General features: G+C 40.8%; 5 protein-coding genes across 18 annotated transcripts in view; 2 read left to right on the forward strand and 3 right to left on the reverse strand.

Moving 5' to 3' along the window:
• Positions 1 to 438: 438 nt before the first annotated feature.
• peds1a (plasmanylethanolamine desaturase 1a) lies at positions 439 to 37,818 on the reverse strand. Its single transcript, XM_008412535.3, has 6 exons — positions 37,470 to 37,818; positions 20,542 to 20,661; positions 20,367 to 20,458; positions 11,168 to 11,312; positions 5,565 to 5,777; positions 439 to 3,173 (listed from the first exon to the last, which is right to left on the reverse strand). The coding sequence occupies exons 1-6, from the start codon at positions 37,627 to 37,629 to the stop codon at positions 3,052 to 3,054; spliced, it is 852 nt and encodes a 283-aa protein (XP_008410757.1). The 5' UTR covers positions 37,630 to 37,818; the 3' UTR covers positions 439 to 3,051.
• A 4,610-nt stretch (positions 37,819 to 42,428) lies between these two features.
• znf423 (zinc finger protein 423) lies at positions 42,429 to 230,832 on the reverse strand. 7 transcript variants are annotated; one of them, XM_008412528.3, is made up of 22 exons: positions 229,628 to 230,831; positions 201,347 to 201,409; positions 187,190 to 187,378; positions 150,130 to 150,307; positions 148,520 to 148,644; positions 147,110 to 147,191; positions 146,948 to 147,023; positions 146,472 to 146,752; positions 146,108 to 146,385; positions 145,021 to 145,407; positions 144,160 to 144,341; positions 142,590 to 143,129; positions 141,129 to 141,276; positions 138,130 to 138,675; positions 137,342 to 137,526; positions 136,136 to 136,551; positions 135,118 to 135,334; positions 132,787 to 132,871; positions 127,489 to 127,509; positions 60,158 to 60,289; positions 58,192 to 58,307; positions 42,429 to 43,307 (listed from the first exon to the last, which is right to left on the reverse strand). In XM_008412528.3, the coding sequence occupies exons 1-22, from the start codon at positions 229,665 to 229,667 to the stop codon at positions 43,278 to 43,280; spliced, it is 4,317 nt and encodes a 1,438-aa protein (XP_008410750.2). In that variant the 5' UTR covers positions 229,668 to 230,831; the 3' UTR covers positions 42,429 to 43,277. The 7 variants fall into 7 exon arrangements, with proteins under 7 accessions (XP_008410750.2, XP_017160851.2, XP_008410751.2 ...); XM_017305362.2 differs by lacking the exon at positions 201,347 to 201,409 and having other exon boundaries at positions 229,628 to 230,832; XM_008412529.3 differs by lacking the exon at positions 127,489 to 127,509.
• Positions 93,558 to 97,724, forward strand: LOC145552035 (uncharacterized). Its single transcript, XM_081608337.1, has one exon. The coding sequence runs from the start codon at positions 94,288 to 94,290 to the stop codon at positions 96,466 to 96,468; it is 2,181 nt and encodes a 726-aa protein (XP_081464463.1). The 5' UTR covers positions 93,558 to 94,287; the 3' UTR covers positions 96,469 to 97,724.
• Positions 230,833 to 248,428: 17,596 nt separating the features above from the next.
• LOC103466730 (uncharacterized) lies at positions 248,429 to 262,984 on the reverse strand. Of its 2 annotated transcripts, none has more exons than XM_008412527.3 (9): positions 262,779 to 262,984; positions 262,540 to 262,626; positions 258,568 to 258,641; positions 258,290 to 258,428; positions 253,960 to 254,159; positions 250,698 to 250,976; positions 250,446 to 250,613; positions 249,214 to 249,387; positions 248,429 to 249,117 (listed from the first exon to the last, which is right to left on the reverse strand). In XM_008412527.3, the coding sequence occupies exons 1-9, from the start codon at positions 262,838 to 262,840 to the stop codon at positions 249,080 to 249,082; spliced, it is 1,221 nt and encodes a 406-aa protein (XP_008410749.1). In that variant the 5' UTR covers positions 262,841 to 262,984; the 3' UTR covers positions 248,429 to 249,079. The 2 variants fall into 2 exon arrangements, with proteins under 2 accessions (XP_008410749.1, XP_008410748.1); XM_008412526.3 differs by having other exon boundaries at positions 249,214 to 249,456.
• A 2,964-nt stretch (positions 262,985 to 265,948) lies between these two features.
• The window catches only part of cnot1 (CCR4-NOT transcription complex, subunit 1), a 28,556-nt gene continuing 6,146 nt past the window's right edge, over positions 265,949 to 288,358 (forward strand). The window contains exons 1-38 of one of the 7 annotated variants that reach the window (XM_017305285.2): positions 265,949 to 266,104; positions 268,916 to 269,214; positions 270,016 to 270,123; positions 271,527 to 271,625; positions 271,944 to 272,012; positions 272,156 to 272,210; positions 272,352 to 272,555; positions 272,662 to 272,830; positions 273,640 to 273,766; positions 273,959 to 274,069; positions 274,528 to 274,698; positions 274,774 to 274,901; positions 275,760 to 276,000; positions 276,121 to 276,240; positions 276,380 to 276,502; positions 276,612 to 276,763; positions 277,587 to 277,761; positions 277,847 to 278,060; positions 279,034 to 279,171; positions 280,206 to 280,330; positions 280,698 to 280,984; positions 281,064 to 281,142; positions 281,242 to 281,484; positions 281,560 to 281,700; positions 282,427 to 282,606; positions 282,708 to 282,824; positions 282,911 to 283,021; positions 283,257 to 283,334; positions 283,812 to 283,989; positions 284,710 to 284,864; positions 285,003 to 285,299; positions 285,392 to 285,532; positions 286,025 to 286,129; positions 286,536 to 286,655; positions 286,979 to 287,173; positions 287,254 to 287,396; positions 287,881 to 287,989; positions 288,068 to 288,237. In XM_017305285.2, coding sequence (XP_017160774.1) covers positions 269,113 to 269,214; positions 270,016 to 270,123; positions 271,527 to 271,625; positions 271,944 to 272,012; positions 272,156 to 272,210; positions 272,352 to 272,555; positions 272,662 to 272,830; positions 273,640 to 273,766; positions 273,959 to 274,069; positions 274,528 to 274,698; positions 274,774 to 274,901; positions 275,760 to 276,000; positions 276,121 to 276,240; positions 276,380 to 276,502; positions 276,612 to 276,763; positions 277,587 to 277,761; positions 277,847 to 278,060; positions 279,034 to 279,171; positions 280,206 to 280,330; positions 280,698 to 280,984; positions 281,064 to 281,142; positions 281,242 to 281,484; positions 281,560 to 281,700; positions 282,427 to 282,606; positions 282,708 to 282,824; positions 282,911 to 283,021; positions 283,257 to 283,334; positions 283,812 to 283,989; positions 284,710 to 284,864; positions 285,003 to 285,299; positions 285,392 to 285,532; positions 286,025 to 286,129; positions 286,536 to 286,655; positions 286,979 to 287,173; positions 287,254 to 287,396; positions 287,881 to 287,989; positions 288,068 to 288,237 — 5,480 coding nt within the window. In that variant the 5' untranslated portion in view covers positions 265,949 to 266,104; positions 268,916 to 269,112. Of the gene's footprint in view, positions 266,105 to 268,915; positions 269,215 to 270,015; positions 270,124 to 271,526; positions 271,626 to 271,943; positions 272,013 to 272,155; positions 272,211 to 272,351; positions 272,556 to 272,661; positions 272,831 to 273,639; positions 273,767 to 273,958; positions 274,070 to 274,527; positions 274,699 to 274,773; positions 274,902 to 275,759; positions 276,001 to 276,120; positions 276,241 to 276,379; positions 276,503 to 276,611; positions 276,764 to 277,586; positions 277,762 to 277,846; positions 278,061 to 279,033; positions 279,172 to 280,205; positions 280,331 to 280,697; positions 280,985 to 281,063; positions 281,143 to 281,231; positions 281,485 to 281,559; positions 281,701 to 282,426; positions 282,607 to 282,707; positions 282,825 to 282,910; positions 283,022 to 283,256; positions 283,335 to 283,811; positions 283,990 to 284,709; positions 284,865 to 285,002; positions 285,300 to 285,391; positions 285,533 to 286,024; positions 286,130 to 286,535; positions 286,656 to 286,978; positions 287,174 to 287,253; positions 287,397 to 287,880; positions 287,990 to 288,067; positions 288,238 to 288,358 lie in introns of all 7 variants that reach the window. The other 6 variants (XM_081608338.1, XM_008412522.3, XM_081608339.1 and 3 more) reach the window with 6 other exon arrangements.

Below are 288,358 nucleotides of genomic sequence, written 5' to 3' on the forward strand. Positions count from 1 at the left end.
AGATCTGATTCTCAAAGTTTACTAAAAACGTCATAACTTTCATAAATAAACGCATTTAAAAACTAATATTTTATTGTGAAATACTGACAGATTTATTAAACAGCAGACACTAGAGGGCGCTGTTGGTTTAGCTTTGACATTTAACTTCAGCACTTCAGCGTTTGGAACAGCAGAAAAACACATTTAAAAATGAAATGTACTATATAAACAAGCCATTTGCTGCTCCTGTTTAGAAAAAATATCCATATTTTAAGAAAACTGAATCTAAAACAGGAACAAAACAAAAAAAAAATCACAAGACATTGAGGCAGCGGAGGCGACTTCCTGGATTATAAGATTTGATTGTTTAAATATTTAATCATCTGCAGTTCAAAGCTACAGAGAAAATCTTTAGTTTAATAAAAGTTTTTGCAAACAGATCAGAGCATTGAGGCGACATCAGGAGTTACTAAATCTTTATTCAAATCAAACAGCAGATAAAAACATTAAGGCAAACCAGCAGCGAGCTGCGAAATGGAAACAAACAAACAAACAAACAAACAAACAAACAAACAAACAAGGCTCGATCTGTTCATAAAAAAATAGAAAATTATAAAGCCAGAAAAAGACAACAGAACACCGAGAGTCGTTCTGTCGGTGTTCATGCATCATCTGTGAGTGAAGCGTTCAAGACGCCGTTTGAAATGCTGCTGATGTTTCTGCTGATCTGTGATTGGAGCAGCTTTCAGAAATTATAAAGCCAAGAGTGAAGCAGCTCAACTCTGCAGCGGACGGTTACAGAAGCAAAAAACCCAAAGATTTATTTCCCCATTTCTCATCTGATTGAGCGTCAGAGCGGAGCCGGGAATTTCTTCCCCCAGAAAATAGACTTCATGCTCGGGTTCGGTCAGAGGCGGAGTCCCTCTGCTGCCAATAAAGCGATCACTTTAATGGAAACATCTGAAGCAGGATCAAAGATCAACTTTTACAATTTGCTTTCAGTCCCGACGACCTGATAAATCTGTAAACCCAGAAGTCTCAACTGAAACAAACATGATTTTCATTTGGTAAATGGAAGATCTTAAAAGCTTTATTCACATTATTTTCATAATAAACCAACCTGTCCAATTCCACAACATTCTCTAAATGAAGCAACAACAAAAAAAAGCTGGAAATAAAAGCTCCTGATTCATGATCAATAAAATGTTAACACAAATTTTGAAGAGACACTGCAGCTGTCTGGAGTTTTTATTTTGAAAGTCTGAGCTAGAACCCTTTTCCTGCTTTTCCTAAGAACCTCTCAATTCCTGATTTAATCAATTTTAACCAGGAGTCACAATAACACGGTCTATGTGACCAAGCCCGATTGGTTAATACAAAAGAACCGGAGAAAACGCTGAGTCACTGGTTGCTATGGCGATTTCTGCCAGAGAGCAGAGACTGAAAATTTAAAACTCAAACAAATAGATGCTGTGGAAAAACTACAAGTCGTATCAAAAAAATCGCTAAACCAGGAGCTCCAGGACCTTCATGTACATTTTTAAGAGTTTGTAGTTTTATGTAGAAAATACAACAAGTTACAGAGACTGTATGTTCCAGTTTAGAAAGACATAATGGAGGTGAATTAGATTACAGGTGAGTGCTCTCTGCACTCTGAGCTGATCTGACGGAAAACTGTAAGTCCGACAGCAGCGGGAGAAACACAGGGTGAATGGAGACAGAAATACCTACGTTTTGATGTGTCGACTGTATGAGCCGTCGATACATCAGTGAGTGTAAAATTAGACACTTCTGTCCTGTGTCTGGCATCACCACTGGTGTGTCAGCAGTAAAGAGCTCAAAAAATGGGCGGGGCCAAGATATGGAGGCCCAAAAAGGGGGAGGGGCTTCTACTTATTTCATCAAAATCACATTATTTTTAATACAGAACATCCTGTAGTTGTTTTTTTTCCCCTTTTGTTTGGTTTTTTTTTGCAAAACGTAGCCGACGTCATATTAAATAAAACGCTACACGTTTTGATGGATCTACCTAAATGTAGAAACATCTGTAAGCGTATCATTTGTCAATAGATGAAAAGATTGACATTACATTACTGATAAATGAAAATATATTACTCTGTTTGACAAGAGTGCCACCTAGTTAGTTGCGTCTGTCATTACAAGCATCTGCAACAATGGCAACTTGATTTGGTTTAATTTCGTTCTGGAAATTTAGGATTTGGTTGACAATGTGGGTGGGGTTTGTTGGTTTGTTAATAGATTTAAGTGGGGTTGGTTTGGTTGGATGATGTATTTGGGTGGGGTTGATTGATCGATGATTAGGTGAATGGATGAAGTGATGAACCAACACTTAATTTTTACCCATTTTTATGCGAGTTGGATGGATATTTATCGTTGATTACTCCTCTGGATCCCAATGTGGTTTGTTTCTGGCAAAGTATGGATTCATCTAAAATCTTAAAACTTAAAGTCTAAGTCTGATCTAATCTAACAAACATCTGAATTCGAATCATAACATCCAACTGGAGTTATTAGGATTCTAAATCTTTAAAGTTAATATAGATCCCAAAATATTAGATCATAAAATTAGCAGATTTTTACTCCTCTGTGAGAATGTAGCCATTTTTTTAAAACATAATTTCACCTGCTTTGTGGATCCTGACAAAAAAAATCCCCCAATAAACCAAGAAAGAAACATAGAATAAAGACGGTAACCGAATGTTTCCCTTCGCTGTGTGTTGGTGTGAAGAGCTGCGGGTCCCAAACAGCTCAGCGTCTCTTCTGGAGAGCCCAACCTCCAGAAACCCGAACCACCACTAAACAAACACCTCAGGAGTCTAAAGACAAACCGATGGACGCAGAGCATCCAGAAAGCTTTTACACCAACATCAAAGTTCTTCTTTCTCTGAACACATCGTTTGTTCTGAAGCAGAAAAAAAGCGAGAAGTGCAGCGATACCATAAAAAAAAAAAATTTGGCTCTGTTTCTAAACATCTGTCCATCATTTCTACCTCAGCATATTTGCATTTACACGCCGGATTCTCCCGTTACTGGTTTCACTGGGTTTGTCCATCAGTCGGTCTTCTTGGCCCACGCCATGTCGTCGGATCGCGGCCTCTGGCCCGTCAGCTGTTCGATCAGCCACTCCATCCGTCTCCAAAAGCCCAGCTGGTCCAGTGGATAGTTGCACCACCCTGAAGACAGAAGGAGATAGGAAAGATAAAAAAAAGAGGATAATTATTTAAATCATATTTGGTAAAAGAGAAGAATAGCTTTGGCTCTTTTACTGCCATTTTTTCTTCATCATATCTGTAGAGGGAGGACTTAGGACTGCCAACATGGAGGCTGGTTTTCTCCAACACTCCTGCAAACTGCACCTCCCAGAAGGTGAAGGTCATTTTTCATTTAGCGCTTTTGCTAACTGTGCACACTTAGCTCCCCTTAAATAAATGTTTTTTTAGATAAATTCTAAAGCGATAATTTACTTGGCTGTTTGGTAAACTTGCAGTTGAATAAAGCTTGACATCCGTGTCAAAGTTTTCGCTATCGAAAGTTAAGAATTCTTCAAGTAGCTAGCCGTTTGTTTACATGCTCTTATTTTGAAGTGGAGGAAGACAGCAGTTCCATTTCCTGTCCTCACATTTTCCTCTAACTTTATTTCAAACAAGAAACATACAAGAGCAAAATAAAACACTGAAAATAGAGAACAAAATATAATAAATATGCAATATTAAATTAAGGTTCAGGGTTGTAGAGTTTCTTTTGAATTGAAGTTGGTGCTAACGCTAAATACCGGGTTGGCGTAGAGCTTTAGTGTTAGCTGAACTTAGATTTATGATTAGCATTCAGAGTTAGCATAACTTTCAGTTAGCATAACTCTGGACACATAATGATGGCGATGGCAGCAGGAGGCTTCAAGCTGCCATCACCTGAACTTCAAATCATAATGCCTCCATTTTTAAATTTAAAGCCTCCTGTCTGACTCTCATTAGCATGAGCAGAAAGATGGACGGCCATCCCAGGAGACATCCTTAACCTCACGCACGCACACACACAGCTTCTCACTTCCTGTGATGTTTACAGAAGTCCAGCAGCTGAATTTATCTTTCTGAGTTAAGCACATTCATGGATGTGTGGCTGCAGGCCAAAATACATTTACATGTACACATGAATGAATGCATGGCACCCATGTAGCAGCAGCAGCGCAGACGTGAACACCTAGAGTTATTATAGACAGAGTGAGCGTGCATCTGTTGATTAAACAGAAACCCTCCACTGGTTTAAATATGGTAAAGTATCCAGAGGTTTTGTTTTATTTCCTGCATTTTTCCCATGTTTTCCCTTTTTTATCCCTCTAAATCCCTGCTTCCTCCCTGTCGTCCTCCCCTGTCCTCCACCCTCCCCTCCGCTGCCTGTGAAGTCCTATTTGTTAGAACAGACAGCAGGTTAGCATTAAATATACATGGGGATTGTCAGCTGGTGGCGAACACAAAGGCAGCGAGGCGGGCCCCCAGAGGCCCCCGAACCGGGCCCAGGCAGCCAGGCAGCGCGCGCAGGGGACCGCAGGGGACGACTCCGCCGTCCCCGACCGCCACCTCCTTCCTCCACACGCACAGGTTAGGAACCGGAGAGGAGGTCAGAGCGACCAGCGCGCACTAACAGATGCAGATGTACTGGAGCGCTCGCCGTGCCACCCCCGACAGCTCCGGCTCACATCTGGCGTCCGCTGGGGCGCAGGGTGACGCACGAGGCGAGCCGCCCCCCGAGGTTCCCCCCCGCTCTCACCCAGATGCAGGCTGAATACAGAGTGTGGATGTGTGACAGAGGCCTCGGGTCTCCAAAGACCTACACGCACACCAGCACAACATTTGCTTTTAGTTATTTATAAGCCTCCACACACACAGTCGCCATTTTATGTGAATATGCAGGGAAAGTTAAATTATTCTGGAATCACCGCCTTCTGTTATAACCATCCAAAATGGCCGACTTTATGTGTCCTTAATAAGCTTTTAAAGACACGTCTGTGGCCTATACAAAACATGTTCATCACATTTTATTGCATTCTTAGATGATGAGATTTTAGTTTCATCCTTTCACAATGAGCTGTTTTAGGGAGCCATGTGTCTTTAAATCCAAATAATCTGCTGCTGGCCACGCCCCCCAACTCAACGTTTAAACTCACACGTGAAAATGGCCACAAACAGACGCACAATTATACAATCGTACATCTTTGAAAAGCAGAAGTGGAGACACCCGCCTTTTCCAGCAGCCATTGTACAGCACATAAAGCGGTAAAACCAGCTGACCAACCGTGCTGAGTAACTGATCAAAACAATTATTTAATATTTCGAAATGTTTATTTATTCTCCAAACCTGAAAATGACTTTAGTTTCCTACTTTTCAACACTAAAAGTTGTGCAAAAACCCTGATTCCAGAATGTTCTAGAGTCAGAACATGGGATCCAGACTGAGTCATCTGCAGAACCAGGATCCCAGATAAAACAAAATGGCTGAAAACAAAGAGCCAAGGTGTTGCAATGGCCCAGTCAAAGCCCAGACCTCGGCCTGGTTTAGGCGGTGCGTACCTGTGGTGATGCAGTAGTACGTCTCATGCGGTGAAACATGGTGGATCCGGTGGTGTTTCCGCGGCAACACCAGGTGCCAGTCCTGCAGCAGAGTGACCCAGCGCGGGAGGCCAAAGTAGGAGTGGCTCCACTTATGGATCTGATTGGTCAGCGTCACAAAAACCGCCAAGGCGAACACGTAGCAGTCCCAGGGGTAGGACGGCGCCAAGGCCTCTGGAACGAGAAGAATCAGGAGTCAATGACTCGTCAAGACAGAAACACATTGAAACTTTGTGAAGCAAATACTTTAAAAACAGTAAGTTGTTGGAAAAACGAAAGACATTAACCCCAGAAGTTACGTTTTTAGTAACAGTTTTAATGTCTATGATGAGTCAGATCAACCTTTTGTTTCAGTTTTAGAAACTCGGGCAGCATTTATAAACGTTAAAGGGACATTGCACATCTCTGACTCGGGGTTCTTTGGAAAGTTATGAGTAGTTAGAGGGTTAGACTGGACAACAAATCAACAGTATATGTCGTTATAAACACGTGATCCATAGATCAGTAGATAATACGACTAAGGATTTTATAAAATGTCACTGAACTCCAATCGGAACCGCAAAGCATTCTGGGAAATGAAGGCAGAGGTAAGGCGTTAGCCGCTCAACCTCTTATAGCCAGCTAAGCTAGGTTGGTGGACTCAACGAGCTCATTCACTCTTTGGTTACCTAGCAACTCATTCACTCTTTGGTTGCCTAGCAACAACCTGTTAAGAGTAATTTGAGCAACAAGCGGGCTGTGGAGCAGGGCATTCTGGGTAAAACCCCCAGTTACTTTTAATAATTTTGTCTTACAGCAACTGAAAACTTTTTAATACTTAAGGATTTTTATACAGACATGTTGTTGAACATTCAGTTCAGATTAAAACTGATGCGTGTTTTTACCGTTTTGTTGCCTAAAATGCCCCAACAAATGGCATTTTGCCAGTTAACGATTAACTGATCACTAAAACAGCTGACAGTTATTCAGCAATCGATTAATCCACCAGATAAATTACATTTATTTAGCAATCAAACTCCCAGACTGTGGTGAACGAGTAGAGATGCACAGAATGCAAGTTGTTTGAGGTGAAGTGTGAAAGAAATACATTAAATACGATTTAAATTGTTTTATTTAATGAGTTGCTGATGATCCTGAAGATATTCCTGTCCTCTCTAATCTCATCTCTTCTTTGTTTTTGGTTTCCGGTGGAAAGCTACAGGAGGAAAAAGTCAAAAGGAAGACAGTGCATCATTATCGTCCACTTTTAAATGCTTCAGTCCTCCGTATTTCCTCTCCTTTACACACATCCTTCCCATCCTGGGACAGTGTGTGTTTATCCATATTCTGATGCAGGTAAACTGCGGCTCAGCTGAGGGACGGCGAACAGCAGATAAGTGGTTTTCCGACTGTGACAAAGTGGCACCGAAACTGAATTTCACACAGCGAGCGGCGATGCAAAGCTGTGAACCAAAAGTAGGAGTCAGGAAGAAAACACCTCCAAATCCTTCCGAGTGAGAAACTGTTCAAATACGCTTTTATTTTACGGTTTGAGAGACAAAACGGGTTAAAATTAAAAACCTTTAACACTTAATAGATGCCATTATAACTGCAGTTCTCATAAGCTTCATTTACTCCCTGGGTGAAGATGTAGCTCCTTAAAACAATGTACAACCCTTCAAAATAAATGTTTATCTTAAAATAAGAGCTGCGTGTTTCAGGCTACGGTGCGGTAAGAAAACGCTACGGTTGATTCTTGTTAGTCTTTGATTTAAAACAGTATTAATTTGAAAGGAGGAGGAAAAAAAATCAGGCTTTTCTGCTAGAAACAACCAATCAAACCCTGGAGGAGGGTCTTAGCGCTGTCAATCACCCTCAGTGTGGCGCCGCTCACACTCTGCCCGTTGCTCTCAGCTACGCTAGAGCTGGTTCACCACAACACAGCCTGTCATGAACGTTAAGGCTAGTTAGCATAGCCACCGATAACTGCGAATAAACGAATTCCTGTAATGTTAAGTTGTTTTTCTGCCATTAGAAACATTTAGCAGCGAGTACATGAGATTGATTGACAGCACTAAGACCCGCCTCCTGGTTGTTTATGGTTGGTAGCATTAGTAGCTCTCATACTATACTATCAAGATATAGTGAAAGTTTTAACAAAAGTGTAAAAAACATCCATCCATCCATTTTCTTACACCCTTGTCCCTCAGTGGGGTCAGGAGGTGCTGGTGCCTCTCCAGCTAACGTTCCGGGCGAGAGGCGGGGTCACCTGGACAGGTCGCCAGTCTGTCGCAGGGCAACACAGAGACACACAGGACAAACAACCATGCACACACACACACTCACACCTAGGGGCAATTTAGACAGATCAATTAACTTGACAGTCATGTTTTTGGACTGTGGGAGGAAACCGGAGTACCTGGAGAAAACCCACCAGGCACAGGGAGAACATGGAGACTCCATGCAGAAAGACCCCAGGCTGGGAATCGAACCCAGAACCTTCTTGCTGCAAGGAAACAGCTCTACCTACTGCACCACTGTGCAGCCCCCTAAAAAACAATTTATTTTAATAAATAAGAAATTGTTATTTATACCACAGGTTTGAACTAAATCATGTTTCCTATAACCAACTGTTAGACAAATTATTAATCAATTGGTTCTTTTTGTTCCAGAAATACTCAGAGGAAGATACTGACTGCCAGTAATACTCGGCACAACCACCATCTTTCGCTCTTTCTTCTGGCTTGAATGAAACTGAAACAGCAGGCCGGCTGATGAAACTGAGCCCTGGATGATAAAACCAGGAGCTTCTTGTTTTTTTTCTGCAGATTTAATTTTAAAAATGAATCAGAATTTAACCGGCATCTTTGCTCCTGATTTCTGTAACCGTTTGATCCAACAGGCATGAACTCGCCAACCGTCTTCTGCTGAAACGACTTCCATCCGTCCTCCTCTCAACACGTCCCCTCTCCATCTCTGCAGATATAAAAACCACAATCTCTTGACCTCGGTTCAGGAGCGGCCATGACAGCTGGAGACGTCAACTCTCAGAATCGTCCTGCGTCTCTGTCTTTGTGACACGGCAAGGCGTCGGCATGACAGGTTTAGATGTCATCTAGCCGCTGCGTGACCCTCGGACGCCCCCGCCCCGTCTCCGCCCTCCGGCTCCAGCGCTTAGCGGTGACCTCTTCGGGAGCGGACATGACAGGCGGACATGTAGCTGCGTCTGCGTCCCCTTTCGGTGACCCCTGACCCCTGTGGGGGTCGGTGGGGGGGGACGTCCCCTACAGGTGGACTTTAGCTGTCCTCTCATCCTTCATCGTCCTCACGCTCAGCCTTCATGATGAAGAGTGGCCGTTTGTTTTTAGCTCCAGGTCACAAAATCCTGTTTCTCCAGGTTGAAACATATTTTCTGATTTTGATTATTTGGCATAAAATGCAAGAAAATGTAAGTATTTAAAATAATTATTTATTTTAAGTATTTATAGTAATAATTTAGGAAAATAGGAATTATACATAAAGAATAATTACATATTTTGTTTTTTAATATAGTTTAATATTTATACATTACTATTTTGTAGTTTATTAAAAATAATATAAAATTAAAAAAAAATCAAGAAAATTTGAATGAATTATTTTTTGTAAATAATTATAGCAATCATTTAGAAAAAAAAATTAAATTATACATATTTATAGTGGAAATGTGCCGATCAGGTTTTTTTCCTGCCGATACCGATCACATAATTTATATTTTTAAAATCAAACACTACCGGTTACATTATGTGGAAAAAGGAACCATGAATTCACCTTAATTTAGACAAAAACTTGTTTTTTAAATAGCTTTTTCCAAGAAGAAAACTAAACAGAACAGGCATTCTGCAAATTGTACTGCTATCAGTAATACTATCTTTAACAGACTGATAACATATGGAGGCTCTGAAGAGGCTAAATAATGCAAAGAGCCAAAATAAAACTTCTCAACATTGCCAAAAGATTCAAGTATAAAACTTAACATTCAAAGGCAAAAACAGGATCCATTACAATAAACAATCCTGAGTTACTGAATGAAAACTTCCTGTTAGCATGGCGGCTAGCTGATTACTGCTAGTTCTGAGTGGCTGTTTCTGACTGAGTGGAGTAATTATGCAGAGCAGGGAGGATATCGATTATTTTTTCAGAGATTATCTGTCTCATGTTAGGACAGCGAAAGTTTTAATACGTATGTAAAATGTATTTTTTTAGGTCAGATGCTGCGGCTTTAAGCAGAGGTTCGGTGTGAGAGTCACTACCAGGTGGAGCAGAAGCGGCGCTCCGTCTGTGAAATATTACTACCTGTAGTGTAGCAGCGGTTCAACAGCGAGAGCAGAACCAGCGTCTTACATCGCAGCTCGAAGACTTAAATAATTTTGCGGGTTATTTGTTTAGCTTTCTGACCGTCATGCTAATCCGGGTGAGTGTTTGTAGCTGTGCGCTGCTTTACCTGCCATCTGATCCTCTATATGTCATTTTTACTGCAGTGAGCCTCGATGTAGCCAAACTCCGTCAAGTATGGCATTGTTTTTATGTCATATTAGCTTTTTGTGTTGATGCATTTTGACGTGCTTCAATTTTCCGCCGCAACACGCAAACGTCCCCATTCACTCAGTGCGTTATAGATATAGTTCCACATCGCTTAGGATTTGTTGCTGTGCGTTTGTGCAGATTGAAGGAAAAAGGAGACCAGCTGCACAGGCAGGCTGCCAAATGAGAAGCAGGTGATCGGTATCGGCAACAAGAGCCAATGATCGCCAATCACCGATCATACACCTTTTCACGGAAATCGGCCGATTCTGATCGGTGGCCGATCGATCGGCACACCTCTAATATATAGTGTAATAATACTGGTAAACACATTTTTTATTCGTTACATTTTTATAGTTTACTTTAATGTTAACACTAATTTTTGATCAATTATTCAAATATGACATTAAAACATACTGATTACTTACACAACAAATCATGAAACTGAGAGAATGTGAGCAACTTGATGTCGAACGAGGAAATTTATAACTTTCTGCCCATCAATAATCTCACGCATAAGGAAACCGACCCGTAACCATGGAGACCAGACTGGATCAAATTTCAGACGGAGCCTCGGTTCTGGAGCATTTATGAACCGACGGCTGCTGTTGCCGTTTTGCTCAGCCATCGTGATTTCCATCTCAGAAACTCTCTTCCAGATGCTCGCAGCAGCTTAACCCCGCAGCGCCGCGCGTAGCGCCGCCTTTAACCCGGCTAACTGGTGTCACCGCCCCCGTCCTCCTCCCATCAGCGACCTTTGAGCTGCAGTTGAAGTGCAGACATGACAGGTGGAGATGTCACCTCCTCAATAAGCGCTCTGCCTGCTCCTCCCGCTGCTGCTCCTCCTCCAGGCCCTCCCTTCAGGGTCAGAGCACAACGACTGCCGCCGGAGCCACTTCCTGTTTGCCGCTCCGCTCTGACCCTGACAGTCTGGAGAATATCTGACCTTCGGGAGTCCTCAGAGTCACTTCCAAATGCCACGAAGTGCAGCTGGAAGCAGCGGCGGGAACCGAAGCGGTTCGTACCTGGTGTGCATGTGAGGAACCTGTAGGCCATGTGGGCGAGCGGCAGGATGGGGATCATGCAGTTGTCGCCGTTGGTTTCGATGAAGTCGTGCCGAGTGATGGCGGTCGGGTCGATGTGGTGCTCCCGGAACGGCCGGATGAAAGCCTGCAAAGAGAAAACCGTTGTTGTGTTTCTCTTCTGCTTGGACAGCAAATCTGCAGTGACGGTAATAAAATAAATACTTTTTGTTGTAACCGTCACCATGTTTTGACAACTTAAACTCCCTGAACTACTGTTGGTGTCTGAAGAAGTGCAAAAACAACCAATGAGAGTCAGGAGGAGGGGCATAGCGCTGTCAATCACCACATGTATATGTGCTAAAGGTGTGTTTCCTACATAACTGTTGGGTTTACTGTGAATTCAAAATGTTTTCATCTCTTCTGCTAATGTTACTGTTGCAAATTTTGCAAAAAAAATGCTAAAAAGTTGTGTATATTTTTGAGAAGGAAAAAGCTGCTGAAGCTAACAAGTAACCAAAGTTTACAGTCTAAAATGGTTTTACTGTGTTAAGTCTAAAAATGCACATCCCACATTTAATAATAAAAAAAGCCAGAACCCAAACTATTTACACATTTATAATTAGAAAAGAAACATACTTTATGCATAAAAACACCTGTAATTTTCTCATCTTTAGCTTTAGCCATATTTTACAGCCAACATTTTAGTGACAGATTTCTGTTCATCCCGCGTCGGAAAGGTCTGGTTTTATGGACACGAATCAGTGCAAAGTAAATTTGCTGTGAAACAAGCCGCTGTGAGGCAGCTCTCCGTTCTGATTCTGGCCCGTCTGCCTGCTTTGTTTTCCTCCTCAGCTCTCGCCTCTCCAATCAAACTCATCTGGTTCTCCTGCGTGATGATGTCATCACCTGTCCTTCAGCAGCTACATTCAGCACTCAGGCAGGCAGACGATGCCGGGTTTTTGAAAGCCCTTTGGTGCGAGTAGATAAATCACTGAACGGTTTAGCACCACAATACCTTAAAGATCTGTTATTACTGTACCAACCGTCTAGACCCCTCAGATCTTCTGGTTCTGCTCTGCATCCCCAGAACCAGACGAGGAGAAGCAGCATTCAGTTTCTAAGCACCACAGATTTGGAACAAACTTCCAGAAAACTGTAAAACAGCTGAAACACTGAGTGCTTTTAAATCTCAACTTAAAACCCACCTGTTTAGAGTTGCTTATGGCTAAATTAGGGTTAGAGTGCCGGTTTTGATGTCTTCCAGGTTTTTATGTCTTTAATGTTTTTAATTTCTTTTTCTTTCTTTTCGACGTTTTAATGTTTTTTTTGTTTTGTTTTAATCTCTCTTTCTTTCTCATTGCTTATTTCTGTTTTTATTTTAATTATGTGAAGCACTTTGAAATGCCTTGCTGCTGAAATGTGCTATACAAATAAAATTTGATTGATTGATTGATTGATCCAGCGCTACCTCCTCATCTCGACCACGTTTATCGTCTCTCGGTTTTCCCCGCCTTGCCTCGACCACGTCGGATTCTTCTCTGGCTTCTGGACTCGACCTCGTTTCTGCCTAAATATAAAGTTGTATTTATAAGGTAGAGAACTGTTCAGACCTTCGGGGTTAAATATTCATTCGTCTTGATTTGCTCTGTAGTTTAAATCGACTGGATTTGTCTGCCTGATCGTGTCTTCCCGTGCCCGACCTGTTTCTGTGCCCTGACCACCGATACTTACAGAGAAAACATTTGAACATCTTTGCAGACCCCACACATCCTGGACACAAACTGTTAAGACTTTTACAGACGTCTCCGTCTTTTGTGTAGAAGCATATTTGACTTCGCTGTGTAAAGTCGAGCTGTGGAAATTAATCTGATTAAATTACTTTCATGCATTTTGAAGGACTGGATTCATTTGATGAATCATTTGACGTGTTTTGTTTGGGTTGATCAATTAAATATCTCAGCTAACAAACATTCAGCAGGAAGTAAACCCAGCCGACACTGAAAGTCATTTGCAGCTTTTTGGTGTTTTTCTTTTTCTGGATAATAAACAATAAACTGCAAAGCTAAACAATGCAGATTAAACACACGGAGGAATTTCTCACCACACTTAGCAATGCTGAGCATCGAGCTCAACCCCAAAAGCACACATCCAGCATCCTAATAAAGCCCAGAACAGCAGTCAACCTGCTCACACACACACACAAGCTGAAAAACACCAGCTTCAAAACACACACACACAGGCAGGCAGGCGGCTGAAACCCCACCTGCGCTGTGCAGAGGCAGACACCTGTCTGTGAGAGCGCAGGGGTCTCAAATGAAAGGCTGAATCAGAATCTCAGAAGCTTAAAAGCGGACAAAGGGAAACACACCCACGAGCACACGCTGGATAAAGGTAATTTATTTCCCCAGGTGGAAGAAAAGGCGACAGAAGCGAAGGTTTGCATGTGTGTGTGTGTGTGTGTGTAGGCATGGAAGCATCAGCATGAAAACTCATTATCGTCGGGTTTGCTGCTCGAAACAATCACCGCCGCCGATCTGTGCACGTCATCGATGGGCGCCACTGCAAACTCTGAAGCTATCTGTTGATATCTGTGCAATTAGGTCCCCATCTCCGCCGAATCGGCCCTCTCCGCTCCCTCTCCGCTCCCTCCCCGCGGCCCCCAGGCACATGAAAGGCCGGCTAAGCCGCGGAGGTCGTGCCGAGCGGGGCGGCTCCGGCGCTCCCAGTTATAACGGCGGGCCGCCGGTCACTGCGTGTCCTCTAATCCCACACCGTTTAGCGGCCTGCGTGGCACGACGCCCGTTAATCACCGGCTCACATCGCCCATCGCCCCGGCAACCGGCGCCGTCCCACTGCTCCGGCAGACACGCCCCAACACCCCCACTTTTTGTCCTTCTGACATTTATTTCAACAGATTTTTCTCCTCTTTTATTTTTAGGAGAGATTTTTAGTTTAAGGGACCCAAAAAGTGGGTCTGCACTACATGCGACACATATAACTGGGTGCTGTGCTAGAGCGGGCGCCAGAAATAAATAATTTCTAATCGGCATCTAAAATCTGCTTGAGTGGGTGCTTATACGTACTGAGGTGTATTTGGATATATTAAAATTTGTGCAACTTTAAAATAAATGGAAACATCTAGTAAAAAGAAAAACTGCGTCAAAATATGATATTATGTTAAAACATCATCAGAATAAAGAGGAAATTCTGTCTGAGAAGCATAATGAGGAGCTCCACTTTTTGTCCTCCTAAATCTCATTTTATCAGATTTCTTTCTTCCTTTACTTGTATTTTGAGGAGAAATTTCTACTTTGAGGGGTGAAAAAGGTTGGTATGCACTATGTGCAGCACAGAGGCGCTGTGCTAAAGGGGGTGCCAGAATATGGCGAAAAAATAATGTCTGCTAGGCATTTAAAATCTGCTTCTGGTGTTGCAGATATGTACTTTCTGAGGTGTATCTGGATTTATTAAAGCGCCTCCATGTACCAGTAATTTCTATTTGTCCATCCATCCATTTTCTTTGCACCCTTGTCCCTCAGTGGGGTTGGGAGGGTTTCTGGTGCCTCTCCAGCTGACGTTCCGGGCGAGAGGCGGGGTCACCCTGGACAGGTCGCCAGTCTGTCTCAGGGCAACACAGAGACACACAGGACAACCATGCACACACACACACACACACACTCACACCTAGGGGCAATTTGGAGAGGCCAATTAACCTGACAGTCATGTTTTTGGTCTGTGGGAGGAAACCGGAGTACCTGGAGAAAACCCACCATGCACAGGGAGAACATGGAGACTCCATGCAGAAAGACAGGGAATCGAACCCAGAACCTTCTTGCTGCAAGGCAACAGCTCTACCAACTGCACCACTGTGCAATTTCCATTTGTGCAATTTCTTTAAATTTCACATCAGTTCAAAAGCTGGAAAAACAGATCCATAAATATGAACATAAAACATATCACAAATATAATTTCAGTACGTTTTTGTTAGCTTTATAAAATAAACAATTTAGTTTCAGTTACTTCCAGTTTTTCCCATTAATTACCGTTTTTATTTATTTCAGTAAAAGAAAATCTTTTCTCATTTCTTGTTATTTCGTTCTACCAGTTTTTTGTGTCTGTATTCACATTCCTCCTCGCAGAGAGCTGCAGATGTTTGTTAAAGATGTAAAAAAAAAAAAAAAAGGAAGAAAAGCTGCTTTTAAACAACGAGACGCCGAGCAGACTGGGACGGACGATCTTCAAACACATCCTCCTAAACTGGAAGCACATCTGGCAAATTTCAGAGTGAATCGAGCATCATTGGGAACTAATGAGCGTGACTTTGTCCTCAAAGTAGACTCATTAGAGGACTGCGAAATCCTTGTTGAGTCAATTAAAGCTCAACGACATGAAGACTAAAGAAAATACAGCGTGGCCCGAAGCCTCGCGAAGGAATTGTTCTGAGCACTGCAGGGAGGCTGTGCAGCTCGTCTTAAAACGCGGCTGTAACTCCAGTTCTGTGGAGACAAAAGAAAACCCGCTTCATGGGCTGAATTCAAAATAAATCGTTTTATGTTCTGATGATGAATGGGAGAGTTTCCCCTTGTAAGTTTCTTTAAAATCATATCGGATGGTTTTGTTTTCCCCAAACGCTCTTTATTTAATGTGCTCAAGTTTCATTTACCTTCGAACCTCACATGAAAAGTAATTCACAGCCCCACGCCGTGTCGCTTCATTTATGCTTGTTAAATGTTTCAGGTCATCTAAACATATGTTTAAAAGTGAGTTTCCTCTTGTTAAAATATGAATTTACTCTGATTAAATCACCTTTTTTCTTTTCAAATTAAAAATACTCAAATCTGATTTCTGCCAGAAATGTAGATCATTAAATAACTTGAACAAATATATGTATTTAAATTGATTAGTTCATTTCAGATGATAAACAGTGCAGTAAAATGCTGTAGGCTGTTTAGTTTTTCTAAATTTAAATATAATATTGTTACACGGACGTCGCCATGTTGCTTACTTTGCAATGCATCCTGGGTACATTGCATATGCTAGGTGCTACAGTGCTAGCAACGTGCAGCTAAAAGTCATTTTTGCACATTGAGTCACGTTCAGTTGCTTCAATATGAGCCGGACAGAAGAGAAATGATGAAGATGAGGAGGACCAAATGGATGAAGAGGAGAGTCAGAGAAAAGGATGTCTGCTGCTGGAAGATGTTAATCCAGAAAGAAACTGATGCAAAGAGCTCCAGTTTCTGCCAATCACAGCTAGGAGGCGGGTCTTAGCGGTGTCAATCACCCAACATCCTCTCTGCTGTGCTGTTTTGATGTCACTTTAAAATATTTACTTCATAATCTTACAATTGTTTAGATTTCATGTTAGCTCCTGCTAACGGCTTTAGCTCTTGCTAACGGCGGTAGCTCCTGTTAACGGTGGTAGCTCCAGCTAATGGCGGTAGCTCCTGTTAACGGCGGTAGCTGCAGCTAATGGCGGTAGCTCCTGCTAACGGCTTTAGCTCTTGCTAATGGCGGTAGCTCCTGTTAACGGAGGTAGCTACTGCTAATGGCGTTAGCTTTTGCTAATGGCAGTAGCTCCTGCTAATGGCGGTAGCTACCTGCCGTTAGCAGGTAGCTCCTGCTAATGGCACCAAACCTGCGGTGTTTCTGCATTGGAGGTTTGGAGCAGAAACATTAAACCTGCGGACTGAGAGTTCGGACTCGTCGTTCTGGGAGCCACGTACAGATTCAACGGTCTGAAGACAGTTAGCATAAACGCTTCTGCACTCGGTGCGTTTCTCAACCTGAGCAACGTCCTCAGAGATGTCCCAACAATTACGGACAACAAAGGGAGCTGGAGGTGAAGTCAGAACGAGCTCATGTAGACACCAGACGTACACACGGCAGCAAACGGAAACAAACAAAGAATGAAAGTGGCTCCATTAGCCTCGGGTGTTCTGCATCCAGTCAGGCTTTGATATTCAAACTAACGTTATATAGAAGCACAAACCTGCTTTATTCTTCCGCTCAGAGCCACCACTGAGGTAACCGCACACACAAATCAACACACATCAACGCAGCCCGTCTGTTCTCCGCTAACGTCTATTCTTCTTTCCACTAAATGCATTTATTGGGGCTCTCCTACGGCGACGGACACGCCATGTAAATACGCCGCTGTGTCTTCAGCTACAATAAATGCCACATCATACATGGACATCCTCCGCCCACGCTACGCCCTCGGGGAAAAAAAAAACATGGAAATTACACCAGTCAAGCTAAATGTGATGCAGGAGAGAAAAAAGTTTTATTGTAAAGAAAAATGAAACATGGGAACATCGGAAACTTCAGGCTCTGAATTAAACTGAAGGATTTCATGTAAAACTCTAAGATGTAGCTTGTAGACGTCTCCATATTTATTTACTGTTAACGTTTAATTTCTGACTTTCAGGGGAAGAAAGGGAGCCGTCGGCCATGACGGTCAAACTGAAGGAAAGGAGAGAAAACAAGGAGGGAAGGAGAGAAAATAAGGATGGAAAGAAAACGAGGGAAGGAGGGAAAACATGGAGGGAAGGTGAGAAAACAAGGAGGGAAGAAAACAAGGAGGGAAGGAGGGAAAACAAGGAGGGAAGGAGGGAAAATGAGGAAAGAAAACAAGGAGGGAAGAAGACAAGGAGGGAAGGAGGGAAAACAAGGAAGGAAAGTGAAAACAAGGAAGGAAAGAGGGGAAACAAGGAGGGAAGGTGAGAAAATAAGGAGGAAAGAAAACAAGGAGGGAAGGAGGGAAAACATGGAGGGAAGGAGGGAAAATGAGGAAAGAAAACAAGGAGGGAAGAAAACAAGGAGGGAAGGAGGGAAAACAAGGAGGGAAAGAGGGAAAATGAGGAAAGAAAACAAGGAGGGAAGAAAACAAGGAGGGAAGGAGGGAAAACAAGGAGGGAAAGAGGGAAAATGAGGAAAGAAAACAAGGAGGGAAGAAAACAAGGAGGGAAGGAGGGAAAACAAGGAAGGAAAGTGAAAACAAGGAAGGAAAGAGGGGAAACAAGGAGGGAAGGAGGGAAAACAAGGAGGGAAGGAGGGAAAACAAGGAGGGAAGGGAAAAATGGAAGTTGGAGACAAAGGTGCAAAGTAAAGAAAGAAACAAGGGAGATAAAATGAAAGGATGAAAAAGGACAAAAGAAAGAAAAAGAACAAACAAAAGGATGAAAAAAGAAAAGACTGCACGTTAGAAAGGATAAAAGGAAGACAGAAGAAAGAAAATGTAAAAGGACAAAAGAAAGAACGCAAAAGGAGGAATGAATAAAAAAGGAATGAAGAACAAATGAATGAAATAAAAGGTTAAAGGGAGAGCTAAACAAAAGAAATAGAGGACAAAACAAAAATGAAGAAAGAAATAAAGAACAGAAGAAAGAGCAAAAAAGAAAGGAAGAAAGAACAGAAGAGAAAAATTAAGACAAATGAAAGCAAAAAAGAAATGAAAGGACAAAATCAAAAGTAAAGAAAGAATGAAAAAGAAAAAGGGAACAACTAAGGAAGGAATAAATGATGGAGAAAAATAAGGATAAATAAGAAGAAAGAATGAAGGATGGATAAAACAGAAGGAGGTAAAATACGAGGATACAGGAGGAAGGAAGGTAGGACAGAAAAAAAGGAAAGAACGAAGGAGAATAGAAAGGAGAGACAGGAAGGTCAGAAAAGAAGGAACAGTAAGAAAGGAAGGAAAAAAGGAAGGAAGCAAGGAAGGAACCGAGTAAGGGATGAATGATGATCGTCTGAAAACGGAGGATTTGTTTAAAATCTAAAAGCAGAAAAATCTGAAATCCTGCAGACAGACGAGTGACAAACAATAAAATCCTTAATTTTGACCTAAACTCAGAAAATAAATCCTGCTCATCTCCAACATCGAGCTTTCAACACGACGCTTTGCATGTTTCATACATTTTAATCAAATTCTGACTAATATAAACTCATTACTAATCATGCATTGATAATATATGTGAACAACACAAACGGCAGCCGCTCTAATTGGCGCACACAGGCTGTAAAAATGCACATCAGCTTTAACATTTCAACAAATTATTTCACTATGAATAAAACATAAATGCAACACACAAACCGTGAAAATCTGATGGTATTAATCAAAACAAACGACCTGCTTGCTGCACCTGATCACCGATTTTAAGTGGATGAACTTTAATCTAATTGGCTTTGTTGGAAAATGTGTGTTTTAAAGTGCGAAGTAGGTGAAGCCATCTTTAACCAACAGCAGATTATGACGACCAATAAGCAATAAATCAATTAATTAAAATGAGAGCGATAATTTGGACAACAATCGTCTTTGATATTGTTGAGAAGCCGCCATTTTGAAGTGCGATGTAGTTGGTTTACACTTCCTGCCTCTTTTGCCTGTTTTCCCTGTCAGAGCTCAATTATTGTTACTTTTTGAAATGCAATTTTGGCCACAGAGATTTTATAATCCATTTTATGAAGTCTCTGTATTTTAGTAATAATAATAATAATAAAAGATTTTAATAATTTTATTTACTTTAGATATTAAAAAGGTTTTCCGGTGTAAAATATTCTGTAGAAATGAAAGTTTTTTGATGTTTCAGTGGGTAGAATGATAATAAAAATGATAATAATTATTATATTAGTTGAAAATGGTCTCAAAATAACAGTATTTTCATGCATAGCAATGATTTCTGGGACAATTTGTTGTCCAGCAAAATTGAAGGCCTTCGTTTCAGAGTAAAGCAGAAAATTCCCACGTTGAATAAAATAATGTAAACAAAGAATAATAACCGAAACTGAAGAGGTTCAGGCCTGAAGAACTGAAAGCTTAGAGACAAACTTTTACTTTTTTATGGGGAAAAACTACTAAAAACAAAGCAAGTAATCATTTTTCTATCATTTTGTTTAAATTAAAGAGGTGCAAACCTATAAAAATGTAGTTTTCAAGTAAAACAGATCAAGATTTTCAGAGAATCATAAACAAAAATGATTTCTGCAGGAGAAGAATTACAACAATGCTCTAAACACCACCTTTCTCTCTTGATTATTATTTAAAATCATTTATTTTACTTTTCTTAATGGTCAGGAGATCGACCTGCCAGTAATTTACATTTTGGGAAATTAAAACTCAATGTAAAGAAGCTTCTTTACATGGTTTCTGTTTATTAAAGAGAATCAAGTATTTTAAAGTTCAGTTTTTTCTGCTCACCTTCCCGACAACAGGAATATCCACGGATCCCCAGGTGTCGGCTCCCCAATGGACAATCCCCGAGGCAAAATCCGCCGTCACTATTCCCAAAACTGGAGTAGAGGAAAAAGTATGTCATGTAATAAAAAATATGAATAAAAAGGACAAAAAGAAAAGTCTCTGGTTGTTCTCTTACCAATGCCGAGGATGATCTTGTATATGTGAACGGTGGAGAAGTGCAGGAGGAGGAAGAAGAAGTTGATGACGAAGAGGAAGAGGCACAGAATCACACAAACCCACTCCTGAAATCTTTTACCTGCAAAGGAAACGGGAATTTATCTCTCCAAGCACGAGAAAAACAGGTCAGAATGAGGAAAAAAGTAGTGAAAAGGATGAGAAGGCAGAGTTTCTGCAGGTTTCACCAACTCCGATTCATTTAAGACCCACAGTAACGAACAAACATCGTCCAGCCGACTGGCCATAAATGTGAACTTACCCATTAAATTAGAAGCCAAAAAGCTAGCAAGTTGTGTTAGCAGATAGTTAGCGTTCTGCGGCCATCTTGAGTCGCCGAACCCAGAGATTAAATAGACATGTCTAGTCAAAAGTTATTGAATTTAAGACATTTAAGGCCGTACTTTAGATGCACCAATTTAGGACATTTTATGACTATTATGAATAAAATTTAAGATCTATGTCTCCACAGCAATGTACAGATGTTGTCCAGGCAACTGGGGATAAATTTGAACTCACCCATGACGTGACAGATGCTAAAAAGCTACTTAGCTAGCTATGCTAGCAGCTGCTTAGTGGGATCAATGAAGTTGTTTCTTTTTAAGTCACAGAACCCAGTGAAGCTCTCCGAGTGCAACTCCAACTTTTGATTGACAGAAAAGAAAATAACCTGCTTTTTCACATGAACTTAAGACATTTAAAGATTAATTTAGAAACATGAATTTAAGACTTTTAAAGACTTTAAAGATGCAGGGACACCCTGGCTGAACAGGGTGAGGTCCCTGCTCCCATCAGGAGAACAAGCTGCTCCTTGCTGGAGGTTAAAGGATCACTCAGCAGCGATCAGCCCGAGTGTGTGTGTGCGCCGGTGTTAATATGTAATCATTCAGAGGAAGACAAATGTACTCGAGGCAGCGGGGTCACGACCTCTGCGGTACGAAACACTGGCGCTCAGGCCACACAGAGTCCGCTTCAGGTGGGAGGCCGGTCTCTGCGGGAACGATCCGAACTCAGAGGTCAGCATCTCGGGGAGCGGCGGTCGAACTGAAACTAACTCCAAACTCCGGATTCAGCAGGAAAACTGGCGAGCGATGGGAGGGTCAGAGAGAGAACCCTCCTGCTGCACGCCGCAGAACATCAGAGCTGCTGAATTATTGAGATTTCACTCTGCTGCTCGTCTCATTTTCCTGGAAACTTCTGGACTGACTGGACTGAAACTTTACTTTCTCAGTTTCATTGTTTGTGTTGTCGTTTCTGCGTTTCCAGAAGCTGGACATTCAACATTTCACCGACTTACAAGAATAAACCCTCAACAAACAGCAACTACCTTCATTCGCTTTTCTTTGTCTTCAACAATCTAAAGTGTCTGAAACTTTAATGTGTTCAGATCCTAACGTATCTCACAGCATTAGCAGCCTATAAGAAATTCATGACTTTTTTTTCCTAATAAAGCACTCGGGCCTGCAAAGGTTTGTGTCTGCAGACCTGAGCAACTATGAATATGAAGCTGCGACTCAGGAGGTCAGAGGAGGTTTGGAATATGTGATTATGGATATTTTACAACTCATCAAAGTTGACCTTTCACCCGAGACAGACAGACGTGGATGGAAGTTAAGCTCCTCTCAGGTTTAGGTTCGCCTGTTTCAATCTGTCACCAAGTTCGTTTAGTTGTTGCACCTTTTATTTTGTCCTCAGTTTTTCACATTTTCAGCTGAAAGTTGGGAAATGTTTTACATCTGTGAGTCATTTTGGTGAAACTTGCTGCCGCACGGAAACTTCAGACAAAATTTCTTTTAAAACAAATGTTATGTTGCGATCAGGTCTGGGCGAGAAATCAGCTGTATTGATTAATCAAATGTTCCGTTTGTGAAGATTACATTTTTGTGAAATTGTTGTTTTTCTCATTTTTTCCTTGGGTTTGCATAATTCAGAGTAGCGCCAGCCCACCCAGGATCTACAGTCTTTCCAGTTTAGTTCACTTTAATCCAAATCCGTTTGCCCAGAAAGTCCGGTTCATTTGGTGAGGTGTGAATGTGAAACCAAACTCCGATGTGAACCAACAAAGTGAACTCTGGTCCACTGACAAAACTCTGCTTTGGTTTGAATGCATATGAAAGCCAAGCAGACTGGCGACCGCTCCAGAAACAGGAAGTGGACCATTTTGGTTCCAATCGAACCGAGTCCACTGGACTTTTCAGTTCGTATTAAGCTGGACTTTGAATTCACATCGAATCAAAGTCCGATGTGAAAATATTTCACTGAAGAGATTCAGGCCTGAAGAACTAAAACCTTAGAGACAAACTTTTACTTTTTTATGGGAAAAAAACTACTAAAAACAAAACAAGTAATCATTTTTCTATCATTTTGTTTAAATTAAAGAGGTGCAAACCTATAAAAATGTAGTTTTCAAATAAAACAGATCAAGATTTTCAGAGAATCATAAACAAAATGATTTCTGCAGGAGATGAATTACAACAATGCTCTAAACGCCACCTTTCTCTCTTGATTATTATTTAAAATAATTTATTTTACTTTTCTTAATGGTCATGAGATCGACCTGCCAGTAATTTACATTTTGGGAAATGGAGTCAGTAGAGCCAGCAGCTGCATTTCCAAAACTTGGAAAATATTTCCAAGTTTTGGAAAATATTTACTGTAATTTTCAATCTTTATTAAAGAAAAAAAAATGATTATCAGAAATCAGATTTGGTGTGAAAAAAGAAACAGATTTTATTTTTATGCCACATCGCTGAGCCCCAACTGAGACTCTTTAGAGTCTGAATAAACTTCTTGGTGTTGTTCTCCGTTTCAGGTTTATTCATTAAAACAAGGAACTTATTTCACAGCAGTGAACGTTTTATTGTTCAGGTTAACATCCGGGTCAATCATCTCAATGTCCCTTAACGTTCACTACGCAAGTTTCTACTAACGAAGAAAATTAAAATGGAGAAAAACAGCAATACGTTTCTTTAATAATGTTCCATTAGTAGAATATTTTACTTGCAGCAAGAAGGTTCTGGGTTCGATTCCCGGCCCCGGTCTTTCTGCATGGAGTTTGCATGTTCTCCCTGTGCATGGTGGGTTTTCTCCGGGTACTCCAGTTTCCTCCCACAGTCCAAAAACGTGACTGTCAGGTTAACTGGTCTGTCTAAATTGCCCCTAGGTGTGAGTGTGTGTCCTGTGTGTCTCTGTGTTGCCGTGCGACAGACTGGTGACCTGTCCAGGGTGACCCCGCCTCTCGCCCGGTACTCCAGCTAGAGAGGCACCAGCACCTCCTGACCCCACTGAGGGACAAGGGTGTAAAGAAGATGGATGGATGGATAAGAGTTATTCAAATTACTAGAAACTAGTGCTTATTTTAATTGACATTAGAAACTCAATGCAAGCTCTTAAATTTTGCTTAAAAATTACTTGTAAGTTAGTTTTGTGTAATTTAAAGTACACCAAGATATTTGCACTAAAAATAGATAAAAAATATTTGTCTAGCGAGTTAAATGAATCACTAAAATAAAATTATATTTTAAATTATTAACTTACATCTGCAATAATTGTAATAAAAGCAGTAATGAGCTGCAGACATTTTTAATAAATAAAGTTGTAAGTCTCCGGTGCTCCCACTCGGTAAATCTGGGCCACTGTGTGTGTCTGGACTTCAGGAAAACACATGTAGCTTTGTTGTTTTTAGTTTTGTGTGACATCTTTTCCTCCCCAATCCGCCTGAAGGGGTCACTGCAGGAAAATTCACTCCCGCCTCCTCCAAGTATGACTGCCTCTGCGCACAGATCGACCGCCAACACACACACACACACACACACACACACACACACACACACACACACACACACACACACACACACACACACACACACACACACACAGGCGCTCCATCTCTGTCACACACTCACACACCCATGGTGCGGGGCACGGGAGCAGCGGGGCGGCTGTCAGGTGATGTGCGTCAGTCCTTGGATCCTCCGGCTCCCTGGTGAGGAGCAGGAAACTAGGACAGGCCTCCACAGAGCGCACACACTCACGCACAAACACACGCATAAGCCCGCGTCCCTCAGGCCATGGCATTGCTGGATATCACACACAGAGGCGGTGACAGACAAAAAAAAAAAAAAAAAAGCATCTCTATGCGTAAAGGCGCACGGACAAAAAAACAAGCCGTTCGTTCTTTCTTTTGGCACGCCAACACCCAAACACTTAAACATGCTGGCACGAACAACCGGCACCGGAGCAACCCGCTCATTAATATCGCTCTGACAACAACCGGTTCCCTGGCAACCTGTCCGCCATCGCTCACCCAGCAGCAACCCCCGCCTGCGAGCATGCACATGGGTGTGCGCGGGGACTTAACCTGGGCGGAGCCGGGGGAGGCGGACGAGGGGTGCTAATAGGCTGAAATTAATCAACGCCGGCTGATTCTCCGTCAGGGGAACGAGCGGCGGACAGCAGGAAGGAAGGCAACACGTCCTGAATACTAATGACGGAATAAGGAGGGAGAGGATCCCGTCACCGCTCCCTGTGTACTCTGAGTGAAACATGATGGCTTACACAAATATGATGCGGTAAGGTGAGACCATGCGGAATACGACGCGAGTAAAACCGGATGCGAGATTAACCGATTCCCCGGTTGCCTTTCCGTGAACTTTGAAAGTGGCAGCCATCTTGGGAGGAAGTTGCTATGACAACAATAAACACGCTACAAGTTTAGAACTAGCTCGTGCCTCGTTCCCAACTTATAAACAATATACATTACAACTATTACTCTATTACAGTTTTTGAATACTCTACCCACCTCTGTGTAATACTAAGATACATATGAGTGATTTTTACTGTAGTACTTATTGCCGAGCTAGCAAAATTAGCTTAGCTAAGATAGCTTTCATCTTTCACCACACGTACTTACTCTGACTGTCACCAGAACCTTGTTATTCACACGTATAGTCCGTACGTCCTCTACAAGGCTTTTATTCGCCCCACATTTGGTCCGGCCCCCTGAACAATACCAGAGAGCATTCAGATTTTTTTTCATATATTGTGTGTCCTGTGAACTGTGGGTGTTTTGTTTTTCATGGTGCATTGCTGCCATCTGTTGGACTTCAACCACTAGGGAACTAGTATTTAATCAGTACGGTTGTTTGCTAGCGGTAGAGCAGATGTGTTTGTTATGAACGCTGCATTCCAGGTTGAGTTCTTCGAAGCCTATAAGTAGCAGCTTATACTTCAAAACAAGCCGTTATGTTACTTTCCCTCAATGGAATATATACTAGTCAGTCCCAGTGACTTTTTCACTAACGGTTTTTGCCCATGTGCTTTCTAGGTAAAAATCAATCTAGAAATGGCAGCGCAGGTGATAAGCGTGTAACACTTTTTCTGTTACAAACTGACTCCGGCCCCCACCAGAGAAGGGAAAAGTTACGTGGCCCTCACAGGAAGAAGTTTGGGGACCCCTGGTTTAGACGGAGCTCCTCCATGGTGTACGCACTCTTCTACGGAGTTAATTACATCATAGTAGGAGATGGGGGGCAGCTTGTCCACATCCTCTGACACATTTTCCTTCTCTGTCTCATCCCGACAGCAGCGATTTTGTTAATGTATCTTTCTCATTGGTCCACTTTTTGTTGTTGGTCTTGAAACCATGGATCTTCTATGCATTGCGCATGCGCTTGCCTAGCAATATGGTGCGGATCACTTCCGGTTCAGACTTGTGATAAATATGCATTAACCATAGAATTGCACAAATTGGAATTAGCAAAATAAATTTGCTTAATGAAAGCATACCAATTTAAGAAAAAAAAAAACCTTACTTTTTACACCTGGGTGAGGTGGTTTTTCCCTTTATTGAAATAAATGTAAACTGCAATGGAAATACTTTTTTCACATCATGAATGATCAAATGTTGCCACTGGAGCAAACCACAAAGATGACAGGAAGTAGTAGGGGTTGCTGGCGTAACATGTTTTCTAATGACTTATTGTCTGAACAAACTTATTCATGTGTGATTTTAATTGTTTTCTATTTAACGGAAACACCGCAATTGCAAAATTGTGTTTTTCCAACATCAGTGGAACATTAACATGGATTTGGATACTTTTAAGACGCAAATAAATCTGCAGTGAGGCAAAATTTTAACCTGGCGTTGAGATGTAGATGCTAAAAAAAGCACTGAGATGGTTTGAAGTAAAATACTGCAAAATTAAACTAATTTTACAGAAAAATGTCCAAATCTGCACATGAACATGAAGCTAGAACCATAAATAATCAATTTAGATAATTTATCTGCAATGAAAAAAAAATGCTCTGAAGGTTAGTTACACAAAAACTTTTTTTTGTGGTCTGCAGTGTGGTAAACATTTCAAACAGGGATCGATTTGCTTTCATTTGTTTGGTTGTGCAGCAGTTAGAAGGTCAAACACCGCGACCCGAACACTGGGCCCTGAAACTAAAACTAATTAACACCTTTTCAACTTACTGGCTCGGTAATGAGGCCACAACCTATCGAGTAATTTGCTGTTTTGACTGAATCAATCAAATTATTTCCATTGTCAGTAAACCACAGAGACCCAACGACCAGAATGAGCTCAGCCCGGGAAACCAGACATGAACAGGCGTCAATAACTCCAGGATCGATTAGTTCTGTGGAAACTTCACTAATATTTCATTAGAGAACAAACATGACGATATGGAAGAACGTTTAAGAAATCTACCATAGTATGCAAAGTTTCCGACGTCTCACAGTCTCACTCTTCCGCCACCACCTCTCACTCCTCAGACACGTTCTCTCACTCCTCAGTCACGTTCTCTCACTCCTCAGACACGTTCTCTCACTCCTCAGCCACGTTCTCTCACTCCTCAGACACGTTCTCTCACTCCTCCGCCATGTTCTCTCACTCCTCAGACACGTTCTCTCACTCCTTCGCCATGTTCTCTCACTCCTCAGACACATTCTCTCACTCCTTCGCCATGTTCTCTCACTCCTCAGACACGTTCTCTCACTCCTCACGACACATTCTCTCTCTCCTCAAGACACGTTCTCACTCCTCAGACACGTTCTCTCACTCCTCAGCCACGTTCTCTCACTCCTCAGACACGTTCTCTCACTCCTCCGCCACGTTCTCTCACTCCTCAGACACGTTCTCTCACTCCTCCGCCACGTTCTCTCACTCCTCAGACACGTTCTCTCACTCCTCAGACACGTTCTCTCACTCCTCAGACACATTCTCTCACTCCTCCGCCATGTTCTCTCACTCCTCAGACACGTTCTCTCACTCCTCAGACACGTTCTCTCACTCCTCACGACACATTCTCTCTCTCCTCAAGACACGTTCTCACTCCTCAGACACGTTCTCTCACTCCTCAGCCACGTTCTCTCACTCCTCAGACACGTTCTCTCACTCCTCAGCCACGTTCTCTCACTCCTCAGACACGTTCTCTCACTCCTCCGCCACGTTCTCTCACTCCTCAGCCACGTTCTCTCACTCCTCAGACACGTTCTCTCACTCCTCCGCCACGTTCTCTCACTCCTCAGACACGTTCTCTCACTCCTCAGCCACGTTCTCTCACTCCTCAGACACGTTCTCTCACTCCTCAGACACGTTCTCTCACTCCTCAGCCACGTTCTCTCACTCCTCAAGACACGTTCTCTCACTCCTCAAGACACGTTCTCTCACTCCTCAAGACACGTTCTCTCACTCCTCAAGACACGTTCTCTCACTCCTCCGCCACGTTCTCTCACTCCTCAGACACGTTCTCTCACTCCTCAGACACGTTCTCTCACTCCTACACATTGTTCTCTTACTACTCTGCTATCATCTTTCAGTCCACCATGTTCTCTCATTCTTCGCCCGTTCTCTCACTCCAATGCCACGTTCTCTTACTCCTCCGTCATCTTTTTTATTCCACTACGTTCCCTCACTCCTCCATTTCACTCCTCGTCCTTGTTCTCTCGTTCTGAAGGCTAACCCATCAGAACCACGGCGGCGGGCCGTAGTTCTACCACGTTCAGCTCTGCTGCTCTTTGTCATCCATCACTCAGTCTCTCCCCCTCCATCCTCCATGCTGGTGTTCTCTCAGTGGGCCGTCCTCAGATGGGACTTTGGGGGTAGACAGAGGAATGTGGGTGGTGAAAGTGGGTCACATGCTCAGAGAGAGGGAGAATAAAGGAGGAGAGACACTGAGGGAGACCGCCATGGAAACACAGGGGTAAGGATCGGGAAGTGGGGGATGAATTCCCTCGTTCAGGAGGAGTGGATCAGTCGGAGGGCTCTTCGCTTTCATCTGATCTCTGTGGATGGCAGAACATGGGACACACACACACACACACGGAAAACCAACACACAGCGGAGAAGACAAACGACTCACACTGCAGCACAAACACGTCACATCTGTCTCCGCCTGGACAACGTCCTGAAAGACGAACGCAATGCATTTCCCTGCAGATCCAACGTGGAGGATTCAGTAATAACATGGCAACACACTCACACAAAGACAAACAGATGCATGAAACACACACACACACACACACACACACACACACACACACACACACGTTTAACCCACAGGAGCTTCCCAACCAGAAACACACGATGGACATTTCCCATAATGCACGCTGTCCTCTTATCTCCTGCAGCCGTCAGAGATAATCACACACAGAAGTGGTTCAGGTCGCATTCACGAATGCATCAGACTCATCTCATCATGAAAACCAGAATCTACGGCGGCGCATCAGAGAACGTAGATAAACAAATAATAGAGTCAATTTCCAATAAAAAACTTTTTGACTTTTTAAATGCAGGTATTTCAAAGTGTTTTTCTTAGATTTCTCAGATTAATTTCCGAAATTAATCTTAAAATGTCTTAATTTTTTTTGAGAAAATTTCCACTTCTTTTTTTTTCTCAAATTCTTTAGCTCAATCTAAAAATTTCCAAGTATTTTCTGGCAAATGTTTTGATTTTTAAAACTAATGAATTTACAAGCTTTTTTTTTTTCTAATTTTTTAGATTAATCTAAAAATGTCAAAAATTTACTCCTCCCACCAGCAGGTGGCAGCATTTCTGCTGCCTCGACCTAACTTGAGTTATCCTCAGATCAATGAGGTAACAAAAAGTCACATTTAACATCATACATAAGCACAAATATTGTAATATTTCTAGATTAGCACCACAAAATCTGTAATTTTGATAGCAAAAAATATGGAGGGACTGATCGATGTGAAAAGATGTTCAGTATTTAATTTGACCAAAAGCAGACACAGCTACTTAGTTTGTTGAGTTTTATCAATATATCCTGGCACAAGCGGCCCTTTAAAAAGAGTCAAAACGAAAATTAGTTCCACATCCCCGATGCTTATAGCTTTTTCACAGTATTGTAATTTGTTTAGACGTAAAGAAAAGGAAAAAGTCAGAACTTCTCCATCAGAAAGCAGTGACTCCAGCCACCATGACGCCTCAGTGCCAATTAAACTCCAGCATAAAACCTTTCAAAAGGTAGGCAGTCCTCCAGAGACACCCAGGCGCCCGGTACCCTCAGGGAGCCCCCAGAACAGTTTGGTCCAAAAGCGCCAATTGGTGTCAAAGTGCATCCATGGCTCCGGGCCAAACAGAACTGTAAATTTAATGTCCCAGTGGACAGAAATCCTCTGAAAACAGAACCTCATTGAAAAGCAAAATGAGGATTCCCATAAAAACACGAAGGAAGGTCAGGTGATTGGATGGACAGATGGACAGATTCAACTTTTACAAAATGTACAATAAATAAAATCTGGTAAATACTTTACGTGATGCACTGAATAAAAAGACCTAAATATTATTTTTCTCACTGTCTGGAAACGGCAGAAAAACTGTTGAACATCAACTCAAAACCACTCATACTCTTATTTTTTTTTCCCTCGCTCTGTCGGCTACGCTACACATAAGTCCGTTGTCATAGCAACCGACTGACAACAGCTACACTGTTTATTAGTATTCAACACCAAAAGACGTGCAAACATTTCCCACTCAAAAGAGCAGAACATTAAGTCTGTTTCAGTTTTATGCTTTCAAGCTTGATGTTTATTTTGCAATTATTAATAAATGATCGCTACTGCTGCTATTAGCTAAGCTAACACTGCAGTGATAGATTGGCTAATTTACACATCTGCTCTGATTCTGCAGCACATCTACATGTTAAGGTTGTCAAAGTCAAGCTAGCATACCATCTTTTTAATTCAAACTTTTTCCTGACCTGGTTATCGAGTTGACTTAGTGTTGACAATTAGCAAAGCACTGCGTCCCTTTTTCTTTTATACACCAGGCGTACATTTAAGATTTAGTGCGTTATTATTGATAACTTTGCAGCTAAAACCAATGCTTCCCATCATCAGGTGGTTGTTTTTGAATCAGACTCTTGCGCGCCTGACTCTGTAGCACCAATTGACAACAAATGAGGCACTTTACAAAAAAAATTATTTTAACTTTTGGCATCCCAATCCAGCGCTGTAAAATGCCGACATTCCACAGTTTTCCAGAGTTCTGATTCTTTGTAATTCGCAGATCTCAGTGACTCTACACACCTCGAGGTCACATGAACACACACCAACACACACTCAGGTCAAAGAGCCCTGAAGACCCACATGGCGCTCAAAGGCCCGAAACATCAACCCACTCTGACCTCTGACCCTTCTGTGTTCAGGGTGTAAGAGAGGGAGCCTTTCAGGAGGATGAATATCCGGGTGTTGAAGAAACACACGGGTCGGTTTTTAAGGGTTCTGATGTTTAAGTTTGGCGCCGCTGTGATGTAAATAAAGTGGATGAAACCGAGGAGGTTTTTATTGGCACAGTTTAAAGTTTAATGAGAGCAGGAGGACACGTGAGAGCTGAGGTCACTCACACACACAGTTATGTTTCTCCTCCTCTGAAGGGACTTTCCATTGACTTCCATTCATTTCTGTCAAAATTAAAATGGGGCTCGAGGTTTGTAATCTTTCAGATATCGTCTGAACTGAAGTTAGCGCTTTAGCATTATCGTGAAAGGCCAAGTGTTAAGTGCTGTGTGTAAAATGATGGTTCATTAGTGTTTGAGAGGGCAATACTACATCATTATGCCATTATCAACACTTAAAAAGGTCTCAAAACAACAACATTATCGTTTGCCGCAATAATTTATCATCTAGCAAAGTTTGTGGTTTATAAGATCCAACAGTTTGTAATCACATTCATCTCAAACCACAAGAACTGCTTTCAGAAAAAGTGACCGACACACTTATGATCATAAATACAAACATACAAGCTGCTCATAAAACCGAGAACCAAGATGCCTTGTAAATACAGAGGAGGAGGAAGAGGAGGAGGAGGAGGAGGAAGGCACTGGACCGTGACACTTTAGCACATATGGGAGGACAGAGGAGACGAGGGAATGAAGGCAGACTTGGTGGGAGAAATGGAAAAGCAGAGAAACGGCGGCAGAGGGGGAAGCGTCCAGCTGTTTGTCCATCCTTGCCTCGCCGTAATGAGGCCGTGTTTGGCTCTACGGCGCGTCGCCGATGCCTCATCTAACTTCTCCAAACTCTAACAAGCCAAACTGCTATTTAGATTTACCTCCCGCCGGCGCTGAGCCGAGCCCCAAACAAGCGAGCGCGGAACAGCGTGGCGCTCCCTTAAATGGACACTTTGACATTTTGGATTTCGGCTGTTTATTTTGCTTTAAACAGACACTTGTCAGCATGTGGGGGGAACATTTCTGCTTTTAAGTTTCCATAAAATGGCTCCGCTTGCATTGTTAGCGTCGCTGAGCATATCTTCGGCTCGCGGCCCGCTGAGCCCTTCGGCTGAAATGAGGGAGGGGGAGTGAGACTCACCTGATGAAAACAGAGCAGGCGGGAAACCGCAGGGCCATTATTTTAATCACAGGACCAAGACCCGGCCCCTCCAGGACGCTCACGGTTACATTTCACTCTGTGACAGTGAGAATAATGACTACGAATCGCCACCAAACCAACAAACCTGGATTTTTTTTCTCAGAAGAAATAAAAATGTTTTCTTTTCTCACACTGTGTGACATCACCTCCACTAATGGCAGGAAGATAAAACATTTTGAATGCTCTTCTTATGTTCATCTGTCATCTACACCTGATTATCCTTGACACACTCACACCTTACACTGCAAAAACACAAAATACCACCAAGCATTTTTAGTTTCTATGGGCAAATACCTCATTACTAAACTAACTTACTAGTAACTTTTCATCAAGACACAGGCGCTCGTTTTAAGTCAATAATTCCTTAGTGAATGGATTATTTCCTTAAAACAAGCTCTTACATCTCACTTAAATGTTGCTTGAGTTAGTTTTTTCTTATTTGAAGTGTACCACAGAAACTAGACCCAAAATACTTTGTGATATTTTGGAGTTTTTTCAGTGTTTTGGTAGAATCAGACATTTCATTTTCAGAAAATACAAAGAACAGCAGCACAACTGAAAGATCATCAGAAAAACAATCAAAACACTGCAAAAACACAAAAGGTTGCCCAGTATGTCTGGTCTAGATTCTGGTGCAAATATCTTAGTACACTTGAAATGAGACAAAACTAACTTTTCAGCAACATCAAGAAAATAATTTCTTAATATTGATGGAAAAAAATACTGGCTCCACTGGCAGATTATTTCAGTTATTTTCATGGAAAAAATGTTTTCATAAAAGTGAATTCATCTGCCAAAGGAACCAGTATTTTTTCATCAATATTAAGGAATTATTGACTTGAAACAAGCTCAGATTTCTTGCTGTGATGTTACTTGTAAGTTAGCTTTGTCTTATTTCAAGTGTACTAAGATATTTGCACCAGAAACTAGAGTAAAAATACTTGGTAAGGTTTTGTGTTTTTACAGTGCGTATAACATCGAAGCAGCTCTTTGTTGTTACACATCCTGACTTTTGTGATTACTGTAACTCCATAAATGTAACTTAAACCATTTTTCTGATTTCCCGGCCTTCACCCTGACAGTTTAGTGTTTCTCCAGATGTGACAAATTAACTTTTTATGATTTACACGGCGCACTCAGGCAAACAGGAACTCTGTGACCTCTTGTAAACTTTACTGCCAGGTGTGACTGTGCAACAACTTTGACGTTTTAACGGTGCTGCTGTTCCAAAGCAAACACCGGGGGCCGTTTCGGACCAGAACCGCAGCTGATAGACGGGGAATAAAAAAAAGAAAATCACGTTTGATCCTCTTACGCGTCAATCCGGGCTGCAGCCGTCGGGATGAAACGAACACGACCGGGTGTGTTTACTACTGATTTAATCTGCTTATCCTGACGTGATGCTGCACGTTTCTGTGCCAAACGCCTCAGTTTAGCACAAACAGAAACATTCTGGGGTTTTTACTGAAACTGAGACAAAGTTTTAAGATTACACACAACCAGATGGATGATTTTAACAAAAATAACTCTTAGTTGGCCTAACGAGTATAAATAGTCACAGATGTTGCTGCGATAAACGATAATATTATTTACAGACTATTTTGAAGTAATATAATGCTGGTGGTATAATAATAATAATAATGCAAGAACACATTCTGAAAGACCATTAAATGTTCATTAAAACTTTCAAATTGTGCTTCTTTTAATTTAGAATGTGATTAATTCATTAACTGCCAACCTTTTAGAAGAATTTTCTTATTTTTAGAAGAGATTTCACCCATCAGGCTTCTTTGGTTTGAACTGCTGATTTCAGTTTTGACCAGTTCTGACCGAAACCGTCACCGTCCATTTTTAAAACCCGTCTCAAAACTTTTTACCCGACTGAGAGTTTATATTAATCTTTATTGGTATTGATTTTATCTGCTTAACTGCGTCGTTGTGGTTTGTTCCTGAACACGCAGCTGTTACCAGTTCCTCTTAATTATAACCAGCCTTCCTCGTTATCTGCCGTCTAAATGCGTGTCGGTGTAACCTGAGCTCCGCCGGCAGCAGAACGGGCCGACACTTATCCCTCTAATGTAATTGCACTGAGTAATGGTGCCGATCCAATAGCATTAATGGAGAAGGTGACTCGGTTCCTCACAGCTGCTAAAAATAGGACAGCAGAGAAGAAGCCGATGGAGGTTAAACAACGAGTCAGAAGTTTAGTCCTACCCTTCGTCTGATCCGGGTTTTTTTAGAGAAAGTGTCAACAGGTTGGCAGCAGGACTCGACTGGAGGCAATTAAAATGCTCAGTGAAGTGAGACACGGGGCAGATGGTCAGGCACAAACCAGCTTGATGCACAACTGGTAACACAGGTTTCCTCTGATCAAATCTGCGCCGTCCAGAAGTCACAAAACGACTCAATCTGCAGAACATTCTGGGTTTGGCCTCCGAGCCGCAGAGCCGGAGCAGAGGAGTCAGAAATGTAAATATAGTACTCAGCAGATTCATAACCAAAAGAGTGTTTTCTCACCTGGCTGTCCGGTAGATTTGGTTCGATTGAGGACCAAAACATTTGTTACGTTTTCATCTGCGGCGGTTCGCTTTCACACTGCAGTCCAAAACAACCGAAACGCAAAATGTGGAACGATGAACAATTATTTCTGTTTCTCCATCCTGAAGCTGTTCTTCACCCAACTCGATGCAGAGAGATCCAGAGTTTCAGATACTCGACCGGCAACATGGTCAACGACTCCACAACAAAGCAAAAGGAAGAGTTTTTAGGACACAGTTTGTCTCATCTGGGCACCTGTAGCGACACGGTGAAGTAGGAAACTCTGCAGCTGTTACAAAGAGCAACATTACACTGCAAAAACACAAAATATTACCAAGTATTTTCGGTTTAATTTCTAGTGAAAATATCTTATTGCACTTAGAATAAGACAAAACTAACTTACAAGTAACTTTTCAGCAATATATGGGAGCTTGTTTTAAGTCAATTATTCCTTAATTTTGATGAGAAAGTACTAGTTCCTCTATAGCAGATTATTTCTCTCATTGCAATACATTTAGTCTGTTATTAATGAAATAATTCTCAACATTTGTTACATTTTCAGCTGCTGTGGTTCCCTTTCACGCTGCACTGAATCAAACAAACCAAACTAATTAAAAGCCTGTTCCCCTCCTGGCCTGTGGGGGCGCTGCACTTCAGAACCACTGAAGGTAACGGCAAAAAAACCCTCTGAAGACACCGAGCGAAACGTCCTTCTTCACCAAATGTAAACAAAAAGAAAACGGAGTGGCGTCAGATTTTAGCGGTTGCAGTATTTCTCTTTTGTCTTTGGTAAATCCATTTCTCCTGCTAGCGCTAAGCTATCGTGTTTGTTTTGGTTGAATTTACCCAGAATGCCCTGAATTTGAGTTCACTTCCTGCTTTTGGAAAGGCCTGACATTAAGACTGAAGTATTGGCTGAAGATGAACCAGAATCGTTCTCATTTTTAAATATTGTAATTGTTTTAACTCTGTAATTTTAAGTATTTTGATTTATTTACTGTTGATCATAATTTTTAATTTAATATAATGTTAAAGGTTTTTTAAGGGACAAGTGTTGCTAATTAGCTATGGCTGTATACATTGTGATGCAGACAGTATTGTTTTTGTATCTGTCCCTATCAAATAAACAATGATTACCATTACCATTGCTCTGGTTCACTTTGCATTCACATATGTATTCAAACTGCACCAGAGTTCACTTCAACTGAACCGAGACTGAGGTTAGCAGATGGACCAGCGTTTGCTTTTTTCATCCACACCAGAGTTTACACTGCAAAAACAAAATCTTAACAAGTATTTTTGGTTTAGTTTCTAGTATAAATATCTTATTACGCTTTAAATAATATAAAACAAACTAAAAAGTAACTTTTCAACATCTTGTTTTAAGTCAATAATTCCTTACTATTGATGAAAAAGTTCTAGTTCCACTGGCAGATTATTTTACATGTAGCATGATATCTTTCCCATGTTATAATCTGCCAATGGGATTAGCACTTTTTCATCAATATTAAAGAATTATTGACTCAAAACAGATATTATATCTTGCTGAAGTTACTTTTAAGTTAGTTTCATGAATACCTGATATTATGCACTTAAAAAACACAAAATTTTGATTTAAAACAACAAATATATATTACTGTAAAGTTACTTTTGTGTTAGTTTTGTCTTATTTCAAGTGTACCAAGATATTTGCACTAGAAACTGGATCAAAAATACTTGGTAAACTTTTGGTTTTGGTTCATATTTCTTGCTTAAAAGTTAATTGTAAGTTAGTTACGTGTACTAAGATATTTACAAACTACATGGAGATACTCGGTTCGTTTTTGTGTTTTTACAGTGTAGATGGTTGAAACCTGAACCTGGTTCTGGAATAAATAAAGCAGACTAACCGAAAGTTTCTCAGGCGGTTCCTAAATGTCAGCTGTTCTTGAATTTGACCCTGAACTGAGGAGTTTTTCCAGATCCCAGGGCGCGTTGCAGCCTGCAGCCGCCTCTCAAACAGAACCACTTTCCAGAGCCTGCTTTATGCTAAAAGTTAACCCAGTTCTGGTAGGTTCGGCCCGGTGTGGGCAGCTATTTACAGCTTCGTGTTTTCTCCGTGCCACGCTGGGAATGAGCTTTAGATAACAGATGTTTGTGCGTGGAGAGCAGCTGCAGCTTCCAGGAGGCCCTCATGCTGCTCCACGCACAACATCCATCAGAACCACACGAGCTGCGTCACATTAAGTGTCCCGTCATGTCAGAACCGAGCCGGTCTGCAGCCTGCACCAGAACCAGTCCCCATCATCATCAGCAGCAGCATCTCTGTAATCAGCTGCCCGGGTTATCAGCGCTGATACCCGGGTATCTGCGGCCGCTCGGCCTCCGCTGACTGAAAGCCCCAGTCGCTCCGAAACAAAACACATTACCGCGAACAAAACCAGCGGGAAGACAAGCGGCATCACCCGCTTACCTGGGGAGTAGAGCCGCGCCAGCTGCCGGGCCCCGGCGTGCTGCGGCCCCCAGCGAGGCGCCGCGCTGCGGGCAGCCGCCCCATGCTCGTTCCCGTTCGGATCCTCCTCCGCCATGGACCGGTGCCTGATGTCGGTCTCCGAGAGAAGCGACGCCGCCATCGCCGCTGCCCGCTGTCCCTCCTCTGGTTTGGGCTTTCAGCGAGCAGACATGAACCGGGCCAGCTTATCGGCTGCTGGTTCGGTTCCGTGTCCGGGCCTCCGGAGCTGCTTGACGCTGACTTAGCAGGAGGAAGGAGGCAGGAGCAGGTGATGACAACTCGGCAGCAGAACCCGGAAACGCTGCGCTGACACACAGACCCACTTTTAACCAACCACCAACCGAGGCTTTAATGTTTAACTGGAAAACTGAAATACTTTAAAATGCTCCTTCATGTGAAGGAATGAAGCGTTTTCATTTAATTTAACAAAATAACACTTAAACTAGCGGAAAAATGTTATCTTAGGGACCGTCTGCAAATTACCTTTATCGGAAAAAGTGGTAAACTTAGCCAAAAATAACAGCAATCTCAGTTATGGAGATAAAAACCTGAATATTACAGATAGAAAGAAAACTCAGAATTGTGAAATGTTAGAAAAATGTAGGAAAAAAAAGAAAACTTTCTGATTTTGAAAAGTCAAAACTTTGCTAAAAAGACTCAGACATTTTTGGATCAGACTCAGAAATTTTCTAGAAAAAGTCAGCAAATGTCTGAATTTAAAAAAAAAACTAATTGCTACCAGAGATTTATCTCAGATTTATCTCAGAAAAAAACAAGAAGTTTGAAAAGTCTAAAATTTGCAAGAAAAATATTCAGAAATTTTTAGATCCATCCAAGTGGCAAATAAATTACAGAATTTTAAAGCTAGAAAATTTGCTAGAAAAAAAAAATCTTTTTAGATTTATCTCAGAAATTTTTGAGAAAACACTTGAACATTTCTGAGTCTGAAAAGTTTAAAATTCACAAGAAAAATATGCAGAATTTTTTTAGATCAGTCTCAGAAATCTTCTTTAAAAAAGCATAGACAAGTCTGAATTTTAAAATTCAAAAGGAATAACGAGTTTTCATTTGATTAAACAAAACAAAAGTTCAACTAGCTGGAAATTTGGTCTTAGAGAACATTTGAAAATTACTTTTATGTTAGAAAGTGGGAAAGTTAGCTGAAAATAAACATCAATCTCAGTTATGGAAATAAAAACCTGACGATAAGAGCCATTGTAGATAGAAAGAAAATGTGTAATTCTCGACCCAAAATTGTACTAAAACTTTTCTAGAAAAAATTAAGATATTTCTGAGCTTCAAAAAGCTGAAATTTGGAGATTCATCTCAGAAAGAAAATCCAGAAAAAAATAGTTATTTTTATAACAATAATGACATCACATGTAAAAAAATCTTTTGTTTCCGAATATAACCAGATGGTTATTGTTACATTATAATGATGATACTTGACCTAAAACCTCTATTAACTCTAAATGATGACAGATTTGATATTTTCAGTTTGATTTTGTCATCAGAACCATGTTTTTCTGCTGTCTAGACCCAAATAGCTAAATATGTTGAGTCACTGAAAACTAAACAGAACTGAGAAAAACGACTGGAAACAAATTTACGTTTCTCCGTCCAGACATGCTGCGTCGTGGCAAAGTGAGGCGGTGACCTTATGAAAGAAATCTTTGTTGTTTCAGAGGCAGAACCGCCGCAGAGTGGAGGACAAACGCTTTCTGTGTTGGTGTTTCCGAAAGCTCTCGCTCTGGATTCCTCTGGTTTTCTGATTCTTTTCTGTTTTCATTGTCTAAAACGAGCTGCTCAGCAGAAATAAACACCAGAATCTGATTGGTCACAAATTAAACAAACAGCTTAATGCACGCCCACTTAATAAGGAAAGGCAGAGTTTCTTCTGAGTGTCTTTAAGAAATAATTTATTTTGATGCTGCTTGGATCTTCCGATGATCAAGATCAAGGCCGGCCCAAGGCATATACGAGTTAAGCTTCTGATTATGGCCTCCACACCACCAGAGGGCTCCCAAGAGCATCAAGCTAGCATAATTATCTATATAATAACAATGAATAATGCAAAAAAAAAAATGCTGTTACAGTTTGAAAAACAATTTGAATACTGCTTTTATAGTTGATACAGAGGTTAATCTCTTCCTGTTGTCTGCTGCTGCTGTTTTTTGAAATATAAGATATCAAACCTATTAACTTGTTTACTGTAAATTTACTATTAACCAGCAGATGTTAATTTCAAATAATTAAAACAATATGGCACATTTAATACCACTTTGCATCTCAAAATCCACATATTTTTTTTTATTTTGCTGTTCTTGTAATGCCAAAATCAGCAGCTGTAATAACACTGGCATGATGTAAGCTAATAAAAAGTAGCATTAATGACTCAGGCATGTTTCACAGATAGATTAGCTCAGGAATGATGAAGCATCTGGTGTTGAAATGTTGCTATGAGGGGCCCCAAAATGAAAATCTGCTTTGGGCCCCAAGAAGGCTTTGGCCGGCCCTGATCATTAGCGTTCATTAGCTTTGGGAGTTTGGACAAATACCAATTCAGCTCTAAAGTAAAATAATATTTCAATATTTTCAAATAATCTGGACTACATTGAATAAAATCTATTTTAAAACCTAAAGTATTAAAACTGGTCAAACCCAGATTGGATAATTCAGTATTGATTTAGTTTCATTTACACAGTTTGTTACCTTTTAGAGTTTAAAATGCAACATTTAGCAAGTTTTCCTGCCCTTAAAGCAAACAGACACTGAGAAAAATCAAACCTGGACTTAGTTACTATAACGTGACCCGTGTAGTTCCTCAGGGTTTTCCTCTTGGATCCACTTTATTAGTGTTTTATTCATGTCCCTAAAATCATCTTTAAACATTAATAATTTGCTTTTTAACCCAACTGTCAGGTTATTTTGTATAACACTTTTCAACATCTAAACATCAGACAATAACCAGTTATGAAACAACCAGTAAACATTACTCCTGTCAAATCCCATCATCAAATATATTGATCATTAGCTGCATTTCCATTGACCAATTCGACATTTCAAAAATAAATTTACTTAATGGAAACACACCGATTTAGAAAAAAAACTCGTTTTGCAATAATAAGTTTTGGTTCTAGCATGAGGTGTTTTTTTGTTGCCATATCTAAATTGGTTTATTTTGCACAAAAGTCACCTGATCAACAACAGGATGTTACTACTGGTGGAAACTACAAAGACGACGACACAAAGTGGCAGGAAGCAGATGGTGCAGCTGTTTTTATAATGTTCATTATTTCACTGAAATACCACAAGTACACCAGTGGAACCATCTGGTTGTTGATTATGTGACTCGTGTGATGTGAAAAAAATTATTTCCTTCGCAGTTTGCAAAATAAAAACAACAACAAAAAAAAGACTCCACTTGATTTTAGCACCATTTTATTGAAAAACACGTTTTTTTTAAATTGGCGTTTCTCATCTGTCCAAATGACATTTTCCCAGAAGCTTTGTGGTTCATCAATATTCAGCAATTTCCACTTTCGGTTTTTTACGGTTTAATTCCACAGTGTCCGTGGCCGTCTGCCGTGAAGTTCACTTTGGCTCAAACGATGACGGACGGTTCGATCCGACGCCGATGTACCTCAACTTGGAGCCTGGGCTCTTTAGCTACCGTCCATATCATTCTTCTCTTCAACTTCACAATCCTGAACATATTAAACTTCTGAAAAATTTCAGCAACTGCAGCCACAGGAGTATCAAGCTGCTTGGAGTTTTTACCCTGTAACGTGTCTGTAAGTTTTGTTTTAACCTTCCGGGACATTTTCAGTAGCTGCATTTCCATTATGAATGTGCAGCAAAGTTTGTTGATATTCCGCTAATGTCGAAAAAAACACATTTTTGTAATTCCCATTACATAAAAAATGCATTTAAAATCACGCGTGAATAAGTTTGTTCATACTGTAATTCATTGAAAACTTCATCTTCCTCCTGCCACTTCCTGTCTTATTTGTCATTTCTGCCAGTAGTAACATCAGTTGTTGATCACATGACTCATGATGTTTCCATTGCAGCTTTTCCAGATAAACTAATGTCAATACAGCCAAAATAAAAAATCACCTCATCCTCTGCAAAAACATTTTATAGAAATTGGTGAGTTTCTATTAAGTAAAATTATTTTGTAATTTCTGTTTGTGAAATTTTAATCCCAAAGGAAACACATCTAATGTTGTGCCTGGTTTCCATTGACCATGTAATTGCGAAACACTGGAATTACAAAAATAAATTTAAGTAATGAAAACATGCCAATTTTGAAATAAAAGTTTTTCGATGAGGTGATTTTTTTTCAGCTGTATCAAAATTGGCGTTTTTCACAAAACTGCAATGGAAACTTTTAATCACACGAGTCACATAATCAACAACAGGATGTTACTACTGGCAGAGACGACAAATGAGACGACAGGAAGTGGTTGGAGGATGACGACGTGAATGTTTTTATTCACGTGTTATTTTAATTGTTTCTTATTTAATGGAAACACCAAGATTGTTTTTATTCGACAGTGGAATATCGTCAAAGTTTTGCATACATTTATAATGGAAACGCAGTTTCTGACTAATTAACACCCTTTAAAGAGGAAGACACATTTTGATTTAATATTTACCTATGATCTTTACTACATTATTTTTCTCCAGTTCATTTTTTTAAATTAAATGCAAATCAGCAAAATCAAACGCATTGTCTGATTTTTATTGGCTCAATTTCAGTACATTTTTCTTTATTGTTGCTTTTGTCAGTTTCAAGTTATTTCAGTAACTATTTTGGGACTTTTGGTCATTGGGTGTTTGTTAACCTCACTTCAGGTTAATGCTGCAAAAAAAAAGCAGCAATTCCTGTTTAAATAATCTCACACCACACAGGAGTTCTTTATTTCTCTTTTATTTATTTGTTTTCTTGTTTTTTTCTGTACTAGATTATTGCAATCTGGTTAATTCACATTTAAAAACCGGTCTTTACCAGACGCACTGAAATCAATGATAATCATTTGTACAATAACCATAACAGGCTCCATGTCTGGAAATCCCAAATAAAAATAAGAAAAGAGCAGAAAAATGAAAGAAAAGATCTGTATGTTTTTCTGCACTTTATTTTTGTTTTCATGATTTTTTTTGATAGTAATTACAAAAAGGGAGAAAATATATATAACAATCATAAAAAGGAAAGGTTGTTTGTGGGCAGGGTCGGGGATATTACGACTGGCAAACAATCACAACACAGCACGAGTACCTACTAACCGCAACAAATAAAATACTGAAGAAAAGGCAAAAAAAAGGACAAAAAAATAACAAAAACAAAGACGCAACAAAGTGAAGCTTCTCCTACAATCTATGGAAAGTATAACAAAAAAGAAAAACGTGTTTTTTATTCTGTTTGTTGTAAAATAAAATAAAAAGCATGAGTCAGGAGGAGAGGGCTTGGCAGGGACAATAAAAAATACTGCTGCACGTACAATACCTTTGTTCGCCCTTCTCCTCCCGTCATGTCGCTCTTACAGTTTCCCACTTTCCCCCTTTCTCTTTATTTAATAGCATTTCCCATTAATATTCCGTCACCCGCTGCTCCTAATGGCCGCGCCCAGTCGCGCGATCGTTACACTTTTACATGTGAGTAGCAAATGACACTTTGATTGGCTGTGATGTGGAGATGGGGGTCCCCCGCCGGCTGCGGGTCGGGGGCGCGGCTGAGCTGAGGGATCCCGCAGGGCGCCGGTCTCACTGCGCGTGCTGACTCAGTGTGTGGTTCTGCGGGGAAGAGACGGAGAACGGGAGCAAGAGTGAGAACACATGATGGGAGAAATAATGGGCTGCATGAGCGGAGAGCTTTCCACTAAACTACTACCCACACCCCCCAACACACACACACACACACACACACACGCACACACACACACACGCACACACACAGCAGCAGAACAGAAACTCAACCACCTCCCACAGAACCAACAGCAAGGTCTCTTCAGTTCAGTCAATCCGACAAAAGAAGAAAAAGAACCAAAGGAGTCGGCAGAAAAGTTCAGTTTTATGTGTTTCTGCAAACAAACACTACATTTTAATATTTTAGACAGTTTTTAATCAGAATCACCTGGATTTCTGTGAAAAGAATCAAGTTTTTCCAACTTTCGCCAAGCAGCAGCAGCAGAAGCAGGTTACACAACCTTTTTAAGTGGTTTTGACACATTTTTGTTTCCATAATTGCTTCACTTCACTGCCTGCATTTCCACTGACTGTAAAACTGAGCAAATTGGAATTAGGAAAATAAATGGGCTTAATTGAAACACACTTTTTGATCAAAAGGATGAGGCTGTATTCCAGTTAGTTTATTTCACCAAACTAATGGAGAAATTGAAAAAAATTTTTTGGATCATATGATTCACATGATCAACCTGATGTTACTACTGGCAGAGACGCCAAAGAAGACAGGAAGTGGAAGAAAAATGACGATATAGCATGTTTTTAATGACTTACTGTATGAACAAACTTATTCACACATGATTTTAAATGTGACTCTTAATGAATGGAAACACCTCAATTGCAAAATAGTTTTTTTCAGACATTAGCAGAACATCAACAACGTTTTGTTTACATCTGAGGTGGAAACGCAGCTACTGAGCTGTGGAAACATGCGAACACAACACAAGGTCCCAGTGTGGAGTTTTAACAAGAACGTTGGAAAGCAGATCATCATCCTTCCACTACCGTGCTTGACTGCATAAAATCCACCTATGCAGTTTAATCATAGTTAAACTGCATTGGTGAATGTCTAAAACTAAAGCGATCAATTAGATTAATCGTGAAAAATCAATTATTGAAATAATTGCCAACTAATTTAGTGATTGATTAATCGTTAACTGGAGTATGCAGACTCAAAAAAAGGCCATTTACTGAAACAGCAACTAAAGATTATTTTATTAATAGATTATTTTATTAATAGATTATTCTGACGATTAATCAGCTAAAAAAATTTGCCACATTCTGCAGTTTCATTTAACCACTGAAGCCTTTTTATACAATATTACAAATACATTAAACAATACAAACAAAATAATTGAATTTTATTTTTAAATAGGAAAATAAATATTAATTGCAGGTTGAGGAGTTTTGGTTAAAAGAAGGTTTTTAATCTTAAATGCAAAACATTTATGTTTTGCAAAGTTTTGGCTTAATAAATGCTTCTACTCAATTACTGTCCTTTGGCTGAATGGCCTTTTCTCAGTCTGTGTGCTTTAGTTAACGATTAATCGGTTACTAAATTAGTTGATTATTTCAACTGATTAATCACGATTAATCGTTTCAAACCGTAGCTCCTGCAGTGAAACAAATGTTGTTCCTGAAGTCTTCAGGACTTTACAAACCCAAGTTGTGATGCTAAAAGTTTTCTTCTAAGATGCTCTACTCTCTGACGCGGCATGAACTTTAACCTTTAACCTGCTAACATGTATAGCAAGAAGCAGCTAATTTAAAGTGCATTTAGCAGCCCAGTCTGAACCAGCATGGATTTAATCTGTTTTCGTGTTTTGGTTTCCGATGTTTCCGTCAGAACCTCGATGGAATCCCGGCGTGTTTATTCAGATGTGGCAGACCCTCGTGTCTTTCCATTTTGTGATTAATATTTTACAGAAAGCATCTCGGCACCTCTGAGACGCCTTCACTCACATCTCTCCAAAGGCATCAGAGCATCAACACATGATTACAATGAAAAAAAAAAAAAAAAAAAAGGTCCATCTTTTTAAAAAATTAAAATTCAGATCAGCAGCCAGAGCACAAACAGAAACTGATGGAGGGTCTCCAGGTAAAACGCTGCAGAGATTTACGACGAGTTTTATTTTAAATCAACACAGGGTGGAAAAAAATCAGCTAAAAATTATGCTTCCATGAACAGGTTAGGATATTTCTACGGCAGTGGTTCTTAACCTGGGTTCAGTCAAACCCCCGGGGTTTGGTGAGTCGGTCTCAGGGGTTCGGCGGAGCCTCTGCAGGAGGTAAAGACACACTTGTGTAAAGTCGTGATGACGCCCCGCTTTGCCATCACTTGCTGCAGAGGATCACGTTACATTGCTTAACCAATCAGAGGATCACGTTACATTGCTTAACCAATCAGAGGATCACGTTACATTGCTTAACCAATCAGAGGATCACGTTACATTGCTTAACCAATCAGAGGATCACGTTACATTGCTTAACCAATCAGAGGATCACGTTACATTGCTTAACCAATCAGAGGATCACGTTACATTGCTTAACCAATCAGAGCTGCGGAGGAGCCCTGATTGAAGGAGCTCCACTCAGCATGGATTTGAACTTCAGCAAAGCTCACAGTTTTTTTACCAAATTCTGTAGCTTTCAGTGAACTTCTAAATTTGCTTCTTAGTCGCATCTTTTCGGGGTTCCTACTGCCTCTAGTGGCGTGGGGGTGGTAACACAACTAATATAATTACACTACTAAATCAGAATACCGCAAAGTCTTTATTATCAATTATTAATTTTTCATTCTCTTAAGAATGTAGAGCTAATTAAATGATCTTAACACCTAAAGACCTTAAAGTGGTTCCAGTTTCTCTCGATGGCCAACCTGTTGAAACTGGCAAATTTTAAATACCTTGGGTCGTTCCTGGACAGTCGGCTCAACTTTGCTGAAAACACCGACTATATTTTGAAGAACTGTTCTCAGAGACTCTACCTTTTAAGAAGATTTAGTGATCAACTAAACTAGAGTCTAGTTGGGTCACCTCTATGTCTTGAATTTGGAGGAAAAAAATAATATTTTATCTATCGCTACAGAAGGGTTCAGTGAATGCGCATATGAAACTGGTGGGATTGGTACCTCAAAAAAGGTTAAGAACCACTGCTCTACGGTCAACACAAAACATATTAGTGAGATTTTGTAAAAAATAATTCTTAGACAATAACATTTTATCCTGCTCAGTTCTGCCTACTTTGAACTGTTTCAGGGCGTCTTGTCACTTTACATCCAGATAAACCCCTCTGACCACGCCTCCCCCCCGCCCCCAACTCAACGTTTTCACTAGCACAAGAAAATGGCTGAAAACAAATGCGACATTGAAAAGCAGAAGTGGGGCCTCCTACACAATCAAGAACGCAATGAAGCAATTTCTGGAAGGTAAGTCAACAACAAATCACTTGTCTTTTCCACTGTACAAACCAACTGGCGCTCGGCTTGGGTTGCTAGGAGACGAGCGGAACTCCGCTGGGGTTGCTAGGTAACGGGGCAGTGCCCTCTGTGAGTTAATGAAAAGGTTTTTGAAACGGCTCATTTTCAAGACGCCAAAAAACTTGAACTTATTGTAAAAAAAAACAGCTGCGGTGTTTTTTTTTTTTTTTTAGAAGCAGTCGAGACACAAATGGAAGTACAAAAATGTGCAAAATGTGAGTTTTGCATATTAGTTCCCCTTTAAGTGAATAAAACAGTAAAATCTGAAGGTTTTGAAACCAATGTGTCGTGTATTTGCTCTGCATCAGCTTCAGATGGGAACTGAACTCAGGATAATCTGGATTTGGCGGTTCAGAAGTTAGCGATAGCATTACATCTAAAGCAGGAGGACGGGGAGATGGTTGGAGGGATTTCTTTGGGAATGTGTGGAGATATTTCCTCTGCGATTCTCCCCAGATGGCAAAGCTTTCTCCAGACGAAAACACCTTCTGAAAATCTCTCTCTTTCCGTCTGCGTCGCACACAAAGACCAATTCCCACAGAAATCCTCTCTGCTTCCTCACAAACACACACAATTCCCAGCGAGCTCTTCCCCAATCAACGCCGCCCCTCCTCACCACTAAGAGCAGCTTTCTCAGATTAATCGCTGCTTCTCTCCGATCAGGAAGAAAAAAAACAACAGAAGTGGATAGGAGGGAAAACGGGGCGGACGGAGGGATGAGCAGACTGGAGCGGATGGGGCAGGAATGGAACGGATTAAACGTGGTTTGGGCTCGATAAAGACTTATTTGTCTTTCTACGGGCGCTTATCTAGCCGTGCATGTTTGGTTGAGCCCTTTGGTGCGTTTGTGGCGAGGCTTTAGAGGCTGAACTTGTCCATCCAGAGGAAAGTAAAGAGTATTAATGCCCCCCGCCCCGCAGGAGAGCAACATGCAGGCTGTGGCAGAAATACGGCAGCAAATGAGCAGAATCAGCAACGGGCCGGTGAGGAGGAAGTGTCCTCTCCTTGCGGAGGCCTCTGCAGCGAGCGGGGAGATCTCACTGGGGGCCGCTGACCCCATTATGATGGAAAACACTCCTCCTCTTCATCGCTTTCACCCATCCTCTGCCTCAGCTTCATGCAGTTCCTCCGGCAGCCAGAGGAGGTCAGGCTCATTCTGTTTTAAACGAGCCAGGAGAAATTCATCTGCGAGTGAAACCAAGGGAAAAGGTGGAGAGGTTTGGTGGACTGGGAGTAGTCCAGGAGGGAGGAATGACGGTACGCTGGACCAATTACGTCACAGAAACACAATCACAGAATTGGTTTCCGTGGTTCTTAGGGCTCAGTATTGATTAGGCAGAGGAATCGATCAGTGTGAGTCTGTTAGAGTGTGGCATCTCTTCCACACAATGCTCTGCTGGAACATCAATGCAGGCCTCATTTCTTTAAATATTGTAAGAACTGTTGGAGATATTTATTCTAGAGCTGCTCCGGTTGCAGATCACCAATTGACAATGTTTAAAAAACCTGACCTGGCAATTCCATCTTAGGCCAATACCGATTTCTTTTGTCTGAAATGTTGCTCAATATAGAAAGAAAGTTGCTGAGTTGGTAAATATTGTTATCTGCAAACAGACATGACCTGGTGGGCCCAAGTGTTGGACAAACCTCTCACTGGAGGGCAGAAGAGGACAGCAGACCTTTGACCTCTGGGTTGATAAGATCAGTGGAGAAAATTGGCTGTAACTATCGGCCGATCACAACCTCCAAAATTAAGGAAATCGGCACCAACGAATCGGTGCAACCCTAATTTAGTCTTTATTTTTATAAAGACAAAATTTTTTTTTTCAGGTTTTCAATTGGTTTGACACAGAAAATGTAACAAACGTTGCAGTTTTGTTCCCCAATCAAACCGAGTCTGCTGGACCATCAGATGTGAACCGTGAGTGAGACGAGCAGGGAGGTAAAATAAGTGAATCATTTTCTGCTACGTGTCCCACTCTAAAACAAATGAGCATGAATGAAGCACCTGGTTTGTGCTTTGGGTTTTATTTCCCGCTGAAAACCTGCAGGCTGCAGCAGGAAACAGCCGACCCGTTCCAGGCCTGCCATTGTTGTTCCTAAAGTGCTTAGAGAGAGCGAGGCTAAAGCCTGCAGAGCCGTGGGCTCATGGGAAATATGGCCCTGTCGCAGTCCGCCCCCCCCCAAAAACGAAAACATGAACAGATATGTGACCAGATTCACATAAAACAGAACCGGACACAGACACAGCGAATCCCAGGAGGAGCGGCAGAAAGAAGGATGAGAAAAAATCCATTCTGCTCTGTCACCTTTAATGTGCTGCTGTGTGTTTGTGCATGCAGGTATCACACAGGTATCTGTTTGCATGGGGACCGCTGCTGGAATCTGATTTGCTGCTCCGTAATGATGCAACCAGACCTTAAATCAGGTCTGCTCTCAGGTGCCAGGTCTGTTTTAGAAACAGGAAGGGGAAGCGATGCCGTTGGTGTGTCCGTGTGTGGCGGCTCCACCTTTCAGCGGACCGTCTGTCAGCGCAGGAATCTGTGTCAGATACGTGTGTGGGTTTCTTCAACGCCGCACGGAGGATCACCTCAGTCGCTCCTGTGGTTTTCCAAGAGTTTCGCTTTATTTTTAGCTGCAGGTTGAAGCTCTTCCAGCACCACTTTTAAGCGTTTGCAGCCTCGTCTGGAGCCGGCAGATGGGCCGTCTTCGTCCTCTTCCGCCGCTTCCTGGCGCCCCTTCAGCCCCGCCCGCCCAGGACAGGAAGCCGCCTCGGGAGCAGGTCAAAAATAAACCCAGCTCTCGACGGATCCCCGGATCCTCCATCCGTCTCTGTCTGCCTTCGCTTCCGATCAGCTCCTTATCGCCACGCAAACCGCGGATCGACTTACGATTAATTGGCAATTTATGATGGAGTATTAGAGCTACGCTAAGAAAAATATAAACAAAATTACAAGAATAAAGCCATAATATTACGAAAATATATTACAAGTATTCCCAGAATAAAGTTGTATGTGCAAAAAGTAAAAATAATATAAGAATAAAGTCATTATACTGACTATTCTCGTAATTTAATCTATTTACTTACTTAGTGTGACACCAATACATAGTCGTATCAATTAATAGTTTATTATATTAACATTAGTTCCAACTGATCAACTAATAACGTCCGCTTAGATCTTCTCTTAAAGGTGTAGTTTGGCCTCCAGCCAGCTGAGGGCGCCGCTGGTCTTTCTTAAGTGGAGCCAGTTGTAAGAGAAACAAAGATGGCTGTTCATGGAGGATGAAGTCTTTCACAGGTTTTATTCTGTTCATCTTTTCATTTTTAAGTTTAAAAATGTGGAAAAAAAACATCAAAAACTTTGTTCATTCAGTCAGTATTTTACAGAACAGGATTAGAGCCACTGAAATTCTGACTCTAATCTCAGAATTATGACTTTTTCAATATAAAGAGGTGAAAAGTCAGAGATCTGAGAAAAACATCAGAAAAGTTTTAATCATGAGAATTTGGTCAAAATGTTGGAAGTTAAAGTTTCTGAGAAATAAAAGTCAAAACTGAAGTCAGAATTATGAGATTATGAGAAAAACATTTGACCCAAAAAAATCGTTGTATATATATATATATATATATATATATATATATATATATATATATATATATATTTTTTTTTTTTTTAATTCAGCAAGTCATGGAAAGACTGCAGATCCTCTTAATATACAAAAAATTGAAGTTTTTAAGAAAATGGCCAAATATCAATGAGTTGATCACCTTTAGATAAATTCATTAACCGATGGTTTTAATTCCTAACCTCAGTTTTTTCATAAAGTGCATATTTCTGACATTCCCAGCATATGAAATTGGGCAGGCGACGACCCCGTGACCTCTCACACTGCATCCTGTTTGGGCCGCCCCCTCCCTCTCTGCCCCCCTGAGGGACTTCCCTCTCCTGCGGCTCCTGGCCCAACCAGCCGGGCCCGGAACGGTAAACACGACCAAAAATACACTCTCACTCTCAGCGTGACGGAAACGAGCAAACAAAAACATCGCCGGCCAGGCAGACGTCCGCGCTCCGAACCAGGAAGTGACCTCACTTCCAGCAGGAACGCCTGCGCAGAAACAAACCTGAGGGGAAAATATTCCAGGGAACGGCTGAGGAGATGTGGGATAAAAACAATAAAGCATTTTAAAGTTCGGCGTTCCAGAGGTTAGAGACGTGTTCAGGGGGAGCAGCGGAGCGTGCCGGCTTTCCATGTCGCTGTCATAACGGCATAAAACCAATTCCCTGTGAGGCGGACATGTTTATTTATTCTTCACGATCCACAGGAACCTGGCAGAAAGATGTGAACTGAGGCTCAGTGGAGCAGGAGGAAGACGCTTCTGTAGTCCGGAGCTTTGTTTTACACATTTCCTTTAGTTTGACTTCCAGGTAGATGTTCCCTGGAAGAGGCTGGAGCTTCAGGAAAATCCCAAAAAATGTGGAAAAACCAGGACAACCAACTCAGGTTAGAAAGAAAGGATGAGAAAATATGTTTACCAGGCGTCAGTGTTTTTCAAATAACAAACTAACCGTTAGAAGTAACTCGTTTCAACAATACTGAGAATAATAATAAGTAAAAAAGTAAATATTTTTTTAATTACACGATTGGATAAATAAATATTTCTGAAAATAATTTATATAAATTATATCAGTCTAAAATAGCATAAATAAACAGAAATACACAAACAAAATTATAAACAAAAAACTAATTAAATTGATAAAGAAATAAAAATAAATGAAAAATGACATTAAAATTACTAACATACATATATTTAATTTGTAGGCAATAAAGCTGAAATAAAAAATGCTTAATCAAATCTAAATAAGAAAACATTTAAAGAAATTTATTTTTACTTCAATTTTTTAATGTTTAGTTCAAAATAATGAAATAAAGATGACAAAATAAAGAAATATACTTTTAAAAATCTGATTTAAATGTTTCATTCAATCAAATTAGTTTCTAAATGAAATTAGAAACTAATTTCATTTAATATAAAATAACTAAATATCTTCTGTGTTGGGAATTATCTTAACTTTACTCTAAATTAAGTGATTTATTTGCAAACAGAGTCTGGATAGTGTTTCTTCACACACTAATAATCAAACCCAGTTATTGATTCTTTGATTGATTCTTCGTAGTTTAACAACAACGAATGTTTTCAGCAGAATCGCAGCAGAGCGGATCTTTTGTTTGGAACATTTTCTGTTTCTTCTCCCTGACGGAAAACATAAAAAAAAAAAAAAGATCTGGGGATTCAGAGAGGTAAAAATATGTGTGTGTGTGTGTGTGTGTGTGTGTGTGTGTGTGTGTGTGTGTGTGTGTGAGTCCCAGGTCCCTGCTCTAATAACACAGCGTTTCCCAGAGAGCAGTGGGGCAGCTGAGCACGCTCCCCTGGAACGCCGCAGGGATCTACGGATCAAATTCACACACACACAGAGCCGAGGGATGCACGGATCAGAGGGTACACACTGCGACTCCACACACACACACCTAAACCTTATTTCCCAGTTCAGACACACATACACACACACACACATTTCCATAATTCAGTTAGAGGGAGAGGCTCAGAGTCAGACAGAGACGGGATTATTTAAACGAAGCTCGTTTTGTAAAAACATCCGGAAACGAAGCAACCAAGAGCTGCTGGAATGAACATTTTCAGGATTTTCCATGACAGGTTTGATTAATTCAGGAAAACCTGATGTTTGTGACAGAAACTTTAAAACACCAGAGAACAGAAAGAGGAGAGGAGAATCATATTCCTCTTTTTAGCATATAATTAAAATATTAATTTGGCAATGATGGTAGGAGCGACGTCAGAGGTAAAAACAGGACAAATTGCTACATTTCAAAGTACGCAGTTATAGATAAATGAATAAATAAGTAAAGAAGTTTGTCTTCTTCCCACTTCATTTCGAGCTAAATGTGTTACAGTATTATTATATAACACATGACTGATGACTCAGACAGTGTCTGTATGTTTATTTCTGTGTGTATTTCTGTATATACTTACACACTTTTCACCTACTAAAGCGCATAATATGCATTTTTTTCCCTTTATATGGCTTGAAATAAAGCAACAAAGGTAAAAGTATTTCTTTCAGTTCATCAAAAAACAACAGGTGCAGAGACCAGGAGACCAGCTATGGGGGAGAAGCTGCAGTACAGCGCCTCCTGGAGGCTTGGGAAGGAAGTGAAACTGTCAGAGAATGTTAATGGACACATGAATATTGAACATCTTGTCAACACAGAATGTTAGTAACCAGCTGGTACAGACGAACATCTCCTGCTGGAATATTTAGACAAATCCAACCTTTGGTTAAACTGAAAATAAAAACATAAAACTATTTTCTTTCAGCAAAATCTTCCTTAATGGCTTCTGTATCAATTCCTCAAAGCAACCTATAAAGCAAAATTTAAATTTGGATCTCAAATGTTTCTAAAAACATCCGAAGCGCTTATAGAAAACCCAACAAGTTGTTTTTGGACAATAAGATCATATTTTTTGGTGTCTGAAAAATGAGCCACTTCAAAAACCTTCTGAATGTAACCCGTTACCTAGCAACCCCAGCAGAGTTCCGCCCGTCACCCAGCAACCCAAGTGGATCCCCAGCATGTTTGGTCAGCTGGTTTTACTGCTGTACAACGGCTGCTGGAAAAGACAAGCGTTTTGCTGCTGACTTTCCATCCGGAAGCCAATTCCTGTTGGCTGTGCATTAGGCTCCACTTCTGCTTTTCAATGTTGTACGGTTGAATAATTGCACATCTGTTTGCAGATACTTTCAGTTGTGAGTGTAAACATTGAGTTGGGGGGGCGTGGCCAGCAGCAAATTATTTAGGTTTAAAGTTTCAAGAGGCCCTGAAACAGCTTCATCTGAATGTTTCATCTGCGTATTGAATCGATGTATGAATGTGTGAGAGTCACTGGGTGAGTGAGGCTCCAGATTAAGGTGCTTATAGTGGTCTGGAATATATATGAGTGTATATACATACTATAAACTAATTATGTTAAACCAGGAGTAACTATGCTGTTTGCTGTTTGCTCCTGCTGTGAAAACTGTTGTTGGAGTTCTGATATTTGCAGCTGAAATAAACAAAGAGAAGAGAGCAAAACTAAAACTGAGTCGACTGTGAAGCTGGAGAGAGAGAAAGAGAGCGATCCAGGAGGACGTCAGTGATCAGGGCCACAGCATCTCTTATTTACACACACACACACACACACACACACACAGAGCAAAAACATCTCTTATTTACCAGCTTACGTCTGCACTATTTATGGGACGCTGGGGAGAGGCACAGAAGAGAGGAAGAGAGGAGAGGGGCTAAAATATGCATAGGGGCTGGATCTTCTGGGACGGCGGAGGGGAGTCAGACAGGAAGAGGGAGGAAGTGAAAACTGTGGCAGGAGCCGTGATGGAGAGGAGTGTGTGTGTAAGTGGGGCTGAAGGAGCGAAACCAGGAGGGAGGAAGGGATGCGTCCCGCCTGCTGACACCCCCGGGTGGCGCCGCCGCGTTTCTGAGCCGGACATCATACGGCCCAAAAGAGGCCAGAGCCTTTCCTGCCCGCCGCCGCCTTCCATCCATCCATCCCTACCTCATTAAGGCACACACACACAAATTAGCCCATTCCACTCTCTGGCAGATGTGCACACACACGCAGTAACACCCGCGTTAACCTCCACAGCCGAGGTTCTCCATCTCCCCCGGTCGGCCTCTCTGTCTAGCCCACTTAGAGCGCCCTCCCATGGGGCGGTGGAGCGCGGCAGGTCAGGCTCCGGCTGAAGGTTTTCACACACACACACACCGACGCACACACACGTTTGGGCCAAGACTGGAGAGTAACAAGATGGATGCTGGGAAATCGCTGCAGTCAGACTAAAGCGGCTGAAAACGACGCATTAAAAACAACAAAAAAATGTTTTCTGTTGATCTTAACAATGTTCGCTGCCCTCTGTAGACCTGGATGTGAAAATGGCTGCAAATGGATGCACAATTATACATCCGTACATCTTTGAAAAGCAGAAGTGGAGCCTCCTGCACAACCAATAACGATAACAAAAAGGATACCATCTGTAGCTGCAATATGACCTTTAATAACAGTCGACTTCAACACAGATGTCAAACTTTATTCATCTAAAAGTTTACAAAAAAGTCAAATAAATTAGTGTTTTAGAATTTGCCAGGAAAAATAAATTTCAGGGAAGCAAAGTGCGCTAAATTTATTGAATTAGCTAACGCACCTGATAGCGGATTAGCAGAGACAAATGTGAGCCGTCAGGACTTTGTTTTTTGCATTTTTGATCCTTTTTCTGATGATTATTCACTCAATGACACATCGATTACCGTACCTGCAGACAGATACGGACGGCTGAAGGTGAAGTTCAATAAAAATGATACCATCTGAAGCTGGATTAAGACCTTTTCAAACTTTTTCACGCGTTTCTTCCAGTTTAAAGATGATCTTCAGGAAGTTCTGAGGATCTCTCGTCAGTTTAACAAAAATGATTCGTGGTTTTCCTCAGACGGCAGGAGAGAGCCGTGATGGAGGTTATCCGGAGTGTGTGTGTGTGGACATTAACCGACAGGGTCCGGCGGTCGCCCTGCTGCTAAATGGCCTGGCCGGCCATATGCCCAGCACCTCTGGCACTACATCACCTCCGCTTTATGTGCCTGACTGAGTGGCTTTCTCTTCGGGGGGACGGGAGGCCTAGCTGGCCGCCTCAGCACCACATCATCACTACAGCGGTTATACATTATTAGCTTTCAATAATTATTCTCTTTTTTCCCACTTTCTTCACCCAGAATGCTTTGAGAACGTAAACTACAAACAAAATGTGTGCTTTTCAGACTATTCAAAAAATCTGGTATGGGTCGCATAACTGGGAAAAAATGGGATTTGAACCTTTTTGCATGCAGTGTTTTCCCACCTGGTGTTAAATTTAATTACTTCTGATAATCCTGTTGTAGTTTCCCTGATTTGTAATTGTTTGATTTGATTGTACCTTTTTTAAAACATATGAAATTTGAGAAGTTATTTTAACCTTGTTTTTACAGTTTTGTAATTCCCATCGCACAAATGGGAATTACAAAAAATAAATGTGCTTCATGGAAACACTCACATTTTTGTTGAAAAGTTTTGCAGCAGTGTTAAAACAGAAATATTTCACAAAACTGAAGTGGAGACACTTTTTCCCATGGAAGAGGATTAGGGCCATTGAAAAAAAAAAGTTCTGACTTAATCTCAAAATTCTGACTTTAATCTCAAAATTCTGAGAAAAAAAGTCAGAATTCTGAGATTAAAGTCAGAACTGTTTTATTTTTTTTCCCAGTGGCCCCAATCTTCTTCCGTATTTTCCACTTCACACGAGACACGACAACAAATGATCAACTTTTCATTGATCAGTGAATAATGACACTTTTAATGCAAACTTGTGCTAAAAGTTGCACTAACAACTTCGAGTTTTATTACCTGAAGAACATCTACAGGATCAGAGGACTAATTAGAGAAACTCATCCATGCGTTTGTCTTTAGTCGCATTGATTACTGCAATCAATGCAACTGATTGACTAAAAAAAACCCATCAGATCCAGAACGCTGCTGCTGGAGTTCTGACTAAAACCAGGAGGATGGAGCACATCACATCATCCAGAGTCCAACAAACTTTAAAGCACTGCTGGTGGTTTATAAATCACACAACAGCTTAGATGCATTAAAGATCTGCTGTTGTCATGGCAACCTTCCAGAACCTCTCAGGTCTTCTGGTTCTGCTCTGCATCCAGAACCAGAACCAAACACGGAGAAGCAGCATTCAGCTTCTATGCACCACAAATCTGGAACAAGCTACTGTAAAACCGTAAAACAGCCGAAACACTGACCAACATTTTGATATGTAACGCTGGCATTTCACAAAATTTAACGCTTCAGTTGTTGGTTTTTGTGCTTTTATGATGTAAAGCTGTTTGGAAAGCTTCCTTCCTGAAATGAGCTACACAAATAAACTTGACTGTTTTGCTTTTTAGCATCGGACAACCAATGAAAAACAGCCATCTGGTTAATTCTGGCACTTTAGTCCATTTGCATCGTTTTGTCTTCTCTGCGCTGCTGAAGTTTGAAATCTTCTTGACAAGTGCTTGAATCTGATAGTGAGAAAAGTTTACGACGCTGCAGTAAATCTGCAGAATGAAGCGACTCTCTGACCTTCACCTCTCTGGTTCCCGAAGACCAAAGGGTCTGCAGAGGAAGGTTTACATCACCGCCGAGCCGACTGCAGCTGGCCAAGGACCTACTCTAGTGTGACTTATATCCACTTATGAGTCTAAATCATAACGATCCGAAGCCTGCCAGAACCCTAGCAGGACCTCATGAGGAGAGACGGAGAACGGGAAGAAAAGGCGGAGTGATTACAGAGGCGGCCTGGAGTTTGAGCTGGATCGGATTCCTCAGCTGTCCTTGGTCACGCTACCTGTGTTTCCATTATGAATGTGAGCAAATCTTTGTCTAAACTCTGCAAACGTAAAAAACAAAAACAAAGAAGCAATTTGCAGTGTTTCCATCAAATAAAAAATTTTATTAAAATCCCATGTGAATAAGCCTGTTCACGCCAAATGTCATTAAAAAACCTGGCAGCGACGGACGTAGAGACCGACTGTCATTCAGTAAATAACACTTTTAATGCAAAGTTTTAAGGGAACTTTGCACCAAAAGTGTCATTATTTGCCAAAAAATACAAAGTTGACAAGTTAAAGTGCAACTTTGGATTAAAAGTTGCACTAAATAACTTTGCATTAATTACAGAATAATGCAAAGTTTACAATTTCGACGAACCTTTAATGCAACTTTCAGTACAACTGTGATGCTGTGAGCTCTGGGAAAACAAACCATCATCCTCCCAGCACTTCCTGTCGCCGTTTTTCTTTATCGCTTTCACGAACAGCAACATCCGCTTGTTGAGCACATGATGGGAAAAAGTGTTTCCATTGCAGTTTTGTGGAATACATCTGTTTTGACACTGCTGAAAAACTTCTTTTTTTTTAAATAAGAAAATTAGCGTTTCCATAAAGCAAATTTATTTTTCATAATTCCAAGGCAGCAAGTGAAGGGAAACAATTCTGGAGAGAAAAGTGTGTCGAAACCACTCATTTTAAACGTCGCTGGATCAGAACATTTTTATTTGCTCTGCTTGGTCAGCCTTCAAAAAACTATAATTTTGTCGGGGAAATACAAGATATTCAGATTAAATAAACATATAACATTGAAATATTTAGTGTTTGTCTGCAGAAACGCATAAAAACGCACAAAAAAAAAAACCCACCACCACTTTCCATTCTTCCAGTTTACAGAGTTTTATGGAAAAGCAGCTGCAGCCCACAATCCCCTCACCGGCCTGCAGACGGAGGCGGCCAGGTGACAGATCCTACCTGTAGCTCTGTCTGGAAGAAGAACTTCTGCGGACACTGGGAGCAGTCGTAGATCTTGTCCTCCTGACCGTGAACGGCGAAAATGTGCTGCTGCAGCTTGTTGGCCTGTACAAACACTGCAAGGAGGAGAAACAGAGCAAAGCGCTGATGTGGTACGGCAAGCCGTTTTTACAAAAAATCACACTTACATTCCAGGTATCTGTAATTGGTTTATACATATTAATTAATTTGGTTGTTACTAGTTGCATTTTTTTACTGTGCTGTACTTTTTACTTTTATTTGAGCATTTTTACTATGAAATAATCTGCCAGTTTTCACACATTATAAGCAAAATGTCTTGTTCCACTACTATCTTTTAATTAATATTAAGGAATTACTGACTTAAAACAAGATCCTTTAACTTGCTGAAAAATTACTTATAACTTAGTTTTATATGCCAAGATATTTCCACTGGGAACTAGACCAAAAATACTCTAAGATTTTGTGTTTTTGCAATGCTTGAAAGTATGTTATTGAAGATATCTTGAACAGGATGTAAATGTTGGTACCTTAAATATCATTCAGGAAAGTCAAAACTCATTTTTAGATAGTCAGAGGAAACAGATTTTATGTTAAAACGGCTTGCCATAAAGGGGTTAAATATGTGATAGTAAAATTTAAGATATGAATTATGATTAACAGAGAGGGCAACTGATGAGGAAGAAGCATTTTCTCATCTGAATAAAGAGAAAGCAGGAAGAACCACCGTCAGCAGAACGTGAACCAATTAATCATCCGGTTCTTTGGTTTTTGTTTTAATTCCAGCTCCAGTGTTGTTTTATACCATTCCCCCCCCCAATCCCTCTTTTGTTTCAGTAAACTTTTGGTTTTCACTCCGAGACTGCTGAATTATTAAGCCTCCCCACAGGAGCCGAGCCCATTTTACTAATTCATGAGCCACAAAGGAATACAGTTAAAGTTTAAAGTGTTGCTGTGCCTGGGGAGGGGGGCGGGGGGGAGGGCTGCTCGGGTTGAGGGAGGTATGTGGGGGGGCACAACACAAGACAAACTCAACAACCGGGAGGCGGGGGGGGGGGGTTAACGCAGGGAGGAAAAGTGCTGAATGTGAACACCTAATTTGGTCATTTATTTACTCTCTCCTGTGGATTAAAAACATTCTCACATATTACACCCCCCTGCAGTAATAACCCACATTTTACAGCTTTAAGCTCACAGACAAAATAAACTGCGTTGGATTAAGCCAAAAAGTTTCTGAAAATGTCTTTGGACACTTCTAATCAGAGTCAATTTACAACCTTTGACGGGTTTGACCTGATCCGAGTTTAACACACTCACAGAAATTATAACTGTAGGAGGATGGGGGAGGACGGCGCACTAAAATGGCAACTTCATCCAAATGCACTGCAGTTTCAGGTTACAAAATATGAATAACTAAATTATTTATTTACTTGTGATTAGTGTGTTTTAGCTTAGTGTAGCTTAGCTCTATCTTTAGCGCTGCTATGCTAACTCTCTTCAACTTATCAACTTAAAGCCAAAATTATTGAGCTATTCTAGACTACAAATTCCAAATAACTGTTTAATTACCCACTTTAGTCTCATGCATTTAAATGTAAATGTTAATTAACATGTAATGTTTGATTTTTAAACAAACAACAAATAATATTTGTAAAACAACAAAAGTAACATTTCTGTCATCAAATCACATTCAGTGTGAACAAAATGCTAATCTATGTACGATGTGACATGAACAACTGATTGGCAGCTCTGGTGGGCGTGGCCAGGCAGGGTGACCAATCAGATTTATCTCAAAGAGAGCAACCACGTCTACACGCCACACTTTTCAGCTTCTTATATAAAACGGACCTCGGTCAAACAGGGGATGTTTTCCACAGTTACATGAAATATTTCTGATTGTATTGTGTGTTTTGTCCGTCCTTGAACGCGGCGGCGGCGTGCGCCTCACCTGTAAAACAGACGGGACACTTGAAGGTACCGCCCATGCCTTCGAAGCTGTGCTCTATCAGGTGGCACAGCAGCTTGGCAGGTGAGTCGAACATCTGGTTACACAGCTTGCACTCGTGATTGATGCCCTCCTCTGCAAATAGGAGACAGACACGCATGCGTAGGTTAGGATCAGCCGAAACACGGAAACCGGAACATGTGACATCAATTCGGGATATTAACCCGACACTCAGGACAGATGTCTGATGTAGGTAAAAACAGGCGGCAGCAGAGACACAGATGGACACAAAATATGCATCAAAACCAGAAACAAGAATATTATAGCCTAATTATTTTGCTGAAGAACATTTCTATATATTCTCCTTTACATATGAATGTAAATACAAAACAAGAGGTACAAAAGGTTTATATTTACACTGTTTGTATTCAAAAACTAAAAACAAAATCTAACTGTAACTCCACTGTCTAGTGGTTAACTTATGATACAAACTGACTTTTTTTATTTATTTACAGTGTATTTCTAGACATGTTTATGGTTAAGTTTGAATAGTTTTTGTATGCATTTTCTATTAATTTCACAAATCCTCTAAACTAGCCTGAACAGAAGAAGTGCAACTCAACACAGTAACATAAACTAAAGTAAGCTAATATCAAATAAGCTAATTTAGGCTAAGCTAAACTGATTCAAAATAGGGCAAACAAAATAAAAAGTGAAAAAACTAAGATAAGCTAATGTCAGGTAAAGTAGTAAAGCTAAAGTAAATCTGCATATGCTAACTTAAACTAAGCTCAACTTGGCTAAAATAAGGTAAGGTGTACTAAACTAAGCTAAGTAAGCTAAGCTAAGGCAGGCTATATTAAGTTTACAGGGGCTAAATGAAGCCAATAAGCCAATAAGCTAATAGCTTAGCTATAGTCTAAACAAGATAAATCAACAAATATAAACAGATTTAAATGAGCTAAATCTATTCAGCTAATATATCTAACTAAATGGTCTAAAGGTAAGCCAACCAATGTAGAATTAAACTGATTTAATTTTGCTAAATTAAGTCAAGCAGAGTAAAGCAAAGTAAGATACGGAATTCAGTGCCGTCTTACTTAGACTGCAAGGTAAGCTAAGTTAGGCTAGATGTGATAAATTAAGGCACCATATGGTGCGATACAGTAAGGTAAGCTAAGCTAATGCTGTGTAAGAAACAGAAAATGTGTGCCAGGTTTTAGGTTAGATACCATGCAGATTATTTCACTTATAACAAGACTTTTTTGTCATGTTATAAGTGAAACATGCACCATTTCAATCACTATTAAGGCGTTACTGATGTAAAACAGGCTCCTATATCCTGCTGAAAAGTACCTGTAAGCTATATTTTCCTTATTTCAGCTGTACTAAAGTGTAGTAGAGCAAAAATACTTGGTAAGATTTTGTGTTTTTGCATTGAAATATCACATGGCAACCGAAGAAACACCTTAAAAAAACATGAGAATGTATTGATTTCTACATGAGCACAAAAAAAACTCAACAATTAGAAACACTGATTACCGTATTAACACTTTTACATCAAACATTAAGCAAAAGGAGTAAAAATAATCTTTTATATGATGAAGTAATTGACAGCGTGCAGAGCGTATCCACAGTCGTGTTTTTTATTTTTGTGTTTGTGTCTATTTTGAGACGGTGTGAGTGACATCACTGCCCCCACGGTGAAAGGCCAGATGAAGGTGGGCGTCGTAAACACAAACACACACAGGCACCCCTCGGTGATCGAGTCCCCTGCCTGTTGTCCTTATCACCAGCGTACCAAACAGGTCCGATACCCCAGTCGCCCACACACGCAGCACGAGGCAACACACACACACTCACACACACACACACGCTACAGGACCGAACTGCCGGGAGACATCAGATGGTGTCGTCTGCAGGCCAATCTGTGACCCCCATGGAGCGCTGCACACACACACACACACATATATACACACACCCTGTTTTTTTAACACTTATCTCATGTCCTGTAAGTGCTAACACACACACACACTCTGCAAAATCTCGCTGCAGGGGATCGCAGGGTTAATAACGTCTTCAATCATGCATCCATGACACCCATACTGACTAATACACACACGCACACAGAGATTTTTATCTCTTCTTGCCTCAAAGGCCATCACAAGGGTGCCCTAATCCCATCTCAATAGCTGTGTGTGTGTGTGTGTGTGTTGTGGTCCCGATCCCCAAACAAGCCCCGTCTACACACACACACACACACACACACACACACACACACACACACACACACACACACACACACACACACACACACACACACACACAGAAACCTCAAAGGCTGCGAGGTTGTGAGGGGCGCCAGCGTGTCCGAGACACACTGAGACAGATAGAGGTTCATTATCATTTACCAGGAGATTGAAGCAGCAGGAGAGAGAGTCACACGGAGCGACGCATGCAGAGAGAGAGAGAGAGAGAGAGAGAGAGAGAGAGAGAGAGGCAGGAGGAAGGGTGTGCAGCTGCAGCTTTTCAGTTGGTTCCGATTTTATTGTTTGAGAAACAAAAAGTTTAAGTTTGGCTCAGAAAACAGGCACACTGCAAAAAACACAGAATTTCAACAAGCATTTCTGGTCGAGTTTCACTTGAACTGAGACAAAACTAACTTACAAAAAACTTTTCAGCAGGATAAAGGAGTCAAAAATTCATTAATACTGATGAATAATGTCTTGTTATAAGAGATGAGTGATAATCTGACAGCGGTGGAGCTTCATCAGAACTAAATTTATGTGTTTTCCAAACATTTAGTGCAATTTTACAGCACAATCAAGTAACTATGTTAACGTCAGTTGTTATGAAAATGCTACAAATCTCAAATATGACTTTAAAAACATGTGACTTCATAACTTAAGGTCTTGAAATTGGGTCTCTGTCTCTTTAAAAACTCCTGCTGTTTCTGAAGCTCCGCCTCCAGGAAGTCATCACAACATGGCTCCTCCATTAACCCTGAGAAGTAGGTCATACACTGAGCTCAGCAGGTGTTTGCTAATTGCTGCTGGCTAGTCTGAAGGAGTTGAGAGGACAGGAGCTCTGAGCTGGAAGCTGCAGCTCAGAGGAGGAGCTGAGCCTCGAAGGCGGGGCTACGTCCACCCAGGCGTTTTTCACAGCTGAACGGTTGCCATGGAGATTAAAGGATTTTAAAAACATGCATAAAAGAATCAAGGTAACACTCCAGGTCTGTCTTTGATGAGGGAATAACATTATAACACGCCGATTTTGCATAATATTGCCTCTTTGAAGGATTACTGACTTTAAAAAGCTCCTATTTTTTGCTGAAAATTTATTGTAAGTTAGTATATATGAAATAAAACAAATAAAGATATTTGTACTGGAAACTGGACCAAAAATTCTTGGTAGGATTTATTAAGTATTTCTGTTTAGTTTCAAGAGCAAATTTCCTTAGATAAGAAAAATGTTTCATTTCCACCAATCAAATTTTATTTCTATAGCACATTTCAGCAGCAAGGCATTTCAAAGTGCTTTACATAATTAAAATAAAAACAGCATGTGACACTGAATAAGCGGTTAGAAAGACAAAGAGAATTTTTATTAAAGAAAAAGAAAAAAGGTTAAAAAAGATAAACACATTAAAGCCCCTTGTAGGACTTCAGTTAAACGTCTCACACCTCAGAGTTTTAGTTAAAACGCCATTCAACAATGATTCTCACACCTCAGAGTTTTAGTTAAAACCCCATTTAACAAGGATTCTCACACCACAGAGTTTTAGTTAAAACGCCATTTAACAAGGATTCTCACACCTCAGAGTTTTAGTTAAAACACCATTTAACAAGGATTCTCACACCACAGAGTTTTAGTTAAAACACCATTTAACAAGGATTCTCACACCTCAGAGTTTTAGTTAAAACACCATTTTTAACAAGGATTCTCACACCACAGAGTTTTAGTTAAGATGTAATTTAACAAGGATTCTCACACCTCAGAGTTTTAGTTAAGATGTAATTTAACAAGGATTCTCACACCTCAGAGTTTTAGTTAAGATGTAATTTAACAAGGATTCTCACACCTCAGAGTTTTAGTTAAGATGTAATTTAACAAGGATTCTCACACTCCTAGATATTTGATTGATTGATTATATCTTAGTACACTTGAAATCAGACAAAACTAACTTAAAAGTAGCTTTTCATCAAGATGTATGAATTTGTTTTAGGTTCCTTAATACTGATTTTAAAAAAAGCACAGGTTTCATTTGATCAGCCAGAAGAACTAATAATTTTTAATCAATATTAAGCAAATATTGACCTAAAAGAAGATCCTTTTACTGAAAAGTTACTTTTAGAGTTAGTTTTGTATTATTTCAAGTATAGTAAGATATTTGGTAAAAACTAAAAGAAAACTTGGTCATATTTGGAGCTTTTACAGTACAGAAGATGAAGATGAAGAATTGCCTACGCGTCATTGATGTCAGTGTGTGTGTGTGTGTGTGTTTTGGCTACGGCGTTGTGTGTAAGGCATCTTTAAGCCGCGCCCTCGGTGGGGGTAAAGCTGCCTCCCACTCTCCCACGCTGCCAGGATCAGAGGCAGCGGTCAAACATCAGCCACCTTTACACGAACACAACGACCTACTTCTGCGCTCAGTTTTCCTGAGATCTTACACAGAAACATCTGAGCTGCAAGTGTCTAAGCCGGAGTTACAAAAACAATCTGAAACTTTGGAAATAAAAATGTTAAAGAACAAGAGGAGGCCGTTATATTTTACTTAGCAACTGATGCTTTTGTCTTACACGGACTCTCAATGTGCTGAAGACTAATGAGGAAATTATGTGACTGGATTTAATTATTTAAATCTAATTGAATCAATATCTGGTCAGTAATCGTCCATCCTTGCAGGATGGGGTAAATAATGACATTTTTAATGCAAAGTTGTTAAAACATGTATTAAAAACTCCATTAAATCTGTCAAATGTACATTAAAAGTGCCGTTATTTATGACACTTTATGTTTATGATAATGTCATTTCAGTCTTCTAATAAAGTGATACCAAAAATAAATTATTTTCACTAAACTGTACTTTTTAATTTTTCTGAGGTAATTTTATTATGAATTATTAAATGAGTAAAATTTGTTTTTAATATTTTATTGTGCTTTTTGAGTAGCTTAAAGGTTTTTTTTTTAAACCTTTTTAGGACAAAGTTGTTGTAACTATTCAGTTTTGGACCAACAGAAATACAATCCCAGCTCAAGTATGGAAACTGAAACGCCTTGAGGAGACCGTCTTCTCTTTCTGACACAAAGTCAAATAAATTCAGTTTTATACGACTGCTATCTTTTCAGCGGTGCTTCGATTCAGACCCGTGCACAGGAACATGTTTCATTACGACATCAAACCGAAACATAAACTTCAGGAGCTCATTTATGGTCAATCAATTAGTGTGAGAGCAAAAATGGCTGCAAACGGGAAAAAAAAGGGAAAAGAATCCAAACCAGAACGAACGTGAAAACCTCAGAGGGAACAGAGGAGAAAACAGTGAGGTGCAGAGAGATAATTGGGCTGTCCGGAACAAGGGCATGGAGAGAGGCCTCCAACGCCTCTGTGTGTGTGTGTGTGTGTCCCATGAAAGACTTCTCTTTTCTGACAAATACATTGTTTTGATCAGTGTGTGTGTGGGGACGGCTGTCTCTGTGTGCCGTCCCCCCCGTGCAGCCCGGTCCGTGTGCGACCCATAGTGAGATGACAGAGTCGCAGAGCGTCCTGCCGCTACGCTTTGTCTCACAGAGAGCATTTGATCCAGCAGCTCATGAACACACACACACACATCGCTGGGAGACTTTCCCTGGGACGGAGAACATAGGGGAGGACATGGCCAAAGAGGCAGGGTGAAGGTCAGGATTACAGTTCTCCACCAACCAACTCAAATCTAACTTTTTCTGGATTTTCACTCAGGCACTAACCATGACAATAATCCTTTATCGCTTTTATCTACAAACCTCAAGACGCTGGTTTGGTTCAAACCCCTTGAAGCTCCAGTATCCAACTTTCACAAAAATATATTTCCTGACATATTGGTTGAAACTGTCATGACAGATAATCAGTGAGGAAAAAAATCAGCCAACCAGAAACAGCCAATCAGAGGCAGGAGGCGGGTCTTAACGCTGTCCATCACCATCAAAAGTTTCATATGCGCATTCACTGAACCCTTCTGTAGTGATAAATAAAATATGATTTTTTTCCTCCAAATTCAAGAGATACACTAAGATTCATTCAAGATCACTAAGTCTTCTTAAAAGGTAGAGTCTCTGAGAACAGTTCTTCAAAATATAGTCAGTGTTTTCAGCAAAGTTGAGCTGACTGTCCAGGTATTTAAAATTTGTCACAGTTTCAACAGGTTGGCCATCGAGAGAAACTGGAACCACTTTAAGGTCTTTAGGTGTTTAGATCATTTAATTAGCTCTACATTCTTAAGAGAACAAAAAATGTATAATAAATAATAAAGACTTTGCGGTATTCTGATTTAGTAATGTAACTATATTAGTTGTGTTACCACCCCACACCACTAGAGGCAGTACCAACCCCGAAAAGATGCGACTAAGGAGCAGATTTAGAAGTACACAGAAAGCTACAGAATTTGTTAAAAACTGAGATTTGCTGAAGTAAATAAAGACACAAGTTCAAATCCATGCTGAGAGTGGAGCTCCTTCAATCAGGGCTCCTCCGCAGCTCTGATTGGCTAAGCAATGTAACGTGATCCTCTGATTGGCTAAGCAATGTAAGATGATCCTCTGATTGGCTAAGCAATGTAACGTGATCCTCTGATTGGCTAAGCAATGTAACGTGATCCTCTGATTGGCTAAGCGATGTAAGGTGATCCTCTGATTGGCTAAGCAATGTAAGATGATCTTCTGATTGGCTAAGCAATGTAACGTGATCCTCTGATTGGCTAAGCAATGTAACGTGATCCTCTGATTGGCTAAGCAATGTAACGTGATCCTCTGATTGGCTAAGCAATGTAAGGTGATCCTCTGTAGCAAGTGATGGCAAAGCGGGGCGTCATCACGACTTTACACAACTGTGTCTTTACCTCCGTGGCAGACGCTCCGCCGAACCCCTGGGGTTCGATCGAACCAGGTTAAGAACCACTGCATTAGAACATTTAAAGCAGAACATGCATGTTACGGAAGGAAAACGCGGCCGATACTGTAGTCATCCTCACAATTACAAACCCACCACAGTGACATATTTCACACAAACACACGCCGTCGTTGCTCATGCTGTTGCTCGGTCTCATTCCCTCTCATTAACCACCTTTTTCTCTCTGCTAATTGACCAGAGGAGCAGGACCAGGTGGCATCATCCCATTTACGCCGGCCTCATCTCAGACCCCTGCAACACGCAGCTCAGCACAAATGAGCTCCTTGGTTTGTGCTGGCGACGGATCCCTAAGGTGCTTCCCCTCTTAAACACCTCGACATGCATGCAAACACCCACCTTCCCGGCGTCGCTCTAAACGAGCTGCCGGGGTCCCCTGGGCGTCTGCCCTCCATTACTGCCCGTCTCTCCGCCTGTCAGCCCCCTCCGTCCCTAAAATCCATATCAGAGCGTGTCTCTGTTCGCTCCTTTGTGCCGTAAAACAGGCATCTGCACTTCAAGTGAAAATACGAACCCGAGTAACTCAGATTTATTCAACCGTTTTACAAAATTCCTGTTTTATTCTTTTTGAAAATACTCAGCCTGGGTGGGAATGTGTGGTCTTAAAATAGAAAAACACAGACATGAACTGTATCAGCTGAATGTTTGATGTAAAGACGTCAAAATACGTGAATGCTTTTTTATTTGTTAAAGGCGTTTCTTCATCTTTTGGTTTCTTTTCTATTCTACACTGCAAAAACACAAAATCCTACAAAGTATTTTTATTTTAGTCTCTAGTCCAAATATCTTAATACACTTGAAATAAGACAAAACAAACTTAAAAGTAACTTTCAGCATGATATGGGTGCTTGGTTTAAGTCAATAGTTGATGAAAAAGTTCTGGTTCCCCTGACGGATTATTTCACTTTTAGCACAGGAATAACGTCTTGTTATAAGTAAACTAATCTGCCAACGGAACAGCACTTATTTTAATTATTGACTCAAAACAAGCTCCTATATCTTGTTGAAAAATTAGGCTTAAGTTAGTTTTGTCCTATTTCAAGTGTATGAAGATATTTTCACTAAAAAATGGACCAAACAGACTTTGTGTGTTTGCAGTTCAGGTATAAACATCATTATTTTTACAACATTCCAACATGTATAACGAGCTGTGGCTGAAAAAAACCCCTAAAGTTTACATTTAATCTGTTTGACAGGCATTTTGAAAAAGTTCAGTGATTTCTGGAGTCATTTAATGCCGCCCTGGTTCATATATTTCTCATTTTTTCAGTGTTTTTTTTGCGATAACAGAATCAAACAACTACTGTACACAACAACTACTCTAAGATTTCCTAATAAACCTAAGAGAAACCTGGAAATATAGATACTTTTACTTAGATTTGCTGATATTAGCTTAACATTTTAATCAGGTTTTCCCACCACACACGTAATACAACAACAGCCTGAGGGTTTTCTGTGGTTTTAGCTAACCATGTTCATTTTTAATACAGGAGAGATGCTGATGCACACACCTGTGTTTCCCTATACTGCTTAGAATACCTGGAGATGAATCTGGAATAAGATGCTTTCAGCAGGAAATAAAAATATCTTGGAAATATTTTGAGGTATAATAAAGCAAAATAACCACCAGCAGCTTTACCACAGTAAAGCTTCACAGAATAAGATTTATGGACAGAAAGCAACAATAAACTCATCGAAACATAAATTCATGCTATAAATGGTCTTTGCCCTCATTGTGTCCAGTTGAGCGTTGATGTCCAACCTTTCATGTTAGGCACCAAATCTTCACTAAGCTGGAGGAAAGCTGACCTAGCCCCCCTTTTATATTATAGACATCTATTTTATTGACTCTAGTTGACCTTGGTCATGCAGTGAGACAGAAATATAAAGCTGTCTGTCATCAGCATACAGTGAAACCTCGTCTATCTGAAGATGTTTCTGTGGAACCGAATATACCCATGAAAAATCATATTTACTGATATTTTGTTGAGAATATTTAAAATATTCAAAAGAAAATGAAACTTGGGAAGCTGAGATATCAAGGTGCAACTTTTATTGAGTGAAGTTTGCAAGACCAGAGTTTATGAAGACTTTAGCTGTTAGCTTCTGCGCTAGTGATGATTTCCATTGCATATCTTAATCCGCATTAACAATGGAGGGTGATGCTAACTAAAAGCTAGTTGTGCTAACCCTAAATCATTAACCATAAACAATTCTGCTAATGTTAAAGTGCTACACCAACATGGTACTTACAAGCTAATCCCAAAGCACCAACTTCAGTTCAACCTAAAGTATATTTGTCCTTGAAAACCGGAAATCTTTGTGCACCAATTTAATTTTAAAATTATAACTTACATGTTCCACAATGCCCCAAGTTAATTTAATAATGTTTATATCTTGTTATCTACTGTCAATGTTTTATTTTGTTCCTGTGTACTTTCTGTTTGAAATAAAGTTATTGGGAAAAAGAGAATAAGAGGAGAGGAAACGGTTCTGTTACATAAACAGTTTTTATGCTCAAAATAAGAGCATGAATATAAACGTCTAGTTTTAAGAAATCAAAATAACAAAAATTTTAACACAAATGTTGATCAACACAGCAAAAAGTAAATTAACGCTTTATAATTTACCCTGAAAAGTAAACTTATAGGAAGCTAACCAGGCGAAAAGTTTCCAGTTAGCAAAAGCGCTAAATGAAACGTTAGCTCAGCTTTTAGCGGATTAGCAGAGGTGTGCTCACTACTGCACAGTGCATTAAAATAGGCCTTGGAAAGTTTTCTAAGGATTTCCACGTTATTCTCTAGCTATGCGATTGCTACATATAAGTTTTGCAGATCTATATCAGAAGCTCTTTGTTCCACCTGCCTGTAGGGGGCAGCGGCTGCACATGCATGACTCGCAGTGTCGATATAATCACTTTGTATTGCAACAGATTGGCAAAGATGACAAAAAAAAAAACTGTTCGGTGTTGAAACTGTTGATCTGATTTACAGAAGATTTGGAAGCAAAGTTGTTGTTTTAGCAAGGAGAAGAAGAAGAAGAGGAAGAAGAAGAAGAAGAAGAAGAAGCGTCCAAAAGAGGGATGAAGGAAGGAAAGAAGAAGACGGGCAGGACGGCCGTGGAGAGAGCAGCAAGAGGCGCTGTGAGGAAGAAGGAGTGCAGCAAAGAAGAGAGCAGTGGAAGGGAGGAGGAGGAGGAGTGTGCGCCCCTCTGGGGGGGCTTGCTCAAGGTGTGTTACCATAGCAACCAGGGGGCGATTGGAGGGTGTGTGTGTGTATGTGTGTGTGTGTGGTTGTTGGGGGGGGGGGGTTCTGATGCAGGAGGTTGTGAGCTTGACCCATTGGTACTGTGGGGGCTGGAGAATACACTCACTCACTCACACACACAACCTGCTGCAGCGCTGGAGGGGTCCCAGGAGTGCCTCCACCTTTACTCACCCTCACACACACACACACACACAAAGAGGAGAAAGAATGCTGCAGTGCCGAGGTCCCGCGAGTATCCAACACCCACACACACTCTCCCTCCTTTCTCTCATCTCCCCTCTCTATTTCCATCTCTCTCTCTCTCTTTCTCTGCAAGATGATTGTTATTTTCTTTATTTGTTCCCTTCGAAATCCGACCGTCTGGATGTTTAAACTCAGTCAAAACAAAATGGGAGGCAGAGAAATGCTCATTTCATACGGCTTATGATTTAAGATGGGGCAAAGTGCATTTTTTATTAAAAAACGTAAATCAACGGAACAAAAGGAAGATGTTTAAATTTTGTTTTAGTTTACGAAAAACAGTATAAAACCGCAGAATCTAACTTGTGGTGTTCCACCTGGTTGAATACTGGGAACCCATTCGAAAAAAATTTAAATACAAAATTCAGACAGATGCAAATTACTGAACACAGTAAGTCATATGTTGACAAAACTAAAACACAACATTGTTTCAGACATAAAGCTGATATCAAAAGTTAAATAAAAAGAGAAAAATTTTATCATAAACTTGTTTTATATAATAAAGCAGCTAAAACTTCCCTGATTTTCACAATTAACTCAACTGTGAAGGTAAGTTTGGGCTAAAATGCTGCAACTAACTACTTAGGAAATTATTTAAATGAAAATTTTCTGTATGTACAACCGAATATACAAAATTATGTAAAATTACTTTTGGTGTTCCACAGGGTTGAATGTTAAGCCTCGTGTTTTCAGGCATCATTACTATATTTGTATAGAAGATGATTATGTTTAAACTGGTAACTGTATAAAATAGATTTAATATAAGTTATATTTAGTGTTTAAAAGGTTTGTGTGTGACTGTAGATCAACTTTAATGCCACAGCTGCCTTAATGTTTAGAAAAATAACACTTTAAAAGCAGACATGAAATGGTTATTAAAAAGAGGCAGAGAAAGAATTTTTAAGTTTAATGTTGTTATAAAACAACTAAAACTGGAAATTAGTGGAGTTTCAGTCAATGTGGTGCAACGAGGTCAGAGGAACATTTATGATTCATTTATTTACTAATTATTATGTTTTTCGCTGTGATGTGGTGACGTTTTGTGAATTTTTAAATAAATATCCACCTGAAACAGAAACTGAGCGACTTGATTAGTCTGTCAAAGTCATAAATGACGACAATCTTTTGCTTTGTGTCGTCATTTCTGAACGTTTAAATCAACTTAAATACAGAAGAGAAACTCTTCAGTCACACTGATATTTTTTGCTTTTCTGTTATTGAAAATTTCAGACTTTATTTCACAGCTGATGTGGAAATAAATCAACAAAAATTCAGATCAAATTGTTATGATTTTAATAAGGTAAACAACATGTTTACTAGGGCTGTGGTGATACAATAATCTTGCGATACGATACACGATATTCTGCTCACGATACACTTTTGAAAGATTTTAGAGGGACAGAGTGATTTTGGTGACATTTTGTGACTGTTATAGAGTTGGATTGAATCAATTTAACTGAAAACTGACTAAAAGCACCAACTACACAATACCTGGCTCTGGTTGGACACAGACTTAAACTCGACAGCTGGACAAAATGAATCAAAGAAGTGGTGAGAAAACATGTTTCTTTTAATTGAAACAGTACAAACTGTAGCTTACATGCATTTGTAAAGTAAATAATGCCTTTTTAACCTTGACCCTTAACATCTGAAGGAATCACTCTAAGCCTGATGACCTGATCACTCTCCTGGCGAAACAAGCAGTGAGTGAGCAAGGTGACGGTTGGATGTTACGATACTTGCGGATGAATATCAATATTTTTCTAGGAAAGAAAATATCGATATATATCGCAAAATCGATATTACACAGCCCTACTGTTTACAGGCCTAAATAAAAGCGGACCTGAAGCCACATTCCTCCGCTTCACCTAATCACACCCTGTGAAAACTATCCGCACACACACACACACATCGGACGCACATACACACACACACACATCGGACGCACACACACAGCCAGGCAGACATTTTATTGGCAGACAGGATCAGCATATGGCAATGACCAGTTTGTGCACAAATTGAGCATATTTGTGTGGTGCATAGTGCATGTGAGTCTTGGAAGGAGACAGAGTGTGTGATGGGAAAGTGTGTGTGTGTGTGTGTGTGTGTGAGCAGCAGCTTGGATTTTCCCTCTCAGATTACATAACAGTGGGAAGCTGGAGCGCTCGGCCGTGTTGAAGCCAAATAGCTGCTCACAAGCGCGCACGTGCACGTCTGCGCACTCGTTTTACATCATTGTCTCACACTTTCACCGCAGTTTTATTAGATGTTAGCTGCGCTCGTATGTTTCTGAACACAACAGGGCCTCTCGTGAAAAAACAAAAACACCAAAAAGAGTGTGAATGCGTCACATTTTTAGCAAAGAAGTGCAAATAATTAGAACGCGTGAAACATGAAACACTCCTGCAGAAATCTTTTCATTTCAGAAAACTGCAGCAGTCATTCTGTATCAATGATTAGATTAACTAACAGCCACATAACGTTTCCTTTTAGCCTCTAAGAATGTGGAGAATATTTATGTTTAGACTTTTAATTGAAAGTGTGAAACGGGCCTGAGGGGAATAAGATTAATCAGTGTGTGTAAATAAACCATCAACACAAACACAGGCTTACTGCTCCCTGAGATAATGTTTAAAATGGAAGCACCTGTCATCCTGCTGAAACACCTTCAAACATCTGTTCGCCTACAGTTTGGAAAACACAACTAAACCCTCCAGATTCACACCAACAGGGTCTTTCTGTTTTTGAAGCAGAATAAAACGACGATTCGTTTTTACAGTCAGAAATAACCAGAGTGAAGGATGAGGCAGGCGTCTGCACTGCGAAAACAAAGGCCAACGGAGTATTTTCATCTAGATTCTGGTGCAAATGTTTTTGCACACTTAAAATAAGAAATAGTATAAATTTTTCAGCAAGATATAGGAGATTGTTTAAAGTCAATAAATCTTTAAAAATGATGAAGTTCTAGTTCCACTGGCAGATTTTTTTTACTACTTATAACAGGACATTTTTAAGATGTTGCAAGTTGAAATTACTGACTTGTAACTTGTAAGTAACTTGCTGAAAAGTTACTTGTAAGTTAGTTTTTGTTTTATTTCAATAACCTGTTACAATAATACATTTTGCAGGATGATAAATTGTTCCAGATTTTACTGCGATAAACGATAATATTGGTGTTTTGAGACCATTTCAAGTAATATAAAGGCGATGGCATCTCAAAGACCAGTAAACTTTAAATTCTAACGAACATTTTAACACTGGAACTGGAAGACATTTTAAATATCCAAAATAAATGAAACAGAAACAATTAATAAAATTAATTATGAGGTTTCTGTAAACATGATCGTTTACAGAAACTTGAGACCAAAACACGAAACTGAAGACTTTTTTATCATCCAGTTTTTGGTAGAAAGAGAGAAAAGAGAAAAAGAATAAATTATGCAAATGTAAATTAAAGTTTATTTCAATTCATCATGCAATTAATTGATTTAATGCCTATTCCAAAAGGCCAAGCAATAAGATATTTACACCAGAAACTAGACAAAAATGGTTGGCAAGATGTTTTTTGCAGAGGCAAAATAGCGAGTCTCACACACACACACGCACACACACACACACACACACACACACACACACACACGCACACACACACACACACACACACACACGCACACACGTCCAAGATCCCGTCTGTATCCACAGTTAATCACCTCTGTAGTTGTAATCAAAGCTATGATCCGGTTGTCATGGTGACAGACAGAGGGTCATACCCCCCTCGCCCCCCCAGTCCAACCCTAACTGCATTTTCCTTCCTCTGACTGAATTAAATGCTTTTCAGGTACAAGAGCTGGTATTAAAATGATAGGTTAAAAGGTGAAACATCTGAAGGAGGCGTTTATTAGCACAACCTGTTAATTTAAATCAATGATGTCAAACTGAAGTTACTATTTATTTGAGTTTGTTCATCCAGGGAATGTTTTCATCTCAATCAATGTCGGCACAATTAAAGGGATCACTGCAAAAACACAAAATCTTTACCAAGTAATTTTAGTCTAGTTTCTACTGAAAATATCTTTGGACACTTGAAAAAAGATCAAACTGACTTATAAGTAACTTTTCAGCAAGATTTAAGAGCTTGTTTTAAGAAAAATGATTTCTTACGGACGAAAAAGTACTAGTTCCATTGGCAGATTATTTCACTTATAACAAGGCATTTTTCCATGGTATAACTGGAATAATCCGCCAGTGAAACTAGTACTTTTTTTATCAATATGAAGGAAATATTTACCTAAAATAAGCTGCTCTATCCTGCGATGGACTGGCTACGTGTCCAGGTGACCAGCAGCCCTCCTGACGTGGAAAAGAATGGACGGACGCTCCTACATCTGTAAGATTTTATATTTTTGCAGTGATTTGAGTCTAACATAATACGCCCTCCGCCGTGCTTAAAACACCTAATTTTCTACATATTAATCTTTTTGTTCCACAGCTGGAGCTTTTGTTGCTGGAAAAATAAATCTAAGTTTCATTTGAAAAAAGCTTGCAGCTCAAGTAGAGGCCGACATGTTTACGTTTGTGTTGGTAGGACAGAAAACTCCTCTCCATGAAGTACGTCGGAAAATAAATAAATAGTTGGAATGGAGATATCATTTAGAGACTTGGTTAACCCAAGTCAACATGGTTGTAAAAAAATGCAGATACATTTAAGGAGCTTATCTTTATTGACATAAAAAAATATTTCTCCACTAAATAAATAAGAGTGCTTTAATTTAAGCCTTTTTCTAAATTCATTTAAACAGAAACATACATTTAAAGTAGAGTATACAAGTCCCAAAAGTACCGTCCTTCCATTTTAATTCCTGAAGTGGGCAGGATCAGATTATCTTAGTGATTTATTTTTATTTATTAGACATAACTTGAGCGTCAGGGTTGAAATGTAAAGCATAACGAATCATCAGAAATCTGTGGTTTCCCTGATAAACGCAGATAAAGATCAGACTGAAGTCAGATTAAATTATTTACAGAGTTTCTGCAGGTTTCACCAAGTCACACCTAACACTTTCTGAGGCATTTTAAGACAATTATGATTGGATTTTAAGACAAATGTACAAAAAAAAATCACAAATAAATCAATCTGTGTGTGAGGCAATGGTGATAAATTTGTACTTATATGAATGGATGTAAAAAAAAAAAAAAGCTAACTAGCTTCAGTCTTGAAAGCTAGCCAGCTTGCTAGCAAGGGTAACGTTAGCAGCTCGTTACCACAACTGCATTGAGTCACAAAACGCAGTGAACACAGACTTAACAGTAAAATACAGCAAGAAGAAAGAAAACTACACAGAATATATGGCATTAAGTTGTCCTGCCACAACATGTAAGACACATTTAAGGCCAGCTTAGAGTTTTTCAATGAATTTAAGACAATTTACGTCTTTATTTTAGATGCATAAATGTAAGACTTTTTAAGGATGTGCAGACACTCTGATTTAGTTAAATAGGCTGCAACTATTTGTGCTATTTTAAACTGAGCAACCCAAGTTGTCCTTTTCCATCCCATAAATGGGAAATCTAACTTGTAATCAATCTGATTTGCAGCTTTGTTTCATTCTGCAACATAACATCATATTTCTAGCCAGGTTATTTAAATTTTGCACCTGTAGACAAACTTTCTATTCAAAGAAAAGGTTGAAGTTCTTAAAACCAGCAGGTCAGTCAGATGATAAAACAGCAACACCTCTGATAAAACAGCAACGCCTCTGATAAAACAGCAACGCCTCTGATCCTCCACATCTGGACAAACCTGCAGCTCTTCTGTTTGGTCAGAACCCAGAAATCGAGTTTTCACATCTCATCTCCGAGAAAGCTGCAGAAACGCGTTTTTGTTCAATAAAATCCAGCAGAAATGAGAGTATGTGTGTTTACCTACCTCCATCTAATCCTAGCCTGCTGTTTACTGTGTGTGTGTGTGTGTGTGTGTGTGTGTGTGTGTGTGTGTTTCTTTAATCTGTTCTCCCAAGGGGCATCAGGAGGAGCTAGCAGGCTTATCCTCACTGCATCTCTGCATCCAAATACCACTAAAAAGCCAATCTCCATTCCACAACAACAACATTCACACGCACACACAGACACCCCCACACACACACATACACACACACACACACACACACACGAGGCCCAGACGGGCCTGAGAGACTCCCAGCTTAAGCTCCACCCTAAATGCACCTCTTCTGCACACAAATTATATCTAATAAAGCTTTTCAAACTGCTGTCAAAGAGATAATTAAATGCATTTGAGTGCATTTTTTGGAGAGAATAGATATTGTTCTTTTATTCCAACATCAGGTTTTAAACGCTCGTCCTTCTGGGTTTAGGCAACAAGGAGGAGTTGGGGTTAAAAAGGCCCTGATTGATTCAAAATTACCGAAAGGAAAAATCTTTTCCAGTCGGTTAAGGATCTGACAAGAAGAGGGAGAAACAAGGAGGAGGAAAGGAGATGAGCAGAGCCAATAAGAGCTCACAGCAGGACGCTAATAATGCAGCTCCAGCTGTTCCAGTTAACCTGCAAACTGCCCATCTGGACCCAGAGAGATCCATGATGGGAGACCGGCGGGGAGACGGAGACGGGAGAGCACAGAGACAGGACTGGAGGCAGGGCTGCAGCCGACTGAATCAGAGATGAGGAAGAGGATTTTCATCCATGTAAAGATGAGAATCTGTGGGTTTCTAACCAAAACAACCGTCTTCTCCTCCTACAGACTCGTTTTTCACGTCCAATTTTTATTAGTGATTCCCAGCAGGTTGGTGGAAGGGATTAAAAACTTAAAATAACATGCATAACATATAATGACCTGCGATTTATGATTGGGATGCACCCAATCATAAATCGCAGGCAAAGTCAGAAATGAGCGGTTTCCCTAATAAACGCAGATACGCAAATTATCTATTTTTTTGCATATCAATGCAAAAAATTTATATTTGATATCAGTACTGCTGTTATGGCCGATATTATATATATTTTCCAACCGTTTCGGCACCTTTAGGGGAAAACCAACCAGAAACGGATCCCGATGTTGGTGTGGATGCATTGTGCATTCCTAATTTCTGACAGATGTCAAGGTAACAAACTTATTCGCATATGATTATTAATTTAATGGAAGGACGACACTTGCAAAGTTTATCAATCTTTGACAAACGTTTATGCCGATTTGTTTTTTTTTAGAGATTTTATTGGCTCTAGCAGCCTTTATTTGAAAATGGGTAACGAGAGAGGGAGGGTCGGGATTCGAACCTTGTGACGTTGAGGACTAAGGTCTCCCTCCATATGTGGGTTGCGCTTTACCCCTGCACCACCACATCCTCCCTTTGCGACCATTTTGTAACAAAAACGCAGCTGGTTTGTGTTTTTCTACAGCAGATTAAAGCTTTTTGTGGTGTGAATACTTCTGCATGCATCTAGAAATGATCAAAACGAACCAAAAGCAGAGCAGAGAGTCTGGATCCTCCACAACGCTGAGGTGGACATGTGGACACACACAGTCACAAACACACACCCTCAGCCGGAGTGACCTTGGTCCGGTCCGCCTGCCCTCACCCCCCCGCCCCGGCCAGCTCAGCCTCCCGCCGAGTCCCTCTTCCTGTCTCTGCTTTCTGAACCCACACCGGCACAGCGCCACACCGGGCTGTGCCAACCCGAGCCGAGCCGTGGTCATGGTAACGACTCCGCCGAAGATCTGAGATTAAAAAAACACTTTAAAAAAAAAATAAAAATACCTGAAGAGCAAACAGAGGCGGATTTATTTTTATTTTTCATTATTGATTCCAAAATCTGACGGGCCTGAAATACACACGACTGAAACCCCGCTTCCCTACAGCACACCGCCCACACACACGGCGCAGAATAGCATGCTAATGAAGACACTTAATCACTGCGAGGTCATGTGTGGAAGAGCCTGCCAGATACCTGCAGCCGCGGCTGGAGACGTCCCTCACCGCACACCGTGTGCGTGTGTGTGTGTGTCTGTGTGTGTGTGTGTGTGTGTGGGTGGGTGGGGAAGAACTGGAGATGCCTGCTGGATGAACACATGAGGAAATGAGACAGAAAACCTTAAAACAAACAGGAGGAACATCTTGATTTGAGCCGCGGAAACAAAAACGTTCAGCGCGACGCAGCTGATCATTTCCCAAACTCTTGTGTTTCTCACTTTGTGGTTAAATGAACAACCCTCCCGCGGCTCGAGCTCCGCAGGTTCCCCCACTGTTCTGCTGTAATTCATCACACAGAAGCCTTCGAGTGCCGCCGCGCACTCGTGGGTGTGCCCCTAAATTAAGAGCAGCTAATCAAGGTGGCATTGGAGTGAAAAGACGCGTCCAGCTGGGCGGAGCAGGTAATGGCAGAGGCACAATCAGCCGGCGGCGGCCAGCGGCTTCCTTTAAGGAGGAACACGGCAGATTAGGAATCAGACGAGAGGAGTGACCTTGGAAGATTAGGATGCAGGATAATCTGATTATGTGCAATTATACCTGAATTATTTGGTCTCTGAGGGGCGACAGCGTGGATAATTACAGGCATTTTGGTCCAAAACTGAGCAGAACCGACAGCAAAACTGAAGCATTTTGCTGTCGGTTTCATATAAACGTCAGGATTTCACATTCTTCACCCTGAAATGTCCAGAAATTTGGTTTTGTAGTCATTTTCTAGAGGAAAAACATCAACGGATGGATGGTTGGATGAATGAACAAATGGATGAATAAATGGACAGATGGTTGGTTGGATGGGAAAATAGATGGAGGTATGGATAAACAAACGGATGGTTGGAATAATTTTATTACATGAAGCTAAATGTGGAGCTGAAGTGATTTAAATTAAAGCTATAATTTAAACAGAAAACTAGATTTTTATTTTTTAAACCCAAACATTGTAACTGTATAGTCAAAACCCGTTATCCTTATAAAGCTGCATTTTCACCCATAAACACATTAAATAAAATGATCAGACAAAAAACATCAATGCTATTATAACCTCTTTCTATCATGTCTCTTATTACCGGACGTAAAAACCAAATAATGAGGAACATCTATAATCTTTCCTTAAACCAACCGGAGCAAAAAAAAGCTGCAACAACCTGGCAAAACAAAGCCAGTTTCCACTGCGCTGCACCGAAGGATAAAATAATAACTTCTTCTTGGTCTCATAAGACAAGCACACAAACACATTTCTCCCCTCCTGTCAGCCTCAAATACAAACAAATAAATAAATGAACAGTAAGTTATTAATTATTCTGAGGGAGGAATCAAATATAAATGTGTCTGGGGGTTTGTGTGAGAGTGCATGAAGACTTCTAAACAGTTTCCCCAAAGACAGAGAGACAGACAGAGAGGCAGACCACCGGAGAAACCAGCAAACGGGAAAAACTAAACAATGCAACAAAAATAAGTGCTTACACTTAGGAAATGTGTTGGTCACTCACATGAAGAGACAAAACAACAGATTAATCCACTGGACTGATCAGGTTTAAGACACGTTTTCTGTTTTTTTTCCCCCGCTGATGAAGTGAAACCAGCCGCCTCTGATGAGCTGTAAGGCTGGGATGTTTTATCTCAAGAAAACATGATTTAGAAAAGTGGAAATTGTAAATGTTGGCAGTTTTTCCAGTTTTAGTCTCTAGAATTCAAATTCAAAGGTCTTTTTTCATCCAATATGTTGGATTTTTTCTCTTGGATCTCACTGCAGAGTTAAATTTACTCCCATTATGCTGGGATTTGAAAATAAAACCTAGAATTAAAGAATCTCTTTAGAGTCCGTTTTTTCCCGCCTGTTTTAGGAATAAAAAGGTGGGAATCACCATGGCAACTGGTGATTCAGCATTTCTGTGTCCATGCAACTTTTCAGCAAGATGTAAGGGTTAATTTTAAGTAAATGATTCCTTAATAGTGAAACTTGAGTCATTTTTCCATGTTGCCAGTGGAACTGGTACGTCTTCAAATCAATATTAATAAATGATTCACTGAAAACAAGCTCTTGAATCTTGCTGATAAGTTACATGAAAGTTAGTTTTGTCTTATTTCAAGAAACTGCACCAAAATACTTGGTAATATTTCAACTTTTTCTAATTTTTCTTTTCGATTGTTTCCCTTGATAATGTTTTTGAGTATTACTTTTCACATTTATCGTCTATATTTTCTTCTAATATCTAGAAAATGTTCTGCATGTTTTTGAGGAAGTATTCAGTTAAGACAGGATGTTAAAATCAATGTTTTCAGACGTATTTAGTTTTTGTGAGCAGTAAAATCTCAAACACTCTTTTTAATTTGAAGCAATGCTCTGCAGAAACATGTTTTATTTAAGTCAGTGATGGTTTGTGACAGGTAAATTCAGAAAGCGCAGCTCTTCTGTAGCTAATAACTAAAAAATGCAGATTTCTCCATGCATTTGGACTCAACGTTTTGCTGCTCACATCCATCCAAGAGCAAAGAGAAAGAGAAGCAGCAACTTAAGAGCAGAACCACATCCGGGATTCAGTTTAAACCTTCCTCTCTGCCTCATCATCCTCACACACACACAGACGTGTTTATATGGCTCATGTTTAATACGCTGCTGCTCTGTCTCTTTGTCTTTATGTTATGCCATTAATTACATCTGACACTGCCTCGTGTGTGTATGTGTGTGTGTGTCACTGCAATATGTCCCTGCAGGCCTGGAGTAGGAAAAGTGAGGTTCAAAGACCCCCTGCCAGAATGCTAAATCAATATTAATACATGCTCACACACGTGCACGCTCACACACTCGTAACAGAGAGGTGTCAGCGCAGTGGTTAGAGGGGATTGTTTCCTGTCTCTCTGGAGCGCTCCGTCGTTTCCATCATCAAGGCTCGTCTCTCTGCCGCCGCTCCGCTCCTTCCCAGTCATACCTCTGCACACGCAAAGCTTCATGCTGTTGCTGTGCTTTTTTAGGGAAACAAATCTTAATCAACAGATTCTTGTTTTAAAAACGGGACATAACACTCGTTTATGGGACGCTTGATGCGTTTTTACTAGCATTTTTTCTCTAATTTTCTTTGCCTCACTAAACCCCAAATGAAATGATCAATTGTTTAAATTGGGTCGTAAAAGCAAAACCACAAAATCTCACCAAGTAATTTTTGTCTAGTTTCTAGAGCAAATGTCTTGGTCCACTTCAAATAAGATAAAACAAACATGCAAAGTAACTTCATCAAGAAATAAGAGCTTGTTTCAACGATTCCTTATTCTAGACAACAGAACAAGTACGTCTTCATCAATATAAAAGAATTATTGACTTAGTAGAAGACTATTCATTCATCTTGTTGAAAAGTTAAAGTTAGTTTTGTCTTATTTCAAGTGAACTAAGATATTTGCAGTAGAAACAGGACAAAAATACTTGGTAAAATTTTGTATTTTTGCAGCCTTCGTTTATGTTTAGTTCTGCAATATTTGGCCATAAACCGTCTCAGTGCTGCCCTCTTTAGGTTTCAAATTGGTTACAACAGTACAGCTTGGTTAGTGCCACCATCTCACAGCCCAACGTTAAGAATTTTAATTTTAAACTCAGAATTCCGACTCTTTTATCCCCTCAGTGTTTGAACCTGCTGTGGTCGTAGCATGACGCTCAGGAAGAGCGCGGCAAACGTCACGGTCAGACAGCAGGGAAGCTCGTCCCGTCAGGCCATCGGTTTGCGAAACAACAGACACAAAAAAAAGCTCCTAAAAGCGCACGCGGGGTCAGAGTGGCACCCCTGGACTGCGCACAGAGTAAAAGGTCTGTGGGGTGAAAATGATCCCATCTCTTCAGGCTGTGGTAGGGTTAAACCGTTTCTGCACCATCAGGCAGATTTCAGTGTGTATACATCCCAAAAAGTTGTGTGATTATTTTCATATGCTAAGAACATAATGGATATAGATCTAACCAAAGAATGTTTGGTTATTTAAGAGAATTTTGACATGAGTGAAAAAGAATTACAGTTCTTAAAAAACAAATCCAAAATTCAGAGAATCTTTTTACTTGATCTGTGATAATTTGCCTTAATTACCAATAGAAAGTTCCCATTTACATCAAACCCCTGTGCTGGGGGCCACATTTAAACAAGGAAGAAAGTCAGAGGCCAAACAATGTCAGTCCAGTGTCCACAAAAGGGCCCCAGGCCACATGTTGGACACCCCTGGTTCTGCTAGTGGAGTGTCTCTCAATCAGTGATGAAACGTAAAGGAGGGAAGCGACTTCAGAGCGAAGCATAGGCTGTAATTAGGATCGTTGTGTTGAGCTTGGCCAGCATGTTGGTGTCTGTGTGTGTGTGTGTGTGTGTGTGTGCGTGTGTGTGTGTGTGTGTATGGGGGGCGGAGGTGACAACATAACACTCCGCTCTTTTGTTCAGCCAACAATGAATCATTGTTAACAATTATGAGCTGATGCGAATCATGCATGCACACTTGTTCACATTAACTGAAGCATAGCGACACACACACACACACACACACACACACACCCACACACACCCACACGCGCACACACACACACACACACACACACACAAACACGCATGTGAAAATAATTGAGTAATTTGCAGCCACGTCAACAGCTGGAGGTGAAGGCGCGCCTCTCGTCTCTGCCTACGCCGCTTTAATTGGCTCTCCAGCCATCCATGCTCGACCAAACATCGTCTCATGGCTCGTTTCACGAGATGTTCTGTCTGCGCCGCCTCTCTTTGTCCTTTCGTCACTTTTAAACATCAAAATAACATCTGTTGGCCTCTGAACAAACACACCTGACAGACCCAGCTGATGTCTGGACAAACTCCACCTTTACCGACCGTAAACGGTAAAAAAAAAACAAAAAACAAAAGAAGAAGAAGCTACAAGTGAAGTGGCAGAGTGAAGCACATCTGGTTGTGGAGCGCTCTCTCTGCTCCAGATGTGTGTTTTTTAGCGCCGCGGGCTGCGTCACACCTGGACACCGCAGACGCGCACAACAACAACAACAACAAGCGATCCATGTCGCCCCGTAAACATGACAAATCTGGGAGTCAGGCGCTCTGACACGGCTAAATCCTGTCATGTTTGGATCATATTCACAACCAAGCTAGGAGATGATTTCATGTCTAAATATACACCGTTTCGCCCCCCACAACCATCCATTTCCGACCTTTTTTTTTTAACCGTGCAGGCGGGGGGAAGCTCTACCTGCGCGGCCCCAGGAAGCAAAAAGCTGAGGACCCTCCTAATGACTTAATTGAGCTAATTAACAATGATAAGACATCCAATCAGCACGCTGGCTTCCTGAAGGCTCTTGTTAGGAGCTAATTAAAGAACCAATCACAGCAGGGTGAGCGTGTCACACTGTGTCACAGTGAACAAGCTAGAGATGGAAAACAACATTTCTGTGCAACACTTTGCTTGTGATCGTTTAAGAGTGTAGACCTCAGGGGTCCTGTGTGCAACGCTTGTTCAAGTTTTTCAAATTAAAATCACCAGAAATGTTGATGTTCTTTACATGCGTCTACTTTAAATGGGCGGTTTTTGTATTTTCCAGACACAAAGCACCTTTTTATAGCACAATAAAGTAACTACAGCTGTGATTCCCAGAGCGATGCACTGATCCACTTTTTCACGTCCAATGCCAATACCAATATCTGAGGTTTAGTATCGGCCGATACAAATCTGATTCAGATAAACAGCTGAATTTAATTCTTTTTTTAAAAAAACATAAACATACTGAATTACAAATATATTTGATAACTCTGCACTCTCCACTGACCATATAATTGCGCAATTTTGAAACCTCACATTTTTTGATAAAAAGTTTTTGCTCTAGGATGAGTTAGTTTTTCAGCCATACAGAAATTTGTTTATTTCGCAAAAATGCATTGGGGACACTGCATATTAGTCATGGTCAACAACTGGATGTTACTACTGGCGAAAAAGACAAAGAAGACGACAGGAAGTGGTAGGAGAACGATGACTTTCATGACTTATCACGTGAACAAACTTATTCACGTGTGATTTTAACTGAGAATCTTGATTTAAACCAACAATTCTTTAATATTTATGAAAAAGTTCAAGTTCCACTGGCAGATTATTTCAGTTGCAAAAAGACATTTTGCTCATTTTCTTGTAGAACCGTCACGTTTTCATCAACCATTATTAAGAATTATTTCCTCTAGACAAGCTCCTTTATCTAGCTGAAAAGTTACTTATAAGTTAATTTTGTCTTATTTCAAGTGTATCGGTAATAAGATATCTGCACTAGATTGTAGACCAAATTTAGTTGCACACTTACTACTAATCAAAGGAAACTCCAGTATTATTTTTAGATTTGATTTAAAGGAAATCAGTGTTTCGGGTGTTTTGCAGTTTTCTGAAAGTTGGACCGTTTCAGACCGTTTCTCTTCAGTCGGTTAACTATAATCTTGCTCCAAACATTTTTTTTTTCATCCCAGCTCTGTAATAATCCTGACAGAAACTCAGGCTTCATCCTTTCGGTAGCATCCTCTCCTCCCTCTCCTGTCTTCCCGGGGAAGCGTTCATGCAGAGAGGAGTCCTCCCTCCGTTTCTCTCTCAATCTGGGCTCCACGCTGCGCAGGTTTAATTGCAACAGCACCCTCGTGCGCCGGTTGGGCACCGTGGATGTGTGCTTGGAGAAGGAGGAAGAGGGAGTCCTCCTCAGAGTGTTCAAGGATAAGCGGCAGGGTGCCGGGTCGCCTTGCTCTCTCCTTTTCCACCTTGTTTTCCATTTCCTCTCCTCTTCCTCACTTCCACTAAACGAGGGTAGAAAATCTGTCTCTCCTCCAGCTTCTTTGTCTTTCCTGTAGCCTCTCACCTGACTCGCCCCCTCTCCTGGACCTACCTCCCATGATGCCCACGGAGACTTCCTGTCGGAGCGCCGCACTCCTCTCCTTAATCAGCTGTCAGATATCAAACACTCTGCAACCCACCGGGCCCTCCATAAACCAAACATCAGACCGGATCCAGGAAGCAGAGGTGCTCTGGATCACTTGGTCTCAGATCACGATTACGGAGTAAAGGTATGGCGGGGTAACAATTCACGACAAACACATGATCAATGTCAATTGACATGACACTGGCTCCACCTCCATACGGAAGAAGAGCAAACCTCCGACAAACAAACAGTGGAACTCAATGCGCTACCCAGTTTTTGAGTCATTTTTGCCTAATCAGCCAACATTGAGGCAAAGACAACAAGTCCTACATCAGGTCTGTACGGTTATTTGGGAAAACGAGAGAGAAATCAGCGTTAAAGTCCAAAGTCTCATTGGATGTGAGTGTGAACGTTGTGTCAAATGCATTTACACGCACAAAGAGGATGAGTCATGGCTTATATAATACCCACTTGTGAAAATCTGCCTTCAGGAAAAATGCTTAAAAATAAACATTAGCATAAACATTAAATGTAAATACTGCAGTTATCGCAGCACGTGTTTCAAGCTGCCATGGAGCTACCGTTGGAATTTACACATATAAAATCCAGCATAACTACCTTAACTTACGGATCTTTGATTTGATAATCCAAGGTCAATCAGCGTCGTTATGTGATGTTTACCACCAGTTACCTTCAAGGAGATGAACATGTGGTAGTTTGGACATGAGGTCGGCTGCAGGGCTTAATCCATGTCTTGTGTTATTCCAGACTCTGTTTGAGTTTTGGAAATGTAATAAACTATACTCCGCCATCTTAACGCTCTGGATAACGGCTGTTGGGATTTCATATTCCCCGCTGACCATGTCAGACAATGATTTTCTTTCTATTTTTCTCAAAATCTCTCTGACCGCAGCACATTAAGGGTGACGAATCCCATCGCTGGTCGGTGAATAGTTTTACATATTTTGCTCTTTGGGGGGGGGGCATAGCATGGAAAAGTTTGTGAACCCCTGTAATAAGATATGTACACTAAAATGTAGACCAGAAATACATGGTAAGATGTTGGGTTTTTACAGTGCAATCAAAACCTAATAGAATAAAACATTTTCCACAGCCAGGCATAAGGAAAATGATCCAGAATGATGGCTTTAATAAGTTCATACAACCTAAAATATTACCAGTCTCCATCTGAGTCCTGTTGGATGAATTAGAGACGATGTTTGGACGTGAAAACCCGGTCCGTGTGGGTTTCATCTGAGCTCTCAGCAGCTCCTCAGATCATGATGATGGAGAGTTGGTGTGTCTCTCCTAATGACAGCAAAACACTCGCCCACTCTGCTTGTCTGTCAGTGTTGTTTGCGCGCAGTCACGTCAGTGCGCGAGTGATTTATTAATTCATTCATCTCCTAATGTCCTGCAGCTGGGGGAGAAGCAGCCAGAGGAGGCGTAGAGAAGCGTTTGATGGGAGGAGGAAGAGGAGCTGGGAGAGATAATGAGAGCGGGAGAACCGACGGCTACGACAGAGAGACGAACGGGTGGTCCGAAGTGAGGGAAAGATGGAGGAAGCATCGTTTAATCACCTCTGCTTCGGCTGCTGTTTTCCAGGAACACAACACACACTTGTCTTAATGATTAGTCATTAACCAATGAACCCACTGGCAGACAGACAGGCAACAATAAATCTAACAAAGCCTTCATCGATGTCATGCAGGAATAAAAAATTATTTAAGAAAAAAAAAACACCTCCTCTGACCAAACACTGGCTTATAATTTCTGTGATGTTGGACAATAAGCAGCAGGGGAAATCCTCAGCAGGGACAGGAAGATGTGGAACAATTATTTCTGTTTTATCATCCTGAAACTTTTCTTTATCCAACTTTACGCAGAGATCCAGAGTTTCGACCAGCAACATGATCAGCAACTCAACAAAAGAGCAAAAAGCCAAGTTTTTAGGCAGCAGTTTGTCCCATCTGGGCACCTGTAGCAACACAGTAAAGGAGGAAGTGCTTTCAGTTGCTATAAATAGGAACATTACACTGCAAAAACACAAAATCTTAGCTATTTTTGGTTTATTTTCTAAAGCAGATATTTCATTGCACTTGAAATAAGACCAAATTAAATTACAAGTAACATTATAGCCAGAAGTAGGAGCTTGCTTTAAGAAAATAAATATTGATGAAAAAGTACTAGTTCCCCCGGCAGATTATTTAACTTATGATAAGACATTTCCTGTGTTAATAATGAAATGATCTGCCAGTGGAACAGCAACTGAAACATTTATTATATTTCCAGCTGCTGCGGTTCTCTTTCACACTGCACTGTGTCAAACAAACCTGTTCCCCTAATCACCTGTGGGGGCGCTGCTGCACTTAGAGCCACTGAAGGAAACGACACAAAAACCTCAGAAGAAGTCACTGAGTACGACTTCCTTTATTATGAAATGTAAAGAAAGGTGGAGTGGTATCAGACTTTAGTGGTTGTAGAATTTCTCAAGCCGTTTCTGCCCAGACTGCCGCATCTGTTTGGGTTGTATTTACCCAGAATGCCCTGCGCTGTAGTCCACTTCCTAAATGCATTCAAACCACACCAGAGTTAACTTCAACCGAACCGATTCCTAGTTTTGTAGGAGTTTGCTTTGGTCTGCATTAGAGTTTGATTAAAGTGAACTAAACATGGCTGGTGTGAATGCAACCTGAATTAATGAAACTATCCTGTGACTCAAGCCTTCACCTCTGATCAAAGTACCAAAAATATACATTTGAACTTCAAAACAGATGAGAAAGAATCATTTCTTCCATCTGAAACATGAGGGGAAGATTTCCAAGGCCTCGTTTCGGATTCTGAGCTGTTTGTTTTCTGATTCATCGGGAATCTGGCTCCATTGTCCTGTCTGACTACACAGGGTTTCCAGGCCAGCAGAGCAGGGGCCTGGTCCCAGCGGCCCACTCCCACTGAGCTGCAGCGATGCCAACACACACACACACACGTACACGCAAACACATTAGGAGTCTGAGTGAATGCAGAGAAGGAACCAGGGTCTAAAAAACGACGACACATGCAGCTCATAACCAGAACCTGAAAACCCGATCTGGGTCCGCAGCTGTCCCAACATCTGACCGAAACCGACACATGACTGACATCCGTGCAGAAACAACGAGCGATCTGTGGAAGCAGTCAAACAGAGAGAGTCGGAGGGAGGGAGGGAGGCGCTGCTGCAGCAAAGGGGCCCCTGGGGGCCCGTGGTGTGGGCTGGTCCATTCATAACCCGGCAGGGGGTGCATTCCTCCACCCCTGCGCTCTGACACATTAAAAACCAAAACATGTGGGCCAGTACAGCAGGATTACGTCGTCACGTTGTGGCTGTAGGTGGCTTTCTGCAGCTACAGGTGTGTGTGCTGCCAGGTGTGAGCTGGATTATTGCAGAGTGTGTGTGTAGATGTGTGTGTTTCTAGCGGTTAATCCACAGCAGCATGCTAACACAACCAGCTACACACCAGTGGCGGTGTGTGTCGGTGTGCGAAGCCGTGAAACCACACATGGGTAATCCATCCACCACCTCCCAGAGAGCGGGATGCAGCAGTGGAGAAGGTCGGAGAGGCGGATAAACTGAGAGACGAAGGAGGGAGGGAGACATGTTTACTTTAAACCAAACAGTTGAAACCAGTTTCTGTTAATACCTTTAAAGCCCATTAAAAGGAAATATGCATCACTCTTAACTGGCCAACAGCTGTAATTCCAGTCAGACTTCCTCAGTGGAAAATTACAACCTTTCAACGAATCACACCTTCTAATAATGAGGCCATTTTATTACCGCTTCCTGTTTCCATCAGCCTGCTACGGCACTTCTATGGGAATAAAAGGTCTGAAATCCACTTACAGAAGTATTTCCTCTCTGCTCTGCCTCACATCATCAAAGTTTCTTTGGTTAATCGCCCATGAGGCACAACGCCACCCTGGTTTGGCGAGGACAATTTGCTGTTTTCTATGAGTGTTAGACCAGAGCTGGTCTAATTTGGGTTCGTTAAAACCTGCACAAGATGAGACTACTTACAGGAACACATTGTACTAAAGTTTGTTTGCTGTAATTTTTACGGTGGTCAACAAGGGCAAACGTGCAAAAAATGGCAAAACGTGCCACAAACACATGAATGTTGGTAAAACTCAAAGGTAACAATAAACAAATGCACACTACGGTGAACTGCTGCAGAAGATCCTTCCTGTGCAGAAGGAAGGATCTTCCTTCTGCACAGTATCTTTGAAGAAACTTGGATGAGTTTCTTAACAACTCTGAAGAAACTTGGATAATATGAGAACATTTAACTTCTCTTTTGGATTAATAAAGTATATTTGAATTGAATTTAAGCTAACATGCTAACTAGATTTAACAAAGTACTCAGGCACTTGTTAGGAGAGTAAATGAGACTCTGTTCTGTGATCATCTTTACAAATTCAAAAAGAGACAGAGAGTCAACTGTTTACTGGAAGAGACGAGTTCACTAACAGGTTAGCAAAGTTCCAAACCATTGCTAACAGGTTAGCATAGATGCTATGTAGAGGTGTGCCGATCGATCGGCCATCGATCATAATCGGCCGATTTCCGTGAAAAAGTGTATGATCAGTGATCGGCGATCATTGGCTCTTGTTGCCGATCACACAAACCGATCAGCTGCATCTCATTTGGCAGCCTGCCTGTGCAGCTGGTCTCCTCTTTCCTTCACACTGCACAAACGCACAGCAACAAATCCTAAGTGATGTGGAACTATAACGCACTGAGTGAATGGGGACGTTTGCGTGTTGAAGTGGAAAATTGAAGCACGTCAAAAAGCATCAACACAACGAAGCTAATATGACATAAAAACAATGCCATACTTGACGGAGTTTGGCTACATCGAGGCTCACTGCAGTAAAAAAGACATATGGAGGATCAGATAGCAGGTAAAGCAGCGCACAGCTACAAACACTCACCCGGATTAGCATGACGGTCAGAAAGCTAAACAAATAACCCGCAAAATTATTTAAGTCTTCGAGCTGCGATGTAAGACGCTGGTTCTGCTCTCGCTGTTGAACCGCTGCTACGCTACAGGTAGTAATATTTCACAGACGGAGCGCCGCTTCTGCTCCACCTGGTAGTGACTCTCACACCGAACCTCTGCTTAAAGCTGCAGCATCTAACCTAAAAAAATACATTTTACATACATATTAAAACTTTCACTGTCCTAACATGAGACAGATAATCTCTGAAAAAATAATCGATCTCCTCCCTGCTCTGCATAATTACTCCACTCAGTCAGAAACAGCCACTCAGAACTAGCAGTAATCAGCTAGCCGCCATGCTAACAGGAAGTTTTCATTCAGTAACTCAGGATTGTTTATTGTAATGGATCCTGTTTTTGCCTTTGAATGTTAAGTTTTATACTTTAATTTTTTGGGAATGTTGAGAGGTTTTATTTAGGCTCTTTGCATTATTTAGCCTCTTCATAGCCTTCATATGTTATCAGTAGGGCTGTTGTAAACGATTATTTTAGTAATCGAGTAATCTATAGATTTTTCTTACAATTAATCGAGTAATCGGATAAAAACAATTATGAAATAAAATATTGGTAAATCTTCCATAACACTAGTATTACTATCGGATATCAACATCAGTCTATTTTTTCCACATTTGAGCTTCCCTACCAGTTACTTTTTGTAGACCGGGGGAGCAATACGGGATATTTACGGCTCCTCCGTTCAGAAACTCATCTACCAGCCATGTTCCGCCTCCCGTTTGTTCAGACCGGGATGATATAAGTTTATTGTGCGGTTCGTCCGTAAAGCTGCTCTTACCCTGTAAGCATCAACCCTCAGCCGCCCGCCGTGTTCAGTCTCTCCGCTCACCTGTATAAATCCTCCTCAGCTTCTTCCCGCCGTTCAACCAGCAGCTCCGGAGCAGAAAGGCTGCGGAACTCCCGGCATCGCGCCGGTCATTTTAAGGATGTTTATTGGTCACAAAAACGATGAAAACCCGGAATTATCACCAATCAGTAAAATCCCCGCGGGCCGAACTTGAAGATGGGACTTTATGCCGCTAACACGTAGCTTCTGTCAACAACTCAGAGGCGGAAGTCAGAGCTCCGCGCAACGCAAATAATGTTCCGGCTGAAACACAGTGCGCTAAATGGTAAAGCATAAATTAACGAAGCTTCGAGGCAGGTCAATTTTCCTCAAGGAATTTTAATAATCGAGGTACTCGAATCACTCGAGGAATCGTTTCAGCCCTAGTTATCAGTCTGTTAAAGATAGTATTACTGATAGCAGTACAATTTGCACAATGCCTGTTTTGTTTGTTTTCTTGGAAAAAGTTATTAAAAACAAGTTTTTGTCAGAATTAAGGTGAATTCATGGTTCCTTTTTCCACATAATGTGTGGTAGTGTTTATGATAAAAAAAAATAATTATGTGATCGAATCGGTGATCGGCCGTGATCGGCCCTCATGGGTGATCGGAATCGGCAGGAAAAAATCTGATCGGCACATCTCTAATGCCATGATATGATGCCATATCTCCAAGTCATTGCTAAAAACTTAGCATAGCTCCACATCGGTTCTGAAGGGTAAACATAGCTTCAAGTCAGTTCAGACAGGTTAGCGTAGCTTCAAACTGGTTCTTGGAAAAAGAAGCAATTTTTAAATAAAAATTGTTAAAAAATCACCTCAAGAACAACTACTACAAGATTCCCAAAGTTGACGTTTTTCTTCTTCATAATACCTGGGTTTTACTAGTACACTGAGTTTCTGTGTCATTGCTTCAGTGGCAGGGACTGTGGAGGCATGAACGACTATTTTAGGTAACAAAATATGTTTAAATATGAACAATTAAAAGGAATAAAAGCATAAATCTGGACTGGTCTAATAGGTAACAAAGTCTTTAATAAGTGAAAGTGACAAACATGGTGCCAGAATAACATTTAAAGAGACGAACGTTAAGGTTTTTCATGTTTAGCTTCACAGAGTACGAGTTAATCTGCAGGTGATGCAGGATTTTAAGATGATTCAAGTGAAAACAGTGAGAGTCATGTTAGATAAGAACATCTGCTCAGTGCTAGACCTTTAATGTAAATGCAAGAGTAATGAGAAAGAAGAGAGACGTCTGCTGAGAGGGAGAGCGGAGGGAGGGGAGGGGCGGGAGCTTAGAGCCGTAATTTAACAAGAGAATAGATAGAGGAGTGATGGAGGGATGGAGCGAGGATGGAAGGGTGGGAGGACCAGAGGGGAACCTGATGAAGGGACGACATGGGGGGGCTCGAGATCTAAGACGCAGCACTCCTCCCTGCACTCCTAACTAGGAAAAGAGGGATTTGCTCTCCATAGGAGGGATGGAGAGATGGAGGGAGGAGAAATGAGGAGAACAGGAGGACCACTGAGAGGGAGGGAGGACTGGGGATAAAGGCAAAACAGATCAAGACGGAGAAGAAAAAAGAACGGGGATGTATCATAAAAATCATTCCTGCCAAGCTCATCCAGTGACTGACGCTCAGGAGGATGTTTTAATGCAGAGAAACGTCGTTTTCACAAAACACTTTTCAGATAAAACATGCTCAGATCCTCCCAGTGTCGGGTTAGGAAGTCCAAAACCAGAGTTCACTACTGACGTTTTTATTTCTCTTACTAAATTATCAATAAAAAATATAACGGTTGTTAAGTTTTAAACATGCAACATGTAAATGTATGCAGATCTTTGCTGAATAGAACCATGTCAATGACATGGTTCATTGACATGAACCGTGTCAACATATATCATATGTTGATATATGTTGATATATATTGTTGTATATCAACATGTTGATATACAACAACAACAACATGTTGATGTTGTATATCGCCCTCAACAGGTTCAAATTTACAGCTATGAATTCTGGGTAGAGAATAGAAACAACTTAAATTTTGTGTTTACCAACAAAAATACTCTCAAAACATGTTCAATAAAGGTAGATAAAGTACCTTTTAAAAAATTCACAGTATTTCAGGAGGTATTAAACACACTTTTCATTATGTCCACATTTTTCAATTAAAATAGCTTTTTTATTGGTCTGATGTAATATTCTTATTTTAAATGTCATTTTAATCAACTATATAAGTGGAAAATCATCGTAATTAACAGAGAAAAGGCTTTCAAATGTCGACCCCTGTGTAGTAACTTGATTTACTTAGTGATAAAGTTCCTGAAATTAATGGAACATTTCAATAATAATCTAATTTATTGAATAGGTACATTTACATTTTAGCATCCATTAGTTTAATTAACACCACTGGCAGTAGAGAATGTGAAAAGAGGAAACAAATCTGCTATATAAACTGTCTTTAAAATATGAGTCTGAATATAAATGTCGACTTGGCTGTTTTGACGTCCGTCATGGCGGAGTGGGCGGAGTTTAGAAAGTGTGACATCACGTGCAAAGGGTCAGTAGTTTGAATGGCAGAACTGATCTGATCGTTTCCACAGCAACGACCAGAAGCAAGACCTTGCCTCAGAACTACAGTGAGCTCACTGATGAGGTCACAGATAGACATCAAAGGATCAAAGAAGTTCTTAGGCTTTGAATGCTTGTCTCTCAGAACATTCATCAGAATCTAAACAGAAACTCAGCATTTCAGTGTGATTTACATTTACGTTCTACAAAGATGAAAGTTGTCATGGTTGTTCCACTCTGCTTCGGATTAGGATACCTGATAACTAAAGGGATGAAGAAACTTTACAACTATTGCCGCCCTGGAAAAGATTTGGAAACCAAAAGCTCTACGGCTGAGAGGAGAACTGCCAGTCGTCCTGCAGGTCCTGCCACTCGTCCTGCTACTGGTTCTTGTCCTCCCCCTCCTACCAAAGACGTCCGTCCTTCCTCTGCGGCTTCCTCTGAGGTAGTAGCCATTCATCCTGCCACTGCCTTTTGTACTCTCCCTCAGGCCAAAGATGTTCGTCCTTCCTCTGCGGCTCGTCCTACCCCTCTGGCCACCGGCAGTAGTCCTGTCACTCGTCTCGGCACTGCCTCTTGTCCTCCCCCTCCTGCCAAAGATGTCCGTCCTTCCTCTGCGGCTTCCTCTGAGGCAGTGGCTGTTCGTCCTGCCACTGCCTCTTGTCCTCCCCCTCCTGCCAAAGATGTCCGTCCTTCCTCTGTGGCTTCCTCTGAGGCAGTAGCCGTTCGTCCTGCCACTGCCTTTTGTCCTCTCCCTCCTGCCAAAGATGTCCGTTCTTCCTCTGCGGCTCATCCTACCCCTCTGGCCTCTGTCAGTTGTCCTGCCAGTCGTCCTGCAGCTCCTGCCACTAGTCCCGGCACTGCCTCTTGTCCTCCCCCTTCTGCCAAAGATGTCCGTCCTTCCTCTGCGGCTTCCTCTGAGGCAGTGGCTGTTCGTCCTGCCACTGCCTCTTGTCCTCCCCCTCCTGCCAAAGATGTCCATCCTTCCTCTGCGGCTTCCTCTGAGGCAGTAGCCGTTCGTCCTGCCACTGCCTTTTGTCCTCTCCCTCCTGCCAAAGATGTCCGTTCTTCCTCTGCGGCTCATCCTACCCCTCTGGCCTCTGTCAGTTGTCCTGCCAGTCGTCCTGCAGCTCCTGCCACTTGTCCCGGCACTGCCTCTTGTCCTCCCCCTCCTGCCAAAGATGTCCGTCCTTCCTCTGCGGCTTCCTCTGAGGCAGTAGCCGTTCGTCCTGCCACTGCCTTTTGTCCTCTCCCTCCTGCCAAAGATGTCCGTTCTTCCTCTGTGGCTCATCCTACCCCTCTGGCCTCTGTCAGTTGTCCTGCCAGTCGTCCTGCAGCTCCTGCCACTTGTCCCGGCACTGCCTCTTGTCCTAACCCTCCTGCCAAAGATGTCCGTCCTTCCTCTGCGGCTTCCTCTGAGGCAGTGGTCGTTCATCTGGCCACTGCCTCTTGTCCTCCCCCTCCTGCCAAAGATGTTCGTCCTTCCTCTGCAGCTCGTCCTACCCCTCTGGCCACTGCCAGTCGTCCTGCCACTCGTCCTGCAGCTCCTGCCACTCCTCCTGCCACTGCCACTGCCTCTTGTCCTCCCCGTCCTGCCAAAGATGTTCGTCCTTCCTCTGCGGCTCATCCTACCTCTCTGGCCACTGCCAGTCGGACTGCCACTCATCCTGCAGCTCCTGCCACTTGTCCCGGCACTGCCTCTTGTTCTCCCCTTCCTGCCAAAGATGTCCGTCCTTCCTCTGCGGCTTCCTCTGAGGCAGTGGCCGTTCGTCCTGCCACTGCCTCTTGTCCTCCCCCTCCTGCCAAGTGGTTCGTCCTACCTCATATTTCTGCGGCTCGTCCTGCCCCTCTGGCCACTGCCAGTCGTCCTGGCACTGCCACTTGTCCTGCCCCTCCATCCACTTCTCGTCCTACCCCTCTGGCCACTGCCACTCGTCCGGGCACTGCCACTAATCTTGCAACTCCTGCAACTGCTGCAAGTCCTGTCCCTCCAGCCACTGCTGCTCATCCTGCCCCTCCAGCCACTGCTGGTTGTTCTGCCACTGGCACTTTTTCTGCCCCTTCTGCCAATGCCGCTTGTTCTACCCCTCCGGCCACTGCTACTGCCACTCGTCCTGCCACTGTCCCTCGTCCTGTCCCTCCTGGCAAGGCCACTCGATTTGTATTTGTCAGCAAAACATCATGCAACATCTCAACAGACTACCCAGCGTGTTGCTCTGCCTTCCCTGTAAGGCATATGCAGATGGTCCCGGTTGGCCGGAGCACTAGTGGCGAACGAACCACCCTTCGGTTAGGGATGCTGTCAGGCTGAAGGAGTCCTATCAGGCCTTTTTGACCTGTGGGTCTCCAGAAGAAGTTGAGGGGTATCGGCAGGCAAAGTAGCATGTGGCTCAGGTGGTTACTGAGGCAAAAACTCAGGCGTGGGAGGAGTTTGGAGAGGCCGTGGAAAAAGACTTCCATACAGCTTCAAGGTAATTCTGGTCCACCATCCAGTGTTTCACGAGGGGGAAGCAGTACAGCACCAACACTGTTTATAGTGGGGATGACCTCGACTCGACGTTGTAGGCCGGTGGGAAGAATACTTCGAAGACCTCCTCAATCCCACCAACATGCCTTCCACTGAGGAAGCTGAGCCTGGGGACTCTGGGTTGGGTTCTCCGATCTCTGGGGACGAGGTCACTGAGGTGGTTAAAAAGTTCCACGGTGGCAGATGAGATCCGGCCGGATCTCATCTGCCCGGGTTGTGTTGGCTGACGCGAGGCAACACAACCCGGGCAATACCTCTCTGGCCACTGTTTACCTATTGCAGGTTTATAATTTTGTATGAGGCAATATCACATGGACATCGGGGGCAGACTGGGGTGGCCTGTTCAAAAAGGGGGATCGGAGGGTGTGCTTCAATTACAGGGGGGTCACACTCTTGATGGATGGATGGATGGATGTCTACTTAACATCTTTTAATACAAAAACAAGGTGAACCGCTGGTGAACCTCCTCGGTGCCCTGACCCAACTGGCCTTAGCAAGTTTTCTGGGGGAAACCCTGTAATCAGATGTCGCACTTTATTCAATTGAAAGTTTACAAACCAGACAAGTAAAATAGTGCTTTATAATTTATTAGAAAAAATTACTTTAGAGGAAGCTACATGCACTAATCGTTTTCAAAGTTTAATAAATGAAAGTGACAAACATGGTGGCATGTTTAAAACTATTAGTTGCATTATATTCCTGTCTACGTTTTTCTAAGTTGCAAAAGAAAACACTATTCTTTCCTCCTTCAATCCAAAGCAACGTCAGAGGTGACGTTGCTGTGATTCACTTGTCTGGAGTCTGATTTTCAAATATTTTATTGAGGATTTTTGCACATATGTTTTGGCAGTTCTGTGATCATGTCAAAGCAGCAACTTGTTAAGTGTTTTTATTGTCCGTCTGGATGCTGCCCGCTTCCATAGGACAACAGAAAATCGCTCTTATAAATATGTAATGACTAAAATCAAGATACCCTCACTTTGTATCCCTCTGAAAAATGAACCCATTTAAATAAAGAAATTCCTCCATGGGTGATACCACCATAGAGAGCGTTCATTTTATAGAGTTAACGTCGGTTCTGTATGTGATCTCGTATAAAACAGTACCACAACACTTTTGAATTTTAATCATCAGAATACCAGAGCTAAAAGGTTTATGTTAGTTGCTTTTCTCCATCGATACGCGCTTCCCGGCCGCTCCGCTCCGTATGAGGTAAAGAAAAAAAAAGACGATGCGCACCTTGCGGAAAACTCTGAAATAGGAGAAGCATGACATAGAATGGAGCAACAAACTATTAATCTATAAATACAGTGGGGCAAAAAAAGTATTTAGTCAGCCACCAATTGTGCAAGTTCCCCCACTTAAAAAAATGAGAGAGGCCTGTAATTTTCATCATAGATGTACCTCAACTATGAGAGACAAAAGGAGAAAAAAAAAAATCCAGAAAATCACATTTTCTGATTTTTAAAGAATTTATTTGCAAAATATGGTGGAAAATAAGTATTTGGTCAATAACAAAAGTTCATCTCAATACTTTGCTATATACCCTTTGTTGGCAATGACAGAGATCAAACGTTTTCTGTAAGTCTTCACAAGGTTTTCACACACTGTTGGTGGCATTTTGGCCCATTCCTCCATGCAGATCTTCTCTAGAGCTGTGATGTTCTGGGGCTGTCGCTGGACAACACGGACTTTCAACTCCCTCCACAGATTTTCTATGGGGTTGACATCTGGAGACTGGCTAGGCCACTCCAGGACCTTGAAATGCTTCTTACGAAGCCACTCCTTCGTTACCCGGGTGGTGTGTTTGGGATCATCGTCCTGCTGAAAGACCCAGCCACGTTTCACCTTCAATGCCCTTGTTGATGGAAGGAGGTTTTCACTCAAAATGTGACGATACATGGCCCCATTCATTCTTTCCTTTACACGGATCAGTCGTCCTGGTCCCTTTGCAGAAAAACAGCCCTAAAGCATGATGTTTCCACCCCCATGCTTCACAGTAGGCATGGTGTTCTTTGGATGCAACTCAGCATTCATTCTCCTCCAAACACGACGAGTAGAGTTTTGACCAAAAAGTTCTACTTTGGTTTCATCTGACCATATGATATTCTCCCAGTCATCTTCTGGATCATCCAAATGCTCTCTAGCAAACTTCAGACGGGCCTTGACATGTACTGGCTTAAGCAGGGGGGCACGTCTGGCACTGCAGGTTTGAGTCCCTGGCGGCGTAGTGTGTTACTGATGGTAGCCTTTGTTACTTTGGTCCCAGGTCTCTGCAGGTCATTCACTAGGTTCCCCCGTGCGGTTCTGGATTTTTGCTCACCGTTCTTGTGATCATTTTGACCCCACGGGGTGTGATCTTGCGTGGAGCCCCAGATCGAGGGAGATTATCAGTGGTCTTGTATGTGTTCCATTTTCTAATAATTGATCCCACAGTTGATTTCTTTACACCAAGCTGTTTACCTATTGCAGATTCAGTATTCCCAGCTAGGTGCAGGTTTATAATTTTGTTTCGGGTGTCCTTTGACAGCTCTCTAGTTTTGGCCATGGTGGAGTTTAGAGTGTGACTGTTTGAGGTTGTGGACAGGTGTGTTTTATACTGAGTTCAAATAGGTGCCATTAATACAGGTAACAAGTGGAGGACAAAGGAGCCTTTTACAGAAGAAGTTACACGGCTGTGAGAGCCTGAAATCTTGCTTGTTTGTAGCTGACCAAATACTTATTTTCCACAATATATTGCCAATAAATTCTTTAAAAATCAGAAAATGTGATTTTCTGGATTTCTTTTTCTCCCTTTGTCTCATAGTTGAGGTATATATCTATGATGAAAATTACAGGCCTCTCTCATCTTTTTAACTGGGAGAACTTGCACAATTGGTGGCTGACTAAATACTTTTTTGCCCCACTGTAAAATAGACAGGTCTATATAAAGATATAATCCATGTTTCTGTCTCATATTTGTATGGAATAAAAAGGATCTGAAACTTTTGTTTTTCCACTGAAAGCTCTGGTTTGGTTTAATTATGTAAAGCACTTTGAAATGCCTTGCTGCTGAAATGTGCTATACAAATAAAATTTGATTGATTGATTGTTTGCACAATAAATGCCATGTGGGTGAAATTTTATGGATGATACTCTGATGTCCCATTCTCCTGAAGGCAGCACAGAGCTGCACCACCAGAAACTCACAGAAACACTTAAGAGTTATGATTAATGTGTTCTATGTTCTATCAATGTTGCATATCTCAGTCGTTTTGCAAATAGTTCAAAGTTTAAACTGACATGTACATCTTTTATCTGCTATTTTGTGGAATATTTAACAACCCTAAAATGGCACAGAACGAAAATATTTTTTCCACTTTGATTGGCTGCTGTTAGGCCTACCAATTTTAACTTGAATGTTCATTTATAGCATTTTTCTAATAATGCTATAAACCTGGATAATGGATAGGAGGGCGCTGGCACAAAAAAGGTTGAGAAACACTGGTTTAAAAAATTAGCTCCACAATTAGCGGATTGCTGCTTTGTTATGGCCTGATGATTACACCACGACAAAGACAAAACAAAGAATCAAATTGGATTCCCTCTCATGTCATTCAAATCCTCTTTCCTCAGGAAACGTGTAAAATATTTTGTCTGAATCCTCTGGTGTGTCTCTTCATCTCCCCCTTCCCTCTCATACTATTTTGCCATCTTTCCTCCAAAACTCAAAACTCAATTAGTAAATTAGTTCCAGCTCGCTAAGCGATAAACAGCAGCCTGGGAGCCAGTAAACACACATTGCACACTCCATTAGGGCTCCACAAGCACCACATAACCTAAAAAACCCTGGTAGACAGGTACACACCAACACACTCCTCCAGTAATTCACTTATTAACTCACAAAGGACTCAACGCTGCAAACGTAGCTCCATGTAAGAGCTACGCTCGGCCGTTACCCTACTGTCGTCACTATTAAAACAAACGAAGAACACGAGCATCTGAGATCGTCTCGCCTAATTTGCTTTGAGACAAGGAAGGAAAAAAAGAGTAGAGAGTTTAAAAGATAAAACATACAAAAAAAGAAAAAAAAAAACTAAGCATCAAGTGCCTTCAAACCCCCTGCAGAGCGTTGACAAATGCGTGCGTGCAGCTCCAAAGTCGAGCCGAGCTGGTTAAAAGCAAGCTTTCATGGCCTTTAAAAATTAAACCGCACACACTCGAGCTCAGTGGTGTATTTTGACAGTGTGTGATGACCGTGGGTAAAGCACTTAAGCTGCTGTAATTAGCCTGATCGCCGTGGCGGCTGAAGATGGCTTCTTTCATCCCCTCACTTCACAAACTGGCACGACGCACTAAAACACACTCGGGCGAGGAAAAAGTAAACACACAGCACTGATATGTCTGTTACATAGGAGCACAGAGGCGTGGGGGAGGATGAGTTACACACACAAACACCGGGAGAAGCACTGCGCACACACACACACACACACACAGAAAGTGTGTGTGGGGGTTCACAGCAGTGACAAGTGGAGAAAAATAGCTCAATCTTGGAGACGTACCAAAAGTTTGGAAATTCAAGCCCCCTTCTGCTGAGTATTTTAATTCACCTGACTGTCCGTCTCTTTCGGTCCACTTTGGACGTGAAACCAGGAGCTAAAGTGTTTTTAGCCAAAGATTGAATGTCAGTAAGAAATTTAAGCTGCAGGTGGAACTACTTTCTTGCACTTTAAGCTTTTATATGGAGCTAAATTAGGGTCAAAACGTTCATGCAGGAAACGAAGAAATAAAAGTTAAACATGACACATGTTGAACTTTCTTTAAAATAAAGTGAAGTAAGGCGATAGATTTAATGTAGATAAGTTTGATATTTTCAAGTTTTTTGTTGAATTTAGTTTTTTTATGTTTTCCCACCAGGAAAGTCCTATAGTCGGCTTGTTTGGTCGAAACTAAAAGCCATTTTCATTTACTGGTTTGCTTTCACATTGTGCTATTTGAAGGGAGACTGTAATTTCTAAACAAAGCGACAATTATTCCTTCAATTGGCCAGAAATAAAAAGTTTCTGCGTCAGATGAGGTGGTTTTTCGGCTTCATCGAATTTAGTGTGCGTCGTAAAGCTGCGAAGGAAACACATCAGTCACATGATCAACAATCGGATGTTACTACTGGCAAAAAAGACAAAGAAGAAGACAGGAAGTGGTTGGAGGATGATGGCGCAGCTTGTTTTTCAATGAGTTATTATTTACGACAAACTTATTTATGTGCGACTTAAATTGCATTTCTTATTTAATGGAAACACTGTAACTGTGAAATTGTGTTTTTCAAATGAGTAGCGACAAAGTTTTGCGTGTATTTAAAATGTAAATGCTGCTACACAGCTTTATTCTCTAAGCTTTCTGGTTTAAATCAAACAACAACATTTCTGTTTTACATATCTTTATTTTCTCCCAAATAAACATTTTGACCCCAGTTCAGTTCCATATATTTAGTAAAAAAAAACAGAAAATCCCAATGAAGGAACTTTAGTGCAATCAAGTTTATGTTTTGCAAAATTTACATTTAGTCCAATGCAATTAGATTCAGATTCAAATTCAAATGTTTTATGGTTGGATTTTAAGACACGGGTTACTAAGATGTCGGAACTTTTGATGAAAGAGCAGAAATCCAAAGAGGAACTAAAAAAATAGCTTAATGCTTGACAAAAAAAGAAAAAAGACTCATAAAATGAAGGAAAAATGGCCAGAGAGTAAAATCAAAGCGTCAGAGAAAAAGAAAGGCATGCAGTGGAGTCGAGCCAGGGCTGAACAAAGAGCTACAGTAACAGTCTGCTGGACTTACAGCACACACACACTCTCTCAGCTCTGGTTATGAAGTAAGTGTGTGTGCAGGTGTGTGTGTGTGTGAGCCGGCTGCTGTGAGGATCCCCATAGGTGGCCACCCTTTCAGCAGTCCGACTGCCAACTCATAAACCCCCAACATCCAGCTCCTCCTGCAGAGAGGAGGGGGCAGCTCAGAGGAGGAGGAAATAAAAAGGAGGAAAATTAGGGAGGGGTTATTATCATATGTATTCTCAGGAATAGGAGTTACAGTAATACCAATCTAAATGCACCGTGGTTGTGATAAACCAACTGGTTATGTTGGGAAACTCCAAAAACTTTCTGTGCTGCATTTCCGGCAGTTTGTTCCATGAAATAATGCAAATATGTTTAAGCTAATATGTAAATTTTCACTACATAATGCAGCTTCAGTGAAGCAGCTGAAAGTCTAAGTCTGGTTAATTGGAAATACTTTACTGTAGTGTAAATGCTGCTGTGACGTGTCCCTGTGTCACTTTTGTGAATGAGAGACTGATTAATTGTTGTGCTTTCTCCTTGCGGTTGATTGGCTGGAAGGGGTTTAAAAGGAACAAGCCCCTCCCACCAGGCGAGTGAGGGAGTTCAGATGAGTGTCGCGTCACTGAGCATCGTTCCCGCTCCTGTTTTAATAGATGCCATATTTTGTTCTTAATCCACCTGTTTGGTCTGGGAATCGTTGGCTAAGCTGGGTTTTCTGGTTTTTGGTTGTAGGGTAAAATCCTGAGGCAGGGGGAGGAGAGAAGCCTGAATCCGACGGCCAACGGTTTGTGACTTTTCCCATTATTTTTGTTTATTTTGCCACGACTCCCAATACCTGTGTGTCCAGACCTGGGTTTAATAAAACGTCTCCGCTAATCATGTAAATTGGTATGGACTCCTTATGTTGTGTGTCCTGTGTGGTTGCAAACCACCACAAACTTCTCTGTCTAAATCCGCTTATCCCTTGAAAGTATCACAATATAAGCGTTTCATATCAGTCGATACCGATAATTATTGATTAGTTTTTCGTTTTAAATATCTGAAATACTGCGAAGCTAGTTTTTAGCTTGGCAGTATTTAATTTATTTTTCAGCAGTTATGAGGCATAGTGGCGAAACCTTAAAATTCAGGACTGGCAAAAGACCAACAAGGAAGATGTTAGCCAAGCCTGTGAACTTTGACCTTCCTAGACAAACATTACCATTTCTTTGTGTTTTTGTGACTAAGCCTATTAGCAGCCATAGCTGCATCTCCATAGCAACATCTGCCTGTGATATCGGATCAGGGGCATAGTTATTTAAAAACTGCCAGTAGGGTGCACCGGTGAGTAAGTCACGCATTCCCCTTTCACACCTCTACATGCACCTTTTAGGCTGCACAGTGGCGCAGTTGGTAGAGCTGTTGCCTTGCAGCAAGAAGGTTCTGGGTTCGATTCCCGGCCTGGGGTCTTTCTGCATGGAGTTTGCATGTTCTCCCTGTGAGTGCGTGGGTTTTCTCCGGGTACTCCGGTTTCCTCCCACAGTCCAAAAACATGACTGTCAGGTTAATTGGCCTCTCCAAATTGTCCCTAGGTGTGTGTGTGCATGGTTGTGTGTCCTGTGTGTCTCTGTGTTGCCCTGCGACAGACTGGCGACCTGTCCAGGGTGACCCCGCCTCTCGCCCGAAACGTTGGCTGGAGATGGGCACCAGCACCCCTCCCGACCCCACTGAGGGAAAAAGGGTGCAAGAAAATGGATGGATGGATGGACATGCACCTTCTCTCTGCCTTTTAAATTTCCCCACTGGGAAGAATGAAGTGAAATGAGTTGAACCGAGTTTTCACGTCGCCATGGTAACGCGGAACGTCCACCGTGCCAGTTGTTATGGTAATCGTCGTACGGGCCGGCAGTGAAGCCCTTTTGGTATGTGAGGAAGCATTTTATTGTGTATCTGAATGTAGATGGAAGATCGGGGTGTGTGTTTTCCTGTGTGTGTGTGTGTGCAGATGCACGTAGGAGGGTGGTTGGGGGGGGGCACCATGCCCCGAGGCGCTCGCTGCTTAGCGGTGGGCTAACGGGCCGCAGAGCAGCCCTCGTCCTCACCCTGATCGATGCGGTGTGTAACAAACGTATGTAAGTGTGTGTCTCGTTAGCAGGAAGCAACATAGAGTCCAGGGACACACACCCTCCACACACACACACACACTTTATTCCCTGCCCAGGGACACACAGAGGTCCCAGGACCAAACACGCACACACATCGACTCCTCTCTGGTTTTCGGTGTCGCTCTCCGACACACAGCATGCATACACAATGAGTACACACACAGCAGAGCGCTGCAGCAGCACGGCGCATGCAACGCAAACACACCCGGGGAAGACGGCGCCTCCAGGTGTTTCACTGAGGAAGAGATTAAAACGGCCGGAGAAAAAGATTAAAAAGGGTCACATTTTATATTTACACACATTAAGACTACCTGTAACTGTTTACAGAGGTGGGTAGTAACTAGTTACATTTACTCAGTCGCATTAAGTTACTTTTAGGAGTAGTTTTACTACATTGTACTTTTTACTTGAGTAATTTTAGTATGAAGCATCTCTACTCTCACCTGAGTAGATTCTGAATACTTTATCTTCAATGAACGGAGATTAAGCTCGTTTTGATGCAAAATTTACCAAAAACTCACCCAAATCATGCGAGGTGTATTATTTTAGGATTTATATGAATATAAACAATATTTAAGAGTTTTAAAATTATGAGGTTGTAGTCAATTTTTTGATTTTTGGGGGGATTTTCTGTTGCCTAGAACAGAGGTTCCCAAACTTTTCCATGCTATGATCCCTAAAACATCATTAACTGCTGACTGGGAACCTTCTTTGCAAACTACAAAATATATGAAGAATTTTTTTATTCTCTATTCTCGATAATTACTACATTTGTTCAGCATAAATGCTGCCTCACACTTTGATTTTTTGCTGGCCATGCTATGCTAGCTTGAGCAGCAAAGCAGGTCGATAAATTTGACTGGCAGCTGATGAGCATGTCGAATAACATTTTAAGAAATTATTTTAATGGCTTGAAAATACAGATACATAAATTAGATTTTATGATAAAAAATAATTTTCTGATTAAAAAATTTATTAGATTTTCTTTTTTTTTTTTTTCTGAGGTCCCACTAGCACCCCCTGGTGGTGCACCCCCTGGTGGTGCTAGTGCCAGATATTAAAGCTGTTGTATTTATTGTGTATTGCGACACGACTAGCACAAGTAAAATAGTTAATCTTCAGTGCATAAGGCACAAAGACCGCCTCACACCAAGGGGCCCAGGTCCTTATAAATCCAGCCCTGGTGTAGAGTTTACATGTCAGCTGTAAAATGTGGAGTTTTCCCAGCTGTCAGTGAACTCACCAGATGGAGCATCAGACTGGTTGTGGTGGTGTGTGCGTCCGAATAGGAGCTCTGATTTTGAAAAGTGTGAAAGTGGCCTGCCTTTCTGTCAAGGACACCTTTAATTACAACAGCAGGGATCCCACTGTCTGTGTTTTATAGGCAGTTGCTGCTGATTAATAAAATAAAACCGTCAGGATTTTCAAACACAGCCACAAAAAAGGTAAATTATTTCTTTGAGGTGTCTTTTTATCTATTGGTAGATTATTAGAAAGAGTCAAAAGTGTAAAAAATGTTTTAGAAAAACTCATAAAAACAAGTTTCTGTATCGTTTTTAAAGGACTCCAACTATCTGGTCCACAACAAGGTTATCACAAATTAAAATACAAAAATGTCAAACTTGACACCAATACTAAGAAAAATACTCAATACTAGTATCAAGTCGACATGTTTTGTACGGACAGTTATTTGTCAGTAACATCAAAAATCACAATTACAATGTGATAAAATTTTTGTCTCCGTATAATTAGAGCAAAACCAATCAGTAGGGGAGAATTTATTACAGCTGCTTATTTTTAAATTTATACAAATAATTTCAAGAACTGTGGGATAAATAAAGGCTCATGTTAGACCTAAATAAATTGTTTCAAAACAAAGATGTATTTGAATAATTTAAAACATAGTTTTTGCAGTGTAAACAAGGATCTGGTTCATCCAGAGGTATTTAATAAAAGCTCTGTAGAATTTGTTTATTATTTTGTGATTAACTATGGGGGCTGCACAGTGGCGCAGTTGGTAGAGCTGTTGCCTTGCAGCAAGAAGGTTCTGGGTTCAATTCCCGGTCTTTCTGCATGGAGTCTCCATGTTCTCCCTGTGCATGGTGGGTTTCCTCCGGGTACTCCGGCTTCCTCCCACAGTTCAAAAACATGACTGTCAAGTTAATTGATCTGTCTAAATTGCCCCTAGGTGTGAGTGTGTGTGTGCATGGTTGTTTGTCCTGTGTGTCTCTGTGTTGCCCTGCGACAGACTGGCGACCTGTCCAGGTGACCTGTCCAGGGTTTCCCCGCCTCTCACCCAGAACGTTAGCTGGAGAGGCACCAGCAACCCTCCCGACCTCACCAAGGGTGTACAGAAGATGGATGGATGAACTACGGCAGCAGAGCTGCACCGGTTCGTTTTGGAGCTTCATTATTTAAGCCAGTGTTTTTCAACCACTGTTCTGTGGCACACTGGTGTGCCGTGAGTGATCGTCAGGTGTGCCGAGGAAATTATTCAATTTCACCTACGGTACCGTATTTTCCGGACTATAAGCTGCTATTTTTTTCCTAAGCTTTGAACCATGCGGAATGTAACCCGGTGTGGCTTTTCTGTGGATTCTTCTTCAACCACCAGGGGGCTCTCTAGGAGGTAGTGAATCTTTAGAAGTCAAAATTGTAAATCAAAAGAAGAACGTGCTAATTTTCATTTAGAACAACCACATGCTAGCAGCAGTAACGACGAAGAAATGTTTTCAAACTCATATCATGCAGCTTTTAAGTTGAGGGCTGTCGATCTGGCACTACAGGAGGGAAATAGAGCCGCTTAAGCTCGGTGTGAACGAAACCATGGTTCGGCTTTGGAGACGGAGTGCTGCGTCCTTAATATATGCAGCAGATTTATTAGGACACCGCCCTCTGCTGGGTCCTTATGGAAAACCGAGAGCAGCTTCCATCTCCCCTCAACCCCCCCCAAAAAATTAAGGCGCTAGTGTGGTGCGCTCTATAGTCCGAAAAATACGGTAATTGGTTTTAAAAGATTTTTTGAAAATGAATTATCTGCAAATAATGCCATCTTTGAGTGTCTGCTGTAGCAGTGACTAGCGGCGTAATCATGTAATATTCTTACCACTAGATGGCAGTAGGTACACAGCATTTTACATTACAACAAGAGAATTAGTGATGCATGAATGTTACAGGTAGCGGTGAGAGCATCGTGTCTAGCAAGACTGACGACAGTGATGGAAAAGACAGAGAAGCTCAGCAGTAGTTGGGTTGGAAAGAACATGGGTCCATTTCCCACAACATGTCTGTGTGAAGTGAGCTTCTCCAGCCTGGCTACTATAAAAACTAAAACCAGAGAAATAAGACGCTCATCTAATTATTTACAATATGTAATATGGTATGTTTAAAATCTTTAAGAAATGGGCCCAGATTTAAATTTATTCTCCCTGGAAAAGTGACCTACATAAAATGTTGTCCGTGCAACAGGAGGAGGAAAGTTGAGTAGGCCTTCTTTTTCTTTGTAATCTGTAATTAACATCAAACTCAGGTTTATTTTCTTCCTGCAGAGCAGAAATGATGGGACTTCTGGGACCTCACACACACTCAGAAGGAGCATCATTAAAAACAATTTTCACACATTAAATTACAACATTAAGTGGCTAACGGCTACAAGAGCACCAAGCTATTAAACTTTATGATCGCCATTACGGAGGACGATTATAGTTTGAACGCTCAGACAGCAGGAAAGGTACGCAGACGGTAATTTAGACAGATGCACTGAAATGCATCATGTCGTATATTTTCATTCAGCAATATTCACGTCATATTTCTGCGCCTGACACTGATTGCACACTGTTGATGCTAAATGTCACTTCTACGGCTTCATTAGTCCTCCCAGTATGCAACAATGAGAAAACGAGACAATCTGCTAAACACAGAAAATATCCAGACAGGAATAAGAAAGCTGAAGGGAGTCAGAGAAATAATGCAGAAAGGAGGAAACGAATGACAGACGACAGAGACGGAGGAGTAAAAAGCCCGACTCTGTGTGTGTGAATAATTCAGGTCCATGGAGAGGACAGCATGCTGCGGTAATGAGGAGGACACGCATCGATACCAGATATTGCTTGTGGGAAGTTATCGATCCAAAAGCCGTTTCTCCACACTTTAATCAAGGGGACGAGTGGACAGCGAGACGGACAGCGAGACGGACGTCTCATAAAATACAGCCGGACATTAAAAACTGGAGAAGCGTTGCTGACAGAAAGCGGCTCGATTCTGGATGTTTCAGATTTTTCCACCTGTCAACACGGTGGCATCGCTGATTAGAGGGATCTTTCACCTCCCCTCTTTTTCATACCAATCACTTTTTCTAAAAAAATTACAAATGACAGAAAATATTTTTAAAATGTAGCTTTTATTTCAATCATCTCTTCTGCGAAATGTACAATGGAGTATCAAAGCCAAGCTAGGATCATTTTTGTTTAGTCAAATACAATCTCCGTATTTGCAGAATAAAGACACAATTTTAGTAGATAAAAAGTTTGTTTTAATGAAAGAAACTTGTGTTTGTTTCTAAACAGAACAGGAATTAGAGCATTTTTCATCTCAAACCAGACTCAGTTTGGACCGTTTCTCTTCTTACATTGTAGGATACCGCCGCCATATTTGTTTCTGTATCAACTGGCTTCGTTTAAGGATGACCAGTGGCGCCCTCTGCTGGACGGTGGCTGAAATACAACACCAAAAAAGGTCTAAGCAGTCGTCGTGAGTTAATCAACTGGAGCTCATTTTAATCTACTGATCAGAGGTGGACAGAGTAAGAGCAGTGATACTTCAACATAGTAAAAGTAAAAAGTACAACATAGTAAAAATACTCGCATTTTTGTTTTCAGAAAAGTTCCTTGAGTAAATGTAACTAGTTACTACCCAAGTCTGAGTTGTTTGTATCTCTATCTGTGACCTTGAATAAAACAGGAAGTGCCCGAGAGTTAGCCGCTTGTTCTGGTTCGTCCAGCTTGGTTCTGAACGTCAGAACCTCCTGGAAACGCTCACAAAGTCAAAAATAACAAACTGAGCACCACCGCCCCCTTTGAACCATCAGACCTCCCTTCTGTTGCAACATTTCACATCTTTTCATGCACTTCTGGGTACACACACACACACACACACACACAGATTCCCAGCCCCTTTCTTTTGGTGTCACAGTGTCAGATATTCCAGGTTAGGGAGAACACTGGGGAAATTACACTTCTGCCGAGGCCCCGAGTGCTGTGTGTGCAGGAGAAAAAGGGGAAACGTCTCTGGGGTAAACCTGTTACCTCGAGGGGAGGGGGGTTTGACGGACAATGAAGAGGATGAGAGTGTGTTTGGGGCGGGGGGAGGATGATGATGGAGTGCAGGAGAGAAGCTGCGGGGATTAAAGATGAAGAGGACAGAGGAACAGAAGCCAACTCAGCCCGACCGGTCCCTTCGCTTCTCATTATGTGGGAGAGGATTTCCCACCACCGAGCCCAAGACGCATCTCCAATCTTAACCTGCGTCTACTGCGGCGGCGGCGACCAGCCGACCGACCGACCGACGCAGACGGAATAAAATATATCTGTTTGTTTCTGTGCACAACAATCCAGCTGGAGTCTGAGAGCCGTCGCTGAACCTGCTGATCTTTGTTTGGCGATGATATTAACTGCAGATGGATGTTAGCCGCGCAGTTCTTCGATTAACTCAAGAGAAACTGAAACTTGAACAAACAGTCTGATTCCTTCATCTCAACCCCATCTGCAGCTTCGTATTTCTCTTGTTTTTTTTGTCGCAGCAGAAATCCTAAACAAGCTCCTACTTCTATGTTTGGCAACACAGATCCCCTCACAATCGTCTTCTTTCTTCTCTATGTTGCAAATATTTCTGCATAAACTTGATAACCTGAAGGTTTTTTTGGGAAAAGGATGTTTAGCTTCTTACCAAAAACGGAGATTGGCAGAAACTATTGCTGATTCTAGCATAAAACCTTAGTTAATTAGAGCTAAACTAAAAAATACATAATTAGTGGACATAATTAAAGAACATTTGATCAATTTAAAAACAAATTTATTTAACTCTTGATGCCCAAAGTGTACTATTACACAGTTTTTCTTTAAAATATTTCAAATTGTAAGTATTTAGGCAATATTTAAATTATGATTTACATTCTTCTATGTCTGAAATAACAAATCTTTGATATAATGATAATAGCATTAACAATAAGTCATTTTTTCTGTCCTAATAAGTAAATCACCACCTTTTCATACAGTTGAACCTCAGTATTTGACCACTGCCGCCTGCTGTTTTAAGAGTTCAAACCCTAAATTTACAATCTTGTCACAACTCCAGAAGCTAACATCTGCAGTCTTCCTTGAACTGTAATTAAAACTTCACTGTTGTCTTAATTAGACATTTTAAATGAACAATTCTCAAGTTTCACCGAAATGAAAGGACTCAAATGTCAATTCAACGACTTAGCCTGACAACCCAACAGCGATATATATCTTTTTCTTCTGACGGTAAAGCACATAGTTTTAGAAAGTAAAGGGCAACAGTTTACCAAAGCAGGAAAGGCCTGAAGAAATCCTGCAATCAGCAGCTCAATTGTCTCAGTGACACAGGGACGCAGTCAAAGCATGTCGCCGGTCGCTCTTTAGCGCCAATCCATGTGACTGATGCAGGTGCCTTTGTTCCACGTTTCCTGCGGCACTAAAAGCTCGGATTGAAAGTGGAGTGGTGGGAGGCGTTTCCAGAGCCTTTTTTCCACAAAGCTGAATTGCTTTTGGCTCGGCGGTAAGTCTGACACAAAGTGGCACCGGGAATCAGACCTGCGGCCCCACCCGGCGCAGCCGCGGTGGGCCGGCACAAAGCGAACCCACACACCGACACGCCGAATGCCAATCATGCTATAAATACACACAATTACCGCCAATCACAGTCTTTTCCCGTCACACACTCACAAACACACAATTCCGACCTGCGGACACAGCGGCGCTCCGACCTCAGCCTCTCCTTCACCTGAACGCACCTGTAATTATACTTTGACAAGAGACGGACTGGAAACCGCCGCTGCAGCGCAAAGCGGGACTGTTTCTTTTTCTACATGATGGGTCGTGTTTTTTCGGTCAGGTTGATGAGCTGACGCTCTGTTTTAACCTGTAAAGCAGCCCAATATGGCTGCCCTAAACCTAAACCGGCTCCTTCCTCGTGACGCAGCGTCGTTTCCGGTTTACACCACAAACATCCAGTCAGATTGAAACCAGGACTGTTTCTCAGACACAACATTAAACTGATCTGCGTTTCCTGAAGATACATTTTTAGTTTCTTTCCAGTGGACGAGACCATATCTACCTGTACAGGTAATGACTGACGTCTGTCCTGCTCCTTTACCTCATATCCACCTCCGATTATGGAAAAAGTATCTTTATCAACTCATCCTTACATGTTTTATCACGGAAACCCAAAGCAGCATCATCTCCTTGGACAGTGCAGGCCGACAGTCCGGTAGATTCGGTTCCACTGGGGACCAAAATATCAACATTTGTTACTTTTTCAGCTGCTGCGGTTCTCTGTCTCACCCCTCCTCACCTGTGGGGGCGCTGCACCAAGAACACAAAAACCTCAGAAGAAGACACTGAGCTTAACTTCCTTCTTCACAAAATTTTAAAAATGGAGTAGCATTATATTTTAGCGCTTGTAGGGTTTCTCTTTTGTCTTTGGTAAAACACAATGAGCCGTTTCTCCTGCTAGTATTAGACTTTCACGTTTATTTAGTAAGCAAATCATTTCGTTAAAGATTTTAGAGACAGAACGTTTTCCTAAAGAAAGATAATGGCTGGAACTGTAAATAAAGGAGGAATTGACACTAACAGATTATTTTAAAAACTTAAGAGTTTTTTAACATCAACAAGATCATCATCTGCAGAAAAAGAAATTTTCTCATCAAGCTAATTTTGACATCTTGGTCAGAAGGTGACATTTCTGCCTAAGTTAAGATTTCTGAAGGTCTACTCTAGCCAGCAAATTCAATTTCAAAAGTCAGAAATACTTTATTGATCCCAAAAGGGAAATTAGACTCATATCAGTTCAGATTCTTCAAACAGTTATTGTAGACAGTGATGGCTATTGGCAGGAAAGATCTCCTGTATTACTGTGTTACAGTTTTCTGTTAGATTTATTGTTAAAGGTTTGCTTGCCAAAGATAAGACATGCATGTGTGACTGAGGTGCTGAGTTGCTGTTTCACAGCTTTGCTACATGACGGCTTAATTAGACCGGACGCCGGTGTAAATATCTGGCAAGAAAAATGACGTTATATGTAGGACAGACAGAAAAGTTTAAAACACAGTGCAGGGCAGTTGCATCTAGGACACGCCCGGCTCCTCAACTATAAAGAAAAAACATCTGGACGGCATCCAAAGGCGCCACGCATCGGCACACACACACAACACACACGCATAAACACGGTGCACACACTCTAATGAAGCCCCGGTAGTGACGGAGAGCAGCAGGGAGCGGCGCGGATCGCCGAAGACGAGCGCCCGTCAAAGAGCGCGGGAAGCCTTGTGTGCGTGCGTGCAGGCGTGTGCGTCTCCGGCGGGATAATTATGGCGCTCCTCGGCAGCTGAGCGTGCCAGATGTACTGGGAGAAGGAGAAGGAGGCGGTGGGGGCGGAGGAGGACCGGCACAGAGCAGAGAGGGAGCCCAGCACCAGGAGCAATGCAGCGGGGAGCATGCAGATGCATTAGTGGGAATGTTGTATATCTGGATGTGTACATATGGTTGGAAATGAGGGAATGTGTCAGCATGCAGATTTCCAGATGAATGTTTATGTTTGTTGGTACAAATCCTGTGCATGTGTGCATATTTGGCATGAAGGATATTGTTTCCTGCCATCCACCATTAGCAGGTTGGCTCAGACGCAAATGATCCGTCTCCCATCCAGGAGGACGAGGAGGGGCAGCGTTGAAAACAAAATCTGATAAATAAGAAGAGAGGATGAAGCACCTTGCCGTTCTCCTTAAACCATGCAGCAGATTTAATAACATAAAGCTGCAGATCATAAAAACCGCCAGAGAAAAGAGGCGGCACATCCAGGTGACGAGCACCGCAGGTGAGGCGTTTAATGCTGTGTGGGACAATGTGCATCAGTCGCAGACACCCCGCTACTTTTCTCTGCTTTCAGAGCTTTATTATTGCATTATGTACATGCCCTGAATACTGTTATGGTTAAAAAATGTAAAAGACGCCTCAGAGAAGCTGTGAGATCATCTGTAAGAAGATGTAACGCTGGTTCTGATCAGACTATGAATGAGTTCACCATTCAGAAAGAGTAAATCAGACTTTTTATTCAAGCTGCATTATGAATAAAGCTGATGATTTTCTTCTAAAAAAAGAGCCAACAACTTTAAAGTTATACTTACACACAGAATAAATCTAATTTGTACCGACAAACACACTCTAGTCTGATCCTAAATGTAAATAAAGACAAATGGTCATGCTTCTCTGTTGCGATTTTGACGAATATTTTATGGCAACATCTCCTGCGTGAGCTACCATTTTGTAAAATTGGTCCAAATAATCCATCAGATGCAAGAGATGTGGATCAGAAATCAACTGAATGAAAACTAAGAAGCTTTCAGTACAAAGGTGAAAACAAAGTGGCAACTTTTACCTTCAAAGGTGAGGTTGTGGTGACTGGCGTGAGTGACTGAGGTTCATTAGATAAATCCAGTTTAGTCTTATAGTAGCTTAGTCTATAGCAATCCATTGCTTTAGTTTACAAATTCAACTTTTAGCTTAAATTAGCACATATAAATGTGCCATTTCACAACAGAAACTTTTTTATAAAAATAATAAAATCAATAAAAATAATAAAATTAAACAATACAAAAATGTTAATATTGAAAAATTTAAAATTTAATTTTAAATGTTATAAATTAACAAAGACAAAAATTTTTTAATATTTAAAAATATGTACAAATATTGACACATTTTCCTCATTAGAAATGTAAATAAGTTGCATGATGCTATAATTAACATTATAATTGGTGAAAAATGTTATTATCCATACTTTACATTGAACTAATTACAGATTCTAGGACTACCTGAGGATGAGTTAAGGTTGGAAATGTTAATGTGCTCAGGATACTTAGCTTAAAACACGTGAACTAAACAATGAGCTAGTTTTTTCTGAAGGTGATCTCGAATAAAATAACATGGATTTTACTGGAGCTGGGAAGAAAGTTTCTTGGTTTGACTTCTATACGAGACATTTTTCATGTTTCTCCAAACGGAGATTGCACTAAATGTTGTCTGCTGCAGGGAAGATACTGATTGCCCAGAGATACTTGACACAACCTCAGATGAACAAGCACCCGTTTGATACGAGCAGAAAAACTGGATAAAATAACGCAGCATTCCAGATGTAATGTCTTCTGAGGGAATGAATGAATTCCTTTAGATTTGCTTTAGGCTTTGTAAATATTCTAATGCATATAATTGTCATTATTATCTATATTTACATGGTGAACAGCCACAGGCTGCATAAAGCCTGGAGAAACGACTGCGGCTACATGCAGGAGCGTATTTATTCTTTTGAATTGTAATTTCACAACTCAGTCTTCATCTGAATCTGAAAAACACTGAAAAAACCCAAAATCTTAAGTATTTTAATCTAGTTTCTAGTGTAAATATACTAGAATAACTGAAGAAGACAAAACTAACTTAGAAGTTACTTTTAAGCGAGATACAGGAACTTGTTTTAAGTCAATAATTTCTTAAGATCTTAATACACTTAATTCCTTAGTAGTCTGTCCATTTCACTTATAACATTTGATCAAATGTCGTTATAAATAAAATAATCGGCCAGTGGAACAAGTAACTTTTCATCGATTTTAAGGAATTATTGACTCTAGAACAAGCTTCTATATCTTGCTGAAAAGCTACTTGTAAGTCAGTTTTGTCTTATTCCAAGTGTGCTAAGAAATTAGACCAAAATTACTCGGTAAGATTTTGTGTTTTTACAGTGAATGTAATCTTGCTGCACTTAAATGCAATAAAAAAAATTAAAAAAAACTTCAGGAATTTGTTCAAAACTGAAAAAAAAAATAGAAATAATCAGAGTAAATCTATTCACAGTGAAGAATAAGCAAACAGGGTAAAAAACGGGGCAGTGAAGGCGAGGGTCTCTCCTTCGCTTTGTCACCTTGTTCACCCAGAGGGGGTTAGAGCAAAGCACCCTGGGAAATCACAGCTACCAGAACGCATTGATTTATTCAGGATGAGGTGTGTGTGTGTGTGTGTTTGTCAGCAGGCCTTTGTGCTGCAATAAAGAGACATCTGTTTAGAGGCAGAAGATAAAAGCCGCAGTCTGCAGCGTTGTTTTAACATTCCTCTCTTCTTCATGATCGCGCTTTCCTCCTCCTGTTTTCTGTTGTGTAATTAAGATAAAATAAAAACTAAGAATATTGGTTACAATTCAGGCTCCGTCGCAGCAGGACGGAGGGTCCCGCCTCCTGCTGTGACGGAGGCCGTTTTAAATCAACCACCATGAAGCCGGATCCCACCTGGAAACATCAGCAGGACCGCAGCCGGGTTCACGTGATGAATCAGAACTCAGTTTCATGTTTTCACTACAAAGTTCACAGAGGAAATACAGATATGTGGTTTAGATTCGTTCTGAGTCTGTCCTGGAGAGAGCAGGAGATATAAGGGAAGGAAGGAAACAGGGAGAAAGGGAAGGAAAGGCAGGAAAGAAAGGAGGGAGGAGAGGAAGGAAAAGGAAGGAATGAAGGAAGGAAGAAAACGAATTCAAGAAAGGACAAGTGGAAGAGGAACGAAGGAAGGAAAGTGGATGGAAAATAGAAAATAAGGAAGGAAAGGGAGAAGGAAGGAATTAAGGAAAGAAGCGAGGAAGGATGGAAGAGTTGAAGAAAGAAGAGATGAATGGATAGATAGATTTAATTCTAGGCGTTTCCAGACATTTAAATAAACAAACAGCCTCCGAGTCCAGAGTGACGGATCCACTGCTCTGCAGCTCGACTGCTTCGGTCTGACTCAGCGCTCGGCTCGGCGAGTCACTATAAGACCCAAGCAAACTCCGACCGCTGCAGCTTTCAGGAAGCTCATTTATTCTGCAGATATTTCTGAATGAACTCCAACACGCCTCTCTAATTCCTGCCTCACATGGATTTCATCTTCTCTGCTTTGATGGGATTTTTATCCCTTTTTCTTTCACCCTCACACGCACAAACAGCAGGGAGTCTCCTGAAACATGATGTCAGCGAAGCCAGAGGGGGGAAAACATCAGAAACGGAAAACAATCAATGAGACAAAAACTATAAACAGCTCACCAGATGATGGAGAGAAACTTTTTAAGGCTTTAATTCAAAGAAAAAGTCAAAAACACTGGCTACAATTATTTAAAGGTGACCTGTTGTGCTTCCTTGAACAGGTTAGGAAGGCTCTGTGACCTATACAAAACATATTCATTACACTTTCTACAAAAAAATCATTCTTAGATTATGTAATATCAGTCTGTTCAGTTCTGCCAGTTACTCTCCTTTCAGGATGTTTTAGGGCCTCTGTCACTTTAAATCCAAATGAGCTGCTGCTGGCCACGCCCCCAACTCAATGTTTACTCAATGTAAGACATTTTAAATATCCAAAGTAAATAAACAAAACAACAAATAAAATTAATTCTGAAGTTCCTCTAAGAAAAATTGTTGCTAGTTGAGACCAAAGTACCAGAGTGAAGACTTTTGGCGTCTAGTTTTTGGTTGAAAGATAAAAAGAAAAACAACAGAGCCTATTTTAATTCATAATGCGCTTAATTGATTTATTGATTAATTGCTTATTGTGTTAGGCCTATGTCCGCCATCACTAATTACTCTACTAATCAACTTCTGAACCACCACATTGATAAACTAATAAAGTAATAAATAAATAATTCCCACAGCAGCTTCCTCCATGTGTGTGAGCTCCTCTGGTTTCTGTTTTTCAGTCTGGCACCACCTCTCCGTCTCTCTGCTGGTCCAAACAAGGTGACCCTGAATCACCGGATGCGCGGCTGTGCGCGCGCCGCGCGCCGCAGATCCGCTTTGTGTGCGGACGTGCGCGTGTCCGGTCCCAGTAATTAACACCAGCCACTAATGAAGTCCAGCTGCTCTGCGAGAGGACGGAGCGCGAGCCAAAAGCTGCCAGAGATCGCTCTTGTCCTCCCCCGTCTCCCTCCATCCTTCTCTTTATTCGTCTCCATCCATCCATCCGATCACGCCGCGTCGCTCTCTCTTTCCTCATTCTTAACTATTGATCGGCTTTCACCTGCACTCTCCTTCGTCTGCATCTGTTTGTTTGCCTCTCCTGTTGTTTTTCACTCAGTTGGTTTGCAATCACAACAAACTCCTCCAGTTTATTCACTGATTTCAGGATAATTTGACTCTGGTGGATCTAGAGCGACTGTGAAGGTAAACGTTCTCCATCTTTCACCGTCAAGCGATTTGATTCCGATTTTTAGGGTCACAATTTTTAATTCAAAACTAATTATTCTGTTCTGTTTAAATTCTGTGACTGACTGACAAGTAAACCTGTCGCTATAAGCAATTAATCACGTGGTCAATTAAAATGAGATCAGTATTTTCCATTGTGATTATTTATATTTTGAAGGGAAATTTGGTTTCCCTTCAAGAGAGACATCATAACCCATCTTTTTTATTCATGGTTTCGGTTGTGTGGAGTTATTTTGTGGTTATTTAATATATCTTCCAGTTCCAGTGTTGTGTTTGTTTTGAACAGACTTGTTCAGTTGGCAGATTATTTCACTTACAACAAGACAATTTTTCTGTAATATGAGTGAATGAATCTGCCAGTGGAACAAGCACTTTTAAACTAACTTTTTGCAGAATTATTGACATAAAACAAGTTTGTATAACATGCTTAAAAGTTACTTGTTTCATTTTAAGAGTAATTGCACTAGAAACTAGATAAAAAATAATTGCCATGACTTGGTGTTTTTGCAGCGTACTTTTAGATTACTTTTTTTATTGTTTAGCTGCATAGATTATTTTAAATTGACAATTTAAATTAAAAGTCATTTCTCCCCAACAGGAAAACAAACAACAACCAGAGGATCATCATATTTTAAGGATTGGCATTAAAGGATTTGCACCTGCTTGTAGAAACACGTGAAAATCAAACACCTTGTGATCCATTTTCTGTCTAAGGCTGCGTTCACACTGCAGCCTGAAGTGACCCAAATCAGACCTTTTTAAACTTAATGTATGGATATGTTATCATAAATTAGATACATACCTGATATTTTCAAATCTGACCTGAATCTGAACGGCCAGGTCGCATTCATCAGACCTGACCATCACTGATACTCGACAAGCTGTTCTGCGTCCCGAGTCGAACAAGCAGGAAGAAAAACAACAGCTATGGTCGACCATAACAAGGATTAAGTTGTTAATGTGCCGGCTCCGGTTGGACAACTTTAAAATCGTAAGATCCCTGCAAACACAGAGCATTTCTTCTTCTTCTTCTTCTTTTTTATCGTGGTTGGTGAAACACTGAGCACGCTCCCTATGTGTGACATTATTGCGCCCTCTACTGTGCAATAAGTAGAGGGCGTTTGCAGTTCACACTGGAGATCACATACAGGTCGCATATACAGTCCTGCTCACCATTATTGGCACCCCTTCATGATTTGCATAGATGAGTGAATATCTTCAGAAATAAATGGAAATGTTCAAAACTTATATCAGCAGGATCCTTCAATTTGAGGTCCAAAGTAATTTAACAAAGACAATTACCATTTCAACATAAATATTTTAATTCCAAAGGACAAAACAGAAAACCAGCATGTGCACTAATATTGACACCCCTCTTTAATATTTGGTTGCGCAGCTTTTGGCAGCAATGACAGCCAAACGTTTCTTATATTCATCTATAAGCTTCTTGCACTTTTCGGGTGACATTTTCTCCCACGCTTCTTTTGCAATATGCTCAAGCTCTTGTACATTTGCATGGTTCCTTTCTCCAATTGTAGATTTCAGCTCCACCCAAAGATTTTCAATTGGATTGAGATCAGGAGTCATTGCTGGCCATTTTAAAACAGTCCATTTTTTCCCTTTCAACCAGGCCCGTGTGCTTTGGGTCGTTGTCTTGCTGGAGGACCCAGGATCTTCGCCGCAAACCCAGTTTCCTTACACTGGGCAAGACATTTCGCTCTAGAATTGCTTGATAATCTTCTGATTTCATGATGCCTGTGATACGGTCAAGGCCTCCAGTACCAGACCCCACAAAGCAGCCCCACAGCATTATGGATCCTCCACCATGCTTGACTGTTGGTATGGTGTTCTTATCTTTAAAGGCTTCATTGCGCCATCTGTAAACATATTGTTTGTGTGATTTACCGAAAAGCTCCACTTTTGTTTCACCTGTCCATAAAACGTTGTCCCACAAGGATTGAGGTTTGCCCAGGTTCTCTTTTGTGAAGATCAAACGTTCTTTTTTATGTCTTTTCTTCAGCAATAGGGTCGTCCTTGGCCTCCGCCGATAAAGCCCCATTTTGTTTAGTGTGCGGCGTGTGGTACCTGTTGAAACAATCACACCAGACGGCTCCAGGTTGGTCTTTAGGACTTTAGATGTTAGACGTGGTGTTTTTTCCACCATTCGCACCAACCGTCGAAGACTTCTGTCATCAATTTTTCTTTTTCCCCCCACGTCCAGGGAGGTTCTTGACCGTTCCATGCCTGGAAAACTTCTTAATAACATTGTGCACCGTTGGAACAGGGATACCAAGGTCTTTGGAGATGGTTTTATACCCTATGGAGGTCCTGTGCTAGCAAATAATAGCATTTCTGATGTCCTCAAACAGCTCCTTTGTCTTTACCATTGTCACATGTGGAGATGAACTAACAAGTGGCTTTTAAAGCACCAACATGATTATTCATTGGTTAATTCATGTCACGGTGTGGAGGCAGTCCATCACAAGTGATCTTTATGTGTGATTTCAACAGGTGAGCCAAATTGGGTTTTCATATTGATATGCAGCAAAGGGTGCCAATACCACTGGCATGGTAAAAATGATGTTTTTCTTTGTTCTCCTCATAATGTTTATCTTTTTAAATGTTTTTTATCATTTGCTGTTTTGCATCAAGCACAAGCTATTAGCAGTAAAATGTTGTTTCACTTGATGAATTTCCTTCAGTAAATATTCCATTATATGTACTTAAACTTCATGGGTGCCAATAATGGTGAGCAGGACAGTATTTGGACATGTGAACGATTTCACAAAAACAAAGAAATCTGATTTGGGTCACTTCAAGCTGCATTGTGAACGTTGCCTTAGAAAGCGTTTTCTGCTCAAAGTCACAACTTTGTTCTATTGCTGCAGCGGTCTGTAGCGAACCCACACACCGCAGCCACTCGGCACCAGCTGTGACAGATGCGGCTGTCACGGGAGAAAATGAATTCAGAATAGTTAGTGAATTAAGCAGGGAGTTAATTGTTGCTTGGCCCCTGTTTATGAAGCGCAGAAAGGCAAAGCGCCTTGTTTTCCTTCTGACAATTAGCCAGCAGAGATAGAGAGGAACTGTGTGTGTGTGTGTGTGTGTGTGTGTGTGTGTGTGTGTGTGTGTGTGTGTGTGTGTGTGTGTGTCCTGTTCTCTTTAGCAGCTGGTGCAGCCACACCTGGACGAGCTGAAGAGAGTGGGACACAGAGAGAGAGAGAGTGTTTCATATCTGGACTTTCTCTAAACACAAACAGAGCAACAGAGGAAGATTTAAAGAAACTCTTCCTTAAAAACATATATCCTTAAGTTAAGATCGCTGATGCTGCACAACAAACATCCCGAGGAGGAAAAAAAGCACACGCTGATTGTTATTCCGTGTTAGGAATGCTGATCCTGGTTGGGTCTCTCCCAGTCTATTTGTCAGCGTGTCCTATTAGGTTTCCAAACAGCTTGTAATGACTGGTAATAAACTGCAGAAGAAGAGGAAGGTAAATCAAGCGAGAAGACGACAAAATGAGCTCTCCGGGGGACCACCATGCTCCGAGCCTTCAAAACACAAACACACAGACGGGGAAAAAAAAAGAAGAAGCTCCAAACGATTCTGTTCCCGGATTCAAACGCAGCCGATCCTGCCAACAGCGCCAGTTATAGTACAGGTCACAGTCTGACAGATGTACAGGAATTCATTACGGAAATTTGTGTTTGGTTCATCAGATCTTTATTCCAGCAATGCTTCTTGGAGATAAATTTGTTTATTTCCTCTCAAATGACATTTATGAGAAAAATGAGGCTCAATTTGAGCATAAAACACTTATTAAAGCCTCCCTGTCAATGGTAAACAGCTTATTCTGCTACTGCATTGGTTAATCTGGACAAAAAAAAAAAGAAGATATAATTTAACCCTACCGGGACGAAGCCCGCTGTGGAGTGGGCAAGCACGTGACACATTTATAAAGCTTCATAATAACACAGACGGCATACCGAGTGTTCATTTCACCTCTGGTGGACAGTATGGACTTCAAACTTGATAAAAGTGGTGTTTTTATATTGGTTTTGTGGTTATTTACTTGAGAATAAAGCCAGGAATATGATCGATCATTTCCACCTTACTGTGTGGGGGTCTAACTGTACCACATTTCGACACAACCAATGAAAATGTGTTGACGGTCTGTTGCTAGGTAGAACGGAGACACGTGGGGACAAACGAGGGGGGTGGGGGGGGGATTTGGATACGACAAGAGACTAGGGAGAATTGATGCTGTGGATTTGACTAAGAGTGTTTCGATAGGTTTTTTATATAGTAAGTATGTTTTTTAGAGTTTGTGGTGTGTGTAGTGTTAGTAGTAGTTTTGCTAGCGATCGCTGCATGGCTTCGTAGCGAGCGCTGACGCACTGAGAAGAGAAAGACTGCGTGCCGGAATGGCCATTTAGACCTTGGCCTACAAGGGTTAACAGTTTCTTCATTTAACACACAGATGCTGCAGTAGCGTTTGGGAGAATCGTACAGCTAAGCCTGTTGCAATCAGTTAATCAGGCTCCAGTGGCCTTTATTTGATAGTTAATTGACAGGAAAGTGGGCAATGAGAAAAGGGGGAAGACATGCAGCAAAGGTCGCCAAGGCCGGGAATCGAACCTGCAACAGCTGCGTTAAGGACTAAAGCCTCCATATGTGGGTTGTGCTTAACCCCTGCGCCACCACAGCACACCCAATCACATGATAAATTAACACGATTTTGATCATTTACCTTCTAATTATTATTTTTTTAAAGGCAATTTTGCTTACAGAGACTTCATGCTCTATTTTATTTATGGTTTTGATTGTGTGTGGTATTTATTTCTTCTTTATTTATTGTTTTTCATTACAAAATTAACGTTTATTGGTCATTGAGAGGGAACATCGTTGCTACTCCTGTAAAGTAAAAATAACACTGGAAACAGTGTTATTAACAGCCAAAACACTTATATTGTATAAGCCAATTACTGTTAATAATTGCAGGTATATTAGAAGAGTTGGGTAGTAACTATTTACACTTACTCGTGTATAATATATATTTTTGCTATACTGTACTTTTTGCTTTTGCTTCAGTAATTTTATTTTGAAGTATTTCTTCTGTTACTTGAGTAAAATTTCTCGATTTTCTACCCATTGAATGAAAAACAAACATTTTAACCAAAAATTCATCAGACACAGACACACACCTACAGTTTTTGTTTACATTTTTATTCAAAGAAACTGATTTAGCAAATTTTTATTTTGCCTTATTTTGTTATTTTTTGTTACTTACATAAATTATTCATTCTGAAAATACCAAAAAATTCCACTTAACTTTATATTTTGGTCCGTCTGATTATGTAATTCCAAATATTAAATGATTGATAATTTGATCAGTAGACTTTATACTAAATACTTTTACTCTTTCTTGAGTAATTTATTGGACGGCTACTTTTTACTTTTATTTGAGTAAAAATATGTTGAAGTAGTTCCACTCTTAGGTGAGTATAATTTTTGGGTTTTCTACCCATCTCTGTATATTAGACGAATAGTGCAGCCCAGGAATGATGAAGCAAGTGGTGTTGACATGTTGGCATGGGGGCCCTGCATTAAAATCTGCCTACGGCCCCAAAAAGGCTTTGACCGGCCCTGAACTTATGCTTCAACTAACACTTTGTTTTCTTGCCATTGACAGGAATTTAATTATTGTTGATCTATTTCTGTCTTAGTTTTGTGCCGTTTCTTTTTTGTTTTTGTTCTTTTTTGACCAAATTAAATAAACTTTTAAAACAATGTGATGCCAACGATGACATGAATTTGGTTTGTAAGATAATTTCATCTTCTTGTTCGATTTAATTGACTGAAGATCCTTGGTTTGCTTCTCCATCCAGCCCTCCCTGCTCCCCTGTTTTTCTCCGTTCCTCCAGTCCCCTGCCCCTCCATCATCACTCCCTCCTTCCCTCTGGTGTCACAGCTCGCTGGCTCCAGGTGGTGAGGGAGGAAGGGATGCAGGGAAGGATGGATGGAGGGAGGGATGAAGACAGGAGGAGGGGGTGGCCGTCATCTGTTCCCGTGTTCATACCATCAGAGTGCGACCCAACACCCTGCCTCAGTCTGTTTTATTAACATTAATATTAATACTGGCCTCAGTCACATCTTAACCTGCAAAAACACAAGCAAAGCAACAGATTTTCTTACTATTTTATGTACTAACGTCCGTTTAAGGAAGAAGTTATTTAGACCAAAACAATATTTATTTATTTATGTGTTTTCAAACATCCCAGAGTGACCCAATTTGGACTTGTTCTGGTCCTGGTCGCTTGGAGATTGAATGTGTTAAAAACTTCAGACACAACAATGAACTAAAAATTAAAGTGTCAAATGTGATGCGTTTATTTTCTGATGATCGCAGGATTAATTGCTTTCAAAAGAAAAAAAAAAGGTGCTAGTTCCACTTTGGCTTATCAGAATAAACAATAAATCAATTAATTGCATGATAAATTAAAACGAGTCTAGTTGTTTTTCTTGTTTTTTTTCTACCAAAACCAAGAAGACAAAAGTCTTCAGTCTGGACCACTTAATAAATCTGGTCCATTTTTTTGAAGGGCGATTTTGTTTAGAGAGGTTTGAAAATTAATTTTATGTTTAGTTTCTGTTGTTTTGTTAATTTGTTTTGGATATTTAAAATGTCTTCCAGTTCCAGTGTTAAATGTTCATTAGATTTTAAAGTTTGTTGATCGTTGAGAATGTGTTCTTGCATTATAATACCATTTTAAATATGTCACGTGAAAACTGTCTTAAAACAAGAATATCGCTTATTCCATTTTTCATCAATATTAAGAAATTATTTATCAGAAAGAGCTTCTATATGTGCCTGAAAAGTTACTTTTAAGTTAGTTTTGTCTTCTCTCAAGTGTAATAAGATATTTACATTTGAAAATAAACCAAAATATTTGGTAGATTTTTGTGTTTTTGCTTCCAGATCCCGTCCATGTGGAGATGCAACAGCAGCACCAGGGGTTTCCCTTCTGTCAGTGGTCATAATGTTACGCCTGATTGGTGTAAATCTAGGAAACCAGCCGACTCCCCCCACAGACAGGCTGAGTTATGCTGCGTTCGTTTCTGCTGCAGAGTCTGATCTTCCACACCAACAGCAGAGCAGCCACCGTCTTATTAGCTGGAGTGCAGCAGGGCAGAAACGAGAAGCCATGTTTGTAGCTGGTGGCCAACACACACACACACACACACACACACACGCACGCACGCACGCACGCACGCACGCACACACACACACACACACACACACACACACACACACACACACACACACACACACACACACACACACACACACACACATGAGTGGGCCTTAAACCACATTATCCACCTCCACTGACTCTAAAAGCTTCTTATTCGCCTCATTAAGTCTTCAGTGACACAAAGTAAGCAGACCAAAGCCGCATCAACGTACGTACCGATAGGTGTGTGCACTTAGCGGCGCGCGCAGACACACATCGGCTCAGCCACAACCCGCGGGACCGCTGCTTAGACAGCACACCGACATTAGCAGTCGGGCGCATCACAGATTTGACTGGAGGCTAATAGAAAGCAAAAAAATGCAACCTCCAGGTACAAAACAAAAAAGCAGACGGAGATGATTCGATGCCTGATAAAGTCGGACTCCAGGGTCGCAGAGCAGCTGATTCTCAGGAGGCTGTTTGGTGTTTTAGACAGAAATTTGCTCCGTTACTCCAAAAGCGAACGTCAGAAACATACGAGGAATGTGAGTTCCAGTTATTATTGTGCACTGATGTAAATAGGTAAGTAAAGCTCATGCTGAGGACACATCATTAGCCACCACAGTCCATGGGGAGCACTTAGATACAGGTGAGTGGCCACTCGATACCTCCAAGGCAGCTGTGTGCACGTGTGTGTGTGTGTGTGTGTGCGTGTGCGTGTGTGTGTGTGTATGAAGGACAATGGAGCATGCAGCCAGCAGCAGGGATCAGGTAAATGGGGAGGTGAGGGGAGTTAAGTGTGCAGGATGTGTCACATTAAAATCTCTGTCTCTTTAAAACAATTTAAGGATGTTTTCTGCAGGAATCTGCTGACTGCACACCATGCAATCTGGATTTTACGACAATCTGGATTTTATCTGAGTTTCTTATTCTTTTTTTTTAATAGTTTGTGCTCCTCATTCCTTTGCATTTTCTTTCCAAGCAGTGGATCATAACTGAAGTTCTCCAGGATTTCTGAGTTGTTTCTATTAGGGATGCAAGTTATCGATTGATGAGTTGATCTAAAGTTGATTTATCTTATCTATCGATTAGCAATTATTTGATAAGCAGCCATTTTCTGGAAAACCTGAGTTTTGCCATGCAAAAACAAAATTCTCACTAAATAATTTTTGGTATAGTTTCTACTGCAAATATCTTGGTGCATTTAAAATAAGACAAAATGAGATGCAAATAAGTTTTTAGCAAGATATAGGAGCTTGTTTTAGATCAATAGTCCCTTAATATTGATGAAAAAGTTCCATTGGCAGGTTATTTCACTGAGAGGAAGGGAACAATGTCTTGTTAAAAGTGAAATAAGTGGGATTTTTTCATCAATATTAAGGAATTATTTACTTAAAATAAACTCCCACATCTTCCCGTAAAGTTTATTCTAAGTTATTTTTGCTTTATTTCAAGTGTATTAAGATCTTGTTCTAAAAACTAGATCAAAAATACTTGGTGAGATTTTTGCGTTTGCAAGACAAAACTCAAATTTGTGTTTTTGCGGTGAAAAGAGTTGACTGTATTACCCTAACAAAAAGGAATAAAGTGTTCATAATATGTTGGATAAAAATAAAAAAACTTGTGAAACTGAAGAAACTTGTTGAGTGTTTATATTTCTAAAAAAAAAACACACAGTGCATTTTGAATCCCACAGCGGACTCTGTTTGGATCTTTTTTTCTTTCCCACTCTGGTATGGCCCCACCATCTTTGTTTCTGTATCAACTGGCTCTGCTTAGAGATTGCCAGCTGCGCCCCCTTCTGGGTGGAGGCCAAACTACAACATTGAAATAAGATCTAAGCGGATGTTGTTAGTGAATCGATCAAATTCTAATCTGATAAACCATTAAGTGACAGTTAATCATAAGTTAATTCATTGTATGCATCTCTAGTTTCATGGATTTGTCTGCTTGGTAAGAAAATGTAAAGAAATAAATAAAGGGGTGGTAAAATTTTCTGCATTTTCTTTATAGGAGGGTAATGTTCATGGTGATGAGCAGGCAGAGACAGCAGCGCTGCCTCGCTCACAGAGTGAGCTAATAGACAGAAAGCGGACAAACCTTGCTGACAGGTGGGCTCGTCTATGGCCATCCAAGGTGGGGATGGGGGAGAACGGAGGAGAGAATGACCAGGATTAGTAAAATGTGCTGTGAATGAGGCGGGAGGGGAGAGGAGGAAGCAGTGTTACAGACAACGCAGCTCACCAGTCAATCAGGGAAAACATTTTTCATCGTTACGCTGAAGAAAATAAACAAAACAAACACACTGCTGGTCATGTTTTGTTATTCTTTTGTTGGCTTTAGGGTGAAATTTGTGTTTCTCGAGTGTTCAGAGCTACTTTTTTGTATTTATTCATGCAGAAATCAAAGTATTTTTTCAAACAAAAGCAAAACGATCCATGCTTTCTAGTTTTAATTTACTCCTTGTTTATCTGGAACATAAACGAGAGAACAACTGTTAGCCTATTATTAAGTGTTTAAAGCCTGTTAAACAGAAGCTTCCAATCAAATTTACAAAACGTTCTACAAATTCTCCGTAGATGTTAAATAAAGTCAGGCTGTGGGTCTTTGGTTCGGGTTTTGGGTCTGATCAGGTGATTCTGATCTTATGCTAGGTGATTCCTACAACAAAACTAGCTGAAATCCAACATTACCGATTATAAGAAGCAATAAAGGAATAATAAATGTAAAAAATAAAGAAAAAAACGGTTTCATGGATAAAGTCAACGTCTCATTTTGAGCAATGAAACTGTTCTGCTTGTGCTTCTAAATGTGACGTTTCCATGCTGTGAAATCTTAACCGAGGTGATTAGCAAAGCATTAGCGGCCGCATGCAACATTTCAAACCTGCTGCTGACGACTTTATTTAAGGGAAATGCATGTGTTTAGTGCATCACTTCAAACAGCTTCTGTCACAACAAGGCTTTAAAAACCAACAGCCCATTTTCGCTTCCTGACTGTCGTCCAGGAAACAGAAGCAACGCACATTCGGTGATCCGTCTCACCGCCTCACACCGTCACACAGGGAGGGAACTACTTCATGATGTGCAGCTGCACAGCAGAAAACAATAAAGGCTGCCAGAAATCACGGCGACACAGTCCGGAGAGACGCAGGAACAAATATACATGTTCATACGGTGACAGGGAGAGGTGAGAGGAGAGAGGAGAACGAAACAAATCAGCGCGCTGTGTCGCTACCCCAAAAGAAAATCTATCAAATTTAGGAGAGCAGATGATGAAACTGTTACAGCTGCTGCTCTGGAAAATTAGCTGATCTGTTTCAGCAGCTGCAATATGCAAAAGAATATAAAAAAAAACTGCATGTCTCGTTCATTTTCACTGACTACGTCCATCAATGTCTGCAGAGCATCTTCGTCTCCTCCTCCTCCTCCTCCTCCTCTCAGCCAGTAAAGTCCAGGAACCGCTCGGTCGTCCAGAACCCAAACAAACCCAACCGTTCATGATTTATAATTACTAGTGCTGCAGCTATAACTGCACTGAAAAATACAAAATTTAAAAGTATTTCTGGTCTGGTTTCTACTGAAAATCTCTCGGTACTGAAGACAAAACTAACTTTTCATGAAGAAATGGGAGCTTATTTTAAGTCAATAATTCCTTAATATTGATGAAAAAGTTTTATTATAGGACAAATAATTTTCCAGTGGAACAAGACAGCTATTCCCAAATACAAGTTATAATAATATGGGTAGATTATTACTGGTAGATTATTTCCTATATTTCTTTTTCATCAATATTAAGGAATTGTTGACTCAAAACAGGCTTTTATTTATGGTTGAAAAGTAACAATAAGTTAGTTTTGTTTTAATTCAAGTGAACTAAGATATTAGAAACTAGATAAAAATACTTGGCAAGATTTTGTTTTTGCAGTGTAAACATGCTCTACTGTTTATTGTAGCCATAAATACAGAGAAATGCCTCGTTGTTTGTTTGCTAATGATAATTAAGTGGATGTTTGCTGAAAACAAGAAGTAGTATATTCCACAGATTTCTAAAAATGCAATTGAAACCTGATCAAGCTGCAGGTAAAAATTACTTTCTAGATCCAAGAAGTCCAGAGTGAACAAGTGTCGAAACACAGGAAGAAGCAAAGTGTCTCAGAAAAGAACAAAAAAAATTAATTGAAACTTTTATAATAAAAACTTGGTTCAGAAACAGATTTTTTTTTGCTCATTTTGGTGCTTTCAACCTTCCTGCCTCCTTCCCCTCCTGTGGCTGAGCGGCTCTTCTCTCCTGGTCTCGGAGCAAAAGCCTCATGGTGCTTTAATTAACATCGGAGCCGGAGGTAAGGAGAACACACACGGGGCGTGACGGTCCAATCAGGGGGAATCTGAACTGGGAACCAGCAGCAATTTAAGGACCTCACTTTGAAGATGAAGTGAGATCAGTGTGTGGGCCCTTGATCATCAGAATAGTTCAGAATAAATATAACACTGAGCAAAAGTTTTAAACCACCTTTCGCTTCTTTCTGCTTCATTCAGAAAACCCGGAGAACAAAAGATCGGGAAAAGTTTACAGGAAAACCGTTCGGATCAGATGGAAAAAAAGAAAAACTGAGAGACGATTAAAGACTTTTACACAGAAGCACAAGGTATTATATCAGAGTTATCAGAAAATTATAGATAAAAGTTATTATTTAAGATATTGATTTTAGCCTAATAATTTTTCTATTTCATTTTTTCAGTAGGATGATGATGAGAAAAGTAGAATAATACATTATTTACATTTGTCAAATCAAAGTTCAAATACGTCTATTTCATTAAAAAAATATGCATTGGAGAATTAAAATATAATCTTTTATTATTCAAGTTGATTGGATATTATTGAGACAGATTTTTGGGATGCAGTTACTTTTCAGGTTCACTTACAAAATGGACTTTTTGCATCTAAAAAAACATCTTTATTATTTTTTTGTTTTTCAGTGAGATGCTGACGAGTAAAATGGAGGAGAATAAATCTAGAAATAAATTAGTTGGTCAAAAAAGTGAATAAGGGAATAAAAATAAGTTCTGATATTCATCCTTTATGATTTGTGTCACTTAGTTGTGATGTTGTAACTAAAAAACCATGAGGAGGGAGATGTAAGGCTGGAACAGGGGAGGCGTTAACCAAATATGTTCCACCTTTGACCATTTTCTTAAAATAGTGACATAAAAGTCTGAGGGCCAGCCGACATTTTGACAGATTGTAATTCACACACCTGACTGGACTCCATGCTTCTTGCTACGTGGGAGCTAACAGCACGTTGAACCGTGATGGAGGCTTTGGAGCAGCTAAACCGCTGCTGCAGGATTGAACAGAAAACTTGCAGAAGAAGAAACTCATCTTTCAGAGAGTCTTACCGACTCCTGATCACTTCAGTTGGACAAATGTTCCCCGATTTCAAAACTTTGGCTGAGTGATGCAGATTCTCTGTTCAGATTGTTGTAAATTAATTAAACCGAATGAAAATTAAATACTGCTGAATATGTTATTATTTCAAAAATCAATACATAAAAAGAGATTATGACAATGATTTCCTGACAGAAATTTCTCACTGAGCGAGAAAAAAGTGAGGCGAATCGGTAAAGTAGAATAATGAGCAGAACTGGACCAGATCAGAAACATTCCCACCATGAAGTTGTTGCATCTTCTGCACCATTATACCAGCATACAAACATAAAAACACACACAGCATTCATGCCAAGCTGGTGAACCAATTAACTTTTTACTGCATAAAAATAATATGTCTGAAAGAAAAGTACCAAAATTGCATTGTTTGCATCAAGAGCTGAATATTTAGACCTATATAAACAGTCTGTAGCTTTGCTCTGAATTATCCTCCTGGAATCCCAAACTAAAAGACATCCCAGCTATCTGGAGATGATCTGAAGCTTACTAGATGTTTTCTGGCATTTCCACATCATAACTTACTTTTTTAACCTTTTGACCCTTAGTTAGGGAGCTTTTTTAATGAAGCTGCAGATTAATTTATAATATCAACTAAAAGTTCCTTGCAGCCGAGAGAAGAAAAGGACTTGATAATTAACGTCTTCCTGTTTCAGGTTTAATAATTCTCTTCATTAGCATTTCCAGGTCAAACACAGTTTTCCTCCTCACCCAGGAAGTAGCAGGAAAGCACCTGAAACAGAACTTCGCTCAGCTGATCGCAGTTTCAGGAATTAGGAAGCATCTCAGCAAAGTAACGCTACAAAAAGACTGACGAGCATTTACAGTAACAGAGGTTCTGTTTATATATATACATATAAAATCTATCCATCCATCCATGATAACAGGGTCGTGTATAGTTGTTGTTACATCCCGAAATGACGATATTTTGACAATAATAAGTCACACGTTAGAAAAGCTTTCAACCAAAAATGGTTCCTAACACTACATGTTATTATTATTATTGTTAAAAACAAATATGGCAGCAGCAGATCTTCCTCTGTATTTCGTCCTCAGAACCAACTAACGTCAACTTTTACTGAGTTTCAGTTTCCGTCTTTTTCTGTAATTCGAATAAACTCCAAAAAGAACTGGTTCACCAACAGCTTTTTACTATTCATAGCAATACTGCAGCAATTATGGGAGACCTGATAATACCTAAAATCCCATCTGGTGTGTGTGAGTGTGTGTGCGTGTGTGTTGGCTAGATGAAGTAAGAGGTTCTGCAGCTGCATCAGAGCCGACTTGGAAAACTCAGACACACACACTCGCAGCCCCTCGGAGTGCATCAGCGCCTCTACCTGTCAGGTGTGTGTGCATGCGTTTGTGTGTGTGTGTGCGTGTGCGTGTGTGTGTGGCGAGCAGAGCATTTTTTCCTCCAGAACAACTCGAGGGTCCACCTCGTTAATCTCCATGACGACAGGGATGCTAAGGCAGCAAATTAGTGGTGAGCAGAGAAAAAAATAATAAGAGTCCCGCAGGAGGTTTCTAAAAGAACATCCAAGCCACAAGGAAGGTTTTAGTTTAACTTGTGCTGCTCGGCAACAATGAGAGCAAAACTTTAGAGCCTTTTCCCACAATTAATCAAGTCTCTGAAAGTCTGTGCACGTATATCGCTTAATGCAAAAGCAACCTAGGCAACAAATAAACACAACAACCGAGGAACCAATCAGCTCTTATTAGCATCTGACGTGAAAACATCAACAATTTCAACCTCTCAGAAGGTAGAAGATGAACAGCAGCTCCATCGCACAACCAACAAATGACAAATGGCCAGTTTGTGTGTTCTGAACATGTATGAGTGTGTTGCATGTGCTTTCAGGGGAAAATATTCGCATCGGAGCGCCACAGAACCAACACGGAGATGACGCAACGCCAGAACACATATGTTAAAAAGAAAGCAGTTTTACTCACCGATCATGTGATTGGCCACGTGAATCTGGATCTCTCTTTCCGTCTCAAACGTCATTTGGCATTTAATACACTGGTAGGTCTTTTTCTAGAACAGAAAACACAAAAGACACCAATCAAAACGAGTCACATTTCTGCAACAAGGTGGTTCAAAGTGCCTTCAGTTTCACAATTATGAAACAAGCGATAAACATGACATTCTGTCAAATGTTGTCATTAAAATCTTCAAGCAAAAATGCATCAAATATGGTGATCAATGTTCCAATTAGGCAACTGTAACCAGGCGGGTTTTGGTCTTGATTTAAAGGAAGACGGTGTTTCGGCTGGTTTACAGTTTTCTGGTAGTTTGTTCCAGATTTCAGGTGTAAATCTGGAACAAAGATTTGTCCAAACATTTGCGTGTCTGGTTTTTGGGCTCCGATGAGGTGGTTTTTCAAACACTTTTTGCTCATCATAAGTCATGTGATCAACAACCAGATGTTACTGCTGGCGGAAAAGACGAAGAAAATATCACAGGAAGTGGTAGGAGGATTATGACTCATCGTGTGAACCAACATATTCACGTGTGGTTTTTTATTGCATTTCTTATTTAATGGAAAAACCACAACTGCAAAATTCTTAGCAGAATATTGCTAAATTTTTGCACACATGTATAATGGAAATGCAGCTAATCCAACTAAACATAAACACATGGATGACTTAGTTTCTCTAGATCTTGCTGTGACATTAGTCCTTTAATCCTGGAAATGTTCTTCAGATGACAGAAGGCCGACTTTGCAGCTGTCTTTATGTGACTCTGAATGTTCAGGTCAGAGTTCATCACTACACCCAGATTCCAGCCTGATCTCTAGTTTCTAACTGTGATGACTGAAGCTGAAAACAAAACATAGCAGCTTATCAAGATCATAATAAAGAAAGGTAATAACTCTGCATTTTGCCCCAGTTTTGGTTCAAATCAATCAATAAAATTTTATTTGTATAGCACATTTCAGCAGCAAGGCATTTCAAAGTGCTTTACATAATTAAAATAAAAACAGCATGTGACATTAAATAAACAGTAAGAAAGAGAAAAAAAACAAAGATAAAAACATTAAAAGAAATTAAAAACATTAAAGACATCAAAACCCACAGTCTAACCCTAATTTAGCCATAAGCAACTCTAAACAGGTGGGTTTTAATTTGAGATTTAAAGGCACCCAGTGTTTCAGCTGTTTTACAGTTTTCTGGAAGTTTGTTCCAAATCTGTGGTGCGTAGAAGCTGAATGCTGCTTCTCCTCGTTTGGTTCTGGTTCTGGGGATGCAGAGCAGAACCAGAACCAGAATTGCAATTTTTGGTTGTAATTTTTTTAATAAAAGTTTTGGGAGGAAAAACAATGTTTCAGATGCACAACAGCTGCAAAAACAGCGAGAAATTAATAATAATAATGTAATGAAAACATTTAGGAAAGATGTCTGAACAAAAGAGGGAACGAAAGATGCAGAAAATCCAGGATGAGTCACAGAAATGAGAGCTGAGCAGCAGCAGCTCTGCTTATCCATTCACTGCGCACAGCGATCACTCATGCACAAACACATACAAAATACACAAAGGCCCCACTTCCACTTTCCCTCTGCTGCTTCACTCTGCTACAGTCACTACACACACACACAAACACACACGGAGAGAGAAAAATCCTACTTTGTCTGCTTTGTGCTGTTAGACTAAGCAGAAACAAAGGTGTAGGTAAGACAGGGAGTCCCTGGGAACCGACACACACACACACACACCTTCACACACACTCACTCAGAAACACAACGGCAGGTCCCGGGGAGCCTGACTGTCAATATCAAGTAGAGTGAACAGCTCCCACAATGCAGCAGCACAGCCCAGCCGCAGGAGCCGCTGAGGCCCGGCTGACACACACAACGCCGTGCGCGCACGCACATCCGCCGCGGGAACACGCAGCAACGCCCGACACAAACACAAACTGTCTGCCGCTCTCCCAGAAACGTCTCCATCTGCTGACTCCTGCTCAGGTATCAGACACTGCACGGGAGGGATTCTGCTGAGAGGTTACCGGCAACAAACATCTTACCAGCAGAGGATGACTCGTACGCTGCAGAAGAGGATGAGGATCAAAGGAGGGAAAAAAGAAGATTTTTGACTTTTTTCTCCGAATTCTGACTTTAATCTCTGTTATTAATATTTTTCTCAGAAATTTGACCCTTTTTTTCCAGAATTCTGAGTGCAAGCTCAGAATTATGATTTTTTTTCTATCATCTTTACCTTAATCTCAGAATTATGAGAAGAAAAACCAGAATTTTAACTGTGATACTCCACAGTTTCCGTCTCACCTTGGGTGCAGGCGAAGCCTCGGCCTTCTTTCCCGCTGCGCTGGTTTCGGGGCTGACCTCAGGGTGATCCGTCTGGACGTGACTCTCCAGATCCTCGACGCTTTCAAACTTCACGCCACACTCCGGACACCTCAGCCCGGTCAGGGCCTTGTCTGCTGGAGTGTCCCCCGGCGTCACCGCTCCTCCGCTCTGGCTGGGACTCTGGCCGTTCGTCCCCCTAAGTGGATTAAACATCATATTATAACAAGAAAAATGGCTGCACTTAGCAAAACAGACGTAAGAATGCTGATCTGATGAAAGAATGCACCAGATATATGGTGACATGTCTGCACTCAGGAAGTGTTTGAAAGAAAACCGTAAAACCTACTTTAATGATGCATATATTTTCTCAAACCAGATACTCATGCCTACGTTTTGATGCATAATTATTTCTCTAGAGTGAAATGTGTATGAACAGCAGCATTTTGTTTGTGAAAAATCAGTAAAATGTCAGTGACTAGAGGGCGCTCTGTCAGGTGAAGAATTCCCTCATTACACTGTAAAACTGAAAACCGCCCAAAATCTGGTAAAACTTAAATAGCGATTTTAGAAAAACCGTAGGAGTTATCAAAAAGCCGAATCATTTCAAGATAGATTAACGTCTTGTGACTTGCTTAAAACTTGAATGGAGTTTCTAGGTTGAAGTAGGCAGGAGTAGTAGCTTGTGAAACGGCACAAAGTTTTTGCTAAATTTTGTGAAATTCCAAAGAACTTCAGTGCATTTCAATTGAGCCAAAATTTGCATGAAAGTTGAAATATTACAAAATGTATAAAAGTTGAAATTACAAAAAGATTCTCCAGAAAAAGCTGAACGTTTCGACATATAAATAGTTGAAATCAGTTGAAGTATGAAGAACTGATTTCAGAAAAACATACAGAAGATGGAATAACAATCAAGAGAAATAAAATCTTAAGAAGTGAGAATGCTTGAATTCTCACTTGATTTACAGTTAAACTGGGTTGTGATCTCCCTTCCCACCTGCTCATGCAGCTGGCACACAGGCCGTAAGGCAGCCCGTTGACGTCCAGCTTCACCAGATCCCCTTTATTCTTGAATTCCTTCAAGCAGAAGGCGCATTTGTAGAGCTTGTGCGGCTGCAGCTGCCCGTTGGGGGACGAGGAGGCCGAGCCGTTGCCTGCGCCCGCTGCGCCGTTGCCGCCTCCGGCTCCCCCCAGCGCCGAGCCGGAGGAGAGCTTCTGCATGTGGAAGGTGCCGTGGATCTTCAGCTCCAGCGTTGACGTGACGGTCTGCATGCAGACGACGCAGCGGAAGCCGGTGAGCGAGTTGCGAAGGTCGGGGTGCATCTGGCAGTGCTCTATGAACTCCTCCTCGCTCTGCAGGGGCATCTTGCAGATCCGACAGGTTCCTGTGTCCAGGCTTTTACTGTGGGTCACCTGGAGGAAGAGTGACCCACAGCATGCAGATAGAAGGTCAGAAAACAGAAACTATTATTAGATTGGAGAAATCCAGGGCCGAAAGCTCAGTTCTCTTTCACACAAACCCAACTAATTATAAACATGTTCCCATCCTTGCCTGTGGGGGCGCTGCACCAAGCAGGAAACAACAGAAACCTCTGAAGAAGACACTGAGAGCAACATAAATGACTCAGATTTTAGTGGCTGTAGGATTTCTCGCTTGTCATTTCTTCCGTTATCGTTGGACTCGTGTGTTTGTTTTGGTTGGACGGTACAGGGCTGGTGGGAACGCAGCCTAAAACATGTGGACAATCAGACACGTCATACATCCATCCATTCATTTTCTTTCACCCTTGTCCCTCAGTGGGGTCAGGAGGGTTGCTGGTGCCTCTCCAGCTAACATTTCAGGCGAGAGGCGGGGTCACCCTGGACAGGTCGCCAGTCTGTCGCAGGGCAACACAGAGACACACAGGATAACCATGCACAAACACACTCACACCTAGGGGCAATTTGGAGAGGCCAATTAACCTAACAGTCATGTTTTTGAACTGTGGGAGGAAACCGGAGTACCCGGAGAAAACCCACGCATGCAATCAGACACTTCATCCAGTCTGAAATGTCATTAATAACATTTATCCATCTCAAAAATTCACCCACTAAATAAAACCTTTAAAAAGTTATTGTGAGGAAAATAAACAGCATTCTTCAATAAGGACACAAACATTTACTGGACTAAAACACAGACCCGGAGCTGCGGATCAGTTTGTACCTTGTGTTCAGTGAGAGTCAGCAGAGACGGGAAGCGCTCCCCACATATGGGACACATGTAGTGTTTGGCGGGGCCGCGGTGCGTCTGAGCGTGCTCGCGCAGCCCGCTCTCAGAGAAGAACGTCCTGGAGCACACGTTGCACTTGTGGTTCCCTTTGATGAAATCTGCCTTCTTCTTCCTGGAACCTGGAAAACAGAAAGAAACAAAAAATAAATAAATAAATAAATAAAAATCTGATCCTGTACAAACATATATCTCACTAGACACAAGATCATTATCAATAGACAATACATGAGGGAGAATAAGCAAAAATTTCACTGAAGGTTGGCAGAATCAACTAACTCGCACTCTCCTTGGTTACCTAGCAACTCACTCCTTTCTTGGTTGCCTAGCAACAACGTGTGGAGTAACTGGCGCAGCAGCAGTTTAAAATTCTGTCATGAAAATAAAAGAAAACAACGGCGCAGTGTGAAAACGTTGGGTAATAAAGGAAAGGCTTCGTCACCAACTGATGTTTAAAACAAAAAAATGAACCAGTAATTATCAATATGGACTCATATGAAATGAATCAAGAATATTTCTTCTGCAAATGTCTTAATACACTGGAAAGCTAACTTACATTTCTCATCTAATGAATCACTGACTTCAATCAAGCTCCTGTATCTTGTTGAAAAGTCACTTTTAAGTTCTATTTTAAGAATACTGAGGCTTTCGCTACAATCTAAGCCAAAATGACTTTGTAGCATTTTGCATTTCGTCCAGCCCTCCCACCTGGACGGCAGCTTTACCTGCGTCGTCTTCTCCCGGCCGGATGTTGTGGTCCCGCAGCCGGTGGTTCTGCAGCAGCGACTCCATGGTGTACGCCGCGCCGCAGATGTCGCAGGCGTACATGGGCTCAGAGTTGTCCAGCTCCTCCTCGCCGCCGCTCGCCTCATGACTGTTGGCCGTGTCGCCTGCCGCCGACGACCCCCCACCCCCAACAACGGCGCCCTTCAGCAGGATGCTCTGCAGGTCGGCCTGTTCGACGGCCGCCACCGTTGCTCTCTCTGCTGCCGCCGCGCCGCCGCCGCTTCCTGCTCCTCCCCGCTTGGAGGTCTGAGCCAGGCCGTTGGGCGTCCCGTTCTGACTCCCGCTGCTGCCGGTGCCACCGCCGTTGCTGCCGTCGAAGATACAGTGCTTCTCCCGCAGGTGTCTCTCAAGCAGCGAGATGGCGTGGAAAGCTTTGCCGCAGAAGCGACAGGTGAACTTCTTGCTGTGGGTGGTGATGTGACACTGGAGCTCCACTTCTGTTCCGAACGTTTCCCCACAGAAGATGCACTTCCGAGGCTTCAGCCCTGCAGGAAGAAACACCTCGTTAACGTCAAAACTGTGATTACTGTGCGCCGTTATGTCTCCTCTCAGCCCACGAATAGGAAAGATTTCAGAATCCAGAATGCTTTAAAGGTGACCTGTTACGCTTCCTTGAACAGGTTAGGACAGGTTTATGGTCTACACAAAACATGTTCATTATGATTTTTGTACAAAATTATTCGTAGATAATGAGATTTTATTCTTTTTTCTGCATATTCTGAGCTGTTTTAGGGCATCTGTTACTTTAAATCCAAATAAGCTGCTGCTGGTTATGCCGCCAAACTCAATGTTTACATTCACATGGGAAAATGGCTGCAGACAGATGTGCAATTATTAGAGATGTGCCGATCAGGATTTTTCCTGCCGATTCCGATCACCCAGGAGGGCCGATCACCGATACCGATCACCGATACGGATCATATAATTATTATTTTTTTTATCATAATCACTACCGGTTACATTATGTGGAAAAAGGAACCATAAATTCACCTTAATTTAGACAAAAACTTGTTTTTAATAACTTTTTCCAAGAAGAAAACTAAACAGAACAGGCATTGTGCAAATTGTACTGCTATCAGTAATACTATCTTTAACAGACTGATAACATATGAAGGTTCTGAAGACGCTAAATAATGCAAAGAGCCAAAATAAAACCTCAACATTGCCAAAAAAATTCAAGTATAAAACTTAGCATTCAAAGGCAAAAACAGGATCCATTACAATAAACAATCCTGAGTTACTGAATGAAAACTTCCTGTTAGCATGGTGGCTAGCTGATTACTGCTAGTTCTGATTGGCTGTTTCTGACTGAGTGGAGTAATTATGCAGAACAGAGAGGAGATCAATAATTTTTTTAGAGATTATGTGTCTTATGTTAGGACAGCGAAAGTTTTAATACGTATGTAAAATGTATTTTTTTAGGTTAGATGCTGCGGCTTTAAGCAGATGTTCGGTGTGAGAGTCACTACCAGGTGGAGCAGAAGCGGCGCTCCGTCTGTGAAATATTACTACCTGTAGCGCGTAGCAGCGGTTCAACAGCGAGAGCAGAACCAGCGTCTTACATCGCAGCTCGAAGACTTAAATAATTTTGCGGGTTATTTGTTTAGCTTTCTGACCGTCATGCTAATCCGGGTGAGTGTTTGTAGCTGCGCGCTGCTTTACCTGCTATCTGATCGTCTTTTTTACTGCAGTGAGCCTCGATGTAGCCAAACTCCTCAAGTATGGCATTGTTTTTATGCCGTATTAGCTTCTTGTGTTGATGCATTTTGACCTGATTCAATTTTCTGCCGCAACACGCAAACGTCCCCATTCACTCAGTGCGTTATAGTTATAGTTCCACATCGCTTAGGATTTGTTGCTGCGCGTTTGTGCAGTGTGAAGGAAAGAGAAGACCAGCTGCACAGGCAGGCTGCGAAATGAGAAGCAGGTGATTGGTTTGTGTGATCGGCAACAAGAGCCAATGATCGGCGATCACCGATCATACACTTTTTCACAGAAATCGGCTGATTCTGATCGGTGGCCGATCAATCGCCACACCTCTAGCAATTATACAACCGTACATCTTTGAAATGCAGAAGTGGAGCCTCCAGCACAACCAACAAGAATGCATGAAGTGGTTTCTGGATGATAAGTCAGCAACAAAACACGTCTTTTCCAGCAGCCATTGTACATCGGTAAAACCAGTGGACCAAGCATGCTGGAGCTCCAGTCGGGTTGCTAGGTAACGTGCGGAACTCTGCTGGGGTTGCTAGGTAACGTGCGGAACTCTGCTGGGGTTGCTAGGTAACGGCCCAGTGCCTGTCAAATGTGACTTGATAATATGAAGGTTTTTGAAACTCATCATTTTCCAGACACCAAAAAAACATTAACTTATTCCCCAAAAATGGGTTTTTTAAATACTTGGCTGTTTTTAGAAGCAGTTGAGACTCAAATTCATGCAAAATGTGAATTTTACAAAATAGATCCACTTTAGCACATTAATATCTAAAATGTTTAACTCTGACTGCTAATGACATTTTAAGCTCATTCTCATCAATATTAAGGGTTATTGCCTTAAACTCCTATATTGTGCCAAAAAGTTACTTGTAAGTCAGTTTTGTCTTATTTCAGGTGTAATAAGATATTTTCACTAGAAGCTAGAAGAAAAACACGTGTTTGTGGAGCTGGAAGGTTGAGTAGTAAGGCTGCAAATACAACAGCCACGGTCTTTAAATAAATCTAACCGCCTCACACTGCCCTCTACTTCACACCTACTCGCCATTTCGGCTCCTTTAGCGGATAAAGGTAGTAACTTTAACCTCTCCTGATGCATCAGATGGTAGAAATCCCAGTTTTTGTCTTCTTAAAGGGTTGAATATGAAAATATGGCCAAAGATACTAAAATAAGTGTGAGAGTCAAAGCGAAACAGAGAAAACGTGTGGAGAGGTATGAGTGTACCTGCGAGTCCTCCAGGGAGGCCTGACCTTTGACCCAGGTGGTTATGTTTGACATGGAGCTGAAGGTCTGCCTCCTTCCTGAAGTCCCAGGCACAGGCTGTGCAGCGAAACAGCTTCTTCTCGTTGCTGTGTTTCACAGCCAAATGCACCTGGAAGACGGGAGAACATAAATCCATGGGTTTTTATTCTACATTTCCACACTTTTCCTTAATCTATTTTCCACCTTTTCATCAGATTTTGAAACATAAATACAAACGTTGTGCAGCAGATTTACAGAGGAAAGGTTTTTATTGCTGGACACTTAAGAAATCCAGGATGAAACTGAGATTAAATGCTTCACTGGACTTTTCAAGACCGTTTTCCTCGACATGCAACGGTTTAGTTTATTGGTTTATTTAAAATAGCGACAATGTGCAAAAAACACTAATAAAAGATGCTTTGTCTCAGATTTAGATTAGCTGGTTTCCATCTTTAATCCCTGACCAGGTGAGTGAATAAAACATTATCATGAGACATGCAATGAAAGTCCCCATAAACCCAAGATACAACCAATGTACAAATTCATAAAATTACAACAATATCAATAGTACAGACTCTAGTAAAACTCTCGAGTTGGCAGCAGTGTAACATTGATGGATGCAAGCTGCCGTTAAAAACTAAAGAAGAAAACAACAACCTTTTTCATGTGTGATTTTAATTACATTTCTTTTTTAATAGAAATACAACAATGTTTTTTTTAATCTACATCTTTTAGGGCTTGGTTATAGAAAGACTTTAGATCAGTGGTTCTTAACCTTTTTTGAGGTACCGAACCCCCCAGTTTCATATGCGCATTCACCAAACCCTTCTTATTCCTCCTCCTCCACTCCACTCCACTCACCCCCCCCCGACACACAACATACTTTGTGGTATTCTGATTTAGTAATGTAATTATATAAGCTGTGTTACTACCCCCACGCCACTAGTGGCAGTATCAACCCCGAAAAAAGGCGACTAAGGAGCAGATTTAGACTATTGAATTTGGTAAAAAGAGTGGAGCTCCTTCAATCAGGGCTCCTCCGCAGCTCTGATTGGCTCAGCAATGTAACCTGATCCTCTGATTGGCTAAGCAATGTAACGTGATCCTCTGATTGGCTCAGCAATGTAACGTGATCCTCTGATTGGCTAAGCAATGTAACGTGATCCTCTGATTGGCTCAGCAATGTAACGTGATCCTCTGATTGGCTCAGCAATGTAACGTGATCCTCTGCATTAAGTGATGGCAAAGCGGGGCGTCATCACGACTTTACACAAGTGTGTCTTTACCTCCGCGGCAGAGGCTCCGCCGAACCCCTGAGACCGACTCATCAAACCCCTGGGGTTTGACCGAACCCAGGTTAAGAACCACTGCGTTAGAGGTTTTATTGTCGTCTCATTAGCGTGAGTCCAGCTGCCATGTTGTGCAGGGCAGTGTGTGGTTTACCTGTATGGAGACCTTGGAGTCGAAGACTTCCTGGCAGAGGGTGCAGTGGTACAGGACGAAGGTGTGCATGTCCAGCAGGTGTTTCTGCAGGTCGTCCACGGACGAGAATTGCTTGTCACAGCTTTCACACACGTACTGCGTTGACGTGGTGGTGTAATGCACCGTGAGGTGCTGCAGCAACGCGTCCTGCGTCTCAAAGTCTTCTTTGTTGCACTGCGGGCAGGACTGGCGCCTCAGCAGCATCTCCAGGTGAGATTTCAGATGCACCTGGAAACCCTCAAAACTAGAAAATCGGAGGTCGCACTGGTTGCAGGGATAATCGCCGTTGCTTCCCAGGGACGGGGTGGAGTCACCGCCCAGGCGGTGGCGTTTGGGAGAGGAGATCTCCACGTCGGAGGAGGCTGGGCTGAGGTCAGCCACCTTCGCCTGCCGTTTGTTGTTAGCCAGCGGGATGTTCTTGTGGTTCTCCTTGATGTGCTTGGTGAGCTTGAGGAGTGAGCCGAAGATGGGAGAATTGGTGCAGTAAGGGCAGGAATAGACCTGGACATGGAAAATACATTTTCATAAAAATCAGCATTCACTGTTAGTCCCCAACGGTGAACGCTGCGTCCCTGTGGAGGGAGAGAGGAAATGGAGAAAGATATGCAGAGCAGGAGGAAGATAAACAAGCACATTCCTTAAATCACAATTAGATTTGACGGCTTGTTTTTAGAGCTGTGAAGAAATCTAGAGTCATTTCTAAACTCCTTTCCCTTCCAAAGCGTCAGTAATCTTTAAAGTGGTTTCGACCTTTAAGTTCAGGCTTTTGTGTTATTTAAGCCACTTGACTCGGAACTATGAATCATTCTCGGTTCTGAACTGAAGGAAGCACAATTTGTTCACATTTCTTTAATTAAACCTATGAACAAAATAACACACTGTGATCGACAGAAAAAAGTTATTTAGAAATAATCTTCTACGTCTAAAACTAAACACACAAATTAACTAATCCACTATTTCAACTAAATTCTTAAAAATGTGCTTATAACAGATAAAATAGCAACTAAAGATCTCAGTTAGCAACAAATGCTAATGATAGCACACCTACGTTGTAAAAACACAAAATCTTACGTATTTTTGGTCATTATAAGACAAAACTAACTTACAAGCTGCTTGTCAGCAAGATGTAGGAGCTTGTTTTAAGTAAATAATTCCTTAAAATTAAGAAAAAATAAAAAATTACTAGTTAAACTGACTTATAATTATTTCACTTATAGTAAGACTTTTTGATCTATGCTAGCTAGAGTTAGATAAAATAAGCTAACATAAGGTTAGCTTACTTTAGTAAACCTCATGTTAGCTAATGTGAGGCTAGCTTACTCATGTTAACATAAATAGGCTAACTTAAGTTAGCTTAAGTTAACTCATGAGTAAGCTAACTGAGCAATAAGCTTTAGCTGAGCTCCAATCAAACATTTACTACAACAGATAAACTCAAATTTGGCATTTCAGTTGCAAAAACAAAACAAAACAAAAAAAGACCCCTAGAATTAAAGTGGTGTCAGATTTTTTTATTTATTTAGATTCTCACCTCCATGAAGGACTGAGACGCAGCCTGGAGGACAGGGGACTCCAGTTTGGCCACGGCTCCTCCAGACGCCGTCCCGCCTCCTGTGGCCGAGGTGCAGTGCGTCTGCTGGATGTGCTCCGTCAGCGAGGACTCCGTCAGGAACCCCATGGAGCACTGGTTGCAGAAGAAGGCGTGGTTCCCCTCTGGAGGAGCGACAGAAATCAGTTTTTATCATTCAATACTTTAACTATCAGCAAAAAAATACTGTGGAGATTATCTTCCATTCCCATTTTACAAATTACAAATATTGATCCTATTTTATAGGATTATACAAATGATTTGTATAATTATAAACATTAGATGTGTAATGCAGGACATATAAACCATTAGGGGGGGTTATTATTAATTTTTTTTTCTTATAAATATAATAAAAAACATAAAAATATTTTATTTTATTTTCATTTTAACTAACTTTTTATGTTTTTATTATTTTACTTATTTTTTTCCTAGCTTTGTCACCTTCCTACTCTTTCCGAATTGGATATATACATTTTGCTATTTTATGTTTGTTTATTTATTATCATGATTTTCTTCACTTTATTTTTGTCTGACATTTTATTTGTTTGAAATAAATATTTTATTTCATTTTTCTTCTTATAAATACAATGAAAAGCTTATAAAAATGTTTAATTTGCCAAAGTCACTCTTTTTAAAAAATTGTAATTAGCTTTTATCACATTTAATTTTTATATTTTATTCCATTTATGACTTATTTTAAGTGGCAGCTATAAATAAACGTCATAATATTTGGGTTAGGCTGATGGTCTCAGTAATACTGACAGATGTTTTAGACCGAGGCCGTTAGCTTCAGAGTGAGCAGACCTAGCGTGGTGGATCCTGCCATGATCCCCCCAGGCAGGCAGTGGGACACTCGGATGTGCTCCTGCAGGGAGTTGATGTCTCCGAACATGTCCGGACAATAGTTGCAGTGAAACGCCGTGACGTTTGTGAACTGGAGCAGAGGGAAAGCCGCCGCTGCCGCCGCCGAGCCGATGCTCCCGCCGCTAGCGCGGTGGGCCTTTCGCACGTGCTCGTTGAGGTTGTAGAGCGTGGGCAGGGTTTCCAGGCAGAGCTGGCAGGTGTGGCTCTGCTGCGGCTTGTCTGCATGGATGGTCTTCAGGTGGATCTCCAGCACGGCCAGGCTGTGGAAGTCCCTCTTTGAGCAGTACGGGCACGAATACGTCACCTTAGCCCAACTCCCTCCTGAGCCTGCAGAAACAAGAGCTGGACATTAACACTGTCGATCACTGGCAGGAAAACGTTTCTCTGCAATAATTTACTTTTAAATTGGGGGTTTTTTGCAGGTATGCATAAGCAGTCAGTATCTTCTCTGCACTTTAAACAGTTTTAATTGCTAAAACAATCAATCAAGTTTATTTGTACAGCAAATTTCAGTTCAAAGTGCTTTACATCATAAAAACACAAAAGAATCAATGATCGAAACGTCACATTTTTCCAAGTGTCGTCATTACAGATCAAAATGTTGATTAATGTTTTATTGATTATGTTTCAAAAACTTTAAACAGGTGGGTTTGTTGTTTAGATCTATAGGATCTCAGTGTTTCAGCCGTTTTGCAGTTTTCTGGAAGTTTGTTCCAGATTTGTGGTTCATAGAAGCTGAAAGCTGCTTCTTCATGTTTGGTTCTGGTTCTGGAGATGCAGAGCTGAACCAGAACCAGAAGACCTCAGAGATCTGGAAGGTAACAACAGCAGATCTTTAATATTTTTAAGCCGTTCAGTGATTTATAAACTAACATCAGTATTTTAAAGTCTATTCCCTCAGTGGAAGGGTGATGAGCTCCATCCTCCTGGTTTTAGTCAGAATGCCAGCAGCAGCGCTCTGGATCAGATCCAGGTGGAGGGTTGATTTTTACAGGCAGACCTGTGAGGGTGCTGATGGTACCAGTACCTTGATGGGCCAGACTAATCGCTCCGTCCTCCCCGGAGTCTCCGCCTCTCCTGCGGCCTCGTTCGCTGCTCTGGCTGCGCTTCAGGGTGGAGTCAGGGGTGGAGCCTCTCTCCAAGCTGGCGCTGGAGTCCGGCGTGGCCGAACTCATGGAGGCCACGCTTCCGAGCGGCGGATCGGGACTGGCGGCGCTGTGGTTGGACGAGTCGGGCTGGCGGTGGCTGTCCAGGTGGCAGTAGACGTCCTCCACGGACGGGAACTGCTCCGAGCAGACCGGACATCTGGGAGGGGAAGGAGAACCACAGTGAGGTCCAGCTGCAGCGATTCTCCAATCAGGGGCGTTCAGAACGCGGAACGCCGCCGTTACTTGTGCTTCCGGTTGGCGTGCTGCGTTTCGATATGCGTGAGCAGCGACGCCTCGTCCAGGAAGATCTCCGGACAGTGGATGCACTGCAGGTCGGCCCGGTCGGACAGCTGCGGGTGTCGGGTCAGGACGTGCTTCTCCAGCTCGTCCGTCTGGCTGAACGTCTCCTCGCAGTAATCGCACATGTACAGGTCCTGGTCCAGGTCCAAGTCTCCGCCCGTCCCCTTCTTCCCGCCGTCCTTCTCGCTCCGCAGCGCCAGGTGCTCTCTGTTCTTACGGTGAGCCTGCAAGGTCCGAACGTTTTAACGCCCTCATCTGTTCGCTTTGGAGGAAAACTAGAGATGCACCGACCCAATATTGATATCTGTATCGGTTCCGATATTGTTGTTTTTCGAAACGGTATCGGCCAATATTAAACCTCAAATATCGGTATCGGTGGATCGGTGCATCCCAAGAGAAAATGATAACAAGCCGTTTACCTGCATGTGGCTCTGCAGTGATGAGGTGGAAGAGAAGCCACGTTTGCACACTGAGCATTTAAATGGTTTGCTGGAGCTGCAGAGGAAAAATCAATAAGCCACAAATCAGACTGAAGAAACAGAAATACACTTTTTTTTTTTAGAGGTTTTCAATGCTACTACCTGTGTGTTTTAAGATGGATCTTCAGGTGATCGGAGCGAGAAAACGCAGCTTCACATTCCTGGCAGCTATACTTCTTATCACCTGCAGGCGATAAAACTGAAGATAAGATTCCTGATGGAACATGTGTGTTTATGTTTGATAAAACAAAAAAGAAAGTTTAAGAGGAGGTTTTTAATTCTGAAGGTTACTGCAAGGCTGCTTAAGCAAAATGCATAAAATCTAGGACTAGAATTATAAAGGTTCGCATGAGCTTATTTTTTACATTTCTGGATGCTGCACAGCCATTATTTGTAGCATTTCAATAACCAATACATCAATACAATCCTTAAATCCAGGTCTTTCACAATTTATCTGTTATTAATCCATAACAACTAAATAAAATGCTAAAAAACGGCAAAGAAAAATCCCAAAAACGTAATTCGGTTCACAATTTCTTTCCAATATATTGCAAATATAAGAATTTCTTAATCTTATTTACCAAACTTGTCAATACAAAAAGCTGCAGAGAGGCCTTCTGAACCATAGAACTTGTATTTTGATTTTTTGCAGAAGTTAGTTTTTCACATACCGCCAAGTTTATAACATCTATCCACAGCCAGAATAGAAATGTGCGTGTCATATAGACTTTGTATATTGTGGCGGACATTTTACGACAATGTATGCGATTTGTGTCCTGTTTGTACCGTTACTGTTTCTCAATAAAGATCTATATAAAAATAAATTTAAAAAAACCGTGTACAGCACACATGGCTTCGTTTTGTACACCACTTCCTCATAGGTGGTGCAGGTACGCTGTATACTTGGCACAGCATTTTGTACCCGAAAATAAAGTCCGACGGGAAATGAAATCCCGTGAAAATATCTCACGATATCTTATGCTGTCGACGTGAGGACGGGAGATCCAAACCAGGAAGTGATTGCGCAGATCTAAAAACCATATAGATGGATATAGCGAATGGATATGCCTCGTGTGTCTGGTTCCTCCGTTTACTATAAATCTGTGAAGTCGTAATGCGGCCATGTAGCGCTTCTGGGACATGTGGAATGTCGGAAAAGTAAGTAAAATTCTTACGGTTTCATATGCAAAAAAAAAAATTGCTCTACCTTATGTGGTTCGAATTCTACCGGCATTTGAAAAATATTTACATGCAACTCAGATCGCCGGCGATCCGGCCGTCCGCAATCTGTTCAATAATCCGGAGCTCATTCAGGCTCAGTAATTTCTCTAAAGAAAGATTTCAGTTCTGGGAAAGTAACAAAAAAGAAGCATGTAGAATTGAGGTTTAATAAATCTATTCCCAGTAACTCCAATATTTGATTGGATCTTTTCCATATTTGAGCCTCTCAGTCCGACTCTTCAGCCAATGAGAGAAGAAGGAGCAATGAGCTGCAGAGACGTTTGAACGAACCTGTGTGGAGCTTCACATGGCGGTCTCTGCTCCTCTTGTGTTTAAACAGGCGGCTGCAGAACGTGCACTTGAAAGGCAGCTTGTCGCTGTGGATCTGCTCGTGTCGCTTCAGGTAGCTCAGGCGGCTGAAAGCGGACAGAACCAGGCGTTATTTCAGCTCCTAGCCAACAGAAACCTAAACACTGGGACTAAATGTTTCTACTTAATTTGGAAAACCAGTAAAGCCTTTCAGTAGATTTCTATAAATCAATCTTTCCAGTTTTTTGCGATTCCTTTATCGCAAAAATTCACCAAAAATCAGCAGATCTAAAGCATAATTTTGAGTTTATTGCGATTATGTGATGCTGCCTCCCACCTACAGGTGGCAGTGTTACTTCTACTAACACTGCTGCCTCAGCCTAACTTGATGTCAAGTTTTTATTCAAAATCGATTTGGTGAATAACAAAAGTAAAGCTATTTAAGTTCTTTAAGCTCAAATCTGGTTTTGTTTTTTTTTTGAAGGGATATAAAGAGGAAAATTGCTCGCAAATATTTCTAATAGCTACCTTCCACCTGAGCCGTGGATCTCTGCAGCTCCTCCAGAGTTCCCATGAGTCTCTTGGCTGATTCATTTAAACGTTTAAAGCTTGGAAAATTGTTTCATGACTCAAATCTGATGTCAACTTCACAAACATTCACAGAGCAGCTGTTTACAGAAGAGGATTAGAGACACTGAAAAAAATTCTTGATAAATCTCAGAATTGTCACTTTAACCTCAGATTTATATTTTTTCATCAGAATTCCAGAATTGGTTTCAGAATTCTCAGACTGAAGTCAGAATTCTGAGAATGAAATCTGAATTTGCTCTGTGTTCTAAGATCAAAGTAAAAATTCTGATCGTTTCTCAAAATTCTGACTTAAATCTGAAATCAAAAGTGAGAATTCTGAGGAAAAAGTCTGAGATTAAGTTTAGAATTCTTTTTTTTTGATCAGACTACTGAGATTAAAGTAATTTTTTTTTTAAATTCTTACTTTAATCTCCAAAAATCCAGAATTTTTGCTTTTGATTTCAAAAGATTAGAGTCTGAATTCGTTTTTTTTTTTCAGTGTCCCTGATCCTCTTCCACAGCTGTACATTTATTTACACTAGATTTCCTTTAGGGGTAACCAAGTAAGCAGGGCTGCAAGCAAATTCACACCTAGTCCATCTGTATGTCTTTCAAGCAGATAAATTGAAAACATATAATTATTATGAGTTTATCTGTCAGCTTAAATCCCAGTAAAATCCATTAAATGCCATTAAAAGTGCGAGAAGTTGAAGGGGTTTAGCTGCTTCTGCGCGGCGGAACAAGGGCGTGAATGTTGAAGAATGACAGAAGGAGGTGAGCTCGGCAGAACGATTAATACGGGGAATAATAATGATGATGACTCTGGAGTGTGTGTAAGACAGCTGTTCTTAAAATGGCTCTTGACTGAGTCTCCGGAGACGCTGGTGAGAAATGTATTCACCTCATTCCCTTTACTGTTGCCTTAGCGTTCCACTTTATTATGGAAATAGCAGCGAGGCGGCTGCAGCTTATTTATGAGCACCCAGATATTCATGAGCGGGATCCAGATGTGGAGGAGATACCTGAAGGATTTGTCACAGAACTGGCAGGGGTAGGGCAGGCCGGCGCCGCCCTCCTCCTCGCCGCCGGTGGCCATGCCCAGGTCGCAGCAGCCGTCGGGCATCTGGGAGGGCGACGCCACGTCCTTGCTGGAGGGCGAGGAGGGCACCCAGGACAGGCCGGCGGGGTCATCGTCGCCATCTAGAGGAAAGGAAGCAGGGGAGGCGTATTTTAACTCACAGCTGCAGGATGGTGGAAAAAAAAAAGAGGAAAAGTGAGGGTAAAGCAGGGCGAAGGGGGATGATTAAGGAGAAGTCTTATGTTTCTTGGATGGCAAAAGGGAGAAGCCTGTGGGAGTTCATAGGAGGATATAATCAAAAAATAAACACATTTATCCTAGTCACACACAAACATTCATACATAAATATACATAAAAAAAATTAGGATGGCAGAGATAGAGAGAGGAAGAGAAAGAGAGGGAGAGAGATGCGCTCCTGCAGTGGCAACATCTAAATAGAAAGCTCCAAGAACTATGTATCCCCACCGGAGCCCGGAAATAAGGACAGAGTGTATTTTCTCTCCCTTCATCCTCCCTCTGCAGCCATCCCTCGCTCCATCCCTCCCCTCCGTCCCCGAGGACCGCAGATCCGCCTCATCATATTTTCATTAGGGCCTTGGCAGATTGAAACGTCAGAAAAACGATTAGGAGATGAGGAGAACAGAGCGGAAAGATGGCGATACTCGCTCCCTTTATCTGTCAGACATACCAGATTATGCACTGCTCTTTTTTTCCTCTCTTCCTCTCTTTTTCTCTCTCTCCCCCCCCTCCGGCCTAGTCGTGCACGGAGGCGACAGAAAGGCCACAGCTCCTTTAATAGACACTTCAGAATGGATTGGATGCAACAAAAGAGCGGGCTGAATTATGCTTGATATTGTTCTGCTGCTCTTTGTGCGCCCCGCAGCAGCGCGGCGAAGATATTTAACGTTCGCCTGGAAAACGTAAAGGAGGAGCAGCGTCTGCGTTATCCGAGAGTCGCATCAGTGAAGCCAGAAAACAAATAAAAACAGAGAGAATCGCTGGAGTGGCAGGACAGCGGAAGGAGGAAATGTCAGATTAGACAGGAGAGAAGCAGAGGACACTGCAAAAACACAAAATCTAACCAAGAAATGTTGTCTAAATTCTACTGCTAATATTTTATTACACAAGAATATAAATACTTAGAAGTCACTTTTCAGCAAGATAAATGAGCTTTTAGGTCAATAATCCTAGAATATTGATAAAAAAATTACTTGTTATAAGTGAAATAATCTGCAAAAAGACATTTTGCCATATTACATATTATAATATTGGCATATTATAACTAATACTTTTTATCTCGACTCCTACATCTTTCAGAAAAGTTGCTTTGTGTTAACTTTTATGTTAAGTGTACTAAATACTGAAGCACTGCAAAAACACAAAATCTTGCCATGTATTTTTATTTAGTTTCTAGAGCAAATATCTTATTACACTTAAAATAAGAAAAAATAACTAATAAGTAACTTTTCAGCAAGATACATGATTTTAAGAAAATAGTTCCTTAATATAACAACTCATTGTCCAGACACCAAAAAACATTAACTTATTGCCAAACAATTGTTGGGTAGTTGAGACAAAATGGAAGCATAAAAACATGCAAAATATGAATAGATCCCCTTTAATTAAACAGAAATCTAGCAAAACATTATAACCACCTGCCTGCTCCAGTGCTGGTTGTCTTTTTGATGCCAAAACAGCAAAGTTAGGGACGGGTGTAGAAACTGGCACCAAGATGGAAGCAGCAGTTTCTTTCTGTCCTGGAAGGTGAACAGTGATGCTATCGCTAATTTCTTAAAAAAATAAAATAAAATAAATCATCTTTGAGGCAAAGAGAGACCACCTGTGTAACAGCTGCTGATTGGCCCAAACTGGGTCAACAAGATAAATACAAACTACAGCAGAAAACCTACAACAAAATGGCTGTGGAAAAAGAAAATCCAGGTGAGGCAATGGCCTAGTCAAATCCAGAGCTTAACCTCACCTTCAGAGAGAAATCTGATGCAATAGTGAACTGCAAAAACAAAATCTTTCCAAGTATCTTTGGTCTGGTTTCCAGTGCAAATATATTAGTGCACTTGAAATAAGACAAAACTAACTCACAAGCAAATTCTCAGCAAAATATAAATAAAACTATATTTTCACTGTAAAACTGGATCAAAAATACCTGGTAAGATTTTATGTTTTTGCAGTGTACATGTGAAATAATCTGCAAGTGGAACAAGACATTTTTCCAGCTTGTAACTTAAAGTAAAACAAGACATTTTTTCCATTATAGAACTTTAAAAAAAAATCTTTATTAAGGAATTATTGACCGAAAAAAAGCTCCTATATCTTGCTGAAAAGTTACTTGTCAGTTAAAACTTGAAATAAGATTAAACTTAAGATATTTGCACCAGAAACTAGAGCAAAAATACTTGGTGAGATTTGGTGTTTTTGCAGTGAAGCGATAAATTTGAACAGCTGCAACAAAGTGAAACCCATAAATGAAGCATCTGCACAGAGAAAACGCGGCGCAACAGTAAAAATTATCTATAAAAGGCCGATCCAGACACCCCCTGCTGGCTGCATGACAAGGTGGAAGTGTTTAAACTCCAACTGACTCAAACAGAAGGAATAATATCAGAAATTCCTAAAGACGGGACACAAGAAGACAGAAATCTGGATCGTTACGGGAAGCTCAAGGTTCTCCGAGGTGGGAAAATGGGGTGAAGAGGCAGCAGAGTCGGCCTGCAGAGATTTGGGGGAGAGCGGGTTGGTGGGTTGGAGGGGAGGGAGATTAGCGTCATTAAAGAGGCCTAATCCTCTGACTAGCGTGGCTGGCGCTAAAATGGAGGATCACACGGCTTTTTAACGGCGCCTTTGTCGGTCGGCCGCGAGGGGACCTGGCAAGACAAGGCCGGACGGCAAACTGGGAGACACTGGAGGGCCGGGAGGAGGCGGGAGCGGGGAAAAGCTCAATGAAAAGTTAAATTAGAGAAGGGTCCTCCAGGAGGAGCGCTGATGGATGGGTTAGCAGGAGAAAGTGTTGGGAAAATGAAGTTCTGTCCCCCCTCCTCCTCCTGTTTCTGTTCTTCTGAAAACCCAACTGCTCCGTTCCCGCTTCATCTTCCTCCCTCCCTCTGTCATCTTTCATGTTGCTACTCATTACAGCGTCCACGTCTCGCCCTCCGTATCGCCACGTCTCCGGCAGTTTCTGGCCTTCACCCCCGTCGTCTCGGCCTGGATGGGACCGAGGGAGGGGGGCAGGAAAGAGGAGAAGAGGGAAAGAGGGGGAGACGCTCCAGATGGACGGACTCTGAACTCGGAAAAAAGAGGGAAAGATGAGGGGGGAATGAAAGCGGGGAGAAGAAGAGAGAGCCAGGGGTCGGGGATAAAAAAGAACGGACCGCCTGCGTCTACCTGAAACAACACACACACACACACACACACACACACACTGAGTGAGTCTCTAATAGGCCAGACAGCGAGGCAACACGTGGAGGAAACCGCCTCACACACGCTGATCAGTCGCTCTTTTAGCTCCACCTGCCATAACGTCAAAACCCGACACACATTTTGTCGTGTTAAACTCAGAACCTGCAGCGACTTTTACCAGGATTTTATCACCAACAGCAAAACAAAGCAGTGCATCTTTGGAAAACAGAAGAAATACTGAGGTTTAGTCCGGTTCGTTTGGGGAAGTGTGAATGCTAATCGGATTCTGCTGTGAATCCATATGTGAACACCAATCAGAGTGGAGACCGTTCCTAAAGTAGGAAGTGGACTACAGCGCAGGGCATTCTGGGTAAATAGAACCAAAACCAAAACTAGCGGGAGAAATGACTTGTTGTTTTCTACCAAAGACGGAAGAGAAATCCTGCAACCCCTCAAATCTGATGCCATTTTTGTTTAAGGAAACCTATCAGAGGTTTTCATGTCATTTCCTTCAGTGGTTCTTGGTGCAGCGCCCCCACAGGCGAGGAGGGGAACAGCTTTTTCTCAATACGTTTTATCTCAATTAGATGCATTTGCCACAGTGCAATGGGAAAGAGAACCACAGCAGCTGAAAATGTAACAAATGTTGAAATTTTGGTCCCAAATTAAACAAGACTTGAAAACATTGAATCACACCCTACTGGACTCTGGTTACTAATTTAATATAACGCTAAAAGTAATGATACAGGTGCATGGATGCATCATCTTCTTCCCCCTTTCCAATGATCCACTACCTAAAACCCAACAAAAATACTCTCTGGTTTTTTTCGCTGCAATGTGACAAAATGTGGAAATATTCCAGGTATTTGAATACATTTTCCAGGCAAGGCAGAAGCTTCAAAAACAGACATTCTCAGGATTGCATCTCCTCTCTGAGTTTGCCTGAGTGCCGGTCTGAAGCTGAACATCAGGATAGCGTTGTCTGCAAAGCGCCTGGAATGGAAACACCGTCTATCTATGTCATGTTTCCTCTCTGTTGCTTTGATGTTTGAATCAAAGGAGCTCAGCTGGTTGCAGCAAAAAGGTTTTCCCGTCCCAGAGCTGCTGCTACAAGAGTTAAAACTGCCGACAACCTGCAGCTATGTGCTGCAACATCTCAATTAACAACCTAAACGAAGAGCGCTGCAAACGTGCGATGAACCGCTACGAAGGTTAAGCTGAAATTTTAGGTTAAAGCTAACCCTGTGCCGTTTTAAAGGCGTCATGTCTGATCTTATTTTAATCCTCCTCCTCCGCGCCTGATCCATTCAACTCTCCGTCCCACCTTTCTGCTTGGCCCTCGGCCCAGACGGGCACCTTTCCCTGAAAGACCCCTGCTGACCTTCCATCCCTCCGTTCACCAGAGCCTCATCCCTCCTTCCCGCTGCTCCCCAGGCTCCCTCCGATGGCCCCAGGCTGCCCCAGGCGTGCACACATGCAGCCCCAGACTCGCCACAGGGGGCAGAAAAACAACTTCCACCCTTGGCTTCATTCTGGCTTTCACTGTTTTGCACAGACTTGCACATGCAAACACGTAAAAGGGGGCAACTTAATGTTCTATACCGAATAAATAGGGATAAAGTATCCATATAGTGCCTCCTTCTGTCGAGCTTCATGCTGAAAAGCCTCCTTAATATATCGCGAAATTACAGCTCTTTAAATTTAAAGAGCTGCTACTAGAAATCTTTATTTCTAAGAGAGTGTTTGAAGGCTCTTATTTCCGTTTGATGCAAAATAACAAAGGAGATGTAACCAAAGTCATCTCCCACCAGTGACAATAAATGACAGGAATAATGAGCCACCCATCGGCTCTCGTTGCACCGAAACACTCCGAGGTTTTTTCCAAATTCTGCACACAGAGAACTGACAAGAAAACAGAAGAATGATCCCTACCTGGCCGCCTGATTACCATGAGTTCACATGGCAACCAGAAAGCTAAGAGCAGCTTATTGGTTGCCATGCATAATGAAACCGGCGCAGTAGGTCGGCTTCTTTGACAAGTCGTATTGTTTGGCTGAAACTACCTGTTGTGTCGTCTCTCTGCTGCTGCAGAGGGATGCGAATTCATTCTGCTGCAGAGTCCATATGAAGAACAACGTATGGAATCAGATTCATCTAACATCACAGGGCTGACTGGTTCCTAGCGGAGCGCTTCACTCTCAGGATGCCGGTTTGCTGCTGGTTTCCAAAAGTAGATCCTTTTCAGGCAGTGAGGAAGAAACCCTGTCTAATTTTAAGACTACACTATAAAAACACAAAATGTTCCCAAGTTTTCTAGTAAAAATCTCGTAGAAACCAAACTAACTTTCAAGTAGCTGTTCAGCAAGATTTAGTGGCTTGCTTTAAGTCAATACCTACTTAATATTGATCAAAATGAAAAAACTACTAGTTTCTCTGGCAGATTATTTGGCTAATAAGACATTTTTCCAAGTTTTAAGGTTCCATATTTTCTGCACTATAAGGCACCTAAAAACCTTCAATTTCCTCAAAAGCCGACAGTGCGCCTTATAACCCGGTGCTCCTTATATATGGACCAATATGGAGCCACAACAGGTCTAGCAGCTACGTTAAGCAGCCGCCGACTTCATTTTCCCCGTAGAAGAAGAAGCGCACGGTGCATGCTGGGATAGCTGTCAGAACGCTGGTTTGTTAATAAAGTTTGACTGACCTATCTACCTACCGTCCGTCTAGAATCAGGTCGTCTGCAGGTCATTTAGCACCACGTTCTCCACAAACATGTTGTGTGTGAACGGAGAAGGGTGACCATCGTCCGGCCACGCCCCGGCCCAGAAGGCTCACCCGCCGACCCGAGTCGGACTGTTTTGTTGACATTCTTTATGTCAACAAAGTGGCTTTAGATATTCATCCGGGTGCTTCGACTAGGGTTACCAAGGGACCAGCCCTTATTTATTTAAAGGGGGGAAGAGAGACAGTCTGCAGCGGCAGCGTGTCGGTTGGTCTGTGTTACCCAGAAAGCAGTTGGGCACAATATCACAACACCAACACCGTGAATGAAACAATGACTGGGGCAGAATACTATATAAGGTACTCGGGGACGACTTCTTTATTATTACACATCCACATTTGTAGAGTACGGAACAAATCGCGTCCCGTATCGGTTCAATACGGGACGCGCTACCGTAACTGTAGCGTCTATTCTATGCGCCTTATATATGAAAAAAGTTTTAAAATAGGCCATTCATTGACGGTGCGCCTTATAGTGCAGAAAATACGGTAAATAATCTGCTAGTTGAACGTTTTTTTTTCATCAATATTAAGGAATTAATTACTTAAAACAAGCTCTTATAACTTGCTGAAAAGTTACCTTTACGTTAGTTTTTCTTATTTCAATTGTTCTAAGTCATTATACTAGAAAACCAGACAATCAAGACTCAGTAAGATTTTGTGATTTTGCAGTGCAGGCTTAAACTTTCCTTTTTGATAAAGTATATAGTTAAGATTAGCTTAGTTTGTCCTGAGAAACTGCAGTTATGAAAACTTTAAACGACTCTGAATAACAAATTGAGCACAATGTTTGATAACTAGGATCAACTGGAATGTAAATGAACTGAACTGAATTATTTTTATAAAGAGCATTGAATTGGCTCTATAAAAGTAAATGGAGTTGAACTCCAGTGAAAGGCTTCGGATGCACGCGACATGCATTCACAGTGAGGTTTTGCACGGGGTGAAACGGTTCACAAACACGACTCTGGAGGACTCCAGAATCCTCCGCTGCAGCTCAGACGGGAGGCAGTCCGTCGGGACAAGTGCAGGAAAAATAAATAAGTGAGAGATCAGCGATGCGGCAGGCTGGCCGGGGCCCGGCCCTCGAGGAGGCGAACACATGCATTGGTACACTCTGTGCAGACTGCAGGGACCCTCACCTCCTGCCCTGGGAATGGGTCCGGCTGCTTTTGGGCGCCAACTGCACCATATGGCCGGAGTGGGTTTGTGTGTGCGTGCAAAATTTGTTGGAGGGCAGAAGGTTAGGGGCAGGGGGCTAAGGATGGGGGTGGGCAGACAGATGACAGGTTTGTCCTGACATATCAAAATTAAACAAAAAAAAAACAAAAGTTTTAACAAGGAAGAGAAAATGAGAAGCTGCAACATCGGATTTAAAACCTGCAACGATTGGAAAACGACAAGTGCAAATATCCGAGTAACTTTTCAGCAGAAGTGTTTCATATTGATGAAAAAGTTCTGGTTCCGTTGGCAGATTATTTTACTTGTTACAAGACATTTTTCCTGCTTTACAAGTGAAATAATCTGCCAGTGGAAATTTTACTTTTTCATCAATATTAGGGATTATTGACATAAACGGGAACGTCAAACTCATTTTGGTTTCGGGCCAAATCAAGATCATGAAGCCTCTTAAAGGGCCGGTTGTGCCAGAATGTATTGATAAAATCTGTTCACAAAACTGTTGCAATATCAATGAATCCTTAAATTTAAATAATTTTATTGAACATCTTTTCAGTCCCTCCAGAATTTTGTTTTTTTTTTAGTGATCTTTAGCAATAAAAATCCAAGTCTTTGTGGGATTAATTTGGAAATATATGCAATATTTGCGCTTATTTATGATAATTCTCAAGAAACTGGAGGGACTGATTGATATAATTTGGCAGTAAACAGATACAAACCGCATTAAATTTATTGATAACATGATATTTAAGCACATTTAGTGTTTGGTCTAGAATCTGGAGGGCCACATAAAAAGCTATGGCGGGCCAGATTTGGCCCACGGGCCTCGAGTTTGATACATGTGACGTAAAAGAAGTGTGCACATCTTGCTGAAAAGCTTCGAGAGGATTAGTTTTGACTGCTTTCAAACATACAAAGATATTTGCACTAGAAACTACACCAAAAACACTTTGCAGTGCAAAATCACCAGGATGACACTAAAAATGTTCTACTTCAACTTGCAGATTATCTAAAACATTTTCCACATGAGTGAAATATTCTGCCAGTGGAATTATTTTTAATGAATAAACCTAATCAGGTGTGATTTTAAGTGCATGTCTTATTTAATTGTGGGGTTTTTTTTGGCACTAGCAGAATATCAAAAACATTTTCAGGACATTTGTAATGGAAACTGACCGTCTTCTTGAGGATTTTTCCATCTTTCTCCTGTGATTTCTAAACGGAGCTTCGTTTTTTATTCATTTCCAATCTCATCTGCACCAATTTCAACAGCAAATAAACTAAAGAAAACAAAATTCAGACACACAAACCCAACGAAGCCCAGAGTATTTCCACCTCTGCATGTAAATTACTCACTAAAATAAAAAGCTGGCCTCCGTTTCCCCTCATCAAGTTTTCAACAGACTCTTCATCTCTGTAAATCCACCAAACATGTGGCGCTGCAGCTAAACCTACAAAGGTTGCTGGTTCAATTCCCAATGTGGAAACTTATTCCCACCTATCCCTCTCTCTGCCTCTGTCCGTCTTTGTTTCTGCTGTTTGTTCGCTGAGAAACGAGAACCAGCTGTCAGGCAAGAGTGTTAAATAAACAACAACATCATGCCAACACACACACACACACACACACACACACACACACACACACACACACACACACACACACACACACACACACAGCATCCATCCCATTGTGTGCACGCCGCCGGCTACATCATCTATTTATAAGAATGAGGTTTGCTGGACGAGCAGACCGCTCACTAACCCAGAAACACGTTCACCCGAGTCTCACACACGCAGTGCTCATCCAGCGGACACACACACACACACACAGACACACACACACACACACGTTTGAGGCGTTTTCCAGCTATTAAAGCTCCCGCTTCTCTGCGACAGCACTCACAGTTAGCGTTACCCGGCGCTGGTTAGCTTCTTAGCGTTATTTGTGAAGGTTCAGATTGTTTTAAAACACACTTTCTCTGTGAGAAATGGCTTTGATTTATGAATGAAACGGCATTAACACACACGTCTTCACTTATAAATAAGTGAAGCAGCTGCAGCTTGTTGTTCAGAGGAGAGACGCACCATCATCGGCAGGTAAACTTTTTTTCTTTACAGCTTTTAAGTCGAGCTGCAAAACCGGCAGAGTCTGTGTTTGTTTCAGCGGGTCGACTGCATCCGGGAGGGACTCAGAGTAGAGCCGCTGCTCCTCCACGTAGAGAGGAGCCAGTTGAGGCTCGGGCATCTGGTCAGGATGCCTCCTGGACGCCTCCCTGGTGAGGTGTTCCGGGCACGTCCCACCGGGAGGAGGCCTCGGGGAAGACCCAGGACACGTTGGAGGGATTACGTCTCTCGGCTGGCCTGGGAACGCCTTGGGATTCCCCCGGAGGAGCTGGAAGAAGTGGCTGGGGAGAGGGAAGTCTGGGCCTCCCTTCTGAAGCTGCTGCCCCCGTGACCCGACCCCGGATAAGAGGAAGAAAATGGATGGATGGATGGATGGACTGCACACGGCGCAAAAACACTAAACCTTGTAAAGTAGATTTAAAATGAGGCTGAATTTAAAAGCAAATGGTTCTACCAGTTATGGAACAAAAGTTTGATTCCTTTCCTGATTACAAATAGGTTCAGGATAAAAAGACATGGATGCAAACTGCAAACTACAGAGCGATTCAAGACAGAATTACTTTAAATTTTCCATTAAAAGAAGCATTTTTCTAATCACTAGGAGTCGATTGCTGCCATCCGATCAAAACATCCAGAATCTTTCATCCCACTTCAAAACATTTCTGCTCAAAACGCTGCAAAAACCTTAACAACTAATTTTGATCCAGCTTTTAGGGAAAAATATGCTAGTAGACTTTAAATGAGACAAAAACTAAATCATTCCTTAATATTGATGAAAAAGTTATAGATAAATTGTCCCTGAAGTTATAAACGATAAACGATAATATTTTTGATTTGAGGCCATTTTCAAGTAATAATGGTTAAAGTTTATTCATGTCAAAGACGAATAAACTTTAAATTCTACTCAACATTTAACACTGGAACTGGAAGACATTTTAAATATTCAAAGTGAACAAAAATAAATAAATAAAACAATGAATAAAATGAATTACTGTCCTTCAACAAAGCTGAGACCAAAGCAGAAGACTGAAGACTTTTATCATCCAGTTTTTTATAGAAAGAGAGAAAAGAGAAAAACAATAAATCATACAAATGGAAATTATTTCGTTTCTTTGAATTTATCATGCAGTAACTTGATTTGCTGCTCATTGCGACAGATCTATTCCTAAGTTAGTTTTGTCGTATTTTAAGATTTTTGTACAAGAAACTCAACCAAAAATACTTTTGTGTTTTTCCAGTGCAGCAGCAAGAGCTGGATCTGAGCGGAGATCAGCAGAGAAAACGAGAGGGGGAAAGAGACAAGCGGGGCAATGAGGCTGCTGAAGTCCCGGGGGAGACCAGCAGAGGGGGGTCTGGGGCCCAAGGGAGGCCCAAGAGCAAGCTGTGAGAGGCGGGTACCTCCAGCACAACGTTCCCCCCCTCCTCCCTCCCTTCTGGAGGACGGGATCCTGGACAGCCCCCTCACTCACAGCTCCTAAACCCCCCGATGAGAGGAGAACATGCACACACACATGGAAGAGACGTCCCCTGGGGGCGGTACGGAGCGGTGCAGAACACCTGGACCTGCCATTACTGACACACTCAGGGATTAGAGGCACAGACGGCGGGAGGCATGGAGAGGGAGAACGCACACTGGGATGCACGCAGCATCCAGAAAGTAATCTGCATAAACACTCACAGGCACGAAATAATGACAACTACAGCAAAAATGAGCAGGCAGAACCAGGGAGGTTCCTCTGGAGAGCACAAACCGGGCTGCACCGTGTGGGTCAGGAAGATTTTTCAGATCAGGAGCCATTAAAAAGCTCAGCCAAGGTTAAAAACACTTGGATTTCCACACAATAACTGGCGATTTTAATAGAGAAAATATGTCTTAATATACATTAATATGCACAATCATCTTACAACTACACTGCAAAAACACAAAACATAACCAAGAGCTTTAGGTCTCATTTCTAAAGCAAATATCTTGAATTAAGACCAAACTAACTTAAAGTAACTTTCTTAGCAAGATGTAGGATCTTGATTTAGGTTATTCCTTAATATTTATTAAAAACTTATAGCTCAATTGGCAAATTAATTCACTCAGAAGATGGAAAAATGTCTTGTTATAAGTGAAATAATCTGGCAGTGGAATAATATCAGATTATTACCATCTATAGCTCAGGTTTAAGCATTGACAAAGACATCAGATTCAACTGCAGTAGATTAGAAAAGTTTTATAAATATAAAAAAGGTGCAAAAAACCCATAGGAATTTATTCTTGTGAATTTTATAGCTATTTATATGAAACTAAGTTAAAATAGACTAATCTTTGATAAGCTAATATTTGCTAAATTAAGCTAATTTCATGCAAACATTTAGCTAAGCTAAATTGAGCTAAGTAGATGCTAAGCTACAGTAAGTCAACATAAACAAAGCTAACTTAAAGCAACATAAGCTAGCATACATCAGTGCCTTGTTTATGTAGGATAAGCTAATGTCAGTCATTAAACTACTGGTTGTATCTGCTACAACCAGAGATGTGAACATAATTGAGGGTTTGAATGCAGATCTTCCCAAAACTAAAACAAATTAAGTTAAATTTTTAGCTACATTTAAAATGTATTTAACCCCGAGGCTACCCTACGCTAAGCTAAATCAAGCTAAGACAAAACAAGCTAAGCTAAACTAGCTGTTTTAAAGCATAACGACATTTCACTCGTTTTCTGTTTCAAGGTCAATTCTTGCTGTAATACACAAAAAAACATGAATAATAATTTGGATTCAATAAAAACCTGTAAATGCAGGAATCCACCGTCTGTTAGTTTAACTTAAAGCTCTGAAACGTGCATTAAACATCATCACTCCAATGTTTGATCCCTGATTACAGTTATCTGCGTGCATCCAGTCTGCAGGAGTTTCTCATTATTACATGTAAATAAATGTAGAATAGAGAATAACTGTCAGCGGAAACTGGATGTTTGCTTAAGCGCCATTTGCTTTGTGAATCAGATGGAGAAGATAGTGAGAAAACGTGCAAAAGCTGAACTAAACCAGCTTCATTTTAGAGTGTTACAGATGCATCTTCACTGCTTTAAAGGTTTTAAAATCTGTGATGAAAAGAGCTGCAACTTAATACCATCAACTATCACTATGTGCCATTTCTTACTTTTTAAGATGCAAACAGTGCAAAATAAAGTTGAATCTGGTTGCATTTCTTGGTATAATGTATGAATATTAAATGCAGCTTATTTTTGTAGTATATATTTTTAATAAAAAATTTTTTTTTCTTTTAATATTTTATATATATTTTTTTAATCCACAAAATTTTGTTTTTATGATATGTTTATAAATCACCATTTTATTTTTATATATATTTATATTCTTTATTTAATTTTTATATTTTTATTAATTTTATTACATCACTTTCTTTTTTAATTATTTTTATTTTTTTACCCCAAGATTTATTTCTAACGGTATAGATTTTTATAAAAAATTTTTTGATTGATTATTTATATTTTTAATGTTTTTTTGTAGGCAAAATCTCATTTTTTAATGATTTATGTTGTATTACTTAAATATCCCTTCATCTCCCTGCTAGTAATAAACAAAAATCCAGCAAAATGTTATGTTTTCATTTAGTGCAACAACATTACAAACATTTCACTGCATGTTGCAATGTTTTCAGCATTAATTCCAGTGTCAGGCTAAGTCAAGAGGGGAATATTCCTAAGTGTTGGGATCAATACGTTGCAGGAGAAGCAGGGGTTTCGAGGCAAACCGGCCAGAAAAGAGGCTCATGTGAATTAAAGACCCCACAGCGTCTGCAACAAAAAGGAGTGCTCAAACACACTGGGAGGGGTGCAAAGAAAGAAACAAAGGTGGATTTAGTTGGAGGAAAAAATCTGTGTGTGACCAGAAGCAAGATCAAAGGGGGAGAGGTCGACGGGACGGAGCGAGAGTAAGACCAGGGGGTCCCGTAATTACAACATGCAACCTTTGAGCTGCGATTCTGTGTGCGCGCAGGTATAGGGCAGGCATGTGGTTGGGGAACAAAGCAGGGTTTTTAGGCTAAAACGCTACGCAGACAAAGACACACACCTTCCTCTTCACTGCAACTTTTACACAAGAACAAGAAATGAAGCCACAAATGAACAGGAACATGAACAGAATGCAGGAAACACCTGAGGACTGGTAGCTCAGACTAAAATCTTACCAAAATATAAACTCTTTCAGAGTTTATATTTTGTCAGGGTAGTGTTTTTTTAGACAGAGAAACTGTGAATGGAAATAACTGATTTCTACTCAATGGTCACAATGTTTGCACAATAATATGCAGACTGACTGAAATGCCTTGGCAGAGGAACATCAACATGTAGCAGGAAAGGCAGGAATAGAGAAGATCACAGCTTCTCCATGCAAATGGAGAGGCTTCAAATCCTTTTTTCCTTTTAAGCAGCCAAATCTTATTTTATATTTTGACCTCTGAATCATTCAGGTACAAAAAGGTTCCTTAGCTCCAGGGATGAACCACTGCTGTGTCGACGCATTTATAATTTAGCAAAGAACTGAGCATAGGTTGGATTTTTAAGCTCTTTGTTGCCAGCAGTCTGCCAAAAAGCCTGTTTTTGTTTTGTTTGTTTTTTTTTAGCTGAAAGGAAAACATGAAAAATCTGAAATATAATACAGTCTAAATAGGATTTTAGCTGCAACAAGGACAGTTACTAACTGAAAACTTGGCATACAAAATCATGCAACTCCTTTTTTATTTTAAAACAGACAGAAATACTGTAACAAAATCAGTTTTAGTGTTGGACCAAGTGCACATTTTTTTACCCAGAAACAGCAAGAATTGACCTTGAAACATAAAAAGAGTGAAATGTCGTTACGCTTTAAAACAGCTAGTTTAGCTTGATTTAGCTTAGCGTAGCGTAGCCTCGGGGTTAAATACATTTTAAATGTAGCTAAAAATGTAACTTAATTTGTTTTAGTTTTGGGAAGATCTGCATTCAAACCCTCAATTATGTTCACATCTCTGATTGTAGCAGATACAACCAGTAGTTTAATGACTGACATTAGCTTATCCTACATAAACAAGGCACTGATGTATGCTAGCTAATGTTGCTTTAAGTTAGCTTTGTTTATGTTGACTTATTGTAGCTTAGCATCTAATTAGCTCAACATAGCTTAGCTAAATGTTTGCCTACATTGTCTTGCTTGAAATTAGCTTAATTTAGCAAATATTATCTTATCAAAGATTAGTCTATTTTAACTTAGTTTCATATAAAGAGTTATAAAATTCACCAGAATGAATTCCTATGGGTTTTTTGCACCTTTTTTATATTTATAAAACTTTTCTACACTCAAAAGTTCATATTAAATCCACATTAAAGCTGCAGAAGGTAACTTTTTATTGTTTTGTGTGTTTTTTTTACATTTGTTGAAACTATCACTATGATCTGACAGAATAATACGAAAGATAATCTGAAAACTAAAATCAATCCCTAATCTACTGCAGTTGAATCTGATGTCTTTGTCAATGCTAAAACCTGAGCTATAGATGGTAATAATCTGATATTATTCCAAATATACTTGTCTTGTATGTCAATAGGTGCTGTAATCTGTCTAAATGAGGTTTGCACACAAAGTCTCTCAGATCCAGTTTTAGGTTTTCTATGAAGTTCCTTTTATCCCATTTTTGAAAAGATTTTTTATATTTGGACAACCTGTTTAATTTTTGAAAACCCAGAACAACATGCAGTCATTCAAGTTCACAGACAGAATTGATAGAAGATTTAAAAAAAGGGAGAAGAGCCATTTAAGAAAAATAAAGAGCTTTGAGAACTATTGATCAAGACCAACAAAGATCTGCCTCAATAGAACGAAAACCCAACTGTTCATACGACGAAGGTTTAAAAGTTTTCTTAAAACCTGATGCCATAACTTGAAAATGCTTCATATAACTGCAGGCTAATGAACATGTAACTATGGCGGCGTTGCTTTTAGCCGCGTCTGTTTAAGTGGCTGATTTTGTTTTAAAGCTTTTTTATTCTTTTCTCCAGCATCATTCATGCAAACACCTGCACTGCTGCTGATGCTCCACCTGCAGGAGATTTGTCTCCCTGAGCCGATTCCTCCTCCGTCTCTCCCATCTCCTCTACCCGCCCCACCCGCGCCGCTGTTCCTCCCCCGCCTCCCCCCCTCTGCGGAGGAACAAGCTAAAAGCACAAGCATGCCCCAAAATTAATTTAAACGGAGGAATTAAATTAAAAGCGAAGCCTCGGGAGTTTTATTATGTACTAATGTTTGAACTGCTAACTTGGATTGTATTACTAAAATATGAATAATTAAGGAGTGGTGGGGGCTGATGTTACATCAGGAAAGATGAGTGGAAACGTATCAGGCTGCAGGAAGGGATTTAATGGGAAATGGTTTCACTTCAGCTGCATCGGATGGCTGTTTGTCATGCAAATTCCTGCAACCTGACGTTCCTGAACAAAAACTGCTTCATTACAGTTTTAATTAAAAAAAAAAGAACAAAGTAAAACATTTTAGAGCATATTAGGAAGTGGCTGCAGCTCCAAACAACCGTCTGACCATAAACACTGAAATCTGTCCAAAAATAATTTCCACAAAGCAAAACCTGAAGGATTTCAAGAGATCTACAAGGAAAACTTAGAAAAACTGCAACTGAGGTTGATTTAAGTGGAAAAGTTTAGGTTTAAAAGAATTAAATGGATTAACTATGATTTTATGTGCAGTCTGGTGCACAAGTTTGAATTTATTACACATTTTTTTCTCAATTCTAACAAGTTCATTATTCACCCTGTAGCGTTACATTCAGTTTAACCCAAAACTATTCACACATCTGATGGATTTAGGTTTAAATTAATGTTTTAACTTGAATTTGAAGCCAGATTAGAGTTTCAGTAAGTGGCTCAGCGTAACGTGAATCTGACAGAGAAACTGAAGGGTTATGGCAGCAGACCTCTGAAACTTCAAATACTTGGTGCTGATCACCAAAGACAATATGTGGGAATAACAGAGGGAAAATGCACAGATGTGATCAGTAATTAGAAGACAGATTGGAAAGCCGAGATGCCAATAAGGACTTTTAAACTGAGGAACAACATGGGATTAAAGAATCTGGCACACAGCTTTTATGAAAATGAATACTCCCTCCATGTTGTTGTAAAATCTTTTCATGTAGGACAGATATGGAAAAATTTGGGCAAATAACTAAATAGAAAGCTTGATAGGGTCTCAGTGAAAGCTGAGTCTGTTAGCATAGCCACTGATGTCAGGGTGATTGACAGCGCTAAGACCCGCCTCCTGGCTCTGATTGGTTGTTTTTGGTGCATTTCTTCAGACTGTAATAGCAGTTCAGGGAAAGGCAGAGGAGATAAACCTTTTCACAGATTATCTGTCTCATATTATAAAAATATTTAAAAAACATATTTTATAAAAGTTGCATACTGCAGCTTTAACCAGTATAAAAAAACATGCAAGAAAAAAATTGGATTTCAGGAAAGAAGTAAATCAGAATCAAGATTTGCGGTGTGATGAAGACCAGGTGGAGATCTTCATCATCGTGCCCATCCGTCCAGACGATTTGGGCTCTCGGTTACTGAGAACCAATTGCTTCCTGGAGGCGTGGAGTTTTTAATTTTTACCAAATCGCTAACATTTATTTGTGAAATGCAACGTTATGAAGCTTACCGGAAATTACCTGCGATGTAAACGACCAGAGAAAAGTGCAGATCTGAATGAGGCGGCTGTTGATGTTAACTAAATATTTGGAAGAGAAGAAAACACAGATTGAACGGCTTCGTTCGCTTCCTGCACTAAAAACTACAGGCAGGAAATTAATGTCATTGTTCACAACTTCTGTTCACTGATTGGTCGGTCAAAATGGACCAGAGGGAATCCAAGTGAAAGGGAGAAAGCCCAGAATGTGAAGTGAGATTTTATTTGAGTGGAACGGTGGATCAATTAATTACATGATAAATGAGTTTTTCTCTTTTTCTGCTAAGATGGGAGATAAAAGTCTTCAGTCTGGCGCTTTGGACTCGACTCATTCTTCATTTTGTTTGTTGTTTTGTTTAATTATTTTGGATAAAAGCTGCTAAAACCAACATGAATAGTAATTTATTGGATATCCTTACTGCTGTTCTTCTGTTGCTTTGTCTGCTTTTGTTTTAAATTTACTTTATTTGTATATAACTTTGTTTATTCTTTTATGACTATGCTAAATACTACGACTGCTATTTAATGTTAATGTTCATTAGAATTTAAAGTTATTTTTCTCTGACAATCTGTTCTTGCATTATCACATGAAAACGGTCATAACGTCTGGGACACTTTATGGTTCCGACCAGAACTGAACGGCGTTCCTGTCCTGATCCCCGTCTCGCTTCACGTCTGAGGCGTTCATGTTGCACTGCAGAATTATCACTCCTCTTCTTCCTCATCCTCTTCTTCTTCTTGTGTCTCTGATGCGATTCCCCCCCGTTATCAGGCGGCGAGCAGTCAGCCCTCCCGGATCCCCTCTGCAGCTGTCACTGTCACCCCCCACCACCTCACAAACTATTCTCCGAGGACACACACACACACACACACACACACACACCAAACACCCACATGCACTGCAAACACGGCCGACTGCAAATCTCTGAACACAAAACTGCGCTCTTCTTGACTTCACAAACGTTGTTTTATCTGCTGGTTCGCAGGCCGTGCTGCTTGGCAGCCTGCAGGAGGAGGGGAACCCAAATACCCCCACAAACGCCACCACAGAACCAAACTGTCCCACCGACACTCAGATTCACCTGAGCGAACAAAGCGGCTCTCATTAGCATGAGGAAAATAAACGCAACGTGAGAGAAAAACGGGAAAAGCGATTAAATAAAGTGATTTTGGAAGATAAGCTGATGGAAGGCTGAAAAGCCCTCCGCCTCTTTTCTCCTTCCCCATTTCTTCTGTGCTGTTGTTTGTCTTATGTTGTTTATCCGTCTCGCTGCTCTCCCCAGCAAGCTCTGCTCCTGACTTATTCACAAGTATGTTTTCTATCATATCTGGAAAAGAAAAATAAAAAAAAGAGGAGCAGATCGGTTAATATTTTAAGACATCCCACTTGCAGGGGTGAGGCCGAGAGAGAGAGAGAGAGAGAGACACAAAGACGGAGGGGAGAGTCGGAGACGGGGAGGAAAAGAGGGACCACAGAGGAGGAATTCTCTTGTTCCTTAACCCCAATACTTGGATTCTTGCTGGGAGCAGAAAAATGCATGAACACAAAAACACACAGCCAGAAAACACAATGAAAAGGAGGCTGCTTGGAAAATGTTGATTTAAAAAAACAGCAGAATAAATACTGAGAAGTTTAGAAATCTGCAGGTGGAGGGACTTAAAGCTGTGACAGGAACTCAGAAATTCACTGCAGCTTTTAAAAAGAAAAGGATTCAATCAGGGATCTGAAGCTCCAGTCCTCTGGTCCCACTGACCTGCAGCTTTTAGACACATCAAGGCTCCAAAACACCTGAATTAAACCAAAAATTAATGCTGAACTTGATGGTGCAGAAAGGATTCAGGTTTGTTGGAGCCAAACCTTTTGGCTGCTTCCAACAAATATGACTAAACAACAGGAAGGTTTTTGACACGACTCATTTTTCTAAGTGCTTTTAGACCCAAATAGAAAAATGTTCAAAATGTGAATTTTGCATAATTGGTCCCATTTAGGCCATATTTTCTTGCCAACACCAGTTTGGAGAGTTGAGATGAAAGCCGTCTTACCGGCGCTCATGTTCTGAATCTTTCTGAATCTTGAAGGTGGTTTTGCACCAGAAGAAGAAAATGTATTTTCAGGATCCTCATTGTTGTGTAGTTTGTCTTGTTCTACTAATCACTTCTTTTGAGGTGACAATTCAATCTCTGCAGGATTTGACCCAAAACGTTTTTACTGATGCAGAAATTATCTTTAAATAAATTCAGCTACAGCCAAGAACCAACTTAGAAACAGAACAGAAATATCCTGTATTTTTTCCTCAGTGGTGAAATTCGGAAAATTCAAAGCAAAAAAAAAAAATGGTTTTGCTTAAAGATGTTTCTGTAAAATTCAAACTACATAAGCTAGACAGAAAAACATGGAGCAACAGAGTTAGAAATCTGATTTCCACGTACCATAAACTCAGTTGGGTTACTTTTGAATGACCTTGGTGAAAAAAATAAATTAAAAAAAAGACAAATCGGTTTTGGAAATCCTCCATCACAAAGTAAAAAAAAAGTTAAGGGAACTGAAATCGACTTGATGCAATCAGCCGGGTTTCATTTTTAATCAATTTGAACTATAAACTGAAACCAACTACCTTTTTCTGCTCAATAGGATCAATTTGAACAGAGTGATTGGATTGAAATTACTTTCTTTTTACTACATTTGTTGCTTCTGAGGGCTGCACAGTGGTGCAGTTGGTAGAGCTGTTGCCTTGCAGCAAGAAGGTTCTGGATTCGATTCCCGGTCTTTCTGCATGGAGTTTGCATGTTCTCCCTGTGCATGGTGGGTTTTCTCCAGGTACTCCGGTTTCCTCCCACAGTCCAAAAACATGACTGTTAGGTTAATTGGCCTCTCCAAATTGTCCCCAGGTGTGAGTGTGTGTGTGCATGGTTGTGTGTCCTGTGTGTCTCTGTGTTGCCCTGAGACAGACTGGCGACCTGTCCAGGGTGACCCCGCCTCTCGCCCGGAACGTTAGCTGGAGAGGCAGCAGCAACCCTCCTGACCCCACTGAGGGACAAGGGTGTAAGAAAATGGATGGATGGATGGATGTTGCTTCTGAAATATGAGCCATGCGGAGCCACCGGGTGTTTAAAGATGTGCAGGACCAGATCTAAGCCAGAGGAGGCAGCATTTAGTTTCTATGCTGCTCAGAGCTGAACAAACTCCCTGAAAACCTGAGATGTGCAGAAACTGATGGCTCCTTAAATCAGAACAGAAAACTAAAGTTTTCATCTGCTTTTAACCAAACAACCCGACTAATAAGCTGAAAGGTTTACACCGTTATTATCTGTATATTAAAATGTTTTTGAAGTTTCCATATCTCAGAATGTTTCAGATCATTTTTATAGATACAGACATTCCCTCTAAAGTTCATGATTATCTCTGAACTTGTAGGGAAACACTGATCCATTTTCTGATCTAGAGTATGAAACATTTCATTCATGAAAATACTTGTTCTTTTTAACAGATATGTTCTTCTTGAACTTCAGATTCCAGCTCAGGACAATGTTTCTCAGCAACCTCCAGCGTTTATAAGCCACACATGCATCTGAAATATGGATGCCCTCATCATCATGAAAAAAAGAAGAAAAAAAATGCATGCATGTGCACACATAATGACGGACACAAAGGCCCTCCCCTGTGACTTCACAGAGTGAAGTGAATTCCAATCAGGCAGTAAGCAGGACAGCTATTTCCAGGGACAAAGGACAGGGGGAGACATGAGGAGGAGTGGAAGGAGAGATGGAGAGGGGGGCTTGGAAACAAAGGGCTCTGGTAGCACCCAGGGGAGAAGGCCCGGAGCAGCTGACGTCAGTTTGGGGGTGAGTGTGTGTGTGTGTGTGTGTGTGTGTGTGTGTGTGTGTGTGTGTGTGTGTGTGTGTGTGTGTGTGTGTGTGTGTGTGTGTGTGTGTGTGCGTGTGTGCGTGCGTGCCGTGTGTGTGTCCTGGCAGAGTTTTGGCCCTCGTGGTTCCCCAGGGATCTGTTCAGGAGAGGAGAGAACGGAGCGAAACGTCGGCGCAGACAGTAAAAAACAAAAAAACAGCCGTTCGCCAAATCAGATTCAGATTTAAGCATCAAAATTTCACCTGCAGTGGAGATGAAAGTTCCCATCCATGTTCTCCTGCCCCTCCCCCACCTACTTCTGCTTTTCTCTGACATTTGGCCGGACAAAGGAGAGACACACCTGAGCACTGGGTTAAAACTATTATAGGTCCTCTCCCTGCGGTACGCTGCCCTTTGCCATGGCTGCCACTCCGATGCGTGAGCGCGCATGCGAGTGTGCACGTGCACCTGGATGCACCTTTGTGTCGGACATAAAGCACGCCGCATCCTTGACAGCAAAACATCCCGCAGTTTGGGTAAACGGAAGAAGTACAGAAGGCAGAAGTTTGTTCACAATAAAACTACAAAAATTGTTCAGCAAATGATTTTGTTTGTAATTAAAAAAAATTTTCAAGAAAGAGAAGTAAAGTTTTCTGCTGCTACCTAGAATGGAAGCGTAAATATGCAGCAATTAGCATATTAATAGCTGATTTTTCTCCTTTAGTCCAAGACAGTGGTTCTTAACCTGGGTTCGATCGAACCCCAGAGGTTTGGTGAGTCGGTCTCAGGGGTTCGGCGGAGCCTCTGCCGCGGAGGTAAAGACACACTTGCGTAAAGTCGTGATGACGCCCCGCTTTGCCATCACTTGCTGCAGAGGATCACGTTACATTGCTTAGCCAATCAGAGGATCACGTTACATTGCTTAGCCAATCAGAGGATCACGTTACATTGCTTAGCCAATCAGAGGATCACGTTACATTGCTTAGCCAATCAGAGGATCACGTTACATTGCTTAACCAATCATAAGAAGGGTTCAGTGAGTGCGCATATGAAACTGGGGGGTTCGGTACCTCAAAAAAGGTTAAGAACCACTGATCTAAGACAAATGAGCACAAAAAAACAAATCAGAGAAACAGACTTTCTTCTCTCCATTCTGGGTGATTTCAAACTGTTCCCAGGTCAGAACAGAAAAACAGAAACGTCCTTTATTCTCCTTCAGCGGAGAAATTCAGGTGTAACAGCAGCAGAGTGACAGGTAATGAAAGAATGTAGATTTTAAAATAACTAAAACTATGAGATTATCTCACTTTCTACTACAAATGTTCATCAATATTAAGGAATTATTGACTTGAAACTGAAAAGTTACTTTCCATTTAGTTTCGTCTTATTTCAAGTTTCAATACTTTCACTAGAAAGTAAATCAGAAATACGTGGTAAGACTTTCTGTTTTTGCAGTGTTCTGCTGGCAGGTCCAACTAAAAGTAAACCCAGAGCTGGTCTGTGTCTCAGCAGGAGCTGTAATGTTTTATTAGGGGGAAATAAATCTGTAGTTTAAATCTATCACCTCAGGAAACAACCTCCAAAAAGCAGAAGAAGTGGATGGAAAATAAAGATTGCACACTCAGATTAATGTTTATGGACCTAAACATGAAAAAATGACAGATCCCCCGTCGTCTATTTACTTATTTCTCCCAGTTCTTGAAATCCAGAGCACAGAAACTTCAATGTCTCAACAGAATCTGCTCAGAAATGTCTCATTACTTTAAATAATTTCTCACTAAAACAGAAAAAAACACACATCGGTTTTGCTGCACAGTCCTAACCTGCAACCTGCATCTACACTGAAAAAACGCAAAATCGTAACACGTATTTTTGCTCAGCTTCTTGTGTAAATATCTTAATACACTTGAAACAATACAAACCAGCTTAGGAGCAAGTTCTCAGCAGGATTTATGAGTCAATAAAAATACTAATTACACTGGCAGATTTCTTCACTAATATGAAAAACATCAAATCTGCCAGTGAAACTGGAAATATTTTATCTGTACTCAAAAAATTATTGACCTAAAACAAGTTGAAAAGTTACTTCTAAGTTAGTTTCATTTCAGGAGTACAAAGATATTTGCTTTAGAAACTGGACCGAAAATACTGGAAAGATGTTTGTGTTTCTGCAGTGAGAAGATTAGATTCAAAAATATGATTAAAATTATTTCCCTAAAACTAATCAATGCGATTATTCTTTAATTTAAACCAGAAGAAGTAAAGAACAAAACATCTTGCATATCAAATCCAAAGCATCAAACAGGGTGTGTGTGTGTGTGAGAGAGAGAGAGAGAGAGAGAGAGAGAGAGAGAGAGAGAAAGAAAGTGGAAAAACAGAGGAGGGGGGAGGTAGAGAAGGGTTGGTTTGGGGCCAGCTACCACAGGGTGCGTGTGTGTGTGTGTGTGTGTGTGTGTGTGTGTGTGTGTGTGTGTGTGTGTGTGTGTGTGTGTGTGTGTGTGTGTGTGTGTGTGTGTGTGTGTGTGTGCGCGACTTCGGAGGGCACAGTGGGGAGTTTGGAGGGGGCATGGAGGAAGGGATCAGAGCTTTGGGGCCAGCTCCACAGGGAGCAGGGATGATGGGGAGAGAATGGAGGGAGGCAGTGGGGGAAGGGTGGAAGAGGGTGAGAGGAAGGGATGTGGTCAGTTTGGAGTTTGAGAACTCAGCGGGGGGGCGGGACGAAGACACTGGGGGCTCTGAGAACGAGGGCCGAGAGGAGAGAGGTGTGCAAAAACGGAGGGAGGGTTGAGGGATGAGGGATGAGTTCCAGTCGGGAAGGTAGGAACGAGATGAAGAAGACGGAGGAAGAGGAGGAAAAAAAACGAGACGTCCCAGATGGCAGCAGGAGGGTTGTTGGCAGGGGTGCAGGAATCCAAGGCAATGGCCTGTTCCTCATTATCCAAACACCCCCCACATGTACACACATATGAAGGGGGCCCCACACGGCCCCATGACGGCTCTATCCTGACCCGCCGACTCTCTGAAAACACTGAAAACACGCAGAAGAGCTCGGATCCACCAGGACGCCTCGCTACGTAGGAAACCCCTGAGCCTGTGCCGGGTCTTAGAGTCTGCAGGAGAGCAACGAATATACACTTCTATCCATATGCTGCGTTCAAGGAACCTGGGATTTATGGAGGAAGAATCTGCTAAAGCGGAAGTTGGCTTTTGTTTGAGACAATGCAGCAAAATATGTAAAGAAGAATTGGCTTTTAGGGTGCATTCACACCAGATCGGTTTAATCTGATTTAATTAAACTCCAATCCAGTTGACTAGAAAGTCCGGTTTGGTTTGGGAGGTGTGAACGTTTAAAACTCTGATGCGGACCAAAAAAAAACTAACTCTGGTCCGCCTACAATAAACCTCGGTCTCAGCTCAAGTGAACTCTTGTGCGGTTTCAGAGCCCACTCCAAAGCAGGAAGTGGACTACAGCGCAGGGCATTCTGGGTAAATACGATCAAAACAAACGTGCTAGCCCAGCGCTAGCAGGAGAAATGGCTTGAGATCTCTTACCAAAAACAAAACAGAAATCCTACAACCACTAAACTCTGACACTACTCCATTTTTGTTCACATTTGGTGAAGTAGGAAGTTGCATTCAGTGTTTTCTTCTGAAGTTTTTGAGTCATTTCCTTCAGTGGTTCTTGCTGTAGCGCCCCCACAGGCGAGGAGGGGAATAGATTTTCAAAGACTTTGGTTTGTTTGACAACTGAAAACGTAACAAATATTGCAATTTTGATCCCCAATCAAACCGAGTCTATTATTATCTTCAATAATTTTTACATTCCTTTATAATGTTTGCTGCCTCCTACTTTCTGATTTCAGTCGTCCATGAGTTATTAGGGGGTTTAGAAGGTTGTTGTCCAGAGCAGCGCAGCTGGGTGGTTCCTTCGGTTTTTTTAATCTCATAAACTTTTCTATTTCTCGCTAACTTAAAAAGCAAAATATTGTGCACAAAATTTGGCAGCCAATCAGAAAAATGAGCATAGCAAATAGCATATCAGTATGTTATTTTAGCATCTTTTATCATAATGATTTAAAATATGATTAACACACGTAACTAAAATGTTATATTTAAAAAAGTTTTTTTTTTTTATTTGCATTTTTTTATTCGCTCCAGCTTTGAGGCTACCACTTAGTAAAGTGTTTTTCTTCCACATCAGTTCTGAGAGCCGAACTAATCAGACGTTTGTTTCCATGTTTATGTCTTAAAGCGTCGCTGCTGACCTTCGGCCGCGTTGGGTTCAAGAGGAGCTAAATAAATTCTCAGCTTGCTTCACATCAGGAAGAGGTCGCTCCAGCGCTGAAATCCTGCTGCATGCAGTAACAGGCTTTTGTCAACAGGTGGCGATGTCACAGAAGCTGATTTTTTAAACTGTTGCTCCAAAATAAAATTAAAAGAACCAACTTCTTATCAGAAACTTTTTTGAAGACTCTCTGTAATTTGTTTTCCTCAGGCTGATGAAGTAGAGATGCTTATTGTTTATTTTATTTTTAACCATTTATAAAGGGGTTTAAATATCTATATTTTTTTTATAGCTTTGAATGGATTTAAAAAAAAATATTTTAAATATTTTTATATTTGATCCTTTTTCATTTGTTTACATTTTTCCAATTAAATTTTTTTCTCTATAAATCTATTTTTCAAGCAGATTTCAGTTTTGTTTGCAGGTGTTTCCGACGTGTGTGGACACAAATGTTCCGACATTCTGAAAACTTTATTTTTAACATGTTAAAGATTTAATTTTAGTCTATCATTTGTTTCCATTTATACATTTTTATTTATTTAAAGCAACTTAAAACAGGCTTACAGATGTTCATTTTGCTATAAAATTGCACTTTTTTTAAAATCTTCAATGTTGACATCATCTCACTTTTATTAATTTGAAGAAAACCGAGAAACACTGATGGTCTGTGGACTTAAAGGTGTTTAAACTAAGCAACAAGTCGCAATAAAAATCCAGGTTTAAAGCAACAAGCATAAGATCCTCCTGGTTGTTGAATAAAAACTGCAAAAAAATAATAATCCCAGTTTATTTATTCAGTAAAATGTAAATGTAGATCTCTATAACTTGCTGTGTAAATATTGGATCAATATGCGTAAACGCAGTGAGAGAAAGCCTTCGGCTGATCGAATTCTAATGAACCGCACACACTGCACTGGACGATGGATTTAAACTTCACTCACAAATATTTACTCGCTGCCAGATCTACTCTCAGTCACACAAGGACACAGAGGATGAAGGAAACTGCATTTTTAATCGAGTGTTTCTTTTCCTCGGAGCAAAGTAGGGATGAATACAAGAGGGTTGGCCGGTGCCAACACACTCACACTCACTTCCCTGTGTCCTTTGGCAAATTCTTCTTTTTCACTCTTGCATTAAGTAAGTAGAAAAGGGAAGAGAGTCAAAGTAGGAGGGGAAGGAGGAAGAAGAGGAGGGAGGAAGGGGAGAAAGAGAGAAAACGTCCCTGCAGAGCCTTTCTGCCTTCCTGGAGCGAGCGCGGGACCCTGCAGCGCCGCCTGTGTAATTTCCAGTGGCAGTGAATACAGGTATTAATAAAAGCCCCATGGGTAGGAGCACACAATATAACCCTACATTTTCAGGCATTATGAAAGGACGCCCCCAGGGGTCCTTGGTCTCAAATTTCTGAGATGCAGGCATGGTTTAAAAAAAAAAAAACAGAGAGAGAGGGAGAGAGAGAGGGAGAGAGGGCCTCGGGGGAGAACCCCGCAATAGAAATCTGCTGAATTCAAAGCATTTCCAGAGTCCTGGTGGGAGCCATTACTCCCACCGGAGGGGGAAACTTTTTTTCCTTCCCACCTCTCCTTCTTCTTCTCCTTCCCTTTTTTTTTTTTTTACCAAACATGTGTTGCTGACATGTTGACAGATTGCTCAGTGAGGTGTTTAGGTGCATGCACAAGGCACGTCTGCTGAGACACCGACTCCCCTCCCTTCCTCCGTTCGTTTTCTCGCCGGTTCCCAAGTTCCATCCATCCCTCCCTCCGACTGCAAACCTCTCAGCGCGCCCAAAACTGCTCCCATCCATATTTCATAAAGGAGAAAGTAGGCTGAAAAAGAGAGAGACAGAGAGAGGATGGGAAGAGTTTAGAGGAGGGGGTGGTGGGGAGAGGAAAGGGAAGATAAAGAGAGACAAAGCGGGATCAAGGGAGGGGAACAGGAGGAGGAGAGGACAGATAAAGAGAAATAGAGCGATGTAGAGACTGGGAGAACTCTGCGGTGAAAAATGAACCCCGTGATGAAAAATGACTTCTCCGTAGCACCGCCACCCCCAAACCCCCTCCTCCTCCTCCTCCTCTTCTTCTTCTCCTCTGGTGCTTCTCCGGCTTTCTCCCTGGAAAACCTGAGCGGCAGCCAGCTGTGTCCGTGTGTGTGTGTCCGTGTGTGTGTGTGTGCTGCGCACTTGTGTGTTTGCCAGGAGCTCAGCGAAGGAATCTGCGGGACCCGAGTGAAGAAGCCCCCCCATCCCTCCACCTTCTTCAAATCAAACAAATATGGTGTCAATCAGTTGTGCAGCAAAAATTTTCGTTTGTGCCGCTCTAATTTTTAAGATTTAAAAAAAAAGGTTCTGCACGCCAGAGATCAAACTGCTCTCCCCACGCCCATTAACAAAATCAAACATAATTGACATAAAGTAATTTGTTGTCCGTTTGTGCAGCAAAAGATTTAATTTGTGCTGCTAGCATTTGAAAGATATTGATAAAAGTTTCCAGAGGTCATCAAAGGTCAACCGCCCGCCCCCATCTTATTTACAAAAATCAAACAAAATATAGTTTCCAGCACAAATTGTGCTTCGTTTGTGGAGCAAATTCTTTCATTTGTGCCGCTATAATTTAAGATTTTGAACGATCCACCAGAGATCCACCCGTCATTCCCCTGAACATAAATAAAATCAAACAAAACTGATACATTTTGTGCAGCAAAAATTTTTAAATTGTGTTGCTAACATTTGAAAGATATTGAGAAAATGTCCAGAGGTCATCAAAGGTCAACCAGAGTCAGTTGATGCCACCAACCTTACTTGGCAAGCGGCAGAGGTTGAGTGGCTAAAGCCTAAATCCCCCAGAATGCTTTGTTTGATTTTGTTAATGTGGGACCTTTGATGATTTCTCAAAACATTTATCAATATCTTTCAAATGCTAGCGGCACAAACAAAATTTGTTGCTGCACAAATCAGCACAAATGCAGCACAATGGATTGACACCATATATTGTTTGATTTTGTAAATGTGGTAGGGAAGGCCAGTTGACCTCTGATGACCTTTTATCAGCAGCACAAATCAAACTTTTAGCTGCACAAAGCAGCACAAAGTATGAATTTTTAGAAATGTTTGATTTTGTTAATGTGGGTTTGGGGGTTGAACTCTGGAAACCATTTTTCTTAAATTCGTGCTGCACGAATGTAGGACAGTTGACACCATATTTCATTTGACTTTGTAAATACATGGGCAGTGCTGGCTGACCTCAGATGATCTGGAAACATTGATTAGTATCTTTAAGATGCTATCGGCACAAACTAAACGTTTTGCAGCACAAATGTTTGACGCCACTGAAACAACGGTTAGAGATGGAGATCAGAGTCATTCTGGTTCGGATTACATCCGTCCTTCCGCTCTAGAAAATGATCTGTGGTTCTAATCAGAGTCTCGGCCTCGCAGGACTCGGCTGCTTTCCTGACGACAGACACAGCAAGGTATGTGTGTGTGTGTGTGTGTGTGTGTGTGTCTGCAGGTTGCAACAGACGGGGAGAGCTCTGCAGGGGGGAGGACATCCCAAAGGAGGGAGAACCACCTAAAGGCCCCTCTCTCCTCCTCCTGCTCTCCTTCCTTTGTCTCCTGATCCACCGGTGAGGGAGGAAAAGTGCAACTCGGAGCAGAAGGAGTGTGTTCGGTATTCCTGTGTCCCCTTCCCAGCAGCTAGCTGGGTTAATGACGAGCTATTTGTCACTGACAGCGATGCTTTCTGCCCACCACCTTGACGGACAGCTCCCTCGTTTACTTATGCTGCGTTCCAGTTACCTGGGAAGTGGGAACTCTGAGCTGGGTGCGATGGCTACTTAAAGCTGCGGTAAGTAACAATTATAAATGTTTGTTTACATGTTACAGCTGTCACTACGTCCTGGCAGCGTAGGATGAGACATAGAGTCTGTGAAAAGATCAAACTCATCCAATCCCAATCAAAAACAGCCAATCACAGCCAGGGGGAGGGTCTTGGTGCTGCCAATCAACCTCGTGTAAGTACTAATGGCAGAGAAACAACTTTCTGTCCCAAATAAACGGTTTATAGGCCGTCATCAGTGGCTTTGCTAGCAAGCATTCATGACTGGATCAACTGTCAGGGAGATGTTGCAGCGTAGCAGAGAGCATGCAGGAAGGTGTGAGCGCATGTACATGAGCTTGATTGACAATGATAGACCCTCCTCTGATTGGTTGTTTCTGACCTAGCAGTGTATTTCTGTAGTAAAGTGACAGTTTTAACAAATACATAAACATATCTTTTAATAAAAATTACATACAGTAGCTTTAAGAAGTTAAAACTCTAAAATGGTGACACCTATAAACATTGTTAGCAGGACCTATTACAAACATTTTCTTTACTTTCCAAAAACAACCAGATTCGGTTTGTTCATTTTGGAGTTGCAGATGCTACATGAAACGTTGATTTAAATCTTACAAAATAAATACGTGTCCATAACAACTTACTACAGTTGATGCGAGGAGCGGCCATATTGCCAGTGTTACAACCTTTAACTGGAGGAAATCCGACTATGGAGGATGTTCCAGTTGATTTTTCTGAGTGGAAGTTGAGATTTCCCAGTTCAGCCTTGAACGCAGCATAAAACACAAACTCGACCATACACACCGCTTGCAGTATCGCTTACAAGCAACATTTTACATTCCATAGACAAACGTTGAATCCGTTCAGCTTGGAGTTGCAGGTGCTACATGACACATTGATTTAAGACGCACGTCTCTTACAAGATGAACATCACAGATTACTACTGCTGACGAAAGAGGCGGCCATATTGAAACCCAAAGTCGACCTTAGGAGTCGTAATTGGGGGTAGTCCGAGCTGCTCTCGGTTTCCCAGTGGAAACTCCGACTTCAGAGGGCGTTCCAGTTGATTTTTTCTGACTGGAAAGTCGGAATCCCCCATTTCTGAGAGCAACTGGAACGCAGCATTACTCACCTGCTCATCTTTAACAACCTTCTCGCACTTCTTCTTCTTCTTCTGTGGAGGGCTTATCGGCAAAACGGCCAAACACAAAGCTCTTAAATCGGTTTCAATCTCCAAACACTTCACATTGACCCAACCTTGGAGCGTTCCGGCAGTTCGGGGAAGCGTTTCGGCGTTCCCTGATGGGATACGTGTGTGTTTTCATGTGTGCTCGGCCAGAGAATGTTCTCCATTTGATCTGCAGGAGGTTTTTCTCCGCTCCTCCTCTCCTCGGGGAGCCTTTGCTCCACATTCTGACTCCTACTGAGACCCATCAACACTCCCTCGACTCACGCTCTCGGCCTGCCTCTCTCACATATCCAGGGCTCACACACACACGCACGCACACACACACACACACCCCACCAGGACTAAAAGGGGGCAGACACGCAACACAAATTACGGTCTAACCAGAACTGAGAGCTGGAGCGAGCAGACGTCATGTGACGAAATCTGAAACATTTCTAGTGGAAGCAACTGGAGATCCACACAGTTTGATTCAACCATCAACACTTGGGGGTGATTTTCTTTTGTTTGTTTGTTTATAAGCAACGTGGCAAAGCACCCAGGGTGCAATCTTTTTAGGGGGCTGCAACATTTAATCTCTGATAAAAGCTGCTGACAAACTTTCTAAGTTTCTTCACAGTGAAATAATTTCAGGGAGGTGAATGATCTGATCAGGACGCCACCTTTTGGTTTTATGGGTGAATTCCACTGAAACGAGACGCTGAAGGGACGATGCATCGCTTTTGACCCGGGAACTCCCTGGGTCACCTGGGAATGACATGGAGAGTCGCAAGGAGGATGAAGGTTTAGTTTCTCTCCTGGACTCGTTTTCTCAATGAACCACAAAAACAAAAAAATCCTACCAAGTATTTTTGATCAAGTTTCTCGTGCAAATATATTACTACACTTGAAATAAGACAAAACAAACTTTTAGCAAGATATACAAGCTTGTTTTAGGTCAATAATTCCTCAATGTTTATTAAAAAGTTCTAGTTCCTTTGGCCAATTATTTACTTATAACATGGGGAAAATGTTATAAGTGAAATCACCTACCAGCGTAAATATCATTTTTTAATCAGTATTAATGAACTATTGATCTAAAACAAGGATATCTTGTTACTTGTAAGTTAGTTTTGTGTTATTTTAACTGTAATAAGATATTTGCACAAGAAACTAGACCAAAAATACTTGGTTTGATTTTGTGTTTTTGCCGTGCAGAGGATGATGGACGGATGAATGCTGAGGATTTCATTCCAAAACTCTTACACTGAAGCGTCCAGAATGATTATTTAGTCGCCTTTTTAAACATGCAGATTTTTAGATCGAATTCAAAGTTTTAACAGGTTTTCAAAAACTTAATTGAAATCACAATCATAGGACCTCTGAGGCCTGCAGTTACTGTTATGTGTTTGGTACCAACTGTACGGTGAGGATATCCAACATACAAGATTGTTTCAGGTCTGATTAAAACAGTACGACAGTTGTTTATGTCTAATTAGATCTAACCGAATGTAATGAACAGCAACACAGGGAGCGAATGCGGGGTCACACACAACCTGAATAACTGATCCATAATTCAACCCCAGCCGTCGCACGGCGGCTTAAAGCTGCAGCGCTGCAGAATAACAACAACGCTGCAGAGACAGAAACACGTAATCCTTATATCCCTCACACACACACACGCACGCACGCACACACACACACACACACACACACACACACACACACACACGGCCAGCTGAGCTATCACACTCGTGCACATTAAGGCAGCGCTCCATTAAGCAGACGCGCGGTGTCTGTGGGTATGTGCGTGTTTGAGAGCTCGCACTCGTCATTGATCTGCAGCCGCCGCTTGTGTGTCTGCGTGTGTTTGTCCAATTTCCACTCAAATTAATGGAGCCTCTTTACAGGCCTTCTGCTGGAGTGGGTTCTGAATTACTTGGTGCTTCACTCCCGCACCTGGGACCCATTCAGTGTTGCAGCATGCAGCGGCTAGCTGCTAACCTGGGACTCATTTTACTACCACAGTGTAGTTAGCATAACAGATACCAGCTGAACGCCGCTGCTAACGAACAGCGCTCTCGAAACACCACCTGGGACTCACATTAGTTCATGTTTCAACTAAAATTTGATAAAAAACTGAGAACAGCTAATTAAAAATGCAAAGATTTGTTCAGCCTTTGCATAAAAATATGTCTTTTATTCTCGTTTTCCATTTAAAGCACAACAAAACAATGGAGTAGCGAAAATGTGGTGATTCCTGTCAATTAGGCATCGTCTTAATTCAAGACTCAAGACACAAATGCAAGTCCATCCATCCATTTTCTTACACCCTTGTCCCCAACGGGGTCAGGAGGGTTGCTGGTGCCTCTCCAGCTAACGTTCCAGGCGAGAAGCGGGGTCACCCTGGACAGGTCACCAGTCTGTCGCAGGGCAACACAGAGACACACAGGACAAACAACCATGCACACACACACTCACACTCACACCTAGGGGCAATTTGGAGAGGCCAATTAACCTGACAGTCATGTTTTTGGACTGTGGGAGGAAACCGGAGTACCAGGAGAAAACCCACCATGCACAGGGAGAACATGGAGACTCCATGCAGAAAGACCGGGGCCGGGAAATGCAAGTTTCAAGCAATATCAGGAAATGTCATAATCATTAAGTCGTTTAAAGTTCCTTTTCTGAACCTTCAAATTCACAAATATGACCAGAAGTTTAAAGAGTGTCAGGAAAACCGTAACAATCAGGAAGCATCACGGATCAAACGTCAGTGTTATCACCACAGATGTTCTGTTTCATTACTTTTCAATGTGAAGAACGCCTTTAATGAAAGAAAAAAATGAAATTAAAAGTCTGTTTCAGTTTCTAGGATAAATAAAGCTGTGAAGAGCAGGTGACTGACTCCCAGTTAGTACCGCAGAGTTTAGGAGTAAAACTTTGAGGCTAAAGAAAAGCTCTGAAGATAAAACATCTGCTCAAGGAATACAGAAAACTGTCTTCTTCAAAGCTTTGCTCTGAGCTGAAACCCTGCAAGATACCCAACCTTGGTTATTAAAAAAAAAGCAAAGGATGTAATAATATGAATTATCTTCCTTAAAGTCAATTCTTAACCAGTTAAACAAACACTAGGTACTTCTGGCCTAAAACTTGCAATGAAATGAACTACTAAGCACTGCTTTCACATCTTTATAAAATAGTTTTCAGTGCTGGGAACCTCTGACTAAAAGGTTAGCTGCACCAACCCTAAAGCAGTAATAAAACATTAGCTACACTAAGACTTCAGTGCTACACTCACATGGTATTTAGCAGAAGATAATGCTAACGTGCCAGATTCAGCCATGTTGATACCCAACAAGTGTCAGTCGCCCTCAGCAGGATCAAATGTGTCATTAAACACTCACCTGCACCTGTTTCTGCTTCAGGAAGTGATTCTGCAGAGCAAACTTTTCACTCATGGTTTCATAGTTGTGGAGTTTTGATAACTCTGTCGCTGATTTTTCCTCATTCACCAGATTAGAGCTTCGGTCAGAAAGCAAAAAGACCTTTGCTCAATTTTAAACAACTAAAATCTGACTTCACTCCAGAATTAAGTTGATTTCAGGGTTTTATTTAAACGTTTACATGTCATTTCCTGTAGTGGTTCTTGGTGCAGCGCCCCCCACAGGTGAGGAGGAAACCAGGTTTTTAAAAGGGTTTGGATTGTTTGACACAGTTTAGTGTTAAAGAGAACTGCAGCAGCTGAAAATGAAACAAATGTTGCAATTTTAAAAACCAGGTTTTTAAAAGGGTTTGGATTGTTTGACACAGTTTAGTGTTAAAGAGAACTGCAGCAGCTGAAAATGAAACAAATGTTGCAATTTTGGTCCCCAGTCAAACCGAGTCTACTGGACTATCGGGTGTAAAAACACCATTAAAGCTGCAGTATATAAAAAACATTTTTTAAATTTTTGTAGAAACTGTCACTATGTTGTGACAGTTTGAGACAGACAATGTGTGACAATACAAATCGAGCTCCTTCTCCCAGTGCTGACCAGAATCAACCAGAGTAAGTTGTTTCTCTGCCATTAGCACATTTAGCAGCATATAGACGACATTGATTGACAGCGCTAAGACCCTCCTTTTGGCTCTGACTGGTTGTTTTTTTTATCTTCAGAAGGCAATAGTAGCACCTCGAGATCGATTGCATCCGTATCATAAACTGTCACAACATGGAGACGTTTCTAACAAATATGTAAACAATTTGTTGTACTTTAAAAAAGCTAACTAACATGGTAGTGATCAATTTTCCTCAGAGATGGCCCCATCCATCAACATGGCTGATGTGTGAGTGTTTCTGTTCAGGGACAAACATCAAACTGCAGAGATCACAAACACATCAACTCTCTCTCTCTGGCGTGTGTTTATCCCCGGCAGACTGCGAGTTTCCCGTCATTTTCCGAGCATTTCTGAGCATCTTTGCCCCATGGCCCCGACTCCCAGGAGCCTCCAGAGACTTAAAGAGGATTCTTCATTGTGTCCAATCTCATTTAGCCCCCAGAACCGGGTCGTCCCGCCACAAGCACCAGCAGCAGCAGCAGCAGCAGTTCACATGTTAAAGACCAAGCGGCACAAATATGAAAACAAGTACACAAAAAGCCTGCATCCAAGTGCGGCAGATCCTGCAGAGCCATGGGATTACGCTGCAATCTCAGCCGCTCCTTCTCCAGGGAAAAACATGGTTTATCATTTCATTTCTTCTCCGCTCCCTCCCTCCCTCGGTTTTCCCGCTCAGCAACATGTAGCCCTCCACAGACTCCTGTGCTGAAATCACAGGCCACATCCTGCGCTCTGACAGCAGCCCAGTGTGATGCTCTCTGAGTGGGAGTCTGAGTGCGACACGGCGGAGACGACCGGAGCTGCGTGTTTACGCACAGGCCGGGAGCAAACATACGGAAGATCACAGAAACAGGAACAGCAGCACGGCTTATAGAAAATCAAACCACCTGGTTAATGACAGATTATGGAGATTGCTGCATGTGGGTGTTGATCGGTACAGACCGGTGCAAACTGCAGCTGGATCTGGGAAGATTTAAGCTTCAACACCAGAGAATTAGCCTCATATAACCTGTTGAATTAATCTAAAACAGCTGGTTTAACAGGAAAAGTTTGTCCTCCTGCTTCCGTCTCTGTTTAGATATAAGAATATTTTAACAACATGTTGGTATTTTTGGCATTTTTCTCTCCTTCGGTTTATTATTCAATGCCTAATTATAGCAGTTAGCCAGTCTTATGTGTATATTTGTATTTTAATAGGTGTTTGCATATATCAGATGTTATATCTTGCATTTTCTTTCCTCTGTTCAGGGTCTGCTGATGGAAAACTGTATTTTGAAAGCTGCTGGTGCATCAGGAGCAACGCTGGGTTTCTGCAGGTTTCACCAACTCAGATTTAAGACTTTTTAAGATCCAGAGGTGGAAATGAAATTCAGATTTAAAAAAATTAAAAAAAAAATCAAAAATGAATTATAATAACAGTTTCTAACATTTTACATGGTTGAGTTTTAAAAAATATGATACTGCAAGGAAGGAAAGGAGGAAAGACATGAGGGAGGAAGGAAAGGAAAGAAGGATGGGAGGGAGGAAGGAAATGACAACAGGTAAGAAAAATCAAGAAAGGAAGGAAGGGCAGGAGGGAGGAAGAAAGGGAAGGAAGAAAAGGAGGAATAAATGAAAAAGAAAATGAAGGAAAAGAGGAATGAACCAAGTATGGAAGGACCGAAGAAAGACACAAGGAAGTAACAAAAGAAGGAAAAAGGAAGGAAATGAAGAATGACAAAAAAATGACACAAGGAAGGAAAGAAAGGATATAAGGAAGGAAAGAAAAGTCAAAGGAAAGGGAGAAAGGAAAAGATTGAAGAAAGAAGAAGATAAAATAAAGAAAACTTCAAACAAGAATGGAATGAAAGAGAAAACGGAAGGAAGGAAGGAAGGAAGGAAGGAAGGAAGGAAGGAAGGAAGGAAGGAAGGAAGGAAGGAAGGAAGGAAGGAAGGAAGGAAGGAAGGAAGGAAGGAAGGAAGGAAGGAAGGAAGGAAGGAAGGAAGGAAGGAAACTGGAAAGGAAAAGAACAGTAGTGAACTAGGACACATAAATGGAAGGAAAGAAGGAACAATGCAAGGAAGGAAAGGAAGGATAAAACTTTTAGACGACAGGAACAAGAACCAAAGTCTGGAAATGAATTTTAAATTTTTCTGGAAAACGTTAAAATCGGACCTCTGCTGTCAGATGAGACTGAACCTGATTAAAAGTTACATCATCTGTAAGTTTAAACTGCACACCTCCTCACACACACACACACACACACACACACCGAGGCAGGCGGAGTGTGTGTGGGCTCGCGACTGGAGCGTTCGGATTAATCTGGGGGAACCAGCCGGGCCTGTCGCGTTCCTTTCAGCCGCTCCATTAATTACAGCGGTACCAACAGCAGCCTTTGTGCCGGTCCCAGCGGAGCGTGTGGATATTACTGATTATAGCCAACGGTATGCAGAAAGGAAACTCCAACACCGAGCCACCCGAGTGTTTGAAGAACCTGCAGCCTGTTTAATCGCAGCGTCACACTGGGAGCGCTGCGCTAAAACCAGAACCGGAACCGGGCGCTGTCTCACCGGCGGGGCAGTGGTTGGTTCTGTGTTCGCTGAGCTCGGCCAGGCAGTCGAAGTCCTGCTGACAGTTATCGCAGGTGAAGATGGACTCGTCGTCCAGGTCGTCGTCGTCGCGCTCCTCCTGCTCGCCGTCCTCGGCCACGCCCCCCTGGCCGTCCTTAAGCCCCGCCTCTCTGCTGGGCGCCGGAACGTCTGAGGATAAACGAGGAAAGGGTTTTTAATCAGAGCGTATGAAATAATTACTAAAATATGATGGATCACTGGGGCTAAGGACTTCATTTTTCCAAAATGACGGGAATAAAGTGATACTAATACGAGAAAGCCTTATTGTATGTCTTAACATCACAAGAATAAAGTCAAACTAATATGACAATAAAGTCAATATTTTGAAAATAAAGTTTTATTACTATGAGAGTAAAGTCAAAATCATGTTAAAATAAAGTCGTAGTAATATTAGAATAGTCAATATTTTGAGAATTCATAATATTAGGAAAATAAATTTGAAATAAATCTAAGAATAAAGCTGAAATAATGAAAATTTAGTCAATATTTTGACAATAAAGCCAAAATAATGTTAATAAAGTTGCAATAGGATTTTTTTTATATCTCCTTAGTAAGGCTCTAATACCAAACAGACGCATGTTTTATTTTTGCTGATTTTGTTTCTTCCACCTGAACAAACTGGATGTTTCTGAGTGTTTAACCAGAGCAGAGAGAAGATCAACCCGGTCCAGATCAGTCTGACAGGGTGTGTGTGTGTGTGTGTGTGTGTGTGTGTGTGTGTGTGTGTGTGTGTGTGTGCGTGTGTGTGTGTGTGTGTGTGTGTGTGTGTGTGTGTGCGCTCTGGTAGCAGTCAGAGTGTGAGAGGACACCAGCGGAGGGCTGCGACGGCCCAATCCTCACCGCTCCATTGTGTCTCCATTTTCACACCTTATTATCACATTATAAATGCTGAGGATCCAACAGGACTGACACTGAAGACTCTGAGGTCTAGAGAGGAAAAGAGGAGAGGAGAGAGAGAGGGGAGAGAGGAGAGAGAGAGAAAGGAGAGTGAAGAGAGAGAGAGGAGAGATAGAGGAGAGGAGAGAGAGAGAAAGGAGAGTAAAGAGAGGAGAGAGAGAGAGAGAGAAAGGAGAGTGAAGAGAGGAGAGAGAGAGAGAGGAGAGATAGAGGAGAGGAGAGATAGAGAGAGAGAGAAAGGAGAGTAAAGAGAGGAGAGAGAGAGGAGAGTAGAGAGGAGAGAAAGGAGAGTAGAGAGGAGAGAGAGAGGAGAGATAGAGAGAGGAGAGATAGAGAGAGAGAGAAAGGAGAGTAAAGAGAGGAGAGGAGAGGAGAGGAGAGGAGAGGAGAGGAGAGGAGAGGAGAGGAGAGGAGAGGAGAGGAGAGGAGAGGAGAGGAGAGGAGAGGAGAGGAGAGGAGAGGAGAGGAGAGGAGAGGAGAGATCAGAAACTCTTAATAAAGTCTGATTGTTGAGAGTAAAAACCAGTTTTTATAAAACACGGTGAAACATTTAACTGTCTGAGCAAAACCAGCAGACAGACCAGTAAACATGCTGGTTTAAATGGGTCACACTGGAACCTGAGAGCAACAATGAGATCATAAACGGGTTAGGAGAAACTTTAGAGAACATTTAACTTTTAGGGCATTTGTTCTGGAAAACACTGAGAAACATAAACAAGTACTTTACAACACATTGATTTTATTGTCACTGATCTAATCGATCAACTTTCCATGAAGTTTCCACACCAGACAGTCGGGTTCACTCAGTCTGAAGGGGGAACAAAGCTGCAGCATTTGGAACATTTTCCGCTGCTGCGGTTCTTCTCATCGAGTCAAACGATCCAAACTAATCATAAACCTGTTCCCCTCCTCGCCTGTGGGGGGCAATGCACCAAGAAAATTGAAGAAAACCTCTAAAAAAAAGAAATGAGTGCAACTTTTAAACAAAAATGGAGCAGCATCACATTTTATCTTTTGTTTTCTGCAACTCGTTTCTACAGCTATCGCTAGATTAGCACGTCTGTTTTGGTTTCATTTACCCAGAATGCCCTGCTCTGTAGTCCACTTCCTGCTTGGTGTTCACAATCAAACCAGACCAGAGATCACTTCATCCAAACCGAGGTTTGTAGCTGGACCACAGTTTGCATTTTAGTACAAATCAGTTTTGCGCATTCACACCAGAGTCCGATTAAAGCAGACAGAATATGGCTGCTGTGAACTAAATATCCTCCTTCAACCAAGACGCCACGTGGTTCTGGTTCAGTCACAACAAAAAGAGACGGGACCAAAATTATTATTTTTAATCTTTCAAAACATAAATAACCCAACTCCATCCCACTGCTTTCCATATTCATGAAGCATTTTGAAAAAAGCCTTGCTTTAAAGAGAGAAATAGGGACAGAACCGGGTTCCGCTCCTTGATTTATTATGGGTAGAGGTACGCTGGGATGGAGGGATTGTGGGAGGTGGGGAACGAGGGACTGGGGCGATCAGCGGTGCTGCAGGAGAGAGAGAGAGGACAGTGATGGAGGGAAGGATGGAGGGATGGGAGGGTGCTGGCCATCTGTCCAGTGGTGGGAGAGCCGTCTGGCCGGGGAGAAGCCCCTCGTGCACGTGAGCGTGCACGTGCTCACAAACACGTCTCGCTAAAAATGAAACGCAATCATCAGTGTTTCTGCTGTGATTTCTTCATTTAGCTGCCAAAACATAAAAACGTTTGATTAAAAAAAAATAATTTCCTTCTACATTTTAGCTGGGAATCATTACATGGAAACAATCAGAGCGTGCACACGCTACGTGCACACGCTACGTGCACGCCCTCCCTGGGGCGCCCTGATGCCAGAGGTGAGGGCAGCGCCAGCGCCAGCGCATGCCAACACAACCTGCTGTCATAGCAACAGAGGAAAGAGACAGATGAAACCTCTCCATCTTGCTCTCCGGCGTAACCGCCTCTCCTTTCTTCATCTCATCCCTTCATTTGGACTCGGGAACGCCGATGAACCAGAGCTGGGCGTGCGAACGGACGGCGCACGCAGCTGGGAGCGTTTCCCTCCGTCGGTTTGCCGCCCACCCACCTCACTCCGCTCAGGGACGGGATAATTACGGCTCCTCTTACGGATCTCCCAGGGAAGCCGATTCCGGAGGCTTCATAGGAATGCTGACCCCCACGCGGCTCCGGGAAGACGCTGTGATCGGGTTCTGGTCCCGGTTAGCCTACAGAGGCGGTGAGAGTTTGTCGCTTTCTGTGCCGTTGATGGAGCGGTGTCAGCATAAAAGCTGAGCCAAGCTAAGGCTACGTTCACACAGGAGGTCTTAGTTAGGGATGAATGCACCGATCCACTTTTATCACTTCTGATACCGATATCTGAGGTTTGGCATCGGCTGGTACCGATCCGATCGCGCACAGAAAAACAGCCGAACTGACTTATTAACAGACATGAATGTACTGAATTACAAACTGATTCGATAACTCTGCACCAGTGCAGCAGAGTTAAATACACCATTAGCTTCACAAGCTTCGTCAAACATAAATATTTTCTATCCACATGCGATTTTAATTGCGTTTGTTACTTATTGGAAACATCACAATTGCTAAATTCTTAGAAAATCGACAAAGTTTTGCGCACATTTGTAAAGGAAACTCTGCTAATGTCCCATTTTAGGAAAACCAAATTAGAAAACACAATTAGGAAGTTTTACTTGAGCTCATTTCGGTGTAAATTTTCACATTCCAGAATGAACTTTTCATCTTTCTCTCTCATTTTGAACAAAAGTCTCCACACCTCCCTTCATCTCCAGCGCGACGCTCCCAGCCCATTTCCAGCAGAAAGCAGCAGCAGGCCTATACTTAATGAAGGCAGACATTACTCCCATCGGGGCCGAGGGAGCAGAGCAGTCTGCCTGTTTGGCTGCTGATTGAATGCTATGACATTGGTCCCCAGCAAATATCTCTTGCATTCATGTTGGTGAGACGTGCAGCTGCAGCCGCTTGCAGACACACTTACGCTCCTGAAACCATTATCTCAGAGTCACAGACTGTTCCTGCACCAGGCATTACTGCACGCGCTCAGTCAGACGCACAGAAAATGGGCTAAATACCTGATTCCAACCTCACAAACAGACACCCAGTTGGTTCTTATGTCATATTAGGAGGAATGAAAAAATATCAGAAAATAGGAGGAATCCTGTTTTCTCCACATTTTCTCATTTTAAACCAAACACTAGCTGCATTTCCATCACACGTGCATGAAAAGCTCTTTAAGGATACTTAGAAAAGCGTCTTTACTTAAAAGTTAAGATACTTATCCATCAAGTTACTTAACTTAAGTAACTTTACTCAACTTGAAATATTTTCCTTTAGGATAAATGAAGCATTTTTGAATTTAATTGAACTGAATTGATGTTTAGCTAAAATAAACAGTTTTGACACAAACAGAGCTTGAGGTGAAAAACAGAAAAAGAAATCTGAATGTTCATATTAAACCAGACATTTGAGTAACAATTTTGACATTTTCAAGTAATGTTTGTGCAAAAGGGTAAGTAGGAAGATACTGACAGTTCATAACTACCCGGCACATCCCAGTTGAAAAACAACTGGCCCTTAAATAGCAGGCCTGACTGTGTGACATAATGTATGAGGCGGTGAGTCTCTAGAGTAAAGATAATAAGCATTATTCTTCTGTCTCCACCAGTCTCTGTAACCCGAGGACAAGGAAATGTTTGTTGACAGATGAAAATATAAATATATAACAGGAATAATGAGGTCATTCTGCATATCTGCAGAACAAGATGCATGCAGGTGCTGCTTAAGAATGTGTGTGTGCGTGTGTGTGTGTTTATATGCAGCGTATTGGTGCATATAAGTGTGTTCATGCTCACCCTGGGTAATTAGATAAAGAGGAGTGAATTAGCAGAGTCCACCGTGCAGAAATGATGTTACACAGCCGAACCACGCCTAGCTGGGACCCACTAATCACCGCTCGTTAGGCTCACATGTGGAGGCTAGTGTGTTTTCAGAGCATCGCTGTGTTTATTAGATTGCGTGTGTGTTTTCTCTCATTAAACACATTCAAAATAAGTTCAGAGAAGTAATTAGTCAGCTTAGTGATAATAAAGCTCTAACCTTCACAGATTATATGGAGACGGAGAACTTGCTCCATGTCAGCTCACATAGCTGGACTATACAGGTTGTTTTCACACCTGATTGTCCGGTAGAATCTGTTCGATTTGGGACCAAAACGGCAACATTTGTTATATTTTTAGCTGCTTTGATTCACTTCCACACTGTGTCAAATGAACTAAATTCCCCTCCTCACCTGTGGGGGCGCTGCACCAAGAACCACTGAAAGAAACAACACAAAAACTTCTGAAGAAGACACTTAGCAGCAAAAATGGAGTGGCGTCAGATTCTAGTGGTTGAAGGATTTCTCTTTTGTCTTTAGCGAAAGAGTACAAGTCATTTCTCCTGCTAGCGCTCGACTCGCACGTTTGTATTTACCCAGAATGCCCAGCTCTGTAGTCCACTTCCTCCTTTTAGAGCGCTCTCCAGTCCGCTCGCCTCCACATATGCATTGAAGCCACATCAGAGTTCACTTCATGGTAAAATAACAATAATAATTTACATTCACATCGGATCGGACCTTCCAGGCAAACAAACTAAAGTTGGATTAAAGCGAACTAAACATGGCTGGTGTGAATGCAGCCTTAAAGCAAACTGGAGGATCTGAGTTCAAACACTCCCAGCTTAGTTAGTTACCCTCAAACCGGACTCTGGCTTCATTTCTCTGCTGTGAGCAGTTGCCAGGTTAAGCTAGTTAATGCACAAAGTAAAACAGGAAAAAAATCAAACGCACACAGTCAGCGACCACCAAACACGCCCATCCATCCTGTGGGAAGAAACCTCGGTAAGTAATGAACTCGGGGAGACGCTCCTGAACCGCCCCGGGGTGATAGAAGTGCAGAGGAGGCGAGCGGCAGAGCTGGAGGGGGAGTTAAAGGGGAATAAAACATGCTGTAATCCTGCAAAAGGTTCCCGTGTTTGATTTGGCAAACAGGAGCAGGTACTGCGGCCTGTCTGGGACACATTCTGCAGCTCTGCCGGCCAAGCATGAATAAAACACGCACGTCTCAGTCCACATGCTAAAGGAGGAATCAAAGCGGCTGAAAAGGTGTGTGTCGAGCTTCCAGGAGGATGTTTAGAAACCCAACAGTTTCAGCACAAGGCCTTCATTCTGCTGTGCAGCAGAGCGGGTTTCAGAGGAGCGGAGCTGAGTAATAGAAACCCGCACCGCTCTGACCTGGCCGCCGGGTTCACATCAGTCCTGCGCCGCATTATTTATTCATACACACTGCTTACTGTAATCAGAGCATCTGTGATATCGGCTGGGCTTCAAAACACAACCAATGCTTTAAATAAGCAACATCTGGCAGATTATTTTATTAAGTAAATGCTCAAAAAGCACATATTTTACCAGACATAAACCAGGCCGTCAGGGAGGGGACTCTAGTTTCATCAGTGACTAAAGAAAGACATTTTCAGCTGAATCCAGATGTTTGAATCACAGAAAACCTTTTCTAATTACTTAGTTTTCTTTCTTAATGCTAGAATAATTAGATACCTGAACTCCTCTGCGTCAGGCAGGGGTTGACCCCTGACCTCCACTGCAAAAGCAAATCTTACCAAGTATTTCTGGTCAAGTTTCCAATGCAAATTTCTAAAGAAATCTCAGGACTTTTTGTGCCACTGACTCAAAAAATGTACATTTTTGATTCCACAACTGTTGCACTTTTATTACCTGGTGTTAAAATCACTTCAAACAGTGATATTATTTTCTTTTAGGTAAAATTATCATGAACTGTAAATCTTAATTTCTGTTTATGGGATGAAGGAAGAAATCCAAACAAAATAAATAAAAATCAATCAGAACCAATAAACAAAAAAAGAGAAACTGTGGTGGACGGCGCTAACTGAAACGTAAGTTAGGCTAACCCGAACATTAGCTTTGCTAACGCTAAAGCTTCTTTAGCATTTAGCAAAAGCTAATGCTAAAGCACTAACTTTGACTAAAACTAAACCCCTGAGCGCATATTTAATGTTGACTTTACATGTTTCGTAACGCTCTTATTTATGTGTTTATTTCTTGTTCTCTACTGTCTTTTATTTTGTTACTATAAGTTTCTTGTTTAAAATACAGTTATTGGGGAAAAACAGAGAATGTGAGGAGAGGAAACAGAATAAATAATCTTTACCCCCTTCAAAATAAGAGAGCAAACATCAACGTTTAACTACTTTAATAGTTCTGAACAATCGATAACCAAATGTCAACTTTTATTCAACTGAAAGTTTACAAAACAAAAAACAAGTAAATTAGCAATTTAGAATTTGTCAGAAATAATTTTTTGGAGGGAAGCTTTTTTGCAAACATGTTCTCAATGTTTGCAAAAAAATGCATTTAAAAATGTTCTTTGCTTTTAGCGAATGAGGGAAAGAGTGCCCACCACTGGAAGTTGTTTATAATATTTCTATTTCAATCTCTAATCATTGTAAAAATCAGTTTAAAAACGTAAAACTGTAGGTTACAATCTGCTGAACAATTAGGTGTTCTGTGTTTCTTCTGCTTTTATTTTTCTTATTTCTTCTCTTTTTTGTTTGTCGCTCATGTATAAGCAACAGAGGGTTCTAAAATATTCTGAAAATATTTTTTTGTACAAATTTTAAATTATAATTTTTTGAATTATTGAATAAAAATAACTCTAATTTACTTCTTCTACATTTTCTCTGCAAGATTAAGCTACCAAAATAAAAAGCTGAACTTGCTTTACGGGGAAATATTTGAAAAATATTTTGTTTTTAGAATTTAATTTCCTTTTTTACAAAGACAATGTAAAGGCTGGTGCTGCCTGTGACAGATATATCTGGTTAAAACATCAGAAATACTGTCCACTGTGCACATCTCAAACTTCTGTTCCTGCCACTGTAACTTGATTTTCTCACAAAAAGACTCAACGAGGTGCTGTGAAGGTGAAAGGAAAGACGAATGGGTTTGGTTCTGGGTGCAGAAACGAACGCGTCGGCGTGGCTGAACAGGTGCAGCTGGACGCAACAACAACACGGCTGCTCCGCGTGTCCCAGGAGCCCAACAACCCCTGCGGTACCGTCTGCCTCCTCTGAGTCACTGCTCAGGTGTGTGTGTGTGTGTGTGTGTGTGTGTGTGTGTGTGTGTGTGTGTGTGTGTGTGTGTGCGTGTGCGCGTGTGTGTGTGTGTGTGTGAGAAGAAGCTGGTTTCTGCATAAGGAGGTTCCTGCAGCCTGTATGTGTCTGTTTCCACAATGCAAGGCCTCCAATCCACATGGGACAAGATCTGCAGAGACCACACTGGGATGCATGCATGTAGCTGAGCACACACACACACACACACACACACACACACACACACACACACACACACACACACACACACACACACACACACTCCTCTGGGACGGGATGTGCTCAGGGAGGTTAGCACCCAACACCCATGTCTGGAAACAGGATGATGAAAGAGCCATTAACGTCATGGAAGGAAGTGACAGAGACACACAAACACACAGGCTGAACAATAAATTCACATAAAAACACACTAAGATAACGCAGACCTGAAGCAGCAACGCCAGCCACAAACAGATCAGCACAAACACGACACAAATATGCTGACAGCTGGGCAATTTTCCTATTTATGATTCGCATAAACTCACAAAAAAAACAAAAAAAACAAGAATCTGCTTAAATGGTGCAAAACAGAGACAGAAGAAAACGCAGAAGCAGCGACACAAGCAGACAATAGGAGCTCAGTCACACACACACAGAGAGAGAGAGAGACACAGGAACTGTTTTCCTGTGGCAGCCTTAGGGAAATTAAAACTACATTACGGAGCTCCAGAGGGGAGCAGTGAGACAGCGACGGAGGAAGAGGGCGATGGGGAGAGGAAGCAGGAGAACGGAGGAGAGGAAAGAGTCCGCTTTCTTCTTTTTTTTAGCTCCGGCCATAACGAGACGCTCGCTGATAAGAGGAGATCTGACCTGCAAACCCTGTTTTCTCACTGATAAATCGATGCATCCATCATTTCCAGTGCCGTTCTTACTCTGTGCAGGGTGACGGGACAGGAGGCAGAACAACCTGGACACCTGTCCAGGTGATTGTGATCATGATTGAGGACAACCGGTCGAGTCTCTGTGTAGCGTAGGAAGGAGAAGTCCTGGAGAAAATGTTTATCTACAAATGAGACAAAGACTGAACAGTTTGACCTCAGTGACTCTCAAACCTAAAAAAAACCAAAACACTGAATTACCTGTCAGGCATGGTGGTGGCAGTATGATACTGCGGAGCAGATCCCCTTTCCATTGTAACAAAATTCTTCAACTTCTCCTCAAATCATTTTATAGCTCAATCAAGTAACTATGTTAAGCTCAGTTGCTATAAAAATGCTGTATATGAAAATTATTTTAAGTCATACTTTATATCTTATAATTTATTCAATTTCTCCAGATTATTTTTTCCTCGGAAAGAAAAAAAAACAGGCAATCTGGAAAGATAAACCACTTTGCCTGGTTTGTCTGAGCAAACCATCCAAATTTAACAACACAAAACTGAGGAGGAAATTTGGTCTCTGTCTCTTTAAAAACTCCTGCTCCTTCTGAAACTCCGCCTTCAGGAAGTCATCACAACATGGCTCCTTTATTAACCCTTTAACAACATTTTTACCAGTGTTGCTCTGAGAAGTGGCTCCCACAACCAGCTCAGCAGATACTCAGTTCCACCAGGCGATTGCTAATTGCTGCTGGCTAGTCTGAAGGAGCTGATTTGGAAACGGCAGTTTTGAGGAGGAGTTACATACTTGAAGGCGGAGCCAAGTCCACCCAGGCATTTTGAACAGCTGAATGGTTGCCACGGAGATGGAAGGATTTCTCAAACACGCATGAAAGTATCAGAATGAAGCTGCATCTCTGCTAACGGCATCTTCCTTACAAATGAGGCACAGATTTACCACCAGAAAGCAACGGAGAAATAATCACTCAGAGAGAGAAACTTCTATCCAGAGCTGTAAATATGTCTCCTAGTGTTCAAAATAATCGATGGAGTGTTGGATTACTAGCCAAGCGGAGAGCTGCAGCTCTAAAATTGACACAGATCCGTCATGTGATAGTTGCTTCTCGGTGCTCCACTCGAGTGTGTGACACCACACGGCGAATAACAATAATCCGGTTGGTCTCGGCTTCTCGCTTTCAGCCTGGGGACTTGACAAACCTTTTCCACGATGACTCACCGGCTGTTTAAGTGTCAGCGTGAACACACGGAACGGATAGCGGACTGTAGCCTGAGCGAAATGCAGAAAGAAGAAAGAGGCCGTCTCGTCTGCGTTTTCAAAGCAGAAGAGGATCAAACAAGAAAGGAAGAGGTTTTCTGTTCGATGGTGGGGCAACTTTAGCTTCGGCGAACTTATCTTAAAGTGGTTGTATGTAATTTTTTGTAGGAAATATGTGTTTTTACACATTTGTCACCATGTTCTGACAGTAGAAAATCTGTAAAAGGATACATCTTTTCCCTGTGCTGCTGTTGCCGTTTGAGGAAATGAACCACTCCTGACTAAAAACAACCAATCAGAGCCAGGAGGCGGGTCTTAGAGCTGTCAATCAACATCGTGAACGAGCTCCTGTAATGCTACACTGCAAAATCTTACCAAGTATTTTTGTCTAGTGCAAATATCTTAATGCACTTTAAATAAGACAAAACTGACTTACAAGTAACTTTTCAGCAAGATTCATGAGCTTGTTTTAAGTAAATTTGTGAAAGAAGTATTTATTTCATTAGCAGATTAATTAATAAGACAGTGTTGCCTTGCTATAAGTGAAATAATCTGACAAAGGAACAAGTACTTATTCATCGAAATTAAGGAATTATTTTCTAAAAAAGCTCCTATATTTTGCTGAAAAGTTACTTTTAAGTTAGTTTTGTGTTATTTAAAGTGCATTAAGATATTTGCACTAGACAAAAATACTCAGTAAGATTTTGTGTTTTTACAGTGTAGCATTACAGAAACACCGTTTATGCATCGATGGCTATGCTAACTAGCCGTAGCATTCACAACAGGTTATGCTAGCTGTAGCATAGCAGGGAGCAGGAGAGGGAGCTCTAAGACCCGCCTCTTCGCTCTGATTGGTTGTTTCTAATTAGCACTGGGAGAAGCTTGATTTTTTTCACAGATTATCCGACTCATGAAAAAGTTACAGTTTCAACAAATACAAAAAAATATTTTTTATAAAAGTTACATACTGCAGCTTTAAGGGAAAGAGAGGAGGAGGAAGAGGGAGGATGAGTTCTGTTTCTCTCCTGTGGGTCTTTCCAAACTTAACACACATTTTCCAGAGAAAGAACGACGGAAAGGGTGAGAGAGAGAGAGAGAGAGAGAGAGAGAGAGAGAGAGAGAGAGAGAGAGAGAGAGAGAAAGAAAGAAAGAAAGAAAGAAAGAAAGAAAGAAAGAAAGAAAGAAAGAAAGAAAGAAAGAAAGAAAGAAAGAAAGAAAGAAAGAAAGAAAGAAAGAAAGAGTGACGGATGAGTAAAAGTTTCAGAATCTTGTCGCTCTCACTGCATCCCTGAGAGCGAAGGAGTCGTCACGTTGAATATAGGGAATAAGACGTAATTCACACTCCCAACTTCTTCTTCTGCACACACAGTTAATGAGCAAACGACAGAAAAGTAAGAAGTTAGAGCTGTGGAAGACAAAGAGATGAAGAGAGACAGAGAGACCAATGAAGAGAGAGAGAGGAGCCAGAATGGGAGAAATTTGCAGAGAAACGGTAAAAATGTGATGCAGAAAGCTGCTGGGATCAGATACAGGCGGTAAAACTGAAAGTGTGGCTGAGTAAGGGAATATGGGACAGAATGTTTTCATTGGAGGAACACTCTGATAGGTGTGTGTGTGTGTGTGTGTGTGTGTGTGTGTGTGTGTGTGTGTGTGTGTGTGTGTGTGTGTGTGTGTGTGTGTGTGTGTGTGTGTGTGTGTGTGTGTCATGGGACTACAGCTTCCTGCAGGAACTGACACACACAGCATTTCCAGTGAACCACTCAGGACCAAAGTCAGCACCCTGCTGAAAACACACACACACACGCACACCCACCTATACTCTCACACACACTCACACACACACACACTGCTGCAGACTTCAGGCTGCACGGCGGCCCCTGGAGGAGCGTTAGCGCAGGTATGGAGGGTTTGGCACGTCACACACACCCCAGGAGTGATTCCTCTCCTTCCCTTTCATCCCCCGTAGAGCCGAACGAGAGACAGGGCCAGGAGAGGCTGAGAGGGAGCTAACTGGATATTTACCACATTCAGCAGTATCTCGTTTCCCTGCAGGGATCCAGTCAGAGGAAGTGCTTCGCCGCTCCCTGATAGGTTGAAAACCAGAGCAGGGAAAACTCACTAGAGCAGAAAAACACCTAACTGTTCTTTTTCTGCCAAGAAATGGGAAAAAGTGTGTTGGTACTTGCTAAAACAACTCGCGACAAAAGGCGAGGATGAAGCTGGCTAACATTCAAGGTGTCCATGACAACAGGCCGGGAGCGTGCTCCGCTGTCTGTTACCACCTACAGGACAGACGTGGACATTAACGTCCGCCTGGTAACGCTGCAGGATTCAACTCCTCTGAAGAAAGGGAGACACCTGGAACAACACAGCTGCATACCCAACTATTCGCAAGTAAGAGTAGCACTACTTCAACAGATTTTTACTCAAGTAAAAGTAAAAATAAGCCATCCAAGAAATTACTCAAGCAACAGTGAAAAAATATTTGGTAAAAAAAGCTTCCATTCTTTACTTCCATTTGGGTTTCTATGGCTTTTAAAAACAGGACACCCTGGCATTTTTTGGCTGAAAATATTGTTTTTGGTTTTTGTTGGTGTCTGGAAAATGAGCCATTTCAAAAACCTCCAGAATGTAACATCACAAATCAGCATTCACGGTCCGTTACCTAGCAACCCAAGCAGAACCCAGTCGGTTACCTAGCAACCTAAGCATAGCGGCACCGCATTCAGTCAGCTGGTGTTACCACTGTATGCGTTGTACAATGGCTGCTGGAAAAGTCAAGTGTTCTGTTTTTTGTTGACCTGCAATCCAGAAACCACTTGCTGCATCTTTTTTGGTTGTTGTACAGGAGGCTCCACTAATGCTATTCAAAGACTTATGGTTGTATAATTGTGCATCTGTTTGCAATCAGTGTGAGCGTAAACGTTGAGTTATGGGTCCGGGCCAGCAGCGGCTCATTTGCATTTAAAGTGACAAGACACCCGGAAGCATTTTATTCTGAAAGGAGCTCAAAATACACAGAACTAAGCTGCATATTTTTTTATCATTAACTAAGAAAAAATTTGTGGAAAAAATGCAAACATGTTTTGTATCGCCCTGTTCAATTTTGGTGTTTTAATTAAAGACCAAACTGAAAATGATTCATATAAATAACAAAATCAGGCAAAATGATTTTTTTCAAACCAATTTCTGTCAATATAAAACTTATGATAAACGTATTAATAAAAACAGCAGGTGTGTGTCTGTTTGGTTGAAACAAGTTTCTTTTTCAGTCAGTGAAAGTCAAATAAGAGTAGAAACACTTCATCATAAAGTCACTCAGGTAAAAATTACTGATTAAATTTAAGCAACTATTTCTTCTTCTGTGATTTTGTGGAAGATATGACTTAATCATTTGTTACTGCACATGCTTATAAGCAGATGTGAGGAAAAATTCAGATGTTTTGATTTTTTTTCCTTTGTAATAAAAAAGGCTAATGTAAGTTTCCACTTGGCGGCAGAAGCAAGAAGGAAGCGACAGACAAACTTGGAGAAGATCTTACTGAGGAACAAGTAAAAAAGAAGAAAAGCTCATCATCTCTCAAACTTCTTCCCCAGATATCAGACAACAGAGAGAAAATCTCTCGCTCCTCCCTCCATCTCTTCATAAATCCCCTCGTTTCTCCTCTACATCCGTCTCCTTCATCTAACACTTTTTTAAAAATCCCTTCATCCTTCATGTTTGTTCACAAATCTTTCCCAGCAGGAGTTTATCTCCTGGTGTGGATCAGAAAGAGTCTCTGGAAGTTTATTAAAACGCTTCAGGTCATAAAAACTGACCTGTCTGGACGGCGGATTCATCCCACGTCCCTCCTCCTTCCGACGGTTCTCCTTCTTCCACCGCTGAGGGGGAAACAGCAGAGACACAAAGAAGATGGAAACTTTATGACTTGCATACAACAACTTGCATTTTCAAAGATAATAGCCAACATGAAGGATATGAATTTTATTTAACAGGACAGCTCAGCAGAAACATGAAACACTGCATGTGGTCAGTGTTTTTATTGATCTGTTTGATTCATAGTTTTAAACTGTATGGAGTTTTATTTTTGGAGAACTTTCAGCTGTTTACTTCCTGGTTGCACCTTGAAAAGAGGACGACTTCCTTAAAGCTCCAAAGCGAAATGATCTTTACAGTGTTACTGTAAACTACATTTGCTTGCACTAAACTGTGCAGCATGAGTAAAGTGACCCATTGGTCCCCACGTAGCAACAGACATAAAAACATTCTTCATGTCTAACGTTCTTCCGGCAGGTACAGTTATTCCTCAAAATGGGAAAGATGCCACCTTCAGAGACAGAAACTAATGTTCACACAGCATGTTTGGATGCTCAATTCTGATTTTTTATTTTGCCTGGTTGTTAAAGAAAACAGCAATAAGATTTTTGTGTGAACGGTTTACGACCCGCATGGCTGAGGAAGAAATCTGATGCCACACAGCAGTGCTCTGTCTGTCTCCATGTTTGTTGGTAACCAGAGTGGCGGGATTGTGTCGTGATGCACTTCAGTGAAAAAGACTTCTTCATAATTTCATAATTATAATTTTCAGCCATTGTTTAAGTTTAGATTTACCGTCTGGCTTCTTCTGGCGCAGAATTACGACGCATCTCTTACATCAATGACATAAAAACCAGATAAAATCCGACACTCCAGACTGCAGACGCTTTGAAGACAATCGGATACATGCCTGTTTGTTTTCAACGGGCATGAAAACAAACGGGCCCAATTAGAGACACAAATACGTTTTTTTTGAGGGGGTGAAAAGATCGGAAATGGCTCGCGTTTGAGGGAAAAAGGCGGATTTGCCTGCTGTGTGAACGCAGCCAATGATGGGGCTCTGGTGAACCATCAGAGGAAGCTTCAAGATTTTCTCATGTTTAAAATATTCAGAAAATAAATTGATGACAAACTAAAAACAAAACACAACAAATATAGAAAATATAATCTGGATACAGGAGTTTAACGAGCCAGCTGACAACTCTGATATCCCGGGATGTCTGAGACACGTTCACACGCTGAGCCGATCACAACAGGAATGTGATACCAACTTCCTGGGTACGACGGGAAGAAGGGAAGCACAGCTGGCACACAAACAGGAAACGGCCGGAGTCAGCACACAATGGGATTTCCTCTCCCCCCCTTCCCCAGCACGCAGCGTCGCACCTCTCCCCGCTTACGCACGGCCGCTTCTGATCTCTGATCCCGCTCTGCTCCCGCTCCCACCGCTGACCTCCGCCCTCCCTCCGCTCCCAGAACAGCAACACCTCCCTCCACGTCCGCAACAACTCCCCCCGGACCGCCGCCGTCCTCGCATCAGACCTGAGCCAAGAACTCGGATCAAAACAAGAAGTTATAAATCAGCCGATTGCTGCTTCGTAAAGATAAACTCTGCAGCAGGAGCTGAACTCCACTTCTGTAAGGAGAAACATCTGATTAGCTCAGTAAGCTTTTAAACTAGTGCCTGTAATTTTCTGGACAGTCCTGGATGAGTTGCAGGTTTTTACGGAGAGCGATGCTTTCTGGCTGCATGCTGTGTGGAGTAACGATGCTCTGACCGGCTGCTGCTGTCAGCTGTGTGTGAAGGAAGGGAATCCCCCTAAAGTACAGATCAAGACTTTTTCTGATGCTGATTTCTGGATTTCTGTAGAGTCTGATTTTCTTTCCAATGATTCTACAGTGATCCAAGTTTATCCATCAAACCATCTGTGCCTTTCCTCTGTCTTTTTTAACTAAAGTGCATTTGGCTCCATCCAGACCAAATTATTTTCAGCTCTGATGTAGTTAATGAACAAAAACAAAATCAGATTTTTGGTGATTCGACAGGAAAGGTCCGAGTCCGGATTTTTGCTCTCCTATATTTAAATTTGCTGAATTTAAATATTCAGCGATGCCAAAATGTTCTGATCCAAATCGTTTTGTTTTTGAACAAAATCAAAACAAAATCAGTCTGCAGAGTTACTAAATCTGTATTGAACAACCAGCATTTTTACTGCAGCGACTCGTTACCTGTTAGGTAGCAGGTAGCATTTCTATTGCAGCTAAAGCTGCTCTTACTGTAATACTTTGAGATTGTGCTAAATGTTTGCACAAAACAAAACAATTTATATTTGCATTTCCTCTTTTTCAACACTAAGAAAAGAAGAAATGAATGCTGTGACCTGACCCACTAATTAATCTGGCAAAATCTAAAATCTAAAATTTGCTGATTTGCATGAAGGTTTGTATTTACATATAGTCTGTGACAATACTATGACGGCGTGTCAGGGCCAGTGTAGATAGCAAAAAAAAGGAATCAATTTCTGCCAAAAGAACTATGAAATTTCTAAATTAATCTCAGAAATTTTCTAGAGCAAAAACTTCTGAGTTTGAAAAGAAAAAACTCACATTTCCAGAAGTTGAAAGTTTTTGACTTTTAAATTCAGAGATTTTTTTCTAGAAAATTTCTGAGATTAATCTCAAATTTTCTGAGTTTGTAACTTGAAAATGTTCACCTTTTGAGGGTTAGAAATTTCTCTTTTTTCTAGAAAATTTCTGAAAAAAGTCAAAATGAAACTTTTCCTCTGGCTCAACGCTTAAATTTCCAAAGTAAAATCAGCCAAACATTCATTTAAAAGAAATCAAAATCAGGTTCTGCACAAATCCTGGATCGGATTGCTGTCTGCCTGACCTGGGCTGATTACAAAACCTAAAGGTCAAAGAAAAGCTGCAAATCTCAGACTGAAGCATCTATAACAAAAAGATTTAGGATTTTTCTTAAATAAAATGCTACAATTGGAAGAGTAACTTTGGATCCAATAAAAGCCCGTTTTTCCTGATGAGGCTGTAGGGAATAACATGTGTTTCATTAGCCTAGCACACACACACACACACACACACAAGACAGAAACACACACACAGCTTTATTTAGACTCTGTGTCTTCCTTGGAGACTCGCACATCGTGAACCGTTAGAGTTTGTGCAGCACATGCGCAACTATGTGCAGGGAGGGAAAATGAGGGAGCAGAAATCTGCATCTGATTATTAACATCTGAGAGGAAGAATGAGTGGGAGAGGTAAAAAAAAAAAAAGAGTCCAATTAATATCTTTACACTAACAAGAAGAAATCCTTCCTTTGGAAATTTAAAACTGGCACAAGAAAACAATTAACAGCCCAACAACACCAGTAACTCTGATTTTTACACCAAAAGCAACACATTTATACTCCACTCCTTTCATTTCCTCCTGAACACCTGCAGAAACGGGTCAATTAATAGATTTCCGTTTTTAGTTGCACGTAGGAGTGGTGTCCAGTGAGTCTTCACACATTAAATCAAGAAATCTCTGGACTTTTTGGCACAGCAGGACGAGGATTTTCTGCAGATAAAATGCCGTCATTGCATGAAAGAAGACACTGATTCACACAGACGACAGAACATGAAGAAAGTTTCATTAAATCTGTATGGAAAATGTTGAAAAAGGCTCCCGGCTTGATGTGGATACCGTTACAGATGCTTCCTAACTAGTTATGAAAACTACTCTCCATCTTGGATGTTTTATCTTTTTATTGTTTTTGTAACTCAAGCACTATCAACAACATCTGGGTTTTTATTTTCACAAATAAACAATATTTAATGTCAAAGTGAGTCAAGGTATCTGAATCTTTTCCACACCGCAGAAAAAGATTTTTAGCTTCTAATGATGAAAATAAGATCAAGTTTTGTTGTTTAAGTGCAAATAAATTACTTCCTCTTTCAGAGCTCAGATCAAACATTGATATATTAACACTTATTGAAAAAGAACTGAATATTATTTCACACTTTATACAAAAGTAATGACAACTAAATAAGAATACTTAAAATAAAACAAGTAGCATAAATATTCACCTTGCTAAAGTTCAGGTTGATCAGCTCTTTTTAAGTCCTCCCACAAATTCTCTATCAGGTTGACATCTGGGTTTTGACTAGGACACTACAGAACAACAACCTTCTTGTCTTCCTTGTAGTTTCACCTGGAGGTGGTTCAATTTAAAATCTTCTTTTGCTGCTAAAATAAGTGAATGGGTGAATAAGACTGTCATAACACTGTCATAAACATGTGATGAACATGAATAAACCTTCATGAATATTTATGACTGTTGTCATGAAGCGTCATTCGGTAAATTATGACACTTTTAATACAAAGTTGACATTATTCAAAATGTCTTTATGAAAACTTGACATTAACCAAGAAATCGTTACTGTTTAAACTTTACTTTTAATAACATAAAGTTACCTAATTTTTAAAGTGCAATCAGTAATACTTTTATAACAAATTTATATCAGTAATGATTTATTGGTTAATGTCAAGTTGTCAAAGACATTTTGAATAATGTCAACTTTGTATTAAAAGTGTCATAATTTACCGAATGACGCTTCATGACAACAGTCATAAATATTCATGAAGACTTATTCATGTTTATGACATGTATTATTCACCCCCTTCAAATAAAGTGTCACCCAATTTAAAAATAAACTAGTTTCTATGTTTGAACGATAAACATTTATTGTTTAAACTTGAATCGACTCCCTGCAGAAAGTTACTCCTTCCAAAAAAAGGTGGCTGCCATGACAGGTTTTTCCTCTGCCTACATCCCCCAGAATGCCGTGCGGTTCTGAATCAGAGCTCAGTGAAAACATATTGATCATGCACCAATATGTACTGCTATTGATTTATTGTCCAACTCCAGTAGAAATTAGCTGAATATTCATTTATTTTTCAATAAATGTTTAAATATTTAACTGATCGATTGCTTCTGTATTTATTCAGATAGTTATCAAATAATTTGTTATTGGTACTTTAAAATAATGCAACAATTTAAATAACATGCCTGAAAAGGTAGAAGCAAAAATGCTTATTTATTCCTATGCTACACATCAAATTAAACTAAAATTCCCCTTCATAAACTATTAATATATATATATAAATATGAAACAAATCATTCTTATATATAAAATCATTAAACAGAAATGTGAAGTTATTTGTTCTTGTAGCCATCAGACATTTTCTCTATCATTTTTTGAAAACTCATGATGAACTGCACTAAGTCCATGTTTGTATTATTCCACATTTTTATTCAAACTACAGCAAAATACCTGATTTTTATCTATTAAACTGATTGATTGTAAATTCACAAATAATCTCTGGATTCAAAACTTAATTTTGCTCCAAACATTATTTTATAATGAACCAAGTCAATAAACTGGATTTGTATGCTCATAGTTCATATATTGATGTCTGGTCTCGTTATTTTTCTCCCGTAAGGTGACCTGGGTTTTTAGTGCCTGCTTCTTCTTGAGAACCGAGTAATCAGATGCAAAAACATGCATCACACAAGCAGAGGAACCTCTGCATTACAGCAGCTACAGCACCAGACAACAGCCACTCCTGTCTCTGTTGTAATGAGATGCTACGCTTCATTAAGCACACAATTATACCAGGTTGTCCACAGCGACAAAACACACATTTACATGCAAATCGAACCTGAGATGCAAATGAGAATTTACCAAAATGAGGGTCTGTCGGTCAACAGCAGACAGGAGCCTGCAGTGAAACCGGAGCAGAGATATTAGAGGCACTAATGTCTCTGCAAGATCTACAGAAACTCATCAATGCCTTTATCTTTAGCCGCATCGATTACTGCAGCAGCATCTTCATAAAAAAAAATCAATCCTCCAGCTGCAGCTGATCCAGAGCGCTGCTGCTGGAGTTCTGACTAAAACCTGGAAGATGGAGAACATCACCCTGTTCTTCAGTCCTTCCACTGAGAGAACAGAGTTTAAAACTCTGTTAGTTTATAAATGGTTTAACATAATGATGAATTAAAGATCTGCTCCTGTCGTATCAACCTTTCAGAACCTCTCAGGTCTTCTGGTTCTGCTCTGGATACAGAACCATAACATGGAGAAGCAGCTTTCAGCATCTATGCAGCACAAATCTGGAACAAACTTCCAGAAAACTCCAAAACTGTCACTGAGTTCTTTAAAACCTGACTAAAAACCCAGCCGCTTAGTGTTACTTTTGACCCATAGTAAGTGAAGCACAGACCAACATTTTGATATGAAATGACAGCACATGGAAAACTGTGATGTTTCAATTGTTGATTTTTTGTGTTTTTATGATGTGATGTAAAGCACTGGTTGCAACGCTAAAATACTAATAAACTTGGACTGATTGATTGATTGATTGATTGATTGATTGATTGATTGATTGATTGATTGATTGATTGATTGATTGATTGATTGATTGATTGATTAGCAAAACACCAGAACAAGAGGATTTGAAACCCAACACAAATATGGATTCCTGGTGCTGTTTTTATGAATGTTTCCATCTTCTGAGCTGCAGGAGGAGATGAGAGATGAGAGTAAAATTGAGCTTTCCAGCAACAAACACTCCAGATGTGAAACCAAGTTCCGCGTACAGTGGAGGATCCAGGATGCTGTGGGCCTTGTTCTCTTTATAAGTTGGGCTCTGTGATGCAGAATAGTGACGTTTGTCGAGTATCAGTGGCATTAAGGTCGGATACAAATTCAGGTTGCATTAAAAAGATCAGATACGGGTGGCATTAAGACAAAAAGATGGGGTTTGGGTCACTTCAGTGTGAACGCAGCCTAAATCTGGTCGATTCTGTTTCTTTTCAGCCATTAATGGTTCAACAGACACAAAATTCACCTTTTCAAATACAATCTCAGTCCTCAGAACAAAATGCTAGAGAAAACCAGTGAAGCTGAGGAAAAAAAACCATCAGAGGAAGCCCAGAAAACTGGACGATCTAGAGCAGGGGTTCCTGGAACGGCTGAATTTCCTCATCAGCATCCAGTCACTGAGCTCTGCAGAGGCCTGCCAACGAACCTTTCACTAGATTCAGGCCAGGCTTCACTCTGCTTTTAGACAAACTGGAGTTGTAATAAATTCTGGTTCATGAAGGTTGGGGGTTTTTTCACGCTCTATATTTTCCCCGTTCATCACAGACGATCAGACGATGAAGCACTGCTACAGCATGGCTCTGCATCATCATCACCAGGTTCTCATGTACAAATATTTACACAGTTGTTGTTGTCATTAATTATCTGCTCACGCTCCTGCAAAGCAAAGCAGCCCAGCCTTCCCTGTCGCTCCCATTTTCCTCCTGTGTTTTTAACCCATTTCCAGTGTTTACTCCGACACGCGCCTCATTTCTGGTTTTCCTTTCATCGTCTCTTAAAGCTACAGTATGTAACTTTTGCAGAAATATGTTTTTCCACATTGTGACATTTCGGTATGAGGCAGATAAAAATCAAGCTCTTCCACCTCCTCCCTGAGCTACTATAGCAGTCGGCAAAAACGCGCCGCTCCCGGTCAAAAACAACCAATCGGAGCCGTCAATCATGCTTGTGTATGCTGCTGAATGTGCGAATCATAGACAAACCATTTCTCTACCGTCCTATGCTAACTAGCCTTAGCATCCGTTGCAGGCTAAGTTACAGTGACCCAGCTGAAGGGTAGCACAGAGCATGAGAGTGATTGACAACGCTAAGACCCTCCTTCTGGCTCTGATTGGTTGTTTTTGACCGGGAGCGGTGCATTTTCTTATGTTACACTGTCATGACAATGATCATTTTAACAAATATGTGTTTCTTTGTGAAAGTTACACTCTGCAGCTTCAACCTCAGCGATTCACTGATTTATGTTTATTTCCAGCAAATTTTGCTGGATGATAAATTATCCCAGAATTTATTATGACAAATTATGATATTATTGTTTTGAGACCATTTTCCAGTAATATAATGGCAATGGCAAAATAATACAAGAGGACATTCACAAAGATCAATAATCTTTCAAATCTGATGAATATTTAACATTGGAACTTTTATCCAAAATAAATAAACAAAACAACAGAATTAACAAATAAAATTAATTCTGTCCTTCAGAATAAAGCGCTAGTTGAGACCAGAGGACCAAACTGAAGATCCAGTTTTTGGTAGAAAGAGAGAAAAAAGAAAAGCAATAAATCACACTAATGGAATTTATTGAGCTCTTTTTACCTGATCACGTCATAAATTAATGTATTGATTATTGCGACAGGTCTACTTATCACACATTAGCTCGCTATAATCTTTGTTTTACCTCTAACTATGCAGCGAAAGCGAAGCAGAGTGAAGGAAATCCTTTGTCTTTTCTCCGTCTAAACAGCCTGCACCCACAGTATCAGGGCCATATATTCCCAAAGCAGCCCGCGGTTCCGGTTATTCCCACATCCATTTGACGAACGGGTCAGCGCGGCCAATCTTCCGCCGGCCAGGCAGCCCAAGGAGGCGGGACTTTGGGCCAGGGTAGCCAATGACAGGCGGGCTCTCCTCCCAGAGGGCCGCGCTGATTGACAACCGGTGTTGGACGGGAGTCAAGAGGCTAATTGTCATCTGACACTCTCTCCCTCTTTATCTGTCTGTCTCCCCCATCTCTGTTTCTGCTCCCTGTGTCCCCTCCACAACCCGTTTCCTCCCCCATATCCTCCACCCAGACCAGCGCTCCCTCCTGGATCCAGAAGGACTCTCTCATTGGCTGGCCCTCACATCCCTCCGGAGCGACTTTGTGACGCTACTGGCCTGGAGCTGATGCCAATCTCCATCCCCAGCCAGCCCTCAGGGACCACCAGCACCCCCCGCCCCCTCCCCATCTCCATCTCCATCCCAACATCACAAACTTCAATGGCCTGTGTCAGACACACACACACGCAAACAGATCAACTCAGGGGACGGGGACAGAAGCTGATTAACCAAATACTTTTATCAGCAGTGAAACTGCTCTCTCTGCCTGCCTGCACTCTGCACAAAACAGCCTTAAAACACAAAAACACATCCCCAACACTGTGTCACGGGCCAGAAACACCAGGCCACTCAGAGATTTGGGACTGGGCGAGTGTTCGTCCATGTCTGCTTTTGTCTGTGACATTGTGAGCGCGTTGGGGGACAGAGTTAGCAGCGGGCTTGGATGGATGGCAGAGAGGAAGACAAACAAGCACAGAAAGCCTGGCGGACAAGCTCCGTCGCCCTCGCTATCTTTTCCCTTTCCGCTGCCTCTCTTATCGCGACTCTCTTCCCTTTTCCTCTGATTTGACCCAAAATGTTTGCGCTATCTGATTCTGTCTCCAGCTGCGACGGCAAAGTTGGTTTGGTTGTCACCTTCAGTCTGCCAGAGAGGCTTGGTTGTACAACTTACAGTTTTCTTCTGGTTTTGTTTTTCTGTCACATTTAAATCCTTTTCATAGTCCATCAAATTTTAATCAAATAAAGCAACCAAAGGAAGCACTATTTGTAAAACAGGGTTTTTACTTATTAATGCTGACCTGTTATGCCTCTTTGAACATGGCCTATACAAAACATCGCCATTACATTTTTTACATTTTTTTGCACATTCTTAGATAATTAGATTTTATTCTGGTCAGTTCTGTCTTAGAGCCTCTTGTCACTTTAAATCCAAATAAGCTGCTGCCAGCAACCCTCAACTCAGCGTTTGCAATCGCATGTGAAAATGGCTGCAAACAGATGCACAATTACACAACCATACACCTTTGAAAAGTAGAAGTGGAGCCTCCTGCACAACCAACAAGAATGCAGCAAGTGGTTTCTGTATGGTAAGCCAACAGCAAAACACTTGTCTTTTCCAGCAGCCATTGTAAAAAAAAAATCCATTATACAACAAAAGAATGTAAAAAAATATATATGCAAATGTAGGTCCATCTAAGTAAAACAACTAAGTGTGATTTAAAAGCTAAATCCTGCCAGATCTGAGTAACCAAGAAATTACCTAAGCAGAACCTGTCTGACAACATGAAGTAGGTTAATAGGTTTATAAAGTAATTAATCAATTTAGCTACAAACAGGATAATAAGCAAACAACATAATATCCAACATAATAGTTGGCTAACACATTTGTTAGCTAAAACGTTATATAGCCAAGAAGTTATTAGCTGCTAGGCTAGTTTTTAGCCAGTGTTGCCCAATATTTTGTTCAGGAAGGGCAAAATTGTTAAGTTAAAAAAAAAAACTTGAGGGGAACAGATAATGTTTTTTTTTTCCTGCTTAAAACTGAAAATCCAACATTCTAGAAATGGGATCAGTAAATTGTAAGCCTGGAAAATAAAAAGGGTTTTGCATTTTTGAGTCAATAAGAAAAAGACATCCATCCATCTATCCATCCATTTTCTTCACACCCTTGTCCCTCAGTGGGGTCGGGAGGGTTGCTGGTGCCTCTCCAGCTGACGTTCCAGGCGAGAGGCGGGGTCACCCTGGACAGGTCGCCAGTCTGTCGCAGGGCAACACAGAGACACACAGGACACACAACCATGCACACACACACACTCACATAGGGGCAATTTGGAGAGGCCAGTTAATCTGACAGTCATGTTTTTGGACTGTGGGAGGAAACCGGAGTACCCGGAGAAAACCCACCATGCACAGGGAGAACATGCAAACGCCATGCAGAAAGACCGGGCCAGGAATCGAACCCAGAACCTTCTTGATGCAAGGCAACAGCTCTACCAACTGCACCACTGTGCAGCCCCTATGCAAAAGACACATAATGCTAATTCTGTAGTCAATCCATTTTCTTTTTCTTGGTCTGCTAAAACAAAACAAAAACGTTTATTCTAAGGAACAAGATGAGGATTTGAGTCAATTCATCTTTTAAAAACATCTCTGCATTTAGTTGAGTTTAATTAATAAGGAAGTGTATAAAAGGTCTGGATGTTAATAGCAGTTGCTGAATGCTTGTGGTCCTGTGTACTTTTACAACTGTTTTATATTGAACAGACACATTTAGAACCATCTATAAACTTAACAAGATGCGTTTTACAACTGCAAAGTTAATAAATTCGACTATTTAATCAAAAGCAGCTACGTTGAATAACTTTTGTTTGCGTCTGGGATTCTGTGGCTGTATCTTAAATTGGAATAAATCTTTAACTGCTGTTACATTTTATTATCGACAGGAATAAAATTCACATTAATTTAGAGTTTAAATTGGCCAGATATAAAGACAAGAAGGTGCAGAGAAGAAAGTTAGGAGGTCAGTGGTCATAAATTGTGTTGAACTGAAAGACATTAAAACCTAGAAAGAGGCTTTTATTTTGCTGAAGGGTTGGCTTCTTTTAGCTCCATCTGTTGTCTGAACCGAACAAAAGAAATAGTGAGTATTTACAAAGCTTTATAAATGCAGAAAGCGCTCCAACACAGAACAAATCTATGGAGTACAGCACTCATTTCTCTCTCTCTCTCTCACACACACGCTTACAATCAGATGAGCACAGAGTTGATGTTCAGGGCCAAACAACACAGCTTGAGTTTAAAGAGCCTCTCTGATCTGACATTTGTTTTTCTGTCTGTCAGAGAGCGAGAGAGAGAGAAAGAGAGAGAGAGTGGCAGGAAGAGAAATCGATCACAGGAGAAACAGGTAGGGGAGGGGCAAAGAAATGAGGCGGAGGACTAAACTTAGAACAAGAAGGTTAAAAACGACAGAGGAGTTGGAAAAAATGAAAGTGAAAGAGGAAGAGGAGGGAAGAGCGACGCAGATGCGTAGTGGTCTGGTATACAACCAAAAGAGTTCACTCAGCAACAAATCCAGGGTTTTAACTAGAGCTGCAACTTTTTACTGATTCATTATTCCATCAATTATTCTAATGATTAACCGGATAAAAATTCTGGATATTTTTCATTTAACCACTTAAGCCTTTTAATACAATATTAGAAATACATTAAACGGTGCAAAAAAATAAACAATAGATCCATTTTTTACATTTTTTAAATAATCATTTTATCTCCTAAAATGAAAAAAACTGCATTCCTTTCGTGAATTTGAACCGGATGAAGCTAAAACCACAACTTAAGGAGTTTATTGTTTTTCTTTTGTGTCTAAAATGTAAAGTGTATTTTTTGTATAGTTTTGTCTTAATTTCTGCTCTAATCATGATTTTCTTTCACCAAATTACATTTTTGAGTGGAGTTAACAATTAGTCGATTGCTAAATTAGTTGACAATTATTTAAATAATTGATTCATCACAATAAATCGTTTCTGAACTAATTAAAACATGAACAATGTGGTTTTTAATGGGTTTAAAAGGATTAAAGTGTAAAAAAAACACAAAACACAGAAACGTCTGCTAAAAACGCATTAAAAACGTTCTATAAAATATATAAATATTATATTAACAGTGTTGTTGTTTTCTTAAATAGTCTATTTCAACATTTCATGATATTGAAATCGATTTTAAACAAGGAATAGATATTAATCTCATATGTGTTACATTGTTTTAACATACATTTAAGAAAATAAATCATTCAGAGCCGTTATTGTACTGAAAATTTGTTTTTGCTGCTTTTTGAAAAAGCCTTCATGAGATAAAACAACATTTGAAGTCTTTTTATTTTCAGTTCTTCCTCTATTGTCTTTGTATTGATCCATGTGTTTGAAATAAATGCGAAGAAGGTGAAGAAGAGCACACATGTGAGACAGGAGGAGAGGTGAAGCAGGGCACAGAAAGAAAAGGAGAGGAGGAAAGCATTCCTCTGGAGCACCTCCACTCTGGGGAAGCCTCCAGAAATAACTGAACTAGAAGACACCCCCACCTCCCAGTAAACACCGCCTGCATCCACCAGTACAGACTGGGCCCAGAGCTCGCCGTCAGAACACCTCAGCCGCAGCTGATCGCGCACACATATGCAGAACATGAACAACGAGGGCAGCGAGGGTTGGAGGGGAACATAATTGCTTTCTCTTGTAGCGCAGGCTCAGGAGTGCTTTTTGACTGAAGACACCAATTTCACGCTAAGGCATTATTTAGCTTGATACAAACTTGATTAGGCTTTAAGGGCGGTGAGACAGAGAGAGAGAAAGGGACCGTCGGAGAGGAAAAAAGGGAAATAAACAGCTTTGTGTCGCTGGCGGACAGATTAACTCGCTCGTCATGCTCCTTCTGGGAGAAACGAGGAAAATATACACACAGCACAGCGAGTGTGCGCTCGGAGCGCGCCTCGTTGTTTGCTTTCTTATTCTCCACCAGTCTTATAATCAAATATGCTGCCATACTTTCTATTTTTAAATCGTTTTTTTTAAAGAAACACTCAAACTGTTTCAGCTTGTTTGTGAGCTTCCTCTTAGGAAAACAATATCTTATCAATATTCTGTCATAAAATGCAGATGAACCTTGAAATCCTTCAGTGGAGACTGGTTGTTGCTCAGTCACAGATAATGAAGGAGAAAGAGACTAAAAGCCTTTTCACACTGCTTATAATTTTTTAATCCTTCCCTGCAGGCATTGGAGCACGAGCACCAACCAAGTTTAGTTAATCTCGCTTGTTCTCCATGCTGATGTCTACAATTAAAGAACAGAGAGATTATGCATGTATTTAGCAGGAGCTGTGCCTCCATTAGAAGTAAAGTTTGGCAATTTGTCATTTCAAAAATAAATTTGCTTAATGGAAACGAGTCAATTTTGAAATATTCTTGTTTTCATTAGAAGTTTTGCCACTAGGATGAGGTGGTTTATCAAAATTCATTTGTTTCGCAAAACTACGATGGAAACATTTCCACACGTCACATGATCAACAACCGGATGTTACTACTGGTGGAAAAGACGAAGAAGTCGACAGGAAGTGGTAGGAGGACGACAGCGTAGCGTGATTTTTACTGACTTATGTCGTGAACAAACTTATTCACGTGTGATTTCTTGTTAAATGTAGAAACTGCAATTGTGAAATTGTGCTTCTTTTTTTTTTTTACTTTAGCAGAACATGGACAATTTTTTGCACACTTTTGTAATGGAAACAGCTGCTGTTATCCTCCAAACATCATGTCTCAAATAATCAAAATACATGGAGGGGATACAGCAAATAACAAATGTGTTTTATGATGAGCAGAAACCAAAAAGTCAGTTTTCAAATCATGGTTTCATTCATTAAAGGTAAAAACCCAATTCGACCTGATCATGTGTGAAACAGTAATTTATCTTCAACATAATAACTGGTTGAACCACAGTAGAGCCAACAGCTGCCATCAAACAATAAAACAAGTATGCTTCACACTTCTTGCATCAGCTAGCTGTGCTACAATGCTGAAGCTATGTTCAAAATAAACAGGAATTACATTACTTTGTAGCAGCGAAACAACTTTTACCATAACTTTTGAGAAGAAACACATTCTTTTCTTTAGTTTTTTAAAGTTTAGCTGGGTTGTTTCTGAGTTTCCACCGGGGTACAAAATCCTCTTTTCACCCCATTTTCCACTCTGATGCCTTCGAGTTCAGCAGACAGAACAAGTTTGGTTTAGAACCTGCTTAATGTCCAGATACATTAAAACCCCACCACTCAGTCTGTTGTTCTTCTCTGCACTCTCCTCTTTTCATTTTGTCTCAGATGGTGTGAACTTTTCATGAGAGCAGAGAACACACTCCCTCCGCTGACATAAACCAAGTCTAGGTTTTCTGAAGATAACAATTCATCTTCCAACCGGAGCAAATCTTCACTGTAGGTCTGCAGCAACGATGATTTTTATTTGAACCCAGATGTTGGATGTTTCTTAACTTCTAAATCCAACATGGCTGCTGTATTTATAAAAGGCAGCTCCAGTTACAGACTTATTGTTCTTTACTTCTGTGGATAAAACTGTAAGTTTCGAAGGCTAATTTATTTTTAGTGCTAGAAAGAAGAAAAGCCAATTGTTAATGGTTAACCTGGAAATCCTGAGACGATGTTATCCTGAAAACCTGAAAACTTTTAGTGACGTCAGTCCCAGATGTGAGTTGTGAGTATTTTCAACATTTTTACCCATGAACTACAGCAAATTTAACTGTTTTCCAAGTGAAACAAAGGCTATGTTTACACAGTGGGCAAATGTAAGCTGTATGCGACAATTTCAATATTTTCACCCAAGAAATTCAATTTGTGCCACTTCCATATGCGATACTAAATATATATCCAGCAGTTTTCAAAACGTCTGCGATCAGAACAATCATGTCGTGTTTTGTCCAACTGCTGGTTTATTGTACAATAATGTAAAAGATATGCATCTGAATTCTAAACCCGAAGAAGCCAAACGCGATAAATTTGGACCGAGAAAACGGCTGAAGCAGCAGATTCTTAGCTAAAGGCCCTGAACAGATTCTCTGTGTTAGTAATTTCTCCCAAACCTGTGATGAATCTCATCCGAGTCGAGTTTGGTTCATGCTTCAGTAAGATAATCGTCTCTTTTTCCTCTTAATCTTCCCACTGTTTTCTTCAGTGATGCTAATCATTTGTCAGCATAAACAATCAAAACCTGATGCTCAATCATTCAAAATCAAACTGTCTCAACTCAAACTCAAAAGGTCATTTGACGTCTTCGCATTTCTTCATGCAGATTTAAGCTCATTTATTAATAAGCTGTTGGTTGCTGTAGCTCAGGCTGGTAACAAAACTTTCCATAAATTAAAAAAAGGCAAACGATGACCCACATTTTTACAGAATTTCTACCTCTAATTTATTTCCCAAAGCAAACTGCTCTGGTTTTATCATCAACTCCTAATCAAATCAGAAATTATCTTCTGTAAATTCATTCGGTTTTAATATGCATGTTAAAAAATTACTTTAAAAACAAGTTAGGAAAAATATCTTTAACAGTTTTTCCAACAAATACAAATTCAGCAGTAAATGAGTAACTTTCCAAAAAGGTTTGCATCAGGAGCAACTAAGTTACTTTAATGTGAAGATGTAATTAAGCATCTATTTCTAACTAATCCAGATTTTGTTTTTCAGTATTCTTCCACAATTTTGTTCATGTCTCCTTATGTCTAGAAACTGTTTAAGTAGTTAAAAGGTTAAATTGGATGCATGAAGAACAAGAGACTCCGTAAGAACGTGAAGGAACTCTCAATATGTTCCTTAGATTTTCATGCATGAGCCAATGTTTCTACATTTCTTTCAGACTGAAGCGAAGGAGGAATTTAGAAAATAGAAAACTTAATTTACAGACACACGTCAGGTCTTATTTTTCACCGAAACAGTTTCTGCAACATCTTTTTCAGCCAGGAGCCTCTCTGCCTCTCGCTGTTTTACTCTTTCTTTTCTCCTGCTGCAGCTCGCTCTATTGTAGGCCTCCCAGCTGGACGCCGTTGCCTTTTGACTGGGAGGTGAATGGAAAGGAGTTAGAAAAACCAACTGAAGACTCCAGCGCTGAAAGGAAACATCGGTGGGTCTATAGCGGGGCGCGCTCTACAAAGAGCTGGGAGAGCGCTCGATAAAAAGCAGGAACACAACAGAAGCAGCTTGTTCTGCAGAAGACTCCCCGCTCCGAGGACAATGAACATTAGTCTGGGTCCCAGCCCGGGTTCTGGGCGTTTTGGGGGGCTGTGTGGATGCTTCAAAATGTATATGTATGAACTAATGCTGAAGTGGCAAAACTGGAAACAAAAATGTAAGATGCTGGAATCTCTTTGAGTTGTGAGCTTAAAAGCTGGTGGCAAATGTTAAAGTCATCTCAGCCTGAACTGTCCCAGAGTTTTGACATTCAGTCGTTACTCTGGCTGTAGATGATTACAGGTTTAGGCTAGGAACTATTTATTTGTAGTAATTTCTTGACTAAACCAGCATTTTTTCTTACTAACATTGCAAGAAACTTGAGGTGCTTTCCTCGTATTTCTCGTCTTTGGTAAAAAATCTTAGCGCTTGCAGGATTTCTCTTTTGTCTTTGATAAAAGACCACAAGTCATTTCTCCTGCTAGAGTGAGACTCATGCATTTGTTTTGGTTGTATTTACCCAGAATGCCCTGTGTTGAAGTCCACTTCCTGCTTTTGGAGTGGTCTCTCCATTCCCATTCACATATGCATTCAAACCACCCCAGAGTTCACTTCAACCGAACTGAGACAAAGGTTTGTAGCCAGACCAGAGTTCAATGCATTTGTCCGGATCAGAGTTTTATGTATTCACATTTCCCCAAACAAACCCGATTAGATTAAAGTGGACTAAACATGGCCGGTGTGAATGCACCCGAAGAAACACAAATTCCCTTTTCCCAAAAGTCCTCCTTTCATCAACATCAGTGTGTGGCGCAGAGAGAGGAAGGGGAGTGCAGTAAATTCATTATGCATCAGCCAGGTGTGCAAAGGGGAACAGCTAATTGCCCCTTCACTAATGTTTAATGTACAGAATATGTTGAGGTGGGAGAGAAGAGGAAGACTTCAAGAATTAAGAAGTGTTAGAAAAATGGTGCAAATCTGTCCAAAATCCCAAAAATTCAAAGACAGCTGCAGATATTTACAAAATCGCCGCTCTAAACGTGAAGAATTTACATCTTGGAGGCTAAAATAAAATAAAAAATTGCCTTTATGCGCCACACTAACATCTTACTCACTCAAAGACACCGTTTCTGTTGGTTTCAGCGTGTGTTTGTTTCCGGGGCGTTGGGGACAGGGATGGTGTTCAGGTTCAGTGAGTTTGCAGCTGATAGACAGGACTAGCTAAGCTGCTACCGCGGCATTGGCCTGGTCTGCTGGTCACACGCAGCCGCCCAACCGCACCAGGTCAGCGGCTGATAAGGAGACGCACTGGCATGATGCACACCTCACCGAGGAGCAAACCAGATCAAGCTGCTACGACCTTTTCTCATCCAATATTTCAAACATCTGGCTTGCGTCACACCTTGAATCTAATTATTTTGGTAGAAATATGAAACAACTTCATAATTTATTTGAAAATTGTCATCTACAGCAACCAGGAGCAATCATCACCAAAGTCTGACAGCTGCAGACATTAGAGGTCTGCACTAGCGTCAGCTTGAAACTGATGCTAACATTTCCAGTTGTGCACACAGAGAAAAGTCAGATTCCCTCTGGAGAAACTTTTATCATCAGATGAAAATATGTTAGAAGGATTCTCTGTAAGTCGTTTAAATGTAAAAACACCTAAACAACTGTTGAGCACGGTGGAGGCAGCATCATGCTGTGGAGTAGAGGTAAATGGCACTGAGTTAATGGGAATAATGAAGGAGCAGAACTAACTGGAAATGACAGACAGATGATTTTAACCTGAACAGTTTGGTTTTTTAACATGACGATGGTCTAAAGCACGTTTCAGAACGGCTAAAACAGGCTAGCATTAAGCTCCCAGAATGGCCTAACTAAAACCCTAACAGGGCTGTATTACAAATGTCCCAGTCACATAGTGACATTTTACAGCACTATCAAGTACCTTCAGTTGTAAAAAAAAAAAAAAAAAAAAAGAAAATGCTGTACACATAAAATATGCCACAAATTGGGCCTCTGTCTCTTTAAAAACTCCTGCTCTTTCTGAAGCTCCGCCTCCAGGAAGTCATCACAACATGGCTCCTCTATTAACCCTTTAACGACATTTTAACCAGCGTTTCACTGAGATGTGGCTCCCATAATGAGCTCAGCAGGTGTTTGCTAATTGCTGCTGGCTAGTCTGAAGGAGCCGATTGATAAAAGCCATGGAGAATGGCTGCTCTGTGAGGCGGGAGCTTAGGAACTGCAGCTCTGAGGAGGAGCTGTGTCCCTGAGGGCGGAGCTTGGTCCACCCAGGCGTTTGCTCAAGTTGCCATGGAGATTAAATGATTTCTCAAACATACAAGAGAGAATCAAAGCAACACTCCTGGTTTGTTTTAGATAAAGGATCATTAAATCATGAGGTAAAGCCCAAAAAAGTACATTTTACATAATACCTCATGTCCTCAGTCATGCTTTAAACGAACTGCACCAATTCTGCAAAGAACAGTAATCAGATACCCAGAAAAGTTTGTGGTACAGGTACAACTCGCTGGAGGAAATTAAGCTAAGTATTAATGGGATGCATATCAGCCAATATTTCCATCCATCCATCCATTTTCTTTCACCCTTGTCCCTCAGTGGGGTCGGGAGGGTTGCTGGTGCCTATCTCCAGCTAATGTTCCGGGCGAGAGGCGGGATCACCCTGGACAGGTCGCCAGTCTGTCGCAGGGCAACACAGAGACACACAGGACACACAACCATGCACACACACACTCACACCTAGGGGCAATTTGGAGAGGCCAATTAACCTGACAGTCATGTTTTTGGACTGTGGGAGGAAACCGGAGTACCCGGAGAAAACCCACGCATGCACAGGGAGAACATGCAAACTCCATGCAGAAAGACCGGGGCCGGGAATCGAACCCAGAACCTTCATGCTGCAAGGCAACAGCTCTACCAACTGCGCCACTGTGCAGCCAGCCAACATTTCTACCCTGAAAAAGAACAATTAAAATCAAACATAATGAATAATTTCTGCCTGGAAGCGAAATCTGATATCTGTTTAAATCTCACTAGTCTTTGCTTTAAAAGGGATTATTATAAAGATGTTGTTTAGACTAGTTTCTACTCCTGATTAATACCCGAAATCCTTTCTGGATCAGCTAAAATAAATTTAAGAGTGACTACTTTCAATATTCACACATTCACTTTGTTTTCTTCCCAGAGTGAAAGCAGGCCTAATCTACTTAGGTATGTGTTACTCTCTAAGCTTTCCATTGTGGAGTAATTTGGTTCTAATTGAGCGCAGATCCACATGAGTCCATTACATTCAATTCATGGTGCCGCTGGGCTCCACCAATCACCAATTACATTAGCTTGTTTTGTCCCGTTTATCAAAGAAAAATAGCAAAAACTCAAATCCACCCCCTGCTGAGGAGTCAATGGAATTTCTAACAAAGCTTTCAGAGAGCCATTTAATGGTTCAGCAAGCCTTAATGCAAAGCAACGACAGGCTTTTTATACAGGAGCGACACGTGCAGCCGCCGCAAACCCGCTCTAAAGCAGCGCTAACGCTAAACGGGATGTTTTAAAAAAAAGGACGCACAAGGCAAAACGCAGCCCTTGCAGTGCTGTTAAAACTAAGATGTACCTGCGAAACACTGCAGCCTTCATGTAATCAAAACCACATGTTGGAGGTTAGAGTTTTATAAGAGCGGGTCGCCTGTGAAAGAGTCCGCGCTCTGCCAAAGGGTGACATTAAAGACCCGCTGATGGCAAAGCCAGATGGAGGGAGGAAGACAGACAGACAGCAGATCTGTGCTGAACACGCCATCTTTGTGTGACATAATCCTCAGCCTTTACAGTAAAACACAAGAACCGTGAAACGTCTTTCCAAATTAAACCGACTCTCAGTGCTGGTTGTTAAAATGCTATTTCTGAACTGGCTTCCAACTGAATGTCATTTCCAAATAATTTAATTTCGACATCACGTGTTGGTGCTAACTGACAACAACACCAGGAAAAGAATAATTACCATCTCAGGATGGGTTTATGCAGTAGAGCATAAGGTCTTCCACTTTTTTCTGGAAACTCTGGCTGCTTTTCCACTTGTTTCAGTCCATTATCCAAGTCATTAAATCTGACCTACAAGTCACTCAAGACTCAACCGAAACGGAGGGGCTGTAGGGCTGGGGGGCTAACGTTTTTACATTTTTTAAAAGTTTTAAGTGTTTTATGTGTGGGAGACAGAGATGACAATTTCCCTGAGGGTTGATGGAGTTTCCTTTCTTTCCATTCATCCGTCATTGAAAAACAATCCTAAACTAAAAGATGCACAAACACAAAAACAAGAAAGTAAGAAAAGGAGAAACTTTAAACTGTTGGACAGACAGAAAATAGGATTTTAACACCAGCAAAGACGAGTTGGCTGAAAACTGGATATATAGTAGATGGTCAACCAAATTTTTACTTGATAAATTAACAACCATTAATTTCAGTTGAGTCAAAGTTGAGCTTAACATTCCACGTCTTGATTTAGTGTCAACCTTAACTTAGCATTGCTTAGCTATATTTAGCTTAGCCAACCTTAACTTAGCATTGCTTAGCTATATTTAGCTTAGCCAACCTTAACTTAGCATTGCTTAGCTATATTTAGCTTAGCCAACCTTAACTTAGCATTCTATTGCTTGGATAATGAACTAATGAATCTCTTAGGCTCTGAGTTAGGTTTTTTCTTTTATTTTGTCCAAATTCCTAAAAGACCAAAAACAAATCCAGGATGGTAAAACAGCACTCTGTATTTTTCTTTAAATAAAGAAACAATAAACTCTGCGATCGCCTCTGACGTAGACAGATTACGTGACTTTTTTCCTAAGAATGTTGTGTAAGTTTCTCGGCTTCCTTAAAGCTCACAGATTCTCTTCATCTTATTCACTTCAGGGCCGATTAAAACAAACTGGCTTTCACATCATCGCTGCAGAGCAGCTGCAGGCTGACCGTTAATGTGAGCTGCATCTGTCAGAGTCTTTAACAGAGAACGTATCTCTGCACGTCGATGGAAAAATGGCCGATCTATTGCTCTGATTGTGAAGAAAGAGCTGGAGAGTGAAAAGTTCAGACTCTGTGGAAACCTGTGATGCATTTGGAAAACAAAAACATGCATGTATGTTCATACTGTAAAGACCTGACCCAAGTTTATTACAGTTACAACTAACAAAATAAAAACTGAAATTGAAAAAACATCGGTATTTAATGACGACTAGAACTGTATTGCGTGTTAAACTAAAACATATTTAAATTATACATATAATATCTTTTGTTGTTGTGTTTATGAACCTATTTATTCATCTTTTTCCCCACACAAGTTGTTTACATAAGTTATCTGCACTCCATACTCCTCTGGATTAGCAAAACGGCGATGATAAAACAGTATCTTCTGTTCAACATCCATTATCTAATCAATACTTTGACCTTTTTGAGTTCTGCGCATAAGGATTAACCAAAATGTAAAAAATTTAAAAACTACTACTGTAACTAAGCTGAAACTGAACAATATTTAACTAATAAAAAGTAGTAAATACACTAAAAGTTAATTAAAACTAACTGAATTAGACAAACAAAAATAATGAAATAAAACCCAAACCCTGACTTGAGCCAGTATTGATCTGTAAATGTTTACATTTAGACTTTTTCTGTCCAAAACTTCACTAATATAATTAATTCTGTTAAAATACAAAGCAAACAAAGTGAAAGAAAGGATCCCGATGACGTAACTGAGAATCTGTGTTTACACGAATCCGTAAAACCCTGATCCTGTTTGCATGTAAGCACGGAGCAGGAAGAGCGGAGAGCAGGAGAAGAAGGAAGGAGGAGACGGAGTGATGTCATTATCCCAGATCCCTCCAGCAGCAAATCCAACTGCCACGGAAATCATTTGGCTCCAAACAAACAGTGCAAAGAACAGCTAAAAAGTGAGCGCCCCGCTCCGGTCTTCCCACTCTCCTCCATCTCCCTGTCACATGCGCTCAGCTCCCGTTTAATGTCCTGCAAATGAAGCGGATTTATTAATGTGTAATTAAGTAATAATCATCACTACATAATGCATGAGAGACTCCAGGGGCTGAGGGCTGAGAGGGAGAGAGAGAGAGAGATAGCAGACGCAGAATGAGATTTCTGCCTTCCTCGCTTCACTAAAGACACACATTAAAAACGGATTAATCCACTGAAATAATATTTAGATAAGAGGGAAGCGGAGCTTGCTTTCATTTCTTCCTCAGGCTCATCCCTGCTTTCTTTTTAACCCAGGAGCTCCATCATCGCACCATTAGTCCATGTTCAATTAACAGACAGCAATTAGTCAGGTCCCGTCCCTGCTAACAGGGTCTAATCGCTGCAGAGGCTCGACCGTTCCACCAAATCCGTCAGACGAACCTGAGGGCCGCTGCTCATCAGGACGATTCCAAACATCTCACCGCATTTCTTCACGCTAAAATTCTGTGAAAAAGTCCAACAGCCATGTGGGAAGAGGATGGACTGATGAAACAAAAAAAGCCCAATACAATACCAGTAAATATGCCTCATTATTTCCATTTCTCTGAGGACCCATTTCCAGCAAGCACATAAACCACATCTATCCTTACTAAACAAGACTCTTTTTTATTATTATTTCATTTACGGTTTCTACAGACTGAGTGAAAGTCCTGACTTTCTGATAACTTGACCAAGGTCTTGTTCTCTCAGGCTTCCAAGGAAAATGTCAGCTGATAAATACAGGAAAGCTTTACCACTCTAACCCTGCTGTGGATTCCTCAGAGCAGCTGCTTATCACTTCATTCAAATAATAATAACGTCCAGAGAAAACCGAACAGAGATATTAAAATATGCATTAAAGTGCTCATGCACATTATTTTTATCTTTTCAAAATGTAAGGAAATTTTCTGTGAAGATGTGTTTTAAAGGAATGTTGCTTTACTAAAATATAACACTTATCAAATAAAACTTTGTCTACATTTTTTTTGCTGACAGGGAAAAGAATGTAAGCAATAAGTTGCAGAAAAGAGCAAAGACGCGTGAAACTGAGAAACAAAAATAATGTAACTTCATAGTTTCAGAGATAAACAGAGTAACGCCTTCAGTTTTGACCAGATCCAACACTTCAACCTCTTCTTTACAGAAAATGAACCAACTGTAGCTTTCTACCTAGATCAGTGTTTTTCAGCCTTTTTTGAGCAAAGGTACATTGTTTTAATTGAATAAATCACGAGGCACTCCACCAACCAAAAATGTAAACAAAGATACTCTGTAGCCGCCTATATTACAAATATAGTCATTCTTATCAAAGTGTCTTGAATAGGAATCAAATAAACACAAACATTTATTTTTATCATATTTTACATTTCTTATTTCAAATTGCACTTAACATGTCCACTTCAAAAATACGCCTGAACAGAGCCACAACGCTGTCGTAATGTAGTAACATTCATGCATCACTAATTCTCTTGTTTTAATGTGAAATGCTCTGCACCTACCGCCATCTAGTGGTAATAAAATTACACGATTACGCCGCTAGTCACTACTACAGCAAAGACACTCAAAGATGGCATTGTTTGCAGATAATTAATTCGTTTTCAAAAAATCTTTTAAGACCAATTACCGTATTTTCCGGACTATGAGCTCACCACACTATAAACCGCACCTTCAAATTTTTTTGAAGAGTAGCAGCTTATATAGTCCGGAAAATACGGTAGGTGAAATAGGATCATTTCCATGGCACACCTGACGATCACTCACGGTACACTAGTGTGCCGCGGCACAGTGGATGAAAAACACTGACCTAGAAATACAGATAAGATACAAATCATAATGTAACATGGTGATCAAAGAGTGAGGAACTAATTTGTCTTAAGGTCCTGATGGAAAAGAATACAGTATTCCAAAGTTCAGCCTGCACAACGTTAAATCACAATAATCAGGGCAATATCTACATTTACAATCCTAAAGGTTCACTTTGATACAAAATGAATCAGATTATTAACATCTGCATGACCGTATTATATTAGACGAGTTGCATGGACCTTTACTGTCCTTCGTTGCACCAAACAGCCTTTTCAGGATCCAACACCAGTTTGTCATCAGATCAAAATGTTCAAGGTTCCTTGATGAGGTGGTCGGTTTAAGATTATCTTCATTTATTCTTCAAACTTTAACCCATATTTTATTTAGTTTATTTTAATCCTGATTAAAATAAACAAATTGGGTCACAGTGCATACTGCTGGTTGATGCATTTTACGACTCAAAATGGAGGAAGTTACAAGATTTTATGCATTTAATGAGCAGAGAAGAAAGCTCACTTTTTAAAAAAATTTATTGATATATTTCAAGTTTTGTAATATATTGACTAAAAGACATTGATTAGGATTAGAAATGCGCTGATCAGCCTTTTTTTTTGGCCAATAACGAGCTCCGATTTGAGCCCCGATCAGCCGATCCTGATTTTGACCAATTACGATACAATCTGAAATAACGAGCTTCAAGTTTATGACAGAGGTGTTCGTTTGTAATTAAAGAATAAAGATTTTTCAATAACTTTTATGAATCAAAACATGTTGCAAACACTTTGAAGATTTTTTTATCAAACTCTGAAGTGCAACAAAGTACCTGCTGTCAGCTGACAATCAGAAACAGAGCTGCGTTTAATGAATAGGGGGGAAATAAAGGTTTTAGTATTTAATCTAACAATGAAGAGAAGAATTGGTCGATTCCAGTCTCTGAGAATTTACTTTTATATTTCATGTCAAAATGAAAAAAGGGAAAGAGTGACAAGTGTAAAGTTCAACAATTATAAACGTTTGTATTATCACGCTGCTGTTGATTCATTACTTGCAAGATATTTATATCGTAAAATGTTGCATTTAATGCACAAACATCCCAAGACAAGTTATATTATTTGATATAATATAGAGAAGCACTTTGCAAAGAGGAGTTGGGATGAATCTCATTAAAGCCTATGCAGACAGCTTTTCTTTGCAGCTTTAATGACGGATGACAGAAACCTGACAATATTTCTGCTATCCAACCTCAGACTGCTGAGTGAACGATCCGTTTCTGATCGGGTCGCTGTGATCCGGTCCGGACCTGCAGCAGCAGAGACGGCCGAGTTGGGATTCTGCTGCTGATGCTAAGCCGGTCAGAGTCAGGTGAGCAGGTGAAAGACAGAAGAACATGAAAACACAGATAATCCCTCGGTGATGCCCACCTCACCTGCTGCACCCCTCCTACCTTTTACCCCTCACCCCCTCCCTGCTTTCCTCCTCCATCTCTCTCCCCCTCACCCCCAACGCCCCAACGCCAGGTCGTGCCAAGCTGTCAGAGGGGCAAGGTGCGGACGGGAGATAGCAAACACACACAGGAGTACACATAACACATGGTGCTTAAAGGCAAGACAACAAGGGCTGTATTTGCAGAAAACACACAGATAGAGAGAGAAACAAACATAGAGAGAGGGAGAGAGAGAGGGAGAGAGAGAGAGTGTGTGTGTGGTGGTCGTCTGCATCGGCTTTGCCTCGCTTCGCTCCGCTCGGCTGCTTCACTGAAGCTAAGCTCCGGTTATCCAGGCTGCTGAGACCTGCCGGCCTCAACGACGAGATCCCACTTCCAAAAACATGAGTGCAAACAACACACACACACGCACACGCACACGCACACACACACACACACACACACACACAGATCCACTATTTCGGATGGGACGCAACAACCATCTTCATCCCATCTCTCACATTCTGATCAGAGAAAAACAGGATTGTAGATTCTCATGTTCTCCAGATCTAAACGTGACATTATTTATTGTAATTTTGAGTAATTCTGTTATTTTACAGTAATGATTTTTGTTTAATCTTTATTGGAGACTCTTCAGCCCAGCTGTACATAAAGTTTCAATAAATCCACCCTGATTTCCTTACTTTTGAGAGATCTGTGATCGGCTGATACATTTGAAGCCGATCTTATCCACCTCACCAAAGAGGCATTTGACTGACTGACCTGCACCAGGTCACGTCTGCATGTTTGCAGTTAACATTAACCACCCCTTTGCCCACTCGACAGCGCTCTTTCTCTATTTAGCGACATTTCAGACCAAAACAAATAAATATCTGCATCGACCAAAATCGGAATCAGCAAGTCAGGCTTTTTAAAAAGTGCAATCAGTGCACACATAGTTAAAATACAGAAGCACCAGCTGCGTTTCCACTACAAAATGAGCTGATATTCTGCTAATGCAGAAAACACAATTTTGTAATTGTGTTGTTTCCATTAACTAAGAAATGCAATTAAAATCACACGTGAATAAGTTTGTTCATGCGATAAGTCATTAAAAAACGTGACACGCCATCATCCTCCCACCACTTCCTGTCGTCTTCTTTGCCATTTTCGTCACTATTAGCATCCCTTTGATTTTGTGACTCATGTGATGCAAAAAAATAGGTGTTTCCATTGCAGCTTTGCCAAATAAACTAATTTTGATACATCAGTACAAAAGCTTTTTATCAAAAAACTTGAGTTTTTTTTTAACTTAAGCAAATTTATTTTTGTAATTCCAGTTTGTGCAACTATGTAGTGATGGAGACGCAGCTACTGTTGAAGGACGTGGACGATGTGATACATTTCTAAACCAGAAACAGATCCATGCTGCAGGAATCAACTCAAAATGAACCAGAGTTTGCCCAGGATTCCTGAGGCGGCTGTGGAAAGCGAGAGCTGTCACTGCCGATCACATCTTCCTCCCTACGACAGCTAAAAAGCAACAGTTTTAAACCGTTTTCCTGCACACGCAACCCGCAGTAGAAAGACATAAAAACCACAAACCCATCCCCGAGGGAGCGCATTAACACGTTCTGTCAGAGATTCCTGCACAGCACATGCAGCCTCCCCTCTAAAGTGGACTGAATGAAAGGCATCCCGCCTGAAAGCAAAAGCTAAAAACCTCCAAACATCCCCCAAAAATATCCAACAATCCTGATTTATAATTAATACCAGGAAGGCTTCACGGACACAGGAGGAAAAAAGCAAAGGAAAAGCGTGGATGGCTTTAGGAAATAGAGGAAAAGGGGGGAGGAGGGGCTGGTGACCACATGGTCGGACAGTCCCGCTGCCCATCTGGGTCCCATAAAGGAAACGGGGAGGCCAAGGACACCACATGCCCCCCCTCCACCCCGCCCCTGCGTGATGCCCACTCAGCCATGCACTGCAATGAACGCCACTTAATGACGATGGCGGAAAAACTCACGCCTCGTTTAGCAGCAAATAAAACTTATTTTTCAAACAGAAACAATCAATTTTATGGATGTTTAGATAATAAATATGCGGGGAAATAACCGTTATTAGACTTAAATAATACGGAAACCTTCAAACCGCTACAATTATGCGGTTTTCCACATTCTAATAGCCTCTTTAGTACATTTTTAAGAGTAAATTAAAAATAGGGATTTCTCCACTAATTGGAGATAATTCAGTGAACCACAACAAGTTGGTGTAAAAATAATAAAACAGCCCACGCTGTCAGAACAATGATCCACCCGTGTCAGCTAATTAAAAAACAGTTTCCACTCAGTCAGGTATACGCGGACAGGACTTGCTTGTTTTTTTATTTTCCACAGTCTGACTCAGTAAACTTCAGGCTTTAAGCCAAGCAGCTGTAGAGCTTCACACAGCCTGCTTACAACCCTTTGGGGGAAAATCAACTTAAATTAAATTAAGAGTCAACGCTGCAGCGGCACAAACTCCGGTTCCGCTCCCAAACCAGCACTTTTCTTACCTTTAACAGAGCGCGGCTTGGCCTGTTTCCGTCTGGACATCTCCGCTTTGCGCTCTGAAACCTGGATTTTCTCTAACTGCTCTCGTTCCGCTCCTGGTTTCAGCTTCCCATGCAGGCGGCGGAGCAGCCGGGCTGTCCTTTCCTCTTCCTCCCTCTTCTTCTTCTCCTCCTTCTTCTTCTTCTTCTTCTTCTTCACCTCCACCACCTCTTCGCTGCTTCTTCGCCTGTTGCAATGCGGCAGCTTCGGTCACTGCCGTCAGTCCGGCCACAACGCACCGGGAACGGGAGACAGTCAGCTGCCGCTGCTGCTGCGTTTTGTGGGAGAAGCGGACACAACTTCCTCGCTCGCCGCGACTCCGACAACCTTGATTTTGTTTCTTCTCTTCTCTCTGCCGCGCCGCCGCCGCCGCACGCGTTCCGCTTTCTCCGACCTCTTCCAGCGCTCGCGGACGGACCTGTGCGCGAGCTGCCACCCACGCGCGCGTCCCCCCCCCCTAAAAAAAAAGAAAAAAAAAAAAAAAAACACCAACCAACACCTGGACAGGACCTCCACGCGCTGAGATAGAGAGAAGTGACAGCCAGCACCTCGTACGGATTGTTGTTTTTGTTTTTTCGGGTATTTTTTTTTTTTTCAAATATTTTCTATCGATTGAAGCGCGCCTTCTTCCTCCTCTCCTCTTCCTCTCAGCTTCTTTAGTTTAGTGTCACTGTTTCAGGCTGTTCTGGTTCTCTTGCCCCCACCCCTCCAGGAGCCGAACCGGGCAGAACCGTCCGTTATTTCTACTCTAGGTGTTGTGGATCTGGTGGCATGGACAGTGCGCTCCTTCCCCCCTGCCTCTCCACCCCGAGGGGAAAGCTGCTTTTACAAGCCGTTCTGTTTGTTAATATTTCCTAATAAACGGCAGGCTGATGTTTGGAGCGGTCTAACCCTGCGCTAGCCTCTGTCTCCCTGCTTTTTCTTTGTCCTGACTCTGGCTACCAGCCTCCCTCCTCCTCCTCTGCCTGCCTCTGCTGGCGGGGCTGCGGCGCAGACACACATAATAAAGCCAAGGCAGGCAGTGCTTGGCTGGAAATGTAGCCGCGTCCCAGCAGGGGGATGTGAGAGAAGGGTCCCGGCGGGGGAGCGCTCTGATCCCGCAGGGAGCAGCTCGGCACAGCCCGGGTTGGCTGAGGCAGAGAGGCAGGAGAGAGAGAGAGGGAGAGAGCGAGAGAGGCAAGATGGGCAGAGGGAGGGAGAGAGGGGAGGCAGGGGAGGAGAGTTATGCAACAGCGGCGAGCTGTGGCCAAATGGCGCAACTGCAACCTGGAATTGGACTCAGAGCAGATGTGTCAAACTCATTTTTATTTTTGGCCAGAGTTGGGTCGTAACTAGTTAAATTTAATTTGCATAAACTAGAAATTTCTGAGCTCCAGAAGTTGAAAATATGGGAGAAAATGATTGTCAGAAATTTTCTGCAAAAAAAGGGGAAATTTCTGGAGTTAGCAATTCTTGACTTTCTGAGCTTTTAATTTTATCAATATTAAAGCTTCAGACTTTTTTCTTACACAAATTTGACTTTTGAAATTCAGAAATTTCCAGGCTATTTTCAAGCAAATTTCTGCGGTAAAAAAAAAAATTATTCTTGTAAATGTTTGACTTCTGGAGCTGAGAAAATTCCTTTTTAAATTTCTGAAATTAATCTAAAAATGTCTGTATTTGTCAGATAACAGAATTAGACTGAATACATCTGTCCTTATGGATTGGGCACATTGGATGGACAGACCAGAGGATGGATGCATGAGGTTTAAAACTTACTGGCAGTAACATGTGTTTTCCAGGTACATAGTTACTTGATTGCACTATAAAATGGCGTTATGTTATCTTCAGTGGTTATGAAAAGCTATAGAGATCCAACATACCTTAAAATAACTTTACTTCGTAATTTAACATCTTGAAATTGGGACTCTGTCTCTTTAAGAACCGCTGTCAGGAAGTCATCACACCATTGCTCCTCTATTTACCATTTAACATTTTTACCAGCGTCTAACTGACAAGTAGCTCCTACATTGAGTTTAGCAGGTGCTCGGTTCCACCAGGTGTTTGCTAATTGCTGCAGGCTAGTCTGAAGGAGCAGAGATGGAAACTGCAACTCCAAGCAGGAGCTGCACCTTGAAGGTGGATAGGTCCAACCAGGCGTTTTGCAGCTGAATGGTTGCCATGGAGACTAAAGGATTGCTCAAACATGCATGAAAGAATCAAGACAACATTCCAAGTATGTTTTTGATGAGATAACATTAAAACATGATGTAAAACTCAAAAATAAAAGTTGCTTTCACATCCGTTTAACCTTCATGCTCTGTTGTTTCTCTGTACCACACTGACCTGCAGTCTGGCAGTGAGCGCAGACAAGCATGGCCCTTTGTGTAAAGGGGACGTTACTCCTCGGTTTAAAATCTGGTGACATTTTCCTTAAAATGCGCCTCTCTGCGTCCTCCGCTGGCCTTTAGGAGGGCTGCGCCCCTTCGGAGAGCTGCTTTCATGGCGCACAGAAAGCATCTGACTCACTGTACACACATAATTCAATTAGCCACACATGTGTGTGCATTTATGTCTACATGGTTGTGTGTGTCTGCGTCTCCTTTGAAGCTCCTTTATTCCCAGTAAAGCAAAGAAGGGGACACGTCTGTGGACAATATAAAGCAAACAAAGAGGGAGAAATGAAAATCACTGGGTGCTTTGTTCTCGTCTCTCTGCTCCAACCGAGCGCTCTCTGACCGCAGCTGAGCTTTTCCATGTTCCCTGACTTTCCCTCTCGCGTCTCTCGCTCTGGTTGTCATGGATAGCCCAGCAACGTGGAGCTCCCAGTGCTGACCAGCGGGGCCGCAGATTGAGCCTCCCTGCCCCCCTACCACACCCTGTCCGCCCCGCGGAGAGGCAGAGAAGCCTTTAAGATCGGCCCCCTGCTGGGGCTGCTGGAGGCGGGAGGAGGAGGACGGACTTCTTTTCTCTCTCCATCACCTCAATTGTCTCACCCGCAAACCTTCAGCCTTCCCTCCAAAATGAAATGAGCAAGAGGTGAGTAAAGCAACCTAAAAATGTACCCAACTAAAGCTGCGTTTACACTGCAGCCTGAAGTGACCCAAAACCCGATATGCGACCCGAATCTGATCTTTTCATGACGATGAACAACACAGATCGCATTTTTTTCAAATGTCCGCTCTACTTGGACATGTGTTCATAAATCCAATACAATCCGATCTTTTCAAATATGACCTGTTTCTTAACGTTCAGGTCGCATTAATCCGACCTGAACGTCACTGATAGTCGCCCACAAACATCACAATGTTTTTGATTGTTGATTCAATGTTGCATGACTGTGTTTTTGTGTTTAATGATGAAAAGCACTTTGAAATGCCTCGCTGCTGAAATGTGCTATACAAATAAAATCTGATTGATTGATTGATTGATCCCTGGTCTGCGCCCTGCCTACCAACATGGCGGTTCAGTGGCCCGGATCACTTCCGGTTTAGATTTGTGGGAATTCAATTCAATTCAATTCAAAGTAACTATATTAAAATTAAATGTTGTTGTAACTCATATAAACTCAAAACATTCATACAGTTATTGTGGATGGGGATGGCTGTTTGCAGGACAGATGTTTTGCAGCAGTCTGTATTACAGTGAGTTTGAAGAAGCCTCTGACTGAAGACAATCTGTTTTCCTGCGTATTGAGTCAAAATTGTCATTTAATATTTAGAAATCCCATCATCAAATGGACCAAAATGTAAAGTTATGTGGAAATTTTGGTAGTTTAAAGACCAAAATGAAAATAATTCATATAAATATCATTCAAATTACAGAGCCCGCCTGGTGCCACAGGGGGAAGAAACTGACTTTTTATGAATATGCTGGGCTTATTTATTTTTTCTCCCACCAGACAGGCTCCATAAAAAAATAACAAAATCAGGGAAAATAAACATTTTTCCAATTTTTTTTTTTTTTTAAATATAAAACTCATGAAACTACAACTGTGCAGGTTGACTTAGTCTGGTGATTTTTTTTATTAAAACAATCTTGTTCTTCATTTGGTGAAGTTACTCACAGTGAGTCAAATATCCAGAAATGTTACTTAAGTATCCATCCATTTCCTTACACCCTTGTCCCTCAGTGGGGTCGGGAGGGTTGCTGGTTCCTCTCCAGCCAACGTTCCGGGCGAGAGGCGGGGTCACCCTGGACAGGTCGCCAGTCTGTCGCAGGGCAACACAGAGACACACAACCCAGAGACACGCAACCATGTACACACACACTCACACCTAGGGACAATTTGGAGAGGCCAATTAACCTGACAGTCATGTTTTTGGACTGTGGGAGGAAACCGGAGTACCTGGAGAAAACCCACCATGCACAGGGAGAACATGGAGACTCCATGCAGAAAGACCGGGGCCGGGAATCGAACCCAGAACCTTCTTGCTGCAAGGCAACAACTCTACCAACTGCACCACTGTGCAGTTTTTGCAGCCCGCTACTTAAGTATCAATACTTCATAATTAAATTACTCGAGTAAAAGTAGAAAGTACATTCTCAAAATGTTACTCAAATAAACTGTAACTGAGTAAATGTAACTAGTTACTACGCAACTCTGGCCATGCAGGACACCCATGTGTGCATGTCTTTGTGTACGTGCATGCATGTGTGTGTGTGGTGTGTGGTGTGTGTGTGTGAGGCTCCCCCTGTATGCTGCCAGTGGCATGGAGGGCCAAAAGCCCCCTCTCAGCGGTCGGTCCACCCTCCACCTCCGGCGCCCCTCCCCGTTTGTGCCTGTAAATACAAAGAGCGGGGGAAAAAAGCCCACATTACAAGCTCCTTAAGGGTCAAGGACAGGCCCCACTCTGAATGGCTTCTAAGGGCCTTATTGTTGAATCACATAGCCAGCGATTACACCCTCTGTCATCTCCACAAGGATTTGGCTTTTTAATGCACACAACAAGAGAACATCAAGCAGCAGCTTCTGAATAAGTCCGCCAACAGACATGCAGCGGGAATTGATACAGACAGGACATCAATGGAATAAACCAGCAGCAGATGTAGCTTTATGGCTCCAAAATGGGGATTTGGCTCAAAGATTTCATACCTTAACAGCAGCGAGACGGAAAACAAGGAGCCGGAGGTGATTCCATGAAGATCTCACTGATCTTACACCTTCACATTAAATAAAACCTGCTGCTGGCTGGACACTGGGTTATTCAGTGAGCTGCGCTTACATTAAACTTTAAACATGCATAAGATATTACATGAGGGCAACATTTACATGAATGTTTTTTAGAATTTCATTAGTTTTCTGAATAGCTATGCATAAGAAGCACATTCTGCCACATCTTCAGAAACGCATCCAGGAAGATAATGATTTTCTCTTCTTGATTTTTATTGTGTTCAGCTTCTCTGACAGTTAAACAAAAATGTGCCATTAGACTAATTTATTAAGACAAATTTTTAGGATGACTGAGTTACGCAACTCTTAGACATTACGAATCGTTTTAAAACTTAAAATAAACCACATGTTACTATGGGAACGAACAGTTCATCAACTCTGCCCCACGCTGAAATCTGATTGGCTGATTGACCCAGAAGGTAAACATTTATGTTTTCAGCAAACATTTTGTTCTACAGACTCAAATTCTCCTTTAATCCATGTTTGGATGGATGGATGGATGGATGGATGGATGGATGGATGGATGGATGGATGGATGGATGGATGGATGGATGGATGGATGGATGGATGGATGGATGGATGGATGGATGGATGGATGGATGGATGGATGGATGGATGAGTCATTGCTGATCTCTTCCCATCTTGGCGTCGTGTTTTCGCTCCTCTCTGCTCCTGAGCTGCAAACTGCCTGAACTCCTGGTTAGTTAGTGAACCTCTGGCATAAGCAGGAGAGGTGCACTTACTTTCTCAGATGCAGATTTTACCAACTAGAACAGAATCTGTTGTGTTTTTAGACGTAGATTTTCATGTTTTCACTTTTTTATGTCCTTTCAAAAGAAAGAAAAGAAGCTAATTTTATGTTTTTGTTTTTTTTGACAATAATTCAAAAATAAAAATACAAAGTACAACTTAATTAATAAATAATGTCAGGACTGATTTGAAATGAAATTGAGGGGAAACTTAATAAACAGTCAGCCTTCAGAAAATGGGAATTTTTTTTTTAAATATCATCCTTCCATCCAGACTGAGGATTTCCGCAGCTCACGTGGCGTCAGCTGGACGACGACAGAATGCGAGGTGAGAGCATCTGCAACAGGAATAAGACTGAGAGGCAGTGAGAGTGGAGTCAGGGTCAGAGAGCACTGCGAGCTGTTTCCACATCAGTCTGCTCTCTGTCTCCCAGCTATCAAAGCCTGGAGTTCCTGAGGTGAAGAGGCACAGAAAGTCTATTCTCCACTGCTGAACAAAGTGCTGCTGAACATGGCTCCTCTGCATTGTGCTGCTTCCCCACCTGCCACCTGCGAACACAGTTCATGTTATATTTATGTAGCCTAAAGCACACTCTCTCTCCCCGCCTGCCTTAATCCCTCTGCTGCCTCTCGTGTCTCTCTGCCTGTCCTCAAATCTCATTCTTTTACACTTTGTATCGCCTTCTTTTATTTGAAACAAGTTCATGTGTGACCGACTAAAATGCTAACGCGAAGCTGCATCGTTTATCTGCTGTTAACAGAAAGAAGATCGTTTTTCTGCAGATGCACTGCAGTCGCCTGCATTATTCCTAACTAGTTTGAATTTCAATTTAATGCATGCTCTGGTGTAGATGCTGCATGCATGCATGAATGAATAAAAAAAACTAAACAATCTGATTATGTGTGCTCACTGCTGCTTGTGTGTTTGCCTCAGTGTAAGCTGCGTTTGTCAACTGATCCAAAGGTGAAAAAGTGGGAGAGAGTTTAGCCCGCAGCCATATACCAATAAATATTCAGCGTGGAGACAGAGAAAAAAGATCAACATCATTTTAATGTTTGCTTTGAGGCTTTGCTCATTTCCAGCCTGACTCGCTTGCCAAGGATTTTGCAGAGGAAATAATGTGTGTTTGTGAGTAATGTGCAGAATGAATGCAGGAGAAGTTCTTGCTGTTGAGTTTGGAGTAATTTTAATCATCTTATTAGAAGATAAGGCGTCTCCATCCAGGTTCAAGGTCGTCCAAGCTTTTAAAGTTATATTATAAAGTAGCTTAGCAATAATTTTAAATTTTGAGTTTCTTTCAGAATGAGCTGCTTTAGGGCTCTGTCTCTTTTATGCAAATCTGCTGCTGGACACGCCCCCAAATCAAAGTTTAATCTCTAAAATAGCGGCAAACAAATGTGCAACTATACAACCATATATCTTGAAAAGCAGAGGTGGAGCCTCCTGCACAACCAACAAAAAAGCAGCAAGTAGTTTCAGGATGGTAAGTCAAGGACAACAAAACACTTATCTTTTCCAGCAGCCATTGTACAATACATACAGTGGTCAAACCAGCTAACCTGCTCCGTTCGGGTTGCTAGTTGATTGTGACTTCACAACTGGGAGGTTTTTGAAAAGTTGTTTTCCAAAAACAAAAAAATCAATAACTTTTTCCCAGAAAACTCACTTGGAGTGTTGAGAGACCCAAAATGGAAGAACAAAAACATGCAAAAAGTGAATTTTGCACAATAGTTCCCCTTTAATGTCAAAATGAAATATGAGTTATTTGTCTTTGTGGCAATTTTTAATGATGGCAAATATAATAGGAAAGGTAAAATATGAATTCCTGGAGAGTGAAAACATCATTTTGACCACCATGAGGCAGCCTTGCTCAGCCTGAGTTGGTCATAGCGCCACACACCTTTGTTCAGTTTAACTGAAGGCTGTTATTACTGCTCTCTTTGTAAATTTCTTGGCTCCGCTGCAGGAAAGAACATTTTCTTTGTGTTAGTTTTGAACAGGAAAGTGGGAAATTGTGTGTCCAAAAGCCATGTGCACACACACACACACACACACACACACACACACACACAATGACACGTTTGTATTCCTGGGTGTGTGCCCCGTCTCTCAGGGTCGTGTGTGTCTGAGCCATGAGACGTTGTTAAAAAGAAACTGTGGCAATGTGACAGCCCTACAACGAAAACCAAATCCACTTTCCTTCGCTCCCTTTTCTTTCTTCGTTCTCTCGGTTCTCATTGAGCGCTTAGCGCCGAACAATGCCGCACTTCCCCCGACACTGTCCCTCTGCAGGGAGCCCACCCCCTTTATCCTAATTTTTCTCCACCTAAAGCAGAAAAGAACCCCGTTAAAGAGCGTCATTATTGCCAGGCCATTTTTTTTTTTTTTGTTTTCACACTCTCCGAAGAAAGAGGAAGTGTTATCTGTGGCGGACAAACTTAACCCAATTAAGATCTGGAGGGGCGCAGGGGCTTGGCTTGGGACACGACGGAGGCCGGTGAGCTTGCCAACCAGGCACCGGGCCAACCAGTCAGCCAGTAAACCGAGTAGGCAGGCAAGAAGCCAGCCGCCCACTCAGACAGCCAGTCAAACAGTCAACCAGCCGGGAAACAGACCAGCAGTCTGTTCAGTACCTACCAGGCCGTTAGAGCCTCCATGAGAGCCAGTCATTACCAAACATCCTGCTGCATGAGCAGCAGGCTGCGGGTTTCCAGGCTTTTTCTTTCTTCTGCATCTCTGCTGTAACAAGGTGAATGTGTTTCTATAAGACCTTATTCTTACCTGCATCGTCTTCCACCATAAAACAGCTTTTCTTAAACAGAGAGCAATGTTTTATTCTTGTAAATGTGTTTATTTGCTTTACATATTTACTAAAACTGACACCATGTCGTGACAGTGTTGCACATTAGGGCCGTTGTAGAGAGAAAAAAATAAACTAATCAGGAGTATATTTCCACTGAAAACTCATAAATCTTCAGATTAATCTAAGAGTTTTTCTAGAATTTTTCCAGACTGTCAAAAGCACATAATGTGCAAAAAATATATAAAATAATGAATCTAAGGAATTTTCTTGAAAAAAATTTGTAATTCACGAATTTCAAAAGTCAATCATTTGCTAGAATTTTTTGGGAAATTTTAAGTTTAATCTCAGCAAAACGTTGGTAATTTCTGAGTTTCATCCATCCATGGAAAAATGTCAACTTTTGAAACTTAGAATATTTCCAAGTTTTTTTCTAGAATTTTTCTGAGGCTAATCTGAAAAATTTAGTTGTTTTTTTTAAATGTCTGAGTTTATCCTAAAAGTTTTTAGATTTTCTATCAAATTTTTGGGTTTTTCAAAGTTTTCTTTTCCAGATTTTCCTTTTTATTTGGCTAAAATCTGCTCCTTTTTGACCCCAATACGATGTCAAAGTATGGCATGAGACAGATAATCTATGAAGAGATTGAGCTAATCCAACTCCTCTCAATCAGATTCGGGAGGTTGGTCTTAGCGCTGTCAATCAATATGCACTTTGAGCACATGCTGCTCAGTGTGCTAATGGCAGAGAAACAGCTTCCAGGAAAACCATTTATCCGGCGTCATCAGTAGCCAAGCTAACTAGCCTTAGCATTCATGGCAGAATATGTTGTGGTGAACTAGCTGGTACATAAGGATGATTGGCAGCCCTAAGACCCCGCTCCTGTCTGTGATTGGTTGTTTCTGTTTTTATTCAGATGACAGCAGATTTTTTTCACAGATTATTGTTTTATATCATACTGTCACAACATAATGATAATTTTAATAAATATATTTAAAAAATATAATTTTAATGAAAGTTACATACAGCAGCTTTAGACAAACAAACAAAAAAGCAATAAACACTCAGATTTGGATGTAATTTTTTTTCTACATGCAGCCTAGGTGTATAAATGATTCAGTTTGCAAACCGTCAGGATGAGGCGGGTCTCACGGAGTCACCTTGAAGGTTTGCATTGTGCCCAGTATCCCGGGTTTAATGTTCGCCCCATGGTGCAGGATGTGCTGGTCCCCTGGGTGTTTCCACAATGGGCCACCAGGAGTCTCTGCTAAGCCAAAAATAATTCATACTCCTTGCAGATTTAGGCTTAAAGTAATATTAAAGATTTGAGTTTGCCCAGTAAACGTCACGACTTCAGTTTGATAGAGAAACAGTTGAGGTGCTAAAGATTAGGGTGATGGTCATCCAACGTCACGGACCTGGACTTCATCATGAGAGTTAAATTGTCAAGGAGAGTTTTAAGATCCTTAAAGATTTTCTCAGGTTATAAATCATTTTTGACATCAAATTTGACATTGTTTTATCTTTTTTAAAAACACTTATCTTATTTCCAATCAGAAATTAATTTCAGGTTTGAATGAAAATAGTTTTAAATCTAAACCCATCCAGGGTGAACATAATGTTGAGTCTAAGTGACGACATTAACTGGAAACTGTTGATCAACCTGTGTTGCCACCTTTTAGCCTTTGATTGGCCTACGGGTCAGTCTCTGGTTTGGTTAAGAAATACAAACTGGTGTCAAAATGGGACCAGTTCTCTTTTTAAAATCTGAAGTGGTTTATATGTGAAACTCAATCTAAAATGTTTCTTCCTGCTGTTCTTATCTCAGGAAGCCGCTGTCTCAAACAAATCTGGTTTGTTAATGTTTTTTCTGAACAGTTTTTATAATTCAAACCGACATGCAAACCACCACACAATATTTTTCCATGGAAAGGGGCCAAACAGTTTGCCAGCTGGGATCTGATAAGATTTAGGGGACAAGATGAGACTGAGAACAAAATAATGTGATTTTTGTCATGCAACTGCGACATCCATCCATTTTCTTTACACCCTTGTCCCTCAGTGGGGTTGGGAGGGTTGCTGGTTCCTCTCCAGCTAGCGTACCGGGTGAGAGGCGGGGTCACCCTGGACAGGTCGCCAGTCTGTCGCAGGGCAACACAGAGACACACAACCATGCACTCACACCTAGGGGCAATTTGGAGAGGCCAATTAACCTGACAGTCATGTTTTTGGACTGTGGGAGGAAACCGGAGTACCTGGAGAAAACCCACCATGCACAGGGAGAACATGCAAACTCCATGCAGAAAGACCGGGGCCGGGAATTGAACCCAGAACCTTCTTGCTGCAAGGCAACAGCTCTACCAACTGCACCACTGTGCAGCCACAACTGTGACATTTAGAACTAATTTTGGCATTTTGACTCAACCTTGCAGAGCCCTTAGCTAGCTGCTGGAAGTTAGCGGTACAGTGAAACTAAAGCAGCAGCCAAGAAAGTGTGTATTTTCCAGAAGATCTCAGTATCTCAGTATCTGAATGTGAGTGTTGGAGAACATAAACCAAAACAAACTGTCCAGTTAAAACTAAATTTAATCCTTTGGTTTACGTACAAGCTAGCATTAGCGGAGCATTTTGGACAGTAAAACTGTCTTGCTGCCAAGACAGAGCCAGTTTTCTGGTGTTAGAGTCAGCAGATAATGACTGTTGACACCAACAGTTCATGTCCAGATTTAAAACTCAAAAACTATTCCTTCAAACGATGACACAAGTCTTCCAGTTTGGCTCTGCAGGATGATTTGTGACACCATGTGATCTGCAAAACACATGACAAAGATCTGCAAAAATCTCTCTCTGTGAATACAACAAACACATTCAGTGAAATGCATTGCGGTGGTGTCATTTCTCAAGCAGAGCCTTTTGCAATTAGCTAAACAACAAAAGACCTCTTGTCATATGCAAATCCGGACTGAGACTGAGACATCATCGCCCCATACATGAGAGCATCCACCCCTCACACCGAAGCAGGCACAGCAGCATGTTCGAAAATCATCAAACCTTCCTCCCTCGGTGCCACACCTCACACTGGCACACACACAGAAACGCTCACCCCACGATCTGCGCGCAAGTGCCAGATACACACTCCCACAGCCAAACATGTTGATAATTAGAGTCTTGTTATTGGAAGGTGTTATCACAACAATTAACACCCTAATGTGTGCATGAACGCATGAGTGTGTGTGGAAGCGCTGTGGTGATGCTGGGTGGCAAGGACGTGTGTGTGTGTGTGTGTGTGTGTGTGTGTGTGTGTGTGTGTGTGTGTGTGTGTGTGTGTGTGTGTGTGTGTGTGTGTGTGTGTGTGTGTGTGGGTGTGCGTGTGTGTGTGTGTGCATTCCATTAATTCTGCCACTGAAGCTCGACGCACTCCTTCACAAAACACACACAGCAAGAGTTCGATGTAACAATAAAACAGTTTCCTATTCCGTGAAGTTCCTGTGAATTCTGACACAAAGGCAGCAGGAATAGGTGGAGTGATAGATTCTGATTGATATCCAGTGGGGAGCAGAGAAAGGAGGAGGAGGAGGAAGAGAGGAGGAGGAGGAGGAGAGGGGGAAGTGAAAGGTGCATGGAGGGAGAATGAGAGGAAGGGGGAAAACTGAAGCTGTACAGAACAGAAAATGGATTTCTCAAACTATCGTTTTAATGACAGAAACTTGTGATTATGTTTGTGAAAAAGGAGGAATAAAAACTAAATTCAAAAGGTGGAGATGTGGAAAATGTGCAGGAAGAAGTGGGAAAGCACGAGGAGCAAAGCTGACTGATGGAAGAGCTGATGAACAAAACCTGTTTATCTGAGCTATTCTGGAGCCAAACACTGAGATGGGAACGCTGCAGAATATAGACCATATACTTTCCTGTAACTTTCAGGGAACATACTGGGTACTTTGAAGAATGAGGCTGTGTTCTGTGACTTATAAGTGATTTATATTGAGGAACTATTCTAGAACTTGACCAATAAAATGAGGAAAAAAACAGCCTGATAATTTTTCTATACAAACTGGAAGTTAAGAGAATTTGAGGGTAAAGACTGTAAAGTTATTGAAAGCAGCACCGGGTTAGTAACTTCTAAGTTCTGGGAAAGTGTTGATGAGTAAAAACAAAATCTTTTAATTTATGAAAACTAACTTCTACGTTCTGGGAAAGCAACCTGCTCCAAAATGCTTCTAGTAAATTCAAACAAACCTCAAAGTTCTGGAATGGTAATCTCTAAGTTTTAGGAAAGAAATCATCAAGTTCAAGCAAACTGACCTCAGGATTCTGACAAAGTAACTTGTAAGTCTTAAAAAGTAACTACCAAGTTCTGAGAAAGTAACGTCTACGGTTTAGAAAAGTAACGTCCACGGTCTGGTAAAGTACCCTCCATGTTGTGGGAAACTAACTTCTGAGTTTTAGCAAAGTATCTTATAAGTTCTGGTAAAATATCCTACAATTTCTAGGAAAGTGAGTTAGCAAACTAATCAAGATTAAGCAAACTGACCTCTAGGTTCTGGGAAAGTAACTTCTAAGTTTTAGGAAAGTAACTTATAAGTTAAAGTATCTTGTAATTTCTAGGAAGGTGACTTATATATCCAGTCTAATTTAATCTAATTGCATACTATAAGATTTAATTTGTCTGGTAATGTTTTACCTGATAACATTTTATGACGTGAACTTCTCTGAATTTCTTTAAGCCATAGAACAAAATTCATGCTTTTCATGAAAAGTCTGACAACTCAACTCAGCATTTTCACTCCAAGGTCAAGTTTGTTCCCAGAACTCTTCCCTTTGCCTCCCAAACCATTTGTGGTCTTCCTGGGCAAGATTTCAAGGCGCAGTCATGGGGAGAAGGTTGTCTGCTTTGGGAATGTCGGAGTCTGTTTGCTTTTTGCAGATGTTGTGGTTCTGCTGCCGCTTTCAAGCCGCAACTTTAGCAAGAGTTGGACTGTTACACAGCTGAGCATGAAGTGGTGAGCATGAAAGTTCACCTCTCTAAATCTGAGATCATGGCTTTCCTCTGGGAAAAGGCGGAGTGCTTCGTGAAGGCTGAGAATGAATCTCTGAGTATTGTCCCTAAATGATGGCAGCAAAGAGCATAAAATGCAAAGATGACTGGATTTGTCTGGAGCCCTGCAGTGACAGATCTGGTATTTTGAGGTGAAGAAGGAGCCGAACTAAAAGGTGGATTTTCTGGTCCAGCTAATATCCAGCTCTGACCTTTGACAGACAGAATGAGATCCTGGTACAAGAAGTTGCCTCTTCTGCAGAAAGACTAAACTCTGGGAGTATTTGGTGCCACTGTAGAGAAGGAACCCCATAGAAACGACAGACGGGACACAACCGTTGAGGTTTAATCTCTTCTTCTTTTGTCCTTGCCCGTTTTCTGGTTGATACTTTGAGGAAAACTCACTAGCTAGTGTTGCAAAGACTTTAAAAAAAGAAAGAAAGGTTTAGATGGAATCATCAGGGTTGTTTTGATTTTTGGGGTTTTTCTGGGTTTGTATTTTTGACCTTCTTTGTTTTCCATTTCCTTTGTTTTCTGTCTTACCTTAGGTCAGTGTATTCTACATTGTTGAGATATTTGTTGACGTTAGAAGGCCCTCAATTAAGGAAAGAGTGGAATTTAGTCAAGTTATTTGCGTTTAGGGACATTTTTATAACATTTTATTTGGAATATATAATCAAAAGGTAACTTCAGATTATTTTAAATGTTAGTTTCAAAACATCCCAAGCTGGACGAGCTCTGGGAGAAATTCTTAATATTTAGTGAAGTACATCTTGTACAAGATTACAATTTATTTCATTTAAAATACTACATAAAGTTCACCACTCAAAGTCCCAACTGTGTGAAATTTACCCACAAGTGTTGGATCAGTGTGAGAGATGTAGCCACTTCATGAAACCTAAACCACAAGATTTTGTAGATTTTTAAATATTCAGTTTTTCTTTAATTGCCAGATTGACATAAAACCCTTTCTTAACAATTTTTGGTTTTCCAGTTCGTGTACTAACATTAGCACAGTGTATAAGGTACAACGTGTGTCCCTTCTAATCAGGCACACACATTTTACGCCTTTGGAAATTCTCTGAGAAATCTTCAACTTCTTCTGGTTTCAAGATGTTTTGTCATTTCTAAAGCTAGAGAATGAAGATCTGATAACTGTGCATCAGGACCAGGCAGAAGAGGAGCACATTTCAGACAAAAACTGAAATTTTAAAGTACAAAAAAAGGGACATTTCAGAAAAAGTTGGAAAATTTGCTAGAAAAAAAAAGTGAAGTTTTGAGAATAATCTCACAATCACAAAAAAAAAGTAATATTAAGTTTTTGTGATAAAAAGAAACAGAACTTTGAGTGTCAGAAGGCGAAAACTGTCGACATTTCAAACTCATAAAATTTCCAAAAGCTGAAACTTTTGACTTATAAAACTGGTTTTTCATTAAATTTTTCTAGCAAATTTTCAACTTTTCAAACTGAAATTTGTTTTTGTAGAAAATGTCTGAAATTAATCTCAGAATAGTTGAGTTTTCTGACTTCAAAGTTTCTGAGAGTTTGAGCAGAAATTGACTCCTTTTCTCCATTTTCCATGGCCATAATACCCCTTTTCAGAAAACTGGAGATAATTTGGAAAACCTGATCAGGTTTGGAGCTTTTTAATATGTGGATGTTCATGTGTTTGTTGTTTTAGCCATTGTAAATTCTGCTGAAGAACATGATAAAGTATGAGCCAATATGTACTCAAAGAAGAAAAAGGAGAAATAGAGAAGAAAATTGGATTACAGTGAATTGTAATCAATATTGCATGTTTCCTTTTTCTGTAAATAAATACATTTCACAAGAAAAAAAAATTAATGATACAAAACCATGATTAGGAACCTGCAGAAGTATCAGATAGAAGTGAGACCCAGAGTGAAATGTTGAAATTTTGAGTTTAAGACACCGGAACAGCAGCATTATCCCGTTTCCAGACACGTGTCCAATCAGAGTGTGTGTGTGTGTGTAGTGTGTGTGAAGGCTGGAGTAATGAGGTGGAGACGGTTGTCCATTACTTCCTGAGATGATGGGCTCCTCACAGCAGCGCTCCCACAGCTGGAGAAGACGAGGAGGAGAACATTCACGTCGTGTATGTTTGTGTCGGAGCATCTTTAACTCCCACTTCATCCGCTACGATGACAGTAATAACAATAATGATCTTACTTATGGTACACGTTTAAAAGAAGGAGATGGATTTTTTTTTCCTCTCTCTTATGGAAAACAATTGGAGGTTTATGGGAAAAAGAAACTTAACTGTTGAGAAATGTTAGAGGAAAGATTCATTTGTTTAATGCTCAACACAGATTTGATAAAATGTGGTAAATCAAATTTAACAAGATCTTTATGTTCTTCCATATTCAGATTCAACACAGATAATTAACTATTACAACTTAGCTCACGCTCAGTCAGACTGGATGGAGAGTTTTCTCACAGATTCTCAGCTAGATTTAGTTCTGGACTTTAACTAGGCCACCAACACATGAACCTGCATTCAAGTAAGCCATCCATTGTAGTTTGTACAAGCATTTTCCTGCAACAGCTGCTGTGGTGCATTATTTCATGGTCCAACGCTTTAAGGAGAGCGTTTCAATCTTATTGGTTGAACCCAAACGTCTGACATTGTGTCACATTAAAGCAATGACAAACATGATGACTGTGGTTTTTATGGTTCTAAATGGTCTCAAACCGAAATGAAATTGTTTTTTGGTTTGTCTTGAGTCATAGCTGCAAATTCATACAGTGAAACATACTATACAAAGAAATGTGACCAACATGACTACATATTCATGACGTGAAGAACTATGAAACAAGACCTGATCAACTTTGACATGTGAGAAAAAGAAGGCTGCACAGTGGTGCAGTAGGTAGAGCTGTTGCCTTGCAGCAAGAAGGTTCTGGGTTCGATTCCCGGCCCCGGTCTTTCTGCATGGAGTTTGCATGTTCTCCCTGTGCATGGTGGGTTTTCTCCAGGTACTCCGGTTTCCTCCCACAGTCCAAAAACATGACTGTCAGGTTAATTGGCCTCTCCAAATTGCCCCTAGGTGTGAGTGTGTGTGTGTGCATGGTTGTTTGTCCTGTATGTCTCTGTTGCCCTGCGACAGACTGGCGACCTGTCCAGGGTGACCCCGCCTCTCGCCCAGAACGTTAGCTGGAGAGGCACCAGCACCCCCTGACCCCAGAGGGACAAGGGTGTAAGAAAATGGATGGATAGAAAAAAAGGAACATTTCTGCATTTACATCTGGAACAAAAATATTTAGTTCCAATCATTTTTTTTTACATTGTTCTAACACATTTTCAATTTTTATGACTTTATATTTTCAAATATTTCATGTGAATCATGTTTTTGCACTATTAAACATCCCAAGTCCACATGTAGATGTGTTTTTTTTCTTGTGACTCACATTCAATTTGTGTACCATATTTAATGTTTTTTCTTTAATAATCTCTAAATAAAACTCGTCTTATGATTTATGTGCTTCTCATTACGTGTCCTCTGCTCACTGAGGTTGTCGAAGAAACGTTTCTATGCATTTTAAAACCCTCCAAATATTTCCTAAACATGACTAATAGCTTAAATATTTATTAGTTAAATAGTTTGACTACAGTAGACGGTAAAAGACTCATGAAGTTCAGCTTTCACGGCGGTGGGGGTAAAAAAGCTGGACTGTGTCGCCCTCTAGAGTTTAAAACGTGTAAAGACAAGATGTACAGGATTTGGCAGGTAGGGAAACTTTTCAGGTACGAAAAAGTTTTAATATTACAACCGAGCGACCAACAGAACAAGACGGATAAATAGAAAACTAAAAGTACTAGTTCCATTGACTGATTATTTCATTTAAAACATGAGAAAATGTCAAGTGAAATCTACCAGCACAACTAGCACCTTATATTAATTATTGACTTAAAACAAGATTCCATATCTTGTTGAAAAGTTACTTGCAAGTTAGTTTTCTTATAGTGTACTAGGATATTTACACAATAAACAAAATTACTGAGTAAGATGCAGTTTTTGGCGCATAAAGCTAAAAAGCAGTAAACTGATCACCAGGAAGGCCAGCTCTGATTGGATGCTCCCTACATTCAGTTCAGGTGGTGGGAGACAGAACAACTCTGGTTAAAACCTCATAATCTCCTACTTCTTGCATGAAGCCGTTGCTGAATTGGAGAGCTCCCTCAGTGACAAATTGCTGCATCCTAGATGCACAAAAGAGCGTCAACGCAGATCCTTCCCCTCAGCAGCTGTTACTTTATGAGCTTCTCTTCTCTCAAACGGTTTCTATACCCCACATGCACTTTCACTTCCTGGTCTGAATGGAACATGCATTCCATTCAGACGGACAGTCTTTGAATCTGAATAATAGTTCTCGTAATTACATTTTCTAAATTCTCTTCCTACATACATTTGGCTAAACTGTAAGTTCTTTGTTAGTATTTTTACCTTTACCTAAATATGCATATTTCAATTTCCTTGTTACTTTGCTGCTGATGCACCTGAATGTTCCCACAGACACTAAAGGACGTTTCTGTCTTATTCTCACAGATACAGATACACAGTGACGTTAATTCAAACATGCCCCTTTCAATTAGGGATATAATTACACAGAACCAACACCGACAAAGAGGAACAATTTGGGTTTTCCAGACATAATCCTAAACTCGTAAATTTAATTTTATGCATAAAGCAGAAAAACTGAATTTTGTTTCCATCTCGTGGAAATGATTTTAGCCCATTAAAGGCTAAAATGACTAAACAAATAAAAGGATTTTATTCATTCATGAGTTTCTGCTGGAACATCTCTTACCTTTCAGTGAAAGAATAAAATGAACGAAGTTTAATAGCTGAAAAACTGCCTGTTATATAAATATGATTTTTGATGTTTCAACTAAAGATAAAAAAAGTTCTCACTAAATACTGAAGCATTTCAAAGGTTTTCCAAATGTTTGATCCTTCAAACCACAAACCTCAACACAGCTGCAATGAAAGAAAACCAGACTCAATATTTACATCTAAAAGAAAAAAATGACAAGATTTAATTAGTATCAGAAATACGGAACAAACAGGCCTTTCAGAAAGAAATACGCTCAACACTTATACTTAATGTCTGCAGTTTGGTGCGTTCGAGTCCATGGGATCTAAAGTCTCTGTCCACAATGCAGTAAGAAAAGGATGAACATTTACATATTTAACTGAATTTTATAAACAAAAATATGCAGCATATCAAAAATTAAATCCTACACAATAAATCATGAAAAACTTTTTTTTTTTTTTTTTTTCGCTGAATAATGTTTAAACTTTTGTACTTTGTCACAAAGAGCAACGTTGCTCTTTGTGTTGCTGCTGATGTTACCGCCACAAAGAAAAAGTTACATTTGCTCCTTAAATATGAAACTTCATCAGAAAAAGAAATGGCAGAAAATTGGAAATAAAGCTGGACTATTTGCAGCAAGAGCAAGTTTTAACTTCTTGCTGCAAGTCAGAGGTTAAAAGCCGGAAACAATAAAAAGAAAACCGCATCAAAACATGAAAATATGCATCACTTAAATTTACTGTTATTATTTTAATAAGAAACACAAACAGGGGATTCCTCTGGAAACTTCCTGCTCTGAAGTCATCTGAAATACTAAAACGCTTTGTGTTGCAGCGTCGGCCTTCAGTGTCTCGGTCCACCCAGTCGCAGATGGGGACCAACTGTAAAAACGTAAAAATAATTGTTTACTCAGAAATCATCGTAAAACTAATCCTGCAATTAGTTTGTCTAAAAAGATCTCAAATGAAGAGATTTACCTGGTGTTGACAGAAGAGGAGGACGAGAACCCTTCAAGGATGGAGGAGCCGCCCTGGGCCTGGACCGGAGGCCCGGGTAGAGCGGAGGAGCGTGGTGGAGCAGCGGCCCTCGGGACAAACCAGGAGCTCCGTATGGATCCAGAGAGGACGGGGGAACCCGGGAACCCAGGGGTCCTAAAGACATCCCAGGAGGAGTCCGATGCAAAGACAGGAGCGGAGGAGGTTTGGTTTTGGGGAAAGAGCCTGAGAAGGAAATTATTTCAGGACACAAAGATGAAAAATGCCAGTGTGTCTCCAAAGCACCGCTGCAGTGTTGGTAACTAGGCATGGGCTGGTATGATACTACCAATTATGATTACAGTGTTATTTCACGTTTCTTTAGCATGCTTTGATGCGAATGCTAACTAAATGTTAGCTGAATTGTGAGCTGATCTTCAGCCTTTCACATGACCTGTTGCTGCCAGAGCCACTGCTGTTCTAAAAAACATTTAGGATAGATGTGAATTTAACTGGAGTTTCAAATCTCCACAATCTCTACAGTCAGCCAACTTTAATTCTCTGGAAACTGCTTTTAGACCACAGGTGATGTGGAAATGTCATTCCCCTCTAGCAAACGCATTCATACTTAATTTTCAGCATATAACACAATTAAGCTCTACTGAAAGTTTGCATCTAATTGCTTCAATCATGTTATTGTTTAGATCCAGAAATCTTGCGCATGCACACAACACAGGAGGGCAAAAAAACCTAAAAGACCTTTTCTACTTGCCATCTGCAGCTGAGCTGCTGCGTTAGAACAATCCAATTAACAAAATTAAACCTGGAGGTGTAGATATTCAGTTCAGTGCTCTACAGCAAAGGGAAAAATAATGCAGAAAAAAACTCTTTTTTTTTCCCCCTCACTATGTCGGCTATTGAAATTTAATAGCAAAACAGTGAGTCCGTTTTGCTTTCATATATTACGTGTACATTTAAAACTTACGTCGACAACCTGACAACTAAAACCAATGGTGGTCATCGTTTTTTGCCCTCCAGTGGGGAGCTGGGAGGGCGAGATCTTGCATGTGTGATGTCATGCTTCAACGTTTCTACACCACAGGAACAGAACAGAATATTTTTATGGTTTTGAAACTAACCTTTTCATACCACAGTATACTTTGAAACCAGCCCATGCCCATTGGTAACTGCTTGTAGATTCACTAAAATAGGATGTAGCTGCTTGCAGTCCTGACCTGGTGTCGGCAGCAGACCTACAGATACAGGTGGAGAGTGGTCCCCAAGAGATCCTACTGAGGCAGACTGAGGCGATGGGCCGGGAGGAGTAGGAAGCAGAGGAGGGGGTTTCCCCAATCCTGGGGGTATCATGTTCCCTTTATCATCCTCATCACCTAAGGCCAGAGCTAAAAAAGAAAAAAACCCGTAAACTGCAGCCATTTGTTCAGACTGCATGAGCCCCAATCAGTCGCCAGTGCAAATAGTCTCACCTTGCAAATGGTCCTGTCGAGAAGCGACGTACTCAGAGATGGATTCCAGCTCCTCCAAATACAGATGCACCCCGTCGGCTAGCAGCGAGAGGAGATGTCGGATTTCGGAGGGAACCGTGTGCCGTGCAATTTTTTCTCGATCCAGAAAGTCGTCCAGCAGCTGCGATGCCTGCGCTGCGATGTCTGCAGGATCCCTTGGCGAACTCTCCTTGAGGAGTCCGCGACTGTACTCGGCTTGGACAAAGTCCAGAGCCTGGTCTTTAGGCATGTTACGGTGGACTGGGAGGAAAACGGGAGCGTTAAAACCGAGCTGGAAGAAGATTCAACTTAGAGTGAAGAAAAGGTTTTTCATTGTTCTTCTCCATCATAATCAGATGGATTTTATTTTTTATTGTTTATTCAGCAAATTTTGCGTTTAAAACATTGAGGCTTAAGGAGGTAATGGGTAGCAGTGTGGAGCTTATGCAATCGCAATAACATTTCCTTACAAATTTATTTCTGTTGAAGTTTTGCTTTGTTCATGATCCAGAACTTTTCAACTGTGCATTTAACAGTTTAGTCTTATGCTGTAAAGGGCAAATGACTCATTTATTCACTCAATTTTGGTGAATTAGCTGGACTGTCTACTCATCAAAAATCACCTGAAATGTTGTGCATTGTGCATTTGTATTGGCTTATGTGGCTGTTGATTATTTAACCAGTGAAATTTGAAGACAAAAGTCTCTTTTTTTTTTTAAGAGTAAGGACTTAAATGATTGGGACACATGCTGAACAATAAAAGGCATCTTTTGTGTAAATGACAAAACTTGTTTATTCTTTTTGTTTTTCATCTTTTTTGTATAATAATGTTTTCTTTGGATTAAATTATCGATTTCCCCTAAATGGTTGTAAGGAAAATTCATGTGTGGGTTAAGCAGCAGCATGTGTTGCACCCATGTAAAACTTGGAAATTCAGATTTAATTCAATACCGCTTCATTTATTGCAAAAGAAAATTAAATGTAGCTCTAACCGTTACTGTGTGACAGCTAACAAATGTGTTTTCCTTACAATTATGGCAGCACTTGAAATATATTTCCTAGATTTATAGCCATTTTTTTAATTACAAAAGGGAAAAAAACAAAAATCCTTACTTTGTGGCAAGTTTAGGTTGAATTCATTTGGCTTCTCATCTTACCTAAAATGTTATTTTATGACAGTTTTCTATTTGTATGCAGATTTGTGGTGCATGAAGCACGTAAATGAAAGTCAGGTTTAGATTTTGTGAAAACTAGATGAAAATAAGGAGTTTCCCCTTCAACTTGAGTTGTGTTGCAGTTAATTGGGTCATTTGTTCTGTTGGTTAAACCAAACTTTTTCTGACAGGCGCTTTCAACAAAATCTATAAAATATACCGTAAATGTTTGTCATAAAATATCAGGTAATTTCTCTGATTTCGCTCTCTGATCTTTAGATCTTTCCTTAGAGTTTCAACTGGATAAAAGTCAGGAGATGGACTTGGTCATTCTCGTTCGTTCTTTTTCAGAAACCAATAAAAAATGTTTATTGCTGTGTGTTTGGCCCCTTCGTCTTGCTTGGAAATTCATTTTCAGGCTCTTACCAAGAGTTTCTTAATGCATTTCTCTCCGTTTCTTCAGGAATATGAAGTGTGCCAGAATGTTTTTGGGAGGTGTGATGTGTCGTCATGTTTATAATGACTTCTAGTGAGTTCAGTTTTGGTCTAATCTCAGACCATACTCTACGAGTATTTCACTAACTTTTCCAAATCTTCTGCTGTGAATTTTAAACAAGCTTTATTTTCATGAGTGGAGTCTTGCGCAGTGAGTGAGCACATAGATTGTTGCGTTGGCGTGAATTGCACGTTGTTGGCAACAAGTAATGTGATAAATTTCATCACTTTATTACTTCCCAGACATTCTTTCCTTCAAGTGTTTGAAACTGATTTTCCTGTAAGAACCACATGGGTAATGACACAAAGTTGATTACTTTGGTTATTACTGTCATTTGATGTAAATTTTAATGTGAATATAAATATTCCAAATAGTTAGATGTGCATATTTTATAACTGACCAAGTATTGCATCTGAGCTGGTCTTTGTGATTGTGGGAATGCAAATTTTGATCCTACCATTAGATATAGTGCATTGTGAGGATGGAAACGTAGGTTGATTTCCAAGAAGATTGTCATCACAATAAGCACAAGTTGAAATTCAAACTACTTTTTAAAAAATTATTTAAAAATGATTGTGCCCTAGTGAGAATCGATGATGCATCTCCGTTTTATGAAATGCAAATAATGCGATCTCGATTTCACAAAGCACAGGTGGTGATTGATTTACAAAATGCTTCTCAACTGGATGGACTATAGCAGGGGTGTCCAAAGTCGGTCCTCGATTGCCGGCATCCTGCATGTTTTAGTTCTCTCTCTGGTTTTACACACCTGCATCAAATGATGGCTCATTAGAAGGCCTAGGCAGAACATTGACTTGATGAGAAGGTTGCTACAGCCTTCTCATCAAGGGTTCGGCATCCTGCCGGCCCTCGAGGACCGACTTTGGACACCCCTGGACTATAGTATATATTTTTGCTATGGAAAGTTGTCCCAACTGGTCTGTCATTGTCATTTACTTATTGTCGCAACTGACTACTTAATTAGGCCATCTCACCCTTCACAAGTCAACCACTAATGTCGGCCAAGGCAATGTTTAAAATCCCAACTACAGTTTTTACTAAAGTGAAACTGACAGTCAGAGTCAGCAGTGCTGCCTGGTGACCTCAGCTCTGCTCCGATTACTTCCAATCTGGCCACCTGAGTCTTTCCACACGTCAAAATGAAACAGGACAATTGCACAAAAGGCCAGGGTTATAATTAGCCGATAATTCCTCTCAAAACGTGACGGTTTTAACCAAGTCAACTAATGTCAGCTTAAGCCAAAAAGAACAAACGACCCATCTTTATAATCATGATACAAGTTTAGTTTTTTCTAAGCTTCAGAGTTTGCATTTGGTGTTTTGTTACGGTGTTTATTTCAGAGGCTATTTTCTTAAAAGTTTAGTGCTCATGGTGTGTATTTGCTTCAACAGAACTCAATTTTAGTACCCGTTTAAAAGATAAGACGAATAGGAAAACTTTATGTAACTTATGTCAATGTGTTAAGAGCAAAATGCATTTTTTTGTTTAAGTGGACAGAGTTTTAAAGAACTGAGGGTTGGAACGTACATGTTCTGGGGAGGGCTTGAAGGATTACGAGGGGTACGGACTTACTTTTGAGGGACTCTGAGAATATGATAACAGTGCAGGAGGACAGAGCTACGTTTTTCTGCTCCACCAGTATACATAACGGGGAGCCGTCTGCTCGGACGTCCTGCAGGGCCCGGGTCAGGCCCGATTCCACTTGAAGGTACAGCATTTCCACTGACAGGCCACGCTCCTGCAAGCACTGGCTTAGCGATTTGGGGTAATCCCTTTGAGAGGAAGAGAAACACTTTGTTAACTAGACTTTTCTGGGTTGACTTAACTAGATGGCAAATAAAATAACTCTATCTTCACCTCAGAAATGGTTATTTCTTCAGTTAAAATATATATTTTTAGAAACAAAACTTATTTCTCGAGTTTCAGTTGATAATGTCTTTTTCAGATATGAAATGTGCAAGAACTCTTTTTAAAGTTCATCTGTAGATTGGTGTGATAATGGAAACGAACGTAATCTACTGGCCACTTTATTAGGAACTTCTTCAGTTTCATAACTTACCACAAACACTGAATTAGCTAAATTATCAGCCAACTTATTTGCACTTTCAGCAGAAAGTCTGAATGTTATATGCAAGAACTCCATGCATCTAGAAATATTGAAGGCAACTTGCTTGATAACTTTAAATATGAACCAATTTCACAGTGTGACTACTTTCAGATAACAGGAAACTGAAGCTTCAGTACAATAAAATTGAACAACAGATTGGATGAATGTCACCTTTTCCAACAAGTCTTGATTTATTGGAGAAGGTCTAAACATGAAAATATGGATTGTCCTGGCTTGTTTTGGTCTAGACTACGGACAACCGTATTGGATATTTTATTGGGTTCAATCTGGATCGCTTGGTACCAACTGAGCATCATTTAAAATGTGAAGCTTCTCTGAATAATATCGTTGGTCCTGTCCACCACTTTATGACTACTGTCCATCGATCCTCTGATGATTACGTCCATCAGTCACCTGATGGAAACTGAGCAGAACATCTTTGGATTGTGGCGAAACTCAAAACTCTCATGAAGTGTAAACAAGATAACTGCAGAAAATTAATGATGCCATCATCTCAAAAAGAACAAAATATCTAAAGAATATCAAAAGCTTATTGAATCTTTAACAGAATTAGAAGAATTCTGAAGGCAGACCAACACTAGAAAGGTGCAATAAAGTGACCAGTGATTTAACCTGAAGACAGTCCTGTTTTTAACCCTTTTCCTCATGTATATATCAAAAAGCAAGACATCTAAGGTGTCTTTTGTATCTTCTGACCTACAGCCATTGTTCTGATAGAGTATCTGGCTGAAAACTCCATTCAGCCAATGTGTTGTTGCATCTGGTCTAGACACACCGGCTCTGTGGAAATCAAATTATCTGAACCAAATCATGTCCGAGTTGGACTCTTACTGGTTTGGGTTTGACTTTTTCAGTGAGTGTATTTTAAGCAAACAAGAAGCCTTATCGGCCAACTTATTTGCACTTTCAGCAGAAAGTGTGAATGTTGTATGCAAAATAAAAGCTGAAAGGTAAACATTAAATATTCCCCCTCTTCCATAGAAATGTTTCAAGTGTAAAAACAGCCGTTTTGATGTTTCTCCCGTCAGATGGACAAAAATGTCTGAATGTAAAGATTTAGGCTGCCTATTGCATTTGTTGTGGTGTGTAATTGACTATTTGTCTTCACATAAGCTTACGTTTAAATCAATTTTCCAACCTGGCAAAGAAAAGTTTGTTTTTATGGTGTAGTGACACGCAACCCATTTTTAAACTGTCCCTGTTTTCATCATGAAGGAAAACTTACCTGTCCGACAACAGCAGCCAACAAAGAGGATTAACTTTTAATGTGAAATGTTTGGTGATCATTCTGGGTGGATTTATATGTGTGTGTGTTTGTGTGTATGACTGAATAAAAGGAAAAACAAATCAGTTTATCTAAAAAAAAAAAAGTTTACGTTAGTGAGAATACATGCTGGAACTGTACTAAAACGAGTACCAATCATTTTCATACAGTCATGGCCAAAAGTTTTGAGAATGACACAAATATTATATTTTCACATGATCTGCTGTCCTCTGGTTTTCATGTGTGTATGTCAGATGTTTTCATCACATACAGAAATACAATTGCAATCATATTATGAGTAACAAAAGCTTTTATTGACAGAATGAGTTAATGCAACAAGTCAATATTTGCAGTGTTGACTCCTCTTCTTCAGGATCTCTGCGATTCTCCCTGGCATGCTCTCCATCAACTTCTGGACCAAATCCTGACTGATAGCCGTCCATTCTTCACAATCAATGCTTGCATTTTGTCAGAATTCCTAGGTTTTTGTTTGTCCACCCGTGCCTTGATGATTGATCACAAGTTTTCAATGGGATTAAGATCTGGGGAGTTTCCAGGCCATGGACCCAAAATCTCTGTTTTGTTCCCTGAGTCAGTTAGTTATCACCTTTGCTTTATGGCAAGGTGCTGCATCATGCTGGAAAAGGCTTTGTTCATCACCAAACTGCTCTTGGACGGTTGGGAGAAGTTGCTCTCGGAGGACATTCTGGTACCAGTCTTTATTCATGGCTGTGTTTTTAGGCCAGACTGTGACAGAGCCGACTCCCTTGGCTGAGAAGCAACGCCACACATGAATGGTTTCAGGATGCTTTACAGTTGGCATGAGACAAGACTGGTGGTAGCGCTCACCTCGTCTTCTCCCAACAAGCTGTTTTCCAGATGTCCCAAACAATCAGAAAGGGGATTCATCAGAGAAAATGATTTTACCCCAGTCCTCAGCAGTCCACTCCCTGTACCTTTTGCAGAATATCAGTCTGTCCCTGATGTTTTTCCTGGAGAGAAGTGGCTTCTTTGCTGCCCTCCTTGAGACCAGACCTTGCTAAAAGAATCTCCGCCTCACCAGATGCACTCACACCTGCCTACTGCCATTCCTGAGCAAGCTCTGCACTGCTGGTAGCCCGATCCCACAGCTGAAACACTTTTAAGAGACGGTCCTGGCGCTTGCTGGTATTTCTTGGGCGCCCTGGAGCCTTTTTGGCAACAATGGAACCTCTCTCCTTGAAGTTCTTGATGCCATAGATTGTTGACTGAGGTGCAATCTTTCTAGCTGCTCTTCCCTGATAGGCCATTTTTGTGCAGTGCAATGATGACTGCACATGTTTCTTTAGAGATAACCATGGTTCACAGAAGAGAAACAATGATGCCAAGCACCAGCCTCTTTTTAAAGTGTCCAGTGGTGTCATTCTTACTTAATCCTGACAGATTGACCTCCAGCCCTGTCCTCATCAACACCCACACCTGTGTTAATGGAGCAATCACTGAAACGATGTTAGCTGGTCCTTTTAAAGCTGCAATGAAGTTGAAATGTGTTTTGGGGGATAAAGTTCATTTTCTAGGCAAATATTGAGTTTGCAATTAATTGCTGTTAAGCTGATCACTCTTTATAACATTCTGGAGAATATGCAAATTGACATTATAAAAACTGAAGCAGTAGACTTTGTAAAAATTAACATTTGAATCATTGTCAAAACTTTTGGCCATGACTGTAGTGAACCATCAAGATATTACAGCAACATGTGTGTTAACATATCTGGCATCGATGTAGAAGACTGCATATTGTTTTATGTTCCAAAATCAGTGGTAATTGTTATTAGTCTGAAAAAACTGTAGTTTTTCATCTGAGGATGCCTAAAAGATGTAATAGTTTGTGTTTTTAATATGAACATCTGCTGCTCCACGTTGTGTTGAAAGAAAAAAAAAACCTTCATGTTTGGCTTCAGTCTGAAAGAAGTGGAGTCAGAAAGTGTAACTAGATGCAACATGTAGCTCAAATGTTTCAAATCCGGGCCTTTGTGTGTTTTATGTTCTTGAATGATTTGTGCCAAGTTTCCTTACCTGTTGCATCATCTATATTTTTCTTTTTCATTTGAAAATGGTGTAATTTAATGCAAAAATGTGTGATTATATGGGTTCACTTCAAACCAAGCTGCCATCACATTGGCTTCAAGTATCTATTATAAGGTTAGTCTTATTTACTGGAGCAGTCAAGAACTAGCACAGATGCATTAGATATTTGCTGAATAATGACACAAATAGTGAAATTATTCACCATTATACCCAATAGGGTATAGATGCTCTATTGGTAGCGGTTTAAAAAGAAACATAAGAAATTCAAATAAATTCTCAGCCAACAGCAGATCTGGAAAAGTGTTTCAATTAGTCAGAACACATCCTGAAACTGCAATAAAACGATAAATTTCCATTAGTGGATGCTAAATATCCTAAGCAGAACATCCAAATCTAAACTCGGCTGAACTCTTCAGTTGAACAACTGCTAGAGGAAAACTCACAGGAACTTGTTGGTGACTGACAGGACCACGCAGTCGGCTGGCTTTCTCTCCTCCTGGACCTGCTTGTAGAACTTCTGGTACAGAGCTTTACGTCTGTCCGCCGGAGTGACGACCTCGGTTTTGACTGGCGGGTTCAAGACTTCAAGAAATTTGGGAAGGGGTAGCGGGATAGGTGGAGGAGAGTGCACATTCAGATGATGGGAGTAATTTAAGTGACCTGGGGTAGTAATTTTATATTAAAAACAAAAGATTCTGCATGATGAAAATGAAAATCTCACCACTTGGCTGAGGTTTGTATGCCTCAAACTTGACACTAGTGGAGTAACCTTGAAGCTGTTCCAGTTCTTCATAACTAGAAATGGAGCAAAACAAGCTTCAATGTGCAGAATTTCATTTAGTTTTTCTGGGTGGTTATATTATACAGATTTCTGTGCACTGAAAACATAAAGCCCTGTTTAAAAACTGGAGAGGTAGGTACAGTAACGCAAGCAAAGGTAGCAGGAATTTTCACATCGTTTCCTCTTATGTATATGCAAAGTATCTTCTAAATGTTTGCACAGTTGACCTCCTGAAATGTGTACATTTGTTAAAGCTGACCTATAAAACAGAAAAACCCCAACAGGTGGCGACACAACTGATGCAGTAAAAACCACAACAGCCAACAGTGGAGTACAGTATTCAGAGTGACAGCAATCAGATAAGACTTATCCACTTCCTTCTATCTTAGAGTAACTCGTAAACATAAACACACTACGCACAACAGTAGAAACTGAAAACTTGACACCAAATAAAAACAAAAGTGTAATATTTTTAGGAACTAATTTGTGAGAAAAACAGAACCAGATCTGACCTTAAAAAATAAGAAAAAAAAAAGACAATTTAAACAGCCCAACACTGAAAATCCTGCTGAAAAACAAAATTCAGACAGACAGAAGCTGAACTGTAGCTTTTACACATGTGGTAGTTGTCATGTTCTTGTTGCATTGGTCCAACTTGCAATTTGAAGTTTGTAGCAATCATTCCTCACCACCCTATTGGTATCTGATAAATGTGCTGAAAGTGATGCACCAATTCCACATTTAATACTTTATGCTGTTGCTCTGTTTGCATAATGTAGATGCAATACTATACTGTAACAACAATCTTCTGTCTAGATGTGTGTCACTGTGGATATCCATAGATATCCGCAATACATGTGAAAAATTTCTGATAAGAATTTTGATTCATGACAATAAATTACTAGAAAATTTCTTAAGAAATGTAAAAAAAAATGTGTGCGATTCAGAGAACAAATCAGAGTTTCTAATGCAGAGTTGGATCCAGATGGCCTTGGTTTCAGTGTCAAATCCTAAAAAATAAATATGTTGATCTACAGAACCTCTGATTCAGTTCTCCGAACCACAAAGTGAGGAAGGAACCTCTTAAATCTCTGCAGTGCCAAGTGGAGAACATTATTACATCTGTGTTTATAATACCTGCCATAACTGCTCCAAGCTGCAGATCTATTTGTCTGTTAAATGTGATTCACAGTTGAATCATTAGTTTCTCCAAATCAGAATTTTTTTGTTCCTTAAAGTTTTAAAACCAATAATTCAACTTAAGTTTTGATTCATAAACTGATGTAAAATTCAGGCCTTTTGATCAAAGCCATGATGTGAAAGATTTCCAACCTAAAGATGAGGTTCTGTTTTTGTCCAGCAGATGGCATCATAAGAGGAAGTCTCAGAAAAAACTGCAGAAACACACAATGTGAATCTAAACAGGCTGCAATGCACCTGATGAGATGAGAATCTGGATAATGGAGACTTTCCAGAAATGAATGAAAAAGCTTCCCCGTTTCCTTCTGAAGACAAACTAAGTTCATATTTTTCTTCTACATAACACTGTACGGAGCCCTCCAGGGGACATGGGGAATTGTTTTTCTTTTGCGTTGCCTCGCAATAATCTGCTGATCAGTTCATGCGGCATAATTGAATACTGTAAGCCTTTCTTACAGTGGCTGCCGTACTTTCTGCTTTAATACAAGGTTATGTAAGGTTTTTCCATGGACTATTTATGAGTTATCACGGGGTAATAAGTCATCTGATTGTGTCTCTGTTGTGTTCGTGTATGAATGGTTAAAAAGGCTGCTTTCAGTGCCGTTCCATCTTAGCCTTAACAGACAGAAACATGCAGTAAATAAATCGATTTTCAGTTTTCTGCACCAAAGAGTTAATAATAATAAATGTGTTTTCACTGAGGCTCTATAAGAGCCATATGAATTAAATAAGTAATTATTGATTATTGAAAGCAGCAGCTTTGACACCTGGATGGTGGTTATGTTGATGTGGGCGGGACGTCATCAAGTATGAATGGGAAGGTTACTGGCTGCTGGCTCTGTGTGCATGAGGAAGCGGGTGAGCGGGGTGGTCAGTCCTCGCAAAGTTTGCAGCATGATAATCAAAATTAAATAAATCAATAATTGTGACAGAAGAGGAGGTTTGGAGTTGATTGATACACGGACAGATGAGATTCCCCGAGTTAACCCAGTGCGGCCCTCTACGTTTTATAATAATAAAACGTGTTTATTATTATCAACGCTTTCGCGCAAAAAACTGATTGAAAATAAATTTATTTACTGCAGGTTTATGTCCGTTAAGGCTAAGATGGAACAGCACTGAAAGCAGCTCTTTAAACCATTCAGACGAACACAACAGAGACACAATCAGATGACTTATTACCTCGTGATAATAACTCAATAGTCCATGGAAAAACCTTATGAGCTTGTATTAAAGCAGAAAGTACGGCGGCCACCGAAAGAAAGGCTTACAGTATTCAATATGCCGCATGAACTGATCAGCAGATTATTACGAGGGAACACAAAAGAAAAAAAATTGCCCATGTCCCCTGGAGGGGTCCGTACAGACTGACACTGGTGAGTGCAGCGGAAAACTGATCTACTGTGTTTCTACTGTCAACATCGGCAGCAAACAGGAAGATTGAAACTTTTCTTCTGGACTCAGATCATCTGAAGAGATGGGTGAAATCTTTAGGACCATTTAAAAACTTTGAATTATTTTAACTTATCCAATCTGTTCCGAGTCCAGACAGGTCTTCTAGCAGAAACCTGTGGTGCGAGAAGAGATGAATCCCTGAACTGTTTAATAATCAATATTTCAATTCAATTTAGTTTATTTCTATAGCGCGAACTCAACAAATTTTTTGTTGAGGAACTTTTATAGAAAGAAAATGGATCCAGCGTTAATATTTTGATTCTAACGGAATTATTAAAATGTTTACTTTTTGATTCCAGTTCAACTGGAATCCCAACGAAAAAGAATAAGTGGTTTCATTTTAATAAAAGAGTTTTAAAATCAACTTAGTGCAATATTTGCAACAAAAATATTCCATGCAAACAAAGTGGACAACAAACCGTTACCTTAACATCACAGTATTCATGATGTTGAATTAAAACAACAACCTAAGTCGTTCACCGTTTATGATTTTATTCTTTCTGCTGATAACCAGGACACAGCTTTTACAAGTTTTCTTTTTTGCTGGATGGATTTTCTGCACCAGGTTAGCCCATCGGTGTGAGCTCAATAACTGTATTAAGTACCAGCAGCATCAAATACTGCTGTGTAAATCAGAGTATGTCTTTTTGACTGACAGGATTTAAAAAAAGAATCCTGTCATAATCCATTTTAAAATGACAATTATAACCTACATTATGACATCAAACATCAAGCAGATGACTATATGTAACATTTTCTCTTAAGTTAAGGTTTTATACTAGAGAATGCCTTCTTTAAAATATCAGATTTATTATCATTTACAGACTCTAAAATATATACCTATAACATAGTATTAATAGTTCCATACAATTCTTATGGCATTTTGCTTATTAAATAAGTCAAAAAAAGTTGTAAAATATTACAAAACTGGTAACAGAGTTTCACAGCCGCTGTTGTAGTTTGTTAATTAAACAGTTGGATATATTAAAAAAAGACTCAATTTATGTTTCACAAACAAGCTCCAGGTGGAACTCTTTTACTTTTCAAATACATATTTATTCAACTAAGTAAAAGAATAAGTACACTGAAATAATAAGAGGGGGGTCAATTTATAATAACACTATAAAGTACAAATTCAACCCTGCACTCACAGAGAAAACAAATGGTCTAAAAAGTATAGTTTCCAGTAAAAGCTGCACCCTACCGCCTCTCTCATGTGTTTAAGCCGTTGTGTTAGCTGCCGTTAGCCGCGTTTACCTGTCCAGAGCATCCTTTAGCTCCTCGGTTCTTTCTTCTCTACTCGGGTACGGAGCCGCTCTCCGGAACAGCCGCAGCTGCTGAGCACTGCAACACAACAAGAACCCTTTTAACGTCGACATCCATGGCAACTTGAACATATAAGTTCGCACCCGCTGCGGAAACAAGCACTTGTAATTGGGCAAAGTTGTTGTTCGAGGCTTCCGTGCAGGCTAGCTGCTAACGCTAAAGAAGCTAACCTTCCGTTTGGACTGCCGGACGGTCTCCGCACACCTGCGGCTGGTTTCGCCCAATTCGACATTTTACTAAAACTGAAACTGCAACTCGACTAAAAACGACACATTTGATCTGACGAATCAGATAAAAATGCCCCTCACGACGTCCCTCACGGCTGTGTATAGCGTGAACACTCCAGTGGAAATGAGGTTTTAAAAAGGGGAGGAGCGCCGCGCTGATGAGCCCATTTTAGGCAACTACCGCCACCTAGAGGTTTGTACTGTACTTACAAGTCATAGTCTTAATTTGAGTCTTAAAAACCAGAATTTGCTCATAACTTTATATTTCATAATGTTTTATATTAAATCAGATATCATGATTAGGTACTCATTATTTGAGTCCCCTTTTTTAACAAATACTTGTTTTACTCTTATTTGAGTCATTTTCTACCCACTCCTTTGTAAGAGTAGCATTACTTCAATATATTTTTATTCAAGTGAAAGATAGCCATCTGAAAAATTACTCAAGTAACAATGAAGAAGTATTAGGTAAAAGGCTGCACTGAGAACCTACTGTCTAATTTTAATACATATCTGAAAAGAATGTAGTCATTCAGACAAATACAATATGTGCAAGTTCTAATAAAAAGTTAATAAAAATAAATCACCTCAATACAAAATAAATTCAGACAGAAGAGACACTCATTCCCAAATCTACTTTTTCCATAACATTTAACTTTTTGAAGTAAGTAATGTTTAGTGGCAGAGCAAAATACTTCCAGAGATAATGTCTGTGACTTACTGTATATTCACTTGACCTCCAAATGGCACGACAGGCTCAGAAGATCTAAAATAACACTAGATCAATGAAGCCTGTTTACAAACCAGACATCCCACCAGACTACTGTACAGTGAAAGTAAAAATTAAGTTGCAGTAAAACTACTTCTTGAAGTACATTGACTTGAGAAAGTAAATGGTAAAAGTTACTTCTCACTCATGGAAAAGCTAAAGTACTTTTTGACACATAATCATAAAAACGCTTAAGCTTTGTGTATGATTCAATTTAGCTGCTCATTATTTTAATTTTTATTAGTTCACATAAGGTTACATTTTAGTGAACAAAGAAACGCAATACTTTTCTGTCATTGGAAAAAATTGTAAACAGGTAATAAGAAAAGACAAAATTTACGCTTTACACTAAATAATAATGATGAGTCTGATGAAAACATGTACAAGATATACACAATGACATGATAAACATTGTGAAAATATAATTATAAAAAATATTAAGATAAAGCTCAATATTTGCATAGGTATACCTGCAACATGTTAAAGTAACATGTTCTCTACAGCTTGCATAAAAATAACTATAAGAGGACAAAATATAAAAAATACTAAACTGATATATCTTTGTTGCAAGTATGTACACCCTTTAACCAGTAATTTATTAAAGCACACTTGGATTCAGTTTCAGCATTAAGTCTTTTTTGTTAGAAATCTGTCACCATCCTAAATCTTGACAATATTTGTCAAAAGTTTCAAAAGTTCTCCGAGTTTCTCAGATGTCTTTAGAATCAGCTACAGATTTTTTTATCAGATTTATCTTGGCTATTAAAATTTTATTAATGTCACAAAGTCATTATTTTGTTGATGTGGATGTAAGTTTAGACTCACTGTGATTTTGAAACACAAAACCTGTCTTCAGCTTCATCTTTCTATCAGACACTGATTGGCATTAAGAGCTGTTCATAATTTTTATCAACACGTTGCTAAAAAAAAGAAAGTCCAGTTTGACATGAAGAAGAGTAACCTCAGAGCATGATGCTGTCTGCAGTGATGCAAATACGGCTAAAAAACTGCAAACCCTTGAAAGTAGTTGATCTCCACAAGGCTGGCTTAACCATTTGGCAATAATATATATATTTTTTTTATAGACTCAAACATTTAGGAGTGACAAACAAGTGAAGACTGCAAAAATCTATATGGGGAAAAATCCTTTTTCATGGCGTCATGTATTGGAACGACCAGGTGATTGACTGAGAACAGTTGCATTTACCTCGTCTGTTCAGGTAACACTTTAGTGCCCATGAGGGGAGAACTACCAGGCCAAGCCAGTTTAACCTTTCATTCACTTTTGTGGCTCTGTCTGGTTTAGTTGGCTTCAACTGTGTTCATTTCAACCCCCATGTCCCTCTAAACTTTTTACAAACTGCACCTGAATGGCAAGACGATCAATGTCTCTGAAAAGTTGTGTGAAGGCTTTCAATTCACTTTCCTCATGGCGGATGTTCAATGCTCTGTCTGCTTACAGCCTCACAATTCACAGTTAGTTCAGATAGGGCTTACACTGAGCCTGGTTCTGGTTTTGTGGCATCTTTCTTTTTATTAAAACTGAGTTATTCCTTCTCCATAGTTGTCTCAAGTTTGTTCGGAATGAGTCACCCAAGTTATAATGTTAATCTGCTGGTTTCCTAATTGGCTATTTTTTGTATTTGTAAGCCAGAATCGTCTTTTTTGGAATTAGACTTTGGTTCCAAGCACTCACATGATTGAGTACTCAAGTCAAGTCAAATTTATTTGTATAGCACATTTCAGCAAGTGCTTTACACCATAAAAATATTATATAGTAATCAAGTATGAAACAAGCAATAAACATTACATTTTGTCAAATGCCATCCTCAAAATTATCAAGTAAATATACATCAAATACACCAATTGATGTTCATATTATTATTGATCAAAGGCAGCTGTAAACAGGTGGGGATTTAACCTTAATTCAAAGGAACTCAGTGTTTCAGCAGCCTTGCAGTTTTATGGAACTTTGATACAATGACAACAGTATTTTGGTGCCAAACCACACAATCACTTATAAACTAACAAAAGTAGTTTAAAGTTTATTCTCTCAACATTTTGGTAGACATGTCAAGACGCTCCTGCAGAAATCAATTCGATTAAATATAAACGAATGGAAGAGTTTTTCAAAATATTGTTTGGACATAGAACTTTAATTGTGGATATGTTTTTCAGGTGATAAAAGGCCAACTTTGTAACTGTCTTTATGTGTTTTGACCTACGAAAAACTGTTTAGAATAAAAAAAATAATAACGCTAAATACCCTAGTTTTCTTCGGTTGTGTTAAATACTTATATTATTTGTTTCAGGTGTCTGTCCACAGCGGGTAACTCGTGCACGTCTCCGCCTGGTAGCGGGAGCGCGCCGAGCGGTGACAGACGCCATTTTATTTTGAAAATCAAACTAAACTGGAGGCGCTGCAACCCTTCCATTTCATCAAGTTTGTTGTGGGGAAACTAGAAGGAATGACGATCTGAATTACTTTACTGGAAGCACGGTGAGACTGAGAATGTATTTAGCAAATAACAATCCACAGGATTACATTCAAAGAAAAAACAGAGATTTAAGTAGGGGGGGATGTCCGTTTTACACCAACATGAGGGAGGGGGAGTCTAATTCCTGAAAACAGCTGTCATTTTCTTTAGGTAAAAAGTAGCTTACTCTTCAGTTAGAAGAGTTTCTCGTTGACGGAAATATGATAGCCACTTTGTGTTTTGTTGGTGGTATCCGAAAGCCACCGGTACGTTTGGCTGAATGAAGGTTTACAGACTGGTTTAAGAAATCAACGTTTGTAGCTACGTTAGCATATTCAGAGATTAGTTGGAGCCGAGGAAGGCAAGCTAATGAGGCTAATGCTACCGTTGGCAAACTATATCTCGTAAAACTAATGTCCAATATTCAAACTAAACATTAAATGTGACTTTGGAAATCCTTACAACTCATAATGTAGCTGATTGATTTAAAACCATTAAAATGGAAATATTTTTTTCCGTTCACATTTATATGAAACATGCTCGTGCTGCTAACGTTAGCTTCTCGCAAATGCTAAATTGGTGATTTTTAGCTTAGGAAAAATTGGAAACACATTTCATTTGCTCATTCCTAAGTTGAAACGTAAACATAAAACATATTTTTACCAGGTCATGGATTAATGGACAGGGAGTTATGTTTTATTGGCTTTAAATCTATCAAATATGGGAGCTAGGTTCTTAACGGTGTTTACCAGCGTCATGGTGGTGTTAGCCGAACTACACACCTAGGTTTCCTCAGTAGTTGCTGAATGTGGTCGCTGAAGAGTAAAAGGTTTTCCAAAATTAGTGAAATGATTTTATATTAATAACATTGGTGGACGTTTCGGGGCTGCTTTGAACGCTCTGCTTTATTAATTTCATTTTTGTTAGCTTCTTAGATTTGCTAACTTTCATTAGCAAGTTCTTTGTCCGGAGAGCGACTTCTGTTATTTTTGTATCTGCTCGCTTGAATGCGTGGAAAGGGCGACACTAAGGTGGCATTAGTTGTTTTTTTTATCTTAGTTTTTTTTGTAAATTATTATTATTTTGTTTTAGCGGATGTGTGCTACCTTTGGATCAGTCAGCTGTCAAATGGAAACTTTAGACTGGTTCAATTTGAACTTTAAGTGAGTGATCAGTGAAGTTATTCTGTCTGTGGAAAAAACTGAGTGAATTCAATCTATTTTTATGGCACTTGGACTACCTTTAATATGGCCCCCTTGGCCAATTCCACGTTTAAAAATACAATTTGTGACCAGGGAAACATTTATTCGTATGGCCCGTTAACGATCCAGTATAGATTTTATTTGTTTGAAGATATAGAATAGTGCCAAAAACACAGAAACACTGCTTCTGTGTTTCTATAAACAAATTAAAGTTATGTGTACAGCTGGTGTCTTAAGTTTTTATTTTTATTCAGTGTAGAATAATATATATTTTATGTTGCTGGTCATTTCTGCACTTTGATGTGTATTTATTCACTTGTACTATCTTTTTCTCTCTTTTTTGGAAAAAGAGGAGCCCGTCAACTTCTTTTCGATCATGCTTAAATTCATCCACGTGTAAACTAATAGTTTCATATATTTTTCAGCAATATATTCTCTTGTATTCATTATGGAAATATAGTAATGTGATTTGCTCATAGTTATTTTGGTTTGATCAGGAACCATTGTATTTCATGACAGTCACTGGCCCAAACAAAGATTAGAACCACAAGCCATGGATTTATGGCGTATTATAAAATTATGGAGTTTGAACTCAATTAAACTAGAGGGATATTATTTTTTTAAAACTTGAATACAGTTAATATTTTTTGAGTCATTTTCATTTTTTTGCAAGCAAAATAGTAAATCTAACTTATGTAGAGTAGCATATTTACATTAATTTGGTCACTTCTGAGAAAATACAAAACTAAGCACAGAATTTCACTTTTAGCTCTCTATTTAAACCTGTAAGTTTATAATGCATTTACATTATATGTGTTACAGTTAAACTTTAGAAACTTGTGTCAGTTGCTGATTTTAAATTTGAAAGAAGCAGACATGTTACACATACTGTTTTTATGTCAGTGCCACTGTGGGGTAGATTATATGGGTGTTTGATTTAAAAATCTCAACTATTACAGTATTAATCTGAGAATTTTGATTTAATCTAACTGGTAGCTATTGTGAAATAATCACATTTCTTCTTGACCGTTGCTCTTGTTCAAAAAGAGGAGTCAACATGCCAGTCTGAATCGGCTAAATAAGTTTAACTTTTATTCAAAGTTACATCCGTCCATAAAGTGTGAAATAACCCTAAATAAGTTATTAGGTGTTATCACTATAATATAATTATTTGTTATAGTCTTATTGCAGAAAACTGCAGATTTTATTTGTGTGACTGAAACTCTTTTCTTTCCTCCTCACACACTTGGGAGTTGGGATTGGTGCAGTTAACTTAAAATCTATCGTAGTTACTCTTATTCACATAATTTGGAGTAACATTACATTTCTTTTAAACCATAACTGCAATCTAAGAGTGATACTATCTGGGTTTCCCTGTTTCAGCAGACATAATTTATGTAAATATCTTTTTTTGTTGGACAGCACATTGTAAATACACATAACTGACCACCACTGTAAATAGAAAATGACTTAACATGAACAAAACATAATTGAATGTAATCCCAGAACATTTATTGTACTTCTTGAATAATCTTTTCTTGTCTTTAAAATTATTTGCTCACATAAAAATATTAATACAAAAACAAAAAGTCTGTTTCCTAATGATTTATAAAAACTGTTCTTCCGTTACAGATGCTGTCCATGGTTTTAAACTGAAGGATTCTACCTGCTAGCACTGGGAGCCACCGATCGGAGCACACATTTGGAAGACAACATTTGTCGCACCTTTTGGGGGGGGGGAGCAGAAGTAACCTATCACTGAAGTGACTAAAGGGGAATAATGGTGATTTTGCGCCGTGCTCGGCTGCCTGCTTCCGCCCCAACCAGCAATGAATCTTGACTCGCTCTCGCTGGCTTTGTCTCAAATCAGCTATCTGGTGGACAATTTAACGAAGAAAAACTACCGAGCCAGCCAGCAAGAAATACAGCATGTAAGTAGGAGCAACATCCACTGCATTTAGTCTGTATTAGTTTCCCGGATCTGCTTGTGAGTTGGCGTAAACTGTCAAAATATACAGAAAATCTGACATTTAATTGAAGTGTTCATAGTTGTGTTCAGTCACTGACGTGAATAATTCTCCTTATAAACACCAGGTGTGCCTCTTGTTTGTTTCATCCTCATTGAGATTTGAGTAAACACCATCAGTTATGCGTTTGACTTAACCAACTTGTTGACATCAGTTTTATAATGTTTGGCTGTCATTCAAACTCCAGTTATGTTAATAGCCACTTGCAGAGTTTTGTTTTGAGTTCAGTGTGCAGTGATGAGTCTGATTAGCCCAACTAGATTGTGCCAAAAAAAAAAAGTGAATAATTTTTGGATCCTCCAAAATGTGTATTCATTTAAAATGTATTAGTTTTATCTACATCATCCACCCTCTTTGTTTAGATTCTTGGGAGTGACCAATCATTGTTTGCTTCATGCAGTCCCTCTTACAGCTTAAATGCTGCTTTTGATGTTTTCCTATCAAGAAATAATGATTTAGTCTGCCAAAAACTTTGCCCCATCAGAAGTTGGCTATTCGTTTTTCAAGAACAATTCCTCATTTTTATGTCTTTCTAATATTAATGCGTGTAAGGTACATGATACAAATAATCTTTAGGCTTGCATGTAACGACTGTTTTGAGAAGAAAACAGTCTTTGTAATATGGATTGCTTATTGTAGAGCTTGTAAAAGCTTTGTCCGCATGGATTGTGTAAAAGAAGTTGTCTCCACTGTGTGTGATTCCAGATTGTAAATCGTCACGGTCCTGAGGCAGACAGGCATTTACTACGCTGTCTCTTCTCCCATGTGGATTTCAGTGGCGATGGTAAAAGCAGTGGCAAGGACTTTCACCAGGTAATCTTTGAACAATCACATTTATCTCCAGCTTGTGTTATTGTGGGGCAACTTTTTATGGCATTTTGAAATATTTGAAAGCTTCCAACTTTAACTAACCTAGACTAACTTGTTACACTGGTGTGTCTAATTGCTTTTCTTATGAGCACCCAAATGTTTCACTGCGTCATATTTAAAATCACAGTTTTACAAGTTTTTTTTTACTTTAAATCACTGTCCATTAACACAATTTTGACTTGGAAATGATTAACAATCTAGCTAACAAAGTAATTTTATTGACGCTTATTTGCACAAGAGAGGAAACTTTCTGAAAAGTGTTTAAAGGGCCCCACTGAGCTGAAATTTAAAACTTAAAACATAATTTTTTTAAAGGTTTTATTGGCTCTAGTGGCCTTCATTTGATAGTGAATTGACAGGAAAGTGGGTAATGAGAGAGGGGGAAGACATGCCCCAAAGGTCTCCAGACCGGGAATCGAACCTGCGACGGCCGCATCGAGGTCTAAGGCCCCCTTATGTAGGCTCTGTGCCACCAGAGCATTAAAAACATAATTTCTGAAAAATAAACATGGAATAAAATTAAATATGCAAAAAAAAAATTTAAAGGCTGAATATCTGATAAATGTGTTAAACTGAACGTTTTACGTTGTTCAAACTATTTTTCTAATGAAAAATTATTTTGGACTCGAACTCGGTGAAGAGAAATTCTTCCTTTGCAATATAGTGTGCAACACTGAACTAATAATCTGATGGCATGTGATATTTTTATGGATGCGTTAAGATTTTTCAGTGTTTCAGTTTGAAATGTATCAGAACCGCAGCGATGTTCACATACACTTTGCTAATTTGCGAATGTGGAGAGTTGGAGTGTGAGATTTAAACACGCACTACGAATTCTTTGTTTGCTTAGATATGTATGCTCACATCAGTCTCACTGTGCGCACAAATATGCCATAATTATCAGCAGTGGAATACAAAGAGATCAGTTGCCTTTTAACCTAAAAGCTCCTGTGAGGTTGATGGTTCCAGGTCCCGCCCATCTCTATTCCTGATTGGTTTAAAGGCCTAATATGTGTGTGGTGTTGAATCACAAGGAGGCTTTCAGTGTCTGAGACTTTTTCCTCGACTGAGTGCTTACACCGGCCGCAGCCTCAGATATGTTTTAGGTGCCCTGTTGAGAAATGAGGTCACATTTGTGACCTAATTGGTTGCACACTAGAGCCCTGTCTGTTTAAGTGAAGTCGTACCAAACAGAAATGGAAATTGACCCGTGAAGTTGGGGGCAGTTTCTTTCTTTTCATGTCCAGTTGCCACAGCAAGTTTTTTTTCTTTTGTTTAAAATTTTGAAGTCTTGGTTTGTTTCTGCTGCTGATGCATCTCTACTCTTTGTCTTTCCTCACTACCAGACACAGTTTCTGATTCAGGAGTGTGTGTCGCTGATATCAAAGCCAAACTTTATCTCTACTCTCTGCTACGCCATCGACAATCCCCTGCACTACCAGAAGGTAAGCAGTGTTATAAAATGCTAATGGTTCAGTTAACGCCCAGTGCTTCCACTGTACTTTTGGTTCTGGATTGGCAGCCAGTGGTCTTGTCATTGGTTTAGTTTTAGAGCTCAACTGTAATCTTCTGTTCATGCTTCGAAGAAATGCTCAGACTTTTACTGAGATTTTAAATTATTCTAACTTGAAGTGAAATTCAGGTCTATTTAACTGGTGCGCAACAGAACTGGGTTGTTGTACGTTAATTATTGTACGTTTAATGTGTGCAGCAATCAAAAATGTAAGTTTGATCAAAGATGTTCTCCTTAATTTATCTTTCAGAGTTTGAAGCCATCCGCCCACCTGTTTACTCAGCTGAGTAAAGTACTTAAACTCAGCAAGGTTCAAGAGGTGAGGAGGATCTTCACTGGACTTTGTTTAGAGATATGTGTGCTAACGTATCTCTGTTTGATTTTAACTGAAAACCTTTGTGTTCTGTTTATCTAAAAGGTGATAAAACATGTCTTTATGTGACTTATTTTTCTACTTTCCAGGTAATTTTTGGCCTTGCTCTGCTTAACTCCAGCAACACAGATCTTCGGGGATTTGGTAAGTGTTGTAGCAGAGTCTTGCATGTTTCAACATAAAATATTTTCAGTTTTTTTTAATTAATTTTTTTATTGATTTCTCATGTTTCTCCACCAAATATTAAATTTAACCCTGATTTTTTTTTATTTATTGTCGTTTCAGCTGCACAGTTCATCAAGCAGAAACTTCCTGACCTTCTGCGGTCATACGTTGACGCAGATCTCGGAGGAAACCAGGAAGGTGGCTTCCAAGACATTCCCATAGAGGTGTTGCACCTGCTGCTCTCCCATCTACTGTTTGGACAGAAGGGAGCCAGTGGGGTAGGGCAGGAGCAGATTGACGCCTTCCTTAAGACACTTTGCCGAGGTATTAAAAGGAAAAAAATAAATAAATAAAAATACGGCATCCGTCTGCCTGATGATGAATAGTCAATGTTTCAGATTGAACTTATGCACATATTTCTGTGTGTCAGATTTCCCCCAAGAGCGCTGTCCTGTGGTGCTCGCACCACTGCTGTACCCTGAAAAACGGGACATTCCCATGGACAGGATCTTACCAGACTCCGGGGAGTTAGCTAAGACCATCATGGAGAGTTCTCTCGCAGACTTCATTCAGGAAGTTGGTTACGGCTTTTGTGCCAGGTGAGTTCAGTAAGCTAATTAATTACTGAACTCACCAAGTAAGTTTTTGTTCTTCACCACAAAGACACAACATTTTACAAAGTATTTTTGGTCCAGTTTTTAGTGCAAATATGTTAGTTTTGTCTTATTTCAAAAGCACAAACTTTAAGGTGACTTTTCAGCAAGATATAGAAGTTTGTTTTAAGTAAGGAATTGCTTAATATTGATGAAAAATTATTAGTTCCATTGGCAGATTGTTTCACATATAACAAGACATTTCTCCCATAAGTGAAATAATCTGCCAATGGAATTAGTAATTTTTTATCAATATTAAGGAACTGTTGACTTTAAACAAGTTCCTATTTCTTGCTAAAAAGTTGCATTTAAGTTATTTTGGTATCATTTTAAGTGTACTGAGAAATTTACACTAGAAATTGCATAAAAATACTTGGTCAGATTTTGTATTTTTAGTGAGTCTAATCTTGTAATTTAAAATGAATGCAATTAAAGAAAAACTGGGACTTTGTTTGAAACTGAAAAGTCCAAAATTTTAAAAACAAATAATCTCAACAGCCAATACAGAAGGCAGAGTAACTATTCACAAAGTTACAAAAAAACAAACAAAAAAAAACAATTTCTGATTATAGAAAAATGCACTGCTGCAAAAATTAGTTGCAAAATGCAATGTGATGGTTGCAGTTTGAACCCTCCGATCTTTATTTCTGAGTTCTGTTCTCTTTGTTCAGTATGAAATGGGCTGTTGGGAATTATTAGTGCCAGAGTTTTCTGAACATTCACCCCTGACATGGTTCTTGTCCTTCTGTCTCCAGTCTTGATGAATGCAGAAACATAATCCTCCAGTATGGGGTGAGAGAGGTGACAGCCAGCCAGGTAGCCCGGGTTCTGGGAATGATGGCCCGGACGCACTCCGGCCTGTCTGACGGCATCCCACTTCAGGTAAGGCGCCTGTTTCTCGCCTAAAATGAATTTCACAACATAGGTTTGATGCTACATGCTTTACATACACTGGAAGTTTTAAATGCATTTTTTTTTATTTAAATGCAGCTCCAGCTCAAATTTTTTTTATTAACTTTACACATTATTACTTTATTGTTCTGTGTGTTTTTGATTTAAATTTTTTCCCCACAGTCCATTTCTGCTCCAGGAAGTGGAATTTGGAGTGATGGTAAGGACAAGAACGACGGCTCACAGGCCCATACGTGGAATGTTGAGGTTCTCATTGACATCGTCAAAGAAGTGGTAAGGAAAGCTTTTGATCGTGAAAATAAACCTTCTAGTTCTTTTATGTTTGATTGGTTGTCAGAATTATCCAGATTTTTTTTGTTTTCTTATAGCAAGTGACAGAATTTGGAAATAATGATGGAATTACTCTGAATAAACATTCTATTAAAGAAAGTCACTTGATGCTATTTCCAGGAGTTCTGCAGCTGTGATGCTATCAGCACAGTTGGGCATTTTTATAGTTATTGAACCTAAAGCGCAGAGAGTGGAGTGGAGGCTTGGTAAAATTGAAAAAGTCCTAGAACGTTTTTACTGAACCTTAATTTATATTTTCATTGCAATTTCCAACAACTCTACCAAGAGGCTTTCCAGATATTGTTCAGTTGCGGTTCTGTTTCCGAGCAGAATCTTGTTCTGTGCTCAGAAAAGTAAATGTGTTAAACGTCTCTTGTTTTTGTGTTTCATGACTGTCTTAGAATCCCAACCTGAACTTCAAAGAGGTGACGTACGAACTGGACCACCCCGGATTTCTGATCCGGGACAGCAAGGGCCTGCAGATCGTGGTGTATGGGATCCAGCGGGGCCTGGGGATGGAGGTCTTCCCTGTCGATCTTATTTACCGCTCGTGGAAACACGCAGAGGGACAGGTAACTGCTGTTGGACAAACATGGGATCTAGATTTGACATAGTATTTTGTCTAAGTGTGAGTTTTTGTTTTCCAGCTGTCGTTTATTCAGTACTCTCTGATGAACCCAGAAGTGTTCTGCTTTGCTGACTACCCGTGTCACACTGTGGTCATTGACCTCCTAAAAGCCCCACCTGAGGACGACAACAGGGAGATTGCTACATGGTAGGAAAGCTGGAGTCTTAACTGCTGCATCCAATAGATATAATATGACTGTGTTACATGCATAAGGTGTTACTTTGAGTAACTCTCTTTAAAGCAGGGGTGTCCAAAGTGTGACCCTTAAAATGTTTTTGTTCAGCCTCTGACCACAAGTCGATAATGGTAAAATTTGGCCAACAAAATAGAAAACTTGTCACCCAAAAAAATCTGTAAAATGTAGGATTTTCTTTTTGTGAAGCAACATTTCGAAGGTCTTTTTATGTTTTGGATCTTTAATGATGCACTGCAAAAGCACAAAATCTTAACAAGTACTTTTGTCTTTGTACACTTTAAATAAGGCAAAACTAAATCGCAAGTAACTTTTTGGCACAATAGGAGCTTGTATTAAGTCAATAAATCCTTAATGTTGATGAAAAAGTACAAGTTCTATTGGTGGATTACTTAAGACATTTTTTCCATGTTTTAAGTGAAATAATCTACCAGTGAAAGTAGAACTTTTTCATCAATGTTAAGGATTTATTGACTTAAAACAACCTCCTATATTTTGCTGGAAAGTTACTTATAAATTAGTTTTCTTACTTCAAGAATACTAAGGTATTTACACAAAAACTGGTCAGATATACTTGGTGAGATATTGTGTTTTTGCAGTGTATACAGATTTCATTTTTAAAAACATAATGAGCAGATTAAACAAAAAAAAAAAAAAAACCACAAACTAATTTCTAATTTAATGAATTTTAGTTTAAATTGGCCAGTTTTGGCAAAAAGTTTGGTCACCACTGCTTTAGATGTTTATCTCTTTCAAAATATCAAACAGTTTTCTGTTGATTTCTTTCACAAAGTTTCTGTAACGTCCTGCAGGAAAAGTCTGGACTTGGTGGAGAGTCTCCTCAGACTCTCTGAGCTTGGGCAATACGAACAGGTGAAGCAGCTCTTCAGCTTCCCCATCAAGCACTGCCCGGACATGTTGGTGTTGGCTCTACTGCAGATCTCCACCTCCTGGCACACGTTGCGCCATGAGCTCATTTCCACCCTCATGCCCATCTTTCTTGGCAACCATCCCAACTCTGCCATTATCCTGCACTACGCCTGGCATGGACAGGTTGGACCTTTTCTAATTTTAGCTGAATAAACCAGTATTTGCCTTTTATTAGTTGACATGTTTTTTTTTATTTTTATTGCGACTCAAAGCAACCTGTTATTTTGGCGTTCTCATCCACAGGGTCAGTCTCCTTCCATTCGTCAGCTGATTATGCATTCGATGGCTGAGTGGTACATGAGAGGGGAGCAGTATGACCAGGCCAAGTTGTCTCGCATCCTGGATGTGGCCCAGGACTTGAAGGTTTGTTTATACTGTTTAATCTTTTACTTATTTTCCAAAAAATGGATTCATCTTCATGGTAAAAACGTATTTTCTGCCATTCCTGAGTAAAGTTTTAACTTTTGTAGTTCCAAATGACTAACTCCTTTTCTTCTTTCAGTCTCTATCGATGCTGCTGAATGCTACTCCGTTTGCCTTTGTCATTGACCTCGCTGCACTCGCCTCTCGCCGTGAATACCTCAAACTTGATAAATGGCTGACTGACAAAATCCGGGAGCATGGAGTAAGTCTGAAAAATATATGCAAATACTTTTAACAGAGCTTTTGCTAAATATTAAGTCATTTAATCCAAAATTTATTTATTTATTTTTTTTGTTTCTGCCCCATCATAGGAACCGTTCATCCAGGCATGCGTTACGTTTCTGAAGAGACGCTGCCCATCCATCATGGGAGGTCTGGCTCCGGACAAGGACCAGCCCAAAAGTGCCCAGCTGCCCCCAGAGACTTTAGCCACCATGCTTGCCTGTTTGCAGTCATGTGCAGGGTGAGAAGCAGCATTGTTTGTTGTTAAAACTGTTGGTGTTTGGGATGAAATCGGCGCCGTCAGAAACTAAAACATCTGAACTCTTTCCGATCATTGAATGCACCATACTCCACTGGGGGTATGATGCAACAACAGCGTGGGAGCTTTTACCGCAGGATTTAGTCATTTTCATCATCTGTGATTGAGTAAAATCAGGGGAAGCAAAACAATGTAAGAGGCTGTTAAAAAGGAAATGGCATTTCTTTTACAACATGTCTGCAGGGATCTGAATATTGTAATCTAATAATTTTGTTGGGCCCCACAGTTCAAGAATGATACAAATTTGCTGTCCAGTAAAGGTGGACGATGCAGATGGACACGGTTCATTTCTAATTAAGGCAAAAATAAAATCTTGTCACAATTGAAAATGTTTTCACACTTTCTGTGTTCTCCTTAGTTTCCTTGTGAATAGGACCACATCTATCCAGTGACTTTTACATGATGGCAGATGTTGGTGCATGCAGATCTGATTTTCATTAGTTTATTAAACATGGGTAAACTCAGCAATATTTTCAAATGTTTTCTGTTCATATTGCTGAAAAAAGTCAATTTTGAAAACCTTTTTTAAATCTTTTCCTGCAGAAAAACTTAAACATCACAATATAGTCTGGGATTTTAGATTTTGAATTAAAGTTGTATTATTTGCAGGTTAATTTTGATTGTAAATTAACTTCTGTCGCATTTTCATTAATGTTTTAAACCGTTTTATCTTTATTTTTCTGCTGTTCTTACTTTACCAGTGACGTGTCTATGGGTATATTTAATTTTCCGTTTCCGCCCTCAGGAGCGTGTCCCAGGAATTGTCGGAGACGATTCTCACCATGGTCGCCAACCGTAGCAATGTAATGAATAAAGCTCGGCAGCCTCCACCAGGAGTGATGCCGAAGGGGCGCGCCCCAAGCACCAGCAGCCTGGATGCCATCTCACCTGTACAGGTATCGGCATGTGACAAACAAACGGTACTTTGACAGAAAACATTTTTCCATTGTTGTAGATCTGCTGCGTTTAGCTCTGGTTCAGTCTTTTCCTCCTTCTGTTCTCCAGATGGACACTCTGACTGGCATAAGCGCCTTGAGTCTGGGCAGCACCGCCACCTCCCACACTCAGAGCATGCAGTGCTTTGCCACTTCTCTGACCTCGGCTCTCAGTAACCCTCTGTCCCCCTCAAAGGCCTTCCCTCCTCTTCCAAACCCAAACCCCACCACACCTTTTGGGGTTCATAGCAGTATCAGTTCCCAGCTTCCTAGTATGGACTCTGGTACTTATCCCTTTTGGTTTTCCTTCACACACCAAAACATTCATATTTCTGATCAGACAGTCTAACACAATACTGTCACTGTAAGTTTAACAAATTAGATTAAAGCTGCAGTATGTGACTTTTATAAAAAAGGATTTTTAGATATTTGTTCTAACTAGGCCTGTTGCAATAAGCAATGAATCAATCACACGATAAAGTTAAAATGAGATCAATGATTTCCATTTCAATGACTTATTGTTTTTCCTTTATTCTCTCTTTATGACAAAAGCGATCAGTCTGATGTTTTGGTCTCAACTAGCCATTTTTTTTAATCATTATGTTTACAGAGACATTTTATTTATTGTTTGTTTTATTTTGAATATTTAATATCTTCCAGTTCCAGTGTTAAATGTTCGTTATAATTTAAAGTTTTATTCATCTTTGAGAATGTGTTCTTGTATTATTATGCCATTATCACTATATCACTTGAAAATAGTCTCAAATCATTATTATTATCACACTAACTTCTGGGACAATTTATCGACCAGCCAAATTTGTTACGACAGGCCAAGTTAAAACTACCACGTTGTTGTGACAGTATATTTATTACATGATAATCTGTTTAAAGAATTTAGCTGCTCTGCATTCTCCCAGTTCTAACTGCAGAAATACACAGCTTGGTCAGAAACAACCAATCAGAGCCAGGGGGAGGGTCTTAACACTGTCAATCAAGCCCGTGTACAGCAGAGCCTGTAATGAATGCTCAGACTAGTTAGCATGGCCACCAATGATAGAGTTTTCCTGTTTATACATAGTGACAAATATGCTTAAAAACCCCCCAAAACAATATATTTTTATAAAAGTTATATGCTGCATCTTTAATGAGTAATTACAGTTACATAAAACAAACATGAATCCAAGGTGCTACAGTAAAGCCACGGTTAGGCTGAAGTTCTGTTGGTTAATCTTTGTGTGAAGTTTCTGCTTTGTTCAGCCATCAGCTCCAGCATCGGCTCCAGCATCGGCTCCAGTCTGGGAATGCCGTCAGTCAGCACGGATCCCTTCGGCACCAGGAAGATGAGCACACCTGTCCTGAACCCTCCTACCTTTCAGCAGAGTAAGATGAAGGCCTGTAAGTGGCGATGGTAGTGGTGTGACTGAGAGCCCCGCCCTGCGTTGCTCTGCGCTGTATTTCCTCTTCAAGTAACGACTGCTTTGGTTTGTAAATTTGATCTTGAACTGCTTGATTTGGAGCCTTGAGTTAATTATCATGAACTCTCCCACTGAATTTGCTTTAAATCTGTGAAAAATTGTGGCAATTTTTGAAGAGGAAATACAGATCAGTCTTCCATTCCTTGTCTGCTTACGCTGATTGCCCCATTTTATTGTGTTTTAGAAGATATGCATGTATCAGACATTGGAATGGGACAATTTTTCTCTAAGTTGGAACATTTATTCATGCGAAGAACTACTGTTGTTTTGGGTGTTAATGGATAAACCAGCTGCATTTGATTCTGTTTTGGGATTATTAAATTATTACTTCCATTAATGGACTGTAGCATCATTTCTTTTGTGTTATTGGCCTAAAATGGAAGAAAAACCCAAACAATTGGCAGGTCAGACCTAGAAGAAAATCTAATTGGCCATGCAGAACCTGATCGATGCATCTCAAGTGATATTTTTTGGTGCTGAAACCCATCTATAATTTGCTTTTTGTGTTTTGATCTTAAATCCCAATAATGTTGTTGAATTAGGGAAACATCTGCTCCCAAGTTCTGATCCCAGGCTTCCCACACAGACTTGGACGCTCTGGAGTCTGCGATGACATCACAGTCACTTCCATTTTCACTAACAAAGCAAAGCTCCCAGTTACTGTTGGGGAAATATGTGCAGATTTGTTGACGTGAAGCTTTAGAAGTTGAGGTGACCTATGTTGGTTCCATAAAAAAAAATTAAACCAAAGGGTTAAAAAAATAAGATGGAAATCAGGAAATGTTGACTGACATGTCAACATTTTAATAAAAATGTTTCTGGCCTTGTTTATATTTTTACATTATTGTATTGGGCTTATTTTCATCATTCAGTCAGTGCTGATGCTCATAAGACTTTAAATTTGTGCTACAGTGCGATCTAAAGGTAATATTTCTGCTCTTTCTTTTTTTCTAGCTGATCTTTCTCAGGTGTGGCCAGAGGCTAACCAGCACTTTAGTAAGGAGATCGACGACGAAGCAAACAGTTACTTCCAGCGTATCTACAACCACCCACCTCACCCGACCATGTCTGTGGACGAAGTAAGCTCCACTTTGAATGATTCTGTCGTCAGGTTTTTACTTCCTGTCACTGAATACACTAAATAAACTCATTAAGTTGTAAATGACCTTTGATTTAAAGCCTTTGGTGTAAATTTGAAAAACTTTCTATTTCCTCTTATTGTCTAAATGTTGCCACTCTGTTCATCCTTTTTGTCTAAAGATTTAAGACAAATCTTTAGACATGACTGATAAAATCAGTCATTTTATCAAATGGAGAAAACATTGGAATCGAATCCCTAGACACTGAAAGATTCACATCTCTAGGAACTAGTCAAGAAATGCTTGGTAAGATTTTCTGTTTTGTGTGAACTCTGGTGTTTTATCTCTAAATATTGTTTCTCTCCAGGTTCTGGAGATGCTTCAGAGATTTAAGGACTCGACCATCAAGCGAGAACGAGAGGTGTTCAACTGCATGCTTCGAAACTTATTTGAGGAATACCGATTCTTCCCTCAGTACCCGGACAAAGAACTGCACATCACTGCCTGCCTCTTTGGTGGCATCATTGAGAAGGGTCTGGTCACCTACATGGCGCTGGGTCTGGCTCTACGATACGTTCTCGAAGCCTTACGAAAACCGTTTGGATCCAAAATGTATTACTTTGGAATTGCTGCACTGGATAGATTCAAAAACAGGTCTTTAAACGGGTTTTTCATCGTCATTCATGTGAAATGTAATGTGTTTAAGGCTAATAGATATAATTTCTATTTCTAGACTTAAAGACTACCCTCAGTACTGTCAACACTTGGCGTCAATTGCTCACTTCTTGCAGTTTCCGCACCATTTACAAGAGGTAATGACGCTCTCTGAGTGTTTGCAGGGCTACGCCGCGTCTCGCCTTCATATAGATTAACTCTCCCGCTCTGCTTCTTTAAACATCCTGTGTGTGCAGTATATCGAGTATGGCCAACAGTCACGTGACCCTCCGGTGAAGATGCAGGGATCCATCACTACACCTGGAAGCGTCGCCCTGGCCCACGCTCAGGCTCAGTCCCAGCAGCCGCCCAGCCTCAAAGCCCCCCAGCCTGGCCAGCCCAGCACACTGGCCACCACCACCACCACCACAACGACCACTGCAGCCAAAACGGGCACCATCTCAAGGCCCACGCAGAGCACCTTCAAGAAGGATATGCCTGTAGGTTTGATGCTATAACTCTCATTATTGTTAATCTGCAACAACGCGCTCACAAACGTTGGTTTCTCCCGCCAGCCTTCCATAAACACTACCAACATCGACACGCTTCTGGTGGCGACGGATCAAACCGAACGGATTGTAGAACCTCCAGAGAATGTCCAAGAGAAGATTGCTTTCATCTTCAACAACCTTTCTCAGTCCAACATGACACAGAAGGTAAAGAAAAATTCAGATTATCTTTATTTTTTAATTTCAGGGATGTCAACATTGCCACTTGCAATTAACCTGAACATTTTTACGCGTTAAAATTACATAACGCAGATTAAACCTAAAATGCTTGGACAGTTTGAGACAAAAGATTTTTTTAAACTGTGGACACGGTGGCGGTTTTTGAAATGTGGGCAGTTAACCAGGGCGGCATCAGAAAGGGGTGTGGAACCCAAGAACTAGAAAATAAAATGTCTCATCTGTTGACTGGTCCTTGAACAAGTTTGGTACAACTTTTATGAATTCTGTCCCTTTAACTTTACATTTTAAAGCTCACCAAGAAAGAAAATGGTTTGAGATCATTAAACTCATTCTAGTTTCACACTTTACTTTTCTCTTTAGCATCTTCAAATATTAGCAAATGTTGTTATTCAATTAGTTTCTGAATTCTAGAAGGAAGAGTTTGTTTCAATTCTTTACTCATTATTTCCAATATTTTGCATGTACAAAGTCTTTGAATTTTAAAGCATTACTTATTAAAAAGTTTATTAGTTGGAATCCTACTTTTATTAAGAATACTAATTTTTTTGTAACTTAATCAATATGTCTCTTTCTATCTGTATATTTTCTGAGCAACATGACAAAGAGGACATAACCAGAAATACTAGAACTTTACTCCCTGGTGTTTCTTTCACTTCTTTAAGCAGCATCGGTTTTCTTTTTTCAAAAAAACAGGTAGAGGAGTTGAAGGAAACGGTGAAGGAAGAGTTTATGCCGTGGGTGTCTCAGTACCTAGTGATGAAGCGCGTTAGCATTGAGCCAAACTTTCACAGTCTCTATTCCAACTTTTTGGACACACTGAAGAACCCGGAGTTTGTCAAGATGGTTCTCAATGAAACTTACAGGAATATCAAGGTACACCTTCACTTCAAAACAATGTTATTTAGTCCCTTTAAGGGGTTCAATCTTATTTTGCAGGCATAACCATAATGACCATGCTCATCTGTTTGTGACAGGTGCTTCTAACCTCCGACAAGGCAGCTGCTAACTTCTCCGATCGCTCCCTGCTGAAGAACCTTGGCCACTGGTTGGGCATGATCACACTGGCCAAAAACAAGCCAATCCTCTACACAGTAAGAGCTGGAGTCACGCTGTAAATACTAGCACAGTTTCTGTCCTCCTACAGCAGCGTAAAGCACATTCTCCTTGTTGTTTTCAGGACCTGGAGCTCAAATCTCTCTTGCTAGAAGCCTATGTGAAAGGCCAGCAGGAGCTCCTCTATGTGGTTCCCTTTGTGGCCAAAGTCTTGGAGTCTAGCCTACGGAGCATGGTGAGCAGATGGATGAATGTGTTCTGGTTAATGTGTCGGTTCAAGTTGATTTTTACACGCAAATCGGGGACAAAAAGACCCAAAAGAACATAAAATCTTAACTTTGAAGTGTTATTTTTGTGCTCAAGCTTTTCCTTTTTGGCATTTTATGTGCAAAACTTGTGCTGTGGTTTTATAAATGTATAATATAAATAAAATTAGATTTAATTGCTAAATCTATATCGTCATGCTGCAGGTCTTCAGGCCTCAGAACCCTTGGACTATGGCCATCATGAATGTTCTCGCTGAGCTCCATCAGGAACATGACCTCAAGGTAAATCACTTCCTCCACCCCAGAGGTGGAGCAGCTCTGGTTTTCTTACAGGTTTCACTCGTCTTGTGCCATAATTTACATCCTCGCTATATGAAAAATGGCAATCAGACTAGATTAGATTAATTATTTGAATATTTGAATAATCAGCAACTGGGATTTTGGTGTATGACACATTTAATGTATTTCAACAAGGGGCCTAGTGGCAACTGGTGCACCTAGTAAACAGAAACGGAGTATAGATGGAAAATATGTGGGTTGTTTGTGTTAAAAAATTATAATAAAAATAAGCTTAATAAAAAAAAAACACTTGCACGCAGTTGTTAAAGTACAGGAAGTAAGGGAGGGAATTGACCTGGAGTTGGTAGTTCACTGTTGACGGCATCATAAAGTGGCTGTAATTTGTTCAGTTGTTTTCTATCCAGTGCAAATCCAAAATGGAGTCATTTTTTCCTCATTTTTTGTTCTTTTCTTCTTTAGTTGAATTTGAAGTTTGAGATTGAAGTTCTGTGTAAGAACTTGTCTCTGGACATCAACGAGCTGAAGCCGGGGAACCTGCTGAAGGACAAAGAGAAGCTGAAGAACCTGGAGGAGCAGCTGTCTGCACCAAAGAAAGAAGCGAAGCCACCAGACGAAATCCTGCCTCCTCCTACCACAGGTTGTCACCTCATGCCAAGTTTCTGTTTTCACATTCTTCAGAAACATACTGAAGAAATGGCCAGAAATATGAACCTTTTGTAGCGTTAAAGTAAAATGTGCATTAAAGCTGCAGTACTTTTGGAAAAAAAAAAAAGTTTCAAACATGTTTGTTAAAATGTCGTCATGTCGCGGCTGTATAATAAGACACAGATAAAATGTGAAAAGATCAATCTTCTACCTCAGCTACTGTTGCTGTGTGAATGAGTTCACCGCTTTCGGTAATAAACAACCAATCAGGGCTGGGAGGCGGGTTTTAATGCTGTCAATCAATCTCTTGAACACGCTGCTAAATGTGCAAAAAGCAGAGGAACAACTCACCGTCACAGAAAAACTATTTATCCTCTGTCATCGGTGGCCATGCTACTAGCTTTAGCATTCACGACAGACTGCTGACAGGAATAAGCTGCATGGTAGCAGAGGGCAAATGGGAGGGAGCTGCGCGTACACAGTCATGATTGACAGTGCTAAGACAAGTCCTCCTGGCTCTGATTGGTTGTTTCTGGTTAGCACTGGGAGAAGGCAGAGCAGGTTTTTCTTATGCCTTCCTCTGCGACAACATGGTGACAGTTTCAACAAATATGTAGAAAATATTTTTTTATAAAAGTTGTATACTGCATCTTTAAAATAACTTGCTGAAGTACTTATTGTTGTTTTCTGATCTGCTTTTTGTGGCCAACAGGTGACTTTGTTCCTTTTCCAGCTCCTTCCACAACCCCAGCTGCCACCACCACCACCTGCACCACCACCGGGCCGCCCACGCCTCAGTTCAGTTACCATGACATCAATGTCTACGCCCTGGCAGGCCTGGCTCCACATATCAACATTAATGTCAACGTAAGTCAATCAAATATTAATGATCCCGGGAAATATTTGGCTGAAAATTAGACAGATGCTGTATAAATATGATCCACTGGTCCAGCGGACACCTCTCAGTTGATCTGACAGGGATCCTGTTCTCCTTCCTGCCTGCAGATCGCTCTGCTACAGGCTCATCCTCAGCTCAAACAGTGCGTGCGGCAGTCAGTGGAGCGAGCGGTCCAGGAGCTGGTGCACCCTGTGGTGGACCGCTCCATCAAAATTGCCATGACAACATGTGAGCAGATCATCAGGAAGGACTTTGCCCTGGATTCGGAGGAGTCTCGCATGCGCGTAGCCGCCCACCACATGATGAGAAACCTGACTGCTGGCATGGCCATGATCACCTGCCGCGAGCCGCTGCTGATGAGCATCGCCACCAATCTGAAGAACAGCTTCGCTGCGGCGCTCAGGGTGAGCCGAGCGCCACTGGCAGCTCACGCACCTCAGTTTATTCTTTCCATGTCGGAGTCCTTAATGGCTTCTGTGTTCGTCATTATCACCAGGCGCCGACGCCACAGCAGAGAGAAATGATGGAGGAGGCTGCAGCAAGGATTGCTCAGGATAACTGTGAACTGGCCTGTTGCTTCATCCAGAAAACTGCAGTGGAGAAAGCTGGACCTGAAATGGACAAGAGGCTGGCCACAGTGAGTCGATAACTCTGACTCTTCTCCATCATGGCACCTGTTGGTAGATAGAGGTGCAGAAAACCAATTTAAATTCCAAGTCATGGGAATTATGAATCTATTCAAGACTCAAAAAAAGATTATAAAATGTGTTTTATGTGTTTCACTCCTATTTGTGAATATAATGCATATTTTTATTATACTTTATTATACTATTATACTAATTTAAATTACAGAAATTTATTCATCAGCCTATTTTTAAGTATAAACTGGTGAAATTTGATACAACATGGAACCGTATAGAATTGTTTTAAATGTTCTAGTTTATTGTCTCTTCCTCTAGTCAATCGCATAATTTTAACAGGTTCCTTAGATTGATGATTGAATTTTGTTGGAAAAAATAAAACGAAATTTGAAGTATAACAAAACAACCTCAGGTAATTCAGTAATTCTTAATATTACTGATCCAAACGCTTTTTACTCATCAGTGTTTTAATCTGCTCTCTGCTGAAGGAGTTTGAGCTGAGGAAGCACGCGCGGCAGGAAGGCCGTCGCTACTGCGACCCCGTCGTCCTGACCTACCAGGCTGAGCGCATGCCGGAACAGATCAGACTCAAGGTAACGCCGCCCCCCTGCCCGGTCATGAAGCTATCAGCTAGCACTCACCCAGCCTCTCTCACTGCCCGGTCATGAAGCTATCAGCTAGCACTCGCCCAGCCTCACACTGCCCGGTCATGAAGCTATCAGCTAGCACTCGCCCAGCCTCACACTGCCCGGTCATGAAGCTATCAGCTAGCACTCGCCCAGCCTCACACTGCCCGGTCATGAAGCTATCAGCTAGCACTCGCCCAGCCTCGCTCACTGCTGCCCGGTCATGAAGCTATCAGCTAGCACTCACCCAGCCTCTCTCACTGCCCGGTCATGAAGCTATCAGCTAGCACTCACCCAGCCTCTCTCACTGCCCGGTCATGAAGCTATCAGCTAGCACTCGCCCAGCCTCGCTCACTGCTGCTCTCTGTCTCAGGTGGGAGGAGTGGACCCTAAACAGCTGGCTGTTTATGAGGAGTTTGCGAGGAACATTCCCGGTTTTTTACCGAGCAACGATCTCTCCCAACCCACTGGCTTCCTGGCTCAACCCATGAAGGTAAATCTTTAGTAAAAACTGTTTTAACAAAAGGGAAAGTTTGGGTTATACTTGGAAAACCTCAACAGGATCTTAGGATGTCATGACATTAATAAAATTACATTTTAGGTTTCAAATGATCTACATTTTCTATAAAGAGTTTGTAATTACATTGAGTTATTTAATTTTGTGTTTTTTTTTGTGATCGTTTCTTCCACAGGAGTTTTGAAAATAAGTTGCTTTACTTTATTAACCACTTCCCATAATTCAGAGCCTTCTGACAACCCCATAAAATGTAGTTAAATTAGAAATGATTTTAACTTTATTTCCTTTTCTTTGCTTAGCAACAAGCCTGGGCCACTGACGACGTGGCTCAGATCTACGATAAATGCATCACAGACTTGGAGCAGCACCTTCATGCCATTCCTCCAGCGCTCGCCATGAACCCGCTGACCCAAGGTCTGCGGAACCTGCTGGAAGCCGTGGCTTTGGCGCGAAACTCCAGGGACGGCATTGCTGCCCTGGGCCTCCTGCAGAAGGTAGGCAAACGCCCGGCGCGGTTGTTATGGAAACGTATGAGGCTCCTGATGTGTAACGGAGCTGCTTTCTGTCTCGTAAGGCCGTTGAAGGTCTCCTGGACGCCACCAGTGGTGCTGATGCCGACCTGCTGCTTCGCTACAGAGAGTGCCACCTGCTGGTGCTGAAAGCTCTGCAGGATGGACGGGCCTACGGACCGCAGTGGTGCAATAAGCAGATTACCAGGTAAATTCACTCCTCGCTATTTTAGGACAGTTTAATACTAACAACTGTATATATTATGGACTCTTTCATGGTTTGTATGCAATCTATGAAAATGCTGGAATTTCATTTAAGTATTTTCAAGGTTTTAAAAGTTCCTGATTTCTGTACAATTAATATAAATGTTGTTTGGCTTGTTTTATTTACATTGATCAACGTTGTTACTCTGTTACTGTTTTGTTCCCTGACCAGTCAGGTGTGAGCGAGACACATTCCAAAACATAAACTTTTGTTATATTTTAGGTTTTTTCTCCCTGCTGTGGAATATAAAATATTATCACAAGATATTAATATCGGTAATAAATTATATAATCTATCAGTGAATTGAAACTTTTTGTGGAAACTTGCCTCAATCTTTGAAAAGTGCCTGAATTTAACTTTGTGAAAACTGTACTCTTGTGCTCTGTTAATGAAAACCTGACGTGAAATCTGCTCTGTGTGTTTATAGGTGTCTGATTGAATGTCGGGATGAATACAAGTATAACGTGGAAGCAGTGGAGCTTCTGATCAGGAACCATCTGGTGAACATGCAGCAGTACGATGTGCACCTGGCGCAGGTAGAAACACTGACTTTACTTCCTGGTTTTCTCCCTTTAGTCTGAGGCGTTACTGAACTGATTTATGTCGTCTTTCAGTCGATGGAAAATGGACTCCACTACATGGCGGTGGCATTCGCCATGCAGCTGGTGAAGCTGCTGCTGGTGGACGAGCGCAGCGTGAGCCACGTCACGGAGGCCGACCTCTTCCAGACCATCGAGATTCTGATGAGAACCTGCGCACACTCCAGAGCCAACGCACCCGAGGGGTAATGACCTCATTCACAAAATAAAACTAAAACAAGAAGTGCTGTCCACAAAAGCCCAGATTTACTTTAGTATTTACTTTAGGGCTGTTGTAAACGATTATTTTAGTAATCAAGTAATCTA

The sequence above is a fragment of the Poecilia reticulata genome, chromosome 6 (assembly GCF_904066995.2).
Source record: "Poecilia reticulata chromosome 6, P_reticulata-male-v2, whole genome shotgun sequence".
Classification (NCBI taxonomy): domain Eukaryota; kingdom Metazoa; phylum Chordata; class Actinopteri; order Cyprinodontiformes; family Poeciliidae; genus Poecilia; species Poecilia reticulata.

Coding starts and splice junctions, on each gene's coding strand:
- peds1a (XM_008412535.3), bottom strand. CDS start 37,629: ATGGCGGCGTCGCTTCTCTCGGAGACCGACATCAGGCACCGGTCCATG. Junction 11,313..20,366: donor ATATTCCTGTTGTCGGGAAG/GTGAGCAGAAAA, acceptor TTCTCTTTGCAG/GCTTTCATCCGGCCGTTCCG. Junction 5,778..11,167: donor GTTCCTCACATGCACACCAG/GTACGAACCGCT, acceptor TTCTCGTTCCAG/AGGCCTTGGCGCCGTCCTAC.
- LOC145552035 (XM_081608337.1), top strand. CDS start 94,288: ATGCTTGTCTCTCAGAACATTCATCAGAATCTAAACAGAAACTCAGCA.
- znf423 (XM_008412528.3), bottom strand. CDS start 229,667: ATGTCCAGACGGAAACAGGCCAAGCCGCGCTCTGTTAAAG. Junction 143,130..144,159: donor CGTCTCAGTCCTTCATGGAG/GTGAGAATCTAA, acceptor TTCCATGTCCAG/GTCTATTCCTGCCCTTACTG. Junction 58,308..60,157: donor GTGTCCCGTCTGTTTTACAG/GTGAGGCGCACG, acceptor TCCTCCTTGCAG/TGTTTGTACAGGCCAACAAG.
- LOC103466730 (XM_008412526.3), bottom strand. CDS start 262,840: ATGTCGAATTGGGCGAAACCAGCCGCAGGTGTGCGGAGACCGTCCGGC. Junction 262,627..262,778: donor TCCGGCAGTCCAAACGGAAG/GTTAGCTTCTTT, acceptor GTTGTGTTGCAG/TGCTCAGCAGCTGCGGCTGT. Junction 250,977..253,959: donor ATTCTCAGAGTCCCTCAAAA/GTAAGTCCGTAC, acceptor TTTTCCTCCCAG/TCCACCGTAACATGCCTAAA.